We start from the raw sequence: 256,623 nt of genomic DNA on the forward strand, positions 1-256,623 counted from the left end.
ACTTTTTGTTATTTATTTTAAATTAACTTAATTGTATTCTTCAAAATAAATGGAATAAATGGAATATATTTAATATTAAATATATAATAGTGCATATATCCTCGTACCAAAGTCAGCAATAAAATTTCACACAAGCCAATGGAAGGAGAAATAGAAAAGAACAGAGCTGCTTATTATTATGAGAATGCCATCGTTGAATGTCAAAATGCCAGGACAAACATATACATACATACAATATATATGTAAGAAAATTATATAGATAAAATAGTACAACAGAGGGAGAGAGAGCCCCCACTTGAGGGAGAGAAAAGCAACGGCAAGGTTTGGGGGGTGCGAAAAATTCCTCAAGTTCTTAGCGCCAAGCAAAACCGCAAGCCCTTGGGCGGTTCTTCATTCTCCCCTTCTCTCTTGCTCTACTTTCCCTGCTTTCCTTCTTTCCCTGCTTCCCTTTTTCTCTCGGTGTATGTTTGTCCAGGGCTTGGACTGGCATTTTAAGTGATTTAATGTTTGGCTTTTGCCGGGAACAGATGAAGTTGAGGTAATATAGAGCGAGAGACAGAGGGGGAGAATTTGGGTGGTGGCGTAGGGGGAAAGAACAAATTTTTGGGAAAAATTAGGGAGAAATTAAGGAGACCAGACAGCGTTGGGGGGAGTGGGTAAAAAAATGCTGTCGCTGCCGAAATATTTGCCAGCAAATGTTACGCATACTCAGCATAAATCTGTCCATACACAAACATTATGCCAGGGAATCCTAACATTCAGAGAGGGAATCACTGGGCAAAAGAGGAGAAGGAGGAGAAAGACAAGCTATAGGAGGAGGAAAAGGAGATGGAGGAGCTGGCTATGGGGCATATTCGGGTCTTCAAATTTATGCCACAGGTGCTGAGACCCTTGAACCCTGGCATCCCATTGTTACCCACAATTAAACGCATTTTCCATGCTTCCCCTCCAACTTCATTTTGGTTTTTCGTTATTGCAATTTTCTCTTTTCCTTTTTTTCGCCAAGAAAACAGATGTAGAGGAAAAAATAATAACGATAAAGGTGGAATTAGAATAAATAGCCATCTGGCTTGGGATTTTATTTTTTTTTTGGGTAAAAGTTTAAGCATAAAGTCCAGTTTCGGAAAATCTCTAAAGAATGCTTACAAATTATGTAGGAATTTTAGAGATTATATATATTAATGAAGGTTGACTATGGATAAATATATTTTTATGGTGACTATAGATAGTAGATTTTGAGATATAGACATTAGTCAGAGATAGAGCTTGAAAATAAGAGAATATATTATTAAGATATATATTATAAAGATCTATTAAAATATTAGTAAAAGTTATTTCCCAAAAATCAAAGCTTATATTTGATTTTTCCCACTTTTCTGTGCTAATTTAAACCCAAAAAAGTTTAAGTATTTCCCAAAAAAATCGCTTCATTAGACCCATTCGCATTTAATGGGAATATCGCCGCCGGAAAAACCGTTGCCTTCAATTTTCCATGGATATAAAGTCCTCGAAAATACATACCTTAACCGGAGGGGATTTCCCTAAAAGGATCCTGAGATTGTTTTTTCTTTTAGGATATCATGCATGCAGAGTCCCGCCCCAGAAATAACGCCCCGTCAATGTTGTGACTGCCACTCGTCCTTGTCGTCCTTCAATTGTCCCCACATTTCCAGCAAAGCTTTCTCCCCCCCTCAGAATTTTCACCCTGATTTTAGCAGCACTTTTGTGCTGACATCGTCTAATTTCAATTTATTTAGCCTACCAATGACAACGCACAAAATGCACTCGAGTCCTTGGCTAATTTCAATGTCCTTTGGCTTCCAACCAACGCCAAAGCCTGGAGTCAGCATTTTCCCTTTTGGCTTTCGTGTTGTTTTCTTATTGTCCCGGCAACGGAAAATCAACAAGTGAAAATGCAAATGTGATTATTTATTAAGCGCTTTAAACATTGCCTCCTCTCCGGCTGCTGCCTTCTTTTGTGTGTTTTTATTTATATATACATTTTTTTTTTTCGACGGTGTTTTTCATCATCAACAGGTTACCCGTAGAAGGTCACAAGGTAAACAATTTGCTTTGCTTTTTTTTTATTTTATGTGTGTCGCTCGGGTGTATGGGGAAAGTCTATGGAAATTCATGGGGCCCGGGCCAATTGAAAATTCAATAGGAAAATTTATAAACGATTTTTGAAGCTATTTTTATCATTATATTCTTATTTTTCGCTTTCGTCCGAGGCTCTTTGTAATTGCGCGTAAGACTTTTCTCTTTCCTTGATTAAACGTCAATGGGATTAACGTATTCGTTATGATTTTCCTTTTGCCTTTTATTTTCCCAGGCTTTCTCTCTTCTGTTAGCATAATTTTGGCTTCGAAAAAGGTGAAATTGAAAGTGGAACCAAGACGAAGGCGATAAATTAATAGCAGGGAAACTTCTTTCGGCTAATTGGGGGGGAAATCCCGATGCTCTGCAATGGATACCCACATCTGGGAAAAACTTTTGGTGTTGTATTTCACCCCAGGCTTAGCTTAATTATGTACTTTTAAGATTTAATTAAGCCAAGTTCTGGGCGTGCAGAGTTCATTTCGAAGTCAGATTTCTTTCATTACGTCAATACATTTCATTACGTCATTATCTGCTAAGCAAAGCGATGGGAAATTTAATTAAAATATTTAAAATACTATTTATTATAGCTTGAAACGAATATAAATATTTTTTCCAAAAGGTTTTAAAAATAAATTAAAAAAGACTACATTATTTGTATCCCCCAACAATTATTAAGTTATATATAAATATATATTTTTTAATTTAATTTGTAACACCAATCATTAAAGGGTTTATAATTTTCCCTGACATATTTTTGTGCCACTAAATATCCCCAAAAAACGAAGAGTATGCTAAGGAAAGCCCGGAATATTCCCTTTTCCCAGGGGTAAAATTCTTAATGAGCCAAGTCAGCCACCGCTTTTCCTTAGCTTTCTTCCATTTTCCTTCTCTTTGCGCCTCTCTCCCTTCCTCAACTTGGCTTCTGTGTCCTGGCATGCAAATTAATTTAAAACAATTTCTTTTCTGGTCTCTTGCCCTGGCAAACTAATAAAGTATACAAAATATTCAACTTCATTCCCGTTCCTAATTTACGTACACTGGAAGAAATTCGAATTTATATTAATTTTAAGTATTTAATTATTAATTTAATTATTATTATTATTATTAAGGTGATTTTAGTTATCTGACTTTTTATTTTAAATATCGATTAAGGGTAAAGAGCAACATAAAACAACAAAATTAAAAATAACAACTAAATTTTTTTTTTTTAATTATATAAATAACTTTTTTTTCTTACTCTGTATATATATTGACGCGTGTGTGTGGGTGCCACGCCCAAAATAAGCATCATTAGGCGCTTAGCAGGCGCCCCCCAAAAATGTGGGAGTGGCAAGTGGGTTGAAGATGATTTTCCAAAAAAAAAAAGAAAATGTTGGCACTGCATTCGGTGAAAATGGGCGACAGCTGGAAGATGCCTTGAGGGCATTTTCATTTTACAAGAACCCGAACTCAAGTTACCAAAGTGCGGATGAATTCAAGGGGGGAAATGCGGTGCCAGGGAAAATGCCTGGAAAAGCGAAGAAAATATAGGCGGTCGGTCTTTTCACAAAAGCAAAAGCGTGTCGAGCCAATAAAAAAAGCAAGCAAAAAAAGTGCGTCAAGGTGTTTGTAACGCAAAATGTGGCAAAGGGAAAGGGAAAGTGTGGGAGGGATGGAAATGTAGGGGAAAGTCGAAGGGAAAGTGCATCTAATATTCGCAAGGGAACTGGAAAAAATATATATGTTAAAAGGGATATTATTCAAAGTACAATCTATAGCATTGGCACACTTACCATTTGATTTGAGTTAGAATTCTCAACTGGTTCTAGCTGTAAAATGGTGATGTTGAGGAGGAAAATGTGGCTTTCTTTTGTAACAAAAAATACAACCACCAATTTTGTAGTATTACCCCAACAAAGTTTTATTAGATATCTGTCCAGTAACCATATCATAGCCATAAAAGTGATCACACGTCCTTAATTTTACCTCGGCTTATGTTCGCGAATTAGTGCTCCTATTGCCACAATAGACTCAAAATGGTCAGGGGGGGCATGGCGGGATCAGCTCCCCTTTTAAAGCCCAAGATTAAGATCAGAGGAATGAATCCCCAGTGGACTGTGGTCTCCATAGCGTTGATCACACCTCTCAGACGCTCCTTGGTTTCCTCAGAAAGCTCCATATTTGTATATATCAGATTTTGTTTTCTTCACGAATTATGGAATGAAAGTCTTGTTCAAAAAGATAGTTTTGGTAAAAATCGAAAAAAATATGGGAAAAATACTTGCCTTTTGTTAATTTTATGCTGACAAGCTGTTTGGCTGTCTAACGAGTTCAGATATTACTGGAAAATAATGGAAATATAGAAACTCTAGGCGAAGTTGAGTGACATTAATTCCAAAGAGGAACTGTTTTAGTCTATAAATATTTTTATTTTTCTCTGTGCCTACTACTCACACACGTACACATTCTCACGGGAGCCTTTTTGTCTGTAAAAGGACCTTTGTCGTTATTTTTGTTGGATTTTTTTCGGTGCTGGGTTCTTTCAGCCTTTGCCTTTCAAAATTGCGTATTGGCAGCTTCTTCAGCTTAAATGAAATGAAACGCAAAAATGAAGATGGATCGCATAACACCCACAAAAACAACAACAACAACAGCAGCGAAAAATGGCAGTGTAAAGTGTTGCTAATAGGGTGAGAAAAAAAAAAATGGGAAAAGGAAAACCAGGGAAAAAATTAAAGAGACCAAGAGTATGCTTCAAGCAGAGTCCTGGAAGAATGGCTTTTCGTGGGGGAAAAATGGGTAAAAGAAATTAATTTTATAAAGTTATATTCCCTTGATTCCCTACCTTTATATATTTTTAATAATTAAAATCTAAAATTTCCTATAACCCTGAATCCATGCTAATGACTGTTTTTTCTTCTTTTCTCTGTTTCATTGACAGGTATGTTTATTTTTACATTTGGACATCCAATTAGCTGAGACAAAATCGTTGGCAGCCATCTTCAGGTATATAGATATTTGTATAATAATTTATTTATAACAAAATGTTCATTAAAAAAAAAAAAAAACAAATTAACAAGGTTTTACGGGTCAAGAAATATGAAAATATTTATGATGTATATTTCTTAAAGAAGAAATAGTGCTATATGTATTATATACTTATTAGCAGATCCCATGCCATAGGGGGGCTTTATGCCACATTAGCGTCGACATCCTCGACATCGTGTGCTAAGCAAATTGGCATTAGTTTAATTGCCATTGAGCGGGAAACTACTTACGTGGCTAAGTGGCCTGATCCAGGCATGGCATCGAATCGAATTGAACAGTGGCTGCTCAAATTATGGCTTATAAAGTTCTAAATGAAATTATAGCTATTGAATTAACTAATTGCATTTGTGCTGGCGGCATCCATGAGGGGATGAGGGAGGGTTAGGACGACGACAACAGGACAACACAGGACACTTCGAGCCCCATTCCATGGCCAGACTATCAAGTAATCAAGTATAATCAATGGCTTCAAAGGGTTGTGTGTCCTTCCGCCCTCTCTCCCTGTTAAGGATGATTACATTTTGTGGGTCTACATTTGTGTGGTTAAGGAATGTTTTCCAAGACAACAGCACTGAGAATGTATCGAGGGGAACGTTCGATATATGGAGAAAATATCGTTAAATTTGGTATATTATAATTTAAAAAAATATATATTTATAAATACAGAATACTTAATATATAGCACTTATTGATTAATATCACAACAATTCATTGTCTCTTAATACGATTATTTTGGTTCGTTATATTAAACGGAATATCGATTTATCTCGAATGCATTTCAAAGATAATATATCGAATTATATATCGTTACATTATCGATACATAATTCTGTCATCCCTATTTGAGAGATCTGCAAATATCGATACAGTATTAATATATCGATATTTTTTGTGATCCGTATTTGCAACTATCGATGAGAAAGTTACAAAAAATTACTAATGTCTTAAAATCCTTTAAAAGGCGATGAAAAGTATCCCTAATTTGTACTTTTAGTCTTATTTTCAAGAGATTTTAAATCTCTAGTGATTTCTGTGACTAACTATATCATATTTTCTTAACATCCGAGAGTACATTTAGTGGAAGCTCTGCCATCGAATCAAAACATCAAATTGTCAATTGTAAAGTCTCTTCTCACTTTCGTCAGGCATTTAAATATTCCCCTTCGGCAGATTGTTGCCACTTATTGTCTGTCAGCGAGCGCTTTATGACGTTTAATATTTCGCCCCATCAATCCCCCCAATGCTCCATCCCACGTCCCACACAGAGTGGCATTTGCCTTGTGGTAGTCATTTTAATGCGCTTAACATCCACTGAGCATCCTAAGGAGTATCCTGAGCATCCTGAGCGTCCTGAGCTCCTGTTCTTTGAGCCGACCATTGTGTGTGTGTGTGGCTGAATGTGGTTGGGATCTAGAGAGTAAGTAACCCTTAGACGTATATACATATATGAATACACTGAAAGAATCTAGAAATTTGAAAATATCTCTTAAATTTCTTTTAAAACCAAGCGAATTTTCAAGTTTAACTAAGTTTTAAAGATAAAATCAAAAATTTACTGAGAATTTAAATTATTTTATTGTTACGGAATACCCCTACTATTTTTCTGTGTGTATTTAGGACCCGTATATTCAGCTGATTCTCACACATGCAGCGGGGCGTTGTTAATGATGCGCAGTTCGCACTCAAATCTCTCGAGTTTGGGATTGAACACAGAGCTGGAAGAAAAGGTGACTAGAAAAGCAGACGAATAATAATGGCATATAGAAAGCGGGCAGAAAAAATGGTTAGGCATTGGGTGGGGCATCTGCCACCCACACATCCCACAACCTGCACCAAGCTTGCTTTTGATAACCGGCGAAAAAGGAGCGCCCCTAAGCCTTTGCCATGGCAATTTGTTTCGCAACAGTTGAACAAATTTTATGCAATAACCCAGCACTGAGCGAAAAAAAATGTTATGCATAGAAAAAATTATTAAGTGAAAAATAAATTCGGATTTTTAACAGCTTTTAGAGATTAAAGTGAAATTTTAGATAAGCTAGTATAGAATTTTAGAGCAGAACAAAGTCCAAGGCACATGGGGCGCATTATAATTCCCAACCTGGTTTATCTACAAAACTTGTAAAATATTTTAAATATATATCACATATTTAATCGTTAAAATATACAAATATATATAATGTTTTAACGTTAAAGCAGCTAATTTTCGGTATTTAAAATTTCTATATTTTAAGGTTTTTTATATATAAATTTATATCCTTAATTTTGGGATTTAATATCAAAGTTTTGTGTTTTCTTTCTATTTAGACATTCGGTTTTTTTTTATTATTAACTCTTTTTTTGTAATAATTTTTTTTTTTTTAATTTTTTTGTATAATTTTTCTCCGAGTGTTATTATATCGCACATACCGCCCCCTATTCCCTTATATGGACCGCATCGAATCTGTGTCTATATTTTGTGGCCCAAGGATATTTCGTTTAACTTTTTCTGATTGAAATATTTCATTCTATGTGTGTTTGCCCTAACCAAAGTACACACAGAGCCCACCCACAATCCCTATATTCTCCGCCCTCCCTAATGGTAAGCTGCAATTTATAACAATTTAATTTACACATAACTTTGCACTAAGCTCCGACTAAGCTACAAAATGTTCATCTTCGGCCAGCCAAGTGTCAACAGGGAAAAGGGGGAAAGGGGGGCTTAATAAGAGGGCGACAAAATATTTTGCAATTGCAATTTGAAATGTTTACCTTGTGGAGGGGAAGAGGCGGGGCCGTAATACAATTTGTATGCAATTTTGCAATAAAATGAAAATTCATAGAAAAATGGAAATTCATAGAGATAGAGAGACGAGTTAAACTAGTGCTAAAATATATGAAATTGGAACGCTCACTGGCAAATTGAAACTGTTTAGAATTTATAAACCGAAAGTTTTGGATGAATTAAAATAATTGAGTGCTGTGAATGTTTTACCTACAGTCTCAACTTTCTTTTTTGAGTAAAATGGAATTAAAATGGATTTAATTTATTCGAAAAGGGACTCTTTTTAAAATTAAATTTATTGCTGAGTTCAGTTAGACTGATTATTTGAATGCTCTAAACAGTTGTAAACTTGTTATTTAAAATATTTGCAAAAGTCTTTATACCTCTGATAGGATTTTAGCTATTTAAATACACTTTTACGGCTGCCTCAAGTACTGTTTGTATAATTCTTCCGTTTTTATAGCCCTCATAAATTACCTGGTTGAAATTTTATTAAATAAATATTTGTACATCCGCAGCTCAAGGTAAATTTATTATCCCGTCCATCGTCAGAGTCTTAATTCGTCAATCGGTGAATGTTGTTAATTGAATTTCCACTCAAAACTGTTGGCCAAACTAATAAAATTAAAAGATGTGCGAAGTAAATTTCCATTAGGCTGAAATATAAATCAAGACCACCGACCCAAGGAACATATTTCAGTGTTTAATTTACAACTTGTTTTTTCTTGTTGTTTTTCTTCATTCCTTTTTGGAGAATTCTCAATTTATATTTATGGTCCTCCTAAAACTACATATTCTGGAGGCGGTCTAACATTTATATACACATACAAATTGATCGTAAATCTTGGCCATTTGCAATGGTCTCTCCCTTTCCCTCGGCCTGGCCTGCGATTTGCATTTCCTTGGGCATAAATTTCGATTTTCCGCTGCCCTACTGTCTTCTTCTTTGATCATTTCATTTCAACACGAATTAGCATTTTTGGCAACTTAATTAAATTTTTTAGACTTTCTTTTTTTTTGGCGACACTCGTGCAACAAGTTGACGGCTGTCCATGACGCACAAGAGAATTTATGATTGCCACATTTTGATGAGGGAGGAGGGGGCTTTTAGTTAGCAGATTTTTTGAATTTCTAAATTTCAGAAATTATGAATTTTATTTTTGATTATTTTCGAACAAACGTTGGCTGGCGCGCCGGCTGAATTTATTGGAAAAATGTAAATGAAACATAAATATGAGACAGGACAGTTGACATGTGTGTCGTTGTCGTCGTCGCCGTTGGTCTTTATATTTATCCCTCTTTTCTCTCTCTTTCTCCCTCTATCTTTCTCTCTCTTCTATATTTCTGTATTTTTTTTTTGGACCGACTTTCTTGGGGGCTTTTCATTCTTAAACCATTTTCAATTGCATCGTTAAGAGCTTTGAGGTCATGTGCTGCTTAGGCTTTCTCTCTATATGGATGAGATGCCATATGTATTTCTATATATGCGAATATATGCAGCCAGGGGATAGTTTTTTTCGTTTATATCCATTTAGGCAGTGAAAAAAAAAATGGTTAAGAAGTTAGTATGTATGTTTTAAAAATATATCAAAATTCAAATTTGGTCTTTAAAACTTAAAATCTATGTAAAGAATGGTATGTAAAGTGTTGAGAGTTTGTATTTTCCATCATTTATAATTTTTGCTTACTCCATTTGTGCCCAGTGTGCTAGCCAAGTTAAAATGCAATTGAAAAGCCATTTAAGAAACTTACTGAAAGGGAAAAAAGCGCGCCTTTGGGGAAGTTTAAGGGCAAGATATACGTATATTCAAGAGCCTTAGTATATACATATATACACATACATATATGCGAGGAGGCTAAATGCTTTTCTTGGCCATATGCAGAGGAGCATAAAAGCCAGATAAAAACGAGGCTATTAGGATCAGGCCAAGAAAATGGCTCACAGACAGAAAGGAACAGAACAGAAGAGGCATTCAGCAAGAAACGTGAAAGCTAACTCTCAATTCGATTTAAAGGTTTTACCCGCACTTGGATTTGATCTTAGTATTACCATTAAGCTGTTGCTAAATTGGCTTAAAACATTTCCCCACTCAAAGCTCCTGCTGCTAATTGATATTGTATCTAAAAGTGATTCATCAAAAACTGTTGTCATGAACAGAGATAGTTACGACTTTGAGTAAAGTCCAACCAGGATTTAATGTGGATTTAATTCCTAAGAAATACTTGGGGAGCTCATCATAAAAGCAGCTTTTGGTTTAAATTTGTGCTATTTCATTTGATCTGTAAAATAACCTCTATTCCCTAGACTTTCAACTATCTAAATCAAAAACTAGTATTTTTGTGCGTGCTTAGTTTAAATAATCCCCTTAATATCCTAATCAAATATGCTTATCTTGACGGTTTCCATCGAATTATTTGTACTTTAATTCCCAACTGCATTTGCCAACTGCCAATCTAACTTATCCTTTTAGCTGTTTAATTTACCAATTGCATCGGTATAATGACATATCCTGTCCATACGGTGAGTGAGTCCCTTTTACTCCCATCAACCGGCAGCCTTGTGGCTTCTCGCAATACCATTGGGAGGCGGCTTTAATGCATTTAAGTATCATGCAATGGGGGCCTCCCAATGCAATTAGACAAAACTCAGTAATAACAACAAGAACAACAACAATAGCAAGTTGATTAACCACTACAACTATGCCAGAGCAACAATAATGGCTAACATTGTGGCAGCAACAACAATATGCAACACGCGAGCAAGCACTTGAAATGCTTTTCATAACTAAGTAGCCATGTTATGTGACATCATGGTTAGGGGAACTTGTCCAGGACCAAAACATAACGCCCCCTATGCAGGACCCCTAGGAAACAGCCAGGATCAAAATAATAGTGGTTTTCATGGTGTTTTTTAACTTAATATTTAATATTTTAAGCATATTTGGGAGCTTCTTTAGAAATAAACATAAAATGATAAGTCAAGCTCAGTATCATACCAAAATTATCGTATACTTTATTAAATCAAATGTTTAGACATTGGAAACTATCGCATTAAATGTTAAAAGTTAAAGATTTTAATTCAAGTGGGTTGAGCTTCGGGAAGATTGAGCTTCGGAGTGGGTAAGCCAGCTAAGAGAGAAAGAAAGATATAAAAAGACAAAGAGAAAGAGATGGAGATGGAGAAACGAAAAGACAACTATGGCTGTTATTATACCTAAAACTTACCTTACTTATCTATGTACTTAATTATTTTGAATATTTTATAATATTAGTTTGAAGCCTTTTTTTGCGATCGCTGCTACGGCAGCTTTATGTAAATAGAATAATAGTTTTGGCTAGGACTTACCCGCAGCAGAGGACACTTGGTTACCTTTCATAGCCACACCGTAGACTTGACTGAGATTCATTGCTTCCAGTGTCGAGATACATCCTTGGAGTCTAGTCAGGATTGTAACACAAATTTGCACATTTCCATTAAAAGGAGACTTTTCCGGGGATCATAGAGATGGTTTAAGGTGCACACACACACACATGTCAGGTGATCGGGAGGAAAGCCGCGCTCAGACTGAGGTTGCTGCGTCACAGGTGCCTCTAATTATAGGTAGCTGGAGAGAGAGGGGTAGATCTCGAGAGAGAGAGAGAGTGAGGGAGATGGTTTAAGGTGCAGAGCGAGGTAGATCGATATAGTGAAACAGGGGGAGAGAGGTAGATCGAGAGAGTGAAAGAGAGAGGTAGATGGAGAGGTGAGAGAGAGGGAGAGAGGTAGATCGAGAGAGTGAAAGAGAGAGGTAGATCGAGAGAGTGAGAGAGAGAGGTAGATCGAGAGTGAGGGAGAGAGAGGTAGATCGATAGAGTGAGACAGAGATAAGTCGATCGAGAGAGGGAGGGAGGTAGATCGAGAGAGTGAGACAGAGAGAGGTAGATCGAGAAAGTGAGAGGGAGAGAGGTAGATCGAGAAAGTGAGAGGGAGAGAGGCAGATCGAGAAAGTGAGAGGGAGAGGTAGATCGATAGAGTGAGCGAGAGAGGTAGACCCAGAGAGTGAGAGCGAGCGAGGTACATCACCAAAATTGTTTAGAATTCGAGAAAAAATTAAATTTTTTAAATGTTAAATGCAGTAAGCAGATTTATAAACCTAATTAAAACTAACAAAGAAACCCTTTTCGAATTAAAATTAAAGCATTTTTGATTAGGTTACGAGGGTATACAAAACTTCGGCACCTCCAAGTTATCCTCCTTTCTTGTTGTATTTATATAAAACCAAGGGGAGGACTAAAGCTATTTGCTAAATTGCCTTGGCCAGTGGAAAAAAAACCTTAGTTTTCATCGTCCATTTCCTATAATCCGTGGCGCTAGCCTGCAAATGCGTTTTCCCCTCTAATCTTGTAAAGCAAGAAAAACAAGAACATTTTCCAGGGTAAAAAAACCCAAAGATGGTACAGTAAAAACTATCAAAACACAATTTGTAATATATGTTTTGCATGTTTTATTTTGTTGTAGAATATCCTTTGAATCTTTTACAATCACAAATGTTTATACAAGAGATTTGGCAAATTAATTAGTGTGCAATAGCATGAATATTAAATATAATATGCTAAACTTTTTCATATCAGATTCATTTATTTAACTTATTCATATCAGATTCCCGCATATTTGTTATTGTTTTTATTTGAATTTTCATGGAATGACAACAAAAAGTTAAGCCAACTGGAAATAAATACGAAATAAACACAAAAATCTAGTATGAAAGATAAGAGTGTAGAATGCTCGACTGGGAAATACCTGCCACTCAAAGTTTGCTATATTAAATTAAGCTTTAATTTATAAGTATATAATTATGTTTTAAATTATGAACTACATTTTATAAAAAGCTTAACCACAATATTTTCTGCTAAGCAATCGATATTGCTGAGGAGCAACTTTATTGCTCCCCACGAAAGAGATTAAAATGGTAAATTAAAATATGGATAATACTCTTTATTATAATTCGCTGAAGTGGCTTCATGTTTGCCAAACACTTGGGTCAGTGCACTTTAGAGAATAATCACTGTAAATGCTATTTGCCCAAGTGCTCGATTTGTTTTCGGCTTTAAATGCGTTTACGTTGGCGCTGGAGCTCCTTGCTTTTGTGTTTGTTTGCCTATTTGTTTGTTTGTTTGAATTGCCGCAAAAATTTAACGCCAAGACCACGAGCCCAAAAACGAATCCCAGTCACACACACACACACACATGTTGTGGGCCACTGTGTTCGATATTGGCCACAAAAGTGCCGTTGCCAGTGCAAATATTTGGCCCAAAAGGCCCCCTTCTGATTCGAAAATGCAAACAAAATGCTTGGCAGCAGCTGCAAGTAAAATGATTGTCATCAGCATTTGCAATTTCTGACTGGTAACTCAGTTTTGGTTGCATTTTATCCAAAATTTTGCTCTCATATAACTTTGTTTTTAGTTTTAGAAATTAATACAGAATTTTAAATATATTTTGTTTAGTTATAAATGGCAATTAAACACCCTTTAATTGGTATAAATTTGCAGGGTATTAACCAGAAACTAATTTTAAAAAAATTAAACAATCAAAAATGTACAAGAGATAAATAAAAACATTAGGAGAAAGTGGAAAAATGCAATCCGCGACACGCATAAATTGCCATGAGCCATGGCGGTCGCCTTGTGGGCTTGGCACAACACAATTTTCCTATTACTAAAAAGGATTTTGTTGCAATTAGAAAATGCACTTTCCAGGAGGGCAGTACGAGGGGGGCGGGCATAGGAATGCCCGCATGATTGGATAGCCTTGTCATCCTCCACACTCTCTCTCTTTTGTTTCCACAAAAAGAATTTGCTGAAAAATGCAGTGGCAAAGGGGTTACTTTTTTGCTTTTATTATTATTTTTATTTAAGTTATTAGTTTTCCGTTGGCAGCGATGCCTTAATGAACCGTATTAGAGCACAAATTAAACAATTAAATATGCATAAAGTCCGGGCTCCATGCATAATTTAGTCAATGCAAATTCGAAACTGCAATTTAGCCGCGCGAAAGTTTGGCATTTGTTTTGTTTGGATTTTGTACATAAACTGTCAAAGGCACTCACACACAAGCACATGAGGATAATAATATAAATAGTAAATCAGATTTTGGGAAATGGTAGAGTTTTCCCAGCGGAACCAGCAAAAGTTTTATCTTTGAATTGAATATAATTGTTTGTAAATAATATTTCTGTCCCCTGAAATATAATTTAAATGGTGTCAAATTTTTGTGTTGAACAAATTGATTTATTAATTGTGCTCGTTAAACAAGTTCTTTACGGCCTGACAGTGTCAAAGCAAATATTTCAATTGAAGCGTAGTGCTCTTCAATCGAAAATAAGAAGAAAAACGCGAGCAATAAGCTTGCCAAAAAATATTCATAGAGCAATAATTTCCAATGATTTCTCTATTCGTTTTTATATATTCACACAAATTGCCAGCAATTACAGAGAGACAGAGGGGGCATAACATTTTATTTTTTTAAATGCCTTTTTCTTTTCTCTACTTGTATGTCACATGTCCCTGGCCCAGAAAGTAATATTTATTTTTCCGCAAAAAATATTTAATTAACCGCCGCGGCGCTGCTCTGCTGACTAATAAATATTTTTTGCTCGCCTCTCTAATGTAAACAGAATAATAAGTTGATTTAACAAGGCGAAAATGATGAACATTTTTCGTGAACAACAACGAGTATTTTCCAATGTTTATTTTGGAATTACCCGGGCCAATTATGCATATTAATCTCTGTGCTGTGTTGTGTTTTTGGTGTCTTGGCCAAGTCGCCAACGTTTATTGTTATGGCTTAATTAATGCTTTCCGATTTGAATTATTCGCCGAGCTGTAATTTTCTTTTTGCGCGGTCAGCGCATTTGATTTATGCTTTTCTTTGGCTTTTATGGTCCCTGTCCCCCATATTTCCCCCCTCTGTCTTCTTCTGCTCAGGTGACGACGGAAAAGTGCTTTTTTTTCTCTCTGTTTTCCCTCGAATTCTTTCATTCAGTCTTTATTATTTGCCAGCATCTTTTATGGGAGGCCATATGCGAGTTTTGTGGCCTTATTTTTAGCTCTCGCATAAAAGCGAAATTCATGGTACAAAAAATTCATTAAATGAAGTTGGTGCTGCCTTACAAGGGATAAAATGCAATAGTTGTAGTAGAAAAAGCAAGAAAAAGTAAGAAAGTGCTTTCAAAAAAAAATTATAAACAAGCTAGAGATGTGTATGTCGATAGAAAAATTCAATAAAAATATTGCTCTATATTCTAATTTGCAATATCGGAAAATATTGCATTAAACATTAATTATACAATAATATAGAAAAATACTGATACAAAAAGTATATTGATTCCATATAACGACATAAAGCGATTGAAATATCGAAAACTTTAATGTATCGAAAGATTAAATATCGAAAGGTATTGCATTGAATGTTAATATATTGATAAATATCCAACTAAACGTAACTCAAAGTGGGATTTTATTTATTTTGGTTTATATTATGAAAAAAGTATAATATATCAAACAGAATATCGATTTACATCGCATATATATCGAAAAATTAAAATATCGATTTCTTATATACCAACTCACATAGCGATACAGTAACAATATTACGATATTTTCTGCCATCCCTAAAGGGATTTTAAAATATCATATAATTAAATAGAAAAGCTCTGGGTTTCCAGTCACCTTTTCTTTTGTTTTGTCTTTAAATGTACCCAACAAAATGGAAATCTTATCGAGTTTTCTAATGCTGTTGATCCTTCAGATCTCTACCTTTAATTCTGTACGCTTCGAGGCTTCATCCTGCGGCTTTGAATCCTGTAACTTTGACCACTCCTATGACGACTCCTATGATGACTTTCTGCCAACGGCTGACAATAGGTTCTATATGGATATCGGTGCCAGAAGGTGTACAGCGGAGCCCTCTAATCAAGCCCCCCCGCTGGGCAAGAACAAGGCCTTAAATATCGCCAAGAGTGCCGCCGATGCGGCTCAGGCCGCCAACGAGGTCCTGGCTGGTGCCGCCCATGAGGCTTCGCGTCAGGTCAAAATGGAGCTGGCGGACAAGGCGATGGATGCCGCCCGAACCGCCCAGGCTGTTTTCGAGGTCTCGCTGGCGGCCGTCCATAACCTGGCCAGGGAAATTCGCGACGAAGAGCGCTTGATGGAGCAGATGAGAGTTGCCCTGGAGGCTAGCGAGGCGAATGCCTATACCGCCAAGGCCACCTGCAAGAGAGTTGGGCAGCAGGCAGCCTTCATGCAGGCTCAGTTGCAGCAGACAAGGACGAACCTGGCCCATCTCGATGCGCTGGTTGAGCAGGCCAGTGCCGATCTGGAGAGCAAGAACCGTGTCTTGGCTATGATCAAGGAGCGGGTCGAGCTCTTGTCCAAGCGGACGCAACAGGCCAAGTGCGACTACAAGCAGGCAAAGGATGCGGCCTGCAGGGCTGCAACCAAAAAAAAGGCAAAGAAAAAGCAGTTCGCCTCAAAGAAGTGTCCACCGGTTTGGAAGCTCTGGGAAATAATTCCCAGAAATAATGGCGGCTTGAGAAAATAGAGGGATTAGGATAGTTAAGGGTTTTGTTTGCCTTTTTATAAATGTTTAAATTGAGTGTTAAAATTAATTTTAACAAGTTAAAAAACAAATATATATAAATTTAAAAAAAAAACAAACAATATTTTGAAAGAAATATAAAAGTTTAGGTGAGAATTTAAAACCCTTTAATTCTTTTTTTTTTTATAAAACTTTTAAAACTATGTGAAACCGCGTAAAAGGCCAAAAACTTCTTAGCTTGGTAAGCCAGTGTTGGGGGGCCAACCGCAAATGCGGCGCTTCAAAGCCGAATTTGAGAAAACAACTTTGCTTTTGCGATAAATTCGAGCAGATTACTCCTCGTCGGCGTCGGATCATAGGGCAAAGGAGCACTCACGGATATTTACCCGGCCATTGAGGTGGCTACCTCCTTCGCTGACCCCACCTACCTACCACCTGCTTTCATTTCATTTAAGCCATCAAATAGTTTGCCTTTTTCCAGGTTTCAGCCTAAGCTGAGAACCGAGCCGAAACCTTTCAATTTGTTGCTGTTGTTAAACTGCTTCAGGCGAATGTTTGTGCCCCACAAAAGGATGGATGGGAAAACTGGGTGGAAATGGGAGGGAAAGCATTGAAAGGGAGGTGGAAGATGGAAAAGGGGCATCGACTTCTCATATAGTATGTACATACGTGCACTGGGAAAGCCTTCAGACCTGGAGGAGTTTTGATTGCCCCAATAGATTTTCTGAATATTTAATATTTTTATTAATTTTTGTAGTTAATTTACAACAATTTATTTATTTACCAAAACTAAAAAAACCTTTTGATTCGAATTTAATTTTGTGTGATTTTCCTAGATTTTTATATTGAATATTTTCTTTACAACAATTCATTTCTTTATTTAACCCTAAATAATTGTCAAGGGCTCCTTTAAATTTAGAGTATTTTTTCTCACTGTATTCTACAGCTCAGACAAACTCTATAACTCTTAAAAAAAAACATCCATAGAAAGGTAGACTGAAGTTAAATAAAATAAAATTCTATTGGCACAAACACACACTTGTGCAGACTGGAAAATCAAAGGAACTTGCTGGCTCATGTTTCTAAATATTTACCAAAATAAATAAAAACAAAAATCGAGAAAAAACGTAAAGGTTGATGAGTGAAACTTTATTAATTGCCAGCAAGTTTCTAACTCGTCAGTTTGTTTAGGTAATTAAAATTATGACCGTGTCCATGTGCTTCAAATCGTTCTTTACTTTTGATTTATACAATTTGTTCTTGTTCTTGTTTTCTTTTTTTCGGGTTAGTTTTTGTTTAACAGCAGCAATTAAGGCGGCCCCAAGTGACGTCAGTCGGTCGCAATCCGAGGGGGGTTTATATAATTCCCATCCAAATATAGCAGCGCCCCTGGGGGGCGGGGGTTAATTCATTCCTCTTTGTGATTTTGGCTGTCAGATCCGGCTTACATAAGACGGAACTCGGACCCAAGCAGGGCATCTGCCCCCTAAAAAAAAAGGAAAAGCTGAAAAGATACTCATATGGGGTGGGGAAGCGCAGAAAAAAACATAGAAAAGCAGTTTAGCTGGCGAGCAGCTGAGCAGCCCAGCATATGTGACTGTGTCCTGTTCGCCAGATTGACACAATTGTCGACCAATGTCAATGCCTTTCAATGTAAGCACAGTGGTTCGAAAGTCATGGAAAATTGTTTTAAAAAACGTTTTATACTAAAATAATTATTTAGATTTTAGATTTTGTCATTGGGATTTTAGTAAATCATTACATACTTTGTATATCTCATAATTTTACTGAAATACATTTTAATAATAATAAAAAATAAAATATAAAAATTAGGGTCACACTGAAACTATTTGATGTCAATATTACTTGTTCCTTTATAAATTTTGTTTTTCAATTATAATTTATTTTTTTTTTACGATTTTTTTTATGTTGATCGCTTTATCGTGTTTTTCAAGTTTCTTCAGTAATTTATTTATTAATTATATGGCAATATACATGTATGGTTTTAGTTCACTGTGCCGCTGTTGTAATCCTGCCGGTTGGATTGCCATCCTTGTTCGCTCGCTCTTCATGTCCCTTTTCTTTGCGCAGGCGTTCGGCTTTCTCTTGGGCTCGTTGTGCTCCATTATTTTCCTTCTCTTGTATTTGAGTTACGCTCAACTGAACTCACTCAACTCAACGCCTGTCGCCAGTGTGTGCTAGTTCCTGTTCTTCCACCGTTATTTGCCCGGTACATTGCCCTTCTAGATTTAAAAAAAGGTCACTCTAAAAAGAAATTTAGTTACAATGTTTCGTATGAAATGGGAAATAAATTAAATTAAAAATTTTTAGAATTCAAAATACATGTATAACCAGTATAAAACCACCAAAAACTTGTCTTACTTATTTTATTTTTTTTTTGTTGCCTAACAAATTCTAAATAAATTTGGTAAAAATTTATAATTCAAGTAATTGTATAATTAAATTTAAAATTCTACTAATAAAAGAGGCAAATTAAAAAAACGGTCACACTAATACATGATTTCCATTTATAAAATCTTAATGCATTCACTGTTTTAATGATTTTTCTTCAGTGTCATTTTTCTATTGCCTTTGTGTAATTATATACTTTTGCCTACCACTTTCCTTTTATTTTCCTGCACACATACCTCTTTTCCTTGTTCTTGCATTTTTCTTTTTCCTTTATTTTTAATTTTTTTCTTTCTTTTTGGCATTTTGACCCTATTCCACTGGCGCTTACCTTTTTATAATTCCTGTATTTTTATTCCTGCTGCGCCAGCAAAACTTGAGGCATCCATAAATTGTAATTAAAGCAAAATAGAAGGCACAGGCACAGCCAAGAAACAGAGCGAGAAGGCAGGTGGAACACAGAAAGAGATGGGTATAGAGGGAAAAAAGGGTTTGGCGCCAAATTTAGCTAGGCGTGACATCATTAAAAAACAAGTTGCAACAAACTTTTAATTAGATTACTCAACGCCAACGTCAGCTGTTGCATGCATCCTTATTTTTTTTGTTACATATATTTTTTTTTTACACCACACACACATAGACACACACACTCAAACCGGATTTTGCAATACCTTCAAGAACTTTTGTTTTGACTGCCACTTGTCTAGTTTGGCGAAAGTTTCCCAAGCTCTTTTTTTTTTTCCAAACTTTAAAATTGCTGTCATCACAGCCGGATATTGGACAACGGACAGCTCTGAAACTTGACAACTGCACACAATTATGTGTATATTACTTGAGCCACAAATTAGTTAATATTATTGTTAATATATAGAAAATTAATAGAAAGAAAATTAAAATTTATGTAATTTGTATACCCCTCTGACTCAATATAATATATAAATTCTTGACTTTGAAAATTAAAACAAATTATTATTAATAAAATAAGATGACTTCCTTGTCTGTCTTAAGAGATGGTTTTTCTTTCTCATTTTTCCTGATTTAATTACTATACAACCTCTCCGCTGGCCAGTGGAAAATCAATATTTGTTTGCTTTTTAGTATAAAAGGATTTCCCATTTGCTGTGTGTGACTTTTCAATAAATTCAAACAAACAAATACAACAGCTAAGCAAAAGTTGGTGCAAGAAATTTTGTTGGAAATAAAAAATATTGCATAACCTTGGTGGATCCATAACGAGAGGTGATTGAAGTGGATGTCTGGCGTCAGTGCGAAAGGAATTTGGCATAAATTCCTCTATTTCTCTATCTATTTCACTATTCCACCGCGTTCCTTGGGGGGCAAAGACACTGGAGAAGGTGCCAATTGGGAGGAGGGGTGGTGTCAGAAAAGTGGGTGAGTGGAAAATGGGAATGTAAAAGTAGGTGGTGGTTTCTACCACCCCAGCCGCAGCGACATCGAAAGCGACAGCGAAAGCGGATGCCATTTTTATTATTTTTTCGTTCTTTCCTTTTTTTTTTGCTTGCCCCTTGGGCGGGAATCAACAGTTTGATTGCTACACTCGCATTCTATCACTCACACAGATACTCACAAATACTGGTGTTGATGGTATTTACACACACACACGCACACATCGTGGTGACAACATTTTAGTTCGTTAGTATCGAAGTTTAATGGGCGACACTTTGGCCACAAATTAAATCAATTCATTTTTTTTTTACCATCAAAAAGCTCGAGAAATGAATGCATTCATATGGTTGAGTGGAGCGCATTTGTTGAATTGCTCAGCCACAAATATGATTGAGGCAAATGCTATCAATCAGTCTTTGGATTGAATCAATTGTATTGATATTTCAAGGATTAAGTGGATTGGATTTGGGTAGTTAAGGTCACAAACTTCTTCAAGGTTGGATTAGTTGAATATATTTATTTTCACCATCGAATAAAACAACAATTCAACAACAAGCTGGGAATTCCAAAAAATTGAAAAGTCAACAACTGTTCAACAACAGTTCAACAACAGTTCAACAACAACTTAATAACAAACTGGAAATTTGAACAATTTATTGCTTTAACTTATTTCTGCTAAGTCAAATACTTTAACAATTTAATTCGAATATATTCGAATATATATAACACAACAACACCTTTGAACACCAACATGCATAAGCTCAGACAATAAAAAAAAGGGTGTCTTTATACAAAGAGTCCTAGAAATTGATTTTAAATTCAATCCCGGCTAACCCAAGTTCAAAACAACTCACATTTCATTCAATTAGCTGTGATCAAGGAAATTTGATAGTTAAGGGCATATTAAATACCAGTGCCATTCTCTTTTTTTCCCATTTATTTTTCCCCCATCTTGGGTGGCAAAAAGGTCAACTTTCCTTGAAGATAAGGTTTTGCGGAGGCTGAAATATGAAAATAACGGGAAAGCCTCTTTAAAAATTTAACAAGAAATTGTGCCGCGACCTTTTTCTTTGCTTACTCTATACATATATAATATATATACTTTTTTTTCCTTCGCATTTTGCCAATGGAAACCCGAAAAGGCAGACTGTCAGACAGACAGAAGGATAGGGACTTGGTATATTGATATCCGTTAGTCATGCAAGGCCCAGTGAAAAGAATGGAAAATCAAGAAAAGAAAAGAAAAGAAAACGAGAGAAAAAAAAAAGAAAAGCAAAGAAAGGAAAATAAAAGAAAAGAGAGCAATGTAGCAAAGGCAGAATGCTAAAAGGTAAAGTGCAATCGAACATTTTGTTAATATACTTTATGAGTTTTCGCCCTGACGACGACGTGTTGCCGGCAAACAAAAAAAAAAATAAGAAGGGAAATGGCAAAAGTAACAGAATAAGAGAATGAGCGTTAGCCAGAGGGAGAGAGAGATACCAAATATTTTTTTTTTAATTTTCTCTAGTGACACTATGGGAATGCCCTTTCTGGTTTTAGCTAGTGAACTAAACAGGCATTTTAACAATTAAAAATATTATACATAAATATTAAAACAATTAAAAATTCCTCATATACATTGTATGGATTGTAAGAATATATTTTTACTGAATATATATGTCTATAAACATACAGCTCAATTAATTTCAGAACGAGAACTCAATTAGAAACAATTTACCAATTCAAGAATGACTCAATCAGCCTCTTGATTATTTTTAATAAATCGATGACTTGGAAAATAATTGAACACAATAAACAATAAGCTATGAATAATAAATTCAAATTCATCTAAGTTATATTTTACTTGGGAAATACATACATAAGATCTTAATATATATTTAAAAAAGCTTTTAAGTTTGTAATTATTACTTTTAAAATTCTACGATATAAATTAATAATAAATAATGCAAGTAAATCATTTTTATATTTATTATATTTCCTTTCTTATACTTTACAGGTAACTACTTGGCTTGTTGAAATGTCATCCTGAGCAAGGGTATCCAATGGGAGATTTCTCTGGGCTCGGTATGTTGATCAAACTCAGTTTCTGACTGACAGGCGTCCTTATTGATGTGACCTGCCTGCTCCGTGACCCTCCCCTGCTATTCTATATGGGATATTCCATTTTTCTTATTCTTCTTTCATTCTCTCTTTTCTTTTTTGTTGTGCATTTACCTGAAGGCTCAGAGACTTTTTGGCCCCAAGTGATTTGCGTTGACTTGAAGCTGGGAAAAAAGAAGGGAAAACGAGTGAAGGGATTGGCGGGGGATTTGGGCTGGGAAATAGCAACAAGCGGCCGCTCTGCCTCTTCCCCTGCCTCATATCCTGGACATTTTCTCTTATTTTTTATTTATTTATTTCGTCCTTCGATTCCATTTTGGGCTTTATGTTAATGGCGAATGCAAGAAGAGCAACAGCGGACCGCAAAAGGTTCGAATGGGTAAGAACAGGAAAATTCAGCATTGTTATTGAATTGAAAGTAAATAACGAATGGATGGATGAGAACAAAAAAAAAGGGTTCGTCTCGCTTGAATACCATACCATACCATACTTCTAGTGCTAATTGGTCATGCGATATGTCCTTAGGGATCCAGGGGGGAAGTCCATATCTCATATATATATCCCTGGAATATGCATAATTTGGCTGGAAATGCTCCTGGGCCTTTGGCTGCGTCTTGCATTTCGTGTCAATGGATTTTCCTTTTTTTTTTCACCATCCCATTTTCATGCTGCACAAATCAACGGATATTGTGCACTGACAATTTCCGCCCCTTTTCTCTGTGCAGTCGGGGAAAATTTCAAAAACACGCCAGCAAAACTTTTCATACAAAGTGACAGCATTTCCGACTCCTTCTGCTCATTTTCCATTTGCCACACTGCGACAAAAGAAAAGTGTCCATCTTGAATAATGCATAAACAAAATGCACTTGGAGATATTTTAGTTGTATGAGAATGTAAAGCTAAGAAAAAAGATTTCTAATATGTATAGAAGAAAATATTGTCCTCATTATAATTGAAAATAGTATTAATTTTTATTTATCGATAAATATCGATAAAATTTAATTTCAACAATTATAATTATTGGAAAAATGGATAAAACATGTTAGTTAATAAATTTGCTCATTTTTCGGAACTATTTATTTATATCGATTTTGTCGTCACAAATCGATATATCTTTTATCTTCTAGTTCCTATCGATTTGTAATTAATAATACAAAATAACGAATATTTTTCAAATCGTTCCCTATACATACCTCATATTATTTCATTTTAATAGACAAATCCACTGTCTTATTTCTCTTAGTGCATCTCATACAATCCGGAGCACTCGCAGGACTCACAGGACCCTCCGACGGGGCCCGGGGGCGTTGAATGTCAAGCGTGAATTGCGGGCGTGGCCGTGTCATGGGCATGTCTATCTGTTAGCCCCAAGAAAAGTGGGCCACAGAGCAACTTGTGCATAATGAAGAATGAAGCTGCGAGTTGAGTGGCGTAAAACGAGGAGGGGTTTAGGAAAAAGGGGAGGAAAACGTTTGGGGCGGCAGCGGCTCTGGTGAAACATCGCTAATTGCAATGAAAACACTTGTTGGCTGCCTCAAAAGGTAGCAGCGGTAAATTGTACATGCAACTATTCAACGCGAGGAAAATCGTGGAAAATCAGTGTCAGCGCTGCGCAAGTTTCAACTTGAAGATTCAGCTGGAGATTGATGTTAACCACTTTCTTTAGAATTTATAATCAACTTGGGTTTATCTTCCAATTTTCTTAGATATTTTTAAGGCATCAAATTATCAGGTCCCTTGAAAATATAATATATATGTATGTAATTTACCCCCATCGACTTTATAAACAATTAATTTTTAATGAGTGAAACTTCTCAGTTGAAGTTTTCCATGCCAGATGGGTGCCTTCAGGATTCTGATTAGAGATTGATTTCCTTCAAGTGGAAAGTTGAAAAGTTTTCTTTAGCTTTGGCATAATAAACTAAAGGTTCAATATAACGTGGAATGGAAGTTTTTCCCATAAAATTATATATTTTTTCAAGAGTTTTTTAATGGTTTCTGTTACTTAATTTGTTAATATAAATTTGAATTTATATAAAAAGTTTTCAATGGCTTTTATAAATGTTAAATAATAGTTTCTCATTTGATTTTAACAATCAATATAAATATTCATCTATAAAAATATAACCAAGTATCCATGATAAATTCTCCTGACTTTAATTGAAACAGAAACAGGATTATCTCTGCTTAAATTGTTGACTTTCTTTAAAATCCGATTTTCATATCAATTCCACTCCGATTTCATCACCGAAAGCCATTTTCCTATTCAACGCATCTGTGGACTGTGCACTTCAATTTGCATTTTCATTGCTGTATCAATGGGAGGCAAAGGGAAAATCGAGACTGCGTTCTAATCTCAATTAAATCAATTGCGTTGTCAACATACACACAAAGTCACACACAGTAGATAGATACTGAAATTTAGATAGAAACTGGGAATTTGTAGTGAAAGCGAACCGAAGCTCATTACATGGAAAGTTGACTGACGAATTGAAGCCTTCGTTGGGATACAATTTCACCAAAAGCCCCAGAGATTAGGAAAAAAAAAAATAAGAAGACTTAAAGGGAAAGGGAAAATTAACATTTGTACATGTGAACATCTCCCATCAGACATATCAATAGAGCAGCCCCATCCGCCAATCTTGGATATAAAATGAGGGATAAAGTTTGTTGGAAATTACACTTACTTCTTGGGGTTCCTTTTGTCTTTTAAGAGGAGCTTCTATATAGGTTTTTTATATTTTACATCAAACAATTGAATTAAGCTGTTGATTTTTGTATTTTTATGGGATTTTATTGTTTGCTTTTTCACTATTTATAAATTAAATACTTTATTAAATTATTAAAATACCTAAGTATATACAATAGAATCTATTTAAACAGCTTTATATTATATTATTATTTTTTGTTATTATTATTCAAGACAAATTGTATATTTCCTAAACATATATACATGTCTTATCATATTGAATTGGCTTATTTAAAATATCTACTACAATCGTCTGAGCTGCAAATCAGGCTCTAAGCCCTAAGAGTATTAAAGTCTTCGACGTCCGCAAAATAAGATACTTTATAGGCTGGGAAAAGAGGAAAAGCCCAAGACTCCGAGGGAAAATTCTCGTTCTGGTGGAGGCTTTTCGTTTGACGACTTAACAGCTCCCCGGTTGGCAATAAACGAAATTTTAATGCCGGCAAAGTAGCCAAAGTAGGCAAAGTATCTAAAGTAGCCAAGAGTGGCCGGCAGTTACATTTCCAGTTCCAGTTCCAGTTCCCGTTTCGGTTTCAGTTTCAGTTTGAAATTAGACTTTCAGATACAATATGATAAGCCTTTCAAGGCGGCAGCAAAAAGATTGCACTGGCCAACAAAGAAAGTGTACTGGGAATAAGATGTGGCAGTAATAATATTACGGTATATCGTTATTATAACGATGTTATATCGATATTTAATATTACAGATATTATTGTAAAAGTCGATATACAAATCAATATTTTATCGTTGCGTTGTATTAAATAAGTTTTTGTTGATATATTTTTTGCAAACATCGATTCTTGAAACTTAAATGTGATATTTATCGACATTTAAGATTTCGATCTATCAAAGATTACGATATTTTCGATATAAAGCTTTTCTCCTATTTGATATCAATCGATATCTCACGATTTTCTGTATTTTTATATAACAGAGTTCACCGAACTGATAAAGATTCCTCAAAGCCTTCAACTTGGCCGGCAAGTGTTATTTGTTTTGGTCTTGGGGACGGACAAGATTTCCATGTCCGCCTCCATTTGTGCAGGCTCAAAGGGAATTTTCTATCAGTTGGGCTGGCCTAGAACAATAGTCCACGGGTCCTGTTATCGATACGTGTATATATCCGTGAATATATGTATATACATATATACGCACAGTAGAACGCGTGTGTGCGGCATTAAAAAACACAATAACAGCCATAAAGCAGCGGGAGAATGGCTATGAAAGGGGCAATCGAGTGGCAAAGAGCAAACACAACTGGGCGATAAATAAAAAACGCCAAGCGGCCAAAGAATTCTATTCGAGACTTGTTGGCAAATATGTTGAGAATGCCTTCAAGACAGAGAAAGAGAGAGAGAGAGAGAGAGAAAGAAAGAAAGAGAAGGAGCTCTTCGCGCAGCGGCCACCATGTCGTATACGTATTTTAAATACGTATACGCCTAGTGGGTGACTAAAAATAGTGTCAATCTGAAACTAAAGGATATTAAATGAGGGTTTGTTTAGGGCTTTTCTTGTAATATATTCTGTGTATTTCATTTTTGCTTTTACTTGGTGATATTTAATATAAATAAAACTTTTGTAAAGGATTAACCAATTATAAGAAATAATTAGGAAACATTAAAGATTAAATTGCTATTAATTAAAAAGTCCTTCAATAAAAATGTCTTATTTTGTCAGCGTTTTCACAATATTAAGAAAGTATCGCAATTTATGATACGCACAAAATGTCTGGAATCATCTGCTGCCAAAACACATAATATTCTTTGTATATGATCGCTTTTGCCCGGAAAGATAAACACTTTTTCGAGAAATTTTCCATTAATTTTCTCGTTTTGACGTTTCTCCTCATCTGAAGGCGCCTTCTATTTACCTTCCCCGCATTTTCCTTACAGATTCTCCAAACCAAAAAGCATAAAATACTAAATTTAGGGTTGCTTTTTTTGAATATTTCTTCAAGTTTGCTGTTTGGCTTTTGACATGGCCAGATGGTTTCATCGAGTTGTGGGCCAAGGTCAATAGACTTCCCCTCACTCGTAACACTCCCATTGCCTGGCCTTTTGTTTTGTGAATTTTCTAGTGGAATTGTTCAATTCAATTTTATGGACATGCATTACAATTGTATCTCGGTATCTTATCAGCAAAGAAACAAAAAGGGAATTATGGGATGCACAGAGAACAATTTGTTGGTTACAACTTTTTATTCTAAATTTATAATATTTATTTATTATTTTGATAATATTTTTGGATTAATTAAATAGATTATATAATATATATTTATATATTTCCATTTTTTTCAGTGACTCAAACTGTTTTGTCCCCCTTTTTCCTGACCATTATTATTGTAATTCGCCCTTTATCTTTTTATGGATCTGTGGCGTCATCGTCATCATTATCATTGCCATCATGATCGGGTCCCAGCCATATATATATATAGTATATATCTGTGCCGGTTTATTTTCATTACGTTAATTCATTTGTAAATATTTTCCTTAACTTTTTGCCAGGCTCTGGCCCTCACTCCTACTTGTTTATTTACCGATTTTCCATGTCTCACCCCTCTCTCTCTCTCTCTCTCTCTCTCTCTCTTTCTGTTTTGGGTGAAATTCGAAGGCGTGATATGGGGGCGTGGCACATGCCTTTGAATAAGCCAGGAATGAACGCTCAATTTCATTTATTTTGTTGTCATTCATGGCACAGTGGGAGACGAAGACCAAGAGACTTCTTTGGTGATGAAAATCCCCTTGAATGGAGACGAAACACAGAAATAAAGAAATGAACCTGAGGGGGGCGTTGGATTTTCATTGAGAAAATGATATAATTGCTATTGGGCAAGTAACGCAGCAGGGTGAAAACAAAAGAGCCAGCCTCCCACTGTCACCAATCAAAGAACGTGAGTGATTCTGCCAGTGACACAATGGAGATTTGTCACTATAACGATTTATATGGCTAAGAAAAGACAAAAGGGCGGTCCCAGGCTTCTAGTAGCTTATTTTCATTAAATAAGAGGTAAACACCTGTAGAACTTCTGGGGATTATACAGATATTGGATAATATTTATTTCGAGCAGAAACCTTTTGTCAAACCGTTTGAGTTTACATAATAATTTAACTGAAAAATTTATGCTTTTGTTATTATTTAATTAATAATAAACATATATTTATATTTTTCTTTAATTAATATTTAATTCATTTTTCCCTTTAAGATGTAAAATATTCGTTTATAAATATAAACAAAATATATAAAAATAATTTGTAGGAATTTGTTATAGTATTTCCTTAAAAATTCCTTTAGAAATGACTTTCTTTTTCCCACTGTTTTGTTTCGTTTGTTGTTTGTCTTTTTCGTTTTTCCTTTTCTATTTTCATTTGTATTTTATCTCCCTCCGCTTTGTTTGCTCTACATATTTGCTGGCCACATCGAACTCTGACCCTATGGTTAGCCTTACTTCCTTATTCCTTCGATATCGCGGTTTGCCGCAACCCTTCATTGGTCTCGATAGCAAATTGCAATTGATGAATAAACGATGAGCGGTTCATTAATTGCTTTTTTTTTCTTTCTTTATATATATACATAGATATACATATATATATGTATATATATATATCTTTTTTTGTGGTTTGTTGGTTCAGTGAAATGAAATTAATGTGCATTAAGTGCAGGCTAAGGCGTTCATTAAGTGCGGTGTGTATATTGTTCGTAAAGGTGCGACCCTGATTTATGCAAATTGCCCTTCCTTTTTTCCTTTAGTTTTGCCTAGATGACGTCAACAGAGAAAGCGAGAGAGAGAGAGAGAAGAGAGTGAGAGATGAAGAGAGCACACAAACAATGAGACAACGAATTTATCGCATTTAATTTGCATGTAAATTTGTGCAGGGAACTGCGCTTTTGTCTTCTCCACTGAGTGCCCAGATAAGTATGCAGCGGTTTATTTTTCTCTGTCTAAAGTCGCGATGAAAAATGGACAGAAAAGTAGCATTTTCACTTGGGGAAAATCAACTAGAAGTTGGAGTAGAATACCCTGTACTAGAACTTGGAAATGTGTATTTATTTGTTTTTATTTTTATATTTATTATTATTATTTTTATATTTATAATTATTATTTTTATGTTTATTATTATTATTTTTAAATTTATTATTATTATTTTTATATTTATTATAATTTTTTTTAATAATGAAGTTTGCTTACTTGAAAATTTATAGAAAAAAATCTTGGATTGGAAAATATTTTAAATAAAAAAGTTACAGATAGATTTTGAATAAAATATAGATTTTCATCATATAAACCAGCTATTTATTTATTTGGTTCAAATTAAAATATTTGATAATATAAAAAAAACATAAAATGTATTTATTATTAAGGTTTAGACAATCTGACTTTTATTTTTAATCTAAAAGCAAAGTAAAAATGCAAAATATCACAAATTTGCAATTAAAATAAATCTCTAAATGAAACATGTAAAGCTTGTCTTGTAAATTATTAATCTTACATAAAATTAAAACATATAGTTTTCAGGGAAAATAAAAAGTTAATAACCATTAATTCATAAAAATAAATCCCTAAATAAATCGACCAACTTATATTTAGTTAATTTGCACTTGCAACATCTGAGGTAAATCCCTACAGTGACCATTATAAATGACAAGCTAACCAGTTGCATTTTTAAAGAAAATTTCCCAAGAATGTCTGGACTCTAGCACTTGGTCATTCCCTTTGTCTCTGCCAAGTTGCCTTCTGACTTGTTTTTCCTACCCGCTTTCTGTTTGTTATTACCAAGAAAGGGGAGTGCGGGCTAAGACGATGGCTAAGAAGAAGGTGGTTTGGTTGAGAGTGCTATTTATTTGCTACTTCATTATAGCACAAGGTGGCCTGGCCCAGGCTGGTAACTGGCAGCTGTAAAATTAATTTGAAATGTGGCGGACAACTCGAAAGGCTAAGAAAGAGAGAGAGAGAGAGAGAGAGGTAAGGGATAAGGGCCAAGTGCTGGCGCTGTTTTTGCGGCAAGCGAGTATTTTGCATTAAGTATTTAAAAGAAAATTTTTAAGCAGATTCCGAACGTCTCTTTGGTACCCAGCTGAGTCTCTCTGGAGAAGTCTATAAAATGCAAAAAGCGACTTAAGTCTCGATAAATATTCAAGTGCCAAAAGAAATGGCGAGAAATGCTAACCGAATAAATATGAAAATTTCGAAATAAAAAATTCACAGAGGCAGTCGTGGGGGAAATTCGTGTTCCAACAGGGATTATAATATTAATAATTAAGGCTTTAAAGTAGTTTAATTTAATTTATTTATTAGTTTTTATCTAAGAAAATCAACAATGAAATAAGAAAGTATTTTTAGAAATATTTCAAACGAGTTTTATTTTACTTTTCGGTTTCTTCTTGCCTTCTTCTTTTTGTTTTTTAATTAAAGCAAAGAAACTGAAACGAAGGCGGCAACTAATTAACAGGTTGGCAGGATAATGCTTAAAGGCGTCAGCAGGCGAACTCCTTTTCCACGTCGTATACTTAATATGTTGCGCATACGACACGTGGGCTGCCTGTTATCCCAAAAACGAGAAACGAAAAATATTAATAAATTAAATCTTGGCAGCTGAGCAAGAGAGAAAGAGGAACAAAATGCACACACACACACACACATACACATACAAAGGACTTTAGTATCCTTTTGTCGCCTTTGTTCCAAGCTAACCAACAACAACAACAAATATAAAAAAGGTGACAGCAACAAGCACAAACCTGCCCATCACACTAAAAATAACAATTTCCGCTCTAATAAACATTTCCGCTTCGTGAAATTTAACATTTTACAATAAATTAAGTGAGAGAAGGCATAAAGATAATCATATATATATATATATATATATATATATATATATATATATACTAATGTATATATTTAGCCAACAGGGGGTTAACTTTCTTATCGATGGTTTTCGAGCATTTAAAATTGGTTGCTGATTGCTGTCTTCAAAATAAAGCCCAGCTTAGGTTTAACTTGGTCTAAGAGCCACCCTAAAGTTACCCTTTCCCGTTTTTAGAACCCTTTTTTAGGGTTTCTAATATTAAATTGAAATTCCAAAGGAAGGCAGGAAGGAAAGGATTGCCCAAAAAGAAAAACATAATTAAGCTATGCGGTCTTAAAAAAAATACTAAGAGCATTTCAGATTTCTAAAAGAGTTTATAATATACAGTTTATAATTATTGTCTTAATTATCATTATTATAATAAAATTTTTTATCAATATCGAAAAATTTTTCTTGGAAATGCAAATTTTCGTTACTATCTTGAACCAAATGAATTAATTCAACTTTAACAATAAAACGAAAAAAAAATAAGAAAAATAATAAAATCCCCTGCTCCCTCTTCGTTCAGTTGGTTGGAAAAATCAATGGCAATTACCACCCTCAAAGGACACACGCATCCCGAAAAAAAGGAAGAAGAGGTCCCAAAGAAAATTAACATTTAACTTTAAGCATTTTGTTTCCATTTCATTTGGCTCTTTTCTCTCTCTTGGCTTTGAATTTTCAACAAATTTGGCACTTAATGCTGCCACGTGACTTTCGATTGAGGTGCGAAAAGGAGCACAAGGACGAAATTCGACAACTGTCACGTACTTGTTAAATTAAAAACGATTACTTACTCAAAAAACGCGCTTGGCGCTGCACTTAATTTAAATCGTTATTGTTATTATTATGCCCTTTTGCTGGGTATTATTATTTTAGTGTAAAGTCTGTCATGCAGTTTTTTTTTGAAACATGTAAAATGTTCTTGATCTGCGTCAGTAGCCGACTCGATCTAGCCATTTCCGTCTTAGTGTATCTATTCAAAGTAGTCTGTCAATTTTGAGGCTAAGTTGGATCACTATATCATACAGTTACCATAGAAACGATCCGAAAATGTTTAGAAAGAAATTATAAATTTTCAAAATATTTTTAAATATACACTGTAACTGTAAAATTATAAATATAATATGGTAAAAAGCTACATTACTTCATCACTTTGTATTTTTTTAAAAGAACTATTTATAATTTATATTATTTAAGATATTTCATCCAGAGATATAACTATTTTATAGAATTTTAAAATTATTTTTTTTTATATTTAATCAAAATTTACATATTAGTGTTAGTTTTCCCCCTTTTTTTACATAAAAAAAAATATGTATATTCTCAAATATCCAATTGCAAACGGCAAGAATATACAAGTTTCGACTTGGGCTTTCTTGTTTCTATATAAAGTCAGTCCGCGGACTGGATTCGCGCTGTGGGCGGCCCTCCGGCTGGGCCACTGTGTTTTCAATTAAAAGGATATGCGCCCAGGATTTCTGTCGGGAGCACACAAATGCCAGGCTGGGCAGGATTCAGGATTCACTTGCGTGTGCCGCTGACAGAAAAATGAATATACATATACAGATATATAAATAAATTTAAAAAACAAAAAAGACACAATGAAAAACAGAGAAAACCAAGGCAAACTCCTCGAGCCTTAAAGTGAAAGCAAAAAATAAATTAAATGAAAACGGGAAAATAAGAATATAAGAACCAAAGTTAACAAGAAAAACAAAGCGATTTTCTGGCATAATTCGGTATAAAAAGGAAATTAAGCGGGACGCAACTGGAAAAGCTGGCAGCAATCTAAGTCAAAGACAAAGAAAAATAATCACAGTTTTTAAATTGTTTTTAGCCAAAGCAAATAGCTTTGTTTTCATGTTTATTTCAATAAGATTTTCGGAGAAATAAGAAAACATATGTTTAAGGTTTCTTTAAGCAGAGAAAATGTCTTGAAAAAAAAATTATTAACTTAAAAACATATCTTAAATTTCTTAATTTCTTCTCAGTCAGTCTCTTCAGGTTAATAAAAACATTTTAAACAAATTAATGGTAATTAAGTTACTCAAGTTGTAAAACAAAACCAAAACTGTTTCAAGATTTTGCTTAAATTAAATTCTTGTATATTTACTTTGAACCCAAACTCCTTTTTGGAAAACTTTGTGAAACTACCGGAACGAAACAAAAACCAAAATGAAACTTCCATTTAAAATCTCGCCTTTGATTAGGATTGTAATCAGCTAGGCAGCTGATTATTAAGGATTTTCCCGGGGGGGCAGGGCCAAGGCAGGGCAGAGTTTTCCCCAAGGAAGGAAAAGAAGGAAAACTGAAAGGGTTCGCAGTTTTGGGACTTTCGAGGCTTGTGGCTTGAAGCCGCGGAAAGACTTTGCTTCCACACACATCCGAAAATCGCATGACAAACCACAATTTTTATTACGGGGAAGCGGAAAAACTTAATGCCATGTAGTAGTATACTTTTCATTTACTTGGTGCTTTCGTTTCTCAATGACGTCATCGGAGGAGAACCCCCTCCCCCCAAACCAATCCATAAATATATAGCAAATACAAAACGAAACGAGAACGAAAAATAATAATAACGTAATAAATGAAAATGAAAGTTTTTCCCTAAAGCTTGTTGTGTAAACAGTTTTTCTGTTTTTAGCTGCTTAGAATGGTATGCTATTTATGTTTACATCATATTTAAATATATATATATATAGTATATATGTATGTGCATATGTCTTGACCTTGGCCAAGTGACTTGAAAGTGAAACCAGATTGTTGACAAGCGTGAAATTGAACAGGGTCTTAGGGGGTCTGATTGGAAAAATGCCTTCAAGGTTTCTACTTACACGCCCTTGTTTACCAGATTGCGCCTGCTGATTTATTTATTTTCCAGGTCGAAACCTATTTATTTAATCATTTTGTTTGGGAAATGAAAAGTGAATATAATGTTTGAAATATTTATGGAAATATTTTAACGTATAACAAATTTAGCTTTTATTTAAATAAACGTCTTGATCTCTATACCCATACTTTGATCTCTATTCATACGATACATTGATTACAACTATCGTTTTCTAAAATACTATCACTTATTCTATACAATTGTCAATATTAATGTTATTCAGTATTATATATTTATACAATGTTTACAAAAAGTTTGTTAATTATCATTAAAATTGCCTATTTAATGCCCCATTGAATATCGATACCTAGTTCGATTTGTTGAGTTGCTAAAACGATATCACTCGATATCGCATTATCGCATATGCATATTATTTATTTATTATCCGGCGTTCATTGAGCGAAATGAGCTTCGCCCGCTCGACTGCACACACAATGTCAATGCTGCGGTCAACCGAGCTGTCATTAATTTTCAATTTCTACTTGTTACGCGACAATTAAATGTTGACATTTGAGTGCATCATTTGTCAAGACGCGTGGCTTGACCCCTCCCTTCTCTTACCTTGGCTTGGCCACCGCTCCTGGTAATGGTCATGGGTTAATCAGTCGACGCCACGTTCAAATTTCATTTAGTTAATACAATTCCAGGCAATACGAAGTCACGTCCCTGGGAATGCAAAAATAAAAAAAAAGGGAAAAGTGGGGGAAAAGCTAGCAGGAAAACGTGACTCAAGCAAGAGAGACAGGATAGAATGGACTCTTCTGGGGGTTGACTTTTTGCGGACTGTCTGCAAACATTCATCGATTGAGGTACAAAAAAGAGCAGGTATTCCCCAGAACAGAACAAAAATACACCATGCAGCATACATTCTTTAGACTTACTTTTACTTTGTTAGTTTAAGGAAAAAATTGATAGAAATATAAGATAAATCAGAGAAATGTTCTCTAATTATTTACCTTATTTACCTTAAGATCTTACTTTTATTTTAATCCCACTTTAATTACAAACTTAGACTTTTGTTTAATCGAAAAACTGACGGGGTTTTCTTAAGATGATAACAAAAAAGTAATGGAAATTTGCTTCTTTTGACACTTTTGTCCACTGAATTTTAACTTTCTCTTGCTCTCTCTTTCTCTGGTTGGCCTGTCAGGGGTCTTGTCTTGACTTTAAACCCCTTGGCACCAGCACACTCACCTCGGTTGGCATGGGTTAAAAGCCTTATATAACCACATTACGTTCATGCAACGGGTTTCCTAAATAATTAATGCACACAAAAAGCAACAGGCCAGCCACTGACAAGGTATTGCGGTGTCAGAGATGGCACAGTTATCGATTTGTTGGCATAGTATCGATGGAAATGCTTAAATTGTGAAAATAAATATTCTAAATCTATTACTAAATCTGGAATTAGTGCAAAATGTATATTAATTATTTATTGATTTTTTTTTATATTTAAAAATTCCAAGTACAATTATTTAGATACCCAGTAAATCGTAATTATAGTTTAGGTAAGACAGTTACAAGCTGTTGCAAAGTTAATGTTTTCGATAATTCATCGATTTATTGACAATATGTCTACACTTCTTCTGATAATTATTGAATTTGATATTCTGACCTTCTGACCGATACATCATATGGATACGATATGGAATTTTTCTTCTCTATGGCGGACCGATGAGCTGACCGCAGAATAAAGCCGTTGTCCGTTCTCCCTGCCGAAAACTGTACCTCCTTTTCCAGTCTCGACCTGGGGGGTTCCTTCCATTTTCCTCTGGTCACCCCTCGGGCCTGTTGGTGGCTTAGTTTTGACCGCAGCCCTCATTCAACTGCCACTGACAGTTAATAGCCCCCGCCTTCCACTCTCTTACATCACAAAATGGACGACAACAGGGAGAGGGAGAGAGAGGGAGCAACCACGGACATTGGCATGTGAAAATTATGAAAAAAATATCCTTCGCAATTAGCCGCATTAAAATGCGTCATTAAAAAATGTTTAAGTGCCCATCTCCAGCATGCTGAATTATGCATAATATTATATTATTATCACCACCCGCAGGCGCTTTGTATTAAAATGATTATTCGTTTTTGTATATATTTTCAGGTGAGTTTCAGAAGGAAGAATCCATGAAATCCGTTTAGCTTAGCTCCTAAGCCTAGGATAATGTAAGTTATAATAAAAGAATTAACATTTAACGAGTCGCAAGGGTAACTTACTTACCTTCAAATTTGGTTTTCCCTTTAAATGTCATATGAAGAGTGGATATGTATTTGTGGTTTTTAGGTGGGATATGCTTGAGATTATGGAAGTTCTGATAAGGGAATCGACATTCAAGAGTCACAAATCATTACTCATCATTTGGTTTTAAATAACAGGAAGTGATTTTTGTGATAGTGTGAAAATTTGTATCCTTTAAATGAGTTTTATACTATATACTATAAAAAATATAAACTCTATTGTTATTTTATTTATTTTCTGTATTTTAAAGAACTTTAAAGTCTCATATAGCCAGGGTTTTGTTTTTTACCAGCAGGCAATCAATTAATGAGGATACTTCGTGCTCCGCGAAATTAATTAATTTTGGCCATCTACCCAAAAAGCCAGCCCCAGTCCTCTACCTCCACAAATATTCATTTTATTTGCGTTTTTATCTCTATTCTTTCGTTAGCCGTTGGCCAGGAGGTGAGGGCTGGAGGAGCTGTAGGGTAGGGTGGGTAAAATAAAACAATGAAATGGCCACAGAAAAGTGTAAATCATATAACATCAATTTTCATTAGATCGTTGACAGGCGGGATGGCCATTTTTCGGGGACTCTGGCAATTAAGTTAATTCGCCAAAATCACCGGCGTGGGGCAAGAGGAGACAGAAAAAAATGTTTAGAAATAAAGAAAATTTAAATAATAAAAATTATAAAACATTTAATATATATATATTTTTAATTTTAATGTATATATATTCAATATAAATAAAAGTATCTGGGAAATTAAACAATTAAACGGCAAAAAACTTCTAAAAGTTTTAGATTTAGGATTTATTTAAACGTTTAAAGGTTTATTTTAAACCCAAACAAAATTTTGAAATATTTTTGTTTTAAGAAACATTTTTAATAATTTATTACTTTTACCTAAGAAAATCTAGAAATGTTAGAAAAATGTATTTTAATATTGTATAAAATATATTTTTATCCTGGCTTTGTTTTTAATGTAGCTCCGTTCTAAGACCACATCCCTGCCTTTCGAGTATTTTGTGTATATATATTTTTATATATACATATATATATATGTATTTTTTCCTGCTTTGGGTATATATTGTGTTTTGTCTTGGGCAAGAGGCACAACAAAATTAATTGCATACAAATAGGCGTCAGCAGTTGGGTTCTAGGTAAATAAATTAGTTTTAGGGGAGAGATGCCGCAAAGGATGTATTGCTTTTTGAGCGGTGGAAAGGGAGGAAATGTGGAAAATGCAAAGGGGGGGATGGGGAAGGACAGACAGGGTGACAATGGCCATCAGGTGGGTGGTTTTTGTTTGGCATATTCCTCGACTTCCGGCACATGCTGCAAAAGCGACAAGCAAACAAACAACAACTTAAAGCGTTAACGGAAGCAGCGACTAAAGCTGCGTCGGAAAAGCGGGTTGGAAAATGGGGGGGGGGGGAGGGGGGGGTTACCAGAATGTAAGTAAAGCCACAGTCACGACAGCAACACGCACTTGGAAAATCCTCTTAACCAGATGGGGTTCTGGGAGTCTGGGGAAAATGTCACCAAATACAGCATAGATAAGTTTACTAAATAGGTTACATGAAGGTGGGCAAAGTGAGTGTTTAAATAATGATATTGGTTTTTCTATGAGAAAAATATTTATGGAAAATATTTCCAAGATAAGAAAGCATAGCAAACATTTTATATCCCTTCAAAGCCTATTTAGATTTAACTTAAAAATTCCATGAAGTAGTCTCCTTTTGTTTGTTTTGATATTTTTCCAACATATATCTTGGCTCTACAGAATTTTCCAGGTAAGCCAATTAGTTAGCACTCCAGTCTCCGGTCTCTCTCTCTCTGTGAAATTTCCTAGTTTCAGGAAAATCCAGCAAAGTTTCGCGTCATCACGCCTTAGAGCATTTCGAGTTCGTTAAACTTTGTTGTTAGAGTTTTCCGGCGGTGTTTTTCCCCCGGATTCCATGTCAATTTCGTTGGCCAGAAGAGAAAATGTGAGAGCAGGATTAAAGATGAAACTGAAAACCCCCATTTGAAAAAGGAGAAGCCAAGATGGAAAACTGTCGCCGTCATCATCTTTCGCCTCGCATTTTCCATTTGCCTTTTCCTTGCCTTTTCCACTCATTTATTTTATTCCATTTCAATTTCGCGCTCATTTCATGCATATGATTTTAATTTTAGCTAAACATATGTGTATGCTTTCCCGTTCTTGCTTCCATTTTCCGAGATTTTCCCCGCCCTTTGGAGGCGTCGCGTTTCGCTCTTGGATTTTCCTTGACTTGTAATTGAATTTGTTTTTCCCAGAGAAGTGAAAATGGAATTGCCAGCCCGGCAAATGGCTATATATCAGCTCATACATCAGATGTATATGTGCATGCACTGAGAGAAATGAGCAGATTTTTGGTTTGTTTTGCTTAGAAAATGTATTCAGTTTATTTTCTGATTTGTTCTTTGATTCTTTTTATTTGTTAAGTAATTAAAAAAAAAATCTTCTTTTAATATATAAAGTACTGTAGTATTTCCCGCAGTGCATGCCTATTTATCTCCTTATATGTATGAGGACATATGGACTCCCTGTGACAGCTGGCAAGCGGCAGGTGGACCCTCAAGCCGACCGAGTTGGAAGCCAACAAATCATAAATGCCATTACAAGGACCACAGAATGTGGCCAAGAAGGAGGAGACCAGGAGGAGCAATGGTTAGCCAGTGGAGAAAAGTGGAAAGGGGAATAGAGCTGCAGGGGGTGCGGTGTTGTGGCAAACTGTTGCACAAAATTCCGTTGCACACTTTTGTGGCAAGCTTGGCCGCCGGACGATTCCCATTTGCAAAGCCCCAAAAAAGGGAAAGGCAAAAATAATTAGGTTGAGAGGCGAATGCAAACCCAATAAAAAACCCATAAAAGGCTAACATGTCTAAGCACTAGGAGAGAGAAAATGTAGTTTTGGGCCAACGAAAACTTTGAAACTTTGTTTTTGGCAATTTCATTTTTCATTCGGGCTTTTGAGAGTTTTTTTGAGATTTTTTTTTATTAAATATTCAGTTACATCAAGGAAAAATTTTTCAGAATTTTCCAGAATTAAAAAATGTATTAAAATCATTGTTTTAGCACTTGCAAAACAAATAGAACTATTTTCTTAGTGCATTTTAGTTGCGTAGCAAAAGGACAACATCTTGAGAACTTGTTCCCCTTGTTGAGCAGCCAGCAGGATAATCAAGCTTAGCCAGGAGCGAGAGCTGAATTTACGACTGTTGACAATGTGTGTACAAAAGTTGCGTCACTTTTTACTGCTGCTGCCCAGAAATGAAACGACGTGTGAAAGTTACTGACAGGGAAGATGGAAATGGGTAAATGTAGAATGGAAATGGTTGAGGGAGTCGGTATCCCAACATATACTACTATATTTATATACATACATATATGAAGGGATGATAGAGGGCTCCTATCCCATCCCTACTCCGGATGCGGGTGCTGCCTGAATTTATGCAGACGGCTTGGAAATTTACAACTATTTTTATGAAGCCAAGCGGGCGCTGTATCCTTGGACACAACTCGAACAGCTTTACGATGGCAAACTAGCCCGAATATCCTGTTGAGCACACAACATATATATTTAGTATATATGCATACAGGGAGAGAAGGGGTTCTGCTTTATAAAAGATTAGGAAATTGATTTTAAAATCAATCAAAGTGGCTGAGCGACAATTTTATGAAAATTTTTATAGGTGGGTCAGGGCTGCCAACTCGCTTGCGTGTGCCCCCATCCAAGACCGAGCTGCCAACTGAATAAGTTTTCTAAAAAAAAAGTAAGAAAGAAACTTGTTTTTGAAGTTGAAGAAATTTCTTACTATTGAAAATATTATTTTTAGGAAATACTAAGAAGAAATACTTATTTTATAGCATTTGTATATAAATTAACTTATTTACTGTTATTTCAAATAGTGAATCTTGTGAACTACCAACTTGATTGAAAGTCTCTCGATATATCCATGTATTATCCCTTGATTTCTGCTCGTTTCCATCCGCTGCCAAAGCGATTTGATTACCCTATACAAGAATTTTGGCAAATAAAAACAAGCAACCCGAATCTGGTTTTCTGTTCTGGAAAGTGGTTTAAGGAGCTCACAGAGAAGGCAGGCACTCACTCAAACAAAGAATCATTTGTTTGCCCTTCGTCGTTCCGGCAAAAATTTGTACAGAGTTTAGACACGCATGCAAATGGCGAATTCGGCAGTTCGTCAAAATGAAGCCATTTGTAAGCCCGGCCAGACTCCGGCTCTTTGGCTCTCCGACTCCATTCGCCATCGCCATCTCCATTTTTATTTTCATTTTTCCACCCGCTTCAGATGCTTTTCCCCATATGGACCTACTCTGCACTCAGACAAAAATGTGTAAAAATATTTATAAATTATTAGAACAATAAAAATAATTATGAAATTTGTGTTGAAATTAATTGTGGCAAAACAAAATCATTGCAAAAATATTTTTAAAATAAAGAAATAATATAATTTCTTTGCAAAAATATTTTTAAAATAAAGAAATAATATAATTTATTTGCAAATATATTTTTAAAATAAGGAAGTGATATAATTTATTTGCAAAAATATTTTTTACATAAGGGAATAATTTAATTTCTTTTTCAAAATATTTTTAAAATAAAAAAATAATACAATTTTCTTGTTAAAATATTCTTAAAATTTTATTTTTTGCACTTCCTTTGTTTATGTTTTTAACACAATAAATATTGAAATAAGTTATTTGATATGGTATTGTTTTTTTTTTTTTTTACACTCACATCTCAAAATGTTTATTTATTTTTATTTCAAGTGCATTTTGTGGTGCTCGCACTCGTATGTACATATATATTTTGTTGAGGGTTTTTAGGACATTTGTGGCTGCCTCTGGTAGACAAGATACAGCGACATCCTGATGAGCCCAAGTCAAACTCAAAACATGGCCATAATTTGCCTCATCAAAATGGGCAATTTGTGGGGCAGAAAAACTGGAGCACAACTCCAAAGAGGAAATAATTTCTGTTGCCATTTTGTGTGTTTTTCGTAATGGTGTAAAGGGTGTGGCTGCCAGAGGGATTAGGGCATTAAATATATAACATATATATACATATGCAGATGGCATGACAGCGATAGTAGTTTTTGGATACATCAAAAATATGGTGAGAAATGAAATAGAAAGCAACATTATAAAATTAGGTAAAGGAAATTATTAAAATAGTTATCTTTTCGAGAACTACAGAGTTTTAAGGTATAAGGTAATATTCCTTTACATTCTATAATTCTTCAAAGTGTATACTATTTTTTGTTGTCAAGTTAACCTTTTCTATTTGGAGCAACCCTTTTTCCTGCATTAATTGATGAAAAAACTGATTGATTCAACCTATGACCTTTCGGGTAGATATTCACCTTTTTATCCTGAATTTTCGCCAATATTTTCAAGCTTTCTGACCCATTTTGAGAGCTCTTCACACAAAATGCATTCAGCTCTCGGCATTGATAATGATGATGCATCCACTTGAAAATGTTGCGATAATGCACTTTGGCAATCCATCATCAATCCATCACTCCCATCAGTCAGTCGTTCCATCAAAATACCGAATTTTTGGCCCCCCAAAAAACACACGGCAGCAAATTAAGTGCATAAGCCGCTTTAATTGTGTTTTGGCGGAGGCAAAACAAAATAAAATAGCCACCGAAATGCTTTTATGGAAAATGTGGCCAGAAGAGAGCAGCAGCAGCAGGTCACATCAGCAGGTCTCATCAGCTCGATCTATTAATAGAGATTAGCAGAAACACGGAGAAAGGGTTGAGTGGGCAAAGGGGCTATTGATTTTCAGCCAGTCACATACAAATGCGGTTTACCTGTAGTACACAAGGACACTGCAAGAAAAAAAGGACACTAAAAACGTTTTATAAAAGGCTTAAAAATATAATAAAAGTAGAGAATACATGGACAACTCCTTCAGTTGTCTTTAAACGCCGAAGATAAAATATAAAATTTTAAAAAATTTAAAAAGTTTGAACAAGGTCAAGTTTAAAATAATATTTTAAATGAAATTTTGTTTTAATATTTATTTTTTGTTTTTTTTTTTTAAGATATAATTTATTGTTATCCAAAATATAACAAAAAATTTAACTATCTTTTGAGTCCCAAAATAAAGCTATTTAAAAAATGTATTAATTTTACAAAAAATTTAAATTTATATTTAAATTAATTTTTTTTTCCTAAATTTGCTTTTTTCGCTCTTTCAAAAGAAATTCGAAACAAAAAATATAAATAAATAAACAGAACAATTTAATTAATTTTTATATTTAAATTATAAACCCTTGTCTTAATTAAAAAATATTTTTTTGCTCTGCAAAAGAAATACTGAAGCAAAAAAAAAAAAATTAATGGCTTAAAGGAAGCAGGAAAATTTCCGCCTCGTGTGGGCTTGAATACAAAAATAGTCTCATGAAAAGCCACAAGGGGTGAAAGGTTATCATGTGTGCGTGCTTACCTGTATGTGTGTGTGTGTGTGCGAAGCAGGTGTTAATTTTAAATTATTGACCAAAATGCCGGGGCTGCCTTCTCAATTAAGGAATCGTAAATCCTTCTAGCAAACATTTGTGGCATACTTATTCGGGCCCCCGCACACATATGCGCTTTAAAATGTATGCGTGTGCGTGTGCGTGTGCATGTGCGTGATACATTTTTAATGACCATTAAATTTAATTACATATTAAGCGGCATTCATTATTTAATTAAATAATTGAAACTAAATAGTGCACAGTGCCAAAGAGAGTAACCAAGTGAAATAATTTAAATAAATTATTATATACCGACTCAAGGTCCTGGGGCACAGCAGGGTTAATAGATTAACCCCATAGTAGTTATTATTATAAGCTTGGTTGTTGTTAATTTATGAAAGGGATTTTTTTTTTAGTAACAAAGTTAAATATAATTATTTGATTACATTTTAAATTAGGGATTTTGCTGTAAAACCAAACTGGATTTTTATTATTTACAAGCAGGATTAAAAAAAATATAGTATTTAAATTTTAAATTAATTTAAATTTTAAATAATTAATTTAAATTTAAAAAAATTAATTTACATTTTTGAAGTAATTGTAAGGCAGAATCTTTTCCTTTAATTAAATAACTACTCTTGCTGCTCTGTGATTGTTTTTCTGTTTAATTATAAACAATTACAATTAGTTAATAAAAGGGCTTGTTTTTCGTGGCCATCTCATTCCCCTTTTCTTGCCTGAGTAATTTTCATCGTTCAATTTGGTCTCTAGCGGGTGGAAAATGTGGTTTGTCTGTGTGGAAAACTGGTGTGGAGTAATGGGAAAATGGGTTCGCAAAGGGGAGTGCTTTTCGTGTGCCAATTTCAGCTACAACTGTTGCGGTCGTGTCTGCAGAATTGCGTGCATTAAAATGCTCCCTTCCCACCCACTACAACTCCTCCCCCCACCCTCCCCCGTGGGAAAATAAAACCAGAAAAACTAAAAAGGCGACACATAAAGTACACAAAAAAGCCAACGACATCATTCGTCGTCGTCTATGAACTTTGTTTTTGGTGCCGGCATGTTGTGGCTTGTCAATGGTCTCCCTGTCCTTGCCACGCCCCACTTGGCTACGCCCACCTGTCAACGCATTCAGGGCTTGACATACTGAAACCCTGACCCATCGATGTTTTAAAAGCTGCCCCCGGAAAAAGCCAGCAAAGGTTTCACTGGAATGCAATTAATGTTGAGGGGAAAATCTTAATAGATTTTTTTACTGTGAAATATTTGCTTAAAAATATACATAAATATATTTTGAAAATTAAGCTTAAAAATAATCTTAATTAAACTTGTATTAAATAGTATAATACATAATAATTACAATTTATAAAAATGCCTTAAACTGTCAGAATATTTTTTAAAAGTAAATATTTTCTATTTTCGAATTTTTTAACAAGTTGAAACATTACATTCTTTAATAAATTAAATATTTACTGAATTTTTAAATGTTTAGATGTGTGTTCTTTTTTTATAGTATAATTTTCTTGTTTTTTATTTTATGATTTATAAGAGGTTTTTTTTTGTAAAGTTATTTTGAAGAGTTAATCCCCCTTACTAGTCCTTTGACAGTTTCCCTACTCTCATCTCTGATCAGAAATGGGTTTCTTCTTTATTTTCCCTGGATTTTCTCTGGCGGAGATTAGCCTCGGCTAAATCCACTGATGATGAACAGTTGTAAATGTCGCAATCGCTGTCAAATTGCTGGGGAGCCTCGAAAGATTGATGATGTTGACCGTGGAGGAAAAGGGGGAAGGACTCCCGGATACCAGGACTCCCTTTTTCCCGAACTCCTGGACTCTGGGAATAATTAGCCCAGCTGGCTGATATCCAACCGATTTCTTTCTTTTTGTTTTCCTTCATTGAAATTTAAGGCCACCTTAAATTAGGGAAAAAGTCAGCTGGGAAATTGATCTTTATTGAATCGAGGAAGAGACTGGATTTTGGGGTCTGTCTTTGATTGATGCATAGCTAATTGATTGATTGATTGATTGACATCGATTGAAGAAATGCCAGGATAATTGGAGTCACCTACGCTGGCATGCGAAATTTGGAGACAATTTGCAAAAGATTTTTTTTTGGGGGAAATGGAAATGAATGAAATGGAAATCTCAGTGAGAAAGGGAAAGGGCCAGAGACAGTGTGACAGAGAGGGCAATAGAGATGCAGACAGAGATGGAGACACACGCACTGAGTGGCACAATTAGGACGCAATTCAAACAGCCGGCAGACATGTCAAAAGTTGCTTTATTGGTTTAGCACATACAGGAAATGGCAACTGGCAAAGGGAATGCCAACGCAATGCCAAATGCCAAAATACAACAGGACCAAAGGGAGGAGGACAAAAAAGTCCTTGATAAAAAAAAACAAACTAGAACTAGCTGGCATTACAAGTGACCAGACGCTGAAGTACCCTGGAAAAAGGAAGGAAACCCTATACTTAAAGAAACCTAAATCCAAATAAATTTCAAACTAATTAAACTTTAAAAACTCTTATAAAATGCTTGTATTTCAAATTTTTATTCTTTTAAATTAAAAGTTTCAAATAATGGCCTCTAAAAGGTATTTCAAATTCCTGAAAATCATTCTAAATAAGCCCAAAAATGTGGATAAAGAAGGTAAAGCTTGGGAAGGCAGGGAAATGGTGATTTCTCTACCCCATTTCCTCTTTTTCCCTGCCAGCCTGTCTCTTTCCGCCTGTCTGTTCTAGATGTCTGTCTATTTGTCCATTTGGCGGCTTGTGTTCACACATACAAAACATGCGGGACCTAGGATAGAGTACACAGAGAAAAAAAATTAAAAACAAGTTGAAAAAAATATATATATGTATATATATTTTAATAGTATAATATCATCAGTTTGATTTCTGATTATTATTATTTTTTTTTATGCTTTTTAAGCAACTCGAGAAACAAAGACAATTTTAACTCATGAAAACTATAAGTTATATCGTTAAAAATGTATCAAAAGACAAAATTACACACAGAAAAAATGGTAGAACGAAAAAATCAAGAATATTTTTCTTGATTTTTTCGATGTGGTGGATTAAAATTTTTAAGTACGATTCGGGGTTAGACAGTCGAGTTAATCCCGTTTCGTGATTAAATGACAAATTAAGCCTAAAAATTCTTGAATCAATCCCGTTTCTGGATTAAAATTACCAATTAAGCCTAAAAATTCTTGAATCAATCGCGTTTCGGGATTAAACTGACAAAATGAGCGTAAGAATTCTTGAATTAATCTCATTTTGGGATTATAGAGGCATAATAAGCCCAAACATTCTTGAATTAAGCCTAAATATTCTAAAAAATTTGGTGAGAGCAGCAAATCTATTTTTAGCTCAGAGAGAGAGATAACATTTTTGCTCTTTCCTTGAAACTGTATGTATTCGCGTTCCCGACATTAGCTTTTGATTTGACTCAGTGGCCCAGTTGGTAAGCGGACGGTCTGTGATTTCTGAGACATGGGTTCGAATCCCGACCGGGAGAACTAGGAAAAGTAAGTTTAAGTGGCTTTTAATAAGATTTATACATTAATATAATTAATTTAATAACCATTTATAGCTTTATAATTACAGATTTAAATAAAAACTTCTTTCACTTCTCACTAAGAACTTTAGAGGGATTAAATCAAGGATTTTTGGGATTAAAATAATTAAGAATTTCGGGGACTAAATCGAGAAAAAAAAAATTTTTTTTTAAATTAAATTTAAATTTAAATTCTTAAATTAAAATTAAAATTTAAATTTTTAAATTAAAATTTAAGAATGTTTGAGATTAAATTAAGAAAAATTGGGATTGAAATTTTTAAGGTTAGCGGGATTGAATCAAGAATTTTCGAGATTGAAAAAATTAAGTATGTTCGTTCTTATATTAAGAAAATCCAAACTTAGCTCGAAATCATGCCCACTTGGGATTGATTTTGGCGACTTTATCCCGGATTTTTTTTTCTGTGCAGAAATATATATAAAAGAAACATATTTTTTGTTAAATTTAATTTAAACCAGAATTTTCAAATAATTTTAATAATACATATATACTCATTAATTTATATAATTCTCTATTTAAATTTTGATAATATTTATTTTTTAAATTTAAAAATATTTTTTACCTTTAAATTATTTATTATTCATACCATTTAAATTTTAACCATATTTTATGACCCAAAAATATTTGAAAAATTATTACTCACTAATTTAAACAATTCCTAAATCTTTTAAAAATTTGCAAATATTTTTAACCTACTCTTTTTTCTCTCAGTGGCTTAAATGTCATGTCGGTGTGTCAGCTCTCTGTGTCTTGGCCAACACGCAGAACCTTGGCCACACCTACGACCCGACCACGCCCACCACAAAACGCCCCCATAAGCTTAAGGCAAAAAAAGGTCGAAAAAAAAATAGAAAAGTAGAGTAAAAGTGATAGAGAAGACGAAAATGGAGAGGCAAAAATGAGGAAAACAACATCCGACTAACTGATTAAATTTATGCGCTCTTTGCATACGAATTCGGAAGGCGAGCCAGAAAAAAAAACCAAATTAGGCAAGGCAATTTGGCCAAAGGACGAGGTCTAAACTAATTGTTTCTCCTAGGAGGAGGGAGGTAGGTTTTAATAGCCCAAACTCTTGACGGTAACCAAACTTGACATAACAGGGCTTCAGGCGGTATACTTAATCGCCGCCAATATAACTTGTTCTTGAACTTGACCAATTTCAACCTTAATCGTAGACCCTATCTGAGGCCTTGAGAGCATTCCGAAATGTTTATCGATTTCTAATTATAATATTTTATCGAAAAAATTCTTAAGACTGCCGTAAGTAAGTACGGGCATTAAAATATAAATACAATAATTACTTATTTCAAAATGAATCGTTTTTTAAGCTCAAGAAAAGGTGCTTTAAGTTCAGGGAAAAAGAAAAATTATAAACTGGTAATGGAAGAGATATCTAAGGGATCTGCGGGTTTCATTTATATAACTTAAACTTAAAATAAAGTTAGCTTATTATATATAATTTATTTTTTTAATGTTTCAAACTTTATATTTCTAAAATATACATTTATAAATGTTTTAAACTTGAAAACTTTCACTTGAAAATATTTTTTATTAATTATTATATCTAAACTCCAGATTAAAATACCCACCCGAAATTCCGGAAACTTTGATAAAAAAAAACTGCTGAAATATTCAGTGGGTTTTTGGATTTATCTGTCCCATCCACACACTTGTTGATTTAAGCCCCGTTTTTCACTTTTTCTCTCCCCCACTAAGACACTTGTCACTCGTCAACTCTCAAATTTTAAGCCTCACAGCTGGCAGCCATTGTGTGTCAGCCAAAAAATACCGCAAAAAAAAAAAAAAACAGGAATACAAAAACGAGAACACGACAAACTGAAGAATATAAAAATTACCCAACATATCCAAGAAGCTTATAGTGTTTTCAAATTCTTGTTTTTCTTCCCTTTTTTTTTCGTGGTCCCAAAGTATTTGCAAAATAATAAGCAGTAAGCCGAAATTTCCTAAGAATTGGGCGTCGTAACAATAACAATAATAAGAGCGTAGAGTACCACGAGTCGACATAAAAACAGAAACAGAAACTGACAAGAACAAGGCGTAATTGTATGCCTCTCTCTTTCGTCACGCCTATTCCTCTCTCTCTCTCTTTTTCCTGCCCCTTTGTGGGTGGCTTATGGGCCAAACATTTATTTGTGTGACGGTGCGTACATATAATATAAGTCACGTCGAGCATATCAACATCAATGGCCACAAAGCGCAGCATATCAATATACATAAATACAGGGTGTCCTTTGAGGAATTGGTCAAGAGACTTCAGTAGCTTAAACAACTATATATACATTTTATATATATTTTTCATTAAAAAATATATCATATCCATAATTGTGATCAGTTTGGATTTGAACTTGAAAACGAAACAAATTCCAAAGTCCGCAGGGTACAGTTTTAGCATTATAATTCTGGTGTTGCATTATATTTCTCAATTGGAAAGTTTGCAGGATAGTTGTTGAAGTTACTTAGCATCGGTTACTGTTGGAAAAGAATTGGCTTCTTTTTGAAAAATCAGTAAAGTAACAAAACCAACTTTAGTTGTTTGTATCACACAATTTTATTTTCTGTAACTGTAGTTACAAGAGTTGCATCTAGAAATCCAAATATAGCCAAAATGGGTATCGTACATCCTTAATTTCACATTAGTTTTCGGTCGGCAATGTAGTATGTAGTTTCTATTGCCAAAATAGACTTAAAATGGTCAGGGGGGGCATTTCGGGATCAGCTCCCCTTCTAAAGCCCAAGATTAAGATGAGAGGAATGAATCCCCAGCGGACTGTGGTCTCCGCCACGTTAATCACAGCTCTCACACGCTCCTTGGTTTCCTCAGAAAGCTCCATTTTTCGTATATATAAGATTTTGTTTTCTTCACGAACTCTGGAATGAAAGTCTTGATCAAAAATAAAGTTTTGGTAAAAATCGAAAAAAATGTGGAAAAAGAAAATACTTGCCTTTTGTTAATTTTATGCTGACAACCTGTTTGTCTGACTACCGGGTGGATTCCGATAATACTGGAAAATATAATGAGGTGGCATTGATTCCAAAGAGGAAATGTTTGTTTTTAAAAAAATACAAAAGGCAACATGATCTTTAAAAATATATGTATATATTAAAAATATTTTTTGGCTATGATCACCCTGTATTTGCGTCTCACTCTCGCTGGCATCCTCTCACGCACGCATGTAGTACATACATATGAGTATGCCCTTTGTTTTGCCGAATTCTGCTGCTGATTCTTCCCTTTGCCGTCTCTTTCTGAAGCTGCTTTCCTTGTCTGAAGACGAATGTCACTTTCATGCATTCGCTGTCCCTTTCACGGGCCCCATTTACCCCACTGACAACTCACTCTGTCTCTCTCCTTTGCTTTCTCTCTCTTGTTATGGTGTTGCTTTCATTTGAGAATCGCGCCTGTCATTTGTTTGCAATGCCAGAAAATGAGGAAGTGGTTGAGGAGAAAAGGGGGAGGATTATGTTGAGAGGAGGGTAGGAGTGAGAAGGAGCAAAATAAGATGAAGGTGCAGAAGGCAAAGGGAAGAAAGAAGTGGAACAACAACAGCAACAGTTGTGCCCATTGTATTTCGTTTGCATTGCTGTTTGCTGCTTGTTATTGTTTTCCATTCCAGCACTCTTTTTTAGGGAGACTCTAGATTTTCTTGTTTAGTTCAAAATTTGTATATTAAAAATACAAATATGAGTTTCCCTTAATTAGTATTAAGACATCAAAGGACTTGGTGATAATAAATGGCTTCCAAAAGTCTGTCATGTGCCTAACATTTTTCAACAATCTTTCAACAACAATGGTTTAAGCTATAAATATTTGTATTTTTATATTTTATTTGTTGGTATCACACAAATTAAAAACGAAATATTAAATTGTAGTATCTTGAAGGACTTACAAGCAATAAATGGCGCCCAATTATGAGTCAATGTTCTTAATTTTTCAACAATCTTTCAACAACACCGGTTTAAACTATAAATATTTGTATTTATATATTTTATTTGTAGGTATCACACAAATTAAAAACGAAATATTAAATTGTAATTATTTGAAGCACTTCCAAGCAATAAATGGCGCCCAATTATAGGTAAATTTTTCAATAATCTTTCAACAATGATGGTTTCCAATGGAAATATTATATTATTAAACAAATTCTTAAAGAAATAAATAAAAAAAAATCCCTAATTTTAGTAACACTAAAAAATGGTTCTACTTTTGTGGAAGAGTATTCACCAAACCTCACTTGTCGTTGAAGGGGAGCCCTCAATTCTTGGGCTATAACCATTTTTATGTGCTCGAATTGCTGATGGGTTTTGGGTTTTTGCTTCGACGGCGGCCAAGGAGGTCTCCGATTCGAAATGGGAACGGGCCTGGAGATTGGAATGGGACCTTGATGGCTGTTGCTTTTTGCTTGCGTGGTCTTTCAACTTGTTGCTTTTTATTGCAGCTCATATATGAGTACATTTCTGTATGTAATTGTATTGTGTGTTTGTGTGTGTGTGTCTCCTGGCTTGGTGGCAACTTTAACCTTTCACCCTTGGAGCAACAACAATGTACAACGACGAGGCCAACGAGTAATCAAGCTAACCGATTCAGTGCACTCCAAATACGCCATTAAATTCGCTGTCCTTTCACTTTCTTCCGTCTCTTTTTAGTACATTTTGGTTAAGAAATTTATGTTGAAAAATGTTTTCAAGACCAAGAACTTCCATATGGTCTTGGAAATTAAGACTTGACTTGGGTAAATTCAGATTAAGAATACTTTAAATTATATTTTCATTCACTAAATTGAATGAAGTGGTATATATTTTTAATTATATATTTATATTTTAATGCTTAGTCAAGCTCTTAAGGATCATCTTGATGTTAAGCACGAGCTAAAGCTGTCCAAATTGAATTCCGTAGGCCCTTTAAAAACTTAATGAATTTTCATTTAAATAAAAAAACAACTATTTGTTGTATTTATGCAATTTTATACCATAGCCGGGTTATATATTTAATTTTTGAATATAACGATCCTTGAGGATAGTAGAAAGTTTGGGGAAAAAAAAATTCAATGCCGCCTCTCCGGATCAGTTGGCTTTTCATCCTTCTAAACCGGGTCCTGTTCCTTGTGTCCTTCGTGTCCAGTGTCTAACCCCTGTTGCGCCTGCGGGCGGCCCTCCTTCTGGCAGCACGCCTCTTGCGGGCGGCGGCCCTCCTTTTTGCGGCCCTCCTCTTGGCCGCAGCGCTCTTCTTGGAGCTGCTTGAGCTGCCGCTGGAGCTACTGACGCTGGAGGTGGTGGCGCTATCGCTGCTTGTGCTAGCTGCTGTGGTGTCCGACGTAGAGGATGAGGACGCAGTGGTGCTGGTGCTGGTGCCACTAACTGTGGTGGTCGCTTCGGTACTGGTGGTTGAGGTGCCGGTGCTGTGCGTATAGCTAAAGGCACAAACCAGGACGACTGCCAAGAGCAGCCAGTGGAGCTTCATCTTGATGCTTTTTTGGTCTTCGGAATGTGGAACTTCTCTGCCATTTCTGGGCTACTGGATGGCCCATTTATAGGCCGATTCTCTGCGTCATTGAGATGAAACAATGGCGCCAGCAAAACACGATTAGTTAAACAACACCAAGAGTCGCGAAAAAAAAGAATAATACAAAGTATTAATGCCAAACAGCGTGGTGTTTTAGCCATATTTGCACAAATGTCAACTATTTGCAAAACGCGAAACTCCCAAAAAAAATTCAAACCAAACACGCGCCAGTCCATGTCTTGCTACTACTATTCTCGGTACTATTTGCTCGATTATATATTTAGTCTGGGCTTAAGTCTCTCTGGTCTACAACTGGGGGAATCTTCATTCATCGATTTGGAAGCCGCATCACCGATTCCATTGATCACAAGTGTGTGTGTTTTGAGTGTGTCTCTGTTGTCTAAAAATCAGCAAATATTTGCCAAGATTTCGAAGCTTTGTTGCCTTTTTTTTCTGTGCCATTGAACATGAACTTTGCTTAGAAAAAATTTAAAAAAAATGAAAAGTATATAAAAGAGAAAGGAAAAATCTAGCCATAGCTTAACCTTAAATTCAACCTTTCTTGTTTTTTTTTTTTTGCTTAACAAACAGTCTCTTTCTCTTTTGTGTAAAAGAACGAAATTCGCAACATATGGTTTGAGACCATTCTTTTTTTTTCAGCCAACACATCACTTTTCAGGCAGCAAAATAAATTTAAAGACCTAAGTTTAACTTCAACTTTGTACTTTAACATTTTGAATTGTTATAATTTTTGTTAGAGAATATTTTCCACAATTTGTAAACAAGTCTGTAGTAAATATTTAAATATTCAGCTGCTGCTGCAGCCGCTGCATTTTTTGTGCAAATTTATGCCAAGCGCCAAAGCGCTTTTAGTAATTGTTCCGCTCGAGCGCAGCTTTTCCTCTTTCCCCTTTTCCCGGGGGGAAAAACGGAAGTGCAAACATGGCCAAATGGAAAATGGTGAGCTCTATCCAGCATCCAGCATCTAGCATATTGTGTGGGACTTTACTGAAGGGAAGCTAAGTTAAAGTTTTCCGCTTCCTGTCCGACTTTTGGCCAATTTTCCTTGGCTCAATCACTGGCTACTAGTTGAGGTTGCTGTTGCTGCCGTTGTGGCGACTGGCTTTCCATCAATTAGCATCAATCAATCAACGTGCATAATTAAATTGCTCATTAGGCGCCAAAGTAACAGCGGCCAGAGCCTCCATGGGTGGTCTCAGCTTCCTGCGGCAGCTGCTTGGAAAATCGAGTGCGAGCATCCTGTCGCTGCCAGGATAAATCAAAATGTGCCCACACACACACACATATGTACACCATATGGCTCTGATGTGTTGGTATTTGCGTATTTAATTGGCCCAAACAAATGCGGGCAAACTAAAGGAAAATTTACATGAAAGGCAATAGAAAGTGGAAAGTTTAAGAGCTTAAACGTTTAATTTGATTCAAAGAAAACCGTTGCCGGGCTAGTGACTTAATTAAGCCGCAGGAACTTTAACTTTTACAGCCTTGAGCTAATTTATTTTAACTTTTATTTCACTAATACCAAGGCAAGTGGCAAAAGCCAAAAAGGAAAAAAAGAAGTTTACTATTTTTACACAAGTTTATTACTAAAAATGTAATTAAAAATAAATTTATGAATTTACTAATAAGAAAGAACTAATCCCTTAAGTTATTTGGCTTAAAATTCTTAAATAAATAAATAATAGGAAATTTCATAAATTATTGTTCTTAACCCTATTAACTTATTTCGACTAAAAGTCAAACCAATTGAGCTGAAATAAAACATAAATCCAAAAGCAACGAACCAAAGTCCAGAACTAAGTCATATCTTCGTTTATTATTTTTTTTAGGGGGTTAGGGAAATGAAACAAGGTCAGTAATGTCCACATTCCCTCATCCATCCCTCATCGGAGTTGCGTCCACAACAAGTCGCTGTTTTCATTTGATCCATTGTGAGGGACTTCGAACAAAATTAATGGCATTCGCTTGTTTGTTTTTTATTGTGTTTTCCATCTTTTTTTTTTTTGTTTTTTTTGTTTTGTTACTGGACTTCCTGGCATCAATCAATAAAATAACTCGACACGAGTTGGCAGGGTCAACTCTCAATGCAGCAGGGCCACACTGGGGAAAATAAGAAGGGAGGGTCACACTGAATTTATAAAAGAATTATCTTATTAATAATAAATTTCTTGTAAATAGTTTTTAATTAATAAATAAATCTTAAATAAAAAAATATGAAAGTTGTTAAATTCCAAATGGTTTTAAATTATTAATTAATAAAATTAATAAAATATTAAATAATAAACAGACTGCATAAGGTCACACTACAATCCTATTATTAACATATCTCCAGTATTAAATAATTTAAAATTAATTTACTCTGCAAGAAATCCCTAAATTTCAAATAAAAACAAAAATTAAAAAATATATAAATTACAGTTCCTAGAAATCCCCATAGTTTCTCTATGTCCAGCTCTTGGCCATTGGAAAGTTGCTTATCAGGGAACACGCACACACTCCCTCTCGCACGCATCTGGAGTAGATCCTGGGGAGAAACTCCGAGGAGGATGTGGCAAAAGGATATGTGGGGCCCCATTGCGTATTTGCTGCATCCCCGGAGCGTCTCTCGAATTATTTGCCATCAAAACGCTATTGATTTATTAATGCCGCTCATCATTCGACGACAAGTCGTCGAGCTCTGGGAGTTGAGTTCAGTTCCTGCCCGCATCATAGACATTAATTTTGCAAATGTCTCAATAAAAATCAATAATACATATAGGAATTTGTGCGTGCTTTATGACTCTATCAAGTAGATTGGGCGACAGGAAAAAAAATGATTCGTTTGTTAAGCAAAAAATTATTAAGGCAATTTTTTGCTTTATTTTTATGCATTAAATTGCTCTCGATTTGGACCAATTGAAGTAGGAATTTTATTGCCTGAAATTTCACACTTGTTCATATTTTTTATATAGTCTTTTTTGTATATATTTTTATGGCAATTCGATGTTATTTGGTTACTATAAAAATTAAATAATAAAAAAACAGATGGCTGTAAGAAAAATTAAGAGACTTTACTACGTTTTACGTTTTAGTAATTTGCTTACATATTTTCTATTAATTTAATAAGAAAAAGTTGTGAAAAAAAACTGCAGAAATAATCTTAAAATTACTTAAATAAATATTCAAATATAGCTAGTTTAGAGACTTGTTTTAAAGTTAATGTTCTGCCACCCCTTTCCCACCAGTTGCTGGTTAATATTTGCATACTTGGGGGCTCACTCCATGGAGACTCCAAAAACTATGCTACATTATTGCAAAAAATAGAGTTCCTTGCGTAATGGCAACTATTTAGAGTCGAGTTAAGTTGTTTCTGGCCCGTTTGCTCAGCGGTTTTTCTGGGCACCTGACGCGTCTTTTGTTATGAAAATGGTTGTCGTCATTTTTAGTTTTACCTCTTTTTTGTTTTAGTAACATTTTCCATTACACACACATGTGTGTTTGGTATCTATGGCAACAGCTTTTTGCCGCCTTTTTCCCCCTTTTATTTTTTGGTTGAAAACTTTTCGCTCATTTCCATACAGTTGAAAACAGGGGAGCCCCTTTTGGGGCTTTTGCTTTTGCGGGTTTTGCCGAGTTCGGTTTTTACGCTAATGGATTTCAATGGAAGCGAAACTCGACTTTCAGTCGACTCAAAGCATTCCCAAATAAATATTTAATGCCTGTCTGCATTTTGAATATCTTATGAGGTAAGGGAGAGAACTCTGATTTCGCGTACCTTTACCGTTTGATCAGGAATGAAATTGAGTTTCCTCACTTAAGGCACCTTTTTGCTGGAGAGGATCTTGTTTATGGATTTGGATTTTTTAAAGGTTGATACAATTTCCATATTATTTCGAGGAAGGAAATTTAAATTGGTTTTAGGCTAAGAAAAAAACATGCTCTAAAAATATTATAAAAATGGAAATATAGTTTTATTTAGACATTCTTTTTCTTCATAAAAATGTCAAGTTATATTATCCTGAATTTGTTAATTCATCGTCAAGGAACTCTATTAATATTTCTTTATTCTCTCCAAAAAATCAGAAAAACACAACTCTTTTTTATATCGATATTTGTATTTGCATTAAAATTTACCTAAAAAAGGCAACTAAACTTATGAAAAAAAAAAATATATTGAATTTTCATTTTGGGTTATGTCAGGTTAAGGATCAGGTTCAGACCAAAATCATTGTCAGTTTAAGCACTGATGTGACGAAGACGACGATTCCTGCGGGCCCGGGTGCTCCTTGAGGTGCTGGAACTCGAGGTGGTGCTATTGTTCCTCCTCCTGCGGATAGTTCTCTTTACGGCTGGCTTATTTCTGACGATCTTCCTCTTCCTGCGAATCTTCTTCTTGCCCGATGACGATGACGCAGTGGTGGTGGTGCTGTCCGAGGAGCTGGTTGTTGTGGTGGCGGTGTCGCTGGCCACAGTGGTTGCCGCAACGGTAGTGGTGGCCGCCTCAGTGGTGGTGGTTGTGGAGGTTCCTGTAGCGGCGTTGGTCCTGCAGATCAGCAGGCAGCCAATGGTGGCCAGGAGGAGCAGAACACAGGTGAATCGCATGTCGATGGATGGTTGGGCTAGTGGCAACTGATACCAAAGCCGTGGAGTCCAAGCTCTATTTATACGGAAACCAGAGGGTATTTGCACTTGCCAAAAAGACACGCATACACGCACACACAAGTAAACCAAGCTGCCGAGTTTTACCACCTTTTCTTTGACGTTTCTTTTTATTATTTTTAAACTTTCTTTGCATTTTTGTGTCTTTTGCTTTTGCTTATTTAATTTTCTTTTTATTTATTTCCTATAATAAAACTGAAACCTTGTGTCAAACTAATTGTTTTATATCATTTCTTGTGCGAATTTTAATAAAAAAGATTATTTTTCAACACAATTTCATGGAATATCCTAAACAATTCATTAAAGTTGCATCTAAAATATATTTCTCATTATTCTTCATTATTTTTTAAGCTTATTATATCATTTACCTAAATCCATAAAATTTGAATAATTTTATTTACCGAATATTTAATAATATTTATATTACATTAAATTCATAATTATAAATATAATTATCATTATACTTATAATATTAGATTATTATAATAAATACAAAAGCTTCATTTTAATTATTTCAAAACAGCTCTTCAGACTTAAGAGTGTAAATATTTAATTAAAAAAAATGTATTTATTTATTATGTGCGCATTTAATAATATTTAAATTTAGCCAAGAGCTGGCCTGGCAACTTGCGTAATAACTATTTGAACAATTGCGAAAGAAAAGCACAATGGCGAATTTCTTGTTTGGGCAAAAAACAAATTCGTTTGCAATTCTGCAAAAGACACTGAAACAAAAAACACAATTAAAAAACCCTAGCTATAAAAACTATTTTTAAATTTACGGAAAGGCATTCTCATCCCAAAATATGCAAGATTATAGATTGCTTTCTTCTATATATTTCACTGATGTATAATGTTAAATTAAATATAAAATTGCCAGACTCTTTTCCTGAGATTTAATTTAAGACCTTTTTTTATAAGCATTTTCTATATTTGCCTTAGACTTAGGATAACAACGTTGCTGGGCTTATGAGCTAGGAAAAAAATATTGGTATCTAAAGGAGTCATTGGTTGAGTGTCGGCATCATCGGGATCGGTGACTGGGTGGGTGCCTTTGGGGAGTCAGGACTTAGATCAGGTATCTGCGCCTGCGGGAGCCGCTGTTGCGGGACTTGGTCGACTTGTCGTGGTGTACCCTACGACGCCTAATCTTCTTTGGGAGCGTCCTACGGCGTTTACGGATTCTCTTGGTCTTACCGGAGGCGCTGCTCTTCTCCGTGGTAGTGGTGGCAGCGGTGGTTGTCGTGGTGTCCGAGGAGCTGGCCGTGGTGGTGGTGGTGCCGGAAGCAGCAGTGGTGGTCGTGGCGGTTGCGGAAGTAGTGGTAGTGCTAGAAGCAGCCTCCGACTGGCGGATCGTTAGGATCGCACAGAGCACGGTGGCAAGGAGGACGAATGTGATCTTCATGTTGAGCTACTTGGGAGGATGTCGATCAACTGATGCTCTTCTGGAGTCTTGGAGGCACTTTTATACTGACTTTCGACATGGATTTGAGTTAAGTCTGGCTAAGACTCACTTGCAGAATTGCAAATGGGGTCAGCAGCTTGGCGAAAACAAAGAAGTTTAAGGGGTTCTTGGATAAACAAGAAATTCGCAACTGCGGTTTTTGCACAATTGTCTAAATAATTGTGTAGCTTTGCCAACTCAACCCTTGACTTGGAAGTTGCCAAAGCAAGTTGGACTCTATGGACGATCTTTAAAATTAAATATGATTGTAGAAGTAGTTTTTAAATACAGATATTTAAATCACAGATATTGCTTTGTTTTTAGAAAATCTTCATTAAGAGAATGAAACTGGGTTAGAGAGTAAACTGTTTCTCTAAAAACATGTTTCCAATCAAAAAATATATATATGTGATTGATTATGTTACTTGGCAACTTTTTCTGCAAATTTTCCAGAGCATCCATATTATCAAACTCACTTTTGCAAGTTCCAAATTGAAAGCTTGAGTTGGCAAAGCTACAAAATTATTTAGACAATTGTGCAAAAACCGCACTTGCGAATTTCTTGTTTATCCAAGAACCCCTTTAATGTCTTTGTTTTCGCCAAGCTGCTGACCCCATTTGCAATTCTGCAAGTGAGTCTTAGCCAGACTTAACTCAAATCCATGTCGAAAGTCAGTATAAAAGTGTCTCCAAGACTCTAGAAGAGCATCAGTTGATCGACATCCTCCCAAGTAGCTCAATATGAAGATCACCTTCGTCCTCCTTGCCACCGTGCTCTGTGCGATCCTAACGATCCGCCAGTCGGAGGCTGCTTCCAGCACTACCACTACTTCCGCATCCGCCACGACCACCACTGCTGCTTCCGGCACCACCACCACCACGGCCAGCTCCTCGGACACCACGACAACCACCGCTGCTACCACTACCACGGAGGAGAGCAGCGCCTCCGGCAAGACCAAGAGAATCCGTAAGCGCCGTAGGACGCTCCCAAAGAAGATTAGGCGTCGTAGGGTACACCACGACAAGTCGACCAAGTCCCGCAACAGCGGCTCCCGCAGGCGCAGATACCTGATCTAAGTCCTGACTCCCCAAAGGCACCCACCCAGTCACCGATCCCGATGATGCCGACACTCAACCAATGACTCCTTTAGAAACCATTATTTTTTTCATAGCTCATAAGCCCAGCAACGTTGTTATCCTAAGTCTAAAGTAAATATAGAAAATTCTTAAAAAAAAGAATTAAACTTTATTTTTGGGGAAATCGAAGGATAAGATTAAGCGAAGAAAAAAGATTAAGAATATAGATTACTAATCCAATAAAATTACACTTAAAGCAAAGCAACAAGTCTAGCTAAAAATTGTTTATTATATATATTATATTATATTATTTATTTTCCGCACTGTTGTTCAAACTGTGGAAGCAGCCTTTATTTCCCAGGTCACCTGACTCCTTTAAGACTATATTTTTGCATACGTCTTGTGTGTGAATTGTTTAAACATTTGTCCATCGACTGTGGGTGTTTATTTGTGTGTGAATTTTTTCGTTTTTGCAAACTTTCTCCCCCACTTGTTCAAAGACTCTTTTGTGGCGGGGTTTAAATTTAGCAGTTCGCAATTATTTTGCGGAAATATTCCAGACCAAATTCACTTTGGCCTTTGCAAAAAAGCTGCTTAAATAACTTCGATTGCGTTGATTATTGGCTTACGTGTGGGCTTATTGATTAATGAACTATTTTTATAAATTATTTATTTAATCCAAGCCGGCACTGTGAGGGAATCAGTGTACAGGGGAATTAATCTTGGGCCTCAATTAAATCGTTTCTACTTTTTTATTGTTTTTTTTTATGTTATGTATTAAATGTCAAAGTTGTGGTTTACATAAAACATTAAACACCTATAAATAACTTAAATATTTTGTACATCATTTATTTAGACTTTATTTTCAAGTATACAATTGTTTTTAGCTCTAGAACTTTTAGTTCTACTAAATTTAAAATAATATTTTTTATTTCCAGACATCCCCCAAAGTATAATATATTTTTTCTTAACTTTTATAACAATTCGGCAGCTGTTTTATTATTATTTTTGTTTATTTATTAAATAAACAATCTCACATTTGGGAGACCTTGACCTATTCTGGCTTTTTTGTATTTAATTATAAATAAATGTATAATGAAAAATAGGTAATAGATCTATATTTTAATTTTTTATATAATTATATTGCTCCCAATTTCCTGTACAAAATATCGTAATTATCGAAATTTAAATATCGAAAAATCTTGCAATACTATCAGAAAATATCGGGAAATTTGTATATAATTTATTTGTCTTTTATCAACAAATATCGATTTATTTCCTATTATTTGCAACGTTAAAATATCGATTTATATGGACCTTCGCTACAAACATCGATATAAAATCGATATTTTAATCATTTCTGGCCCTATTTGAATTTCCAGAAGCAGCAAAGACATTACGTAATAAAAAATCGTAAAAATATCGATTTATATGGACTTTCGCTACAAACATCGATATAAAATAGATATTTTAATAATTTCTGGCCTTATTTTAATTTCCAGAAGCAGTAAAGACATTACGTAATAAAAAAAATCATAAATGTTGATTGAAATTACATTTTTTAAAGCTGTTAATCCTTAAGTATAAATTCTACAGATAACGGTAGTTATCGATAGTTCCTTAGATCACTTTTTCTCTTTTATTAAAACCAACACTAAAACAAAACAAAAACAAGCATAATTTCTTAATACTGAAAATAGTCGTGCTTCTGGAAATCCGTAAAGGAGTCAATGTATTCCTCGGGATTATAGTCCACACCATTGTAGAAAACGTCCGATTCGGTAAAGTCGTCCACCCTGTAGAGGAACTTGCAGATGAGCAGCCAGGGCAGCATCCAGAGCAGGAGAGGTGCCTTCATTTTCTTTGCCGTTTACGCCGTATAAAGTCCGAGGAGCAACTAATTAAGGGGAATCGCTGACGAGCAACAGCTCCCAGCTTTTATGGCAGCCATGGCATCGCGCATGTGGGTCAGTTTGAGCAGCTGCCGTTTGGCCCTCGCGGAGCTACGGATGCTGGCAAATATGTGACTAACCCAGTTCCCTTCCTCCACATACCCATAACCATGGTGTACTTTCGGGCGACAAATACAGCGAAAAAAAGTTGGCTAAAAACGGAAGAGTAGCGGCACTTGGGGCGTTTATAGGTGGATTTAAATGTTAATTTGACACAGAAATCCACGAGGTTTTAGGTTTGAAACTAAAATTGATATAGATTAATTTAGATATAGATTAAGCGGTATATTTAGCAAATAAAATTGGTTTTAGTCTAAGGTTTAATAGGGAAAATAAAAGACTAGTTTTCATATTATTTTATTTAATTATCTGCTTAAAAATAATTGTAGCTTTAATCTAAGCTTGGATATATCTAAATACATCTTAGTTATTTCTATTTATTTTTAATAAATAAATTACTTATTAAACTTTTTTCTTATATTTTTTACTTGCAGCTCACCCTTTGAATAAAAATGCATCGGTGGCCACCAAGATAACTCCTGATCTCAGTGGGAATGATGCGTTTGGCGCGCTTCACGCAGAGTTTCTCGTTTAACAAGAATGCGGCCAAGGTGGAGGGGGGCTTTTAATTTATTTTAAAATTATAAAACTCATCTCTTTTAAGCTCCAATATTTATTGGAAATTATTTCTTGTATATTGCAGCATCGCGGCAGCGGCAGCAGCAACGGGAACGGAACCAGCAACGGCCAGAGCTTAGGTGGCAGCTGCAACGCCAACGGCCTGGCAGCCAGTGGAGGCGTTGGAGGGGGCGGCGGCGGCGGCGGCGGCGGAGGAGGAGGAGGCGGTGGGAGCGGGAGTGGCCGTGGTAGCGGCGGCAGCGGGACAGGCGCATCCGTTAGCGGAAGCGGGATCGCCAAGCGGAAGTCAAAGGCGCGAACAAAGTGCTTCGGTGGCACAGTGTTTCGGTGTTGCCTCCCTTGTCGCGGGGGCGGCTCCGCAGCCCCCGCCACAAGTCCGCCCCAAACTCCCGCCCAGACGCCGGACGAGCTCAAGGCCAGGCCGGATAATTATCAGCAGAAGCCGCAGGACAATCAGCAGAAGCAGCACCCGGATAATAAGTCAACGGAGGCCGGTGCCAACGAGCAGCAGCAGCAGCGTGAGCGCCTGCTGAGCAATCCCGATTTATATCCCAGTGGCGAGAAGAAACACTCTCTGGCAGAGACCATAAATACTTCGGTGACCACGCCCATTTCTCTGAAGACCCTCATCAACGACGTGGACGAGGAGGAGCTGCTAGGGCAGCAGCTAAGCGCGGCGGATATAGCAGCGGCCAGTTTGGCCAGCGGCCTTGTTGCCCGTCGAGCCGAGCCGGAAACGCTGAGCGACGCCAGTGTCTCACCCACGGCCGTGGTCCAGCAGCAGCTGGCACAGCCACCTGCCCACCTGGTCACCAACAATACCACCACAGCCTGCTCCGGCAGCCTGCTCAGCCAGGTGACGTTGTACAGCAACAGCCCCGTCAATCAGACGCCAAATCCCACCCAAAGCCAGGCCCAGAGCCCGAGCACGAGCGCAAACCCAAACCCAAATACGAATACGAATCCGAATCCCAGCCAGAGTCAGAACCAAAACCAGAATCCCAACCAGAATCAGCAGCGTTGCAGCTGCCAGCCGCAGACCTCGCCGCTTCCGCACATCAAGGAGGAGGAGGAATCCGAGCAGGCCAACTCGCGGCAGCTCTCCCTCAAGGAGGAGCAGCAAGAGCCAGAGCAACAGCAGCAGCAGCAGCAGCATCAGGAGCAGCAGCTGCCGCCCATTACCATAGCCAGTGGCTACTGTGGCAGCTGCGAGAGTGTCCACCACTCGTCGGCCACCTCGTCGTCGGGTGGAACAGCGCCAGCTGGCAGTCAGCAGACGCAGGAGTACATTGCAGGTACATACATTTATATTTATATTTAAAGTAATAAATTTAAGAATTAATTTAACAATAAATCAAATATTTATAGGCACCTCCTCTACGCCCTCGCCGCGCATCAAGCTCAAATTCCGCAAACCGCACAAATCCTGCTGGTCACGCATCGTCCTTGCGCCCATTGGTTCCGCAGGCGGTTCATCCTCTGCCGGTGGCTCCACCGTTATTGGTAGCAATTCAAACGAGACTTTAGCCTCTAGCAGCACCACCGGCGGCACTGCCACCACCACGCAAAATAGCAGCAGCGCCAGCGTTGCAGCCCATCATCGGCTCACCTCGTCGTCGGCCTCGGCGCTTGCCTCTTCGCACCCGAGCAACTCGCAGTTGCTGCCCACCAGCAAGATGCAGGCGGAGCAGGGTTCTATTGGGGACCTGCAAAAATATCACAGTCGGTATCTCAAGAACCGTCGTCACACGTTGGCCAATGTTCGGTGAGTGGCAAATATTTATTTACAAATTATTTCTAAAAAAAGTTTCTAAAAAGCCACAGCAGTCAACTCGATCTAGACAAAGGCTTTATTTCACTTTTTTGTTTAAACCAGCAAATATTTATTAAAATATTATTTGTAAATGAGAAAGAAAAGTTTCTAAAAAGCCACAAAAGTCAACCTGATCTAGACATAGTTTTAGTTTTAAATCCTTTTAAAACAGCTTAAAGTCTGGTAAAACTTATTGCCCCTCTAAATGAATGCAATCTAAGCTAAACTTTTTCATTCCCCAGTTTCCAGTTTAAAATATTATAATAACTTTTCGCGCGGCCTTCAAAATGTGTCTCCAATTGGAGCGAAAACCGCAAATACAAAACATAAAATTTTTGGCAAATTTTAGATAACAATAACCGTTCTTAATTAGTTGGATTTTTTGGCAATGTTTGCACAACTGCTATTTCGCTTGTTTAGCAAACGTGACCCATGCGTCACTTTTGGCCAGAAAACACAACCACCAACTGAGCTTAGCTAGCCAAACCAAAATGAAAAGTTAGGCCAAGCCAATGAAGACAGCCAATTAGCGACTTACAATGAAATCAATTTTCAGTTAGTCGACTTAATCGAATTAGAAAAGTTTAAGTGACAGAAACTTTGAGTCACCGCAGGAAGTCGGCCAACGAAGAAAAGCTGTTGATTTTCCCTGTAAACGAATACGAGAGACTAAGGGGATTGGGATTGTGAATTGGATTTGGTTTGAGTTAGGGTTTGGGTTTGGTTTTCGCTTTTAGCTTTGGCTTGGGCCTTAAGAGGGCTTGTGTGCGCCTCCTGCCTGAATAAGTTACAGCAATGGGCTCTCAAAATCGAATGGATAATTGAACAGATTGTGGGCTCTGTCTTAAATGCCTGCCAGTTGATAAGTCATCGATATCGACACCTGTTGTGAGGGCTTTGTGCTGGTATTTTTCACAATTAGTTATTGTTGCAAATTATTTTTTGGAATGTCCTGCATCTTTTGGATTTTAGTTTTGATAAGGCTTTGGTTGGACACCTCTTCACAATCGAATGTTTCGACAAAACTCGATCATGAAGTAAAAAGGATGCTTGCAATTAGCTTAAATATTGAATTGTGGTTTAAAGACTTTGTTTTCCAAGTGAATAATTTTTTTAAATTTACAATTACTTTTTATTAAATATGTTTCATACTTGTTTCTAAATGAGTTATTATTATTATGATTGTAGAGGTCGGTAAAGTGCTGTTGGAAAGTGTTGTTGAAAAATGTTGTTGAAAAAGATTTTGGAAAGTATTGAAAAGTATTATAAAAAAGACGTTGCAACGTATTGTTGAACATTTTTAACAATAATTGTTGAAGAGTGTTGTTGAAGAGTGTTGTTGAAAAATATTGTTGAAATAGTGTGGTGAATCTTTACCATAACATTTTTTACGTAAGTATGCATTTTTACTATGCTTTGTGACGTGCTTTAAACCCTTCAGTTGCTATCCTGGCTGCTCCTTATCCAGATAGTTTTTCCTTCAAAACTGTTTTTATTTATTCGTTTTTTCCCCCCTGTTCTCTGTTAACTATCACTGCCGCCTGCTGGCATATCAGCAATTCTCTGAATCGGCAAGGCAGATTGCATTTTTTAATTTCCAACGAAATATTCATTTCCACGGCCCCCGCGCCTCGCCGCACAAAACGAATGCAAACGAAAATATTGTCCCCCCGAAGCACACACACCAATACACCAATCAATTATTTAAATCATGGGAATCAACATAAAAAAACACACACACACACACATGTGTATATTTATTGTGCAAATTCTTGGGCTCTTTTTTCATAAATGATTTTTATGTTGAAAGGAGTTTAACCACGCCTTCTGGCACTGTTGTTGTTGCGGCGCTTGTTGCTGTTGGTGTTGGTGCGGCGATTACTGTTGTTGGTCCTGCGATTGCTGTTGTTGCGCTTCTTGGCAGCGGCCTGTCGCTTCTTGCTGCTGTTGTTGTTGTTGTTGTTGCGACGCCTATTGTTTTGGGCCTTCTTCCTGTTGTTGTTGTTGGAATTGTTCCTTTTTCGCCTGGGGGCCGAAATGGGAGTATAATCGGCATCGGCATCAGAATCGTTATCGGATTCATCAGCTCCCAAATCGGAGCCATCATCCAAATCGGAACTATCTCTGCCGGAGTCAGATGACGAGGAATTATCCGTGGTGGGCGACGTGGTGGTTGATCCTACCGCAGCAACGGTGGTCTCGTCTTCGGCATCGGTATCGGTATCGGCATCAGAACTGGTATCGGCACTGCTATCGGCATCGGTATCGGCGCCCATAATCGTGGCTACAAAGAGCCCGAGGAGCAGGAAACTCAACAGCAGCTTATTCAACTTCATTTCTCGAGAACTTGTCTATTTTCTCTGACAACTCGTCTAATGTCTAGTCGCAATTTATAGACAAAACTCCAGGCGGCGGCTTATTTGCCCAAGCGAAGGCCGCCATAGCAAAAATTAACAGAAATAACAAAAAAAATCTGTAGAAACAAATGTCGAATAAAAAACAATAGAGGCGCGGGGTGATTGGTCGCCAGATGATGACGCCATTGGTTAGAATTTGATATTCTTGAGTCAGGTGTTTTTTCTTGGATTTTTAAAGTCTTCAAAAGAAATATAGCTGGTTCATTTATTATCATTTATACAAATAATAGCATAAATATGTTGTTGTCTTCAAGAGCGTTTAAAATCACTTATCACAGTGAAATTAATCCAATCTTAAATACAATAAAGTAATTACAAACACAAAAGATCAAGCTAAATATATACAAAACTATAAAAAAAAGGAGAACGCAAAACAATTATTAAGTCATTTTGTACTTAACTCGTAATATTATTCAAACAGCCACGTTTGATTTGCACACACAACTGGCACACGCAATTTTTCCACAACTCTTCCAAAAATAAAAATAAATAAAAGCAAAACTAAATATTTCGAAACAATAGTTAAGAAAACCAAACAAAACCTCGATGATCAAGCAGAACGTGGAACACTCCAAGTCAACAGCTGCGGTTAAGTAAACGAAGAAAGGCCAACTCGTGTTGGAGTTGAGTTGAGTTTAGGCCAAAAATGGAAAACAGACCTTTCCATCCTGTAAATATTTGAGGAAGACCAGCACGAGGCAGCATCGTGTCCACTTGAAAAAACTACCAAATTTTTTTTTGTTATTTAATATTAAGTTTTGTCTATATTTAAAATGAAAAATAAATTAGTTTTTCTTAAGAAATAATTCCAATAATTGCTAAATTAAAAGCTTTGAATATTTTGTGTAGCTGAAGAAAGTCATAATGTCTGCTGTTATTCACCAAATAGTTTACCCCCACCTTGGTTGCTATTGCAGCTGCTATAGCAGCCTCTGCTCACCTGCTGCCAGGTGAATTCTTTTGTTCAGAACATTTAACGAGGGGCGGTACCTTATTTCCAGCCCACTAAACACAAATTACACATGCAATTGTCGCTGTCCATGGGCGGCCCCCACAATGCTGACAATCCCACACAGATCCAGAAAGCCATAGACCCACATCGCGTGTGTTAATGTTGCCTATCAACGGAGGGACCACTCTACACTGAACGAAATAATCCTATATTGAACTAGATGCATTTTTAGCTGGTTTTTTGTCTTACTTTATATATTTCTCTTGAATTTTTTATGTATTTATATATATATATAAAAGTATGAGGTAATTTCTCTCTGTGCATGGCCCATTGTTTTTGCATTTTGCACGCCATTTCTGCGTGGCCACAGCGGAAATGAACCTGCTGACAATGCAAGGCGGCAACTGTACTTTGGCAGCGGCACACTCACCGGTCCACCAGTGTGCGTGTGCGTGCGTGTGTGTTCTGTGTGGGTGAGTGCAAAATGTTGTATTAATTTATCACAGGAAGAGCCTTGAGCTGACTCGTCCTCAATCATTCGAGCCTTCGGATTTTAAAGGAACATTTTGTTGGCCAAAGGTGGGAAAAGGCTCACCTGTTCAGTTTAAGTTTCTTTAAATATTTTTTTGGAATATATGTTTAAATTGCCTTTAAAATATTTTAAAATTTAACTAAAAAGGGGACATTTCTTAAAAAAAATATTAAATATTTAATAGTCAGTAAAATATAATTAAAATAAATTCGTTTCCATAAAAAGTCCATCTTAAAAGCTTTATAAATCTTTGGTAAATAATAATACTCCTTGATACAAGAAGATTTTTAAGAATATCTTGGATTTATCTATGATTTTATAGATAAAATACAAAATATTTTCATTTCCTTTTAACTCTTAAATATTCCCCCAAAAATTAATTAACTAAATGAGCTCATAAATTTTTAAATAAATACCATAAAAACGTGGCAAAATAAATATTTAAAAATTTCCCCCCTTCGACATTGGTATTATGTCATTTAGAAGGCCCAATGACTCGAAAATAATAATTATTATAATGAGAACCGCACTGGTTTATATATATATTTATATATGCATACACTTGGCCCCGATTTTAATTACTTCCATAATTGTGGGCGCCATTCGCCGCGTTGCATGCCCCATTTCATATTTCTTGGACAATTTGATTTACATAATCTTCATTGATGGCAATCATCTGTTGCGCACACGGGCCCCTTAACCCATCGAAGCTTCAGAGTCCCGAGTCCCGAAGCCCTTAACCCCTTTAGACCCACCAGCCATGCATTATTTAACTCTTTTGTGACATTTCCGCCCAACTGGGACTGGAGCTGGGACAGGGACTGGGACAGGGACTGGAGCTGGGGGCGGCTGGGCTCTCACAATAATTCACGCTTGAGTGGAGCTCCTTTGCTGGTAGTCATTGAACTTCAGCTAAATGTGTATGGATATTATATATAACAATGGGGGAGGGGGGAGGGGTAGGGCTAACGAGAACTCGAGCGCCTTGAGCCTGCCCCAAAATAACTCGCAATTAATCAATACGCCAGCAGGCCTTAAATATTGTTTCTTTTTTTTTTTGGCAGAATATAATGAAATTTTCCACAAAAATTCAGTAGATAAAAGTCTCAGCAGATGAACAGACATTTCTGTATACTTTAGAATTGAATTTCAGTTAAAATAGAAAATGAAGAAGGCTTAAAGTTAAGAAGATTAAATGATTTTCAGAATTAAATATAGAAAGGTTTAAACATACAATGAAAATTAACAATAAATAAAACGGAATTTTATACTTTAATATAGAAAGAAAATTAATTTTGTTTATTTTATTAAATATTTATAAATATTTATTTTAGTATATTTATTGTTTAGTAAGTAAAGTAGTTATAAATATTATCAATAATTTAATTAAACAGTTAAAAAAGGATTATTTGTCCCAATTTAAAGGGATATTTTTTTTTTAAATTTACAATATTTCAGATAGAAGTTTTTCTTAAAAAAAAAATCCAATTTAATTAGAAAATGTTATTATATAAAATCAAATAAATTTATTATCGTAACTATAATTTTACTTAATTAAATTAATTTTTGAAAATTAAATTTTGTATTTATTAAATTTATTTATCCAAATTATTAAATTTCAACGATAATTAAGACTTTCCATTTTAAATGAAATATATATTTTTTCACATTAAACAATAGTTTAAAAAACCAAGTTTAAAAAATAAATATTTTTACTTTTAAAAGCAAAGTTAAAATAATTAAAAAATAAATTATTGTTTTATTGAATATTGAATATATTGAATTTTATTGAATTTATTCATATTTGACGTTAAGTATACGCCATGTTGAACAGCTTTAAAAAGCTCAACGCAAAAGAGCTTTCATGCTCAAAGTTCTCATTTTATTTTTCCTAAATTCACAAAATTTTTTCGGTAACTTTCTCCTTTCACAACACAAAACTTTCACCACACCCCCGCGAAGCTTTCCCCAGACATTTTTACCTGGAAAAAATTTTTCACCAGCTACACCTCAGCCTATGGCCAAACCCCAAAAGCTTTTAAAGCTAACGCCTACCTTTAAGCCAAATCCATTCAACGATCCCGCGAGCTATTAACGGGAATTGTGCGGAAATTGACTGCCATAACCTTGACATTCGAGGTGGGCTAGGCGGAAGTTGGTCCAAAGGTTAGCCGCTGCACCTGACAGCGGCACGTTGGTGCCTGGTGGCTGGTTATCGGGGTGCTTGGTGCTTGGTGCTTCTCGCCTCACAATGTCCTCGAGGAGACAAATCAAAGAGTTCGCCGCCCCCACAAGCTGCCAGGCAAATAGAATCTTGCCGGTAAAATAGGAATATAAATATATATGTATATATTATGCACTTAGCAGCCAATTTCCCCATCTCTTTGAGGTTGAAGACCAAGGCTACACTGGGAAAATAAATGCACTCTAAAAGGGGTTAAGAAACAGGGTGATAAGTAAAAAATAAAAGTATATTTTGGCTTGAGATTATTTGTTTTTTAAATACTTGTACGTAAATTCTTGGCCAAAGGCAAAAATTTGCTATTATTTAAATATATTTTTTTTTAATTTTTTATAATTCATTTTTGTTACTGTGTCAAAGCGTAGCAAGCACACTCCGTTTGTGCACCATTTTTGGGTGGATAGTTGCCACTGCGGTTGTCACCTGCCAGGTGTTTCTGCAACACAGGATATTGCGGTTGGAGATGTGGAAAAGCCAAAAGGTTTTTTTCTTCGCTCCGGGAGTTATTCAATATAAAAGCAAAAAAAGATAACACTTGCTGAATATAAAAAGCTTGGTCTGGACAGAGGTTTATATCAATTAATTACCTTTTAATAATTTCAAAATTAGAAAAAGGGAAAAAGATGCCTTATAAATAACAAAAGAACTATTAAAACCAACTTCACATATTTTTAAAAATTAAATAAAAATTTAAATACTTTCTTAATAATATTTTTAAATAAAGCATTTACAAATAATTTCTTAAATAAATTAAATTAAATATGAGTCATAAAGTAATGAAACAAAAAAAGCATAATTACTGGACTTTTTCATCAAAGGCGAAGAACTCTCCGTAAAAAAATTATAAAGAATATGCAGGTGCAAGGCATACCTGTATTTTTAAGTACATACATATATGTTCGCATTCATGACTCAATTATCTGCAATTGTTATTTGTTTGTCCTCATTTTACATACGTAATGAAGTCTGGTTCACAAGCAAATATTTTTCGTATTCCATGTGAATTTCTTGGAAAATATATACCCCACCGCCCACCGTCATGTCCACCTGCAGCCCAACTGAATTAATAACAATTTTCCCCACTTATTTCTGTCTTTTTCTTTCTTTCAGGTGAGTTTTTCATGTTTTGACTGTATTTTTGTGTGGCATAAATTGTAAGTAAGACAAATTTAATTTAGTTATAATTAATACAATAAGGTTTAGGCAAATATTTATTAATTAAGATAACAGTTATTATGATGACATATTTATTCATTAGATTTATATATATTTCCCAACTAATTGCCTTCGTTAAAAATTTAGTTATAATATTCTGAAAATTCTGCTCAAACCCCAAGGAACCTCCTCTGACCATTTCATTAGGGAATCTGGTTACTAGGCTTGTCCCTACAATTACTGTAACCCTCTGCCGGTTTTAACATTGTTGCATGTGGCACATGCACCACAGAAGCCGGCCGGATGTCAGTTCGTCAATAATTGAGGGCCACAGGGGACGGCAGGCAGGGCCAAAAGGTCCTGCTTCGACATATTCAATCAATTTAACTGACATTTTCTATATCTATGAGCCGCTTTCAATTATGTTAACTATGAAATGGATACTGGGAAATGAAGCTGACTGACGAGGGGGGGATTGAAATACAAGCAATTATTTTTAAAACAAAAACTAGTAGGGGAAATATCCTGTTTAATCACTCTTTTAAATAACCTAAATTAAGTTATAATGCTCTCTAGAACACCCTTTTAGGCACCTTTAGGAATGTTAAATATTTCTTTTCAAGTAATATATACTTATATATAATGCCGACTTGTATAATCGCTTGCCCAACTTGGCTTCATTACGAAACTACGGCCAACTGGCCAAGTTAATTACGAAAGAGCGATCTTTCCATTAAACAAAGCAAAACACTTGCACAAACTCAATTGGAATGGAAATAAAAGAAATGAAAAAGAAAAGAAATGAAAAGAAGCGAAGAGAAGCGAAGAGAGGAGAGGAGAGGAAAAAAACAGAAAAGAAACAAATGAAAAAGAAAAAATATATATAACGAGAACAAACAAAGACAAGAGGAAGCAAACAATTTCGAAATGCTGAAACAAAAATTGACTTAGAAACTTTAACTGCATAATGGAAGCTCTGGCGGAGGCTAGCTCCGGAAAAGCTGCGAAAAGTGGGTATAAAATTGAAAGCGGAAGTGGCCAAGGACCTGGGCTGTCACACAGGCAAAACTTTCCATTTCCATTGGGATAAAGGAGCTGCGGACCAGCGGCATTCATTCCCTGCAGCGCCTGATAAATGTTTGCTAATTTCGTTAATCATACGCCGCGTTGCCCGTGGCAAAACCCCCGCCACATCCATAGTAGATATATAGACCCATTGTTGTCTGCACCATTCGGATGACTAATGCTCTGGGGAAGCTAAAGCTGAGGCTGCATCTCTCCATCATCACGATTCCCATCACCATTTTGTTGCCAATGCAGCTTAGCCCCAGACTCCCGGACTCCCGGGGACTCCTGTTTTCCTCCGCTTTTCATTTTTATTGAAAGGCCCAGTCAGCTAGCTAGCTGGCGAACATGTTAGCCTGGTCGTCGAGAACCGCCAACTAACACAACCATCAATTGGCCAGGTCTCAGGCCAGCCGGCAACATGTTGGCTCGTCCAGAGCTATTTGCTGAATGAACAGTGTCTCGGGTGGTAGTTAAAATCGAGTTTTAGCCCTAGAAAATATTAAGGAAAAATTAAAGTAATTGAGTTAGGATTTGGATTAATACTTGACAGACACTTTGCAGCACATTCCTTTTTTTTAAGACTTTAAATTGGGGATAATATCCAACAAAATATCGATATATGGGTACAATATTACAGAATTCGATATCTAATTTTATTTTTTAATTTTTTCTTTCTTAGATGTTTAAGCTAAATAACATTTTCCCAATATTTTTCGATAATATCGATATCTTAATGTTAAATTCGATATTTTTCGATATCCAAAATTTCTATATGATATTAATATTACGTTTTAAAAGAAGTCTTAAATAAATAAAATACAATTTTTCCAATGTTTTTCGATAATATCGATATTTTAAAATTTAATTCGATACTTTTTCGATATTTACAATTTTGATATATAAAAGTTTAAAATGTATCAAAAATGATATGCATTCGCCATATTTTCCACGATTTATAAAATACTTTTTTACCTTTTGCTAAACAAAATTCCCTGGCTTAAGTATCTAAACAAATTCCTTCACAAAAAATGTGTTAATGCAACCACGGCTTTGTGGCAAACATTCTGGCAGCCTGGCTTTCGATTTAGTCTATTTGTTTGATTTACGTTTGCACATTGCCTGCCAATCGGCATCGAGAACGCAATTTTGGGATTTGTTTTGTTTTTTTTTTTTTTTCGATAGAATTCAGACACCGCATCGAGCGTGTTTCGAACCTGTTCAAGTTCAAGCGCGTTCGAGCATGTTCGAGCCGTGAAAGCCAACTGAATTCAAAAGCATTTCCGACCGCTTATCGCGTTGCCAGTTCAGTTGCAAATCAGACGTCTATCGTGGGAGTCGAGCAACAGCAGCAGAGCAGCATAAAGCATTAAGCATAGCAGCATAAAAGCATTAAAGCATAGCAGCATAGCAGCAAACATCGGAGCAACACAACAGCAGCAGCAGCAACACGACATCATCTCAACAAAGCAGCAACTCATCTTAACGTTCGTTCCCAGTGCGTTTCAAGCCTATTTTTTTCCAAGTGCCAACTCTTTTTTTTCCCCGTGTGTGACGACAAAATATAGAAAAATATATAGAAAATATAAAAAAATAAAAAGCCAAACGAAATTGTATACGAAATGAAGCAAATCAAAGTGCAAAGACTCTCCAGTGAAGTGAAGTGATCGCCATATAGGAACTATCGCACAAAACTTGTTGCAGCCAAAGCGTTAAAACTTGTTGCAGGGCCCACCACAAAACCTAGAACCTAAAAAGGTAACTGAACAAAACCGCGGGGGAGTTTTTTTCATTTGATCAAAAGCAAACCAATAAAAAAATATAAAATAAAACGATCAAAAATAGGCAAATGACAAAGTGCCATAAATAGAACCAAATCGAAATTGAAAAAGTAACAAAAAACTAATCGCCTTTATTGATTGTTATCATTTGTTTCCCATAGGCGATTTGCTGATTAATATAGCGGCCATAAATATTTGTTGTTTTTTTTTTTTTTTTAACACAAACGAAACAACAAAAAAATTGAAAAGCCAAGAGTGCTTATGGTTGATAAGTCAAAAATTGTATAGATGATTAATGATGCTGCCCGGGAAATGTAAGAAAAATAGAGAAGAAGAGCTTTTCCCTAAAGACATTGCAAGAGATCAAAAGGGAAAAGCATTAGGAGAAAAGCCTAATCAGCAAATTAAGGGGAGAGTCAAAAGGTTGATCTTTTAGAGACGAAAATATTTAAATTTGCTAAGAATTTAAAGATTTTTGGTTAACAAATATTGGAAACTTTAAGCCTAAGGAACTTAGAGCTGGTTTTTAAATCTATTATAAAATTTAAATAAATAAATCATGAATAAATAAATATATTTTTCTACTTTTATATTTATTTTAACATTAAAAATTTATCTTCATTCGTATTAAATGGTTTTAAAAATAGGCAGCAATTCCTAGTCTGACTAATTTACCTAAAAAAAATTTAATAAATTCCTATATACCTTTTTAATCTTATAAAATATTCCAAATAAATAAACTTGCCACGGGCAAGTCCACTATCATTGTTTGCTTGAGGCTTAACGTTGCCTGGGAATCGCTAATTTCACATATTCCCCTGAAACCTTATCATCTTGAGTATTTACTCTCCAGCAGAGGAAAACCTAACACCCAAGACTTATCTACACAAATCGCACACTCCAACTAAAGAAGAGCTAATCGAAAAACTTGCATCCAAGACGAGAGTTTTTTGAACCCATCATCAGCTTGTAGAAAAAAGCTTAAGCTGAAACTTTCAAGCGATGACTCAAATAAATCACAATTGCCAAAAAGCAAATAGCAACAAAAGATATATGTATATATATAGAGCAAAGTTTTGATATCGACAACAACAATTAGCGTAATAAACGCATAAACCCGGATATCAAATGGGGGAAAGGGTAGGCTTCTGTTTCTGTTTCAGTTTTAGTTTCTTTCTTTCTTATTTTTCAGTTACTTTGCCCTCACTTAGTCAGCCAAAGAAATGCGGCCGTCTGTCTAAGAATTTTTGGCAGCAATCAAAATTATTATAGAAAGCATATAGCCCAGCAACAACAACTCGCACACAATGTCCCAAGAAAATTAACACATTTTGACGAACTTGTGTGCGGCTGGCAAAACAATTTAAAAATATGTTTATTTCTTTTTTTTTTCTAGAAAATCAAGAAAACTAGAAAAGACAAATGAACGAATAAGGGATGCTCTTTAAGGGTAAAGGTTTTCATTTAATTAAAGTTTTTTTTTAAAGAAATTTATTTTTTTTAATTAAAGAGAAAGGTAATTGTAAGGGGAATAATAGATAAAATAAATAATATAAAATAAAATAAATAAAATATAAATTTTTATAATTCAAAGAGAAATAAAACTCATATTTTGGATAATTTTAGAAATCTTTAAAATTTGTAGTTAGGAAGAAAAATATTTTTTAAGGTAGATAAATTCGTTTAAAAGCCCTAAAGTCTTAATTTTGTTATTTTTTTGTTTAGGATTTATATAGAATAAAAATAGATATATATATATTTAGGGCCCTTTTCCTGTTGAGAAACCTCAAAAAACTTGTAAATTATAGACAACTTCCGCTAATCCCCTAAAAAAGTCCAACTACCCCTGGCAATTCACAGGCAAAAACCTAACAAAAAAAAAAACAAGTAAAGGAAAAAGTGGAAAGAAAATGTTGTACCAGAAGACAGAGGGAACGCACATTCCCGTTGGCTCGAGGAATTCATCAAAATTGAAATGCTTGTGGGTCTGGTGGATAAGTGCTCCTCGTGTCGCATAATTAACGCATTCCCTGGTGCAACCTCCTCGTATTTCTTGCCTCTTTCTCGGATTTGAGAAGCCCAACACAGCACATGATAATCATCGTTGTGCTGTTAGCTGGGCTTAAAATTCATTTCGCTGGCAGCACGAAGGAAAAAAAATATACAGGCCAACACAGAACCGAAAAACAGAACTTATTTATAAAACTGAGCAGTCGAGTGGATGAATATGCCGCTCTCTCCTGCCCGCTCCCATATTGTATTATATTATGTTTTTTTTTTTTTTTTGGGCCCTGAACGATAAAAATAAACCAAAAGCCAAAACGGCCAACGGCCAACGAGACAAAAACAGTTTTTCACCCAAAAAGTCGCAAAGGTGTAAAATGTATTGGGGAAAATAATGAGAGAACAAATGAAAGCAAGCAAGTGAATAAATAAAATGAATGAATATCTTTTTCGCAGAGATAAATACATAAAACGCCGCAGCTAAATTCCTAAGAAATTTGAACACAACAAAAAAAAAAAAGAAAGCTACGTAAAGCTAAAAAGCAATTAAAACAAATTGTGCCGTAAGTCAGGTCGGTGGGCTTACAGGCCAGTCCTCCGGAAAAACACAAAAAAAAAAAATAATAATAAACAGAGAACAACAAAGAACAAGGAACCACCTCCAGCAACACCACCGAAGGATCCAGGACCCTCCCCCCCACCACAACGCCGAAAAAGGTAACCAGGAATTATTTAATTAATATTTCATACAAAACAATCAAAACGAAACTCTCCAAGTAGAAGAGCCTGGCCTCTTGCCCCAATGCTGCATACAAAAAAAAAAAAAAAGAAAAAGACCCCCAACCCTGATTATATATACAATATATATTCCATATTTATTACATTTTTGTGCATATTTTTTTGCAGTCGATTGCATTTGATTCGATTTGCGGTTGAAATTATGAGCAGAAAATATACATATATTCGTATACCGGCGGGCATTGTTTTTGGCAGGCTCCATTGGTTTTTGTGATTTGACTTTTTAGGGTTACATTCTGTTACGCCTGATTTTACAGTGCATTTTCCCGCGTTTTTCCATGCGTTTTTCCCGCATTTATTTATGCGAAAACAATTGAAATCAGCATACAGAAAGCCAAAACTTGTTGAGCGTGTGCTTGTTCATTTATTTTTAAAAGGATAATAAATGCATTTCAGGGGATTAGTTTGTGTTTCTATTTTTTTTTTAGCATGAAACTCTGGCTTAGTTTTCATTTGAATTTCCATAGATTTTCACAAAGATTTCCCTTTTAATGCGATTTATTCTGAAACTGAAAACCCTTTTAATTAGTCTGTAATTAATAGTCCTTTGCCTCGATTATTATGCATATAATCTGTGTGGGAAATTCATGAATACCTGCCGCCGGCATTTAGTAGGGTTTGTTTCTTGATTGTTATTTCGTTATTTCATTTTGGGCCTTAATTAAGCATTTATGCTTGAGCCTCAGTTTCGATTGTAATTGCTCGAAAATGCGTTGGTCGGACTGCTCATTCTCGGAACCGGATCCACACTCATATGCCACTCGCCGAGAGTGGTTCTTGAGGGAACACCACAGCCACCACCTCTCTCACCCACTCAGAGGCCTATCAGGAAAATGCATCTGCAGAAATGTCTGCCAGTCGCTGGCGATGAAGAGGCCGATGAAAGTGGGCATATTACGGCCACAGTGCGGGGCAAAAACTTAGCAATCGGGGAAAAATAATTTAAAATTAAGAAAATACAGAGTGCCAGGGTTTTTTGCAATTTTTAGTTAAACTGCACAATCTTAACCCTAACTTAATTCCTTTTTTTACATCTTTAAAAAAAAACCCTTACTTCGCAGCAGGTTTTTAAATTTAAAAGAAATATATGTTTATGTAGTATGTATATATTAAAAAAATATTAATCACACAAAAAATTAATCACAAAACAGAAATGCGAAATGTTTCATAATCGCAGGAAGTAGGAGGAGGAGAAGAGTGCTGGGTGGAGGGTGCTCGGATGGCTGGATGGTGACCACTAACCGAACGATAAGATAGCAACCCCCTCAATGCGATAGAGAGCCGGCGACTTAGGGCCTGAAGTAGGCATTTCGGGGACAAGAGCTCCGCAAGCCCCAAAAAATTATACAATTCACACGGTAGATAACACCCGGAATCAACTCAAGTGAAGGAGTTTAGCCCGGCGTGTGACATAACCGGGTGTCCACTGTACCTACAATCCGATCTGAACCGGTTGACGCATATTAAATCGGTCGGCGACATTGCGACTAGGAAGGCCAGTGAAACTTGTATATGTACATATATGTTTCACAACCCCGCCACCACCTTCTCCCGAAAAAAAGGGAAATAAATTGAAAGAAAAAAATCCATAAAAATCTTGACGCAAAGATAAGCCGAAACGCATTCGTTGTGATGATTAGATTTCGATCCAAAGATATAGATTTATTTCGATTGCCCATCGTCACGCGATTTAAAGCGATCGGAATAAATGTCGAAATATTTGAAATAGGTTTTAAGCAAATTACTTATCGATATATCATAAAGGTAATATCGATATTTGCCATAATAGATCGAGTAATTATTTATATATCGTTATTCCTCGCGATAAAATATATTTATTCGATATATCTTACACTGAATACCGATATATTTAATGAGATAATATATCGATTATTTTTTGTATATCGAAAAGGTTGGCTCTATTTAAAGAGACTGAGAAAACCTAGCAATATATATGAAATACAAATCAATTATCGATCAATCTTATAACTGATATCGACATAAAATAATAATATGTTTAAAACAATAAAATGTCGATTTATTATTAATCTTACCTTAAACTGTTTCTTGGTATCTAGCTTTTTAACCTAATTTATATATAGATTGGTATATATCGATATATTTTCTATCACTTTACAAATAACGAAGAATTCCTTGCCGTTTTCTTTTACCAACCATTCAAATTGATTGGCAAATTAAGAGCACAAACCACAGCTTCGAAACAGGATTGTCAAAATAAAAAGGAATCCCCAGGACTTGCGAAAGAAAGAAAAATGCCAGCACATGTGTCTTCAATTTACATTTAAATGGAAAAAATGTTGAAACGTTCGATCGGAAGTTCGGTGCCATGCATTCCCTGGCTCTCTTATGAGTCACATTTGCAAGGCAAATGATTTCTTTTTGAGGTATTCATTTATTTCCGAATGAGTTTGCCTGTGAGTCATTTTTTGTTTGAGGTTTGACCAGAGCTTAGTCCGAAAATCGAAGCCTAATTATTAGGGTGAATCTGAAATCTATATCTTGCAAATCCCACCATTACTTAGTCTCTCCTAATCCATTCTTTTTACATTTTCCTGGTAAATCCCCTAAAAAGCCAGTTCCCTTGGCATTCACTTAAGCACTCAGCCAGAGTTCTCATTACCTTCTCAGTGCGAATGAGCCATTTTGATTCATTTGCGCCCATTTCCTATGCGGCACGAACTCTGTGTGATTGAAATGTAATTGACAGCCCTGTCTAAGTAGCTCTGCCCGCGCTCTTATCCATTTTTACATCGGTTCACACAAACACACACAGATACAGATACTGAACGCAGATACAGATACACAGATACAGATACAAGATACAAGTCGCAGCTGTTAATGCAAGGCTAGTCATGTGCTTCGATTTATCGACAGCATTTCTATTTGTACTTTTGCCGCAAAATATTTACACAATTGACAGCTGCTTCTGTTCACCGCCCATTTTTCCGACCCCCGCCCTCCCTTTCAGGGTGCGGGTGAGCTAAGCTGCTGAGCTGCTTTATGTGCTCCTCGTACCAAATGAATTATCAAAGCTTATTGTCACATAATCTTTGTCAACATGACTCAGAATACCCTCCACGGAATGCTAAGCCAGCGATGCTGTGAGCTCCGGGTTTTCCCCCTTGGAATACACGGACTTTGGGGGTGACGTTGGGGGTGGGATATTGTTTTTAATAGGGGTTTTTCTTTTGCAGGGAAAATAGAGGGGATAAGGAATATCCTTTTAGGTTTGGGAATACTAATTAAAATTAATTTTGAATATTAAAATTAAATTAATAAACTAAGACAAGGCTGCAATATATTTACACAAACAGTTGTGCTTAATATCACTTTAGGGCAAGACAAGAAAATCCTTTTAAAGCTGCCTTGACATATAAATTATATACTAATCCCTCTTCTTTCTAATTTAAAGGGTATCCTAACCCCTCCATTGCCCTAAAATCATTCTGTGTCTCTGTGTGCGTGCAATTGGGCGTATACGTAATATTTCAATTTGCACTTATTTTAGAGGTCGCCTTGGCTATATCGCTCCTTTTCCTTTTTCCCTACTTTCCTTTACACCTACCCCCCACTTTCTCTTCACTTTCACTTATCTCAGATTATTAAACACGCCGAGGGAATTCACTTGACTCAGTTTTTCAGGTCGTGTCGCCCATTTTCACGAACTGCGGTTGAGTTCAGCCAGGCTCACTATACATTAATATCCAGACCACAGAATTTACACAAAGCCACAGAGAAAGAGAAAGAGTGGCTAGATGGGTGGACAGGGTGGACAGAGGGGGAGATAACCTCAAATCAGTTGAAAAGTTTTGTAATTAAATAGTAATATGAATGCGTCTGGACGTGCCAGCGTTGATAAGAGCCACTTGGTAACAAGTTTAATCAATCATTGACATTCAACAATCTAGCAGCATTTGTTTTGTTGTTGTTGTTTTTCTGTTGTTTTCTGTTGGCCAAGACAGCAGGCGAAAGTCCGTGTACTATATAGATTATATCTGATATCTGTGACAAGAGATGTCGAAAATATAGGCTTATTAATATTGCATCGATATTGGACACTAACTAACGATTGCATATTAAAATTGCATGTTATCGATAAATATGTCGATAAATTATGAATATATATGTTTATTTTGGATTTTTTCAATTTTATAGTTTTTTGTTTTTTTTAAATAAATGAAATGTTTTGCTATTTCTAATTATTTTTCGATTTTTTTTTAAATATTTATATCGATAAAAGACGACCTTTTTTTATCAATATGTCGATATGTCTTATATTTCAATATTTATTTTGTAACACCTTTTCAGACATGAAGTATTCACTTTCTATTATAAAATTAAATTACACAAATTTATCGATAAACAAAAGGTTTCGGTATATTTATGTAACCTGATTTTATTATTAAATTTGATAACATATGTTTAATATCGATGTTTAGCTAAAGGTCTTCACTTTAGGCAAATTTATCAACAAGTCATACTATATTCATATAATATCCAATATTATCGATTGATTTTGATAATCAATATTATAGGAAAGTGTCACTTTTCATTCCGAACTTGCTGTAAATTCTTTGACACCAGACCTTGGTATACTATTTGCATAGAAAATCAAGCAGAAATCGAAGTTGACAAAACGTCGGCATCCATTTTCGTTGGCCATGGCTAATGGCGAAAATTAACGCCCTCAATTTGTGTCAAACCGAAGTTGAAATGGTCAATAGCACTACTGACAATCTGTTGTTTGCCATTGGAATTTTCCAAGGAAATTGCATATAAGAGGGCGGGGTGGACGAATGCGTAACGGCCACCACGATGATGAATTGGTTTTGCAATTGGCCAGCCAAATGTCAAATGCCAAATACCAAATACCGAAGACAGTAACGTAGCCCAAAGCCCAATGTGTGGACCAAGAGTCAAGGATTTGGTCATATAATGACTGATGAATATGTCTGTATTTAAACAGATTTAACTAAACAAAGTAGCCGGAAATGTAAATGTAAAATGCAATAATGAAATTGATTATGACCAGAACCAGTACCTGGTTTTGTGACTAATTAAAAATGTTTTTTGGGAAAATGTAAGAGATAAATCAACAAGAATTATGGCCTGCTTTTTGCAGCTCGTGGTTTTAATTAAAAACGTATTTATTGAATTGCCAAAACGACAAAGTCTTCAGTAGAAACTCGTTGTCCGAGAATCGAGAAATTGAATTGTATATACGAGCGAAAAATACTGTTTCACCTTGCCTCTGTTTCAATATAAACATCGATAAATAATAACTTCTTTCATCTTTTTTTTGTTGTTCTTTGCGGCTGCAAATAATAAAAATTCTATTTCGCAAAAAGTTCAATAATAATAAGCACAACATTTGGGCTTAAATTGTTGTTTATAAATAGATCCCTAAAGGAAATCGAAAGTCAAATTAAAGCCAATATATATGTCTATGGGATCTTCATCAAATTGCGTATTTGTCGAGCATTTCGCTCTCTCGTTTTTGATTGTTAGCTGACATTGCGCATACGACCTGTTATCTGTTCAAATTAACAAAATAATTGAATTCGATTGTTTGACTTACCAGCTGCCTGAGCTATTCAAAAGCATCAACATTTTCCATAGCATAAAAATCAAGTGAAATTTCTTTGCTTCTTTTTATTTATTTTTATTTTTTTTTTGCATGCCACGCCTCCCGCCTTTTGCTCCGTCTGCCTTCAGCCATTCACTTTCCCACTTGAGCCATCGATTTTCGATTTTCCAGCTGCCTCAATTTTCCTTGGTCTGCTCGCTCTTTTTTCTCTCCCACTCTCTCTCTTTTTTTTTTTGTTGTTTTTTTTCACTTTTTTGTGTTCTCTTTTTTGTATTTTTTCATTCTTTTTGGGTCGCCGAAAACAAATAGGCAAAGTAAAAAAAAAATGGTTGGAATGGCAGATGTGCATTGCAGGTCACGTCATAGCACTTGAATCAGTCCTGGCTATAATTTTTATTACTTTATGAACAGCAATAACCATTATTTCTTGTGTAAAAAATCATTTAAAATTTAAATAGGAGAAAATAAAGAAATATTTAATAAAGTTAAATAATTTTTTGCAATACTTTAAGCCTGTATAATATATATATATATTTATTTTGTTAAAAGAAGAAACAGGCATACAAAGTCTCTCCTTGATATTTTAACCCTTAAAAATTGTTTAATAATTTATTTATAATTAATGATAATAAAATGTTTAATAAACTTAAATATATGAAATTTGAATAAAAGAAACTCATCTATCCCAGTAACTACCTTATATTTTAGCGCCTAAATTTAATTTTAATTTCATATTTATTATTTTTTAAAAACACTTTCCAATGACTCACCCATATTTTCTCCCTCTGTAACCGCCTGATTTTCCCTTTTGATCTGTAATTTGAAATCCATTTCGGAGGCAGTCAGGTGCAGAGAGATAGGGAGAGAGTCAGAGACAATGCCACACGCATGTTCATCAAATTTCACTTAGGATATGCCTTCTCAGATTCGCATTTTGGATTTTTGTGGTGCTTCAGGGCTTCGTCTCTCCGGCTGATTTCTAATTAAAGGGTCTTCCGTGGGGCCACTGTTTCGATTGCCCTGATGATTATCGTTGAGTAGAAAAGCCCCGAAAACATGTGCAGGTTGTCTGTCGTCGTTCATCGTTGTTACCCGTCATCGAGGCGAAATTAATAATCGAACCCTTTGGGAGGAACATCATGTGGTAGCTACAGCTGTCACAGCTTTGGAGGGGGAGTGCTTTCGGCAGAGACAGAGAGAGAGACGGATTGCCAGCGATTTTGTGGTCTGATTTTGTGGCCAAATAATTTGCATTTATGCAATGCAATCGGTATTGAATTTGGTTTCTGGATTTGTGGCTATTCCGGATTTCATTTCCAACAACTTGACAGATTTTGGCCCCGAGTTCAAATGGAATTTCGAGCGAGATTTTCGAAGGTGGGTTGGGGCTTAGGTCTAGTGTTCATATAAACTGAAATTCTAAAAATATTTGAAAGATAACCTAAGGAATTTACCTACGTAAAATTATTCTTCTAAAAACAAATATTATATATATATTCATAAATTTATTTATTACATTTTTATTATAATTTTTGTTTAATTTCAAGTGAAAGCAAGCCAAATTGGTTGGCAAAAACATGTAGTATTTATGTCTGTCTAGAAAAAAAATAAACACATAAATGACACACTTGACCATCCATCAATGGCCATTATGTCATGCAAAATATATATGTATATGGGCTCCTCGACATTTTTTGCTAAATGAATTTTCCAATGAATTCAAAATGATATTCAATTAGAATGTTTGAAACCATTTCAGCAGCAAAAATCAAATCAATTTAAATTCTTTGCTGATAGGAATATTATTAAATTTTTATATTTAAATTGATATCCTGTAAATCTCTTAAAATATTGTCACAAAATCAATTATGTGTAGCTTGAAAATTTCAAATTATTACAATTTAAGTTTACATTGTTTTTCCCAGAAAAAAAGGTCTTAGATCTTTAAAAGTATTTTAATGAGATCCCTTGTTTTTGCATAAACTTTTGCCCTAAATATCTTTCTCCACCTTCTAGGCCATTTAAAATTCTTTTTGTTTTGTTTTCAACCTTTTTTTTCCCATGCTTTTTTTTTTGTGTTGTCTGTGCTGACGGGTTTTGATTCGACTTTCCAATCAGCTACTACCTGTTGTGCATGAATTTTGAATGAGTTTTTGATTAGCTTTTGACATACATAATCCTGAATTTGCTTTAGAATGCTAAAGTTTGGGTTACTCTGGCTCCTTGGGTCAGTACGGAAAATAGGATATATATATATATGTTTATATATCTGAACATATGTGTGTGTGTGTGTAATACATAGCCCAAGCATAGTGCAAAGTTCGTCAAAGTTGTGATGATAATTAATTAGGTTGAAGTTGGACCAGGCTAACTTTATACATATGCCTGCACCATGGGCAGTATATAGCATTTATATAGTTTAAAAACTAAGCTAGATACCTTGAAAATCCTAGTGTAATATATAGAAGAGATAATGCCAGGCAACGGCTAATCCACTAAGAGTTATCGCCCTTGCTTTTCGGCCTATTTTGCGATAGCTCGTTTAATGTCTATGTTATTATTATTGTTACTATTTTTTGGTGTTGTTGTTGTTATTCCTCTTTAGCCGCTTTTCAAATAAAACTGATAAGCAGATAAGGGCTGTAAAAAATAAAACCAAAAGCTGCAAACGACCAGGAATAACTTGTTAACATGACTTTGATTGTGATTTATAGGACACGCACCATAAACTTATCGCGGTAAATAAAAAACGCGCGAGAAAGGTGCAAAAAAAAAATAGAGGAAGGAAAACCCCTAAAAAAGAAATAAAAAAAAACTAAATAAACAAAGAAAAAAATGAAAGTAAATAATTATAAAGCAATCGAAAACGTGTGAGCATTGACAATTGTCTGGGATTATTGTCGAGATATTTGGGATTAAGTTATCAAACGGTTTCTAGAATTATTTCTTGAAAGCCTTTTTCTAATTAAATCCCCATGCCTTCTCTAAATTCCTCTCTATATATTCCCTAAACAATTAAATCTTAATCTATATATACTCTCTAAACAATTAAATCCCTTTTCAAGCACACAACATTAAAGGCAGACCCAGAGCCTTGTTTATCGTTTCAATCAATCGATAAGGACGTATCCTCTCCACTGTCCCAGGACTAGTGTTTAATGTCCAGTATACAAAATCTCCCATCTCCAGATGCTGACCACACAGGAAGTGGTGGGCGTAAAACTCAACTTGGATGATGCAAATAATTGCCAAGTTTCAGCCACAAACAAGCCAGACAGAAAAAGGGAAAGCCAGCATCCTCAGCGGCCTCGAATGCAACAAAGTCGAGTGCAACTTTACTGGTTTAATTGAATTAAGCGAAAGTTTTGCATTATCGGGCGGGTTAGGAGAAGGGAAAACCAGCAAATGGAAAACAGGAAAGTGCCAAGAATGGGTTTGGGGGGAAAAGCGAAAAGTTGCCAGTGGCAACAAAATTTACACGCTGGGCATGTAATTAAGGCATTTCACCAAACTGACCAACAACTCCTACTTACTTTGTCAACTCTCTGGCAGTCTTTCTCTTTTGTGTTCTTGAATGTGGCTTGCAAAATTCACTAAATATTCAGGAAAATTAATACCAAAATAGTGAAAAATGTGGCCAAGAATGGCAGATAATTAAAATTGATTTAAGAAGATTAAAATGTCTAAGATTTCGTAGAGAGAAATTTAATCTAGAAAATATATACACAAAAGGCAGTCCTATTTTTAGCTTAATAAATAAATATGTATATAATATATTTATATATAAATATATAATAAATATGTATATAATATATTTATATATAAATATATAATAAATATGTATATTTAATGAAAAACCCTTATAGGTTCTCTAAACCCATTGTTAAAATCCCAACTAAAATCTTAACTAATTCTATAAAAACACTATCCTACTTCGAGCTCTATATGCTAATTCAGTAACTTATTTATTTGGCACACTGTACACTCTTTCACCTACTTACGTGTTCAGACTGAAAACCAATTATGAGCAGGAGCTCTGGGTCTCCAGCAATTTGCCGACGTTCAATAGCAGGCAAGTTGGGGGAGAAGTTCAGTAGTCTAGCTGCAAGATATGCAAAAGAAGGACCTTTGAACAGGACATCCGGGTTACAATCGATTTTATATTTAGCGCTTTTCCCCTAGGAACAAAATAAATTAAAAGTTTTAATTAATATAGAAAATATTGAGTTTTTTAAAATTATTGATATTCTTACAACTATGATATTATCGATATATTCACGAATAATGCTGATAATAGATAATTTTATGATCGATATATTATCGTATAAATCGTATAATGCTGATAATTGATAATATATCGATAATGCCGAAGAAAAGTGTTTTCAGAAAGGCAAATAAAAATAATATCAATTTTAGGGAGTATTTCCAAAAAAATCGATATCGATAATCTTGGCTTTCAGAAAATTACTTACACTGGAAATACCTTTGAAAGTTATCAATAAAATCGATTTCTAAGCAACCTTTCAAAAACTCTGATATTTTTTATAGCAGAAAAAATATCTATAATATATTCAAAATATGTATATTTTGTAGCATAAAGTTGCTAATATCTTTCTTGTGATGCTTTTATCGATTAATCGCAAACTCTTTCGATATTTCTTTCGATATATCTAAGCTGACATCCCTGGGTTGCAACCACACACGTCGACAAGTTCACTCCACTCAACTCGAGTGGCTTCGCTTAGCCCCGGCTTTTGGCCCTGTTTACTTGTCAATTGAGACGGAGGTTAAGGGGGCTAACAGGGGTTAAAGCGGGTTAGAACACAACGAAAGTGTGGCGGCATTGTCTCGCTGGCCTTTTGCATGTTCTGTTATGATTGCTTTGCCGCTCACAGCTCACCGCTGCACCGCCTCCTTCCTTCACCTTCTCCTCCTTTGGCAACTATAATTCCGCAGCGGGAAAAGTTGGAAAAGTGGTTTGTGGTAAAAGTATATAGTAACATATATAGTGTGGGGAGAGGGGTGAACTGATGTGCCAGACAAAATTCCAATCAAAATTGAAAGTAAAGTCCATTGCCTCATCAAGATAATCGGTTTTTATTGGCTCTTTCGAGGGAACTCATTCCTGGGGGGTTTTAATAATCAGAGCAATTTTAAAAATTAAAGCTCTTTTATTTATTTAGAGAGGAATTTAAAAATTTAATATGACTCGGATTGAACTATACCAAAAAGTAGGATTATTTATTAGAAAATGAGACTATTTATTAGGGGAAAGCATAGGGAAATCCTAAGTTTCCATCTTCAAACAGTAATTATTACTCTTATAGTTAAGAGGATATTAAAGCATTTTGTTAAATATATCTTTCATAAATATTACAAACCAAAAAACCACTTAAACCCTTCATAACTAACCTGGCTTCAACAAAGCCAAAGTAACAAATATTCGAATGCTTTTTTCCGGCTTTTCCTGCCATGATAAATGAACACCATTTGCAACTACTCGAAAACAAAAGTTTTGCCACAAATTACTTTTAGTTTTCCCAGTTTCTAATGCCAAAAGAGAGGCAGTAGTGCCTTTTAAAAAATGCATTTGTTGCAAGAGTTTTACAAGAGCGAGAGTCGAAATAAAAAGTTTCTAGAACTGTAATTGCATGGGATACACCTCATCGATCATCATCATCATCATCAACAGCAGCAGCAGCATTGCTTTTACCTGCAATTGTGGACGTGTGTCAATTTGATTTAATAATAAATGAGGAGCAGATCGAAGGAAGTGAAAACTTTTGAGCAAACTATTGGGATTTTCCTTGCCAATTTTCCCTTTTTTTTATCTTTACTCATTAGCTATGTTTACCTTTACACTCTACCCCTAGCATCTCGCTTTTTTTTCTCTCTCTCTCTCTCTCTGTTTATTTGTTCAATTTTTATGCCTTTCTGTCGACATTTTATTGGGATTTCGTTTGCGCCTCCATTCATCAAGTATACGCAGCGTGGTACACAGCAGCCGCACCGTAAGTCTTTCATCATTTTTATTCGGTGGCCCAAACACTGAGAGGAAATTGAAGAAATAAATTAAAAAATAATAAAAAAACAAAGATTTCAAACGAAATAATTATTATAAAAAAGTAATAAAATTTTTAATTTATTTTAAAAATAAACTAAAAATAATAGTTTAAATATGTTTTTGTGGCAATATAAATGCTAAATGATTATTTAAATATTAAAAATATATATATTTAATATTAGAGCACTAAAAAAATATATTTTAAATCCAACATTCACTGTAAAAATCGTACATTTCAAACTAAAAATTAATTTCTCAACTCTTTAAATAATTCATAAGTTTTAAATAAATTTTCTACAGTGCAGGGAATTCCCCCCTAGGTCTCCTTATATTATTTTGGTCTTTCTTTCATTTGTGGGTGGCCCGCAGCGTATTCAAAAATTTATCAATTCTTGCGGGGAGCCAGGCAATAAATCGCCTTTTAAATTGAAAAATCTCTCACACACACATATTTTTTTCGCCCTCTTTTCTTGATGTATTTTTTTTTAACATGATTAATTGCGTGTGTGTGTGTGTGTGTGTGTGTGCGACCCCGAGAGATGGGGTATGGATGGATGGGAAAATGGTGTTTTTCCTACGCAGCTGCTACGGCATAATGAGCGCTGTCATTAACTTGTTTTATGTCGCCTAATCAAGTTGGTTTTTGCCCGGTCAGTGCGAAAGTTGGGTTTTAACGCCCGCCCCTCCTGCAACCTTGGAAGTGAAAGTGGTTCAACTTGGCCAAGGCAAACAACAAATTAACCGGAGGGAAAGTGAAGGAAAATGTGCTCTACTCATGCATTAAAGCCATTCCACTTTGTGACGCAAATTTCGGCAATTAAAGGTACACAACAATGGCTGTGCAAATAGGTGTATATAGAATATTTTCCAGGCGGCTTTACTACCTACTTTTAATGGCCATAAACTATATTTATGTATATATATATTTTCCGAATGGCTCATTAAATATTTGATAATCACTTCGTGGCTGGTGGAAAAAGTGTTTATGGAGGATAATTTCTATGACTTGATGAAATGTGCCTTATTTATTTTTCTTACATTTTATTACTTGGGAAAAATTTTATGAAGTTATAAAACTACATTAAATTTCTATGTAAATTAATAACAAATAAAAGCCAGTTAGTGCATTCAATTTAAGCAAACAAATTGGTGTTTACTTAGATTTTCAGTAAATTGCCAAATGCAAATCACACAAAAGTAAACAAAGCAACTAAACAAATGTATAAATATTTGCTATAAAATGTTTTAAAAATACTTCATGTATATAATAAGGTAAAAGGGAAAATTATAAACAATATTTAAGGCCTAGTAAATGTAAAAAAAAATCATATTTATTTGTATTTAATTTGCCGGAAATAAGCCTTTTTCGAATCGAATCAAAGAGAAATACTTGCTTTAGGTGCTCGACATCCTTTCCAGAACCAAGACCCTCTCACTCTCTCTCTCTCCACGTAATCCTTGCTTCAGGGTCCGCGGGGCACTTTAAGTGTCCACTTCCTAGTTGGGAGCCTTAAGCCCCTCGAATGGCATGGCAATGTCCTTGCTGTAGCTGTGGGTGAGAGGAAGAGAGAATAGAGAGGAGCAGGGAGCAAGGAGCTTGGAGCGCGGAGACCCATTAACGTTGATGCGCTTAATGCCAACACACAGATACTCAGATACTAGCACACGCACATACACACTCGCGCCTGGCCAATCCTTTGGCTCCTCCTCCTCCTTCTCTGCTGTGTTATATTTATGTGTGTGCTTATTATCCTTATCACATATTTTCTCAGAGAGGGAGAGTGCGAGCGAGAAGGGTTAGCCTGGCAAATGTCAGTCAAAGGAGCTGCACTCTAAGAAATTACGAGGTAACAACTAAAGTTTTGGAAAAAATATTTCAAATAATTTTTAAATTAAATTTGTTATGGAATCTATTTTTGAAATTATTAAAAATAGTTTCTTTTTTTTAAACCTTTTTATTTTTCGCTCATTAGTTAGAAAAATCGTCTACATTTATATTTTTTTGATTAAAAATCCTTCGAAATTTGTTTAAAAATTAAATATAAATTATTTTTCTTAAACCTTTCCTTATGCCTTTTTATTTCTCTCTCAATCTGAAACTGTCACCGATTGGCTTCGATGGCTGTCACTCAGTGGTCTCTATATGCATGAAGGAAGGTCCTTGCAACGCCGCTCTCACTCTCTCCACCCTTTCCCTTTCTATTTCGCACATTAGTTTCCTTTTTTTTTTTTGTGCTCTCTTAGCTTATGCAAAATATTTGCCATTGTCTCCGAGCATGTTGCCATGTTGACAACTTAATGCCGGGTAAGAAAAAAAACAAAAATATATATATATACACACATTCGATAGATGGCCAAAGGTTCAAGGAGGCTATGCAGTGGGGTTAAAGAAGGGTCAGGATATATATGAAAGAAGACAAATGCCATTGGTTGCACTCCTTGGCTCAATGTGATTACATGTGTCTCCTGGCTGCCATTTAGCGGGAAATGTTTTGCTGTTAAAACAACTTTGAAGTAGGGAATTTTCTCAAAAAATTGCTTAAAATAGGTTGCAGAAATTAATATTTTATTTTTTATAAATAGAATTAACTGCTTAAGAATTTTCTTAAATATTTTTAAGCTACAATTTTATAAACTCAAGACTTTAAAAATGTATTTCCTATAATCTAAAGCTTTATTTACTCTATATAATATTTAGTAAATGTGATTAATTATTACAATTATTATAAAAAACAAGAAAGGAAGCTAACTTCGGCACGCCGAAGTTTCTATACCCTTGCAGATATTATTTCATTACATTTTACCTACGTATACTTATTATGTTTACAGTTTGACAGTTACAGTTTTGCATTCCCAGCTTTATATTTTATCTACATCTACCGATCGTTTATATGGCAGCTATATGATATAGTTGTCCGATTTTTATGAAATTCGTAACAAAATTCTGAAATAATAAAATAAGACTATATCTCAGAGTAGATGAAAATACGTTGAAAAACAACGAAGTTATAATTTTTTTTCTATTCATTTCCTGATCGTTCCTATGGCAGCTATATGATATAGTCGTCTGATTTTCATAAAATTTTTACCAAAATTCAGAAATAATATAAAATGGTCATATGTAAAAAATAGTGCACATATGTTGAAAAACAGCTAAGTTATAATTTTTTTTCTAAAAATTTATTGACATTTGTATGGCAGCTATATGATATAGTCGTCCGATCCGGCCCGTTCCGACATATATAGCAGTGAGAGCATATAGAAGACTATATGCAAAGTTTCATTCAGATAGCTTAAAAACTGAGGGACTAGTTTGCGTAGAAACAGACAGACGGACAGACAGACAGACGGACAGACGGACAGACGGACAGACGGACAGACGGACATGGCTAGATTGACTCGGCTGTTGATGCTGATCAAGAATATATATACTTTATAGGGTCGGAAACGTCTCCTTCACTGCGTTGCAAACTTCTGACTGAAATTATAATACCCTGCAAGGGTATAAAAATCCGCTTGATTCCCAGCACTTAGCCCTTTTCCCCAGTATAAATTCCCCTTAAAGAGCCTGAATTCCTGCACAATTCTTGGCTCTAACGTTGTCATCGCATTTCGCTACCCGACTGGCAGCTAATCAAATTTTACACGCTGGACTAAAGGGGTCAGGAAAAAGGGTAAAGGTAGGGGGGAGGGAAAAGGAAAATGGGGTTGTGGGTTGTCCGCGCAACGGAAACTTGTTGACAAGAGTCCTTTGCCGCTCGGCTACTGCAAAATTTAATTGGCCGCGACGCAGGACGCGATGGATGCTGTAGGTTAGATGGCAAAAAAAGACCTGCAGGCCAGATGACAGCGTTCGAAATTAACAAAAAATAAATGAAAAAAAAGTGTACAAAAAATTCGAACAAGGTATATCACCCTTGGCTGGCATAGACAATTGAATTTTAGAGCTTTGATTTTAAGTGGAAAAGGCCAGGAAAAATAGCACAAAATACTATGCTACATGGAAAAACTTTTTTTGTATGAGAATATATGAAATAACGATTGTTTTTGAAATATAGAAAATACTAAACAAAATAATAATATAATATTTTCCTTTTAAATTTAAAATTTATTTACATTTCACATAAACTAAAAAGTAAATATAAACTTTAAAAATAAAGAAAATTCTATAGAAACTTGTTTGAAAAAATCTGAAAAGCTTTACAAATATTTTCTCTTCACTTCCTGCAAATATCTATAAATCCACAATTTATATGTAAGCAAAAAAAAAAAATGCCAGCGGCCAAGTCAGTAGACAACCTGTTGACGGAAATCGCAACGGCTGCCAGTTCCTCTCTTACATAAATTTATATAAAAAAAAAATATATATATAACCCTCTTCATTGTCGTTTATTTGGAGCAATTTCCCCTTAAAATCAATGTAAAAGCCGAAGGGGCCCTCAGCCCGACAAGCCAAAACACACAACAAGCTAACAAACCCAAGAACACACAATGCTAAAAAAGCAAAAGGAAGACAGCAAAATACCCTCAGGTAAATTAGAAAGGAACAACAAACTCGCACAAAGACGAGGAATCATAAATCGTTATGAATAATGTTTGAAAAATGTATGTGGCAACACATCAAAATTCACATATTTTTGGCAAAACAATGAGGCACACACAAATTACAGCGAATTATGTTTAGCAAACCCAAAGGCAGCCCGCAGAAAATACGCACAGTGGCAATGACAAACAGGAAGCTGATGAACAGGAAAAGGAAGTAAAATTGGTACAGGTAGTCGGGTTGGAAACGGGGAAATCTATATTTAAACGGGAAGGGTATTCTTTGATATAATAAATAGTGATATAAAAAAAAAGTATAGAAAAAATATAAAAAATATAACAAAAATATAACAAAAATATAAGAAAAATATAACAAAAATATAATACAAATATAACAAAAATGTAACAAAAATATAACAATTATATAAAAAAAAATATATAGATATATATATAATATAAAAAAAAATATATATAATAAATAAAAACAATATATTTAAAAAAAAATATATATCAAATAATATTTATAAAATATATATTTAATTATATTTAAAATAAATAATATATTTAAATATAATTAAAAATATAAAGCAAACATTCAAATATATATGTGTTAACCTAAATTCAGCAAACAAAATTAAATTTTTTGTTTAATTTATTCTAAATAATATTTACAAATTAAGAAAACATATATATATTTATATATCTTGTAAACATTTTCAAATAATTTCAACCTGAGTAATCATTTACAGAACCCGAAAATTTTAATTTTACACTTAAAAATCTATTTATAAAAATGAAATTCACTGGGAAAACATTTGAGAAAATATTGTTTTTCACTTAAGTGGGTAATTTTCAAGAGAAAACTATTTTTAAAACATATTATATATATAGTATATACATTTTACTGTGCCTTCTTCCCAAGACTTTTACAAATTCCCCGACATTAGAAATTTGTGACAACATTTTCTAAATGACACTAAAATGTCTCCCTCTTGACACCTTTTTGGCTTTACCTTGGCCATATTTTCGCAAAGCCATTAAGCCCGGCTGTAAACTCTTCATATTTCCTTATGATATCATCATCATACCCAGGAAAAATCTTTATGTTTCTGGCGAGAGCACACAATAACTTTTTTAATGAACATCGTTAGGCTGCGGCGACGGCGGCGACAGGGCAATGTAGTAGTAACAATAACGACCACAAATCAGTTTTCATATTGTCGAATGCCCTTTGGGCGAACAGTCCTTCCCCCAAACATTTCCACCTGTTTTCCCTCGTTCATTTTCCAACCCCCCACGTCCCCTTCTAATAGGTCTCTTAGTTCTGCTGTTGACCCTTGGGCGGGCGCGTGTCCCTGTGTGTGTGTGTGTGAATTTAATTTGCCTTCTAATTTGTATGAATACTTTGTTTGTGTGTGAGTATGGTTTTTCCCGCCGTTCAACCCTTGCCACTTCCCCTAACAAAGCTCAACAGCTTCCGTTTCCGCTTCTGTTTTTTTTTTTTTTACCTTCTTTGGTGCTGCTGTTGAATGTGAATTAAGGTGTGGGAAATGTGTGGAAATGTGCGGGAAATGAAGGGATGGGGTCTCTGTAAGTCTGGTGTATAAGTGTTACCAGCTCGCTGAGCACTCGAGCAGCGACAACTACAATAATAACAGCACCAACAACTGCCAAAAACACTGCAAAAAAAATGTGGTTTCAAGATTGAGAATGACTTTTTAATTAAATTAGTAAATGAATACTTAAACTATTTAAATATTTGAAGAAGTTTAGGAATATTTATGTACATTTTATGCAATGTATGTTTTGTATTGGTTTTTGTAGCTGGCATACTGAGCGTATACTTGATATTTTTCTCTGTAGTATGACGAGGCGAAATTTAAATTCAAAATGCAAAAATAAAATTAATAAGATTAACAACTATAATTTTAATTGTGTTTATTATAAATGTTACAAGTTGTGCTTTCATGTTTGTGTTATACACTGCGTATACTTTATTTTTTTTTAGTTCAACTTTGTAGAAAATTCTGCAAATAGAAAGGCAACAAAGGAAATATAGTCAATAATAAATATTAACACAAAATTCAATCAAAATAATTAATTGTATTAAAAACGTGTTATTTGTTTTATACCGTGCGTATACTTGTTATTTTTCTCTTTTCAACTCTCAGAAAAAATATAAGATATAACAAACAATATATAAGTACAGTGAAAAAATACAATAAATAAATAATAAATTATTTTTCAAGCGACTTCTTTATATATATATATATATATACAAATACTTCTTCATGGTTTACCCTGCGTATACTTAATATTTTTTCTCTGTAATGCGCTAGTTACGCCTGTCTGCCGACAGATCTAGGATAGAGCTGAGGCGGGGGTGGCACCCGGGAAATGTAGCAGAAAACACTTCATAATTTAATTAGTGCCGGCAGCCTCGCTCCCATTTCCAAACAGATTGAGAGAAACACCAAGGCAGGTGAAAATAAGTTAAGAGACAGGCCGAATAAATAACTTGATTAATAGTTATAATAAAAACAATCTCACGCACGTTCTCGTGTCAAGGAAAATGCAATGAGAAGATGGGGGGAAAAAAATCAGCACTCTTGTTGGAAAAGACAAAGAAGCAATTCCCTCAAGGGGTTAAAATGAAAATTCCGCTCACTGACATAGAAACCTAAGCAGAAAGCGGGCGAAACAAAACCAGAAGGCGAAGGAATATGAAATTCTGTCAGGGGGGAGTGAAAAACCAAGAAGAAAAAGGCCACAACAAACGGAAAAGGAAACTGAGGCGAGGTCATGTGAGGTGAGGTGAGGGAAATAGAAAAGCGGTTTAAAGTGAGGCAAAATCTAACGCAAAGTGAAGCTATCAAAACGGGGAGCAAGGAGGCGGCACACAGAAAGATGAGAAATGTGAATGGAAATCGCTAGACATGACTGGGGAAAATTGTGGCAGAAAGAAAATCAGACTCACAAAGCTAACTAAAAACAGTGCCATAATGAAAAACAAAGTTTAGGTCAATTTGTAGATTTGAAAGCTTGAAATTTCCGCATGTGAACTTACAGTGCATTCTGTGGAAAAACTCAACACCAGCGGTAGCATTTCCCACAGAAAGTAAACAAAAAATTGCTTGAAATGAAAACAAACAAGGAGCGGAAATGAAAATGAAGATGGTGTTTTGAAGTATTTTTTTCTTCTTTTTTGTTTTTGCTGTATTTTGGAAGCAGGGACACGTGCATTTTCTACAGACACTTGATTTGTTCATGCCCACATTCAGTTCATGTTTCTTTCATAATTTTAATTGCTCAATTTTCCGGTCGACTGATACGCTTCGAATTTATTTAAGAATGAAAGTTTTCAAGGAGAATTACTTTTTATTGCAGGGCTGCCAACTTGTTACAAAAGAAAACAAAAGAATGCCAATCTATTTTACAATGAGAGTAAAACTTTGATTTGGAAGAACTATATAGGGCATCGTTTTGTATTTTTAAAAGATATTAAATAATGTGGTCGAAGTCTACGTTTTTCTTCCGCCAGGTATGGCATAAAGGCTGCCAACTTATCCAAAGGAATGTCAATCTAGTTTCCAATAAAATTAAAACTTTAATTTGAAAAAAATGCATTAGAGTATTGTTTTGAATTACGAAAGGCACTAATGAAAGTTTTAAGGAATTAAATTCAAACTCTTTAAGGCCGCCCTGTCTTTAACGGCCGACCTGCCAACTCGCTGAATGAAACATGAGCGGGGCTACTAAATAACAAAAAAGGACACTGTATCACTTGCTTGAGTTCCACTTGGGTCATAAGCCAAGAGCCGCTGCAAGCGTAACAAAGAGCAAACAAGCGCCGGAAAGGAAAGTGGAGAGACAACAGACACACATACACACAGCCACTCATTGTTGCTGTCTACTTTCTTACACTTTCCGCCCTTCTTTTCACCCGTCACCCAGACTTTCAGGCCGCCCTTTTGCCTGTTTCGCTTTCATCTTTCGGACAGGTGGCCACTGGAGCATACAGTGTATGTCTGTGTGCTCCTCCTTTCCACTTTTACCTACTTTTTGGGATATTTTTTGTTGCGTTTCCTCTTGCTCTCCATCTCATATTTATATTTGCTTTTGCTTTAGTTCGCTTACTCCTTGTTATTCATTGAATTATTATGTAATTGCCCCTAAAGAGCAGAGCACTGGGAGTCCCCGGGGCGTGCGGAGCTGAACAGATTGCCATCAGGAACATGTTAAATCGCCTTAAAAGAAATGGCACAATTTATCGTATATGCGTGTGTGTGTGTGTGTGTGTGTGTGTGTGTGTGTGTGAAAGTGTGTGTGCCAGGGCCTGAAGTGCCTATAAATATTTTGATAGCAGAATAAGCAGCGACGGCAACAACAAAAGCGCCGCACAAAAATGAGCAAAGCCAAAAGCAGACACTCACCTGTCCAGGCTCCCATTCAAAGTGTAGAGCCAACCGATAAGGTCACCACCGCCACAGGCAGCACTCGCTAAGGGTAACATGCAGGGAGTTTGTTTTTTATATTGTGCCATAAACCTTGATTATGGGAATGTTAACAGCTGTGAAAACCAGGCATTACTAATAAGCTACATATAGTAAACAAAGTAACTGCTAGAAAGGTTTTTAGTTGTAATAAAAAGTGTGTTTTTAATATTTTAGATATTTTAATATTTAATAATTTTTCTAGACTTTTATTTAAATAATGTAAAAAGGACACTTCTGTGAATTTTTTTTAATATTTTCCCCTTCTATATTAAAGCTGTAACTGCAATGGTTTGATTACATTTTTCTTCCAATTTCCTCTTTATTGGTTACTCACTGCAATTGAGCTAGCGGAACAATTTGCCACAATGGCTTGCCCCGGCTTCCTGTCACCCTTTTTCCTTCCACATTCACTGGCAAGGCAAATGTTTGAAATGCGTTGCCTGGAAGTGTTTGCACTGCGTGTGTGTGTGTGTCATAGATACAAGATACTCATACACCCATCCCCCCTCGGCACTCAGCCGAGTTTTGTGGGGAAAGATCAACATCACATGCCAGAGCCAGAGCCAGGGAACTCCGCTTTAAAGCCGACATATTTCCACCATCGATTTTGCATTTTTCAGGGGGGGGGGGGGGAAAAAAGAAAAGCAGAAGAGAGAGAAGCCCACTTTTTGGGGTCAGCTTTTGTGATTCCATCGTTATTCTTATTCAACCGCTTTTCCGTGCTGTGGGATCCTGTCAATAGTTAACCTCCTTGGAAATTGCCCAAAAAATGTTGCATGCCATGTTGTGACCTCACTTTCTACCCACTCTCTTTCTCTTTCTCTCTCTTTCTCTACCGAATATTTCGACTGACTGACTGCCTGAATGACTGATTGATTAGGGGCGTGGTCCGCGGTAGGCGGCAGCATAAGTTGCGTGCCAAGAAGTTGTTTCGCCTCAAACTGAAGTTGCTCCGCAAATGTTTCTATTATGGAAATTAATGGCAACTATCAGAAAAACTAAGTGGGTAAAAAGATCGATGCCAGCAGGTGGGAAATATTTTAAATTTTTCTCTAAAGAAAATACCAGGGAAAATATGAAATAGTATAAAATAGTATTAAAGCAAAGTTGGAAAATGTATTTAATTAAAGTAGAAATTACAACAAATTTAACGAAACTAAGATCCCTGATATACTGTACAATTTGATTACCATTGCTGTCATACTCAGCTGGAAAAAAATCCAGGAAAATCCTTTGAATTAACCCTTAAACAGAAAAACAACTCATTGCCCAAAGGCAAACACAGAATCGCAGGAATTAATATAAATACGGCTAAGAGCTGCAAAGAGAGCAACAAGTGTAAAATAAAAAAGGGGAAAACATATTCATTTTCATTTTCATTTTCATTTAACCCAAAAGCCAAAACACGCTTTTGAGAGGTTTTTAATACATTTTTTTGTGACTCGCGGGCATAAAAACAAAAGTCAACATTATCCAACAAAAAAACGCTGTCACAAACAATATATATCTGCATTTATTTGAAACTTTTATTTGATATATCCTTTAGCATATTTCCCATTGATTCCATTTTCATTTCCATTCCAAACAGGCTGACCTTAGACCTTAGGCCCAAGAGCAGCCCCAGGCCTTAAGCATCATCATTAAATTGGTTTTGTGGCTTTTGTGGTTGAACTCCACTTCATTGTCTTCGAGGTATCCTTGGGCTGCTTGGGCTCCTTGGTCTGCTCTTGAGCTCCTTCGATTTTAAAGCGACATCACGCACAAATAAATTAAGCAAATTTATGGCCAGCCGACCTGTGACCCCACCATAACCCACCCAAGAGCCACCCCATTAAACCATCTTGTGCCCTTTACTTTCACGTGCTACACTGAGCGATTTGATTGGAATTTAGACTTTCTTTTATACCATAATTCTATTATTTCTTTTTTTCTTCTCCAATATTTGTTTTGTATAATTTCATCTATACTTCCTTTCATATTTTCTTCTATACATTCATCCCTACTTTTTTTTTTATTAACTCTTCAATACTTTCTTCTATACTTCCTTTTATACTTTCTTTAACTTATTCTACCATAAATTTTTCTATACTTTCTTCTATACTTTGTGCTATACTTTCTTATATACTTTCTTCGATAATTTCTATTATACTTTCTTGTATACTTTTTATTATAATTTCTATTATACTTTCTTCTATACTTTTTATTATACTTTCTTCTATACTTTCTTCTATACTTTCTTCTATACTTCCTTCTATGCTTTTTTCTATAATTTCTTCTATACTTTTTTCTATATATTCTTCTATACTTTCTTCTATACTTTCTTCTATACTTTCTTCTAAGCTTTCTTCTATACTTTCTTCCATACTTTCTTCCACACTTTCCTTCCTATTTTCTTCTCCATTTTCTTCAATATTTGTCTTCCTTTTAAACTCCCAAAATGTATATCCTTTATTGACGGTTTTCCACTTTAACTTTTCTCTTAATTTCCACCGTTCCCATTGATGTTGTCGCTGGCGTGTTGATTTTTATTTGGCTTAGACATTAGACTAAGTACTTAGGGGAAAAGAGCTCGGGAAAAGAGCTCGGGAAAACGGCAAACAATTTCACCATTTTCCCCCCGCCGCAGTTTTCCGCCATCTCAGCCAGAACTTGCTTTTTCCGCTTGGCTTTCCCTGTCTTTAATTCCGTTCTTGGCTTTGACTTTGGCCTTCGGTTTGTGTCTTTGATTGTCGTGTTACCTTAAGCTGCCACGCCCCCCCCCCCCCCATCGCCGCCCCCTTCTGTTGCCTGCAGCTTAAATAGGCTTAAGTAATGTAGCCGGAAGTGGGTGGTTGAGGGGAGGGAAAATGGTAAAATGCTGAAATGCTGAAATGGAAAATGGAAAATGCTACTCTCGCTGGAGCACTGACTCTGGCCTTCCATTATTAATGGAAGTTTGATTAAATTGCGAGGACAAAGCCCAGAGTCCTCCTCTGGCCTTTTACTCATCCTTTTTGCCACCTGCCAAATAATAAAAGACAAATTCACACAAATTAGCCAAAGTGAGTGGTGGTGGTGGTGGTGGTGGTGGTGGTGGTGGTGCATCCGTTTCGGCATCCATATTTCCCCCTACGGTAAATGCAATTTTCCCGCCGGCCGTTGAGAGATAGAAAACCCATCCGCGCTCTATGCAAAATGCATTAAAATTCTCTTACACCAGCCAAATTCACTTAGTCCCGGCCTGATGAGCACACAATGATGCAATAAGCCTGGTCAGGCGGGAAGGAGGGGGTTGGAAAATGGCAGCGGGAAAACTCAGCGGGCAGCAGCCTTATTTGCCAACGAAATGAGAAGCTTGTAACGCCATGGCTCAAAGGGTTAGAAAGCTGTCTAAAATTGAGGCACTTCCAAGAGGACATGTGTTTAGTAATTTTTGATTTAAAATAAATTATTAAAAAATATTTAAAAGTAATTAAAAAATACAGAAATATTTAAGAATTATAATAAGTATAATCAAGGGTATCTAGGCTTGTTTTTACCAATTACTTTATCAATTTTATATTTTTTTTGCAAGCTAAACTCTTAATGAATAAATAAAATACAACTATTTTATTCAAAAATTAATATTTTTATGCAACTTATTTCTCAAATAAAAAGAAAATAAACCTAGAAATTCAGTTTTCTTTATTTACCAAAATAGCTAAGGCTTTTCTGCCTGATATTTACCAAATGACACAACACACACCTTTACACACCTGTAAATATTCGGGCGGTCAAGGTCAGCCTTGCGCGCTGACATGCATTAAAAATAAAACCTCACCAAATTGACTTTGATGGCAGCGTCAACAGTGGAAAAGTGCATTATAATCTGTAAACTTAAAATGTGGCGACAAAACAATAATTACCCATCCGCCCTGTTGACCTTTTCGCTAACCATTGCCTACTTTTTGGGGAGAGGGGGCGGAAAAATACAACAACAAATATGCAGAAATGTTACTTGGCCAACTCAATTAACGTCGTCAATAATGCATTATAATTGAACAATTTCCCAGTGGCGTAATTGATACCGAACGGTTATTATGATCGAATCGAATCCAATCGAAATCGAATTAATCTAATGGCTCCGCGCTTAAAATTGATTACGACTTGGTATTTATGAGGGCAGGCTGGAGGGAATCAAAACCGCTTTCTGATCTAATTTTAAAGGCAATCGATTAATGCGTAATGGCAACTTCAAAATACCAAAGTCATTAGGTAGGCAGAGAGAAATTATAAATATTTATGGCCAGTTAATTTGTTTCTAATTTAAAGATTATAACCTTTACGAACAGAGACATCTTTTGCTCTGCCAGATCTGATTACATTTAAGAGGCCTTCATTTTCCATTCTCTTTGATTTCCTTCAAAAAAAAAAGTTTTCTCTTTTGCAACTCCTTCGAGCTGGAAAGCCATTGTGTTGGCCTGCTTTTTATCCAGTTTCGTCCTTTTCCTTTGCTCTCGTTTTTTATCCCCTTAAACGTTAAGAAATTCATTGGGCGAGCATTGAAAGTGAAGTTGATATATGGCTAATGATGTTGACATGCGTGTATGTGTTTTTGTTGAGCGCGGAAAAGCCAAAGGAAAAGTTAAGGAAAAGCCATTGTTAACTATGCCAGCACACCACACGGCGGGCGGGAGGCGTGGCAATCAACACATGAAGCTTATTGCTTTCGCCTTGTTTGCTGTAAATGCAAATTGGTTTTGTTGTTGTTCCTCGTGTTGGCTGGCCAATTGTTTGGGTTTTTCCACCATTGTTCTTGTTGTTGTTGTTCCTGGGTAAAAATCAAATCAAATATGCACTCACTCACCCTGTATAAAGTGTAATAAATAACGCTACAAATGAATGATTTCCCCCTAAGCATTGTAGGTAATGTGCAATCGCGCATATCGATTGCAAAATTGTTGTAATTGCAGACCTATATTTATACTATATGTATATATATTTGTATATATATTGAATTGATTGAATCACAGTTACAACTTATTGTGTACCCTTTAAAATGCAATTACTTAGGCAGTGATGCCTACTTTTCGAAAGGGCCACAGGGATAGTGTCAACAGGCTGATAGAGCAGGATAGAAAGAGTCCCAAGGAGACAAAGAAAGAGAGAGAGAGACAGAAAGAGAGGGAGATAAGCAGGTAGGAGAAACGCATTTTGCCTAAGGCAAATCCTTTTCCTTTTGACCCCTATTTAATTTGTATACAGAAAAAAAGATGTGTATAATTCTAAAAATTTTAAAAAATATATATATCCAGAGATATGAAGCAGAAACAAACAATATAAATATTTATATAATAAATAATTATAAAATAATATCATAAATATATATTTTAAAATATTAAATGTATATGTATAATATATAAAAAATATTTCAAGATATATTTCAAGTTTCTATATTTTAAATTCTTTAATAAATATTTGTATAGACAAACAAAATTAATATAAATATATTAAAATAAAAAAATATATATTTTAATATTTAGAAATATATAAAAAGATATATTTTAATATATAAAACTTATTTCAAACTAATTTTCATATTTCTATACTTTTATTTCTTTAACAAATATTTTTCTTTGAAAAAAAAATTATGTAAAAAAATATTTAAGCTCTTTACTTTACTCTCTCTTTATGCTTAAAGTAAATCCCTAAATAAATATTATATTTTTTCGCTCAGTGCACATTTCTAGTCGAACCTTTTGGGGCTCTAACTGGCTGGCATTGTCGTCATTGTCGTGCCATTTCTCAGGCAACTAAGCAAGCGAAGGAGGTATTCATTTGCATAAAATTGCAGTAACATCCATTCTGCTCTCTCTGAGTGTGTGTGTGTGTGTGTGCATACATACATACATACCTGTATGTGTGTATCTTGCAGGCCATTTGTCGCTGTGTGCGTGACTGTTGCACAAGATGCGGGACTATTGTTGCTATTGCTGAGTCGCCATGGCATGTGACAGTCATTGCAACTAAGCGTGTGGGGTTGACCTTCAATTGTCCGACAATTTTTTGGTAACTGCCAAGCGGTGACTGGGCCAAAAAACGGTGACTTTGTGATGGTTAAAAGGGTAGTTAACAGGATAAGCAGGATATTTAAAGTCAGTGTTAAGTTGAAATTTGAAGTAAAAGCAAAGTTAGTTTATTGAAATTTAACTAGAAAAGCCTTTGAAGCCTTATTTATAAGTTTTTTATAAATAAATATTTAATCTATAGATTTTTTTTTATCAATAAATAAGTATTATTTATGACTGATTAGCCCTTTACATATTCAAAAAGTAAACTAAAAATCGAACTAAAAAAAACCATGACAGCTAAAGTTTTTTCCTGATTTTCCTGGCTTTCCTTTGCCTGCATTTTCCCCTTTCTAATGCAAAATAGAAAAAAAAAAAAAGAATTAATAGCAGTAAAATCACACCCAATGTGATTGCTTATTGATTTCTTTGGCATAAAGGAAATATCCTGCTCGGGAAAATGCCAACGGACATTGGCTAAAATCTCCAGGGACAACATCCTTTTTCCTGTTTTCGCAATTCCAGCATTTCTTCTTCTTTTTTTACACTTTTCCTTGCACTTCAATCAAAATCAATTAGTTGCCAGTGCCAGGAACGAATGGAAGTGAAACGGATGAGCAAAAGGAATAGGAACAGAAACGGAAAGGGAAATCAAAGTCACGGTTGCACTTAAAGTCAGTTCATTTAATGGCCTACACTGTAGGAAAAATATTAAATTAAGTTTCAAATTTTAAACATTTTTTTAAAGAATATTTAAAAAATTTTAAATTATTTTTTATTTAAATTATAAAAAACAAAATTTCTAATTAGAAGTCTTTAAGCAGCTTAATTAATTTTTTTTTTTCAAGGTGTAAACCTTTCAATTAGCTGCTGTAAAGTGCAAGGAACAGCTTTCAGCTGAACGGCAGGAAAAATGGTAGCCGGAAAACAGAGAAGGGGCATGGAGTCACGGTCACGGTTCACAGGTTAATTATGCAGCTTGTTAAGGCGCACCCGCAAAACAAAACAAAAAAAACGAAAACCCAAAGCCAAGCTCCAAAAAGAACACACTAAAAAAAATGAAGGGAAACACAAAAAATTTTCCCGCACAAAAAATAAAAACAAGAAAATTTTGCCAAAGGCACTGGCAAGAGGGAAATGGAAAATGGGGGATCCTGTATGAAAAGGAAAACGTGGGGGGAAACATGTTGCGTTCGAGTTCGAAGCAAACTTTTTGGATTTTCCATTTTTCTTTTTTCTTTTTTTTTTGCGCGCCACGAAGTTTATTAATGAGCTTTCCCCCGAAACGATGCGATGATATATGTATGTGTGTGTGTGTGTATAAAGTATGTGTGAAAAATGCGGAAATCAGCGTATTTTAAATGACATTTAATTCGCTTTACTTAAGTCCTCAAACCGTTTAAGCTCATATTAAATATTTCCATGTCCTTTTTAAAAGAATTTTTAATAGTTTTAATATTTTATTTATTATTTATTTATTAGTTTTAATAAATGTTTATGGGGTTTTTGGGAAATATAATACAGAATATTAATTTGGAAGCTGTTTGTAGCGGACTTATTCTATAAAATTCTTGGCTTTTTGATTGTTTTCTTCAAGAAATTTGTTGTTTTTCCATATGAAATATTTAGGGCTGTTGTTTAGCTTTTAAAATAATTAGGTTTTCATGTTTCTAAATTGAATTTGTTTAAGGAAAAGCTATTATTTACTTGTTATTCACTTGTTTTTCACTCTTGAGAGACTTTCAACCGTTCCCCGAGAGATTCCTCTGATTCCCTGGCCACCAATTAAGTCGCCAAAAACTAATCTCACCCTTTGACCCCTCTCCCCAAAAAAAAAAAAAAAAAAAAAAAACAAAAAGTATGCAACGCATTGAGGCAAGAGGGCAAGCGTGTGTGTCCACACACTCGTGCAAAGAAAATTAAAAGCATAAATTCTGTTCCCTTAGAAAACGTAAAAAAAAAACAAAAAAGAAACACAACCATGTCCAGTGAAAGCAATGGCGGAGCTGCAGGAGGAGTAGGAGGAGCCCCGCAGGCACCGCCACAGTACATCATAACCACGCCCAGCGAAGTGGATGCCGACGAGTTCGGCTCCCTGGGCGAGCTGCAGCTGGATCTGGGCTCCCCCGAAACGCAGATGATGCAGAGCCAGAAGTTTGCCAGCTCCAGCACCACCAAGGTGGCCACCAGATCCTACTCGATGACCAGCAGCAGTTCCAGTGGTCTCTCGGCCATGCAGCAGATGCAGCAGCAGCAAGTGCAGCATCAGCAGCTACAACAGCAGCTGCAGCAAACGCAGCAGACACAGCAGCAGTCGCAGCAGCAAATAACCCAGCAGCAGATCAAGCAGACCCAGCAAATCCAACAGTCACAGAAAATCATCTCCAGCTCCACGAGAAGCCAGAGCCTCCAGTCCAGCTCTATACTTGGCGGCGAGGTGACCCTCAGTGGGGGCAACCAACTGCTGGCCAGTGCCTCGGCCGCTTTGGCCCAGCAGCTCAAGGCCCAGAGTTCCACCTCGATAATAACCAGCAGCGAGCAGAGGACCAGCACCAGCAGTAGCAGCAGCACTCGGTATATGGCCAGTGGCTCCTCGGCAGTACCAGTGGGCAGCAATAGCAACAACAACAATAACTCCTCCTCCGCCACCACTTCAACAGCAGCACCAGCGGCAGCTCCGGGCGGCAAGTCACGGTTCCAGAGCTTCCTTCAGCAGCCAGAGGGTGCCCATGGCTTTCTCACCGCCCACCAGAAGCATGTCCGGCAGTTTGTACGCTCCACCTCGGCCCACTCGGAGGCAGCAGCTGGGGTGCCGGGTTCATCCCGGCCCGAGAAATGCATAAGGAGCGCCTCCACACAGATCGATGATGCCGCCGTTGAAGCTGGTAGCCTGCAGGATAGCAGCTCCACCGGTGGCTCCATGAATCTGTCCATGAGCAAGCTGGGTCTGCAGCAGTCCTCCTCCATATTGATCTCCAAGTCGGCAGAGACCATCGAGATGAAGAGCTCGTCCGCGGGCATGCGCACCCAGCTCACACTAAGCGGTGGCTTTCTGGCTCCGCCTGGGAACCGCAAGATAACCATCCTGAGTCCCATCCATGCACCGCCCGGTCTCCACGAGATGCTGCGCCGGGCCCAAGGACGGTCGCCGCTTTCGCCGCGCATCAGTTTCCCGGGCAGTGACACCGATCTCTTTGGGTAAGTGTGAGTTCATCTCTCAGAGATTTATTTGTAAAAAAGAAAGGTGACTTTGGAGAACCCAACTCTAAACTATTACTGGTTTTGTAGATTATAGGCTTTGGAGGGTATATGTTATATGAATATAGATGGAGATAGATAATGTACCTCGTGTATATATCTTTTGTATGTATTTTAAATTAGTTTGAAATCTTTTTTTGCGATCGCTGCTACGGCAGCTTTATGTAAATAGAATAAGAGTTTTGTCTTGGACTTACCCGGAGAAGAGGACACTTGGTTGGCGGAGATTCATCGATGATTCATAGCTTTCAAGTGCCGAGATACATCTTTGGAGTATATGCAGGGTTGTAATCAAATTTTCACATTTCCAGGAAAAGGGGACTTTTCCAGGGGTTACCAATTTGGGTTCAGGTGCACATACACACACAGATACATGTGAAGTGATCGTGAGGAAAACCGCGCTCAGACTGCGGCTGCTGCAGCACAGGTGCCTCTATTTATAGGTAGCTGGAGAGAGAGGGGTAGATCGAGAGAGTGTAAGGAAGCGACAGAGATAGATCGAGAGAGTGAGATAGAGAGAGGTAGATCGAGAGAGAAAGTTAGATTGAGGGAGCGTGAGAGGTCAATCGAGAGAGAGGGAGAGTGAGAAAGGTAGATCGAGAGAGTGAGATAGAGAGAGGTAGATCGAGAGAGTGAGATAGAGAGAGTGAGATAGAGAGAGGTAGATCGAGAGAGAGAGTTAGATCGAGGGAGCGAAACTGAGACTGAGGCTGCTGCAGCAGAGGTGCCTCTATTTATGGATAGCTAGAGAGGGAGAGAGAAATAGATCGAGTGAGGGAAAGAGATAAATTGAGGGAGCGAGAGAGGTCAAGCACTCGATTGACCTCTCTCGCTCCCTTGATCTACCTGTCTTTCTCAATTGACCTCTCTCGCTCTCCCTCTACCTCTCTAGCTACCTATAAATAGAGGCACTTGTGCCGCAGTGACCTCAGTCTAAGCGCGGCTTCCCTCACGATCACTTGACATGTGTGTCTGTATGTGTGCACCTTAAACCATCTCTATGATCCCCGGAAAAGACTCCATTTGCTGGAAATGTGTATTACAAACCTGCATATACTCTAAAATGCATCTCGGCACTGGAAGCAATGAATCATCGATGAATCTCAGCCAAGTGAGTTCTTTCCCCAACAGAAAAAGGGATATGCATAGAGATAGAAAGACATTAGGTAATTAAAAACTATTTAAAATATTACTAAAAAGTGAAAGCAACAGAGACAGATAGTTAGAAAACTAGAATTAGAAACTTTATATGTATTAGTTTCCAAAGATTAAAATTAAACATTTTCAATTAGAAAATCAATGACCCCTGTTTTCTCCGAAGTATCACCTTCTCTTGATAAGTATTATTTTTATAATAATAATAATACTATATGCTCATAAAATTAAGAATTTGTGTGCCACATATCCATACGATTTGCTGAGTAATTTATGGCAATGCAAGACGTTCAGTTAGCCAGCTTTAGCTTTAATTTCTACACCCCCGCAGAAACCAATTTTGTTTCTAATTTGTTATAAAGAATGTTTTAAACACTATGGTAATATATAGTATATATATGTAGCTATAGAGCTATATCAAATTTACTGTTTAGTTGTCTGAATATTTTGCCCAAAATTTCAGTAAACTTTCGCCTGAGAACCCTTTGGGCTCTGTGAAATTTTCGCTCGAGTGGTGCTACCACCCCTTGGGGTGGGGCGGGGTCCTCCTAAACCCCCCTAACCCCCCCTTGCTAACGAACTTGTTTATATCCTTGTCCATGTCCAGGACTGTGATGGCACATTGAACTCACTGCTAATTGTTGACTTGTTGTTGCAAATTGTCCCGGGGGCGACTCTCGGCCGAGGGAAAGCTTCCCCCGAAAAGCGTTGTCAAAATGCCAAAATTGTTTGTCATAGTCGTATAATTAAATTTAAATGTTTTTAATTTTTTTTTTTTTGCTGTCCCGCTCCTACGACCGCTCGAACTTGTTCTGGCAGCGACAGCAGCTGATGAAGAAGACGACGACGACGAGCAGGCACAGCGTGGCATTAAAAAATGAAATAAAAATTATATATGTACATAAAATATATATATATATATATGTATAAAATAAGGAGAATAATTTTAATGAACCCCCCGCGAAAAGGAGAGAAGGATAACAAGGGGAAAGAAAAATTCGAAGCGGGGGTAATTGAAGCTGGCGGCCCATGAAAATTGAAGGCCCAAAGGAAACTTGCGAGCGGGGGAAAGGGAATGAAAGTTAAACAATTATTGGAATTATGCCCATTAAATGTATTTAAATTTAATTGCAAGCCAAATAAGGAGCACAGAGGCAAAGTCACAGGCAGCCAGAATGCAAATAATGCCAAGGGTGTGGGCATTATGCGAATAAATCTGTATGAAATATTATACGCGCTAATGGTTAAACACGAAAATTACTGAAGCGTTTAACTTTAACCAGTTGACAGTTGTGGCTTTACATTTACATATATATAAGGATATATATATATATATCCTTTTTTCCATTTTTTTATACCCCGTCGAGCACACTCCTTTTCTTACTTTGGCATTTCTGTATTTATATTTTGTGAAAATTATCGGCGGTGGGCTCAAGTGGGTTGAGGTTTACAAGGGTAGGTAATAAATGAGAGGCACACAAAAATAACTGAAAGTCAACAAATGAGTTGGAATTTATGGTCTGAATGTAACTGTATCTCTTAGATACACTTTAAGCCACAATTAAATCGATTTTAAAGATTTTTAATGCAAGAAAAAAGTTGTTTAAATATTACAAATTAAGAAAACATTTTTTCAAAGGCCTTAGAAATTTTTAATTAATTTTAATTTTAATATTTAGCATTGTACTAGCTTCTATATTCAACTGGTAATATTTTTAATAAATTAGGCGAGACCTGAATGAATCTGTATCTGTTAGATACATTTTAAGATTTTAAATAATACAACAAGTTCGTTAATTATTTTAATAATTTGTTAATTATTTATTAGAAATTATTTAATGGCTTCTGTTTTCCATTTGTAATATTTTCAATAAATCAAGAATCTCATTTGACACAAGTTATTTATCTTTTCTCTTAAATTCAGTTAATAAAATCGAATAAATCTTAAGGCAGTTCTGCTCTCTCCAACAAGTCATAACATTAATAAACTCCAAATCAAAAATTCCCTAAGGAATTATCTACAAAAAAAAAAAAAATATATATATATATATAAAGAGAATGGGACGTTTTATAGTACGGTAAGAAAGACCAGAGGAATTCTGTGTGTTATTTTCATGGGGGAGGCTTTTAAAATCCAGACAGATTCGGAGGCAGACCGCAACATTTGCATAGCTTTGGCCACAACTCCCCTGACCTCTTAACCTCTCCACCACGCACACAAAGGCATAAATCCCTGCACGGAGAAAAAAAAACATTAAAATTTGTGTGATTTATGCGGGGCTTACATTCTTGACATTTCTCCCATTTGAGTGTGAAAAACAAGCAAAAATCTTGTTAGTTCAATTAAAAGTTACTCTCTGACATTTATTTTACTTTAGAATTTGTTGAAAAAAATAAGTTTAATAAAGAAGGATACATAAATATTATCTTTAAAGGTTTAACAAGTTGAATATTATTATAAAATATATTTTACAAGTAAAAAAGGGTTTTTTGTTATTAAATAAAGCTATTATTTTTTTTTTAATATTTTTGAAATATATAAATAAATTATATAAAGTAAGGGAATAATATATAAAATATATACCTTTAAAGATACATATTTTTCTTATTATTTTTCTTCACTTTTAAAATAAAGTTCTTACAAGTTATTTATAAATATTTTAAATATAGATGAATTAAGGCTTTTTTTACCTATTATTCTTTTGAATAAATAAATATAATTTAATATTTTTCCCTGCTCAGGACACAACTTTAGGTCTCTGTGTATGCGTGACTTATGTTTACAGTTTATTTATTATTAAAAACACACAGACAAATGGTCCGAGAAGAAATGTTTATTATTGTTGCTGTTTGCCACAGTCAAACAGGCACAGGCACAGAAACAACATAAAAAAAAAATAACAAAATAACACAAGATATATATATATATAAATTTCAAGCAGAAATCTTAAAGCTTTGCCGTTGTCCTGGGGGTGTCCCTTTTGCGTTGCCTCATTTATATGCCATGTCAAAGTTGTTTTCCTCCCAATGAATTGAAAATTTTCGACGCCCCTGAGAAGGCCGAAGCTAATGTCTATATAAATTATACTCCAATTTGGCCAACAATCTTTAAGCCATCAGGGGATCCGAGTCGAGCGAGAGTCGGTGACGCAGCCCGCATTTTTTATCAGCTTCCTTCAGAAAAAAAACAGCAACAAAAACTTTAAAAGGGGTATTCCCCCAACGATTTTCGGGTGTTGGGACTCAAAGGTGTTTTTTGGCGAGGTTTTCAGCTTTAATTTTTTATACTAAAACAAGAGCTAAGTATTATGTCCTTAAATTTTACACAAATCCTTATTGTTTTCAATTATAAAATAAAGTCTTTATAATTAAAGTTTAGTTGGAAACCTTTCTCCCTTCAAGGAAAATCCTAGAAAATCGTTTTGCACTTCTGTCAATCAATCAAGGCCAAGAAATTTGTTAATTAAACTGTTCAAGTTTAAGCTTTAACCCCTTGGAGCTGTCTGTTTTGACCCCATTTAAAGGAGTTTAAAACCTTTTTTTTTTTTCGCCAACTGGTCATCCCACAGTCGTTTCCCCTAACGGGCCTCTAAGCGAGTTGGAAAAGTTTTGCGTCGAAAGTGTGGGTAGAGGGGATGCTGACGGCACATCCCACTGTTTTGTTCCCCAGGGGGAAAACCCAGGGAAAAGTGGTTAAGAAATGGGTCGCTTTTGCATGCCAGCACGTGCCTTTGTTTGCATATTGTATTCGCGAACAGGAGTTTTTCCTCCTTATCATTTTCATTTTCATTTTCATTCGAGTGTTGCATACTTTTTGGGGAGGCGCTAATGAAGGTATATTTGCACAGCTGAAAATTGAACGGGAAAAGCAGGACCTCTTCAGGACACTAGAGTATGTCTGTTGGTGAAAAATGCCAATTTTTTACTGTTAAGTTACAAGTTTTTTGTATTAAGAATCTGTTTAAATAAAAATTTATAATTAAATTCATTTTTTTTTAAATAATAATTAATAATTAAAGTATTTCAGCTATTTTCTTTAGCTTTTCTGAAATGTTTTCACAAGTTTTTTTGTTTACTGTTTTCATATTTTTAAGCCAATTATAAAGTTTTCTCTTGAGCTTAAATTTATATATACATATTTCCTTTCCTCATTTTTTTGGCCCACAACAAAGGTTAAATTAAATGTTAATTAAAGCATCAACATTCCTTCATTTCCTTACAATATTCCTCTGAATTTTGTGCTCACAGAAATGAGAAGTTATATTATTTAAGAGGCCTTACAGTAAAAACATATTAACGCTAATTAGAAGACATTAAATCAACTATGAATTATAAGCCCCGCGCTCTTGGCCCATAATTAATCGCCCACATTTCGATGCTTTAATTTATGCAGCAAATAAAAAATCGAGCTCGATGGTTAATTAGCATAAAACCAACAATGCAACTTGATGCACTGACATTCTGCAGAATTTTTTCTCCTTTATTATTTTCCGCGCCTTGGCAAACCTTCTTCTTAATGCTGACATTACAAATATTACGCATACGACACGTGTGACATTTGCAAGGCAATCTTCTTTCGCCAAAGAAGAAAATGGAATCAAAAGCAAAGGAAAGGGGTAAACGGAGGTCTGGAAAGGCAGAGAAGAAGAGCAGCTCGGATGGCCATTTGAAGTATATCCCTAAGATAAAGGCAATCTGAGATGGGTTAGGCAAACATTGGCTGGGGGGAAAAATACAGAGGAAAAGGCTGAGCGGAAAAGGTGAGCCCTCGGATGAGGAGGAATGATAATAAACACAAAACCATTAAAAAGAAAAGAGGGACGAGCAGGTGGAATGGGTCAGGAATTTAATATATATTGTACAGGCAAAGTCAAAAAAAAAAAAAAAAGAGAACATACACAGATGCCAATTGTAATAAGGACGAAGCTTTTCTTTACCATGAGATGCAAGTAATTTAGTGAGGAATTTTTTGGGAAAACGTGGGAAAACGTGGGAAAACGTTTCATAGTTGAGTTCTGTATTTATATTTGTTTTTATATTTAAATTTCATATTTAATTTTTTACATATATATTTATATGATTTATTATTATTATTTATGTTTAATTCTTTAGTTATTTATTAATATTTATATTTATTTTAGTACAAAAATATATAAATATTCAATATTTATTTTCAGTTAATAGAATAAAATGTTAATTAAATATATAAATATTTATAAACAATTTTAAAAGTATTAAGACTTTTTTTTTAATAGTTCCTTAAACATTTTCCATTAAGGTAATTAATTCAAAATAATTAATTCTAAAAACCAAAAATGCTTTTACATAGATAAAAATATCTGTGTTCTTGTTTTCTATCCTTTGTCTTTCTTTCTAATCCCCAATTTACCTTTTAAACAAAACTTTATTTGCAGCTAGATTTTCTAGAAATTTAATTTAATCTCTTTTTTGGTTTCCTGCAAGTATTATTGCTTTTTCAGAAAACTCTTAACCATATATGCAACAATTTTGCTTTGTCCTGCAATTCCTACATTTTTTTTGGGCAAGTTAGCTTGGTTTATTTGCTCACCTGCTGAGCCAGCAGCACCTGCCAGAGAATTGGCCAAAAGCCAAAGAAAAAGGCAAGAAAAAAACGCATAGAAAAAATAAAGAAAATAAAAAAGAAGTTGGAAAAAGAAGGGAAACAAAAATATATGCCCAGGTTGTTCTGATAAATTGTGTTTACAAACCAAAAGGCAAAACAAAAGTTTGAAAAATGTGTGTTTCGGCAAAAAACGTAGTAAGTAATGATGGTTATAAATTCAAATATATATTTTTATATACATATATCTATACATATGTATAAATGCATATATTTTTGGCCACTGCCAAAGTCTTCTTTTTACCATGATCTTAAAGGAAATTACTTTCAAAAATAAAGCTCTACAGCGGGGCAGCAAACCCAAAGCTAGGGAAAATTATTCAAGCTTTTCACCACACACCTGCCCTGTAAGTTAAGGAAAAACTTGCTGGGGAAAAGCTTTGCTGGGCCAAGAAAACTTGAAAAGCTTTGAATTGGAAAACTTGCTCAATGCAATTTTTGTTGCTAGGGGTCAGGGTTTTATGAAATGAAAAGCTTTTATAAAGTTATGAGGGTTTTATTTAAATGTTAATTAGTGTTTTTATAAATATACTTTAATTTAATACTTGTATAAAATTAAATTACGAATTATAAGTAATTTAATTATTTGTAAAAATCAATACTTAATAATAACTTCTTTAACAATAAGATTTCTCTACATTTTGCTTACCTTTTCCTCTTACTAATTTAACATTTACACCTTCTTTTCTTTACAGGTAAGTCGATTGAGTGTCTTTCTTATCGTTTTCCTGATAAATTAAGTGATTTCGGTGAGCTCTATTTCATTAGGATTTTCTGCATTCTGCAATACTTTATCGCTTGTTAAATTTTAAATGGCTTGATGGCCAATAACGGTGGCTTTTTGCCAACGATTATTGCGTATACGCAGTGTGCAACTGGTTGGTGGGCGTGTCACGCCCCCTTACCGACCCTTTTATTTTTAACAACAACATAAAAAAAAACGAAAGAAGAAAAACAATCAGCAACACGTTGAACCTTGGCATTTTCGCTTGGCGTTTTTATGATTAACTTTTTTGGTGGCTAGACACGGGAAGTGAACGTGTACACTGCAAAAATTTCTTTATATATTTATATATTGATTACTTTATTAATTGATTTATATTTATTTATATTTAATCTTCCCGTTAAAAGTTAGCTCTCACTTATAAGCCCAGCTAATTTAAATGTTAGAGTTAATAGTCTAACAGTCTAGTCTAGTCTAACAGGAGGTTTAAAGTTAACACTTAACTAAAAACTTACTAAAGTTAACTTCCTAAGTGAAGGTTAAGGAAAAATTGTCTTTTAATTTGACTGCTAATTAAATGGGTTATATTAATTAAATATATATTAAATAATAATCAAATAATTATATTTTACATAAGAATTTCTTAAAAGAAACCAAATTTTAACGGACACTTTATCGATGGGAAAATAAAACCCATTTGGTATTAAAAAACACCCCAGAGCTCCAGTGCATTTCCCTTGTGTACTCAGCTGCGCGGTACACACAAACGGTAGGCGGTAGTACCGCCCTGGGGGCGTGGCCGGGCGCCCACCTGCCGCTGCTTGTTGCAGTGCAACTGTAACTGCAGCAGCAGGCAACCGAAGCTGAAATGCGAAATGAGAAATGAGAGACGCATGCAATTTGTTTGTCCGCCAGCCACGCCCATCGCTACCATCGGCCCAACGCCCCCCCATGGCAATATTGTTAACTGCGGGCCTGGGCGTGGCTGTGGGTGTGGCGGAAAAAATCTCAAACGAAAGCGGAGCTCAAAGAGCAGGAAATTGAAAAATATTAAGAGACAGCTGGTGAAAATAATCAGGCTGGGAAATATAATAATGGAAATTGTGAAAATTCTTAAAAATTGTCCGAGGACTAGATCTATTTTATAAATGTTTTTTTTTAGCTTGAAATTTCCAGGAATAACTGTAACTATTTATTGTTTGACTTTTGCCTCCTAATTTTCCTTTTAAACCACAAATGTTGACCAAGATGAGGAATTCCGGGAAACTGTCCACAGGCCGTAAAATGCGACCTTTTGTTGGTCTTTAACTTAATTGGATTGAAGATAAAGAGGAAAACATTTTCATAAAATATTAGACATAACAAACGTCGGCCAATAAGATGGAAATTGAAGGGAAAACATAAATTTCCAAGAAACATTTCCACTTATAATGTCAAATTTTATGTTAAATTTAATGAAAAGCTTGACAAGGTCTTTTGTTATTTGTTTTTTTTTTTCTTTTAAAAATTTAATTGGATTGAACTATATAGTATATTGATATTGATATAGTGGGAAATCATTAAGCTCTATTAATAATTTATATATATTCCATTAATTAATAATAATAATACAAAATAATTAAAAATTATAAGCCAGATAATTTATAAAATATTGTGAATCGAAGTCTATAAGAAATCTACTCAACTCGTGGACAATTATTTGTTGATAATTAATAATATTAATAAAACAAAAACTTATCCCCATTGATAGCCAGCTTCAAATCCATTGTTGAGTTTCCTGTTTTACCATTTTTTGTTGCAAATATTTGACACGAAAAAAATCTGTGAAACGAGACACACTCCATCGGGTGTTATATATATACATATGATGTACGAATGTATCTATATATATCCCCCCCAATACCCCACTTCCCGCTACCCCCACTTGTTTCCTATCTCCATGGATGGCCCCCTGGGTGCCATTGCCCATCCATTAGTTTTGTGAGTTTCTCTCTATTTTTTTCCCCAGTTTTTTTTTTGTCTCTCCCTTTTGTTATTGTTGTGGCTGTTTGTCAAAGCAAAAGTGGACATAGGCTGGAGGGGGAATAGATTAAGGGGGGGTTGTGAGGAGAAGGATGCCGACGACACCCTCAATGTTTGAAATTTGCAGATGGATGGCATTTTTCGGAAAATAAAGAGTAGCATATATAGGTGTCGAAATCGAAATGTAATATATTCACACCCAACTTGAACTTTTGTCAACTTTAAACTTGACCTTGTGGTTAAACCTGGCCAAACGTTCAGCTCAATTTAGGAAACAGTCTCTCTCCCTCTTTTTTAATGCCAAAACTCGGGACTCTATAGCTTGACGATAACATCTGGTTTCGGGGCAGTCATAACCATAACACGGGGCTTTCCGTCAAGTATAATGGCGGATGGTGCTCTCTGCGTGTTGCCCACCTGCGTTCCTGCTTCTTTCGGTGAAAATCCTCGGGACTCCCTGGAAAATGGCAGCAAATTTTCATTAGAACAAGTGGCGTAGCGGCATCTTTGATGGATAACTCTCGCAGGATAATTGCAATCCGAGCCCCGGGCTCATTTCAAGGCGCCCCTCGGCCTTTTTTCCACCTATCCTCGACCGGCCTTTGTTTATTTTTATTGGGCCGAAAGAAATTTGAAACTTTCCAGGGGTTTTTTTTTTGTTTGTATGCAGCAGCACCTTGAGGCACCTGGGGCAGCTTAAGAGCTAATAACGAAATGCCAGGACACTGGGTGAGTGCAGCATAAGGTTACCCACTCTCGAGGGGGTCAGGGGTCAGCTAATCTAGCAATCAAAACGGCCGCCAAGGAGAAGTGCCTGGAAGAGAGTCATATAATTATTACACTGGGGACCACAGGGGATGATTTTAATATATAAATACATTTAGAAAATATCTTAAAAAATACATAAAGGTCATGGAATTTATATACAAGAAGGACTAGAACCTTTAAAATAAATTTTTTAAAAATTTATTATTCCTTTCGGAAAACCCAGGACCTTTTGAAAACAGTTTCGACATTTTGAGTAAAAACTTTTCTAAATTCCATTAATTCATTAATTTTGTAGGAATCTCAATTAAACAGTTAATTTTTCAGTCAGAAGTATATAGATAAATAAATTAAGCAATAAACAAAAATAAATAAATAATAAATATATAATTAATTTAATTCGCTTGAAACTATAATTCCCAAATAGTTCTAGCATCTTCTGAGTGGTAACCCAGCTGAATGTTGAGGTCGAATAGTTTGGTGTCTTATTGTTTAATAAAAATATATATATTTATTGGTCTCTTCTTCATACTTACTCCTAATTAAATCCAAATAAAATCGCTTTATTCAGTATGTTTAGTCAAGACCCCAACCTCTTGAGTTCGCCGCAGCTGACGCCGCTGTCGCTGCAGTTGTTCCTCTGCCGGCTTCGCGGTCGTCGCACCCATCACTTGACCCAGCTTATTTATTGGCATTAGTATTAGTATTAGCATTAGCTTTGCTTTCGATTTTGGTCAAGAATAATCCAATGCTAATGCCAACTGAGAAGAACAGAAGATGCGTTAATTAAGTTTTCAAGTGCAATGCGCAACAACAACAACAATAAAAGCAATAGCATCAGTAACAACAAACTCTGATAAGAAGCCACGGCAACGCTGGCAGAGCGACGCCAAAAGAGAGCTAATTGGAATAAAGAACGCGCAGCTTTTCTGCGCAAAAGAGAAGGAAATTGCGGCGAGAGCCAAAAAACCATCAAACGCTCTCGCCCGTCCGTCTCGGTCCGGCAAACAATAAATAATAGTAGAAAAATACACCCGAAATAATAATAAATAAGCGATAAGTCGCGGCGAATTTCAGTTGGAAACTCCGGCCAATTGCTGTGCTAAGTTTTGTTACTTAATTTCAATCGTTTTTTTTTTCTTTTGCTAGTTTAAGTTAAGAGTCCCGAATGTCACTCTCGCCGGCGTCTACTATTATTTTTTGCGCACTTCATTCAGTAGAACAATTAAGGGGCACTCGAACCGAATACTAGAATACCCTGGAAAGGTACAAAAAAAAAAGATTTCAAAAAGTAGTTTCAAAGAAACTAATGTGCAAATTGTCTATTCATCTAAAAACAAAATTTTACCCATTGTTTTTTTAAATTTCCATCACTAAAAATAGTTAACTTTTTATAGTCTTAAGATTAATTAGGAAATTTATTAATTTGATAAAAACTGTATCAAGCATTCCTTGTTAAAATCAATGCCTTTTTGGTTTTGATTTTACAACAACAAAAAATGTATAAAAATTATCAAATATTAAATATGAAGTCGGGCATGCCGAAATTTGTGAATGGGTACTCGAGCGTCGTCGTCGCTGTCGGCGTCTTTGCGCTGCAGTCGGCGTCGCTCGGTCTCCACACAGCTTCCGCAGGCGTGCTTTAGTTTTTCTCGCCCCCGCTTTGTCCCCCCTTTTTGCAACACACTCTCTCTCGACCTCTCTGGCGGTACTCTCTCGGAACACCGAATTGCCGATGCGCTCTTAAAAGCCGAGTGCAAGGTGAATTCTGCTCCTCTGCCGGCGTCGCAGTCGGTGGACGAGGTGAGTAATTCTCTCCTTTTTCCTCTCTGGATCTGTCGAAGGGCAAGGTCGTTATAGCAAATTATTGTCCTTAATCCATTAGTGATATTAAAAATGATAGTTTTGCGGATTTTAGGCGGACAATATCCACTGATTTTGTTTTTCACTAGTTAGGGATGTAGTTGAGTCTTACTTCATATCAATAGTAGGTGTCCTTTTTTGATGCTTATAAAATAAAAACTTGTTAGTTGTTATTTTACTATTTTACTATACACATATACAAATATTTTTCAATATTTAAGAAAAATCGTCCTTAAAAGTATTTGCCCTGAAACTAAGAAAAATGTTTTACAATTAAGAACAAGTTTTCATTAATTGTTGATAAGTTTTCATTAATTTTAGAATGCATTTAGAATATTTCTCAATTGATTTATTGATCTTTACAAAAAATATTTCATACATTAATGTGATCGTCAATACCGTTATACAAATAATTTTGTTTTGAGAGCTTTACTTTATTTAAAAACTGGAAAATTGGCCGTGCTTGGTTCACTTTATTTAAAAACTGTAATATAGGCCGTGCTCGATTAACCGATGGTTCAATGACCTGTTTCACTCCTAGCGATCGAGTCTTTTGGAAAGAGAGTTTCGAAATTCGCCGTGGAGTGCTTTCGGGAGTTCACCTCAAATGGGAGAGAACCGTGGAGAGTTTCAGAGCAGAGAGATAGTTCTGCCAGTGCTTCGTGCGTTTTGCCGAGGGCCGACGAACCCAAGAGAGTAGACTTTGAGAGAAAGCGCGCGCAAAGTTCAAATTTCCAGTTCAAAAAAAATTTCACTGAATGAAGGCGGAACCGCGGAAAATACTTTGTGAATTTCCAAGGAGAAAATAATCTGCCGCGTCGGTTGACGGTTGCCCACTGCCATCCGAAGAAATAACAAATATTCGTTTTTGTTTACATTCAAAGTTGTTGGTTTTTTTTTTGTAGTAAAGTTAATTAAATTATCTATGATGCTAGTCGGTTTCGGGGCTTAAATGTAATGTAAAAACAAATATTAAAAATGGCTGTTCCATCAGCTGTTTCTTCCGCTGCTCAATCAGCATGGTTTTTATGTAGTAGGCACTTTGTAAATTAATTATGTTGTGTTTTTAACAAACCAAAACCCTTTATTTAAGACCCAAAATAATCGAACGGAAAAATGCTCTCTCCAAGCCAATGGCAGCATCAACTGAAATGTGTTTTTAAAAGCGGAGCTGGAAAGCAATTGTTTATTATTGCCCAAACCCCCAACCAAGTATTGCCTATCGCACACCGCATATCGCATATATCGCATACCGCCTATCGCCTAACGCCGTGTGTGTGCATGTGTGTGTGTGTGCGCGCGCCACCCTAAACAACAAACAAAAATTAATAATAAAAAATAATATTAATACATAATATTCATAATAGCACGCCGTCGCCGATGCAATCACAATAATCGCAAAAATCGTGAAAATCGCCAAAATATTCGGTAAACAAAGGCATTTTTTTGTTGTTGTGCTTCACTTTTTTTTCAAGTGCTCAAAAAAGAAAGAAGAAAACAAACGAAAAGAGAAGAAAATAACAAAACGCAGCAGAAGGAGACAGACGACGGCAGAGCAGCGGCATCAGCGTCAGCAGGGAGCCGGCGGTTGTAAATTACATAAAAGCAGAGAAAAAGCAGACGGAAAAATCAGAAAGCAGGAGGCAAAGATAAGAGATAACAGATAAAAGCGCAAATGATAAGCGATTTACAAAACAAAAACGCGAAACACCAAACACTTACTCCAATAAATTAGGGCGCAAACTGAAGTTGTTCCATAAACAAATAACATAATCAAACAATACCATCAAAAATCTGGCAAGCAGAGCTCTGAAAACAGTTAAAAGGTGCTACGAAAATCCCCATTAACCAAAACATACAAAATACAGGTAAAACCAAAATTTAACTAAGCACCAAACTACACAGAAAAATTATCAGAAATTAAACCAACAAATCTTCCTATTTAAACAAAAAGAAACGTAAAATTGCCAAAGTTTAAAAAAAAAACGACCTATAAATAAACTTCCGTGAAAATACAATAAACAAATCGAATTATTCATAACAAATTAAAAACAAATCACGTGTAAATGACGTGTAAAATATCTAAACAAATATAAGCAAATACAAAATGAGACAATAAGAAAATCAAAAGCATAACCGAAATGTAAACACACATGGAGAAGCAATAAATGAATGAAAACAGCCTGGTTAAGAATACAATAAAACACTAACTTTATCACAATTATTATAATTGTTGAACAAGAAAGAAGAGTGCATGCAAAATAAATCAAACTTATTACCATTAAATGTGAATCCCAGAAAATCCCTATAGTGACCTTAGTTAAACACTACATGCTCAAGTTAAATAACAACAAAATGTGTTAGACAAAGCCGTTAAGATAGCTTTGTTATGCCAAAGCCGCTAGTAATACAATATCAAAGTTCAACTCATTAATAAATACACAAATAAATAAATAGCGTCATACCTGACTTACTGCAGCTCCTCAATTCATAAGTGTATGAAAGGCTTAGAAAAACAAATATTAAAAAACCAATAAACAGTCAATAATAAACCTTAAAAGATTAAAAATATAATAGTGTACAAACTGGAAAGAAAGAGTAGAAAGGAAAATACATCACAGTGTAATAAAACATCTCTACAAATTTAACACAAACATGGCAAAATAAGCATTATAATTTGCAAAGCATTTACCAACAATAGCAAATTAAAAAAACACCGAAAAGTTCTACAATTGGGTTTATACATAATTTGAAAACCAAATCAATAAAGTTGTCTTGACAAATTTTACAAATAACAAAAAGAATTGAATTAAAAACTAACACCAACTATTAAATAAATATTTAAAATGTATATAAACACACTCCAACAAGAATTTATTACGACAAAACGTACACTAGCAAACCTAATAGCTCAAATAAAAACTTGTTGAAAACACAGAAAACCGCCCAGACTCAACTAAAGAATTAAGAAAGTTTTTCAAAGTCAGATTTTTGCTTTAAAAAAAAAAAGAGCTTAACAATTAAACGGAATTCCACAAGCCAAAAACAACATAAGGAACTCTACAGCAAAGAAACGTTCAACAATTAACTCCGCAACATTCAACAAATATTTATAAAATAAATATCCTTTAAAGATCTCGTTTTAAAATATACAAGAACTTAAAAAACAACAACAAAAAACACCAACAAATGCCGACGCCGCCGCGACGTCGACGCAGCGCTCAGCCTGCGTGAGTGTGTGTGTGTGTGTGCTTGCGAGGCTGCGCCGTCTGTGTGCATTACCCATTTTGCATGTGTGTGTGCATGTGAGTGTTTGCGGCAAAGTTTTTTGAACTGGCGGCCAAAAGTGACGACGACGCCGACGCCGACGTCGCCGTTGCAGCGCGTCCAACGCCAACGCCGGCAGCAGCCGCAGCAGCAACAATCACAACAACAGCTACAAGTCTTCATTCAACAACAACTGTTTCAACAACAACAACAACAGCAGCGGCGGCAGCAGCAGCAGCAGCAGCAGCAGCGGCACGATCGCGACACTTGCAAAAAGCCACCGCAAAAGTGAAGAAGAAGAAAAAGTGGAAGCAAATCTCCTTTGTGGATGATCAACAAAAGTTGAAGAAAGCAGCAGCAGCAGCAGCGGCGGCGGCAGCAGCGAGCCCAACATCGACGCAGGCAGCGGGTGAGCGCAAGCCCTCAACCTGCAGCGCCCCACCCGCTTTAGAGGGCCACGCCCCCCGCTTTACCAAGTTCCTTAAACAGAAGACAGCCGAGAGCAGCGCTGCCTTGGCCTCTGCCTCAGCGGGCATCGGCAGCGCAGGACGTCGGAAGTCATCGGCAGCATCGATCATCGCAGCGGCCGCGGGCCTTGAGCTCTGTCGCGATCGGGAGAAAGGAGAGAGAAAGGAGAGCAGCAGCCGACAGAATAGCAGCAGCGCTGCGACCGAGGAGAGCTCCAGTGCCACGCTTACGGGGAACGTTGGCGTCGGCAGCGGTAGCAATAGCAACAGCGGCTGCGGCAGTGGTAATACTTCGACGTCGACGTGGTGCGGCAGCATCAATTTCCTGGTGTATATGGTGTGCTCCTTTTGCTGCTGCTGCTACAACTTTCGCAATTCGCCCTCTAGGTGAGAATATCAGTTATCGGTTATCGAAAAAAATCGAAGGATTTTTTATCGGGGTATAATATCCCCTTTACTTTCTCATTTATATGATTCTGCAATTCGGGTATTCTTGATCGATATTCCGCAATTCCTCCTGCATGTAAGAATCGGAATTGTTTTTATCAGTTGTAAATTTACACTATTGGATTATCGGCAATATCGATTCAAATTTCAATATATATTATTTGCATGATCAATATATTTATAAATACGTTTTTACAATGAGTGTGCAAAATATAATTACTCTTAAAATACTTTTTATTAATACAAATGCGTGTTATTTCGACATGAAAACAATTTTCAAAACAAATTATTTGATTTCGCCCTCTTCCCCTTACACACTTACCGCAGATTTCTCTGCAGCGATATCTATAATTAAGTTGTTAGAATTCTATTCATAAACTATACTGCTGCTGATGCCACCCGGTCGGGCTGTGCCGTTTGTTTAATAAACCATGACCAGGGCCCCATGCAAAGCGAAGCTTATCTAACCACAACAAAATGAAAACAAAGAGCAAAACAGAAATCAGCAAAAATAGCAAAAATAATAAAAAGTGAACACTGAAATTGCAGGCAATTTTGATAGCACACGATCGCATGTGTGGAATACTGAACTACAGATGAAATAACCCAAGAGGATCAATCAGAGCAGGGAAAACGATTACACTTGAGTGGGTCATGTGATATTTCATTAATATAAGAGCAACCTATTCATTAGTTTTTTGAATCCGGAATTGATAATGAATGTACTTAAGGCGTTGGGATGTGAACAATGCTGTAGGATTCAGAAGCCTAGAGATAGAGTGAAAGAAATGAATCCAAAACGATTGCAAAAATAAGTAAAATGAATATAAAATGAACTGAAAATGAATACATGTAGATAAAGTAACTATTTTAGGATTTTGAAGCTTGCTCCCGACTAAAATTAGTATAGTGTCACCGAATGTGAATCTAGGATCCAAGTGATTAGCAATGATGATTACCAAATGAATCCAAAATGAATATATATCTGTGTGTCTGTGTGTGTGTGTATGTATGCGGATTAATGAACTAACTCAATTACGACTAGATTTGCCAGCAAATACTTGACTCGAGACGCATTCCAATCAGCAACCGAAGCGAAATGTCCTGGCGACCATTATCCTTTCCTCTTTTCCATGCCCCCGCTCCCCCCTCCTCCTCTGCGCCCCGCCTTCATGATTTATCCAGCGGTAAGCTGCTTGCTATGAAACCCACTTGGGACTAATTATTACTCGGCCATCCTTGCTATATATCCTTCAGAAATCAACAGAACAGAAAGAGACGGGACGCCCACTGTCGTCACACGTCAACTTTGTGGTGGAGGGGGCAATAGAGGACGCAAGAAGAAGGAGAAGAATAAGAAGCAGAAATAAGAAGATGAAGAAAAATAAAAGAAAGAAGAAGTCTCTGCTCAGGTGGCTCTGCTGCTGCGGGCAGCGACGTCGGAGAGAAAGCTTTCCTTTTTTTTTCCTTTTCTGTTTCTGTTTTTTGTTTTTGTTTTTTCTTTTTTCTTTTGGGGCAATCAAATTTTAGGCGCAGATTAGAATGCTGCGAGGTCAAAGTTCAAGGTTGCACACACTCCCCCTTGAAAGCAACAACAAATATCGCTGGGGGTGCTTTCTCCACCTTATTCCCTTCTATTGGACTTTATTTTATTTTTATTTTTTCACCCGGCTGTTTGTTTCACATTTTGGCAATTAGCATTTAACGCCTGTTATTTTCCCTTCGTATTAATTGCGTAAAATGTTAATCTGCTCAACTTGTCACCGAAAAGAAAACAACAAATGAAATTTCGAAATACAGAAAAGAAATGAAAAGGCAAACACAAACCTCAAGAACCCGAACCCGAACCCCTAAAAGTAAGCAAAAGCAACAATGTATTCAATAAAAAGCCAAGAGTATTCCCACCCTATATACCCCCCACTTAAAATTGGGAACTTTTAAGGTAGCTTAAGATGTGATACAGTGGAATCTTGAAGTTGAGAATGTTTATAAATATATGCATATAAATATAAATATAAATATAAATATAAATATAAATATATTCAATTTGTATCTATATAACCCAAAAAAACGTACTTAAAATATTACTTACCTTACTAATTACCCTCTTATTTCCATTTCTCTTTATAGGTAAGTCGATAATGTGCGATTTTTCTATATTATGCTTAATAATATAATGGGATGGGTAAGTTAGTTTGGATTACCAATTGAGAACACTTGTGTTTGTGGAGAAATTTGGAAAGTGGATCTACTGAAAGTATAATATTATAACTTTAAATATATGATTATATGATAAACTTATTTTCTTGTAGTTAATTATTTTTATATAATTAACCATTCGTTAATCGCAATATTACGGTTTCAAGATAGATTTAAGCGTCTTTCCTTTTCATTATTATCCCAATAATGGCCAGAGTATATTAATGGTCGGGTAACTACTATAACTCGTTTTTATATTTGTAGGGGGGCCGGTCCCTGAAGCGGACAGGTGCCCTGCATTGTTGTTTTTTTCTTTGTTGTTTTTTTTTGTTCTCTGATAAGAACATTGTTGGTGTTGTTGTCGATGTCTGATAAGAATCCAAAGAGTCGGTACGCTTTGTAGAATCCACCGAAAAGCCCCCCTAGAAAAGCAAATAAATTCGAGGCTATTGTCGTTTATATATATATATTTTTATCACATGTGATAAACGGAAAAGAGAAGCCTGCCGAAAGATTAGCAAAAATGCTATATAACCCTTATGGAATCCCAAAAAATAAACAAAATATATATTCAATTCATTATCATTAAAGAGCAGGAACAGTATTTAAATATTGTGTATAGTTTTTCTTAAAAGTTTTTAAACCGTAAATAGAGTACATTAAAAAAGCCTTTTTTTGTATTTTGAAATGTGTTTTTACAACGAATTTAAGTTTTAATTTAACAAAAGGCAAGCTGAATATTAATTAATTGCTTTTTTTTGCTTACGTTTTTTTCTAAAGGTTATGTCCTTTACAAAAAAAAAAAAAACTAACAGCAAGCCTTCACTCTACCTGTTAATTAATCTCGTAAAATGTGCAATTAAATTGATTGAGCGTTTCAGTTAATTGCAAAAAAGTTAAGAAACGATCAACGTTGCCGGCTTAATTCATAAAAAAAGCTAGCGAAATTTGACACGAAATTTATGGCTGCATAAATCACACATGTGTGCTTACATGTGTATGCAGATTTTTACATGTGTCTCCTTTGAATTCCCTGAACAATAATTTAAAAGTCCCCATTGCTGTTTTTTTTTTTCTTCCCTTTATGTTTTTTTTTTGTTTTTGCACAGTTGAATTTTTTCGGTCACTTTTTTGAGTCATTGTACTTGTGCAAGAAGTTAAATAAAAAGGAAAAATAATAAAACAAAAAAAAAAAAAAGGAACAGAAAAAGGAAGAAAGAAAGACGGCGCTCTGTCTGCCTGCTCTGCTTGTAATTGGATTTCCGCTGTTTGCCCAAAAAAAAGAGAAAGAGGGGAGAGAGCTCTCGCGAAAGAGACAGGACTTAAAGCGGTGAGCGAGAGGGCGCGAGTGGGCGTTAGAAAAAGAGAGGGGCGTCAGCGGCAGCTGTTTGATGATGAATCTCAAGTCGCCGTCTCATTACAACTTTCAATTTCAATTGCCAAGTGCTCCTCCGAGCTCCCCCTTGTGCTTCTTCTTGCCACTCGGCCTATTCTCTCTCGTTTTCTCACTCGCTCTGTCGGTCGTCGCTCATTAGGCTAAGCATAAGCATCTCCTCGCTCTCTCACGCATGGCGCCTATTTTGGCGACAACTGAGAGAAATTAAGGGGGCAGTTTGGAAGTATTTCTTTAATTTTATTATCAAAACATGACAAGTGTTAATTTATATACATTTTGGGGGATTTTAACTTATAATTATCATATGCATTTTTACAATTACACATTTATATTATTTATATATAAAAATATAATTCTTAGTATAATTTTACATATATCAGAAGTTTTTATTTAATGTTTATTTATATATTTTCCATAATAACGGCTTTTTGTCGCTCGTTTTTAATTTGTAGATATAGGGAGTTCCCCACATTTGCATTATCTATTTTGATATATTTTGTCTATACAAGTTGCTATTTATTTCCACATATTCATTTATATATATTTCAAATCTTTTTTTGGCGAGTGTCGACCCCCTCACGCCCCCCTCTATGTGCGTTTCCACTGCGCTTTGGCTTCAGCTGGCTCGCCTTCGCCTCAATTCGCTTTTCGCTTCGGTTTTTTCGCCTTCGGTCTCGCTTTGCTTCGTTTTCGCCGTCGCCGCTCCGGACGCTGCTTTCGGCGGCTCTGTCGGCGCCGCTGTGGCAGAGCAGCGGCAGCGCAGCGTTTTCGTTTTCATCATATAACAACGTTTGGGTCGGCAGTTGTTCTCGTTCTCGTTCTTTCGCTCGTTCGCTCTTCGCTCGGCACACAGAAAATTTGCTTAAAAATTTCGCAAAAACCGAAAATCGCAGCAGGTGCAGCAACGAACTAGAAAACAAAAAATCGCGAGTTAATATAACGCAGCATAATTGAAGCGGAAAGGCCGAAAAATCTGAAATGTGTGCATAATATTAGCCGAGAATAAGAAAAAGTACGAACGGACGGGGGGACAAGTGCTAAAAGAGGCGAAAAACAAGTGGAACAGACAAATAAACAAAACAGACGAAAAGAGAGGCAGGAGTGGAAGAGAGAGAGAGTGGGAGAGAGATAGGAAGAGAGAGTGCCAGGGAGTGGAAGAGGGCGGCGAAAAGGAGGCTCAGAGAGAAAGAGAGCAAAGGATAACAAAAGCAAAAGCGCTATAAACCAATTAGGATAAATAAATCAATTTAATTAATAAGAAAATCTTTGGCAATGTTCTGCAATTAATAATGATTCAATAAATACTCAAAAACGAGTTAAAAACATGCCCAAATATCAACAAATACCACAAGACAATTCATTAATTAATTAAAGTTATGGTATATCATACAAATGATTATTACTCTGTAAATATTTGCAGCCATAAAAAGCTAAAAGAGAATCAAAAATCACAAATTTACAGCAACACCTTTTTGGTAAATGTTTAATGTTTAATTTCAATTAATTGCGACGGCCCAGTTTAAAACAGTTTTTAAAATGTGCGAGAGTGTGTGTGCGATAAAAACCCAACAACAAAAATGGAACTAAAAAAACAAACAAAAAAATACAATTTTTTTTTTTTTCGCCGGCACGAAATGACGCTGACTGCGACGTCGACGCCGACGTTGTCGCTGGCGCCGGCGACTGTTGATTTTTATCAGCGCAACAATTACAAAAAAAGGAAAAACAATACCAACGCTTCGCAACTGAATGGAAAATCTTTCTTTTTTTTTTTTTTTTTAACATACAAACATATACATATTTATGTTTTTTTGTCGCCTTTTTTTAGCCTCAAAAGTTGGTCGCGTGTCGGAGTTTTTTTTTCTTTTTTTTTCCCCCTTTTTTGTTTTATGTGTGCCTCTGATAAGAAATGTGTTAAAAATGCTTAATAAAATTTGCCACACTAGTTAACCTTATTTGTGGCGCACAGTGGAAACGAATACCGAATGTGGGTCAGGTATTTGGTAAAATATTTTTTAAGAATTCTTTAAAAACAAATTTATTGTCTTGTTAATGTACATACAATAATATTTATAAAGATGGGTGATTATAACAAATAATAATTCTTATAATTATTACAAGTGTGGGGTTTTTTAAGTATTGAAATATCAAAATATGTTCTAGGCCTTAATTACTTTACTACTTTACAAATAATTAACCTTGTTTATTCTTATTTTTTTTTTAAATTTAATATTTTAAAAATTTTGGATAAAAAAATATTTTTATATATTCTTTCTGACTAAACAAGGGAGTTTTTTTATCAATCTAAAATTCTACGATCCCCCGAAACTTTCCACAAAACTTTTGCTTTCCATTCCCCTCCCTCCACTCCTTTCTATTTTCTTCTTCTCTCATTTTCTTTTGCTTACTTTATTTTATTTTATTTTCTATTTCAACTAATTCGATATCATTTCTTAGTGTCTCCTTCTTATACTTGCTCATCCTCTTTCCTTTTTCTGTTGTGCATTCAAACGAAAACGAGAACGAAAATCAAATCAAATCAAATTGAATTTTCAGCTACCGTTTTCCACTCCCACTTTGGGATCCTTCATCCTTCAAGCTCAGGCTCAGACTCAGACTATTGCCCTTCTTTTTTCCTTCATCCCAATGACCCCCACGCCCCCCCCCCCTGAAGCTCCATTGAGCTGAAGACGACAAGGACGAGGTGGAGGAGCGTGCGCCCCGTTGCCGCTTTTCAGTGCAAAAAGTTTAACTCCATCGGCCGCGCGTTGATTTCTCAAATGTAATTTACCACGGGTCCGGCTTTTTGGTCCCTTTCCCGGATCCCGGATTCGGATGCGGATTTTCAAGCCACGCCCCCAACAATACGCCCAGCATTTATTCTATTTATTTGAAAGGCAAAATTCTATTTGCTGCTTGGCTTGGCCAGCCGGCAAATCGAAATCAAAGCGAAAATTGTAAATAAACGGATAGCTGAAAAGCCGGAGTTAACATTTTGCTTAGCATAAGACCCAACATCCTTTCACCTAAGTAAATGAGTAAGTTCTCCCTCACCAGAGGAGTCTTATAATTCCCAAGTAAAATGTTTGATTAGGAATTTGTAAGATCCTAAACAGAAGAGTAACCAGATTTAACCAAGTCCTAGTGCTTTCTTTAAAACTAAAAGTTTTAAATAAAAGAAAAAATTAGATACTTTTTTTTTTAGTTCGCTGCATATATATATTCCATTGCAGCCGACAGAATGTTGGATAATATTCTGCTCTGTCACACATGAAATTGGCAATAATTCCAAGTCGTACTTCCAGTCACGTATTCGCTATTAATAAACCCCTCAAGACAACTCGATGGAATTCCGAAGCGTCTCACCGCCTCCTCTCTATATATGCAGCCTCGATGATCATCATCATGGAGTGGTTATAATTTTATGACCATGACTATGCTCTTATTTGCCACTTTTACGTATTTGTCTTCATTCATTAAATTCTTATGCGGCTCTTAAAAATTTATATATAGTTGCAATTCGAACTGAGTGCATTTTTATGGCAAAGACTGTGTGTTGGATCAGGTTGCACTGTTAAAAACAAAAAGGAAAGAAAGCTCTAAGTTCAATAATTTTAGAATTGTTAAATTGGTTTAATTTTTTTTTTTTTAATTGGTTCCTATTCATATGAATCACATCGTAGGCTTCTACACTGCACTACACCATCGCATGGTGGGAAAAACGAAGGGCAAGGTTCAAGTATCGGATCGAATCAGATTGGATCCGATCCGATCCGATCCGATCGCCTTTGTTTTGCTAGGCGCCGTCTGAGTGTCTTCTCACCTGTTGCGATTATCGCTGGGTGTTTCTTGCCTTTTATGGCCCCCTGTATATAGTTGGTAAATGTTGTTGTTGATGTAGCCCCATGGCTTTCCATTAGCATTTGAATATTGATTTATGGGCGCGAGTGTTATACAGATTTATGGCTAATATGTGTCGCCGCGATTGTTTTTGGTAGCTCCCAAGTTTCGGGTTTCGGGCTTGAAGGGGTTTACTAACTAGCGCCCAACACTCACACTAGCTCTATCTCTTTCTAGCCATAAATCATGCTGAAGTGTGCTTAGTGGGTTAAAAAAAAAAAAAAAATACAATAAAAAAGGGGGGTTGGGTGCTTTCGTCACTAGACCCAATGCCGATAGGGCTTTTATCTAATTGATAGCAAATTGCTGATTGATGTAAACGATTGAGGGCCGCTTGTTGTTGTCATACATTTATGTGATTGATTAATTGATTGATGGCTTGATGCACTCAGCTGTGATTGACTAAGCTGCGGGGGGTGGCTTTTCTGGCTCCACTCTGTTCTTTTTATGTTTGCCACTATTTGTGCACAGAAAAAAATTGTTTTTATGTTTTGATTAAATTAATTAAAATTAATCTAAGGAAAACCCTTTAAGGATAATACAATTATATTTAATAATACAGGTATTTAAGGGATGAAGGTGGCAACCCTTCTTATTTATAGATTTTTTTTACCTATGATTTTTATTAGGTTTTTTATTTTTCTCTAGTGCATTTCACATTTTTACTTGCTCCATATTTTTTTTTTGTCTTGTTCCTGGTGGTCTGACATTTTTATGCAGTTTTATGCGATGATTTATTGGCCAATTGCATTAGCATGCCATCTCCCTCTGTCCCGGCGTGGCGCCCACGCTCCACGCTTTCACGTCGCCATCGCCTTCTCTTTCTAACATTGTGTGGTTGCAAAATTTATCGATTTTGTTTGGCGGTTTTGTAGTTTTGCCTCTGCACAAACTTTGCCATCTCTTTCTGGCCCCAAAATGTCCTCCGTATCCCGTAACCCGTAACCCGTAACCGTATCCGTATCCTTGCTGTGCGTTGTGTGCGTGAGTTAATTTAAGCCTCGCATTGCTTCTTATTTTTCCCACCCCCTTCTCTCTCACGCGCGATAAAATTTTTATTTATTGATTTTCATTTATGTTTTCCTTCCTACTAAACAGCTGCTACACTTTACGACCCCACCAACCATCGCTTGCTTTCCACTTTCTACGGTTCCCCGTCCCTCCCACTCCATCCACTTTTCCGCATCTCAAGCTCCATAACGGTAAGCAATGCGAATCTTTGTATAGCCATCTCTTTCGTCCGCCCTCTATCCATCTCTTTCGCATGGAGCAATTACGTGTTGTATGAAGTTCACCGCAAGCCCTCCGTCCTCGTTCCCTCTCTTTCTGCCCCACGCTTGTTTCTCAGTTTTATGATTCCCATTCCATCGGCAAATGGGGTATACCGATTGTGGGGCGGCGAGGGGTTAAGGTCTGAGGTTATGTTATGGGCGAGGTGATAAACTTTTCGACGCGCGCTAATTGGATAACTCAAAAGTTTTGATTAATTCGATGCGATAGGTGCATGCGATGAAAGGTCACACTGTCGTTGGTCTTATCAAAAAGGTTAAATATTCACAGAAAAGCGATAGTTTTAAACGATGAATCGTTTAAGGTTTTAATTTGTTAAAATACGAAAAAAATAATTAAAATGTGTTGATTAAAAAATACTTTGCACTCGCTGTCAGGTCTCACTAGAAACTATCGTTTTCGATTTTAATTTGTTAAATATACGAAACAATAAATAATTAAAGTGTGTTTATTAAAAATTCCTAAATATTTTTTATTAATAGTTCCCTTTTTGTAAATCTATTTCCTATATTTTCTATTTGATTTCCTTCCCTTATTAAATCCTCCGATAACCGCACCCTGCACTATTTACATTGAAAATTCCACTCTAAGGAGAATTTTTTCCCAACATTCCCCAAACAGACGCGGTGGCGGCAATAATTGCAAAATGCCAGAAAAAGTCGTCGAAGGAAATGCAAAGAAAAAATTCTAAAACCCAGGCGCCACGTGTGTCCAAAACGTAGAGAAAAACTCTGCACCACCTCCCCCCTGCTTATTACTATGAAATAAACATAATTGAACGAAATTAAATTAAAAATATCTGAGAGAATTTGCAAAAAGGCTTCCTCCTGTTGCTCCTTAAGAAATTAAAAAGAAAAAAATATATATAAACGAAGAAATGGTGGGGGAAACTAGGTCGGGTCGCCTTCTGTTCGTTCCACTTTCTCAAGCTTCTTGGCGGAATGGGAAATTTATGCTGTTCCACCTCAGGTGGAGAAGAAAGTTTTAATTTTTCCCCTCAGCGTGTGTGTGTGTGTGTTTTCCTACTGGGGAGCCATAAAACAGTTTGGCGAAATGAAAATGAATCGTCCAGGGGCATGAAAAGAAAGATCGTTGAGAACATAGACAGATACTTGCATAAAGGAAGAAGTATTTAAATGGAAGGCTTTAATCAGTTCAGCTTCTTTCAATAATTTTCAGTAAGTTTTCTATTTTCGCCTGTTTTCCTTTCCCTCTCTCTCTTCCTATCTTTGCAAAATGAGAGGTATGGATTTTAATTTCCGTTTTCCGTCACATGACAACGTCAATGTCAAACCAAACTCAACAGATTTCAGCTCTGTCCAAACGGATGTGCCATTGAAATGGTGTCTCTGTCTTAAAAGGACAGTTGGGTTTTCAAGAGCAAAATAAATGCAGAAAATGTGCAAGGCCAGCGCAGGAGCTGTCAAAAAAGGAATGACATTTATATAAAAATTGCCAAAGCCACTGCAAATTATTATTATAAAAGTTACCCTAGGAAATTGTAATATAAATATATCTCGTCCCACTAACCCAGACATTCATTGGCTACCGAATCCATAAAAATACACTTTGATAAATTCTGTTGTTTGCTTATGTTGTTTCTTTTTCACTTTGTATTCATTGTATATTTTTTTTCTTGTGCTTTCATGATCGCTATAAAGTTAGTTGCCCTCATATCTGCACCCAATATTATGAGGCTTTTTACAATCGAGAGAACGAAAATGAACTCGCTAGACAAACGACGCAGTTTACAGAACCCCATTTATTAGCCGGGGTCTGAGTTTTTATGGTTGTGGAAAGCCCAGACCAGACCCTCCATAAATGCTATTTATAAGGTCTGGTGTCGATTTCTGTTTTGGAGGGATATATTTTCCAACATATTGCTGGTTAAAGCACCAGTAAACCGTGTCTTTTGAAGCCTAGTTCTAAAGCTTAACCGAATGTTTTAGTTATTATATTATATTTATGTTAGGTTACGTGAAAGTTGAACCTGCTGAATCTTTAAACGATTTCAAAACCAGTTTCCATACCGCCCATTTTAAGGGACATTTCTTTCTCAATTTGTTTACCGAGTGCGAGGCTCGATTACGATTGTTGTTGAACCAATTAGCTGGCTCATCGGCTGCCGTTTTATGATATGTGGTTGGATCCGATCCGAGTTAATTGCCCGATCTTTATGGCTTAATGGCCGATCATTTCTGTCATATATCTACAATTACCGGTATAGCGTGACGCGATGCAAAAAGCGCACCTTCGCATTACCCACCTTGGGCCACTTTTTGACGAAACTGTACTCTCCGTGAGACCATCATCAATCTGTGTTAAAGACCAACGACTGTCACTCTGACCGCTCTATTTGCTTTCTTTTTTTTTTTTGTTTTTTTGGTTGGCTGGGAAAGGAAAACAAATTTCCATTTGCCATTTCCCTCCATTTTCTTGTTTTCTTTGGCCCTTCTCCCTTTTCACTTTTTTTTTTTGCCACTGCTTGTGCTTTTGTCTTTGAGCCAAAGTTGTTTGGCAAAAGTTTTGCACAGCAGCCAAAGCAGCCCCAGCTAGCTCTCCCCTGGTTTCCCTTCCTGGGTCAGGAAGTATTTTGAAATTGCATAAAGTCGCTTTCAGAGCAAAGATTTCAATTAAAGTTGCTCTACCCGCCTTGATTTAGAAAAGGGGAGCAAAGATGGGACTGGAATATGGTTGTGACCACGACCAAGTGGGGGAAGGAAAGCCAAATACACAGGAGACTGGAATATAAAGTCAGTGAATGTCATAGTGCAGTCATAGTATTAGGTTATTTTTAGTTTTTCTATTTTTGTAGCTTTCCAACATTGTTTTTGGGATTTTAAAACTTTATCCTTTATAACTTTTAAGTTTACAACAATGATTTTATTAGAGATTTTTAGAATTATTCAACACTTATTTAAACTAAAAATAATTCGTTATAGAACACTGTTTTAAAATCAATTATTGCAGCTTTTGAACAATTATCAACACTATGACTAAAACTAAATCGATACCCAACATTGATTTAAATTAAATTTATTTAATTAACTTTTAAATAAGGAATTCTTTCCCTTCTTCCCTCTCAAATCCGCACCAAATAAAGTTTCAATATTTTGATGAAATTACTTTTTCTTTCATTTTTTTCGTCTCCTTTTTTTGCGATGTGTGAATTTATTGAAAACCAACATTGGTGGTCAATCATTCACCTACTTTCTTTTTGTTTCTTTCTGCCCCAAAGACCAAGCCGGGCTAGACAGGGACAACAGGCGGAAGAAAAAGATGGCACGAGGCTGATAGAGAGAGAGAGAGAGGTAGGACGAGGACATCTAAGTAAATAAAAACGTGAACTGCATAGCATTAAAGTTGATCTAATGACCGACTACGTGAGCTGACTTGCCAAAAGGTGAGGCGGTGACGGGGGTGTGACCATTAATGGCTACAAAGCGAATTAGCCAAAAAAATAAATAATAAAAAAATAGACACCTTAAATATGAGATGCGGTGGAGTGATGGTACCTCTAAAAAAAAAAAAAAATGAAGAAAAAAAGAAAGCACACAAAAGGAAGAAAATAGAATAAAAAATTTAAGCTTAGACACAAGCAGAAAGAGATAGCCATAGTAAAGCGAGATGGCAATAGGTTTTCACAGTAGAATTATTACATGAAATCTACGTAACTGCAAACGCTTTTTCAGCTCTTCCCTTCATACCGAAAATAAAATTAAAGCACTTAAAAAATTTTTCATTGCATACCTTTTTTTTTTATAATTTTTGTGCGCGATTGAAGGTCGCGGTTAAGGGGGGTAAAAGAGCGTTATGCGCCGCCCGCTGACGTAAAGGCGCCACACACACCCACACACAGGCAGAGGGAGATACCAGCGCGCACACAGATACGCAGATTGTCGGCAGCATCGCATAAATATTAATAAAGACATCAAGAATTGATTGAATCGAAAGAGCAAAGCGAACGCACTCGTGAGCATTACGTGAGGCATTACGTGAGGCTTAGAGATGGGCGCGTGACAGTTGCGAAAATTAGAGGTGGAGGGGGTTGAAGCCAAGGTCGTGGCTTCAAGCTGTAAACCTTGAGTGATTCCCAACTGTTGGCTTAAAGTAAAATCTAGAAAAATATTTTAGAATTTTATTTGTAAAATAAAAATTGCACAGGACAAAGGGAACAAATCTCCCCCAGAATTGAGCGTAATAATTCCCAAGTATAAAATTCGTGCAAAAATCTATTTGAAAACAATACCCATTGAGAATAAGTTAATTAATAAAAAGGTTTCTTGTAAAATGTTTTGAAATTATTTAAGCATTCCCCCCTAAATTTTCCATCTAAGCCAGCTTGAGGTTATTTTTAAACCCCAAAAACATACCAAAGGATTGTGATAATTTCCTTTCATCCTGAAATTTGTAGCCCTTTTTTAATGTTTTCGTTTTTTTTTTTATATATTTTGCGAAAGGTCTTACGAGTTGTCTCCTAATGAGTTTTGTGTGCTGAAATTGAAAATTTCAACTTGAGCAAATACAAAGCAGTCGCAGAGACATAGGAAAAGGGTGTGTGTGTGAGTGAACTTGGAGGAGAATTCAAGGATATATCGGGAGGGGTGAAAAGCTGTAAATTGTGCGGTCGGCGTTTCGGGATCCTGGGTTCTTGATTAGGCGATGCTTCAAGTGATAAACTTGCCCCCGAAAAACTCTCACTCCCCCCACACATTTGCTTTTCATATGGAAATTTTTGGAAACTCTTCCCGCGGTGCTCTCTTCCTGGGCTCTCCATGTGTTGAAAACTTTTTGGCACAAATATTTTTATGTAAATTGTTTTTGGCATTTATTCGTTTATATATGTATGTATGTGTATGGGTGGCTGGCATTCACACATATGACACATGTATATTGTTCTTGACATTTTCATAATTTAACTTTTTCCCCAGAAACAAAACCAAAAAAAAAAAAAAACAAATTGGGGAAACAAAAAATAAAATACCACTTGCCTTGCAGTTCATTTGGAAGTTGATTAGTGAGGCAAACTTGTTTTCCGTTATCTCCCTCTCTTTCGCTGTGTATTTTATTTAGCTTTTCCTTATCCTTCTCCTTCTACTGCTTCTTCTTCTTCTTCTTCTCGAGACATTCTTAGTTTATTCTGAAGAGACTTTTCCAAGCACTTTTGTTGCTTTTCCTCTTCAACTTGATGTTTTTATTTTCCTTTGCGCATTTTTGTTAATGAGTCTCGCTGTTGTTACTTTTTTTTTTTTTGTTCATCTTGTTTTTGTTGAGTGCAATAAAAGCAAAGAAAGGGAAGAGGAAGTGGATAAAGTTTTAAGTTGTTTTATTTTTGAAAAAAAAAAAAAACAAGATGTAGGGACTATGAAATGCTCTGAAAAGTTGTAGCTATTTTAGGTATTCATACCCATAAGTTGTTATGCCATTTTGTGATATTTATAGTTATTTATAAACTTGCAACTACGAAATAGTTTTGAGAAGAGTTTAAGAAAACATTGTCAGATGAATTTATAAGCTAATCTTGATTATTTTAAGTTGGTAAAATAATTTAAAGTATTTAAATAGGGGTTTGAAGTACCTAAATAAAAAGAGGATCTAAATAATAAGTCCCTCTTCATTTCAAATATCTTTAATGTTTATTTTTCATATTTTTTAAATTAATTCATTCAAAGATTTGTGAATTGTTAATTGCAAACATCTTCATTGAAAAGTCATATATGCCCCACCAACCTTTCACAGGACATTGACAGCTAGAGAAACTTATGCAAAAATGGCACATAAGAGGTGGAACTTAAGGTGGAAAGAAGGTGGCAAAGAAGAGGTGAACAGGGTGGCAAGGCAAAGGGGAGGTGAGGCAAGGCGAGACAAAGGCAACGACAACGCTGCCACACTTAATGTTGCATACTTTTCGAGGTCCTTGTGCCAGTAACGTTTCCGTTCATTCTACTTGCACGCTTTCTTTTTGATTGTGTGCCCACATGGACACACACGGACACACTTTCCGTTGTACCACTACGGCCACCTTGAATTTTCCCTCACTTGTTGTGGCTGCTCTAAGTAAAATTTAGGCTTAAAGTTGTATGGAAAGTCAAAGGATATCTTAGTTGTATTAAAAATATTTAGTTTTACAAGTATATATATTCATATTAAAATATTTCTAGTTAACTCAGTTCTTGAAATTCCAGAAAAACAATTATTTGTTGAGCAATCCCATCTCTTGTTTTGTTTTTTAATAAGCTTCCATTTTCTTTTAGTTATTGCAAAACTCTTTTTTTCTTTTCTTGCAAATTCTCATCTGCTTTGCATCTGCTCAATTCAATTCATCTCACATTTCACCTTTCTGCTCGCTTTTCTTTCGTTTTTCCTGCCCCCCCCCCCACGCTTTTCTTTTAACAACTTGTGACACTTCTTACACTTGACTTTTCTTGTTTCGCATTGTTCTTATCTCACTTGACTCTGCCTTCCACTCTCTCTCTCTCTCCATCAGGGTTTTTTGCACTTTTGCACTTTATTACACTTCCGCTTCTGCAATTTCAGCAGCGCTTTTTCCCCATTCTCTCTTCCTTTTCCGCTTTTCCGCTGCTGTAAGCGAGCGCCTTAAACTATGCCATGATTTTTTCATATGCACTCGTCTGTGCGTCTCTGTGTATGTCCTGTGTTTTCCTATTTTTCTATATTTTTTTCACCCACTCCCCCTCTTGGCTTGTAGCTGCCACTTTATTTGTGGCATGTAGCTCCACTCCACTTTTCTACATTTTCCCAGAGCCTTTGGCAGCTTCTTTGTCTGCCATTTTCCGACTGTTTACATGTGAGACAACCTTGTGCACAAAGAGTAAAAAGTAATGATAATAAGAGTACAAATATTTATATAAAAAATAAATTCAACAGAATTTTGACTTTAGATTTGAATAATAATTTAAATAATAATTTCATGTCCGATTTTGTTGGGATTTAAAATGAGTTTTCAAAATAACCCAACTTATTTTTTCAGTGCATACCCATCTTTATTTTGTAGTCACATCATGAAAAGAAACGTGGAGTGTGTGGAAAACCCTTTCATGGGCTTCTGCCTTGAACAGAAATATATATTAATATACCTCAATGTGACCGCATTTGTCTACGTCTCTCCCTCTCTCTCTCTCTTTCTGTCTCTTTTTATCCCTTTCTCTGTCTCTTTCCTCATCGCTCAGACGGCTGTCAAGCTGTCTCTTTCGTGGTCTCTCGTTTCTTTCTTTTTTTTTTACGTATTTGCATTTGTATTAAAAACGCTTAAAGTGGAATTTTATTTCCTGTTTCTCCTCCTTAACAGCCCCTCCTGCCGTCTTTGTTTGGCTTCTTCACCATTTATTGCTGCGTCTTTCGCTTTAGTGTATTTCTAATGCCATTTTTATACGCATTTCCCTATCTTCTACCCATCCGCCCGACGGATGAAATATTTTTATATGAAATTTTTTTTTATATGACCAAACAAAATTGCGATGATGCGGGGGGAAGGCCAAATCGATTTGGTTTTAAAATAAATATATGTAACTTTGCAAATAAAGAGAATTTATATTGAAAAATTGAGTTTTTGAAAGCATCTTTAGTAAATGAAAGCATTTTTATTATGGTATAAAGAATGTCCTTTAACTGATTAAGTTCTGGTATAGTTATATAGCTTAGTAGGAACTATAACTAAATTCTAGGAACATTTATTGTAAGATATTATATATTATATAATATTTAGATTGTCCAAATATGATTATTATAATTATTACATTTTGTTCAATATATTGCATGCAAGGACATGTTTATAAATGTTTATCTAGATGCCTTTTAGGACAAACTGTACTGCTGTTGCGTTGGTGTGTGGTTGTTTTTTTTGCGTGTGGTGGCAACTCTTTTATGTTTGCGGCGAAATCCTGCAGGGATTTCACCTACTTATCAGAGGGGCGGTTTCCATACCCTTGTCCTGCTCCTGGGCAACCCTTCCTTTTCCCCTCCGCGCACTCATCATCATATCATTCTGCTCTGCTGCTTGCCGGGCATTTTCAATTTCTTTTTCTTTTCTCGTTTTCATTTGCCCGCTTGCGTTTTCGGTTTTCGTTTTTTTTTTTTTTTTTGGACCAGCAATCAACGTGCTATAAAAAGCCATAAGTAGAATGGGAATATATATATCGTATAGATATATATAATATATATATATATGTATGGAAGGATGTTGTGTAATGGTCTTTATTGTGTCTGTTAACGGATTTTGAGAGACAGAAAGAGAGAACGATGGCTGGCCCACTTTCAGATGTCTTTCCGTTTTGTAAAGGTCCTTCCATCTCCTCTTCCCTGTTGCTTTTAATTTTAATAAATGTTCAACGGCTTACAGAAATCATTGCTGAATTTAGTTGTGGTTTCAAAAATATATAAAACGCCTTTTGACACATCAGGCTTAATTTCAGCATTAAGTGTAATTTAAATAAATGTTCGGCGACTTGTGTTTCGCGCTTTTTAAGCATACTTTGGGGTCCCTCGGCCACCTTATAGTTGGCCATAACGATCAATTAAGGGCTTTAAGCCGCATTCTCGTTCGTATATATGTGTGTGTGTGTGTGTTTTAAATATGTAATCACCTGCCTCAGTTAATTATGCCCGAAGGTAAAAAGCAATTGACTTGGCTTAACTTCCTTTTCCCTCGACTTGAGCCGCCAGCTTTTCTCGCCTTTTCCGCATCGTTTCCGTTGTCGCCTTTTTAAACATTTAATTTTAATTTAATTTATGCACACACACACAGGCACACACACACACACACCTTGTGGTTGCTCAACGCATCTCAGTTCACCGCACACCACTCACAGCCAGCGAAAGCCACCAGCAACTGAACTTAAATCCAAGCCAACCCAAGCCACCCACCAATCTCAGTGGGCGAGTGCATTAAATGATTATCAACTAATTAAGTTGCTTGGATCAGCGAGCAAATGAAAAGCGCAAAATTGTTTCAATTTCGTTGCATAATAACTTAATAAATAAACTGTAGTCCTGCGGGGAATTGAAAACAGAAAAGTGGAACAATAGAAACGTATGGGGAATTATATTGAATATGAATTGTAGAAACTATAACTACGAAAAATGAGGGAAAATGGTGGTATTTAAGATACTTTAAAGGTTAAATTTATGAGGCTAAAGAAAATATCTACAAAATAGGCAGTAAGAGAACTAAAAGATTAATCAATTTTAGTAGCTAAACTAAAGTATAACTTTGTAGTAACCTCAAGGAAATATTTAAGATATTTTAAATATAAAGTATCTGCACGATAGGCAGTAAAATAATAAGAAAAGAAGAGACCAACCACTTGAAGTATCTATAGCTACAGATATCCTTTTAATACTATTCTCATTGAATAAGTCATATTTTGGGGACTTAAAAGCCTTAACTACAATCATTAACAAGCGCCTTACACTCGCCTAAAGTTATTCCGTAAATATGCTTTTGGAGTGCCCTCAACTTATAATTCGCAAAGTCCCTTACAAAGGAAAACAGTAGGGAAATGGAAATGAAAAGGAAAGCATAAGCCTTGCTGAATGTTTTCCATTTTTCTCTTATTTTATTTTTTTCTTTGTTGCTGAAAAGAATTTTCCGACGGCTGCTGCTGCTGCTTTCATCTAAACTATTTCACATGTTTTGCGCCAATTTAAATGTAACAGCAAAGTTGATTTGCAAAAGAAATTCCTTTACTTTCTCGCTGTCTCCCGCTTATTTACAATTTCTTTTTCATTTCTGTTTATACATTTCTACATTTTCCTTTTTCCACGCAAAAAAAAGTGCCTTTGGGTCAGTTTTTTTGCTGGGTTGCTGCTTGCACTGGGCCAAAAAAAAGGGACTTTTACATTTTACAAAAAGGGAAAGTAGAGAAAAATGTAATGCAAATTCCACAAAAAAAAAACGAATTTTTTTCATGGTGATTACACATTGAATTATATGGAGTTATATTGAGGTTGGAGGCTTGGTTTTCCTTTTTTCCCAGCCTTTTTCATGGCTGTAACTGCTTGCAGTTTATAACGCCTCGCAAGTGCTATCAATGGGCTCACACACACATACTCATACCGATAAACGGGGGGAGACACAGATACCCATACAGGCACAGGCACAGACACATTGGCTTTGAGGTTGACTTGAGTGCTCATGCATTTTTGTTGCTTGGGCATTAGTACAAGCACACAAACAGACAACAACAACAACAACAGGAATGGCGCACATTACCAAACACTCGCCCACACAGATACGCAGATACAGATACAGATACAAAGGCACAGGCACACAGATACAGATACTCTGAGGCAGCAGTCGATTGTAGCTACAAGCATAATCGTTGCTTATTGGCAGCTGCTGCCTGCCATTTCCAAGCGATAAAGATGAAAACGCTGATGGCGCAACTGTGCGAAAGAGATAGTAGACCCCCCCCAGATGGAAAGAGATAGAGAGTGTGGGGGGCAGGGGGTGGGCGAATACCCGGCATATTTGCCTCCTTTTTTTTTCTCAACATCTTCGCTTTAACACGGCCAAAAGTGTGAAAGATCAAAAGTACTTACTGTAATTCCACTTTAAGGCACGCTCTTGGGTCGAATTTAAACCAGACCAGAAGTTGAGTGCTTAGTTCGAAAAAAACAGGTGATTTGAAATCGCCAAACTATTTTGCTGCATATTTTTAGATGCTTCAATTGACGTTTTTAAATCTCTCGTAATTTTTTGATTTTGATAAATATTTATTATTAAATATTTATAATTATTTTAAGGTTTGTTGGTCTCTAAAGAATTTTCTTCTGGGTTTGGCACCAAAATGTATGCAACACTTTGTGCGCTTGATAAAATTAAAGCAAATTTCGCTGATGGTACGGCACACACACACACACATACACATGCAAGCACTCACACACCTGGCATTTAGAAATCTCCGCCACCTGCCTTTCTTCACCTCTCTAAATGTGAAGCCCCCCCTTTGCCAGGTCTTTTACATAAAGCATACTTTTAGGCAGACACAGGCAGAAGCATTTTCACTGTCACATTTAATTGAGTTTGCCTGGGCCAGCGCTAAAAGCAACGTCATTTACGGCACCCTTACCAATATATATATATATAGTACATATATATATAAAGCTATATATTATATACCCCTTGAAACCTCCTTTTTGCCCCAGCTTTAGCCCCAACCCCCCTTCTAGATGAACATTTTTAAGATGCCTCAGCTGCGGCTCTGTCTCTGTTCTCACCCTCAGTTTTGGCCTCCTTCGCTCCAGTCTATTTCTTTCATTGTTCTCGTTGGCATCATTTAATTGTCAAAAGACTTTTCCAGAGGCGTGGCCCACAAAAGGGGATGCTGCGTGCTATTTTTATGACTATTTTCATATATATGTATATATATCATTTTTCTCTAAAAAAAATTGGGACTTTGAAAAATCCATCAAATGGTTGATTTATGCCATTTTTATAAGCTTTTTAAATTTATTGAGAAGGTAATATAATAATATATATATATTTCACATATATTATAGAAATTTAACTACCTTAAAAATGGGACTGACCAGGAGTAGATCCCTTTCCCAAAATATTATTTTTCCTTCTTAAACAAATATTATTGAGGTATTTTACTAAAATTGAAGTATCTTTAAAATAGTGGCTAGATTTTATCAGCTGCTGAAGCTTATAAAAGGCTAGAATACTTTCTAAGAACATTGTTTGTTCTTTAAAAAAAAATGTATATATTTTAAAGATGCTACAGAAATTTCGCTATTTTCAAAACTATAACCAGATTGTATCGGCTGCTGAGGCTGACTGAGAACAGAGTACATTATTCATTCTTATTGAAATTCAAGAAAAGGTATTTTATATAATTTATTACCCCTCAAAAAAGACTGAAAAGACGGCCCTGAAGTCATAAGTTTGCTGCCACTCAATTTGCAGCATTCAATTTGCAGTGACAAAAAGGGAATTAGAAGTCATAAAGCAAGATGAAAGGCCATCGATGATGAGTGAAAATGGTATCTCCTGGGCTGGGCTATTAATTTTATTGAATTCAATTTCTATTTAGCCCGGAAAACTGTCGTATTTTAATGTGATATATAATATTTTGCCGAAAGTTGTGTTAGCCTTTGTTTAACTCAGCTTAAAAGTTGGCAAGACAAACTACACAAACTCATAAAAATATTTTTCTATATTTAAGAATAATTGCACTAAAGAGAAATAAACCTAAAACTTAAAACATACATATTTCTGGAATTAAGAAAAAGTTTACATGAATTTAAGGCAAGTTACCCTAAAAGACACACCAGACATCATAAATATTCTTTTTTCGGGTTATGATTCCCAACTGGTTTTAACAGCCCTGGAATGAAGTGAAGGTTGCCGGCCTTGGGTTTATACAATGGCGAGCATAAAGTTACTTGTCCTAAAAGTAACAACCTTTTTTTCTTGAATCAATAAAATTTCCCCTTTAATTTAAAAATTTCTAAAAATACAGGAGAACAGTGGCTTTTTTAGGTAAACATTTTTATGAGTGCAGAAGCACACTCGGTCCAGTGCTAACCCGATTTGGCAACACTTTTAGTCTTAATTATATTTCTACATAATTTAATTGCAATCTCGTCTGCTGCTTTTTATTTTTGCCTATACATACATCTATGAGAGGGACTGTGTGTGTGTGTAAATTTTTCCTTAAAGTGCAAAAAACATTTTTCGTGAATTATGTATGCAAGGGAAAGGGGCAAAGGGGGGTAGGTAGAGGGGAGGTACGTGTGTGGGCTATGTGTGGCAAGTGGGGCGTGGCAAGTGGGTTAAGTGTGTTAGCTAAAAATTCATGGCAAACAGAGCGAAAGCAAGTACGCCACATAGGGCTTAAAAGCAGAGCATAATATATATTTAATTTTTATATAAACTATTAAATATATTAATTATTAAAAATAAAAATTATGAAGACAACGATAAGAAAAATATATTATAAATTGGATTTTAACAAAATATAAATGAAATTTAGCTTTCAAATCACGTAACACAGAGCATAATTTCATGTTGTTGAGTTTCCTCTTGCTGTTTGTCTATATTTATAATTTATTATAATAATTTCTTAATGTTATGATCTTCTTATTTCTAGACTATATTGCTAAGAAATTTCTAATATTTTTCTTCAGTGCAGAGTAAGGGAGAAAGCATTTGACATACATATGCAAATTGCAACGCCATTAACAACCACAGTCAGAGTGTGAGTGCACAGCATCCCTGTGTGTGTGTCTGTATATATCCGCATACACACACACACACACACACACATATATATATATATTTATATATAGTCATAGTCAATACGTTTTGACACTAATTTGGTCAGCATTTGCATTGAGACCCATTGAAAATGGCAGTCGCCCAAAGGCCATCGTCGAACATCATCGATTCCATCATCATTATCGGCATATCAGCATTATCATGATTTGCATTTCCATTTCCAATCACCTTTCTCCACGCCACAGCCATTGCCATTCCCATACCCATACCCATTTGCCAACACAAAAGCCTCAAATTGCAGCTGGGCCAACAAACTGACACATCAGAGACACGGACAGGAAATGATGAAGCCTACGGTGCTCATTCAAGGGCTAAGGCTCCGGGGGCTCGCAATTTTTCGGGGTGGGGAAGAATCAACGACGACTACGACCTCGGTCTTGACCAAGCCTGAGGTTTTGTTAGCTGGCCAAAAAGGCAGGAACACATCACCAGGCTCCCAGGGAAAAAGGGGGGGAAAAAACAGGAAGGGAAATCCTAGAAGTACCATAAAAAGTGCACTAAAAAAAAAAAGTGTGGCAAAGGAAAGCCTCAAAGAACTCAGCTTGTGCTTTAAAGATTTTAAAACCCTTTTTAAAGTATGCAACAATGTGGTTAAATCTTCAAAAACGAGATTTCCCTAGCGTTTGGCTTACAATTCCCTGGCTTTCATAGCCAGTTCTGTTGATTGCAAGTGTAAGCGAAATATGAAGGGTCTCCCTTGGGCCTGTTTTGGGAATGATTTTCTGCCTCTTGCACTGCCAAACTACTGCCTATCCCCCTCTCCCAGCAAAAATGCTTTGTGCCCTGGGAAAGCAGCTCATGTGAAAAGTGCGTAATGAATGCAATTCCTGAAATTCCTTCGAAGCGAAAGCTAAAGGACTGGCAGGCCTGACGGCATGAAATTGTAATATTTTCTCCTGCTGCTGCAGCAGCAAATCCGAAATGCAATCATTGAAGTTTCAAGGTTTTCTTTTTTAGCCTCAGCACATTAAGTATACGCAGTGTTGCCGCATAACTTTTCTCGCCCCTTTTGGTTTTAAACGCTTTTGGCTTTGGCCAAATATATATTTTATCCATTATGCCATGCATTTTGCTTTAAATATCCAAAACTTCCCCTCCGCCCGCTGCCAGCTTATGGAAACTATGCGCATATTTTGGAAGATGTTTTGCATTAAGTTTCCGAGGAGAGGGAGCATTATTTATGACGTCGCTGGCAGGGGATATTAGGGCTGATGATAATGATGATTACGAGTACGATTACGATGGGGGGATATGGCTTTGGCTTGGATTGGGGCAAAGGGATAATGATGATGATGCTGATGGGGTTGTTAATGGATGGCAAGAACACACACACACACACACTTTAAAGTGCCAAGTAGTTTGAACTAAATTTCAAGTGATGGATGCTGGCTTATGGGTTTAAGTAACCGGGCTTAAAGGTTGATTGGCTCTAATCGCCATAGTTTTGTTTGAATGTTTTGCATTCCATTTAAATCACCTGTTCTTCTATTAGAATTAATTATTTTCCACAATAAATGCATCAATCTTTCTGCTTGGCTTAGCTAATAATTAAGTATTCTGGAATTATCTGGTGAAGATTTTCAAAAGAATCAATAACCTCTTTATTTATTGTTAGTTATTTGTTAAAGTGGTTTATGGATTATATATCTTTAATATATTTACATCTCTTACAACTTTTTTTAATGCATTTTAAGCTCTTTATATGTCTGCTTTGATTAAATCAGTTCATTTTTTGTCCTATTTGCGTTTTTCCCCTTTTTTGTTTTTTTTATTTTGCTTCTTTCTCTGGCGACGTGCAGTCTGAAAGTTTTTCTTCTTGTCTGACGGAGTTTTGTATTTCGATTTTCCTCTTTCTTTCTTTTCGAGGAAGCATTTTTATTAATGAAACAACGCTGTGACAACACAGACAGCTAAAGAGAGGGAGAGATTGAGAGTGGCGAGAGAGAGACCCACAAGTACAATGTATAAATATTATGTAAACACGCAAACAATGAAGTGATTTGTTGCTACTTAAATTTAGCCCCCGAGAGGGAAAGCAGAACAACAACAACAAAAGCAGCAGTAACTGAGGATGCTGAAAAGCTGCAGACACACACTTCTAGATATAAATATAATAGGGACAATTGTGGTCAGGATAATAGGATTGCCAGTAAGGAATTAATTATAGAGTAATTATAAACCAGAGACTAGATTTAAAAAAATGAAAAATATTTAATTTTATATGTTTTATACTTCATTTTTGTTGGTTAATGACTTAATAACTTAAAACTTAATAATATGGAATACTAATTAAACCTTTAGAAAATAGAAAAAAATCAAAAGTATGTTATTAAAAGTAATGTATTTATAATTATAGTAGAAATTCTCATTATTTCTTGCTCTAAAATAAAATCTTAAGAATTTACAATAAAATACCTTTTTCAAAATGTAAAAACACCACTAAGAGATTTGAAATCAATTAAAAAGTCCCCCAAAAGTATGCTACAAAATGCGGCAGCGGTGTATAAGTATGCATGCGCCTAGGAAAATGTGGAATTAGTTGGAAAAGAAAATCAGAAAAAGCAACAGAGCTGGGAAAGAGAAAAAAATTGAAAGGAAATATTTGAGTGTGTCTGTGTGGTAAAGCGGCTGTGTGTGTGTGTACAGGCGCAGTCGCTGTAAAAGTAGCAAACAGTGCCCAAGGCGCTCCCCCAACGACCGACAGTAAGAGAGAGAGAGAGAGGGGGGGCTGCATTTCGGCCCTGTTACCAGCTTGTTTGCCAACACTTGAAGAAAAGCCAAGAGAAATGAGGGAAAAAGAATAGATAAAAATAAACCCTTGGTATCGTAAGAGTCAGGATTGGCCACCTGAGAGGCGGCCGCTGCAACTGCAACGGTAAAGCTAATGCTAATGCGATGGTTTAAGTGGGCCTAAGTGGAAATCCAAGTTAAAGTTAAGATTTTAAGCCCAACAACAGCGGCTCCTTGATGTCTGATTGAAAAACTGAACGCTAATTGGGAAACAATAGGACTTTAGAAATCAAAGAAGAAATTGATTTTAACCTTAAACGGGAATATTGCGTACTTGAAGTTTATCTAATTATGGCTTTCGCGTTTATTATTATATTTATTTATTATTTAAAATTATTAATATATAATTCACCATAATTCTAAATAATTTAAAACTACATTTCTCTGGCTAATTAAAATATGTCCTGCCTTTGGTTTTAATTCACTTTGTTTATTTGCTTGAAATTATTCCATAGGACATCACTCGCCCTGACACAGACTTTATGTATAAATAGAGAAAGCGTTTTTTGCTGAGCTTAATTCACTTTAGATGCCACTTCTGTCTCCTCAGCCCCCTTGGTCTCTTCTACTCAGTCTCAGTCTCAGTCACAGTCTCAGTCACAGTCACAGTCTCCTCCTTTTCCATCTCTTTTATATATTGCAATCCTTTCTCCTTGGTGGCAACTTTTCCTGGCCGCTATTTCTAGTTTTTATTTCTTGGTTTCACTTGTTTTTCTTTTTGCTTTAGCTTTTTTTTTTTAATGCAATTTGAACAAATTAAAAAGTAGTGCGTGTGCCGCAGGTGGAAAAGTGGGCTGGGAGCCGGCTGCAGCTTCATCATCATCTTTGTTGGTTGGTGGTCGTCCTCCATCAGAATTTGTTACGCTTCCTGAACTTGCTCGGTGCCTTCTGATAGTTTTAATTAAACGCAATTGAGTTGCTTTAAAATTTGTTAAGAAAACTGTGAGTTTTAGGAGTGGGAAAATGGGAGAAAAGTTGGGGTTTGAGTAATAAACATATTTATGCTTTGAAATAAATATAAATTTGTTTTTTTTTTAATATATTGATACTATTTCCTCTCAGAACTATATATTTTCTTGAAGCTATTGCTTTATTTGTTCTTAAATAAGAATCGGTGACTAAAACCCTTCGCAAGGCACTGACTGTGGGGGTGGGTGGTCACTTTAGCCCTGTTTTAGCCACCTAAGGCCAGCCTCTGTCTCCTACGCTCTCTTCTGTCTTCTCATTGTTAAATCATTTCAATTATGGTTTGAACTAAAAAGTGGCTACTCGTGGCTTGGGTCAATAGGGGGCAAAGGATGGCCAGGATATACTACGATAGAAAAAGAGAGAGAGAGTATAGTTGCGATAGTTGAGTAAGCCGCTCAGACAACAACTGAGGGTCCTTTAATACCACCCACTCGCCCCTCTCTCTGTTGTTATTGTTGTTGTCTATACAATTTCTATACAATCTCTACGCAATTCCTCTTTCTCTTATCCTTAACAAGGCAGAAAATAAGGAAGCCCTGGGAGGAAGGCCAGGATATCAGGGAGGGATGTGTCCTTTCAAAGGCAAGAATGCTACTCGAGTGGGAAACAAAATAAGTAGGAAAAAAAAGTTGCCCTGCACTTAGAGTCTCCTTTATGTATTATGATGTGTTCGTTCTCTGTCTGTGTGTGTGTGTGTGTGTGTGTGTACAAGTGTATCCATAGATGTGTGCAATAATTGTGCATTGATTATCATAATATTCTCGCAGCGCCATCAAAATTGCGCAGAAAATCACTCGTCAATCCGGCAGTTTATCCGTGCATCAGTACATCAGTCAGTCAGTCGAATGGAACGAGTGTGTATTTGTATCTGTATATGTATTTATTTATATCAAACAGATAAACAATACGGCTGCGAAAATGAAGCTGGAAAGTAAATGAAGCGTGGTTCAGGAAACGTCAAACGCGGAGGGTGCAAAATATATATTTTTTTTTTCGGGGAGGTTTAAATCGGGGGCTTAAGTTTATTCACTTTAAGGTCGAAATGTGTTCATTAAAATCTTAAAAGAAAAAAAATTCTTAAGCTAGAAATAACAGAAAATTTGAATATTGATAAAGTAATCAATATTTTAATGCGATAAATAAAGACTCTATTTGATTAGTTAAACAAAAAGAATTTCGAAAAACCTATTTTGGCTATCTTTTGTTAATATAGATATTTTAACATTAAATGAAATGTTTACGATATTTGCAATATGCGATTTATATCGATATTTTACATTTACACCAATTTGTTAAACCTATTAATTTTATTTAATTTTGAGACCTAAAACACTTTCTTTAGTTCAATTTAAATATTTAAAATTAGAATGGTTAATGTCTGACTTTTCCTTAAATTTTCCCAGTTGCAACACCCAGCAGTGCTAGTTTTTCCTTTATTTTTCACTATTTTTCCTGGCTGTCAACACTGACCGTTGATCCATCATTTTGGAGCCACGTGTCTGTCAGCTGCAGTTCCTCAGTTTTACATCCTCCCCTACTTTCTCTGCCTGTCAGCAGGACTTCCGGTTCCGGCTCTCAACTCTACTCTTTCTCTCTCTCGCTGTTTCTCTCAAAAATTTAACTAATTAAATTGATAAACCAGAGCAAACAACAAATATAAACAAAATCGAAAAACAAAACCGAAACCAAAATTAAAATCGAAAAAAAATTACCAAAACAAATATAAAACAATGAGTGCGCGAATTCCCAAGAGAATATAATTCTCTAAAAAAAAATTAATATAAAAATATAAAAAAAAACAACAGAAAACGAAAACCAGAGATGATTGCCACTCTGTTCATCATCTTTGCATTTATACGGGCCTTTCCCTGGAGCCGCAAACGGGGCCGGCCTGCCCTGGCCCTAACCCTTATGCCAGACGGCGCCGAGGATGAGGAGCACCAGCACCAGCAGGATCAGCAGAAGCGGGACAATAACAATCGACCGCGACCCTCCATTTCCCTGGGCAATGGCGAGGGCATGACTTCCCGGAGCCGCCGCAAGTCCTCCAAGTTCCATGAGGTCACCTTTAGCGGCAGCGTTGGAGGCGGCGAAAGCGATGGCGATGGCGGCGGCGGCGGCGGTGAGGTCACCAATGGCGGTCTGGTGGAGATGCCAGCCAATGGAAAACGTCACTCCCTGAGCACCACCAGCAACTCCAGCTCGGCGCCCTATCGCTACCTGAGCGGCAGCAGTCGATCCCGAGGATCTCGTGGCGACTGCCACGAGTATTACCAGTTGCAGCAGCATCAGCAATCCTCATCCCTGTCCAATGGCAACCGGATGCGTGGCATGAGCCAAAGGAGCGATACCATGGCCACCGAGGCCGAGGGCGAAGACTTCGAGGTGGATCCCATGGACGAGGACGATGAGGATGAGACCTATGACCGGGAGACGGAGGAGTTCTATAGCAATATACAGGATGCCACCGGCACAGGGTCCAGTAGTCGCAGCAAGCGCTCCTCTCTCTTTTCCCGCTCGGATAGCTCTGCCACAACGACCTCGTCGAGTGGCGGCGGCACCTTTACCGGCGGCAAGCGAAGATCAGCAGCCTCTATTCTGTCCTCGTCCCTCTGCTCCGATGTGATGATTAGCGATCGAAGGAGCTCCACGGCCACCGAGTACAGTGTGAGATCGGTTACCACTGGCGGTGGCAACACGCAGCGCAGATCCAGCGGAAGGATACGGAGATATGTGTCCAGGATGACCATTGCGGGAGCCAGGAGACGCACCACGGGCAGGTAACGAGTCATGAGTCTCTTAGAGTCTTTCCAAGAATTTTTATTAATATACCAAAAGAAAAAAGCAAAGAATTTACATCTAAGTTAAGTAGTTATTTAAGAGCCATTCTCCTGCTGCCACTGCTCGTGCTTGGCCAACAGCTTCTGTCCCAGCGGACGGACCATCTTGAAGGCCTTCTCCACATTGGCCTCGCTCATGGCCTGTGAGTCCTTCGCAGCTCCAGGGACCTTACTGGTGGCACATCTCACCCGATGCATGCTGACCTCCTTGCAGGCCAGACGTATCTCATCTCCGGTGAACTGATCCGAGATCTGGACCAGATGCTCGAGCAGCTTGGGCGTCATGGAGATGCTAGTGCCCAGCAGGCGACCAATGAGGCAGCTCCTCTCCGCCTGATTGGGCAGCTGGACCAGTAGTTTCTTTTCGAAGCGCCGCAAAAAGGCCTCGTCAATGTCCCAGGGCAAATTGGTGCTGGCCAAAACGAAGACACCCTTCAGGGTATGCTCCATGCCGTCCAGCAGCTGGAGCAACTCGTTCTTAAATCGCTTGGAACTCTCGTGATCCGTGACCCTGTCCCTCTTGGAGGTCAAGCTCTCAATCTCATCCAGAAAGATGACAGACGGAGCCCTCTTGGCCGCCATGTGAAAGAGAACGCGCAGAATTTTCTCCGATTCGCCGCGCCACTTGCTCACCATAATGCTGGCCGTGATATTGAAGAAGGTCACCTGGCCGCGGGTCTCCGAGTACAAGGCCTTGGCCAGGAAGGTCTTGCCACTGCCCGGCGGTCCATGGAGCAGCAGGGAGCGCCAAGGCTTCAAGCCGTGGGCAAAGAGCTGCGGATACTCGATGGGTGTGAGCACTGCCTCCTTGATCAGCTCGATGGCCCGCTGATTGCCGCAGACATCCGACCAGCGCAGATTGATCTCCTCGCGCAGTATGGAGGTCTTGACCAGCTCGGCCAGCGATTGCCAGTCCATGGAGGCGAACAGCGAGTCATCGCCGCCCAGGTGGCCGTGCTCTATTTCGCCCACTAACTTTGACGAGGCATCGCTCTCCGCTGGCGTCTCCATTTTCCTGATCTGCAGAGGATTATTGGCATTATCCGGCTGGGACTGTTGCTGGGCATTAGAGTAGCAGCTGGGATTCAGGTTGACGGCAGCTGCCACCTTGGCTGCGCCCACGCCCATATGCCAATTGGCCAGGGAACCGACCTCGGTGTTCTGTGCCTTTCCAGGTGGCTTTTCTAGCTTGTCTTTTTCCTTTTCCTGCTTGGGCTGCCCCTTGGCCGCCATCTCCACCTTGATTTTGGGCCCAACTTTCTTGAGAATCTTGGGATACTTGCCGAACTTCATGTTGAAGAAGCTGGCATACTCCAGATACATGCCGTCCAGGTCGATGTTGTCGCACAGCTCGTACTCCTCGGACAGGCTGCCCTCGGACTTCAAGGCCTCGGCACTGGAGTAGAAACCGTTCTCCACCAGGTAGCGGTGCATCAGATACATGATGTTCCGCCGCCGGGTGCTGAAGTTCCTCACGTCCTCGCACAGGGCCTGGGCAGCTGCCATGGCTGTTACGCCGTACTTTCCCTGGGTCTTCATGTCAAGTTCTCACTCTCTCTATCTCTCTTTCGGTTTATATTTCAATAGAAAAATGTGGCATTTAACACTAGAAAAAAATGATGTAAAGAAAGTACTTGTTATACTCGGCAAGAGAGCTAGCAATTTTTCCGTATTTACAGCTGGAAAATCGTAAATTATTTGACTCTTGCTGGACTGACAGTTTACAGGGTTGTCATAACGAAGGGCAAAAGGGTTGCCAGGTAACGCTTAAAATACATAAATATATTCTTGCCTTTTTTTTCTGAATTTCTTTTTTACCCCTGGCAACCGCAGCAAAAGTTGAAATGAAGAAAAATGGGTTGGCCGGAAAATCTAGAGAGAGAGAGAGAGAGAGAGCGTTAAGAGTGAAGGATTTTTCTTCTTCTATTTTTTTTTAGATCTGCTTGCACTAATTAAAATTGCGAAAAGAACCTGACGAGAGCAAAAGACCGAAAAGGGAATTAGCAAAAATAAAATAAGCTTATTTTTATTTCGGAATGAGATTAGCAGAGGGTGGGGATTTGTGGTAAATTCGTGTTTTATTTGGTCTTTGTACTTTGCCTTTTTCTGTGGAGTGATTATTTTTAAATTTCTTATAAAAAATGCAGCTATATGTATTAAATATTTAATTATTTAAGGTGGTTTCTTTAAAGCTCTTTTATTTATTACATTTCATTTCCTTTATTTTAAATTTCTAATCGAAATTAAAATATTGTAATTTTTTACCTTACAAATCTTTATTGTTATTTAACTCTTTGTACTTAAATACCATGCTAAACACCTTAAATACCCCGAAATATGGGTAATTTGTTTACAGTGTAGTCGATTTAAGCCTCAAAAGCCCAACCTAACCCAAATTTGCCGTATCAGTTGGCCAACAATTGAACGCCACTCAATTGGTTAGTGTACTTAATTGTTGGTTGTGCATTTCCTCCCACCTTTGCCCACCCAGCCATCTGCTTTTCGCCTGGTTTTCTCCCACTTCTCCGACCTTCCGCCCCTGGCTTTTCCATCCCGCAACATGCTCAATTTGGCGAGAGATGACGGCGACAGCTGCCGAGCAGGCTGCGATGGTTAATCAAATGCACGACGCAATGAAATGAAAATCAGCGGATGCTGCCCTGGCCACACACACACAAGCACACACACATATGCAGGGGCACACGCGCACGCACAGAGGGGCCACGCCCACTCAGGTGAAATTATGCAACATGCACATGCACAGCATCCCGTTGGCCTCCTCAGTTTTCCTTGCCTTCAAGGAAAAAAAAGAGACGCATACACGGGGAGAAAATTGAAACAGTTTCTTATATTTGGGTTCTTAAAATTTCTTAAAAATTATTTTACATATTTCAAAATTAACTGCGTGATATGAAATCATATGAACAATGCGCTAAAAATTACGCTTTTACATTTAAGACACCTTTTAAGTGTTTTAAAATCTCTACTTTTTATAAAGATAGTGATTTATTATTATTATTATTATTTTATTATTATTTTTTACTGTGTACCTGACGAAGGTGGCTGCACCCACTAAAGTGGGTGGTTGGTTGGTTTTTCGAGAAGGGGCTTGCGGCTGTGCCCATTTCATTCCGGCTCGCAATTTTAATTTGGTTTTTGTGCCCCCCGCACCCTCTTCTTGCCACCCATCTTCCATCAGCTGGCCGTGTGGCAGTCAGTCTCAGGCTTTTGTTAATGGCCTTGTGACAGTTTTTTTCACTCTCTTTTCCTTTTTTTTCACTCAACTCCCCCTAGGCGATGCCTTGCCTTCATCTTCGGTTGCAATCGGCAGCATTTGCCTTTCGGTTTTGCACTTTGATTTGGATTCATGGTCTAAGCTCGGGTTTGGATTTTTTTTTGTTTATATTTTCTCGTTTTTCGTTTATTCGCTTTTCTGTTTTGAAATTCTTTTCGGGTTTCCATTTGCTTCAAGGTCCTTAAATTAACGGTATGTGGGCATGCATGCTTGTGTGTGTTGTGGGAGTGAGAGGCCACTTACCACTTGCCCTCGAAATGCTTGAGAGAGAGAAAGAGGGAGAGAGTGAGGATCCTTTAAAATGAGTGCCAAGGATTCTTTAATTTTTCAAAGCGATTTTAGGCCAATGAATAATTTATATAGTTAAATATAATCAGAAATATAAGGTTTTTAAAAAACCACGTTTTAAACATTTTAGAGATTTTTTAATGTAAAATAAAAACCATTAAAAGTACATTTTTATTTACCATAAAAGGATATTCTATAGATATTATATAAATAAAGAGAATATAAAATTCAAAGCTCAATCTAGGTTGCTTCTGAAATAACTAGAATTTTTAAAACCCTAGAATTAAAAACCTTAAGGATTAAAAAATCTTGAAGACTTCAGAATATAACCATCATTTTATCCCATTTCTATAGTCCAAATGTTAATTATTTATAGAAAAATGTAAAACATAAAGTTCTTATAATATAATCCTATAATTGATTCAATCTATTAAAATAAAATATATATTAAAGTCCTTAAATACTTTTGTGTTAGTATTTATAACTCTTTGTTAACAAAATCGATCGCTTAATTGGTTTTAACTTGCAGCTTCAATTATAGTTTACAAAATATCTGAAATTTGCTCTTTGTTTTGTTGCCAGCTTTTCAATGGAATTTCCCTGCCAAAGGCACTCGCACACTCACACCACACCAGCCAACACCCGCAGACACTCATTAAGTATGTGGGGGCGTGTGAGTCTCAGTCTGAGTGAGTGTGTGTGTGTGTGAGTTGCGAGTTTAACAAACTAATTAAGTTGGGCGTTGAGCTTAGCGCTCTCTTTCGGTGAAAAGTTGAAGGGAAATGAAAGGAAAGACAAGTAAAGGGGGCAGCCTTTTGTCTATGGCAAACATCTATGACGACACACACTAACACTTGTGTTGAACACACACGCACACTGCACAGTGGAAAATGCTTATTAAAATATAATTTATTTTTAATTTTAATTATTATAATTTTGTATTTTGGTTATATCATTTGTCAGCTCAATTTACAGTTTAAAAATCAATTGTTTTTAATTTTAGTAATTTTTAATATACTTCTAATGTTAATTTAATATTTTAAAAAATTATTGGAACCTAAATGCCTTGAAAATAAATTCATAGTAGCTGCATAGACTCTTTATCGAATAGTTTGATTTTTATAATATTTATTTTTATTTAATATTTAATTTATATTTCTCTCAGTGTCTTGACACCCACACAAAGCCACAGCGCTGACTCGCACACACACACACGCAATCAGCATGCGTCGTTCATTTATTTGCACATATAATTAGGCGCATGAAGAGCTGCCGTCGGGCACACTTCCGCTTTCCTCGATTATCCCTCCGATTCCCTAGCTCCTTCTTGCTTCTGTGCCAACCCCATATCCTGGCCACACTTCGTGTCCTTACCCTCGGCCCCTTATGCCATCACCATCTCCCTTTTCAACAACAATGCCAATCTTCCACCAGGCAGCCAGCCAGCAGCTACTTTCGCCTTCATCCGGCTTGAGCTGCGGCTCGAGTGCGACTGTGTGGCTTAAAGCACGTCACAGCTTAAGCGAAGGGGAACCCCCTGAAGCGCACTAACACACACACACCGTCTCCACCCTTTTGGGCCATGTAATTGCGTTCGGGGGGCGCCTGCAAGTATGCAACTAAAAATAATGAAAGTTTAAGAGTTTGTGGAAACGTAAGGGAATACTCTGTAATTAAATGTTAAAAAATTATAGTATGTTTTAAAATATTAATAAAAATGTAATATATATATATACTATATATATACAATATAAAATAATAAATATTTAAAAAATTAAAAAAGGATAACAAAGATGATTTTATTTAAACAAACTTAGAATAAGTGTAAAGAGAATCTAGAATATCTTTTCTATATCTATTTACAAGAATATCTCTTTAGTTTATACCCAGATTATTCAGTTATTGCTGTCTTTTCCTTAGAGTATTTAACGGAATAAGCCATGTGTGGGCTATGCCAGGCATGTGTCTCTATGTGGTTCAAAGTTGAGTGGCATTTGGTGCACCCCCAAACTTCTATGCTTAAGCCCTTCTTCCTTAACCCCTTTCTACTTCTTAACCCCTCCTCCTTCTTAACACCTCCTCCTTCTTAACCCCTTGACCCCCCCCCCCCTATTCAATTGAATCTCGTTTAGTTGTTGTTGCCACTTTTCGCTGCATTTTGGTGAATTTTGTGGCAATTTCCCGACCCTTTCGCTTAGTGGACACTTGGAGAATTATTGTCCTGCTCGCTTATCTTTTGTTTCTATTTTGCTTTTCTTTCCTTCACGCTTTTCATGTTTGTTTTCTGCTGTTTGTTTTTTTCTTTCTTTTTTTTTTGCTTTGTTTTGTGCCCTGCTTCTGACGCTTTATGAGTTTGAGTGTTGTTTTTTGTCCTCTTTATTTTGTTTTTTGTTGTTTTTCTTTTTTTTTTCGTGAGTGTTAAGACAGGTCCTTGGGATGTCAGGATAAGCAGGCGCCAAGTGTTCTGTGACTTTGAAGGGAATGAATGCGGCATTCAGTGGGAAAATGAATGCATGAGTGCGTCACAAAATAACTTAGTAAATATTGGAGGGGAAAAAGAGGGATTAAAAAGAGGAGAAAGGCTTAAAAAATGCAAAAGATAATTATAGCAACAGAAAAAATATGATTAACTGGGAAATACTTACAAAAAATGTATCTAAGGGCTTTAAAATGATTTCTATTTAAGTAAAAAAGGTATATAATATATTTAAACTATTTTTAAAATGTATATAAATAATATACACAAATAATGATTTATTAAAATATTTAAGATATATTTATATTTTTTATATATATATATTCATATCGATTTATTTCTGCGTGGCAATCATTTTTAATCAAGGAAAAATCCATTTTCCACAAAGCTTAAACCTCCTAAAAAAATTCAAAAATACAGTTATGAATTGTATCTGTGCGTTTTACAATAAAACATATAAAACAACTAAGTTGAAAACCAAATCAACAAAGTAGAAATTTCCCATTTTGCATTCTCATTCTCATTTGTTTTTGGGCTATGCAAAAAGTATAAAACAAATAAAAAGCAAGTTCCAAAGAGTGTCCATAACACCATTAAAAATACAAAAACAGCAGCCAAATATACAGCCAAAAAAAATATAGAAGGAAAACCGAGGGGAAAGCGGGAAAATGTATACCCGAAAACTGAAAACTGAAACCGAACTAAAAACTGTTTGCCGCCGCTGCTGTTGCCATAACTTTTGCTGAAAAGCGCCACAAAGTATACCAGGGAAACTGGCGACATTGTTGCTCACCCCTAGCCCCCATTTTCAGCTTTTCCACCACCCTGAAAAAAACAAAAAATACAGCAACAAAAACAGTAGCAACAAGCGGCAACAACTTTGTGCCAAGTTTACTTAATGACCCCGATATAAATTTTACTTAAAACATCATTTTTCTTTACGACTTTGCTCCACCAGCCCAGCCTTTCAAGGCGAAACTGGACGTTAAAAAGGGGGCGTGACCAGGGGGTGACCAGCTGTGTGTGTGTGTTTGTGTTGTGCAAGAAAGTTGTGGCAAGTGTCTTGGCCAAGCGTTTCCATTTGTCCTATTAGGAAACGAAACTCGAAATTCGAATGCCACTAACAACGTTGTGTCAATGAACCATGGCTACACGGCAAGAAATAATTATGGAAAGTAAGATATAAGAATCGGAGGGTCTAAATTTATCACAAAATATATTTTAAAGAATTTCGAGAGATTAACTTTTAGAGATTAAACATATTTCTTTAATAAGTATCTTTCTAAGTTGTTAAATAATTATGATCGATTAACTAGATTAGATATATTTCGATATATTCCGATATTTTTCGATATATTTCGCTATATTCCGATATATTTCGATATAATCCAATATATTCCGATATACAATTTTATTTAAATTATTAATTAAATTTCTAAGCAATTTTTTTATTACTATAAAACTGTCTCAAGAAACTCCCTTGTCAAAACACCCAAATAAAAATTGCTTCTTCAAAAAGCTGATTAAAGGTTTAAGATCAGAGAATGCATAAGCCCGCCAGCGGTAAAGTGAAGTGCCCAAGATGAGCTGGCAGTTTTATGAAAGTTTCAACTTAAAACATATACATATATATATAGAAACATATATATTTTTTGTTATATTTTTTAGTAACTCCCCAAAAACGCTGGTCTGCAATTGACTCAACTTTCCTTTCACATTTTCGGTCCGAAACGGAGTGACTTTTGCTTTCGCATGTTTCTTTTTCTTTTCTTGTTACAAGAATTTTTCCAGCCAGAAGAACTTTTAGCCGCAGACAACCGAACGGGGGAAAAAAAATGGAAAGCTGGCAGGCTGTTAGGAAAAAAAAAAGAAAAGGGCAAACGCGGAAAATGTCTAACGAAATGAAACTTTAAAAGCGCCTTGTTAGGCGTGCTTCCGTTTCCGGTGGCATTGCCTTCATATTTTTCGTGGATCTTCCTGCCCCCTTGCTTTTATTTTCTTTTTTTGTGTGCCTTCTCCTTTGAGAGAAAAGCTAACCAGATAATTTGACAGCTAATTTCGTTAGATTATTTAACGCAGCCTAAGTACTTTTATATATAAAAGGGTCAGAGTTAGGGGTGAACAAATTTATGTACACATCAATTTGTGATTTTATGGGGGAAAACTGGGAAGCTAAGGCTAAATATTGACATTGATATACCAATTTTAAAAGGGAAAATTTAAAAGAAAATTTGCAAAAAAAATTTTCAATTAAATTTACAATAAAATTCTTAACTAATTCTTATAACTTTTTTCTTATATCTCTTTTAGTTTCGATGTAGAAAATGGCCAGGGCGCTCGATCTCCGCTCGAGGGCGGCTCTCCCAGCGCCGGTTTGGTTCTACAGAATTTACCGCAGCGTCGCGAATCGTTTCTATATCGCTCCGATTCCGATTTTGAGATGTCGCCCAAGTCCATGTCCCGAAACTCAAGCATCGCTAGCGAAAGGTAAGTTAAAAGCTATAAAAATCACTATTTTTACCCCCCCTAAAACAATATTTTATTAATATATTTAAGCTTGATTTTGATCACTCTGCCCCCCGCTTTCGATTTGTTTTACTTTTGGTTTTGATTTTTCGGAATGTTACCCATATAAACCTATAAACCTATCATTCAGACAATGATTATGCTGGGCCATTTTCAACACCTTTTTCATGTTGCCAAGGTGGGCTCCACTCCCGAAATTGCTTTTCTGTTCCCTTGACTTTGTTGTGGCATTTTCTTTCCTTTTCCTTTTTATGGGGGAATACTTTTTTGAGTGCCATTAATGTTGTTTTCTTTGTGGTGTTTATCTAAAACTATCTTTAAGTCATTTTTTCGATACTATATCCCCCTATGATGTGTCTACTATTCTCTTTCTCTGCTGTTCTTGGGGTCTGTTCTAAAGGTTATTTGTGATTTTTTTAAATTAATTTTCTTAAAAAAAATGTATTTCAAACTTAAACTTTCTATATCTTTCTATATTAATTTTTTTTGATTAAGAATTCATTTATAAAATTATAATTGCAGAAATTTTTCTTATTTTCTATAATAATAATATATAAAATATATATATAAAATTTATTTTTAAATACAATCATATCTAATTCATTACCTAATTCAGTTTTTGTGGGTTGGTGTTGCGCTTTAAGGAATTTAATAAGACATTTGGCAGGAACTCGAGGGGAAAAGTGATGGCTTTGCCTGGGACTGGGTTGGGGGAAAAGGCTAAATTCCAGACGCACACATGCGAGAAGTGCAACAACTTTCCTACTGGCATCTCTGAACGTCTCCCCCTTTAGGCTTCCCCCTCTGCTCGTGCGGCTTTTCCGCACTCACTCCACCCGCTTTTCCTATGTTTTCCCTCTCGTATCTTTGTACTCTTTGTCACTCTGCCATGGGATTGCTGTGACTTTGCTGGAGGCTTACTGTGGTTTCGGTACAACCACTTTTGCCCCCCTTTGCATTTCACTTTAGTTTTCCATTCCACCCACTTCCTCCTCCTTCGTTCCCTTTTCCTCGTCCCAGAAAATATACATAGTACATATATCTACAGAGCACTGCTGCACTATGGAAAAAATCCTTCTAAGGCAATTGGCCACTCAAAACCTTTTAGTTAATTTGAATGCTAAAATTATCAATGCTTTGAGGTTTGGCATAGATTAAAAATTAGTAAGAAATTGGTTTTAAATTCTAAATAAAAAGTTGCATTTAAATGGGATGTATGTAAAAGCGTAATAAAATTAAATATGAGGCAGGTGAATGAATTTTATTGAAAAAGATATACATTTTGCAACCGAAAACCTTTTAAGGTGTGAATAATAATAATAGTAATAATGTTTATAGAATTAAAATTAGAAAAACAATTTGAAATTATGTTGAATAATATAATTAAAAATTTAGGGGTTAAAATATAAATAAAAATTAAAAGGGAAATGTTAATAATTTATTTATAGTAAGTAGAGTAGTATTATGTCGATACTTGATATAAATAGGAAAATACAATATAATATGGAGTGCAATTTATCGATATATCATATCGGATATTCGTTTTTGATATATCTACCTCCCAAAGTTCGATTAATTTTTTTTTGCAGTGCTCCTTGTCATATGCTCGGCATAGTTTCCTACGGCCTACGGCCTCAACTTCAATTAGTTAGTCTGGGAAAACCGTAACCTCCCCTGGAAAAGCCTAGCCTCTCCCCTCAAAAACCCCTCATTATACATGCATGGCCAAAAACGCGTTATGCAACACTGAGGCCGGAAATGCAGACTTTTTTTTTATAGTTATTTTTCCTTCAGCTTCCCTTCTTGTTTTTGTATGTTTATATTTCTCTCGGTGTGTGCGAGTTTATTTTTTCATTTTTGGCAAGCCTCTCGGCTGCTGTGTTTTTGAGAGCATCCATACACACGCCCCCTTTGCGCCACCATTTTTGGCGATTTTTTTGTTGTATTTTTTCTTATGTGCACTTTGGCAGCAGCAATGGGGCCACACACACACACACACACACACACATACGCTTGGCCATATTATGCACAAAAACAATAACACCTAATTACACATGCAGTTGCAATAACACCAACGACGACGTCGAAGGAGGAGGCTGAGCTGATGATGATCACCATCAAAAGATGGAAATATACATACGAAAAGCGAAAAGTGGGTGGGAAAATTGCAGAATGTGACTGAGGAGAGAAAAGCGAGGAGCTTGCGGGGGGTTGGGAAAATATTTACATTTTTACAGCTATTTTTACAGCGCCAAAAGTGAGCTTCTGCCGCCGCCGTCGCTTTTCTCCTTTCGTTTCTTTTGAAATCTAGAGCGCAAATTATGGTTTTTGCAAAATACAACCGAAAAAAAAAATAAAATCCACTAAAAATATTTGGCACTTGGTATTGAGATTGTAGGGGGAAACCTAGAAAATTGAACTGCGGAAATAGCGCAATTTTTGATGTCTTTTTAAAGATTTGCGTGGATTTGTTCAGAGGTGGAAAATTCAATCACAGGAAGTGATTTATTACAGAAATAATCAAGGGATCCTAAAATAGAATTTTTTTTTCAATTACAGGATTTAAGTTTGTGATGAATTCTTAAATTATTTAAATTTATTTTATATTTTTAAAGGCTTTTGTTTTACAAAAATTAAATAAAACATTTAAAAAATATTTAGGTTTATGATAATTTGATTTCTATTCACATTAATTGCTCAAGAATTTGCTTTAGCTTTAGCTTTTTATTAAAAAATATTGTACTACATTTAGCTTTTATTTTGTATTATTATTAATAATTCATTTTAAAATCTTAACATTAATTTTATTTAACTTTAAGAGAAATATATAGGTTTTTGGTTCAACTCCCAAAGATTTTATTAGCTAGAATTTTTGTAGGCTAACGAAGTAAATACTTAAATTTTCCATTTCATGTATGTGTTTTATTTTTTTTATTTTTTTTGTAGTTATTGTTTGTTTTTGTCTCTGTTGTTGTTGTTTTTGTTGTTGTATTGAGGACTCCCTTTACGGTCAAATGTTTTTGGCAGGCGACAGCAACGCAATTTGCATTTGTTCGGTGAAAACTTTTGTCTGCCTTCAAAGTTTTTCGGCCTGCCACTTTTCCCACCCGATTTATCCACCTCCAACCGAAAAAAAATGCAAGACAAGAAAGTAGGGAATCGACTTGGAAATACCCTAGCTATAAAATATGGCTAAAACATATACAACAATTTGATTAATAATGTATCTTAAAACCAACTGAAATATTGTATTTTTTTTATTCTAATTTTTGTAATATTATATAGTCCTTCGATCTACTTATATATAATCAGTAATATTTTAGAGTTTTAAAACTAAGAGACTAGTTTCATCATTAATATATTTAAATAAAATTGTACTCAATTTTTATTGCCTTGGCCAATCTGCTACCCAAAACAGCATATCCTCTTTAAAGGGTATCAAGACGAAAAGAATCTTTACCTTTCAGCGCACGCTGCGTTTGCTTTCAATCAAGTTGGAATATTTCTTTGGGGCCTGCCACTTTCAAACAATGTTCTTGATGAGCTGTCAATTACAAGCACACACACAACATACACATACACATGTCAGGGAGTAAATTAGGAATGTATATCGAGTAGAAATATCTGATATGATATATCGAAAGATTATATAGCAAAGTTATCATCATGATACTCACTTGATGCTATGATGGCTATGATGGCTAAACTAGCAATATCGCTTGAATATATCGAAATATTCTCAACATATTAGTGCAAATTTCGATATATTCAAGCGATATCGATAGTTTTGCCATCCCTAAAATCGAAAACATTGATTGACAACCCTGTTTCAAGAAGAAATCATAAAGATTTCAACACCAATAACAAATATTTAGCCGACTGTCCGAGGCACCACTCCCGCTGTGTAAATGTCAAGGTCGTCATTTGAGCAAAACAACTCACAATTAGTCATAATATTTTGTTGTCGGGGGATGTTCCTTCTCACATTTTCGGACAGCCCCCCACCCCCAAAAAAAGAAAATGAGAAAATAATCATAACAACAATAATAGATGCAGTTAAGTGGAATGTTTTTGTCGAAAAAAGAAAGCAAAAACATACTTTGGGATAGTATTACCGAAAAGAGAGATGTCTACACTCGGAGGAAACTATATATAAAATACAGAATTGAAAAATATTTTGTTTTTAGGAAGAATAAAGAAAAGTTTCCAAGGAAATCTTTAAAAGTAAAAGGTAGTAGATACATTTGTATAGTAGTAGATACATTTGTATCTTATAGTTTTGATTATCTTTTGACAAAGTTTTTAACATCTTTTTTGGCCATACTTTTTCCCCGCAGTGGAGCCAGACCATTCGTCTTACCGGGAATTGAGAAACAAATCCTAATCCGCAGGCTCTTGGCACAGAAACGAATCGAAATCCTCTTCCTGCTGCCTGCCTGACTGCCTATCGGCAACTTTGGGCCCTGGGCATTAATTTAACCGCAAAACTGTGTCAGGTGTCGCCTTGATAAAGTTTTGTCTACCTCGAAGTCTCAACCCCCCCTACCCCCAGTCATGCAAATGCCTTTGCAATTCGTCCTCGAAGGCGAAAGTTGAAATTGTTGCTGCAACTTTTGTGTGTCGCCATTAATTCCAAAAACTGAAAGCAACAGAAAATTGGAATCGCAATAGGAATCGAGGGAGGGTTGTCCCGGGCCAGGGAATCCTTTTAATTGAGTTACCCAGGCTTCTTTAGGTTGGATTTAGATTTTTGGGTTAAGTTTGCCTCAACTTTGGCCCAAAACTGCATCAGGTTTTGTGGGTTAACGTGGGTTAAAAGGGGTTAACTGGCGTGTGGAGAAACCGAAATGCCGTAACGAAATGAAAATAAATTGAGGTTGGCTTAGATAAAGTGAAAAACCATTGGCTAAATGCATTTGAATGAAGTTAGATTTGGATGAGATTGAAAACATCAAGAAGCTTTTCAGGAGGGTTTATAAAATTTAGAAAAATAAATTTGAGCTTACGCTTAATAGCTACCTTAACTAGTGGTTAAAATTTAGTAAATGCACTTAAGTTAAGTCGGTTGAGTTGGCTAAAAAGCAACAAGAAATTAGTAATGTTTATAAATATGTGAGTGTTTACTCTCAACAGCTTAGATTTACATTTTATCAGTAATAGGACGTTTTTTTCTGGATCCGATTAGCTAACCACTAGATTATGTAAAGTGCCTGCCATTACCTATTTTCTGTACCCCCCTCACCCTTCCTTTGTTTTGGTATTTTCTGCTCAATGACATTTCTACAGAGTTGCAAATGCAGGAGACACAAATGGGTGGAAAATGCCAGGAGAAGGGTATGGGTTGCTTCCGACCATGTCCTTAAATGTCAACACTTCAACTTCGACTTTTTGTGCAGCCAGATTCGCTCTGTCTCTGTCTCTGTCAGTTGCGCCTTCTCTTTCTCTTTCTCTTTCTCCGTTTGTTTGTTTGTTTGTTTTCTTGTTGTGACGTATGGGGCAGGAATGACGTCACTGATCTATGTGGCGGGGTCATTGTCTGCGTCAGCGAAAGTCACACTAGGGGAAGGGAGGGAGGAGGAGCAGGAGAAGGAGGAGGTGGAGCCCCTTTCCAGCGTCCAGTCGACCCCATTTTCCAATTTTCCCACCAGCTGGACACATTCACTTAGCATTTGGCACGTGACGCATCAATTAAGCTCTTTGGGGGTAAATACACAGTGAGAAATTCAAGAAGGAATTATTTATTATTTAAAATATGTTTTTTCATTCAAGAATTTCATTTTGTGATTCTATTTAAATCGAAATATATATTTTTACATTTATTTTCCTGCTGTTCCCCATCACCCAGTGTTCTTTGTTAGCTACTACGTTTCCCCCCCTATATATTTCCCACTATTTCCCCTTTATTTAAACCCTATTTAGTGATTTTCCCATGACTGTTGTCTGTATTATCGTTGTTTATTAAGATTGTAACCCTTTTTCCAGGTTTAAAGAACAGGAAGCCTCTATACTCGTTGACCGATCGTACGTATGCCGAGAGACCCACCTATATCGTTTGTCTCTCTCTCTCTCTCTATCTCTATCTTTCTCTATCTATCTATCTATCTCAATTGTTATGTCTTGCCTGCCTTTGCATTTGATGTTTGTTGTATGTTTTCTTTGTCGTTGTCTGTCCTTTGTGTATGTCGCCCTGCATGCGGTCCTTGTTTAACTTTTTTTTTTCTTGGCACCAAAAAATTATGGTTTATTTCAGGAAAATTATGCAACATTTCAATGGGAAATTTGACGCTCGTTCGATATTGTTTTTGACCTTTCTTCTTTTCATTTTCATTTAAGCAAATTTCATTTCGTTGCATGGTCTAGAATATATTGCATTTATGGTTGGGGATACTGTATTCGATAAGTTGGGAGTTTGTTTATACTTGTAAATATATTTTTTTAAGCAAAAAGAAGTACGGTAATGTATGACAATTATTTTGTTTAAACTTGAAAAAAATATTCTTTAATATATGGGAATTTTAATAAAGTAACTAGCCCGGTTTTTTACATGTATTTATCTTTTGTCAGGACATTATTTATATATTTAGCAACCTACAGTTAACTAAAAAATTTTTTAATAAATAATTTAAGTTAAGAAAGAGTTCGAAATCAATAAACTAATACCTATAGGTATTTATTATTGAAAGAAATATTTAAATAAAATAAATCTAAACATATTTAAATATTTAAATAAAATACATTTAAACTGAAGAATATATTTAATTTTAAAAAAAGGAAATATTTAATTATAATATTTAAATTGAGGAAAATATTTTTTAATATTTTATTTTTTTCAATTTCACAGATACTTTTGATATGTGAATAAATCACATTTCGTGAATTTATAATTTTTTTTAAAAAGAACTGGCAAAGCCTTCTTAGAAAATACCGTCTAGAACAATGGCTCTTCCTTGTGCTCCTCCATTGTCGTCAGTTCACTGAACTCTGAACTTCCCATCTTAAAAAAAAGTATATATATATATATATATATATATATATATATATAAATATTTAGACTTGAGTCATCCGTCTGTGCATAATGCTCACATGCTGGTATTATTTGTTGAGTCACTTCAATTTGTCTTCGACGGTCACGAGTTGCAGACCGAATTTCGAATTTCAACCTGGGGAATAGGAATTTCGCACACCGAATGACGCTTTTGGGCAACAACAACAACAAGAACAAAATATAAATAAATAAATTGTAGTATTTGAGATTGCAGGCCAAGCTAATTTAAATATGAAAAGCATTTCCTATTTCCTGTCCCCAAGTGCCAAGGAAAACTCAACCGAAAAAAAGGAAAATTTAGGGAAAATAAATAAAACGAAATAATTGCTGACAGAAGTCAATCAAGGGGAACTTTCGCTCTCTTTCTCTATTCTCTGTCTCTCTCTCTCTCTCTTTCTCTATTCTCTGTATCTCTCTCTCTCTTTCTCTAGTTGCCACATGCAGTGTCGTCGCACCGGGCGTATACGTAACGTACTCGCTCACATTATTCATACGCAGCGTGACACCCAAGAAAAGTTGGCACACATAAAAATAGTGTAGGAAAAATGAAAACGAAAAACCCATAAAATATGGCTCAGCTTCAACTAAATAAAATACATTTTTCCCGTGCATTAAATTTGCTTCGCCTCAGCCCTGCCTCAATTGCCCAGACTAATGCCGGAATATGATTCCTAAACTGAGAGAAATTTTGTGTGTTTTCATCTTGAAATATATATATATTCTGACTTTTGTGGAAGTTTTCACAAAGTATAGTAAAATTATGCACAGCTTTGAATATATAATTTAAATATAAATATTTTAGCTAAACCAAACAGACTTCAACTTTTATTGTTATATATAATCTATCTTTTATTATTTTTATTCCCATTCCTTCAGGTATATCATGTAATTTTCTTAGTGTAACTGTGCGTTGAGAGTGTGTGAGAGCTGTCGTGATTGTGGGCACATAATTTTAGCCTTAATATATATACACTTTTATATATACCACACATGTGCAGGCGGCACACTTTTATATACTCGGATATATAGATAAATGTGCGAGTTTATATATATACATATATATATATATATTTATATGAAAATGCATTGCACATTGCAGATTTGTCATTTACACCCAGGAGCAGCAAAAAAATAGACTTTTTATAGCACCAAGTGCGGCATGGAAATGGAAATGGAAATGCCAGATTGAGAGAGAGGGTAGAGGGATAGAGAGGGAGAGGGAGGCTGTGCCGAGCCAAAAGTGAAATGCAAATTAAGTGCTTTAATATCGGGAACTGAAAGTGCCAGAGTGCAGTCTTCCATGATATGGCCCGCATAAGAAATAAGCCAATAGGCAACGAAATAAAACCGAAATGAACCCTAAATAAACCTTAAATTTACTCGAAATTAACCCAAAATCAATTCCAAACAGTACTTAACATTTAAGAACTATTAAAAAATTATTTAAATTATTTTAAAAAAATTTTATATGAATTATTTATCTCTTATAATTTCAAAAATCTTTTCTATTCAAGACATTCTTGGAATCTGTAGGGCGTCTCCATTAAACCCCCATTTTAATGGCCATCTCAAGCTGTTCTGGTCGAGACTAGATCTCTCTCTCTCTCTCGGCAGCTTATTTGAAATGTGGTTAGAAACTGTTTGATTGCACAAATCCCATAAATCTCCAACTGCACTTCTCGTCGTACCCGAGAGTGTTTATCCCAAATGTTAAGCATTCGACCGAAGAAGCTCTTTTGTTTACGAGCAGGCAACCCCGTGGTTGCGGTATGGTATGTAGTCAGTCACTACAATCGTTCACCCAGTCGGTCATTCAGTCAGTCAGTCAGTCACTCAATCAGTTAGTCAGTCAGTCAGTCAGTCATCCGGTCAATGCAATAAAGGCGGGACTCTGTGGGAGGTTGCACCACTGTTGGTGAAATCAGAGCTAGTTCTGTTCAGTTTGGCGCACGCTGCGTATGAGTAATGTGTGCCCCATATTACCCAGTTATCAGCTTAAGTGGAACGTCTATATGTCTGTACAATGTACAAAAATTTGCCAGTCCAAAATTATTAATAGAAGACTTGTAAAAATAAAGAAAACTACAGAGAAAAAATAAATTTAATTTATAATAAATAATAAGAAATAAATTTAATTTAAATTAAATGTAAATTCTGAGAAATTTGAATTTGTTTGTATATAAAATCAAGAATTCGTTTTTATTTAAGGGAGTTTGTTAATGTTTTAAAATTTGAATTTGTATATATTTATTTGTATTTATTTATATATTTTTTTTATTATTTACTTTTATCAATTTATTTATTTTTTAAATATTTATTTTCTTTTTCTATTAATTAATTTTTTGTTTAATTATTTATTTATTTCTAATTTCTTTTTATAGTAAAACAACCTTTTCTTTCAGTGTGCTCTCTCCGTCTCTCTCTGAAACTTGGCTATTTTTCCTTCTATCATGCGAAAAGATATTAAAATAATTGCCGTATTTAAAAATTGATGTGCGAGTTGTTGTCGTTGTTGTTGTTATTCGACGCTAATGAGCGTTAATCAAATGCCAACAGCTGCAGCAGCAGCAACAACAACAGCAACAGCAACAGCAACAAGAGCAACTAAAATTATTAATACTAACAAGAAACAAGCAGCAAAGTGCCAACTAAAATGCCAATTGAAGGCAGCCGAAAGCAAGAGAGAGAGATGGAGAGAACTACAGAAAGAGAGATGGGTATAGAGAGAGAGGCAGAGAATTTATTAAGCATTAGCGTAGGTAAGTGGGGCTTGTGTGTTGTGTGTGTGTTGTATAAAAATACAAACTAGAGGGGCGGCAGGTATAACACTGCAAATGAAAATTAAATTATTCGAGGTAGCTAAGCTACATATCTCTCTCATTCCGAATAATAATCGCCACGATAATGATGATGATGATTCTGGCCGGGATGCTGAATGGCGATGATGATCATGATGAAGTGCCAGGCAAGGACGCAAGTCCTACAGGGTGATTTTCAGAGCTCATAAACATGAAATTAAATTAATTTTTTACTTTTTGAAGGCTGTAACTTTGCATTATAATGGTTTAAAAATTTAATTATAAGCTTGAAAATAGGAAAATATTACAAAGATTTCAGAATTTCATTTTAAAAAACCTCAAAAAATATTTAAGGCTTCTATAAACAATCAAATGTATCAGTTAATTTAACAATTTAATTAATTTAATTGCTTAAAAATGTTTTTAGTCTGATAAAAGGAAAAGGCTTTGTTTATTGAAATTGTTAATTGATATTTAAAAGCCTTTAATTACTTGAGGAAAATAATTAGAACTAAATTTCTGAATATTCTAAATTCCAACAAAAATTTCAAAAATAAATAACTTTCTTAAATTAGAAATAATTAGAATTAAATTTTTGAATATTCTATTTTCCTCAATTGCTATTATATTTATATATTTAAATTATTGTTTAATTATTATATATTAAATTTGTATTATTATTTCAATAAAGTCCCCTTTAAAACATTTAAAATGTCACCCTGTATTTCAATAATTGAGCAAATGTGTTTGTTGTTGCCTGATGAAGACGAAAAGCAAGCAACAAATTAAAAAAAAAAAAACACAACAAAAATGAAAATATAAATAAGAAAACACACACATTTTCATCATCTCGAAAATGACATAAACACACACACACACAGAAAAGCGAGTAAAAAATATTTTTTTTTAAAATGAATATAATTTGTTTCTCAGCTGCTTTGCTCTCCTCTCTTTCTCTGGCCCTATCTCTTCCTCTGCCTCTCTCGATTCGTCTACTATAATTTTTCTTTTTCACTTTTGTGGATTTGTGTGTTTGGATTCTGTATTTTCTGTATTTTCGCGGGACGCGCTTCATTCTCGGTCAGCGTGCGCTCGTGGAAAAATCTAATTGAAATTAATAATATATAAATAAATGAATAAAAAACAAAGCACACCAAACAATTGTTAAAACTCTTGAACTAAACTCTTAAAACTCAAATATAAAATATCAAAATCAAGGGGGTTTCGTGTGTGTTCCAAGTTCACAAAGAGATATTTCTCCCAGTGGGCCCCAGGGGGCCATCAGTGATCGTTCTTTTTTTGTTTTTTAAGTTTAAGTTTTATAACGTTTATTATTTGCGTGCTTGTGTGAATACAAAATTAAGACAAAATGTTAAACAAAAACTCGGCCTCGTCGCAGTCGCTGCCGCGAGTGCACAGTTTCTTCAACATGATACCCTCGATTCTGCAGGACGATCTGGCTGTCACGATACTTGCCGATCGGGACAACATGTTCTCGATCAAGTCGCACCGCAGGTAAAGCCCCAGGATCATACGTATATAGTATACATATAACCGATCTGTCAGGGCCTTTTATGGCCTGGTGACCAGCTCTCAAAATAGTTCCCCCATACGTGCCAGCGATCGAAATATATGCGAGTGTATTTATATTCCAATTTAATGACACCAAACAAGCTGCCTTATGCTTCAGCGTGTCTTCTATATGCTTTCATTAATTATGATCTATGTCGGTATCCAAATATTTTCATGTCAATATATATTGGCTTGGCTCGGTCTTATTTATTTAACATTTTAATTGGCATAAAATTGAAAAGGAATTTATTGAAATAATAAAATGTTTTTAACAAAGTCTTGTTCGATTCTACTAAAACTTATAATTTTTTTTAGTTAAAAACTATTTAAAAACAAAGGCGTTCCTCTTTGCTTGTCTTTTCTTTTATTCTTTGAAAGCAAATCACATTTCTGGTGACATAAAATTCTGAGAATCTACATTTATTATTATTTTGGCCTGATGTTTCACAAGTTTTTAGGACTAATTGTTTATACGTAAAGCCATTTGTATCAATTATCAAGAACTTGAGGTGTGGAAAGTGTGTGCGTGACTTGTCGTTTGGCTTTTAATAAATAAAATTTCATGTGGCAGAGTGGGAATTAAGCAAAATTTGCCAATATTTATTGGGAATTTTCTGTGCGGGGAAAATTCAAATGTTTAATTGAGAAATGAAAGGTAATTGAAACCACAAATTACTTTTACGGAAATGGGTGTTTTTCTGTGACATATTTCCTTGGCCTTTCTTCCTCAAGAATTTCCCTCACTTAATTTGCAAAATAATTCTCATTTTTAGTTTCGAGACACACACAATTCAGATTCCTTTTATTGCAATGAGTCATGGTGTTTTTCAACTAAAGAGGCGATATTTTGGGACTTTTGGGGGCGTGTGTTGAAAATGCGTCGCAATATTAATAAATTGAAATGGCAACGGGAAAGGCTAAAGAAAATAATAAAGAAATTTTAAGAGACTGACAAATAAGTGAAAAAAAATATCTGTGAGGGAGCACAGCAAGGTTTCCCGGAGTTTTTTCCGCGGGTGAATGATCCCAATTCGTTTGTGAAACTGCATTTGTGGTCATCGATGGATAATGTCTGTCACAACTGGCCGATTTTCATGCTATATGCGACGTGCCAAAAAATCATGAAAACAAAATGCGAAAATTGGCGTTGAAAGAAGTGCACAAAAGCGGGAAAAATACAAGTGAAAAACAAACCACAAAAAAAAAAACAGCAAGGAGAGCCTGGAAATGAGCTGTTGTATGGGGTTCTTTTTTTTATTTATTTCTTTATTATTTTTTGATTGTTAATTTAATTTTTTGTTTTAATTTTTTTTTGCGGAGGTCAATTTAAAAGCCGCTTCTGCATTATTTTTCAAGCTTTTCGCAGGGAAATTGCCTTTCATTTATTTATTTTGACAGATTTTCATTGTCTGGCCATTTGGCTGGGTGGAAAATGAGTGACAAAATTAGCGGTAAAGAAAAGGCCAAATAATTTCCTGGAAAGAGAAAAGGTTGATATTCTCAAATGCAAAATTTAATTACTGGTTAAATAAACCAATTAAAGTGTTTGTTTAATTATAATTAAAAATCTTTGTTCTTTAATATTCTAAAAATATATTATTTTATTTATTTAAAACAGAAAAATTAATTTTATTATGTGAATTTTCTGTTAATTAATTTTCTCCTGCAATTAATTTTATTTCCTTGCTTAATTTGTAACGTCATTGGCAGCGCTGCTTAAGCGTTTTATTTTTTATTATTATTAATTTATGCTCATTTTTTGTTTGTCAACTTTTTTCGGTCATTTTAATTTTCGCTTTTTTTTCTGGTTCCTTTTGTTTTATTTTTGGCACACAGCGCGAAAATTCCGAGGAGGCATTTCCCTGAGAACCCCGCCCCCAAACCAAAGGCCCACGAAAAAAAATTTTTCCCGATGTCCTCCCAGCCCCCGAATTTTCTCCTATATAAATATATGTATATATGTGTGTGTGTGTTTTCCACAATTTCTGTGGAATTTTCAATTGCCAAAATAAAAATGGAAGAGGATAGAAACAAAAACTTGGCCGTCGCCATGGCGTCCTTTCTATATAATATATATATATATATATATATATACATGTGTGTAGGTGTATGTGCGTTAAGGACATTTTACTGACCTTTTTCTTATTGTATTTTTTCTTTGTTGATTCCTTTTCGATTCTCCACAACATTTTGCCATTTAAATTCTAGTCAAAATAAATGCCAAACACACGCACTCGCCGCACACACAGACACAGACACAGACAAAATTAAATAGTTACGAAAAAATAGCGAAAAAAATAAAAATTTAAATAAATAAATAAATTAGACAAAAATTTTCGTTTAAAATTCTTGATGTTATTTATGGTCTTGTTTTTCGCTGTTTTTGGCAATGCATCAAAGTGCCTCCGAAAGTAGTATTTATCCAATGTAAGCGATTTTCCTTGATTGAGCTTTATAGATTTGCAAACACACACTTTTCAATTGCCAGACAGATCATAATTAGCCGGGATATATATCTATATCTTTATCGTTAATTACAAATGAATTTTAGTTATTTTGGTTTGCTATTTAAATTAATATTGACGGACTGCGCAGAGCACACTTTATAGGGGATCGATATTTTTTTCAATGTATTTTAATAATTATTTTTTTAATTTAAAATTTGTACAAGTTATACGAAAGTATTTAGTTGAGAGTTAAATTAAATTGCAACTATCCCGCTTGCACACTCATCCTTGAAAAAGATTTGCGTCAAAATAATATACAAAATATATATATTTTTTTGTAGGTTTTTAATTAATTTAAAATATTTCAGCACTGTAATTTTTAAGGGATTGTAGAGTGTATATATATATTTTTTATACAAATATATTGCAATTTTTGTTGAAATATTTATAAAACAATTTTCATTTGTGACCGTTGCATGTTCTTATACGTCTTCTCTGTTGCTTTTGGTTTTCCCTATGCCTAAAATATGCATAAATATATATTAATAAATAAATATAAATATTGTTACTAATAAATTTAACGTTTTCTTTATTTTTTAAAATTTATTTAAATTTATTTTTTTTACAGCCATGGCGAGGATCTCATTGTGACGCCTTTCGCCCAAATTTTAGCCAGTTTACGTTCAGTGCGCAACAATTTATTAAGTCTGACAAATGTTCCAGCATCAAACAAGTAAGTGTATTGTGACCCCTGTGAGCCCCCCTAGCCCCGACCCTGTCCAGCCCCTCGACCCTGTGCCCCGGAGACTTTCAATTTGTTTGTGTACCAAGAGAGATGTACTTGACCCCGAAAAAAATACAAAAAAAAAATAATAATAATAAAGCAATGAAAAAAAGTACTGAAATCTCACTCTGTTTTTAACCCCCCCTTTTAACCCCTATGTGTGTTGCCTGCTCTTTGCTCGCTTTAACCCACTCACTCCCCCTCTCTGTCTCTCTTTCTCTCTAACCGACTGGCTCTGTCCCGCTCTTTCGTGCTCTTTGGTGTGTTTTTTGTTGTCTCACACTTTAATTAATCAAAACCAGCGAACAACAAACAACACAATGACACACAGTCAGCGAGACACCTATAGCCACACAATGACCAGAAATAGAAAAATGGAAAAAATAGAAAATAGATGGATAAATAAAGAGATATATTCGTGGAAAAAAAATAGAAGAAATCTGCGAAAATAACCCTTTGCAAAAGGTTGAAGGTGCTTACCCCAGGGGGACACAGGCCCCTCCGCGAAACGTGCCAAAAATATATAGAAAACAACTAGGCCAAAAAAAGAACTCTATGAAATAAAAAAAATATAAATAAAAAACATATATACACTCGTATAGATATGGCACAAAATTTAAAATTAGAGAGAAACCATGTTTCGGTTGTGTCAATTTTCCAAAAAGAACCAATTTCTCTTTATTTTTTTTTTGTGGGTTGTTCAACCGGGAAACACTTGGGTTTTTGGTTATTGTTTATTGTTTATTGTTCGCTGGTGGGTTGTTTGACATGTGACTAGCCACCAACTATCGACGTTTTAACCCATTTCCCCACTAAAATACAAGAAAACACTGATAAAAATAAATGGATAATTAAATCAAATATAAATTAAGATGGTTGAAATATATTGTGGGTTTTAAACTAACAATTTGGTAACTTCTTAAGCAATTTCTGTATTAAAAAATAATAAATAATAGATATATAAACAACAATTTACATTAAAATAAAGTGACCGTATAATTTTAAAATAATTAAATTAAAGAAAAGAAATATGTTTGTTTTTTTTTTTAAGTACATTTTCTAGTTTAAACAAAAATAAAAGCCTAACTGTGAATTTCTTAATAATTTTCTTTATCAAATAAATACAAAAAAATAACTAATTAATACAAAAAATTAAATTAAAACAATTGTGAAATAATTACACTAAAAAATAAATATTTGTTAAGTACATTTTCTGGTAAAAACCACGAAATATGCATGCCAAATGTACATAATAAACGCAAATGGGTTTTGTGTTTTGAATGTTAACCCTTAACACCTAATAACCTTAACACCCGGCAGGCCCCTAAAAAAAAGAAAGATTGACCCGTTCCCCCCTTGCTCCTGATCATGGCAGAGACTGCTGTAAATATAAAAAAAAAAATTTTAAAACAAAGCCCCCAAAAGAAAAATTCAATTGCAAAAGTCGAGCAATTTTGTTCACAAAATATATAAATATTTCTCTCTCTCTCTCTCTCTTCCGCTCTCCTTCTAACTCTCACTTTCTAACTCTCTCTCTCTCTCTCTCTCTTCTCTCTCTCTCATTTAACCAATTTTTGCATATATGTGTATATGTGTGTGCAAACGTTTTGCAAAATCACCAAAAATCTAAATGTTGTGTTCTTCTCACCACACACCATGCCTACGTCAATAAAAAAAATAAACACACCACACCATACTCCCCACGCTGCCCCGCCTCCTATCCCCCATATATATTATATCCCTTAATTATCACCCGATCATTTGTCATTAATTTTGCATTTCCAACCGCTTTTAAATCGTGCTCCCTTAAATGTTTGTTCGATTGTTTGATGGTTCGTTTTGTTCGATTGTTCGATTATTTTGTTTGTTTGTTTGTAATCCTTTCTAACTCCAAATAAACCAACAACCCTCACCCCCTCCCTTCCAACCCTTCACCCTTGTCTACTCCCTTTGTGTGTGTGTGTGGAAAATCGTGTATTAATCAACCAAGATCCAGGCGGCCCACGCAATCCTCGTCGGCTGCCCGCTCCACCAATCCGGCGGGCGTTCCCCTGTCGCAGGGCGAGGAGGCCTACACCCGCCTGGCCACCGACACCATCGAGGAGCTGGACTGGTGCCTCGACCAGCTGGAGACTATCCAGACCCATCGCAGTGTCTCCGACATGGCCTCGCTTAAGGTGAGTTTGAGTGATCATAGATCATAGATCAATCGATTGGAGCTTTAAAACCCATCTAAATATCGAAAACCATGTTGAAGAATATCGGTTTATATCGATTATAAGTCGAAAATATAGAATCTATATCGTTTTGAAAATTATATTTATTTTCTTTAATATCTCATTAATTAATTTAAGAATTTAAATATTTGACAAATGTCATATCATTTCGATATAGAATCTTGATATATTCCTGATATTTAAATACATATTAATTAATTGATTGTTATTTTTAAAAAAGTTATCGATATTCTTACCACAAAGTCCGAAGAAAGCTTTGTATATAAATTATTATATATATATTTATTATTAAAAATAATACATTGCAAAAAAAAAAGAGACCATGTTCAACTGACATTTTAATCTCTAGAGATCCCGCAGACACCTGTTTATTTAAATGTTTAAGCTTTAGAGGAAAGTACTTGAGAAAGTGAAATTTTCAATGAAATTTTTGAAAATTGTTGAAAAATATACAAGAATAAACATCAATATAGATAAATAAGTTAGTCCAAGGAATTCATTTGTATAAAAGTCTTTAAATAATTTTGATTAAATTAAAGAAAAGGTTAAATTTTGTATAGCTTATTATTTTAATATATTATTATTAATTTTTTTTATTATAATACAACCCCAATTAATAACCCACAATCTCCTCTTTTCCAGTTCAAACGCATGCTCAACAAAGAGCTGTCACACTTCAGCGAATCCAGCAGATCGGGAAATCAGATTTCCGAATACATATGTTCCACATTTTTGGGTAAGCCAATCGACTAAATTAAATAAATAAATACACTTGGAAATAATATAAGTTATATATAGGAATTTATTTGTATAACTAGTTTAGTTTTGAGCTTTGCTCCACTTCTCAATTTCCATTGATCCTCCTAACCTAACGATGGAAATTTATTTGCCAAAAGATGGATGGCAAACTTTTTGCAAAACAATTGCGCTAACAATTCCCCCAACAACACTCAAATCATTTCCGCCCCACATCAGACGGAGATTCAACTGGATTCCAATTGTATTAACCCCTTATTCCGCGCCATCCCCATCATAATCATCATCAGTGGCAGAACCCCTGAACCCCTGAACCCCATTAACCCTCCAACGCCAACGCCCCCAATCCAAAGTTATTCAAGATGTTCTGCGGCTTCAACTTTCGCTGGCTGCAATTTGTTTCAGGCGGCTCTTGTCTCGCGTTTCTCTAGTTTTTCTAGTAGTTTTTCCCCTTTTGCCGTTCGGCTCACCAAAGTATGCAATAAAATCGCATTAACCATATCGGCGGGAAAAGCGAGGGAAGAAAGTTAAAGTAGCCGAAGCCACCAGCGCCATTCATCTCCATTTCCATTTCTCCAGACAACAAATTACGGCAAAAAATGCCAGCAAAAGTTATGCAAATCAAGGGAATGAGCTAAGAAAAAATAGAAAATATATAAAGTCGAGATGGGTATACTCTATAAATAGAATAAATAATTGAAAGAAATATAATTTTATTATTAAAAACAATAAAAATACATGAATATTACAAAAAAATGCCTGATTAATCAGAGAAAAATTAATTTTAAAATCTACAAAGTTTTCCTTTAAATAACAAAATTTTTAATAGTATTTTGCAACCTTTTTCGCAACTTAATTTGTTGTAACTTTTTCGGGGGACATTTTTCGAAATATAAACTGGATGTCTCTGTTTTCCCCCTCCACTGCCCTGCGTTTTCGGATTGAAAGTGCAAAATTAAATTATGCAGAGCAGCATAAAAACAGATGAAGTGGAAATTTCATTGTTTAACCTGCGAACCGAGCACCCGCCTCCCCAAGCGGAGACCTCTCTGCGCACCCACATGGCTGACGTCCCCTTTTCTCTCTTTTTGTTTAAAAGTTTACCCCTCTGCGGATTTTCCCGATCCCCCGTTTTCCAGCCATTTTTCCCCCCTGGAGCTTTCCCACTTACCGCCTTTGTCCAAAGCCAAAGCCACTTTGTGGGACTCTGTGCAGGAATGGAAGCTATTTTTCGGTGGCATGCACAGAGAGAAAAAGTAGAATAACCGAGGATCTATGATATTTTCTTAAAATGTATTTTGCATTCATATTTTTATAATAATTTTTAATGAATTATAACGTAAATATCATACATTTTTTCCCAATTATTTGTCTATCTTTAAATTTGTCTGTCTTAAATAATACATAATAAAATATTTAAATATATTTTCTAAATTATATAATTGAAATATATTTAAACTATTTTGTTTCTATAAAATAAATTTGATTAATGATTAAATGATTTAATAAAACAAAAAGTTATTTCGATAGAAATAATTATTCTTTTATTTTTCCTTCCATTATTAAGATGCAATATAATAATTTACAACAACAATTAATTTTTATTTTTTATTATTAATACCCATATTTTTCTCTTGGTGTAAAAAGGGGCAGCTGTCCATGTTTTTGGGGGCGTGGACAAACAAAAACGCCGCACCTAGGCCAAGGCAGGGCAAAAAAAAAACACAAAAAAAGAGTTGAAAGCGCAGAAAAAATAGAGAGAAAGGGTATCGGGCATATTTGCACATTTGTTCATATTTCTGCTTCACTGAACCGGGCGAAAGAGACAGACAGAGGGAGCAGAGAAAGAGAAAGGAGAAAGGGAGTGACACAGGGGAAGAGGGACAGTGGACAGAGTGACCTTCTAGGGATCTAAGGCCGCCTTTTTCACTAGAATTTTCAGGCCTAACCCAACTAACTTGTTGTTGCCGTAGTTTATCAAGCATAAAATCGCATTTGGGGGATACAACACACACACACACACAGAGACACCACCCCCACACACGCACACACGGCTGCCTAATGTCCATTTGTAACACTTCATTTGAAACAGAAGCCTCGACCTCGAAAGTCAAAAAAAAAAGAAGAAAAAAAGCATAGAAAAGCCCCGAAAAAAATGACGAAAGGGAAAACAGCTTTCGGCACCTGAAATCGTTATAGGAAAAGGCAATAGCAAAGGGAATCCAAATCTGAATCTGAATCAGAAGCAGACGCAGAATCAGAGGAACATATGCAAAACACACATCAGGTGAATACATTTCCTTGACAATATTTTTTCTCTTTTTTTTTGGGGGGGTGGGGAGGCAGGCAGAGAAGAGGACATTTTCCCGTGGGGTAGAAAAGCTAAAAGAATTTTTTTGGAAGAAAATTTATGCGTTGTCAAGCTGATAGAGAGCTTGGCACAAGGAAATGTCAAAGCGTTCCTCGGAAGGAAGAGCCCCTAAAATCCCTAGGGTAATATTACCAATTGTCTAGGAAACTTTATTAGCTTGAGGGAATATATGTATATATTGGGAACTTGACGATGAAAAGTGGGAAATGTGTCTCGGTTTTTATTAAAGAATAGATAGTTTTTGGGTTTAAGCTAGGATTTAGTTTATAATTTATTTCAGGCTGTTTCATCTGTTTATAAATATATTAGAAATATTTATTTAATGTGTTTGTTGTATATATATATATATACATATATATAAAAAACACAACAAACACATTAAATTAATATTTTTATTTTTTAATTACTTTTACTTGTTATAATTTAAGATATGGTTTTATTGACATTAATCGACATTTAAATATTAAATTAAAAATATGTATCATTGATATGTAGATATTTGAAATTAAAAAAAATTAAAAAAAAATTATATATATATAAAATAAATAACAAGGACAAATATAGATTTAAATTTAAATGAAAAAAAAAATATAGTACTATTTTATACATTCTCTAGGCTACTGAAGGCACTTGTTAATTTCATTTTTTAATTTTTTATATTACCATTAACCCTTTAAATTCAAAATCCTACATGCGCTTCCCTTCCATTTTACTTCCTTATAAAAATTATCCTTTTAAAAACACTTAATATACCCTTTAATAAACCCTTTTTAATTTATGCAAAACCTGAAACAAATTGAATTCCAATAAAACCGATCGATTTGAATTAAACGGGCATTAGACTACATTACGCCCCGTTAGTTTTTTCCACAAGTACGCAACAGTTGAGCCACAGACACACCCAAAAAACTATAAAACATTACCGCAGTTTATTAGTATTTCCCATTCCTTCAACCAAACTCGCTTTTAGTTTTTACTTTCCAAGCGAAAATTCAACGCAATTTGGAATTTTGAAATGAATATTAATTTATGCACACAGGCAATTTGAATTTGCTCTCGCTTTCTGCAAACAAACAATCGAGTTTTGAGGGGACCCGGAATGGTGTGCTGCTGCGCCCGAAAGTAGGCAATGGAATTTTGAATGGGGGTGGGAATGCAAAAGTTTTTGCTTGTTTGCCCCGTCGAACGCTTGAATATTTATATGGCTGCTTAAGCGTCCGCCCAGTAAGAAGGCCCTGAGAAATCCACCACGAGTTGAAGGACTCCTCGCTCTACATACAACATTCATCCGCAGGCAGAGCCTGCCTGCCTCCTTATTCTTTCTCCTTACTCAGTCAGTCAGTCAGTCAAGCAGCCTGTAGTCTGATATATCCCGGGGCTGTGTGTACGCCCACATCCAAGGATATGTGTAATGTGTGTGTATGTTTGTCTCAGACGATGATGATGATGATGATGATGATGATGATGATGATGATGATTTTAGAGCCCTTTAATCGGGCAGTTGGCTGGGGTGTATGCGTAGATTTAATCGAAAAACAAATACTAGAGGGTCGCATATTTATTATGAAAAGTAGTACAAGTCCTAATACTTGCAGGAACATATATTGTGAATCTGATTTAAGAGATTTAGGGAGAGTGGTAATAAGAAATTATATTTATAATTTAAATTGTATAGGAAATTTTTTTTTGTAATTTATTATTATTTTTTTAGGCTGGGTGCATTTTTTAACTGGTTTTTAAGTTTATCTTTTGTTAATTTTAATTTTAAAATTAGAATAAAAAACACATTTAAAGGTTTTTAAGTCTTATAATTTTATTTTAATTTATTATCATTATTTTAATTTATTTTTTGTAAATTTTAAGCTGATTTTTACTTTGAAATAAAATTAAAATAAAAAAACACGTTAAAATATATTTTATCCATTATAAAGAGTTCTAAAATGATAAAATAATTTAAGAAATAAATGAGGAAGAGTTTATCTTGATATTATAATATTTTAAATATATTTTTAATATTTAGTTTTATTTTTAATTCATTTTTTATATTTAGTTTTATTTTAAATGCAATTTAATTAATTTTATTATTAATAACACCTAAAAAGCATCATAAATCCAGCTAATTTAAATCTTAATTTAAAATACAAATACTAAATATTCTCTCCCCTTTCCTTATTCCCACCCACAGACAAGCAGCAGGAGTTCGACCTGCCATCGCTGCGCGTGGACGAGAATCCAGAGCACGCGGCCGCCACAGCAGCCGGCGGTGCGGTTGGCGCCGGCGGTCAATCGACCGGACAGCAGTATGGCAACCGAAGCCGCTCACCGCGCGGCCCGCCCATGTCGCAGATCAGCGGCGTGAAGCGGCCGCTGTCGCACACCAATAGCTTCACCGGCGAGCGGCTGCCCACGTTCGGCGTGGAGACGCCCAAGGAGAATGAACTGGGCACACTGCTCGGCGAACTCGACACCTGGGGCATCCAGATATTCAGCATCGGCGAGTTTAGCGTCAACCGGCCGCTCACCTGTGTGGCATACACCATATTTCAGGTGAGTTTTTTTAAATTAAACCTACAAACTAATTAATAAATAAATATATATTCTTCGTTTGAACCCACAGAGTAGAGAATTACTGACCAGTCTTATGATACCACCGAAAACTTTTCTTAACTTTATGACTACTCTGGAGGACCACTACGTCAAAGACAATCCGTTTCACAACTCGCTCCACGCCGCCGACGTGACCCAGAGCACCAATGTGCTACTCAATACTCCAGCGCTGGAGGGCGTGTTCACACCGCTCGAGGTGGGCGGTGCTTTGTTCGCCGCTTGCATACACGATGTGGATCATCCCGGCTTAACCAATCAGTTTTTGGTTAACTCAAGTGAGTCCCCTGATGCTACAAATCAAGAATTGTTTTCTACATTTCTGTTTGGTCTCGCAGGTTCCGAACTAGCATTAATGTACAATGACGAATCTGTTTTGGAAAATCATCATTTAGCTGTTGCCTTTAAATTATTGCAAAATCAAGGATGTGATATATTCTGTAATATGCAAAAGTAAGTCAATAATAAGGACAATTTTAAATACATTTTGAAATAAATAATTTTAAATAAATTTTAAATAAATTTTAAATAAATTTAAAAAAAATAAAGTTTTAAAATAAATTTAAAATAAATAAATATAACTAAATTTTAAATAAATTTAAAATACATAATTTTAAATAAATTTTTTAATAAAAAATTTAGAATTAATTTTAAATAAAAAAAATTTAATAAATTTTAAATACATTTTAAATAAATAATTTTAAATAAATAATATTAAATAAATTTTAAATAAATTTTAAACCAATTTTAATTAAATAATTTTAAACAAATTTTAAATAAATTTTAAATAAATAAATTTTAAATAAATTTTAAATACATAATTTTGAATAAATTTTATATAAATAATTTTAAATAAATTTGAAATAAATACTAATCCTTATACATATCCCCATTTTCTGCAGGAAACAACGCCAAACATTGAGGAAAATGGTTATTGATATTGTGCTGTCCACGGACATGTCCAAGCACATGAGTCTGCTGGCCGACCTAAAGACAATGGTGGAAACCAAAAAGGTGGCTGGCTCCGGAGTCCTGCTGCTGGACAACTACACCGATCGCATACAGGTAAGAGTGCCGCCTTATCTATATACAATTTAAAAAGAATATATAATATATATATAATCCTTCAGGTGCTCGAGAATCTGGTGCATTGTGCCGATCTGAGTAATCCCACCAAACCGCTGCCGCTGTACAAGCGCTGGGTGGCGCTGCTCATGGAGGAGTTCTTCCTGCAGGGCGACAAGGAGCGCGAATCGGGCATGGATATCAGTCCCATGTGCGATCGCCATAATGCCACCATTGAGAAGTCACAGGTGGGCTTCATCGACTACATCGTCCATCCGCTGTGGGAGACCTGGGCCGATCTGGTCCATCCGGATGCCCAGGATATACTCGACACGCTTGAAGAGAACAGAGACTACTACCAGAGCATGATACCGCCATCGCCGCCGCCATCGGGGGTCGATGAGAATCCGCAGGAGGACAGGATACGCTTTCAAGTGAGATCTCTACGAGTGAAATGAAAAACATTTAAATCAATTATTAACCCAATTATGTTATCATTCAAAGGTAACCCTGGAGGAGTCCGACCAGGAGAACCTTGCCGAGCTGGAGGAGGGCGATGAGGATGTGGATGCCGCTTCTAGCACCACAACGGGCACCACGGCCACCTCGGCCCTGGGCGGTGCCGGTGGTGGTGGTGGTGGTGGCGGCGGAGGTGGTGGCATGGCACCCAGAACGGGTGGCAGCCAAAACCAGCAGCATCACGGTGGAATGTGACGGAGAGTCGTGGGATTCTATCGCAAATTACAGGAAAAGGCACACAACTTTTTCCTACTACGTTAGTGACTACTATTTAACACACACCAAACACACACACACACAAACACAAACACAAGCCAAAAAGGAAAAACTAAAAAAAAAAACAAAGAAAAACTCTTGGAAAAAACACAAAAAAAAAAAAAAACAAAAACAAAAACCAAACTAAGGAAATATTAAACAATTGTTTAAAGTAAAACCAAACAGCAATAGCAAAAGTACCGTTTAACTTATAAAGCCTAGAGAAAAACAAAAGCAACAAAAAAAAAGAAGAAAAAACGACAAAAAAAAAAGAAAGTTAGAAATTTACTTAATGGAAAAATGAGATTGATGTTGAATACACTTGGAGAAAAAGAAGAAGAAGGCAGAGAGCAAGCAACACAAATCGTACATATTCTTAAAGCAAAGCAAAAGGAAAATCCAAGACAAAAGCAAAAAGAGAATGTTAAGAATATACCAAAAGTCCCGCCCACAAAAGAAAAAAAGAAAACCTAACATAATATATAGACGATTTTTGTTGTAAATGAGATTTCTGTTGAAGCCGCCCTCCCAGGACTTTTAAAACCTTGACTAAAACCGAAAGAAGACCAGATCGGACGGGGGGATTACAATTAAATACGATTAGTTTAAGAGAAAGCCTCCTTTTTTATTAAGTTTTTAATGTTTTTTGCATGCCCGGAACAGGTTCATTTTACTCGATGATTACTTTTGATTGATAAACGATAGCTGGCAATCGATACCCATCGATAACAGCGTTATTGAATTTTTAATGATTTAGACAAAGCAAAGAAGCGAAAAACCCCATGTAAAGTGTAAGAATCCAGTGAATTAAACCCGAAAAAACAAACCAGAATTGAAAGCAAACAAAACAAGCACTTAAATTCTATTTAAAATCCCCTCTCCCGCAAACGATTAACAGCCTACAGACTGTAGTTTTGTATAGTAATATAATATATATATAATAATAATATATAAATACGTTTTTTTTTATATTATTTGTAAATAATTTAAATGTTGGACTCGAATTTAAAAACAAAGCTAGCAAATGTTTTTGCAGCTAAACTAAATGAAAGAAAACAAAGCCAAAAACCACACACACACACACACATTAAGTGAATAAAAAAAAAAAAAACCGAGAGGAGAACAGGCGAAGGATAAAATGAAGGATAACTATTGTACAATTAGCTAAAGAATTTCCATTTCAATTTCAATTTCGATTTGAATTGCGATTTCATTTGCTTCCAGAGGAGAGAAGAGAGAGAATACAAGAGAAAATAATGTCAAACGCTGTCTTCGCAAATATTTTTCGCTATATATATAACAACTATATATATTATTTAGCTAGTAACTAAGCTGACAAAACACAATTTAAGCGGCAAATGCAAAGCAAACACAGACACGAAAGAGAAGGCAGAAGTCTAGAAGAAGAGGAGGGAACATGAATTTACTAAGGAAAAACACACAAACAACCAGAAAAAAGACTCTTCGACAAAGGAAAAGGGAAAATTTATAACAAATAATAATAATACTAAATACTAAATACTAATAGAGCACAACTTTTAGTTTTTCCAATGAATGCGAAACCAAAACCAAAGCTAAACACACACAAACGAAGAAAAGTCATTGGCTATATACAGCAGTCTATATAGAGATACTATATACCCCATAGGAAGATATGTATATGCAAGTGTAGAGTCACGATCCCACAGCGCTGGTGCCGTGGATCGATCGATGTGGCAGGCCAAATTCAAACGCGCATAATTTATATACATACATACACACATATATATATATATTGTTTACTATTATTATGTTTTATTGTTATTAATTTATTACCCAAAAACATTATTATTTTGTTTTCAGAACTAGTGCTATATATATACGATTTATTTTTTGTGTTTAAGCGGGCAGGATCCGCGCATAAAATAGTTTAATTTTTTTTTTTTAAATATATATACATAAACATATATATATATATATATCATATAGATTGATATATGATACGATGAAAAACTTGAGGAATGAAAAACGGAACCTTGATGGTCTAAAAATATCATTAAAACTAAAAACTAAAAACTATTCGCAGAAGAAGAGTTATTATATATGTATATTGTTGAAGACAAAGTTGAAGATAATACTTTATAGCAATTTAAGCAGCATTGTAAATGTGCGCTTCTCAGATTTACATACATGTATTTTTTTTTTTTTCGAAACTTAATCAACCTTCGGCAAAGATACAGCAAGATATATATATATATATATATATATATATATATATATATATCTACCTTACATGATGCATACATATATTAATTAATTATACCAACCAACCAACGGCAAGTCCATGGCGAACTTAAAGCAAAAAGAAGAAAAACCAAGCTACTTTAACAACAAATTGAGTGAAATAAATAAAAGAAAAAGAAAACAAAAAAAAAAAAAAAAAACAAAAACAAAAACAAACCAAATGACTTTTTTCTCCTCTCACAAAAAAAAAAAAAAGAAAACAAGAAAAGTAAGACGAAAAACTAAGAAAATGAACTATTATTGTATTTGTAACACGAATTTCCCTGTGAGTGATGTGTTTTTTGTAGAACCATAGAACCGGAAACACACCGAGAAAAGTATATAAAATGTAGAGAGATTCCGATAACGATAACGATAACGATAACGATTACAGATACTGGTACATGTGTGTGTAGCTATACGATTATGTAACTTACCAGAGTATTAACCAAAACATTTACATTTACATCCTAGGCATACATGCAGCTACATTACGTACATTTGATGTATACTCGCGTTTGATGAAACGATACTTAGCCTAACCAGATGTTGTATGTACGTGTATTCTCTGTGCGTGTGTAATTTGATGAATTTAAAGTCCAAACCAATATCGAATACCGAAAGCAACCAGAAGCATCCATCACACACACAAGCAATTTATAATGTTAAATCGAAAAGTATCTAAATGTAATTGTTAGCAGAAACCGAAGGATACAACCCAGATTATAGGCATCTCTCTCGCTCTGTCGTATCTATTTATCTGTTGGATACGAAAGTCCAAAATCCCTGATCCCCGATTCCTGATCCCCTTTCCCTCCTAGCCAACTCCATTTCGAAAGGCAGCCAGTTTTTGACTGAAATTAAAGCTTGGCACTCAAAGTGTTTGTATTTGTTTTCCTGATTTCCTCCCCCCATTGAAATGCCGCCAATTTATATCAGTGTATATAACTATATTTAGAGAATATACTTACTATTTAGCGCATACGCGATTACGTAGCTACGGTCGTGCAAGGATACCCACTTACATAGATATATATACATATATACATATTTATATAGGGGAAGGCAGGAGGAGATCAGCATTTGTAGCACACACAGGTTGGCCAAATTTTTTGGGGAGTAAAAAGTAAAAAGTAAAGAAAGTGTGTAACCAAAAAAAAAAAAAAAAAACAAAGATAACTGTTTGTTGTGCTGTTTAGCCGTAAATGAGAACTTTTTTTTGAGATAACTTAATAATATACATACAAAAATATATATTATATATTACATATGTGTATCTATAACTATATGAACAGGCAGGCAAGAGACCCAAACACCTTCAAAAAAAAAAAAAAAGAAAGTAACACAGACATTTGAAATGGCAAGTTTTGTACTATAATAAAGTGAGGAAGGATAACCAAAAAACACCAAAGACGAAGAAGAATGAGGAGGCAAGGGAAACACAAGACAAAACGAAAAACAAAATATACTAAAAATATATACTTTAATGAATATTAAATGCGCGCTGGCGACGACGGTTGTTAGAGGGAAATACCCCGCTTGGAGTGCCGCAGAGGAAGTGACGTCAGATCCGGGCGAGTCGGCACTTCAATCAGATGCGGTGGAGAATCGGGAGATATTATATATACATATAAATCACGTAACGCTGGCGTTACTGGGCAAACAGTTAGGCATTTCTTTAGGTTCCTCCTTTGATTTTGGAAATTTATAAAATTTACAAACAACAACAAGAACAAGATGGCACACACACGCACCGAGAAGGCGAGGCATAGGTTCTTAATATATATCGAAAATATTGCAAATATTTCGAATATACTAAAAGAATACTTTAGAAAACAGCCTCAGGCCACAGATATGAGAAATGAAAACGAGAATGAGAATCTGAATTCGGACAATTACTTACCACAGCGCACTCTCTCGATCCGATCGGGCGACCCACACTATATAGTATATATACATATATGATATAGAGCTGGCTTCCTTTGTTCCTATTTTCCTTTTCCCTTGTTTCCCCTCCGTTTTGCCTCTCTCAGAATACCGTATACATATATATGTATATTCTATGTATATATATGTAGTTATTGAATGTGAAAAGCGTAATCATTTATGAAATTAACAAAACAAAAAAAAAAAAAAAAAACAAAAAGAAAGAAGTCTACCCCCGAAAACCAAGTCAAATACATAATAGCATGCAAGAAAGAGTAAGTAATATTAATGAAATCTAAGAACAAAAGTCACTCAGTTTGGCGTTAATCAAGACCTCATGGCAAAATGATGATAAATCAAAACAGATCAAGAGCATTGGCATGAAGAACACCGATTTGAATGAGAAATAAGAAATGAGAAATGAGAAACGAGAAATGATACATGAAAATGAAATCTTAATGAATCTAAATAAATGAAAAGATAATATTAAAAAATAATCGTATTTGGGTTTTTTTACATTTATGGGATTTACTTTGCAGCATGGAATATTTATAGCTACATATATCCAGATAGTCACTTCCGACTTTATAATATAAAACCGTCAGCCATCGCCACCTGGCGGCCTTTTCTGAAACTTGGCTGGGGATTAGCCAGGTTTCAAGCTAGGTAAGCAGTTCAATCGTCCCTGCTTTACGAAAAATTACGTAAAACTGCTTTAATGGTTTAAGGCCTGGCTAACGATAGTCCAGTTTCAGAAAAATGCCGACAGGTGGTGCCAAAAGACGGTTTTACAAAATTTAGATGCGCATCACTGGCAGTTAGTGAGATGCCAATTCCCCCATTAATGCATCATAGCTAGATGAGCATCACTGTCGGTTAATGAGATGCCTTTTTGTCATAATATTACAAAAAAACTAGATGCGCATCAGTGGTTGTTTTTTGGTCATTTTTGTTAAAAAAATTCTTTAAAATTTACAGGTAAGTATGCAGTTTTGTTAAGCTTAGAAACGGCAGCTCAGAACAGCTTTCCGAATTGAATTTCATGCGTTTTTGGCTGAGTTATGAGCATTTGAAAATGAGGTTGTTTTCATTCATTCATTAAAATTCTAAAAAATTGAGAAAAAATGAAATTGAAAAGAACCCTAAACGTAGTATGCAGTTTTGTTAAGCTTAGAAAAGCTAGCTCTGAACCGCTTTCCGAATTAAATTTCATGCATTTTTGGCTGACTTAAAAACCTTTGAAAATTAGTTTTTTGTTCATTTTTTTTTAATATTAGCTTTTTTCCAAAAATTATCCAAATAAATCGCACTCTTTTTTTCTAAATTTAATTGCAGCAATCTGCCAGGAACTAAACGGATACCGATGGCGAAACAGTGAGCGTTGGTAAGGAGGACCAGGACGAGGAGAAGCAGAAGCGGACCAGCGGCTGGGGCAGCACGACGAGGGTGCCACCAAGACCGAGCCGAAACCACTGGGCACGACATTCTCACATGCCTCACCTTTTCTTCTTTTATTTATTTAAAGATGAAATAAATAATAAACCTTAAACAATTTGTTATTTTTGAGTTATGGGAGGATGTGGTTTTTGGGTGGGATAATTTAAATTAGACATATACGCCGCCGCGCCACGCCGCCGCCGCCGCCGATTTTTGCCTTATTTGACGCGCCGCCGCCAAATTATGAAAATAACGGCGCGCCGCGGCGCGCCGCTGGTGCGGCATCGGCGCAGCTTCAGCGCGGCCTTCAGTGTCATTGTTCTTTATAAAACTTTAAAAAAAATAAATAACTCATTAAAATGGCCTTTTTGCCTTATTTGACGCGCCGCCGCCGCCGGTTCTTTCTGACTACTACGCCGCCGCCGCCGAGTCATTTTGACCTCTACGCCGCCGCCGATGCCTTTAACCATCGGCGTAAACCTCTAATTTAAATAAGCTCAATAGAAGGGCATTCTTGCGGTGGAAATGGAAAGAAACATCAAACATTGTAAAATAGCTAGATGAGCATCACTGACAATTAGTGAGATGCCATTTTGTACCAATAAAGCAAACTAGCTATATGAGCATCACAGACCGTTAGTGAGATGCCATTTTTTCCCAATAATGCAAACTAGCTAGAGAGCATCTCTGGCAGTTAGTGAGATGCCATTTCGTCCCAATAATGCAAAATAGCTAGATGAGCATCTCTGGCAGTTAGTGAGATGCCATTTTGTTCCAATAATGCAAAATAGCTAGATGAGCATCTCTGGCAGTTAGTGAGATGCCATTTTCTACCAAAAATGCAAAAAATAGCTAGATGAGCATCACAGATTCACATGAGCATCACTGCCATTAAGCCCGATTTTATTGCCCCTCAATATTGAAATATTGCCAGATGAGCATCACTGATGCAGATGAGCATCACTGATGCAAGTGAGCAATATTTTGCATTCAATTTGGCCGCTTTCCAAACTGGGGTAACAGGCGAACAGAAACCAGCAGCAAGCAACTGAAAACTGGTATAAACTGTTATAAAAAGTCCAAGTTCCAAACCATTTAGGAGTCGGCGCAAGTTAGCGGGGACTCAAACCTTTTGAATCCAAATTTAGGTGTTATTTTACGACTGCACCTGGGCACACTGAAACTGAAAAAAATAGCTAGATGAGCATCACTGATGCAGATGAGCATCACTGATGCAAGTGAGCAATATTTTTCATTCAATTTGGCCGCTTTCCAAACTGGGGTAACAGGCGAACAGAAACCAGCAGCAAGCAACTGAAAACTGGTATAAACTGTTATAAAAACTTTTGGGCAAAAATAAAAATTGGTATAAACTGTTATATTCCATTGTATGCATTTATACCTATTTGTTGCCGACAACAACAGCTTGATGGCAACAACAACCTTTTTACAACAACATCCCTACAGCAGCCCATCCAAATTTCCATGCAAATTGCCCGTTTCCCAAATTGGGGTAACAGGCGAACAGAAATCAGCAGCAAGCAACTGAAAACTGGTATAAACTGTTATAAAAGGTCCAAGTTCCAAACCATTTAGGAGCCGGCGCAAGTTAGCGGAGACTCAAACCTTTTGAATCCAAATTTAGGTGTTATTTTACAAATGCACCTGGGCACACTGAAACTGATCGTCGTTAAATTCAAATTCAAATTTGGCAGTTAAATTCAAATTTGGCAGTTAAAATATTTAAAAAAAATTAAAAAAATCTAAAAAAATTATAAAAAATTTTAAAAAAATGTTAAAAATTCTGAAAAAATTTTTAAATTTCGAAAACAATTTTAAAAATTTTGGGAAAAAATGAAAATTTTGAAAAGTTGTTAAACAACCGAATAAAATGTATAAAATTCAGACAAAAAATTAACAAATTTAGGTTTTGCTTTCAAAAAAATTAGATTTTCCCCAAACGATCCCAAATAAATGCCGCCTTCACCAAAAAATTGCACATTGATTTCACCTTCTTTTATTGATTCATATTTGTGTGTTCCTTCAATTACATTTACATCTTTAAATTTTATTTATAAATATTTTAATTATTTACGTCTGCTGCAAGGTTTCAACTAGTCCGGAGCTGAGATCCGATCACCGTCCTCTACTGCCATCGGGTTGAGGTCTGTCATCCCAGCTGGTCGCTCCTCCAGCTTCATGTCTGCCGATCCTAAAATTATATATAATTATAGGTAGGTATTTAAACAAAAATCAGGTAGGTATTAAAAAAATAATCAAAAATTAAGATTTCGCTTTCAAAATAATTAGATTTTTCCCCAAACAATTCCAATTTTTAAAATATTGAAGAGTTCAAGTTCGGCAGGGCAGGCCATGATAGAATTATACAAGGTATATATAACACAAGGTATAATTCTATCATGGGGCAGGCCGTTGGTCTTTCATCAGTTCGCTAAATTCAGATTTGTAAATTATGTGTTGAACTTGGCCTCAAAATTTGTTATTTCTTTCTCCCTTATCTGGCTTTGGACTTGGAAAACTGACCGGTTGCAGCCATGGCACACACATTTCGGTTGAATTGGTTTAAAAAACTGCTAAATTCGTGGTCTCTCAGCAAAAAGTATCAGCACATGGGTAAAGTTTATTGTATTCTCATCGTTTCGTTTGGAAAAAGTGTCTTTAACCCGCTTCGATAGACGACAGTCGCCCGATTGGCAGCTCCTCGAACATCAAGGAGTTTAATGGTTCACGGAAAGTGCCCAGGCTCCCGGAAAAGACCAATTCAACGGCACCCCGTCCGGCCAGATCCCACAAACGTCCAACTGGTTGGTAAAACTTAATTTTAGCCCTAAAAATGAACGAATGCCAAGACCCTGCTTCCCCCACAGCTGTTGTTGTGAAGATGCATCCTGTGGTGCGAAAACTAAACAGTTCGATTAAACCAAAACGGGGCTTGTCCTTTAGTGGCCAGAAGCGGAGGAGGGATGAGCAGCTGGTTAAGGTCCTGGGATCCCAGGCGAGTAAAAGCAAACCGAGTCCTCACATGATGGCCTGGATGGATGTGAGGGACTCGGTGGTGACCAGAAACATTGAGAAGATGGTGCGTGAATCGCAGATCAGGCTTCAAAGCCGGCGGATCAGCGATCGTGTCGAGAAGCGGGGCACTAAGGAGCTGGCCTATGAGATTCGTAAAAGGTTAAAGAAGCCCGCCGTGCCAGCCAAGGGCAAGGTAGTGAAGAAGCCTTTGGGCCAGGAGCAGCACAGAAACCTGGATGTAAGGATCTCCAGGATGCCGGCGGGTTCCAAGTCCACGAATGATCCCAGCCGCGGGAATCTCCAGTCCCGTCCCGCCTACCACATGCGGATTGCACGTTTCCAAGCCAAAAACTTCAAGGATCTGCGAAAAAGGTCCAAGGATAATAAAACCAAACCCAAACACTCTGCCCCTGCCACATGCAAACTCATGGAGGAGGAGCAGAAACGCCTGGACATTCTTAAGGCGGAGTGGGTGCAGTTGAAGGGACTGGAGACAGCCGCTAGACACAAACAGAACGCGCAGCTCAAGGAATCGAAGAAGCCAATGGATCCGGAGGCCGGGTCTTCAACAGACCTGGACCTAAACACTCTGATAGTCGATCCCAAGTCCTTTCTAACCAAGGTCCACGTCAAGAGCCAATTCTTCTCGGTGGATCTCGGTGACAATATGTCGGTTGATCCCTTCATGCTGGAAAGTCCCGATGTCTTCCCAGATACAACCTAAAAAGGACTCCCGAAATTGGTGCCGTACCAGGAGCAGAGTTTTCCAAAATATAGCTATAGGATGAGAATAAGAAAGATACACAAAGCCATTATTTTTAATACCAAAATTTTACAGGATTTTCTACGGCATAAGTTAACAATAAAATCCCCAGCACAATTGAGTGTTTTATTTATTTTAAAGTTTTAAAATAAAATTGTGCCTGTTCTCTGTACAATATCTATTTATTTCTGCGAGTCGTGCATGCTTTCAAGTGTTCTCCTTACAATTAAATTATTGCTCAGGGCTGTTCTAGTACGTAAGTTCAAGGACATTTCGGATGAGTAATCTCATCTTATTCCCTTTGAAAGTCCTTGTTGGGTTTCTCTCTTAAACTGGGCTGACGGGAGTCTTAATCCTAGTGAATAATACAATTCGTATATATAGATTACATAGATTACATATATAGATACTTTCGTGTGTGTGTGTGAGTGATTGCTTCGATTGATTGGTAACAATTAAAGTTAATTAAATAAATTAAATACCGCTAGTTTGATCTTAAGCTGCTACAAAATCGGTTAGTTCGAAGGGCGACATAAAAAAAACGAAAAAAAAAGGTATATGATGGCCTTCTCCTGCGCCCCGTAATCCTTCCGTTAATCCTTAGGCCTAGAGTCTAGTCTGGTTTGGTTAATTCTCTAGGGGGGATTACGCACAGGTGCGCGCCCTGCGCTGGAGGCGCTTCATCCGCCGATACCAGTCCTCCTTCCATTCGATAACTATTGAATGCGGCCCAATGCCCAGGTAGCCCGGTGGCGCCTCCGAATCCCGTCCCAGGATCAAATAGGATCTGCAGGAAAAGTAAAATATATATAGTTAAGGTTATGCAAAAGGGGATCCTCAAGGGAAACCCACCTGTTAACTCTGATCTTGGGGCAGCGACACTCCAGGCTCTTAGTCGGTATGATCCAGGTCATAGGACCGCGTTTTAGCATTGTACTCGGCATTCCATACACGCTGCTCCTGCTCCTGCTCCCGCTTCCTGTTCCGGTTCCGCTCCCGATCCCTATCCCCGCCCCGCTGACGCTGCTGCCTGGCCTGCTTCGCTTGAACACGGCCTGGATCTGCAGATCGTAGCGCGCCGTTTCGCTGCCGCTGCTGGGATAGCTGGGATCTGTCGACTGGAACTCGTACTCCGCCGGACTCTGAACGGTCCCCCCGGGCTGTTCCTGGTCCATTTCGTAATCCGCCGCCGCGTCGGGATCCATTGCGCGGCGCTGGGCCTCCCTGCTGGCCGCCTCGCTGCTCGTATCGCGACCAATTACTTTGGCCATTATTGCTGCCAAGAAATCATTTGAAATTAAATTTAAAAATTATTATTAAGTAGATTCTAAGAATATTTACCGTAATCTCTTTTGCAGAACTTGTTTAGGTTTAACCTTTTGGTGCTTACTTTGCATTTGCCGCATTCTGAAAAGGACGAATGAAAGGATGTGTAAATGGATTAGTTTGGAAGTTGCAGTTTGTGAAATTTTATAGATGAAATGATGAGCTGGGTGCTGAAAGTTAGGGGTTAACTGGTCCGAGCCATAAATACTGTTCCCTGTTCCCTATGCCCGGTTCGCCCTTGTCCTTCGCCTGGGGCATTCCACTCTTGTGTTCACAATTTAATTGCAAAATTTATGTCTTTATGGCCAATGCCAATTAGCAGGAACAGCGCCAGAAACAGCAGCATTTGCTCGATCAATTTTGCATTAAGGGAGCCTTACCCCTCCTCTTGAGATTTGCCCCCCTGCACAGCAAGAAATTGGGTTACTTTCTTACATGTTTATTGATTTAATATAAAAGGTATTTCTTCATATTAAAATATACTAAATTAACTTTTAATTTTAAAAAGGATATAACAAATTTATTTATGAAAAAGTAAAAAGCCCTTGGGAGCAGAAAATGCTTAAATAAAAATTTTAAATGTAAAAGTCTACAGTTTTTGAAACCCTTAAAAATTTGTCTAAAATATATAGAATTTGGTGTAAATTTAATTTTATTTTGCAATATAAATTTAATATTTTACAGTTTTTTTTAAACTTTTAGAAGGTGTTTATAAGTAAGCAAATGGGTTTTTATTTTTAGGGTATCGAATTTAGTTTTTTAATCCAATTTTAACACATTTTTTAGGGTTTTTTATAACATAATTATTAATGTAGCAGCCACAGTAAACTTTAAATTAATTAAAAATATTTGGAAATATTATTTATGGCTACAGAAAATCTTAATTTAAAACTTAGACACCCTAAATTATTTTTACAAGCTACATTTCCAGACTTATTCTCTCTGTGTATATTGCCTTCGTGCCTTGGGCCGCCTTTTGTGCCAACTAAAATTAGCCAAGAAATCTCTGTATTTTTGCAATGTTTTGTTTGTTTGTTTTTTTATTTTATTTTTTACATTTTCGCATGTTTTTTTCTTTTGGCTGCGAATGGCAACTTGCATTGTTGTTCTGCGATCGCAATGTCACAGGAAACGTGACACAATTGAAGGCATAAACATTTATATTAAACGAATCGAACGGATCGATTGAATCGACAAATGGAGATTAAAGGAAAAACTCTAAACGAATATGTCTATTTTTGGTGCATTTTCCTCACCTGACAAGCGATATTTAATGCCGTCATTTAAAGATCATTGGCCACGCCCCGAATGGGTGCCAAAAATAAAGCCCTGCGTTCCCTGTCTGAGTCATGGCCTGAGAATCCCTTCTGAAGTGATTTATATGGGTCATATAGAAAATATATAATATATGGTATGCCCTGAACTTTGATTGGCACTTTAGCTTTGGCAAACTGAGTGCCGAAAATAAATCTTTCATCAATTTGCCAGTCATCAAATTAACATGACATTAAAACTGACCCTCGGCAGGAGGGGAAACTAAACTTTAAATTAACTCAAACTCGAACAGAATTTTAAATTAATTTAATAAGATTATCAAATTAGAAATTCATAATTAACATTCATGCTGATGATGCCGGGCGGCAGTGGCGGCGCTCATGAGGCTGTTGTGGCGTGGCAATGAATTGCAAAGGACGAACTTTTGCGCGTCCTGTGCTAGCCGTCCATTTGCCTAACTCGCTTCTTGGTTACACGAAATGGCAAACTTTTCGCCGACAACTTTTACCAACTTGCACTTTTCTTTGCCGTTGACAAATAAATTTAAGAGGGAACCCTCTCCGCCCCCATTGCCGCTTTATGCCCATCTGGATTTGCATTTTGGGCCATGACGAATAGCAATGGGGACTGGCATATTTGGTCCTGCAGCAGGAGCAACTTGATGTGCAACAATTGCAGCAGGGAATTGATACCATGTTAGGCACCCAGAAGGCGTCTGGCAGCTATTCATATTGCAATTTTAATGGCTTTTGATGCATTTCAGAAACTTTTACCAGGAGTTAAGATTTCTTTGTGAAGATACCATAAAGGATAAATAGGATTATGAGTGCTTTTAGCTAATACAGGGACCTCTTTATGTGGATTTTATTATTACAAATAATAGTTTTTAATAAGAATTAAATAAAATAAATGTAGAAAGGTTAAATGATATGACTTTGAAGAACCTTACACCTTTAAGACCAAAAATTTTCGATATTTTCCCCATTTCGCTGGTCACTTAACGCCAACAATGTGACTCTATTATGATTGTCTTGGCGCTTACACATCCTGTGGCTGTCCAGTCAATTTGTCATTGTGCTTCCACTTGCAGATGTAGCTGCATTGAGTGTCCTTGCCCCTCCCCCGGCCCCACTCTGGGGATAACCAGTTGGTTATCCTGCGCTGACTTTGCCTAATGCCTTGGGCAAATAGTCGGGAGCAATTAGCGGCAGTGGCGGCGGTGTGAGTGCACACTGTACTTGGGCACAGTGGGGCCAAAAAAAGCGGCTGGCGGCCGGCGCTGCAGCTTATTCATGGGAAATTAAATAAAAAACTTTTTTAATACGTTTGCTTTGCCAAGTTTCGCCTGTTCTCTTCTGTCATTCTATGCTTTTTCACCCCGGCTCCTATTCTTTTTATGTATATTTCTGTTGGGGGGCATTCCCTGTTGTTTTTTGCCACTGTTGTTGTTGCTGATCTACCCTGTAGCTTTGTTGGGCTCAAGGGTATGATGGAACTTGGGATAAATCAAGATGGAAAGATATTAAGAGGAGAATATTTAGCTATCATGAAGATATCATGTTGATAACATGAAAATATCATGTAGATAATATGAAGATATCATTTAGAGATCGTGTAGATATTATGAAGATATCCTAAAGATGTCATGAAGATATCCTAAAGATTTCATGAAGATATCCTAAAGATATCATAAAGATATCCTAAAGGTATCATGAACATGTCCTAAGGATATTGTGAAGATATCGTAAAATTTTGGTCACGATAATCCATTTAGTATATGGTATCTCATAGTCGAGGCACTCAGCTCTTTATGTTAGTTCTTGCAGTTTTTTTCTGGTATTTTAGTGGAAAGTTTGTTTTGCTTTTAGCACGAGCACGCGCCACCTTAGAATGAGAGAGAGAGAGGGGGACCAGGGAAAGAGATAGAGAGGTGGAACTGGGCTTAGTATGATTTATGCTGCGTGGCGCATTTTGTTAGCTTGTTGCATCTCATTCTCTCCTCCCCCTCCGAGGGCCCACTGTACCTCCTTTGCAACTGTAACTAAAAGTTGCGTGCAAACATTTGCGTTGTCTGTTAAGTGCCCGTGTATCCCTTTCTCTGTCTACCCTGAGCACTCTCTGTTAGTACGCTTCTTCTGGGGGACTCCTTTCCTGACCGACAACCGCCTGCACTTTAGCGGATTTGTGTTTTCTCGCCCATTTGAAAGGATTACAAAGGCGAGCCAAGCGCCGCGGCAAACTTTGCGCGTCCTCCTTTCGGCACTATCGTGCTTGTTCTTCTCTCTTCAGGATGCGGACAGTGGGGAGTCGCTAAGGATTGCCTCAGACACGGAGAAATACTAGGGATATCTATCGATAGGTCGATCACATCAAGGATAAATCGATGTAATAACTTATTTTTAATATTAGAATTGATTTAATAAATTATTCGTAATATTAACTGTTGATACATCGGTGATGTATCAATATTTGACTAAATTGTTTGGGTTTTTTTGGATACTTTCGATATTCATAAATTAAATGCGATAGTTTTCGATATTTAAAATACGATAAGTCAATATTTACTATATCTTCTATATGATATTAAGCGCTATATAATTTTTAATACATCACACCTCTTGAAAAACATTTTTCCTACATTTAAATCCTATATATAAAGATATCTGTAGGATTGCAAAAGATTTCTTAGCAATAATCGATAAAAATATCTTCAAAATATAAAACAAATATATATAAAAATAATGCAGCTCCTTTTAAGGGGACCAAGTACTGTAATCATCGATAAACAACAGCATGTTGGCTGGTGGGAAGGCTTGGGTTGGCAGGATGCGGAGAAGGATGCTCGGTTAGCACACACACAAAAAACACAACAGATATGGATATGAGAGGAGCACTTACTTACCCCTGCCGCCCTCCGTGCGATAGTACTGCGACTGGGCGGCCATTCCAGAGGCGACGCCGCCACCACCATTGGCAGCCACAGACTCAGGCTCATCCGGCTCCGGAGCGGTGTTCTGGGTGTCCAGCATGTTGATCATGCGCGGCGGTTGCTCTGTGATAGAAAAATATATTTAATATATATATAAAATAAAAAGAAAAAATATAATATTTATTGAGTTTTTACTCACTGATGCAGGGGGCAATGTGGGAGCGACTCTGCTGGTAGCCGCGGGCACAGCGGTTGCAGGTCAGCCCGGTGACGCCGTCCTTGCAGGGACATTGACCGCTGGTGCTATTGCAGATCTTGCCAGATGATCCGATCGGATGGCACTCGCAGGCTGCAACACAGAGAGAAAAAGAGCATAGGCAATTAGCCGGGGAATACTACATACTCTATATAATATAGCTGCGATCGAGGGACACGATGCAGATGCTGCCTGTTGGCAGCTTTTCGGAGCGTGCTGAGAGCTTAATGGACGCGGTCCGGCACTTCAAAGACCGGGACCGGAATCGCCGCCAGAATCGCCGCCAGAATCGCAGCCAGAATCGCCAATTGCCAATCTGCTGGATGCAGCCCACTTGAGTTTTACTTAAAGTCTTTCAAGTTTTGAATTTTCCCGGCCACCACCCGTGATTTCCACCCGTCCTGACCGTTTATGAGCCGTGGAAATGTGCATTAACAGATCCATTGTCCGTCCGCGCACGGTTAATTGCAAATGAGAGTGCAAATGGGGCCCATTGCCCAGTATTCGCCCCTTTCCGAGGCATGAATATATATATAAAAAAATATATATGAGCAAAAAGCGCACCGGAAGGCAAAATAAGAATGAGAGAGAATGGAACTTTATCCTTTATTTCCACTTGTATGCCATTCTTGTCCTTAATTTCGGGTTCTTATTCAAGTTGTATGTGTATGTATAAATGTGTCTGTGTTACAGGGGACTTTGCGGTTCGCCCCGCCTTGCTCCCCCTGGGTTGTTTAGTTAATAAGCCGCTTTTGGCCACATTTAATGGGTCCTTGCGCGCTGACTCTTGGCCAAAAGCTGTTGCATATTTAAGCATTTCATTTGTGTGTTGCTGGGCTGGCAGGTGGGTGTGGCAAGTGGCACAGCTGTGGGTTATGTTCCCAGTAGTTAAAGGTGCTTGTCAAGCTATGAATGGACAGACACAATGCACTTAACCCTTTTGTTATGGGAAATCAACAAGAATTTAATGTGAACTTTGACTTAGGACCTTCGAAATCAATAAATCTGATATGTAACTGATTGTTGGATGATTTTTATTTGAAAAAAATCGATATTAAATCGATTAGTTTCAATGTTTCTGAGCTTCATGGATTAACTTAACTTTTAAACGAAGTAAGTAAAGAATTTTACGTTAAAAATTCTATATTAAATTGATAAATCTAAGTAAGAAACTTAATTAATTAAAATTTAATATAAAATCGATAGAATGGAATATTTTCCGATATATCTTATTTAATTTACCCTTTCAGTGTCCCTTTTTAAGCTTCCCAGAGTCCTGTGGGACCCCTTATGGCCATCAGTTATTAATGGGTTAACTAGGCCTGCACTTCATCTTGTTCTCACCCCTCTGGACATCTCACTCCCACTACCTCGCCCCGCAACCATTCAGTGTTCGCTTCGTGCGTGCGTGCAACATTTGGTAATTTAATCCGATTTACAATAAATTAAATGCGATTTATATGCACACAGTGACACATCCGGATGATAACAACAACAGCAATAATAACAGCAACAACAGCAGTAGCAGCCATGACAACAGCAACAGACAACAATAACTTGCAACAACAGCAACACGAGCAACAATTTGGTGTGTCCATTGTTGCCTGCAGGGCCTCCACCAGAACACAGAGTGTGCCGAAGAGCACAGTGTGTCGAATGGAAATAAATCCATAAAATGTTGTAAAATAATATTTACAAAATAGTAAACTCGAAAATAAATTAACAAAATAATAGTATAAATAAATTATTTGTAATAATAAGCAAAGGTTGTAAGCAACATTCATGTTGATGAAGCTAGAAGGCTGCTAATGTTGCTGAAGCAACAAGGCTGCTAATGTTGCTCAACATGTTCCTGGAAATATTTACTTAGCGACATTGCAATGGATGATGCTAATATTAATTTAATGAGTTCTTTTAAACGTAAAAAACGTACTAATAAATCAGTAAAAAATTATAAATAAATTAAAGATATTAATTATTATATACAAAAGATTTAAGTACAAGTTATAAGCATGCTCAACTGGGGCAACAATTATGTTGCTAAAGCAGCAAAGTTGCTCAGCTTCGGCAACAATTATGTTGCTGAAGCAGCAAAGTTGCTCCGTTTGCTCAGCATGTTCCTGGCAACATTTACCTAGCAACAATGCATATAGCAACATATGGAATAGCCAAAGTTCTTTGAAACGTATTTCGTAGCTATTATAGGCAGGTTTTGCATAAAAAAAATTAAAATTCCTTGGCTCAAATGCCTTGGCTTAATGCTTTTACCACTTTTACAATAATAAATTTAATTCCTGGCTTCTGTAAATCCATTTCATGAGAAAATTGCACATAAACAAAAGTGATTTTTGTGAAAATCTTTGGTCACTGTGCGACATACTGGCTATTGGGTCGGAGGGGACTTTGGGGTCCAGCAATTCGAGTACGAGTACGACAACAATATGCGAGTTGTGCGACGCGCTATCTGCGAACAGCGGACCATCCAGCCATGGGATGTGGCCGAGGATATGGGATATGGGACATGGGACTTTCAGCTCTCGGGATATTGTTAAAATAACCAAGCCAGAAAAAGCATCAGGCAGGCGGTCAGAGGCAGGGGCAGGGGCAGAAGCAGAGGTAGTGGGTGAGTTGGGAACGTGAACGAGTTCATTACGCATCCCATATCAGTGGATTGGCATATCCCCGTGTATTTCGCATCCGGACCCCATATGCTCTGGGTCTGGATTTCCCTCTCATTTTCCATTGGGAGATTTTTTTTTGCATTTTTTTAATGCCAGCTAAAGATTATGAATTTTCATTATAACGAGGCAACAGAGAGAGAGAAACAGAAACCATGCCACTCTTTGAGTAGCTTCATTTTCGAATAGTGGCGAATCCACGGTCCATTTGCATTTCTATTTAATTAAGGAGGGCACCGATCTCTCCCGTTCTGATTCAGGCTCGTTCCGGGGAAGCCTTTCGTCAGCTCCTCCTCTTAGTGCTTGGAGCTGGAGGATGAGATGGTGGAGTAACCCACAGCGACCCAGTTTCGTTTTGGACAAAGGAACAGAGCCCACTACCGCTGGCTTATCCAGATGGATTCAGGTCAGGGTTTTTTTTGTAATGAATGAGAGCTCCTAATGACACAGATGAATCACTTACTACTCGGCGTGAATCAAGATCAGGTCTGGGTAATTTTTGTTATTCGATTTACTATACCGTTTTTGCAGGTTTATTTAGATCGAAATGAGCCCTCTTATTTACTAGTTTATACTATTTTTTTAAAGAAAGCTTTATATTTGTGCTTCTTTAACCTTATTTATGTTAATAATTATGATTGATTAAGGTACAAAGGTGTAATTTAATGTCATTGTTCACTCATTCAGGGACTTGACACGAATACTTTGCAATTACCTCATTTGGGCAGGTAAATTTACATTTTTAATTATATTTTCATACCCTATTTTATTTTTATACCCTTGCAGGGTATTATAATTTCAGTCAGAAGTTTGCAACGCAGTGAAGGAGACCTTTCCGACCCTATAAAGTATATATATTCTTGATCAGCATCAACAGCCGAGTCGATCTAGCCATGTCCGTCTGTCCGTCTGTCCGTCTGTCCGTCTGTCCGTCTGTCCGTCTGTCCGTCTGTCCATCTGTCCGTCTGTCTGTTTCTACGCAAACTAGTCCCTCAGTTTTAAAGCTATCTGAATGAAACTTTGCATATAGTCTTCTATATGCTCTCACTGCTATATATGTCGGAACGGGCCGGATCGGACGACTATATCATATAGCTGCCATACAAATGTTCGATATATTTTTAGAAAAAAAATTATAACTTTGCTGTTTTTCAACATTTTTGCACCATTTTTTAGATATGGCCACTCTATATTATTTAAGAATTTTGGTAAAAATTTTATGAAAATCGGACGACTATATCTTATAGCTGCCATAGGAACGATCGGGAAATTAATCGAAAAAAAATTATAACTTCGTTGTTTTTCAACGTATTTTCATCTACTTTAAGTTATAAGCTTTTTTTATTATTCTAGAATTTTGGTATAAATTTTATAAAAATCGGACAACTATATCATATAGCTGCCATAGAAGCGATCGGCAAATGTATAAAATATGTAAAGCTGGGAATGTAAAACTGTAACTGTCAAACTGTAAACATAATAAGTATAGGTAAAATGTAATGAAACTCTGTTTTGTGAGTGTTTTCAGCATTTAAATCTATAATATAAACATCGAAACCAATCTGCAAGGGTATAAAAACTTCGGCGTGCCGAAGTTAGCTTCCTTTCTTGTTATATTTCAAAAATCAACTATTCTGCTGTATGACTCTCATTTGTTTATATAAAAACGAACAGGTCAGCTCTCAACTTCGACATATGCTGGCCATTTTCCACTTCCCATTTTCCATTACCATTTCCAGGTAGCCTTAAAATTCATTTGCACTTAGTATTTATTTAGCTTGGCTCTTTGGGCTCTCCTCTCCAACAAAAAATTAATTAGGCACACACTACAAGCACACCACCCACATCCAGCACCCAGCAACCACCACCCACTACCCACTACCCACTCCGAGAGTGTTTTTACACACACAGAGAGGGAAACGAGGAGGCACTGGGCCTAGTGTAAACATCATAAAGCAAATCAAGCGCAATTTGTTATTGTTTATTTCAACTTTGCGCAAGCAGCCTCCTCCTCCCCCTGCTCCTCCTCCTCCTGAGTACTGAGTACTAACCACCGGGAGGAAAGTGCGTTACATAAATTCACCGCAAAAGTCTCTTTCTTGGCCATCAATTGCCATAAAATATTACCCCAAAATTTTCTAGACCAACCAAGGAAAAGAAGACCTCAAATGAATAAAAAATATTAAAAAAAAAAAATAGACTCGACTGGGGGGTACTGTGTACTTAACGAAAATTAATTAATTAAATTAGGTAATTAATTAATAATACTTCTAAAAAAATCTTTAAAAATATTTAAATACAGGTTTAAATAAGGTTAAGTTCCTATATGCCTCTCCTAGTGCTGGATATCGAAAAAAGGCAGCCAAAAATTGTTGGCCATAAAGAGCACAGCTGCCAACAGTTGAGGAGGCTTTGTTGTTGCTGCTGCTGCTGCTGTTTGTTATTATTAGCAAAAACAAAACCTACAAAGACTCTTGCAATTTTCCAAAGAAAGCCAAACAGACCAACAGACTGACTTGTTCGGCCGAAGAGGAATTATGAAGAAGATTTTCCAGACCAAGTCGGACGCGCCATCAGATGATTTGCAGTGAGAGATTACACCTGACCAGGAGGAGGGGGGAGGAGGAGCAGCAAGAGTGGTGGCGAGGAGATGAAACATTAACCAGACGAAATCCAATTGGATATACTCCAGGCACTACTCCAGGAAATAGACCATGTGATCGGATTTTCCTTGAGAAAGGGAAAGGGAGAGGGATATCACCATAAAAGGTGATCTAAAACAAACAGAAATTGATATAAAAATAATAATAATATAATATAAATATATTCAAATATATTTCTTATGGGAATTTAACCTCTAATCTGATTCAACTCGAGTCTCGAATCTGACTTGTGTGAACCAAGTTCTCTTAACAATGGGATTACACATTCAATTAAAGGCCCACACACACACTCTCGCCAGTGGGTGTGGGTCAGCCAAGTGATCTACCAATTGCTCATGAATTTAAATGAGCCATTTGATTTAGCCCGAAAGCCTCGCAGGCCCCGCCGCCTTTCCTCTCGCACCTCGAACCGGTTTAAAAGGCGATTCACCTTTGCCTCCTCCTCGGCTCTGGCTCAGGCTCAGGCTCAGGCTCAGTTCAGCTCACTTCACACTTGAGCCGGCGGGCGGAACTTTTCTTGGCTCTTATTAATAAATCAAAGGCTTCGCACGATGCCGCGACACTCCCGGAAAAGTTGCTCTCCACCCCCTGGCCTCTCCTCATCCTGCTCCCTTGCTCCTGCGGAGCGGGAAAAACTTTATCGCGGTTGCAACTGGCGCAAAGTTCGCTCAACTTTTGCCCCGGCGCCAAATGAGCAAAGTGGGAAAAATGTGGGGGGAAAACTCCGGATGGAAATGGAAATGGTAATGGAAATGGTGTAGGATGAGGCAGTTGCCGTCTTGCTACAATTTTCTTGTTGCATGTACAAAGTTGTTTCAGGTGAGCGGGGGGCGGGGCGGGAGGAAAGAAGAAATGTTGGAAAAGCCGGCGCAAACTTTTCGCGCTCTTCAAATTGTGCGTTAAAGATTGAGGCGGATCTCTGAATGGGCCTATTGAAAATCAAACGATGCGCAGTAAAGTAGGCAATGCCGATGCCAAATGGCTGCCAAACTCTAGCTACTTTTGGCCAAAAGTGCAACGTTTCGGAAAATGATTTTCCACGGAATGGGAGGTGGGAAATGGCAGTGCCAATTTGACGCTCGAACAATTTGCACAGCTTTAAATGTCAGCTCGCATGCAAAATGTCATAATTCAAATTGGGCGTCTGCTGGCCACGCCCACAGGCAAGCCGCTGGTCCCCCGCTCCTCTGGTGGGTTCTACACTGAGCCACAAGAATATATGGACAGCGAAAGTAATATAGAAGGGAAAAGTGCGAGTGTATCGCAACGTTTTCTTAGAAATTTATTTATCTAATTTATTAAAAAATATATTTAAGAAGCAAATGTATACAAATTTATAGAATAAATATATATAAAATTAAAAATGAATTAAAAATTATAGTTTATTAATTGCTAAACATTAAAAAAGTATATTAAAAACCCTGAAGAAAGTACAAACTATTTCCAATTTGTTAAACCAAATTCTCCCACAACTAAAAACTCCACAAAACTAACCCCTTATCCCTTATATAAAACCCAAAAATTCCACTATAAATCAACCTGTGACAGCTCCAAACTCCCTGCTCTAAATTCCAGAATTTCCCAAATTTCAAAACGAGTGCAAATCGAATTGTGGTCTTACCAAATAAACAGAAATTCCAAGGGCATTTCCGATTCGTTGTGGTACAAACTCCCCCCTCGAATAAAAAAATATAGAACGCATCTCATATCTTTTCTATCATTTTCTTTTTTCTTTCCTTTTTTTTTGGTTTGGCTTTTGGGCTGCTGTTGTTGTTTTGGCCGTGTCAAAAAATGTTTGGAAATTGCCTAAGCTTAGGGCCTGAACTTTTATGGCTTTGCCAGCACAAAAATTTGTCACGGCGCTTAGTTTAGAGTTTTGGGGAAGCCCAAAGGCTAGAACTGGATAATAGATATTTCCCCAGCTTAGTTTTTCATAAAAACCACCTTGGCTTAGGCTATGATAAATGCATTTTCCGGATTTCAATTAAGTTGCCACCCTTCGGTATGCCTTTAACCTTTAACGTCCCCGCCACGGCACAGTTGCACTAACGCACATTTTTATGAAATTCTAATGATGTTCAAAGGCAATGTCCTCCCCTCCCGCCCCTCATTCCCAGCCAGGACATTCATGAACTTTGGGCAATAAAGAAACTTTTGCTACGTGTGTGTGGCATTATTTTAATTGCCGCTCCCGCTGTCGTGTTATTGCTGTAACATTTCGCACGTGACTTTCGGATTTTATGGCTTTTAATTTCACGTATTTAGTTACGGATAATGTTAATTGTATTCGCCCTCTCGGTTATGAGGCCCCCAATTGACAGGACTCGGGGTCCTTTGTCACAGATGACACGCCTTGTGCTCTCAGTGGCCAGTGGAAAACAATTGTCGAAGGCGCAGCAGTCAATTGTATACCCTAATTAGTGGCCGATGGAGCGAAAAGATATGATAATGGCAGTGTATGGGCCCTCAACAAGGACATTTTGGTTGTGTAATTGTCTGAAGGCAGATCACTGGCCATTCGGAGCACATGGAGCTGAGTTCTCTTTGACTTCAAGGTGTTTTTAGTGGGAGCTTGCAACTCCTTTTGGGTATCTATCAGTTTTAGTTAATAAAGAACTGTATTAAATTGTTAAGTATTAAATTATTTTAAAGACCTTCAATTGTAAAATTTATTTAAATTATTATTTTAAGAGTCTTTGACACATTATAACTGAAAAGTAACTCGAGATTAAAGTAGTTTTACCTTTCACGCTCACTATTCACCGAATATTACTTTAATTTATATTATATTTTAATATTATTACTATATTATATTTTAATTATTATTTTGTTGGTAAATTTAACGTAATTTTCCAAGTCAAAGCTATTTTATTTGTAAAATCAGTTATTCCTTCCATAAATTTCCAATTTTAAATTCAAATTAAATCAATTAATTGCTCTAAAACTACTACAAAAGTTTGAAAACATAAACAGTCCAATTTTTAAATCCCCAATAGTTGACTTTTAAAGCATTTAAAAAGCTTCTATTTGATTTGTTGCTGTCGAAATGGAGTTTACAAAAAATTCATGTACCCATTAATTATTTACAGGGCACTCTGAATTCGATTTGCAGGCGCTGTTTTTGTTTTTATTATTGTCGTTGTGTGTGTGTGGCATGCAAATTTAATGATGTCAAGCAAGGCAATAAGGCAAAAGGGCCAAGAGCATACATTTTGGGGTTGCAGAGCGCGTTGGGTTTCGGATTTTAATTATCGAAAGGACTCTGCACAGACAGCCGAGAACAACCAACAACAAGTGTATGAATAATGATTCGTTTAAGGGCCTGGATCTGGATCCTCTCTCTCATCGGACAAATAATAATATGTAATTTTCCGGTCATTGAAACATTTGCACAAATAAGGAAATTGACTGAGCAAATGGCTTTGCCAACACTTTCATGTATCTGTATATGGAGATGTATCTGTAGTTGTATCTTGAACTGTATCTGTATCTGTAGTTGTAACTGTATCTGTGTTTCTGTATCCGGATGCCAGCTCCTATTCCTGTTCCCAATTCCCTCCTTAACTCCCTGTCTGAGCTATGAATTATGGCTTTGGCAAGCGTCTGCTGCTCCATTTGACTCGACTTGGCCTGGCTCAAGTAAATCATTTTAATATTTAAATTAAATCAACTTCAAAATCAACTACCACTTTACAAATACAGACAAAGAAAAGAGTGTGAATTAGTCTTCTTTAATTCTTAAAAATGTACAGAAACTAGAGTAGTCATTATATTCTTATTCTTTATATATTTCCATTTAAATAATTGATTTAATATATATATATATCTATTTTTTTTTCAATTAGTTATATCCAATTTCTCTCAGTGCACCACTCATGCTTTTGCGGAAGTTGCCCCTCCTCTGGACTCGCCTAATCTTTTCCATTCTAACCGGCAATCGGAATGACTTTAAGGCGTTAATTATAATGCGAGACATGCGAGCTTTTTGGTTGCGGGGATAAAGCGTGTGTGTGCAATATAATTTTGATTGGCAAAAGGTACATAAAATACTATATATATACAGCTATAAACATATATGGTGGGGAAAAGAGGCTGTTAAGCTGTTGAGAAGCCAAGAGAAATAAATATTTCAATGGAATATTTATTGTTGAGGCAATCATTTAATTGTGTTTATAATTATTTTATAAATATATATACACTCATTCAAATATGTTTCTATTTTAAAGAATTAGAATTATTTAATATCTAGATATATACCCATTAAAGTATATTTCTATATTATATATACCCTGAAAAACTCTTTCCAAAATGCCTAAATAAATTTTGAATTTGTATATTTAAATCTACGAAATGCTTTTGGACATTCAATCAAGCCCAAAACCGACGGGCTGTCTCCGGCAAAATGCCATTAGTAATGTGAAATTATTTGGAATTTATTCCAAGTCTGCGGGAGGATGAATATATGTTATGAAAAATGTGCATGCTGGAGATGAAACGAATAAATCATCAAGAGCAGGCCACATAGAGGTCCTGCGACATCAGCTGGATGAAAGTCTGTGCCCAGATTTTCCTCAGATTTTCCCCCCAGCAATTTCGGTTGACTAATTGAAAGTATGGAAAGGCAGGGAAATGTGTGTGCTGTGCTTTGGGAGAGGGGACTCCCAGTCAAGTTGAGCATTTGGCAAATGGCAAACATGACGTAAAACATTCTGACGACAAACGAAACAACTGAAAACAATGCCGGCAACTGTGCTCCATGTAAAAATCTTTCTTAACAAATTGCAAAGCGTGTCAAAATGAAAACGCATAAATTTTTTAATGCCGCGATTAAGCTTAAAAATTGTCGCAGGAGCGACAACGGCGGTGCCTTTTGTCTCTGCGATTTGCAAGTGGTTTCAACTCGCCTTATTTACGACTGCGACTTTGTCGGGGATAATTAATTAAAAATCGATAAGATTTTGATTTGGATTTAACGGCTCCGGCTGAGCGGGTCCGAGAATTATGATGCTTAGTCAGCCGAGAGGCGGTCAGTCATGACAAACGACCCACCTAACCCCCCTTCCTCCCTCCCACATGTCCGGCGCTTTGTTTTTGTTTACGATTCAACGCTCTGCAATTAGGTATAAATTTTTCGAATGCGAATTCCCAGCGGGATGTACGAAAGGTATATATAGTATATACATATAGTATATATAGTATGCGCGTTGCCTCTATAAATAGTCGGGCGATTCGGTTCAGATTTTAGCCATGTGGTCCACCTGATTTGATTGTTTGCCAATGAAAATGATTGCCGGCTATAAATTCGTGTCGGGGGATGAGGGTATTAGCTGTGTGTGTTTGTGAGTGTGTGTATCCGATTTATAACCCACATCCGCGGGTCTCTCTACAAATTAATACCCCATTTTGGATAGTAATATTTACGATTTCACTGATGGAAACTTGCCCAATAAATTGTTGATATTTTAGAGCGTTTTTGGGTGAGTTGTCTACGATGTGTGTTCTATAAATAGAGGAAACGATCTATAAATCTATGAAGTAAGAGTGTTGTTTTTGCTGTGTGATTGTTATAATATATCTTATAAGGAAGTAAACTGGTTTAAGTACTGAAAGTACAGGTGCAGAGGGAGTTAAGAGGGGATATATAGCTTTTTGTTAAAGCAACAATTCATTTGGGCATACAGGAAAATGTGGATATTTATCGGGTTTGGGTGATAAATTAAAAAAGAGTTATTTAGAGAGGATATATCGCTTAATTATATAGGAAATAATGCATCTAGGGATAGCAAAAAGTCATTAGATACCGATATCTTTGGATATTTAATTATTTGTTTAATAAATATTTATTTTGCTTTATTTATTTTGATTTAATGTTATTTTTAAGGCTTTATTTAGAGCTCTAAAGATTTTAAAAGTATACTTTTTGATGCTCTAAATAATAAATATATTTAAATTAAATAAATTTAAGTTAGGTAACCTTCCACCTTCCTGTTTGCCATAATATACACAATTTATATATAACTATTTCAAATAAAAAATCCAAATCCAAGGCTTAACTCAATTCCATTTACACGGTATCCCATGGTCGAGTTCCCCCCGCTTTCTACCGTCTTGGCTGCGTTTCCTTTTCGTTGTTTCGATTGGAACGTGTGAATTTATCGTGGTCATAAATTACAGTACAAACAACACACACACACACACACACACTCGAAGGTCGCCTGGGGACGGCAAAGGGTTCTCCCCTGGGGGGTTGCTCTAAAAGGGGGTCAAGAAGAAGAAGAATGGCCCAGTTGGACTTCCCCAGCGAGCTAATTATTGTAAATTGTGCCTTAATCTCTTCCGATTTTGCGATCCCTTCGAGATCGAGAGTTTGCATCGATATTAATTTATTTGTTTTGTATTTTTTGTTTGTGGAAAGAAATCTTTTTAGACTTACCCTTGCAGACCTTCCTGTGGGTTAGGGGCTTGGTGGGATCCCTGTAGAAGCCCTCCTTGCACTGGTGACAATTGCGACCCGTGGTCGAGTGGCGGCAATTCTGGCAGACGCCACCGGAGACGCCCTGCGAGAGCCGGAAGATCTCCATGTTGAAGCGGCACTGGCGGGCATGCTTGTTGCAGTTGCATTCTGGAAGGAAGCACAAGGAGACAGGAGGTTATTAGGGGCGGACATGTCACAGGATATGCACAGCTGCTGGCCAGAGAGCTGCCTTCGATGGCTTTATCGCGATAAATGGAAATAAATGGCAAGCCAAGAGATGGTTCCAAGGTCCCCGGCTATAGAGGCTGGGCATCCATTGGGTTTTGGCTGGATAATTTATGCACCGATTTGTTTTGAATCACTTAATCACCTAAGATGGGGAAATACCCCTCAGAAAATCGATCTTTACAGAGGAAAAGTTAACTTAAATTGAGTCTTAAGGAAGTCTTATTAATTAGGAAAGGAAAAGGTACTTATCTCTGATTAAGAGCGGAATTATGTTGCTTTTTTTCTGGCATAGGAAACATATATGCCTTTTAAGATGGCTTAGAACACCTTGTGTCCCATGAACTTGTCTACGTTTGCTCATCAAACCTTCAGCAAATGTCCTGCTGGAACATATATGTATATGTATATATATTTGATTCCTCATCCCCACAGAGTAGCATCTGGTCCATCCAATTCGATCAGCAAAGAGCTGGATTTCTTTGCTCAATTCTTTGTTGCCTGCTGCCATGTTATGCTGCTGGCAAACAGTTTTGCTATTGACATTCGATGGCGACTGCTGCGGTTATATAGGGCTACACTGGCACAAAAACTACACCCATATAAAATCAATTCAAATACTTAAAATCAGAATTGCCAGGGTTTTTAGCAGTGTGGCTACTGCTGAGTTGGCATCTTCTGGCTGAGGTTTCAGGGCAAAAGGAGACATGGACAGCAACTGTCAATGGCAAAGGCCACGGATGTTGCTGCTGCTGCTGCTGCTGCTGATGTTGCAGCTTGCGGCTAGACAAAGCTTCAAGTCCATCGTCGAGGGCCCACTGTCTGCACATTCGACAGGAGCTCCAGCTCCAGCTCCATAGCCAGCTAGAACTCCACTGGCAGTTCAGAGTTCGGTGCTGTGCTGGGCACACATGTTATAATTATCTTCGCACATTGCTCTGGGCCAGTGGCAGACAAAGCGACTCTGGCGGAGATGGACCCAGACCCAGACCCAGACCTAGACCCCCTTTATAGCCCGCGCCCATGGCGCATGCCAGCCGCAGACAAAGTTATGTCAGCGCAAATATTTGAGCACAGTCAGGACTGTCGCATTCATACACTGCGAAAATAAGTGGGAAGTTTATTCAAAATAAAAGTAAATCAAGCTTCCTGAAAATTAACAATAATTTCATTCCGGAAACTTACAAAAAAGAGTCTTAGGAAACGGAAATTAATTAGTTTTCCCAAAAACTAAGAAATAAGAACTTCAATTTACTTTGATTATGTTTAAGTGTATCTGGTTTTCATAGCTAGTTTTACAAAAAACTATAAACTTCAATTGAATTGAATTCCAAATTTGTATATCTTAAAGTCTATCCTACTTTTATTCACAGTGTATTGAAAGGAAAAGAGCCGTGGATACGACAACGACAACCGTTCGCTGTAGAATCGTCAACAAAAGCTAAGCAAATATTTAGAAAAAGCAGAGCTCAAAGCACGGCGTGTGGCTAATTGCCAAGCTACTGCCAGATACCAAAAACGCTGGGCCACCGCTAGAGGCCCAAAGCAAAAAGGGTTCGGCGCGGTGTTAAAAATGCTAGATAATTAATTTTAATGACACACTTACGACCTGCGACGGGCGAATGCAACTTGATTTATGGGCTGGTCCACCAGATTTTCGAGATTTGCTTCTCTTTCGGGTCTCACATGTAAATTTCACTTTGACGATTACAAAATGCCCATCCAGCTCAATCAAATGCGACTTAAAGCGATGCATAAAACCGTTCATTAGCCGGACCCCGGGCTGCTGCTGCTGCTGCTGCTGCTGCTGCCGTGTTATCCGAGAAAGGTGAGTCCAGTAATTAAGTTCAAATTTGATAAGTGGCCCCCAAAAACACTCTCGCACGTCCCCAAATCGGTGTATATTTCATTTGGAAGACAATCGGTATAGGTATCTATATCCGGATCTGTCTCGGTCTCGATGGGAGAGAATATGTTCAGCTCGACTTGGCTTGTAGTCCACACCAAAACTAAAGTCATATTCCTAGAGATTGGGCAACGAAAATACTTGAATCCTTGTCCCATTTTGCATTTAAATTAAAACAGTTTTCCTGCTTGCTATAAATGAAAATCCTTTGACGGGAATCATCCGTTTGGCATCTCTAATTAACTGCCAAAAAGAACGCTCTTTTTTTTTGTGCTGCTGCTGCTGGGGATTTCTCTACTTCTGGAGCAGATTTGACCAAGCTTAGCAGCTCAAAAATAGACGGAGCTCCGGAGCAAGGAAGCTGCTGATAAATGGCTGAAAAGCGTTCGCTTTGGCCCTGTTCTATGGTCTCTGTGGTCGATGGTCGATGGCTACTATGGCCAAAAACCAACCGAAAAAAACATTCTGGACCAAAGGCAAACGCAAACCGACCAAAAGCCAATTCAAACGTTACGCTTTTTCCTTGCTCAACGGACATACGCAGGATATGTTTATGCGGTGGCAGGATGGCATCTTTATCGTTTACTCAAAGAGCTGGCTTGTTTCCTAATTCATTTAGGATTAGATTTCCACACAATTTACTATCTAATAACTATTTAAAATCTATTAAGATTGGATCACATTTTCTGTCTAACCTTTTAATTCTTAAAAAAATATTTTAAGTTCACGTTTGACTTGGCATAAACTCCATAGCCCCCTGATGGATTCTCAGCGCCGCCATTGCCTCGTCCTGTTTTTTTTTTTTGGGAGGGGGGCTAGAGCTGGAGCTTTTCCTTGTCCATGTTCCCTGCCTGAGCTGAGAGTTTTCCATTTTCCCCGCTCTGTACTAGTCGTTGTCGACATTTCATCGTTTTATGATTGATTGCGTTCGCCTAGCAGTGATTTTCGGTAACCGAAAATTGTGAATTGAATTCGTGCTGGCCACAAAGGGGTGGGGGAGGGGTAGCAAAAGGGTGTGTGTGTGTGTGTGTGTGTGAAGGGGGGTAAAGTGCGGAAAGTGATGCTGGGGTGGAGCCTTTGAATTGCCGTTGTTGTTGCGATTGTGGTTGCGGTTGATGCTCTTGCGTTTTTGCACTGCAATTTGACAATTTCCTCGCAAAATTGTTTTGGTGTTTGTGGCCATGTTGTGTGTGGTGTGTGTGTGATGTGTGTGATGTGGTGTGGTGTTGTATTGTGCTATGTTGTGTTTTATGTAGGTCCCTGTGATTTGTCAAAAGTGAATTTGTTTTAAATAAAACACAAAGAGAGCTCAGCAATTAACTAGCAAACGTATTGAAGACTATAAGTATTTTGATATATATAACTTTAGTCTATGAAGAAGTCGTTTTGAATCGTGAAATTATATTATAAAGATTATAAATATATTATATATTAAAAGAAAAGAAAATTATGCTTCGAAATAGGAGTATAGCAAACTTTTCTCCTCCAAGCTTAAGTCTCCCTACAGATTAAGTTCGTTCAACAACTTAAAACTTGTTTATTATATCATTTTGATTCCACAGATCTTCTGTTTAACCCAATTCCTTTTAGCCGAGAATTTGCTCATCATATTTATAAACATTTTCAATGAAAAACAGTTGTAAATGGGGAAAAACTTTCATAAATTGTTGGCACTTTCTTCGCTGGAAGAAATACTTAGAAATACTGAGAAATCCCTCATTCTTCCGCCCAAACAAAAAACACTAAAAGAAATTACCAAAACCCCTAGGCATAGTAATTAAGTTAAGTAATTAAGTTGCAAGATGTTCAGCTTTCGGCTGTCTTCATATTTCGTCTGTCACCTAGAAGACTCTTGGCTTTAATAACTACATTTGGCTAACGATCAGAGAATCAGATTTATACACATGAAACAATATTTGAATTCTAGGGAAATAATCATCAAATAATTCTGTGAAAATTTAGAATATAAAAAAAGAATAAAGAAATATGTTTATTAAAAGCAAAGCAATCAAGGAAAGTTTGTATTGTGATTTAAATAATTAAATGTAATATATTATTTAAATATTTCCTAATGAGAATTTAGAAAAATATATTGAGTAAAGGCTAACAGATAAAACTAGGAATAATTTATAAAATAAGACAAGTTTTTGAGATATTTTTCTGTATGTTAATTTAGAATTTAGAAGGAAATTCAAGAATTTCCCCGACACCCACACAATGGAAACAAGAATAATGGATTAAAGCTGGCCATGTTTAGTGGGCCCACGCCTGTTCCTGATCCCGCTCTTTCTGGCAAAACTGCAATTAAGGCACAACTTGCAACTTGCATCTGCAATGCTTTTGTTTTCAAGCATTTTCAGCGTGCCACAGCTGCAACATTTAGCTTGTCAACGATTACAAATTGTTTGCTGCCGACGGCGGCGGCCAAGTAAATAAATAAAAAACCGACCCACAGCCAGACGAGAACATGCTTAAAAATACTTTCCCAAAGAAGACAACTTGTTTTCAGAGTTCTCTAATTAACGCCCCGCGAATTAGCATATAAATATATATATATATAGTATATTCTTGGTCCCGATATCCTGTCTTTAATAAAAAACCATGTTCATGGGGGGATTTATGTTTGGCTTTTCGGGGAAAATGTTCATTCTGTTTGTTATTTTATTTAAATCAAGCCACCAAATTACTTACAATTCTCTCTGTGGCCTGCTCTTCCTTTTTACATTTTTTTTTTTGGGGAATTCCAATTCGGTTTTTCGAGTCTCCTCTCTGCGCTTTTCCCAAATTAGTGCGGAGGACCCCAAAGAAAAACAATAAACAAATTTTGGAAAATGTTTTTGTGTGCCTCGAGATCGATTCCGAGGGTCGAGGGTCGAGGGTGGGTTAAATAAACGACTCGTTAAGACACATAAATAAAACGCACCAAGTTCTCTAATTAAGTCGCCCTGAAACACACACACACAACACCGGCACACACACACACAGCATTTCGGTGGAAAAGTGGTCCCGAAATGAAAACAAAATGCGTTAAGTGAATGGAAACTGTAAATAAAAGAGCCACGCAAACACTAAACACTATTGAGGCGGGGGAGAAGTCGGAGGCTGATGTATAATATTGGCAGTCCCGGAATATTAGGCCGATTGATAAACTGGTTTTAGTCATAATATACTAGGTAATATATGGCTTTGAAATATTTGGCACCTTAAGTGCGTTTGATAGTTCACATAAAGTGGGGCGAAGTTACTTTTAAGTTTTTCTCAATAGTAAGTTTTGGTTTTCAAATCAATATTGATATATAAATATATATCATTTGTTATGTTTTGTTTTTGATTTCATTTAAATACTGTTTTCTTCATCTTAAAAATACAAATAAATATTGAAATACTTAAATCTAATATCAAAATCCTGTCTACAGGACACCCACAGCCTCGCCAGCTCGTTTCCCATTAATTAGTTGCCTTTGAAAACTCAATTGCCGAGTTTTCTGTGGTGTTGAAAACGCGAGAATTATCTGCTGGTAGTGCATCTGCATCTGTATCTGTGTATCCGTATCCGAGGGATAAGATAAACAAAAAAAAAAGGCAGCTAGATCAACAGCAGCGGCAAAAACGCTTGCAGGTGATGTGAGAAAGGTTGCTGCTGGGTTTTTGATCTTTGTTTTGATTGGAATTTGGAATTAGGTTTGAAATTGAATTCAGACTTAAAACAGTTGAAGAAAATATAGAAATTCAATTTAAGTTAAGATTTAAATTAAAAGCAATTAAAAAATACACTCGACTTTGTTTGCTTAAAATTTAAATGAAGGAAAGCTGAGTTAAGGGACTTAATCTAGGATTTAATAGGAAACCCAAAACCTTAGAGACATTTCTCCCAGTGCATCGTAGGTGCTGTTAGCTTGAAACTGCTGGGTGTTGAAATGTCAGCCGGCACTTGCCACTGCCACATGGCCTCCAAGTGCGGCAATATGTTTTGTTTAACATTTTTCTCTCGCTTTTCGGGGGCCTTTGCATTTGCATTTTAGCCTGTTTGTTTATCTTTTTGGTGGCTGCACGTGGCAGAGCAGACAGCAGAGCGAGAGAATCGTGGACTCTGTGCCCATGGGCCACGCCTTAATTAGCATTGCAACCGGGGGCTAATTCATATAAATGATTTTTAAATGCGCAAAAATGCGCGACTACTGATTCCCAATAGAGTTGTAGATTGCATTTAATTAAACAGAAGAAAAAAAAAAACTCCATCACTCCGTGCTGCTGTTTTGCTGCTGTCAATTAAAAATCGTATCTTGGTATCTCAGGGCTGCTGCTTTCTTGCTGTATCTGTATCTTGGAGATGGTCTCTATCTGTAGGAACAAGTTCCACAGAAATCTCCAACTCTGAAACGCGATCCTCTCCAAAGGTCACAAGTCGAACACGAAACATAAATCAGCGAGGGCCGCTGTATTATAAATATATATATGTAAATAGTTTATGTATCTGAAGTACGTTTCCAATGTCACATGCAGTTATTTGCACATCCCTCAGCTCTCTATTTATACTCGTATTCCGGACAACTTGTTGCCACTGCGGAAAAATATAATGTACAGAAATTCTGCCATGAAAATGAATAGCTAAACCTTTCAAACCCCTCACCTGTTGACCCTAGAAGGACCCTATCATTGCCACTTATTGCACAACTGTGCCACTGCTGGGTTTTAGCCAGAATCCCACAGTTCCTGCTCCTTTTTTTTATTGCAGTGTTTTTTTTTTTTTTTTTTTTTTTTTTTTTTTTTTGGCAATTCGTCATGGTCAGGCGGCGGAGATCGGAGTACGTGTAAAGGCCTCCAGCTGGGCGGCAGGCACCTTTGTGCCTCGTCCCCGCTTCTCTGTTGCCATTTATGGCACTTAAGCAAATTAATAAGAGATGCCACCGTCGGCAGACGGGACAATGCCACCGAAAACTGGGATACTGGATACTACGACTGGGTTATGACAATGCCAAATCCCAAATCCCAAATCCGTATCCCAGTTTTGTATCTGAATTCCATAGAGGGCGGTGGGCGTGTCGTTTTCATGGATTTTTATCTTTTTGCAGGCTACGTTGTGTGTGTGCGTGTGTGTGCATTGTGCATTTTATTGTCTGTTGCCGAGCATGAGGCTTCGATTTGGTCAATTGTTCAATGAGTTTTCCGAGCAGCTGCTCTGCTCTTGGCCCTTCCTCTGCACTGTGCAAAATAAGCAGCAAGTCGAAAAGGCCATAGCAACTTTTAGGGAAACCCTTGTCTCCCCCTTTTCTGGCAGTGTTGTCGGGTAGGAAAATGCATGCAAAACTATGTATGGAGTCCCTCTCGTGCGGCCTTTGCATTTATTTACATTTGTTCCAGGCACACGGACACCGGGGACGGACTGGGATGCATTCAAATTCGCATTCACATACACTCACCGTGGGTGCTGCGGCTGTGGCATTCACATTCGCATTGACATTCATTCATTCGTTCGTTCAGAGGGTAAAAGGGGGACCCTATTCTTCTTTGAAAAATTCGGTAGTCCCTGGAACCCACCAAACAGGTGTGCCGAAATGTATATATCGAGGGATTCGAGGGACAGGGAGGATATGGCGGCAGCTACTAATCAATTAAAGACAACATAAATCGATTTCCAACGGTAACAGGAAGTGGCGACGAAGGATTATGATGGGTGTGAAGATTACAGGGGATTACGAGGTTCGATCAGGGGGAAGGGGGGTTATTAAAGTAGCCCAGAACGACTTTAGTGTATCTGTGAGATATTTTAGTTAGTTAAGCCGGGCCTTAAACCTTATCTTAGGTAGTTTTTATGACCTGAAATGGGTAATAACCTGGCTAGTTGCTCTTCTATAAGCATCTGTGTTATCCCTAAACCCCTTTCCGCTCTCCTTCCCCCTTTCTAATGAACCTGTTGTCACATCTCCACTTATCTCCAGACCGATCTCTCCCTGTTCCACAACGATCATTTAAGGCCATACAACGGAATCGGGTTTGGCGATAAGCCAACTCCTTGAATCGAATGAGATACTATTTGGACCGAGAAGTGGATTGCACTTATGGATTATTAGTTTCTCACACCGAGAGCCATTCAAAATCCGGCCAGATGACTATCGCAGTTCAGTTCGGGCCAGGTTGGGTCGCAGTCGGACAATGCGGTTACCTGATAGCTACCATTTGGCAGTGCCATTCACCTGAAAGCCAGTGGATGGGCCTGCGATGCAGATGCAGATGCAGATTCGGTTTGGGACTCCGATTGAGATGGGGCTGGGGGCGGAGGGGACAAGTCGTGAAAGTAACATGAAGCAAATCACAATGGGCCGAACAATGATAATAAGTAAAATGTGGCTGGCTTTTCCCGCAACGATCTCGATCATGACGGTCATGACTGTGCAGCCGAATCTTTATTAATATTTTTGTTGTACATATATTTATAGGTTCGCTGTGGCATGCCCGAGGTCAAAGCGATAAACGGAAGCTGATCTGCGCTCCAATTGAACCCTGTGACTGCCTGCAATTTGCATATTCCAAGACAATGCCCAAAATGTATCTGTATCTAAGACTTTCGGATACAGAGTATCTTTGGCCAGCCAGCTAGCTGTAGATGGATTGTTAAGAAAGTTAATTGCTGGGGGAGGGAATTAACACTCGCCCGTCCAGTTTCCAATCCCAATCCACTCGTAAAAAGCGGCCGAGATAGTATTTATGGCCAAGACAAAGCCGCAACACAAGATGGCCATGTACGGGGCTCCCTTTACGGCTCGTTCTGCGGTCACTTTGCCCACTACTATCTTATGCCATTTTACTTTATGGGACGTTTTGCAATTTCATAAAGCAAGGACCGAGCCGGGTTAGGATTGCGGATAGGCCAGGCATCCTGGGTGTCCTGGGTGTTTATTAAATGCCAAACTTCTCACAAAAGGCAGAAGGCAGGCAGCAGGCGGCCTGAAAAAACAAACAAACAACAGCCACAAATAAAAAAAAAAAAAGAGACGAGAGAAGAAGAGAATCTGGCACTGCCCCTTAACGACTTTTGTTTGCCGCTGTTTTTGTTTATACCCTTCCTCGGCGGAGTTCATTCCCTGAAATGCAATGTTTTCTTGCCCAATTGCCTGGAAATCACTTCGATCGGATTACATCACCAGCAGTTCTTTGATTTGTTTAGAAAACAAAAGATAATGCCAGCAGAGATCGAATCTCTGGCACTCATTTAACAAGAACGAAAATTCAGTAAAGGAGATAATATGTAAAAAGTATTTGTAAATAAGGTTTAAATTAAGATAATTAATATTCTATCTGTAACATTTAAATACAAAAAGATGAAATCATGCTAGATATCAGGAATTAATCTTCCTTTTGAGATATAAAAAGGGCTTTGATGTGTTTATAATTCTTAAGAAGCAAGTTCTGTGAATACCTTAAAGTTCAAGTACTTCTTTGTAGTAATTATATATATTTATACAGAAAGTACAAGATATTTAAAGAGACAAACGAGTTTTCCTGTGTTTATGATTTCCCAAAAGACAATTTTTAAATTTAATTTTCCTTCTACAAATATAATTTAAAGACTATTCGTAGGCCTATTGCCTTTAGAAGTTCTTATATTAAATTGTATTATTTATTTATTTATTGAATAACTTTTCATATAATCTATAGAGTATTTTGTACAGCCGATCTGCTGGGCCTTGGCTAGTTCCCTGTCGTATTTTTTTCTGCATCCCCTGATATTTTTTATGTTTTTTGGCTATCTCTCACAATTTTTTGTGTCACATTTATCGCACTTTATAATTAAAAGAAGCAGAGGGAGAAAACAGGAGTAAAGAGGAGAAGGAGCTAGAAAAGGAGAAAGATATGGAGGAGAATCCCTGCACCCCGTTTTATGGCCACAAGTCTTTGCCAGCTAGCTAGTCCCCCCGGCCCAAGGCCTTATCAGTTGGCTAAATAATGATAACAATAAACAAGAGTCGAGGAGGCTTTGTTGTAAAACGCTGCTTCTTTGTACCGTCCCGGCCCCGACTTTTAATAAATTACATATTTATGTATCTCCAGTTGGCTGTTTGGGAATCAGAGTCGAAGTTGCCGGATCCCCGGCTACGTAGTTGGCATAATTGTTGGCCCCACGCGATGCGACACGATGCGCCGCAGCGGAAGATTAACAACTTCCGAAATGGCTTTTTTAATGACACCAATTATGAGTTTCTTATCGGCACAGCAGCTGGACATTCCGTCCGGCAACCTTTTTTTTGGACACTTCTTCTTCATTTCGAACTTTTAATGAAGTAATTTTTCCTCTACCCCTGAAATGGGTGGGAGTATGGCCAGGCCAGGTGTCGTTGGGGCGACTTTCGCTGCATTGTTTGTCATTCTTAATCTCAGATTCCCCCAAACTTTGTTTTTCTTTTTTTTTTTTTGTTATTTTTTCCCCCTGGCTTCTGTTTACACTCTTTACTGTGTGGCGGCTATTGTTTCCATTTCCATTTATTTCTGGGCAATTTGTTTGGCCAGCTTCTTAAATAGTTGGGTGTGATAAGAAAACTTTAGAAATGGTCATAAACATGGATAATTGCCTACATTTAGTGGTAGCCACTATTTGTTGTCATAAGGCAGGAGATAAGCTGGGGAGGGAGACCTGAAACCCTGTCATCCTGGTAACCTTAACCTCCCTCAATGAAAAAGACAGCTCTGGCCAGTCATCAGTCTTCTCATCGTCTTGCCATCTGCCACCTTTCACTTCCTTTTGGTGTCCAGATACTTGTGTCGCCTCCAATCAGTGGGAACTTGACCGATTTGTTTACGCACACAGAGAGATGGTCGAAACTCTTCAATTTGTTTGAGCCGATAATTTGGTGTTTGTCTCACATCGTTTCGGCTTGTCTCTCCCTCGCTAATGAAGCCAATGTCAATTCGCCAGCGAAGGCAGAGGAGCTGATGGCTGCCACCAGAGTGAATTTCCATCGGGTTTCCATTCATCCTCCGTCCCCACACCCCCATTCTCTTGCGGCGCCCTGCGATTGTGCAACGTCATCGCGGCGAGGTGTTGGAGCTCCTAACGCGGAGCTGCCCTCAGTCTGGTTGATTAATTAAATGTAATTGAGTTTTAATAGGCTCGCAGAGGAGGCCGGGCCTTTTGCAAGCACTGAATACACAGGGAGAAAACTATATGCAAAAAGTTGCCAATTGGAAAATAAAATTGATTTTCGAAATTTGCAATTTAAAATAATAATATTAATTCATAAAAATTAGGAAACTAAAACTATGAACCAAGTATGCAAGTAATTAGGTTATTACTCCCCAAAAAACCACTTGGGAATCATAAGGAAATTGGAAGAAATTGTTAAAAATTAAATATTATCACCAATAATCGAGTTTTGCTTGGGTTTACATATTTTGAATAATATTCTTCTTATTTCTGTTGTATTTTCTTTAGTTTCTGCTCACTTTAAGCTCGTATTTAGCTTACTTTTCTTCGAGTGTCAGATGCGGGTGTCACCGAAGGTCGCGTGGGCAGTCACTGTTGTCGAACCGCCAGAGACTCATTAACGACTCGACTTCGAAAGAGACTCTTGGAATCTGTGGGATTGGGCAAGCAAAGCCATCGAGCTGAGCCCTGCTGCTGCCACTACTAGCTCGCGCTTAACAATCACTTAGCGCATTATTAAAAACGCTTTTTGATTGCGCTTTGGCGTGCAGGGTCGGATGGATCAGCGTTTGCCGGCAGTCCGATTGAAATCGATAGGCGTTGACCAGGGGCAGGGGGATACCCTACACCAAAGGGTATTTTGGATAAGCGAAGAATTCAAATTTATAAGTAGAAGAAGAAGGCTGAGACTGAAGCTTGTTTTCTAAAGGAAGTGGTAGTTGTTTTTAGGGAAAAGCGGAAAATTACAATATATCGAAACAGAATTGATATTTTCATAAATTTATTGAAACAAGAAACAAAAAACAAAAGTAACATTTCTTTCAGCCTTTAATATCGATTATGTTAACGTTAAGTGTCATATTTTCGTTACTTATATTTCAAAATAGTTCAATTTACAATATTTTGATTATTTTCTGGTGAGAGATATTTTTCCATATTTTAAATTTCGATAATATCAATATTTTCAAAATGATGTTGATATTTATTTCTCAAGTATCACTCCTATCTCCTCTTGATATATTACAACCCCCATGGCACAGGGTATTAGCCATATTCGACTCCCAAAACCTCCTAAAATCTCCTCTTCATCTTCTCTGCTGGCCCAGCCTCCGCTACATTTTAATTGACCATGGCCAAGAAGTCGCACTTGGAAATGTCTCAATCAAAGACAAACACAACGAAAAACAAAAAAAAAAAAAGGCTCGAATCGAGACGAAATCCAACAGATACAACTGCCCACAGTAAATCTACATAAATTTTGGTATCCCTTCCTCCTCCATACCCCGCCCCCTCTCCTGGGGCTAGGGAAAGGCAAATGAAAAAATAAAATAAAAACCAAATCGAAACTTTTTCTTTTGTGGATGTAACATAGATGTTGTTGCTGTAGTTTTTTTGGGAACACGCCCAGCGTACATCAAAGTGTGTTGTTGTTGTGTTGTTATTGTTGTTGTTGTTGTGTGTGTTGATAATTTGCATTTGATTACGGGTTGTTGGCTGCGAAAATTGCGGTTCCGGCAAAAGGCTTTGATTTCTAATCAAAGCCGTTGGATCTTGTAGAACGAAGATTAGGAGGAGTCAAGTCACAGTTTCTTTTTTTTTTTGACACGGGTCTTACGATACTTGATCCGCTTTTCCCCCATCTCAAACCCAGCTTGTTTTTTTTTTCGTGAGAGATTTCTCTCGATGAAGTTGTCAATGTTCTGGGGGCCGCCTAATAAGCTCGTTTGCAGACCTCAAAAATTAATAACATCGAATTAACAATGGGGAAGAATCTACGACTCGTGTAGGGACGACGACAAAAGGCCAACTCAATAACAATAAAAATAACAAGATGTCATAAAATGGGACCGGGGCTAAAAGAGAGGAGGAAAGGAGGGGAGGAAAGCCTTAAAATAAATAAATAAATAAACAAACAAATAGACGAGCCAAGGGGAGGCAAGGCGGATGCAAGCGTGCAAAAAAAGGATAATTACGTGCTTGAGCAGCACAATGAAAAAACCAAATTAAAGTGAGCCGGCGAAAGGGGAGGCAAATGCAGGATTCAGGACTCAGGATCCAGGATAACAGATACAGATCCAGGACAAGGGGGGACACTTGCCCTTGGCAAATAAACAGCCGCATAAAAAACGCCACTCCAGCTTCCCAGAAAGACAAGACGGCGACGAGAACCAACCACCGAAGGCAGCAGCAACAACAAAAATTACAAACAAAATAAATACAGCCTCGACTAGGCAATACCCGGGCAGCAACATAAGCATAAAAGATGTTCCTAAGAACATTTAGGAAAAGTCTATAAGAAACCCCAAGTTAGTCAGGAATATTTTAGTATTTTTTCTACATATTCCATCACACCCTTTCTTGCTCTCCCTTTATAGGGTATGGAAAAAATAAAAAGGAAATCTTAAAATTTGTCAAATGAAAATATTTTCAAAAAGGGAAAAACCTAAAAAACGATGAGTACCCATCCAGCACCCCCACCATTGCCCAAAAAATATCGCCAGGCACAATGAAAGCTAGATTATTGTTGTTGGCTTTCCCTTTTGCTGTGAGTTGCCGCTTCGATGACTTAATCTCGTCGTCTTTTGGCGCCTGTCAGGCTCCGAGGAGAGTTGAGAAATCTCGGACAAGATAGTCCAGAATCCCAGGATCCGGGTCCAGAATCCTTTTCCCTATAAAATCCCCGCCCCGGGACAAAAACCCTTTTGGGCAAACGGCTTTACCTTTCAAACAGGTGACCATTTGTCAGACCAACTCCCACTCCCACTGCCAGTGCCACCCCAACCTCATCTTCAGTTCAATTTCCAAACAACCCCCGGCACACAAAGGGGGTGGCTTCGCCGGCATTGAACCAACTTCAATTTGGTAAATACTTTTGCACAAAATATTTGTGTAAAATTTAATTAAAGTAAAAATGCCCAAAATAACATCGATGGAGGAGAGATGCCTCTGGATGCCTGACTGGCTGCGGAAAGCAATAAACGAACTAAATGGAAACTAAGTTGCTTTCCGCAGGGGTATGGCAAGGGGGTGTGTGCCGAAGAGCAGGGTTCGGGTTCAGCCGCAGCCATGTCCACATCCAGGACATATTTTCTAATGGGAATAAATGGGAATTAATTGGTAGTTCAATGGAAATTGTCAAGGACTTGAGACAGGAGCTGGTAAAAACAAAAGGAAAACCTGTTCATTGGATATTTCCCTCAGTTCTTGGGGAGCTGATCATCTCTCGTGGGATCTGCTGGACTGCAAACACGGCCCGGAGGCTCATTAGGGCCGCGAAAGAAAGCCAGCCCGCTCGCCCGTAAATTTCCCCCCTGTGTCCGTGTGAAAATGCTCTCCCTCCCACTTCGATGCCTAGCTGCGATAGGCCCCGGTCCGGAGTTAATTATTTGCCTGACCCAAGGCAAGTGGCACACACACACACACACACACATACAGACACCTGCCTCAGCGCCACACCCATTATCCCCCATCAAACAGTATCATCTCGTGATGGGCATCATTCGACAGTTTCAATTTTAATTGCTTTTTCGGGGGGCTTTGGCTTTGGCTTTTCCAACTTGAAATTTGCTTTTCATTTATTTTATCTCATTTTTATATTTATTTTTATTTTTCTCTGCATTTTTCGTTGCTTGTTTGTTTATCTTTTCTGTGAGTGTGTGTGTACGGAGGGTTAATATTTGAGTTTGCCTTTGTCCGGAGGCGTGGCCAGAAAAAAAAAACGTCGAAAATGAAAGAAACATGTTGCAATTTGGTCAACTCGCCTAATGAGCTTTTTATTTGTCTAAAAAACTCAGTCGGAGAATATGCAAAAAGCCCCGGAGGGGCCACTCAAAAATAGCAGGGGTGCCCGGGCACAGGGTAATGTTAAAGTACCTACAATTCCCTGACTTGTTTTGGTTATTAATTGAAACTTACAAGCAAATAAACCTGAAAACTGAAAAGTTTTTGCTTGTCAAATCCCTTTTAAATTCAAAAAGAATCTAGGTACAATGCAATACCATATTGTAGTTATTTTTAAGTACCTAAAACCGTCCAAGACCTCGATTAAAAGTATGTAAAAAATAAAATAATTAAAATTAAAGACTTGTACCAATGCTCTATTGTAGTTAATTTCTTCCCAAAATAGGTAAATTTAAAGCTGTACAACATAAACCTGAAAGTTCAAGAGTTTTTCTTTGTTAAATTTCTTTTGAACTTAAAATAAAACTAAGTACAATGCAATGTACCTAAATCCGTCCAAGACCTCGATTAAGTGTATGTATAAAATATAACAATTAATATTTTCGACTTTTACATATGCTATATTGTAATATTCCAGCGCTGTACTTAACTTCTTGCTTAAATAGGTACATTTAAAACTGTACCGAAAGGTACACTCACTAGCTTTGGGGGTTCAGCAACCCCACCCACAATCGCCAGCAGTTTTTGCCTCGTTCTCGAACAAAAACACAAATTGTGTGTTAAAGTCTTGTGATTAAACAACTTTGGCACCTTTGGCTACACCGCCTCCCCGATCCCACTGCAGCCACCCCTGCTTTTTTGATTGCACTTCACACCTATGGGCAGGTACGTATGTACACCTGAAGCCGACTGGGAGGCGTCATCTATGCTACCACCACTCGATGTCGTTCTCGGCCACTTTGCGCAACTTCTAGCCGGGATTTTTTAGACATACTTTCTGGGATAAATTTGCCCGCTGACAGGCGGAGCAGGAGGTTCGGGGCACTTGGCTCGATAATTAGGCGTATCTGGAGCGCATTTTATGGCCTAGCACATAGCCCACCGGCCCAGAAGTGGGCAACGCCAAGGCGTATCCATGTTTGTTTATCTATAAAACAAGTCCGAGCCAGTGCCGGAGCACCTATCAATCAAATGGGCTGACTAAATACAACTTAAAAATAGGTTAGTCTGGCACACAAAGACCCGCATGACCCGGAAAGCGGGCAAAGTAATGGCCTGCACTCGCCAAAATGTTGGCAACAACAATGAATAGGTAAATAAAAAACGAAATAAAAACTAAGTAAACTAAATATAAGATATAAAATTCCCTCAGTGTACTTGCAGATTTTTCAGGAATTTTTTTTTTGAAATGCTTTTTCCAGCTAAAAGTGTTGCGAACATTAAAAAGTTTGCTATGAGAATGAAATTACCTGAGAAATCTTCAAGTTCTTTTGGCATAATTTCAGGGGAAATATATATATACATATATTGCAAACAGGAAGTGAGATTTTGATGAAACAGTACGAGTAATAACTATATGGCAGATTTAATGTATAATTTATACATTTTTGGGTGAAAATAAAAAAGAGAGAAGAGGGTTTTTAAGTGCCCTTAAAATTAAAAAGCAGGAATTTAGGGTCTCTCTTTTATTATTATTCCAAATTGTTATTAATTAGAGGTTCCTTTGAATCTCTGTAATAATTTTTTATTTAAATTTCAAGCTACTTATTTATATTTAAAATATTTTTAAAGCAAACTTCAGGCACAAAGCTTGAGAAAGAGCTTTCAAAATTCTGTTTTTTGTTTATTTATTTCCATTATTATTATTTCCTTAGGTTTAATCTCTCTAATTATTTTATATATTTGTTTAACATAGTAAAGATTTTTTTGAGCACACTTTAAACCCTGAGACTGCCTTTACAATTGTTACCTTTCTTCTGATGCCTTTTTTTATAATAATAGAAAAAGGAAATACAACATTTTGCTTGTAAATCCTTAGCTTCTTTGCCCGTTTTAGTTTATGTTTCATTTCTGGTCATTTTATGGCGCCCGCAACAGCAACTTCTGGCTTCTGCCTGCTGCTGTTGCAAGTCAAGGTGCAGCAGCAGCAGCAGCGACAGCGGCAACAATAAAAAGCCGAGATGGGCGAATCTCGAATCGCATGTCCAAGTGTTTTGAAGCGTGCAACTTGGGGAAGCCGAGAAGTTGTTGCCAGTGGCTGCTGCTGCTGTGGCATAAGTCAACATGTCTGCGGCAACACCATGTGCCATGTGCGATGTTGCCTGCATAAATCTGTTGCATGTTGCAGATGCCTAGCTAGATGGTAAATGGTAAATGTTAAGCGCGGCAGCCTCGGCTTTGGCGGCTTCCACGTTTTTCATCTGAGCCTTTTGCCTCTGCGCTTCACTGCGATTTATTTGCCCGTTGTTTGTAATGCCATTTATTGCTGCAGTTTTGGTTGTTGCTGCTGCTGCTGCTGTTGCTGTTAAATGCTTATTTACATTACGTTTAGCGGCACCAAAAACTTGCGCCCTCTTCTTGGGCTTATAAAGATGAGGCAGAAGGTGAAAAGCGGCAGTTAGAGCCCCGAGGAGGTGTCGGCGTCGGCGTCTGCCCTGCACATAAATATGTATATATGTATATATATGCTTGTAAGTATATATACATATTTTGATTTATGTTGCCGTTCTGCTGCTGCTGCTGCCGCGTTTTTCCCCTGTCCGATATGCCATACATATCATTAGGCAGTTGCCTATCGAGGGGGGTTTGTTTAGTTTCAGGAATCACTGGAGTTTTGTGACTGGACGTCTAGTTCTTAATGAAAAATCTTGGAAGAACTCCTTTTAAAATGTAGAGGATATTTTTTTCAATATTTTCCTTGCTTAAAACCTTCGAAAACTTTAATTTGTAAGCCTTAGAACATCTTGTTTCTGTTTTAAAACTATTCTTCTTACGACAACTTAGTATTCTTTTTCAGAAAATTATTCAAAAATACAATATATGTTTATATATATTTAATTTAAAGGATCGCAAATGACTTCTTTACTTCATAGATAGACCGAAATTATAATACCCTAAAAGGCTATAAAAATATAAAAGGATCATATTAATATTAGAGGAGTGCCAAGTGATTTTTTTATTACCAAACTTTTGGCATTTAATATGCTCCTTGGTTGTCCCTAGTCTAATCCCAAGTTGTTTTATATTAAAATAAATTTTAATTAATTGAAATTTAAAAACTTATCATCTACCCTCGCTGCTGTGCCTGTTGCATGTTCCTGCTGTGCCTATTGATGTTGTTGTTGCGCATGGGCAGCTGCCCCAAGTCAGAGTTCGCCTTTCGCTTCTTGGTTGGCCTCTTGGCAGGTCGAAGGGAATTTTTCGCAATTCGAATTCAAATTCGAAGGAATTCCCCAGCACATGTGCTTGTGCTCCTCCTTGCTGCTGTTTTGTGTACAAATGTATTAGCAACAAAAATGATTTAATAGATTCCACGAAGAGGCCGGCTCCTTCTCCCCAGCCTCCTTGGCATTCTTGGCTGCTGTTTGTGTTGACATTTGCCAAGGCGGCATTCAGGGCTTATTAAAAATGTATCTGACAGCGCCATGAAGCATGTAGCCATCCGAAGGATAGCGAGGGGAATCTGAATGCGAATGGGGGAGGGGGAGGGTCCTAGTCGCCCTGGCCCCTGATCCAATTAACTGCTTACACAAAACTCAAATGGCCAGACAAATAGAGACGAGAGGGAGGTGGAGAAAGAGTCCTGCAGCCGGGCAGGACATGTGTAGAGACCCGACTCCAACTCACCTGCCAAGTAATAACAGTTGAAATCAACGCACAGCATTCGTCCTGACATCCTGGCTGGCCCTTGGCCATTTCCAAGCTACCTTTTTCTACCTTTTTGCTACCTTTTTAAAGAAGCTGCTGTCCAGTCTCTATGTTATACAAAACCCCTCCTAGTTGTATATATTTTTGTCAGAAAAGTTTTATAAAATCTACATACATCCTGGGCAGAGCATTTGCTAGTCGCTGGCAGGACACAGCTGCTGATCCTGCCTCAAAGCTGCTGACTTAACGTTGCCGTTTTGCTTTGCTTTGTTTTGTTTTGGCTTTTGAGCTGCTCTGTTGTGTGTGTCCTGGCTGTTGCCTTTTGCTTTTGACGTTCGGGGTTGCATGTGTAGCGTTATGTGCATAAAAAATAATCATAATCACTTGAAAGCCAGGCCAGAGAACGAAGCGAAAGCGAAACCCAAACCCAAACCCAAACCCCACTCAAACTCCAGAGAAAAGGGCTCTGTTTTGCCTGCCGGCGTTTTGAGCACTCAGAAAACATAAACCCAGCCATGGAATCAAGCATTTTCCAAGTGATTTTCACTTTCCCGGGGCTTATTAAAAATATGGCTAAATGAATTTGATGGAATTTAACATTAAAGGACGAAGAGCAGGGCCAGGAAGTGTGACTCGCGTGTGCTGGCCAGTAAATCAGAGCGAATGGCAATGACAGCCTCGTCACAGACAGCCGGCCATCATAACGAATGGCCCGACAAACCAATCTCCCATCAAAAAAAACCCCATCAGCAGATCCTGAAAACCGCCCTACACCACCTGGGGATTTCATATCCTTTCTTTTTCTGTTCCAGGAAGTCAAAGGTATATAGTTTTAGTCAGAAAATAAATTATAAAAAGCATAGCTATTCAAATTAAATGCGAAAATTGATATTTTAAGCCAATTTCTGGTTTTGTTATTTGTAGTAAATTAAAACCAAAATGAACAGGGTATCCCCTAGTCGTAGCACTTGTTCTAGCTGCTTTTTTTCACAGCCTGAAGTGCGCATTTGACAAGCCCGGTAAACAACAATTAAAATGACAACAGAGGAGCTGGGCTAGGCGAAGGGATTTTTGCACGTTTCCCTTTCGCTCAGTTAGGGGGAATATGTTGAAGGGAAAATCAGAAAACTCTCCCCTGAAATGTAACTGATAAAAACTGACACAAGGATGCTGTGCGAAATTATAGCCCCAGGACCTTAGCATTCCCACACACAAAGCAGCGAAATCGCAGCCAAACAATGCCCGTGCTCCATGGCTCCAGTTTTCAGGACAAATAACTTGAGGACATGCCAATGCAATTTCGAATCAATGTCCAGGGCCAGCCAATGAAGACGCAACCAGGACGAGCGACAGCAGAAAAGAAAAAATATAAACAGAAAAGGAAACTCGACGGAAAACTGATGGGAAAATGCAGCAAAAAAAAAAGAAGAGCAAGGGAAATGAATACATTTTTTTGGAAGGAACTAAAGAACAGGCAGGACTCTGGGAGCTCTAAATTCTGTTAGCTTTGAGATTTGTGGAAAATATTTATAAGGTCTTGAAAATGCTTAAAAATTAACTTCAGGGTTGGCTAGAAAGAAGCTTGTGCATAAATAAATTCATAAATAAAGCTCTAAACTCATGAAGTTTAATCTTATTTTCATTAAACAAGCTACTAATTAGATATTTCTGGTATAAATATCGCTCTCCCTAGTCGCCGCTAGATGACACATAACCATCAAGTAGTGTAGCCCCTCCTCCCTTTGATTTTTGTTGGACAAATTGGCCGGCTAATTTGCGCGGCATTTGCCTAAGCCCCGGAACATTTATCACGGCTCTTAAAGCATTCTAGACCTGGCAGGGGCGGGTGGAGGAAGCCGCAAGAGTGAAACTATTTTCGGTGCGGCAACAACGCGGCGTATGAGTAATGTCTTGATTTGCCAAACGTTTTAACGGATTTAAATTTATTTATTGCGTCGCCTGCCGACGTTAATTTTAGCCTCTCTCGCCTCTTGTTTGTTTGTTTTCGTTCCCATTCAGTTTCACTTTTTTTGGATGCTGCTATAAGGAATGTCGATCCCAAACCGAATCGAAGGTGTTGACGGAAGTGTGATGGAGAGTGTTCGCTGGCCTTATGATTGAAGAGTTATGTCTGGGTCAAAGTTGGAGCCTTCCCGGCTCATTAGGAATATATGTATGTAGGATGGGGAGATATAGATGTATATCTTTCGACTATAAATCCATGAAATTTATGCTTCGAGTTGGGAGTTTGGCGATTTATGTTGAAAGAATATGGATGGCTTCCGGTGCTGTGTGTGTGTGGAAATCGATGGCATTGCATCTTGGGCATTAATCACAATATTCTTTTGGTTGCTATGGATTTATATATATATGTATATAAAGGATAAAATCGGAAGAGTATTTAGTGGTCCTTGTTCTTAATTTATAGATATTAAATATCTTGGGTCCTTGGGTTTCCTTCGCTACCTTCAAAGAGAGACTTATTTCTACACATTTTCTTGTATGAAAATATTTAAATATCTCCTTTATCTCCTTTATCCTGACAAGAACCTTCCCTGCTAATTGCCGCCAGAATTACTTTACACTTCGATAAGAGATATTATCGCATTGCAATGCCAATGCAATCTGCACGCATATGGTGGCTTTTCCTCATTTTCCTGCATCCGTTCTTTTCGCGCGGCACCATGGACATTTTTCCGATTTTCCTGTTTTCCGATTTCCCATTTCCCTTTCATTGGCGGTCAGTAATTGCCGGCTGGCCGTGTTGTTTTTGTTTTTTGTTTGAGGTCACATTGAACGTCAAAAGCGGCGATGGCAGCGTTAATTTCGTTTGCCCATAAACATGCAACATATGCGCGAGTCCTGTGCGAGAGTCCTGGAAGGGGGTTGCAACCCTAATAAACCCACATGGGAGGGAGGCGGTTGTCCTGCCACACGTGCCTGCCTTTGATAAGAGCGTCCTGCCCTCGTCCTTTGTGCCAGGCAGGGTGTGTGTGTGTGCGAATGTGTGTGCGCGCCGTGCTGGTGTGACTGTGATTTATGCACTAAACAATGCCAAAGGTCCTGCGACTGCAAGTCCTGCGCCCCCGCAGGACCTATGGAAAAAAAAATACAAGCATAGAAACTGCAATGTTATGGCACGTGATGACCACGAAGGACACTTTCATCAAGTGCCTGGAGCACAGGCAGCGCCACATTGAGTGATGCCCACAGGGGAAGAGTCGAAATTTCCATATAATTTAAGCTTCACAATGGGAAATATTTATATAAATATATATTTGTGATATTTATTTTCTTATTTGTGATGTATATTAAGTGAAGAACTCAAGGAAACTCCAGCAGGAGCAGGCTATTTATGTTTATAATTATTTCAACAACATTTCGATGCCCTTTCAGGCACTCCTCCTCCTCTCAACCCTCATATTTTTTGGCATTTTCCAAAGATAAGTGCAAAGGACCTTCCCTGCTCTTACTCTCTCTCTGCTCGCTCTTGTTGAAAATGCTTATCAAATTAATTTCGCTTAAATTCGCGCTTATTGTTGTTGAAGCCCAGCGAGTTTTAGAGGGTTAATTGCGAGGGTTTATCCTGGCGCTGATTCGAGGGTTGGCCCCGGTATTTGTCGATCGATTGTGAAAACGGTCTCACTTACCCCCCAACCCAAAACCTATACACGTGTCCATTGAGTTGTTCAATTATGGCTAAGCCAAATCCGCAGTCTAAACAGTCTTCGAGGTCGTCGCAGGACTCCTTATCCTGCACCCAAAAAAAAAAAGAGCAAGCCGATGACGTTAAGACGAAAGCCAAACACACGCGACAGCCGAGTCGAAATTGAATTCAGATAGAGTTGTTGTCCCGGAATCCGCCACCCTGCCAGCATCCTTACAACTTCTTTATTTTAACTTTGCGCCCCGATATGTTTGCTCAACAGATTGGGCCAGCAGCAGGCGAGTCCTTGGGGGTTACTCTGCCTGCCAGGGAAATTTCCCTTTATTGGCCCTGTTTTTTCCTTGGCCTCAGAGGGGGAGTGCAAGCCTGACTCTGGAGTCCAGGTAGCAATGATTGACACATGGCTGAGGTCCAGGTAAGGCCCTCTGTGTTCAGGTAGAGTCCTCTCAAAAACTAAAGCCTGGCTGGAAAACTCATTTACACGCCTCAAAATCCCCAAATGGAATCAATCTGCTCGAGTGTTGACTTAGCTTAAGAGTTCTTTCCAAGGATTTTTGCAAGGATAAGGTTTGAGCAAGAGAATGCCTACATAATCCCTTTTAAATATCAAGATAAAAGATCAAAGGAATGCCTTTTCTATATATTTAAGCCTATATTCTTTATATAGAAAATATCTAAAGTTTATAAATAAATAAAATCAAATTATAAATCTTGGACTCTGGACTCACCCTTGCACTGGTTGGTCTCCCGCGCCGTGGCCCTGGCCCAGGGCCTATCGAAATGGAAGAGCTTGCACCGCTCACAGTCCCTGCCCGCCGTATTGTGGCTGCACTCACAGCTCAGCTGCCCGTTGGCGTCCGGCGAGCACTTGGAGGCGTGGCCATTACACTTGCACCTTCCGCCCACCGTGAAGTCAGACACGGCATAGTGGAGTCCACCGCCTGGTCCTATGGCTGCCGCCTCTCCTGCCTCCGCTCCAGGATTCAGCTCAATGTTGTTGTTACTCGCCGGTCCATGGGCCAGCGGCAGGCTGTACTTGCCGCCGGTGAGCAGCTCGGCGGCCGAGGCTGCCCCCATCTCGGCCAGCGGCAGATGGAGGCGATGGAACACTATCCGTATATCGGTGGCCGTCACAAAGTCCTGCAGCACCGGCGAGGAGTCAAGATCGCGGGCCGAGGGCCGTCCGTCCAATGTGCTGAAGGCAATCCTCGAGGGCAGAGCCTCGCCGGGGGCGTGGCGCGTGAGGTCCGTGCAGCGGGCCTCGTGCTCGTTGTGCCTGCTGACAGTCTGGCGGGCGGGGCGACCAAAGTAGCGCCTGCACTGGGAGCTGTAGAACTGGAATGGCTGCCAGTTGACGCCGTAGTCGGAGCTCTTGTAGATCACCATGGAGTCCGGGCGGGGCGCGTGCGGGCAGAGCTGCAGGGTCACGTAGGTCAGCTCGAACTTCTTGCCCAGCGAGAGGGTGAGGGTGACGTTGTCCCCGTTTCCGCCTCCTCCCCCGCCGATGGTGTTGCCGCCGGACACGGGAGCGGAGCGCCAGCAGGTCACGTTGTTCGAGTTGTTCAGATCGGTGAGGGCGCGGGCCGGGAAGCTGCGCAGCGGATTGGAGAGGTCACAGGTGTGGCAGGCCATGTCCCGCTCCCGCTCCTGGAACTCGCAGTACCGCTGTGGGCCCTCCGCCCCGCAGGTGCTGCTGGCGGCCACCGGGGCATCGTAGGCGGCGTTCACAAAGTCCGGGACGCAGGCACGAGGCTCCCCGGCCTTGTCGTAGCAAAGATCGTCATTGGGAATGGCCCGGGCGAGGGCCAGGAGCACCAGGCCACAGATCAGGGCAAAGTGGTGGGGCATCCTGCGAACGTGAGGGATCACTGGATAATCACTGCCGCTTTTCAGTCACTGAAAAAATGAAACACTATATTTTAATTCATTTAATTAAGAGCTTTTAATTCGTTTTTACTTAGGGAATAACATTTTTGATTATTTGAAATTCAAGGAAATTATAAAATTATAATTGTAGTATTATAATTTATATATTATCAGTAAAATAATCACTACAAAACGCTGAAAAAAATATAAACTTAAATTTGTAATATTTTTATATCTGATTTGTTTGACTTTTGATTTAAAGCTTTGACATTTCCAAGTAATTCACAAGAAATTCGCTAAGATTCTTTGGAAAATTATGTAAATTATATATTATGTTGTATTTAAAAACATTTTTTGTTGCCGCTTAATAGTAGCTGTTTTTGTAAAGAATTTTGTATTAACATTACCTTAAAAAACATTAAATTTCTTTGAACAAAAAATGAAACTTTCTTTACCTTTTTCACTGGGTTTTCTATTGTTTCAATCACTGCCAGAAGTTTTGATGTTTTTTATAATTTTTCACTCGAAACACGGATTGTTTTTAAGGCCAACAAAGTCACGAGTACCACCGAAAGTCGTTGTTTATTTGCTGATAACTTGTGAACAGTTTAAACCTTTTCTTTCACACAGGAAACCAACTCGAAAAAAAAGGAGTAGCGAAATCCGGCTCCGGCGCTTCGGTAGCCGTATGCGCAGGCGTTTTAAGTCGCTCGCTTCGGGTCGCGTCGGGGCGTTTTAAATCGCGTGCGAGTCGTCGATTCGGCTGTCCAAAGGCGACTGTTCGGCGCTCGTTCGTTGCTGTTCTGCACGTGCGTGGTTGTTCGGTGTGTGTGTGTGTGTGTGTGCCTGCATCTGTGTTGCGATCGTTGTCAGCAGCATGTTGCTAACCCGAGAGTGGGAGTGGGATGCTGCTGCAGCAGCACTTGTACTGTCAGAGAGAGCGCAACAGAAACCGTAAGATGAGAGAGAGAGCTCTTGACGAGTTGCGCAGTCGCTGGCAACATTTGTTGCTGCTGCCAGGCAACTTTGTTGCTGGTTGGATCGAAGAATGTTGCCAAGCCTCTTGATTTCCGAATAATACATTGTTTATGTTTTTTCCGAGGTGGATCGTGGGTCGTAATTTATTTACCGGTGCCTTGTGGAGCTTCTTTGTAATTACTAATATTTAGGTATAGTTTCCTTATAATTTGAAACTAATATATAAAATAAATAGCACTTTTCGAACTTGGGTTAAACAAAAAAGTTTGTAGGACAATGTTTTATTATTAAATGTTTAGATGAATAAAAAGAAAACACAACACTCCGTGGGGAGAGGGAGAGCCACATTTCGTAAGGGCTGCTAGTGGGATCACACTGCCTCTGGAAAATAAGCGCGCACCAGAGAAAGTTTTAATTATAATTATTTATATAAAAAAGAGGAATTGCTGATATCACGATGGCTTCTATCTTGACTGTCATTCGATTAAAAGACCCATAAAAAAGGTGACTCAGATGGTAGACAAAAAAGTGAAGAGCACAGAATGCAAGACGTGCAACTTTTAGCGGCCACTTCCCCGTCCCCGTTAACCTGGTCAGCATAAACCCACCTGGTTCGTACTTCTTGTAACTGCGTTTTATGCGAACCCATCTCATAAATTCCACAATTCCAATTCCTGGTAAAATAATGTATTGCCTCAATTCGACTGTAAATCTTGGGGATTTTGGTAAGACATTAGAGTAAGAGCACAATTTGCTTGGTTTTAATTATTAATTAAATAAATACGCCCATCTGTAGTACACCCCTTCCCGAAACCAACTTGCTACTTATTTAGTGCTCCATAAATACGAGCAAGCTCACTCCGTAAATTCCACAAGTTTATGGCTTCTGCGGATGATGTAATTAGCTTTATATATTCCGGAATCAGCAAACTATACCTTATGCCCGCCCAGTCTATAAATTCCGGTAGCTAAAAGCTGTACTTTTGCTGAACTTTGATTGGAAGCGAATATCATTTCTGGGGCTAATCGAATTAAATGGATTTCAAGCCCAAGATATCGGTTGTATAGTACTTAAACTGTGGGACAAGGTCTTCGTTATGCCGGGGCGTTCCTTCTTTTTTTTTTTGTTGCTTCTTCATCGGAGTCCCCTTTCTCATTCCGCTTCTATGCTTCTCTCCACGCTCTCAGTGTGTGTGTGTGTGTTTGGCTTCGATGGCTATCGGTATAATGAAGACGGCCGCTCGTCTTGGCCCGGTTCGGAGTCCCACTCCCAATCCCCAGCTCCGCCTTAAAACCAACTCTCGTTCTGGCGTTGGCCAAGTTATTAAGTTGTCGTTAATGAAAATCATCAATTTTCGAAGAGGGGCGCGTAATTACGACGAGTGGTTGGCGATGCCCCAAGCCCGATGCCCGATGGCTTCATTAAAGCCCGGCCATAGCTCCCGCCCCCACAGCCCCTCCGGGCAGAGGCGCCTACTCCAGCATTTTCTGCATTCTCTGCCTCTGCCTGCACCTTGCTGATAAGAGTTTCACTTTCAGCTCTGTGGTTCCACGCGATTTGTTTGTTTTGGCTTTTGGAGGCGCATATAATTAGCTGTGGGGGGCAGGGGAGGGGGTGGAAGAGTGGAAAGGTGCTGGGAGTGGGTCATGTGTGTGGTTAATGGTCGAAACCACATTTGAATCTGGCTTGATGGTTTGTTTTCTCACGAGCTATAGTTTCTGAGGGCATTTTCTAAGCTATTACCGATAATCAAGCGTAAATATAGATTAATTTATACATTTAAATAAATATTTTATAATATAAAAAAAATACAAAAATTATATGTCACTTATTTAAAAATAATTTAAGGATATAGAGGCATTTTCCTGATTAATAATGTCAACAACTTATTGATAAGCTATGTATTATAAACTAAAAACTCTTTAAAATTTATTTAAAATCTTGGTAATTCCAATTTTATTTTCCGCTTTGATTAATATCTCAAAATTATTTATATCGATCTGAGTAATTAACTTTAATTGAAGCCAGTGATTAGATGTCTGCCCACTTGGCAGCCTCCTTTGGTGTGGTTGACTGTACAAATATGCCGCCCACCCACACACACACACACACACATCCGAGGAAAGACAGCTGGCCGGCTCATTTCCGCTTCCTTTGTTGATGCGGCTTCCACTTCCGCTCCGCTTACATCTCCATCTCCATCTCCACTACCATGTCCATATATCCACTTCCAGCTCCGCCCAAAGCTGCTTCTGGTCGTGCGGCTTATCGGCTCCTTGCCGGGATTGGCCTGGGCCTGGATGCAGGGCTTGGAAGCAGGAGGGATCAGAACTTTTGCTTTATTACCTTGGCAGTAGGCGTGGCAGCAACAGCCGCAAAGCCCACGACCGCAACAAGAGGATGAGGTGAGTATGTGTGCGGGCATGCACTCTAAGAAAAAATTATATACAAACTATAAATAGTAATTAAGGAGAAGCTTAAGAAGAAGAGCAAGTAAAGCGGGCAATAAAAAGAGAATTAATATTTAAAAAATGAATGAAAACTAACTTCGGGTAGCCGAAATTTGTATACCCTTGCAGTTTAAACATAAATAATAAATATAAATAAATAAAAATAAATATTAATAGATATAAATAAATATAAATAAGTAATTATAAATATAAATAAATCCCTAAAGCTCCTTAGTATCGGCTTAGTGTTCCTTTGTGTTTGTTTGTTTTCCCTGGGTGTGTGTGTGTGCTGCATTTGTGTGTGTGTGTGTGTGTGTGGGCGGCCAGACAGTGCCAAACTTTGGCTTAATATTGGCAAGTGCGTAATGAAAATTGCATTGTCGTTTTCGGTAGATGGGCTGGGATCGAAGTCCGGCCAGTCCTTTTGTCATTTGTGCTCCCAAATGGGCTCTGTCTGTCTGTCTGTCTCTTTGTTTGTTTGCTTGCCTGTTTGTTGGTTCGCCAGGCTGCCCGGCGGCAAGATTTTTAGATTATGACGGCTCTGAATCCTCTCTAGCAGGCTCAGCTCATGGGCCTCGCCACCAGCTCCAGCTGAAAATGAGTGCATCAGGCAAAAAATCAGGTTAATTTTAGCTTTTACATACATAATTCCAACTGTTTTAAGCCCTAAAAAATATATTTCTGGCTACAGAAAGATGTCTAGAATTTAAATATATTTTTTAATACTTTTGTTTTTTATTAAAAAAAAAGTCTATTTCTCCCAGTGTCTGCATTTGTTTGTCGCATTTATTTGTGTTTTGGACACTCTTTCACTTTATTGGCGACATCAATGACCGGCCAGTCCTGCTCCTCATCGAGGATTTGGGGGTTCACACGCCTGCAACCCGTTGGCTTGCCCCGCTCCCCACCTCCTTCCCCTTTGGACCTTTGTGGTCGCTTTTTCGGCCAGTGTTTATCTTGGCGCTTTGTTTGTCTTTTGCCGTAGTTGTATCTTGATTTTATTGCCCGAGCTGCAAACATGCAAAGGCACAACCCGCACAGCTCCACAAAAAAAAAAAAGATATAGAAGGGGGCGGGTCCCGGTCAGGGGGGCGGTGCAGCTAAAACGCACAGATAGATGACTAGATTCCTATCAGCGTCAATAAATAAAGTTTTTAAATGGAACAAGAAAATAAATATGTGTCTCCCTGTGTCTCCTTGTTGTCACCGAGCTGCTGCAGGACGGGGCGAGGACGAGGACAGTGGGCCAAAGGTGATTAAGAGGCCAGAAAAATACGGAAAAACATGTACCAAAGAAAACCCAGGGCATCTAATAGGATTAGGTTTAAAAATTATTAGCACATATCATTGTGGAGGCACTCTTGGGTTGCCATGTTATAATAAATATTGTTTTACCTTAGGATTCTCAAGTGGAAATATGATAAATGATTTTCTAATACCTGATAGTGTTTTGGAAATATTAATATACTATAAAGAAATACATCATTTGAGACGGAAATATAATTTCCAGGCATTAATTAGCATTTTATATGCTAAGATATAATTTTATATAAAAATATAATTTCCAGGCATTAATTTAATATTACAAGGCATAACTTCATTCAGAATTGTAAGTCACAGGCATAAATTACCTATTATTTGTTTTGAATATTAAATATAATTTGGTTTTAAAGCTCAAACAGTTAAGTAAGAAGTATCTCTTAATAATTGTTGAATGTATATAGCATATATTTATGTTTTCGTACCACTGTAACCCTCTCTAGGCCCGCCCCTGCTTAGCTGCCGGCTTGGCTGATATTGAAAAAGTTTTTTTTTTTTCGAGTATCTATTGCTGTGTCTTTTCGTCTCTCGGCCTTCCTGTGGCCCTCCTTGGTCCTCCTTCTCTCTTGGTTGTCTCTTTGCCAGTCTTTCCCAGTCTTCACAGTCTCCGAAGTCTCCTCTGTCTACTCAATCTCCCCAATTTTCTCAGTCTCCGAAGTCTCCTCACTTTTCTCAGTCTCTCGCAGTCTTTCTCAGTGTGTCTGGCTGTCTGTTGGCTGTCTGTTTGTTTGCGCGCTTTGTCTCCTGTCTTGTGCAATATGCGTTGTGTCTCCCCCTTCTCTTTTGCCACTTTTTCCGCCTACTTTTACCGCCCACTCTTTCCACCCACTCTGCCCGGCCAGTTTTTCCGGAGACTCCAAAACTCCCACACAGAACAAATGCTTCCAAAATTCGTAGTTAATTTTAAATCTATTTTAATTCCCCAAAACTTTTCCGCTAATTGAGGTTTTTAAATAAATTAATAGTGTAACAATTACTTTTATAAATAATAAATATTATAATAATAAATACCAAACTGGCCTGAAAATTACACAAATAAAATCCAAGCAAAAAAGTTCCAAGAGAACTGCTTGGGTTTGGGTTTTCCTGGCAACTTCAGTTATTGCTGCTTGATTTTATAATTAGCCTGGCCATTATTAGCAGTGGATCCCAATCCGGATCCATCCAGAGGAAGACAAGGAAGGAAGGAAGTATGGAAGCTTGGCCAGGAAGCTGGCAAGAATTCCATGTCGAAGTCAACTCGTGGCCATTAAAACCGGCCAATTACCTTCAAGACTCATTAAGTGCTGCAAGCGATGGCAACTGGCGGCGGGTGGGTGAAAGTGGCAGTGGGTGGGTAAAGGGATGCCAGGGGTTAACTGGGAGCTGACTGGGTGGAAAGCTGGCACCGCCGAAAGGGCTGTTAGCTGACCGTTACAATCGAATTAGGCGCCGCTCGCAACGCTAAATGCAATTAAAACTACAAGATGTTGATTACATTAGAAGTGCACGACAAACAGGAGCAGGAGCAGCACGAAGTAGAGCTCGAAGCACGGATAGCAGGATCGAAGGAGGCAGCGGAGAAGAGGAGCCTGTTCTGGCCAGGACATTTCAAGCGTTTCCCCACGACATTGCTGATGTTGTTGCCATGCCCGGCGAACTTGTGGCTACACAGCAAGAAAACCCTAGTAATTGTGCTCTCTGAGCAAACCCACATTGGAAGCCAAGTGGCCACTCAATTAGCTGGCAGCCAAAGTCAAGGAGCACGCTTCTAACAAATTGGCCAAGAGATGGAGTTGGTAGAAAACTAAGTACTTAGTCGGAGTTTTTATATATCGAGAGGAGCCCTTAATAAATATTTTTAAACAGGGAAATAAATTTTTCGTTTTAGCAAAAAGCTACGATTTTTAATAAATTATCTGCTTAATTTGCTTGAAATTATTTATCAAAATAATAATTGGAAAATAAATAATTATGGGCAAATGTTAAAACTCTAAAATGGGATATATATATTTTTTTCCTGTGTATGCCTGGCTCCCGGGCCAAGTTGTGTCCCCACGACGACTCTCGGCAGCTTCATAATTTATCCTTTTTTTTTGCACTGGCGCTGCTCCTGGTCGTTGAGGTCCTTTTTTTTCTGTCACGTTCCTGCCGAAAAATTGTTGCGGTTGACCAAAATTATTTTTTTGTCCACAAAAAACGTGGCGGCGAGAGTAAACAGGAAAGTTTGTCAACGCGGCGGGTGGAGGAGTAGGGTATCCTGGCCAGGAGGGGAAGGGGTTCAGAGCGGACTAATGTGTCAGGCATCAGTCATCGGTGTGAGTGTGTGTGTGTGTGTTTGTGGCAGGGACACAGCATAAAGCCGGAATCCTCAACGCTAATTTGTGCATGATAAATTATTTATGCTAAAGCGAAAACCGCCGGAAACAAGCGCAAACCGCATGGACCGCATAATCCGGCTAAGCACAAATTACAATCCGAACTTGGCCAAAACTCGGGAAAGTGCGGAAAAGGCGAGGGAAAATCGGGTAGAGTCAGCTCGAAATAACTTGTCAGCAAGCTAATCCCTCGCACCGCGCTGCCAACACGAATCACTCGTCTCCGATTCCATATTTACCCCCACTTCCCCCGGAGAAACTCCACCACAGGAATGTCCTGGCTTCAAAGGAATCAATGGTAAATCACAGCAAACGCGAATAAACAGATTAGGCAAGCTTAGCCGGCGATTCCTGGCTGGGAATCGAATGGAAATATAAATATGAATCTGAAATCTTGCCCTGATTAGCGCAGGAGTTGACCTCCATTTAACTTAAAGCCTGGGCTTCTGGCTCGCCTCTCTTCCTCGCAGGACATACGCCGTCAGCGCATTATCGGGTTATGCAAGTCCTCTGCAAATTAAGCCCTGTATAAGGGCAAACCATCAGCTAATTGATTTAAGATTTCCTCCTCGCTCAGCAGCACCTGCTGCCTCACCTCCCCTCCCCACCATCCCAAGAGAGTCCATTTACAGCGAGGAGAGACAAAATCCTTGAGCTTAATCAGCTGCTCCTTCTGCCGATGGTTGCACTTAAAGGCATTTGCCCTTGCTGCAGCTTTTGTATACTGGAAAACCCTTTGGGGAAATGGATGAAAAATGGATGGAATATTTAGAAAGAGCTTGAAAAGTGGGTCTAAGGAGAGTCCTTTCTTTGGAGGTAAAAACTTCCTCTATTTTCTATTTATATTTTATGTCCTGGTTGGTAAGTCTATCCCGTTTTGGCTCAGTGTACTCTCCCCTCACCCCTCGCCTGACCCTCTTTGTGCTGGCCATTTCATTGCTTTGGCAAACACTTGCTGCCAGCTGCCGCCGTTGCCTTCATTTGAATGGCAACTGGCGGGAATCCGGAGGTAGTGGTGGTCCAAGTTGGGAGCTCATCAAATGACGACTCCCGTCGACTGCCGATGGCCACTTTGCGTCCGCCTTTGTTGGCTTTTGGCTATAGCTACTGATGCTCCTGCTCCAGCTTCTGCTCCTCCTCCTTCTCCTGCTCCAGCAAGGTGTCCGGCATTGTTTCAATTAGTGCTTCCACCGGCAAGGACCTCCTGCATTCCCCTCCGCTGGCTGGTCACTCATTAGCAGCGCTTGCAGTTTGCGGTTTGAGGTGTCTGGACAGGGCTCCCGCGCGCTTCGTCACCTTTGCTGTGAGTTGGATTTAAAGCAAGTCCAGAGTCCGGGGTTTTTCCTTTTCTTTTTTGCCTGATTCTGGCTAAAACTAGCATTGGGCCCCCACCTCATTTTATCCTTGATCCTTAAGCCAAGAGGCCTTAACTTAAAGGTAAAGGTAAAGCTATCTCTTGTAAAAATCTGTATTTATTTATATTCCCAATTTCCAAGGGGAGTCACACTGCCCGAGTGTCCTGCGGCTTCATTTTTGCCATTTTCCGTAGCATACTTTTGTGCAGGTGGACGGCCGGACTCCATTGCTGATCCTGTGCGGTTCCTGTCCCCCCTGCTCCTTGTCTGGGCCGCATGCTTTGTGCATTTATAATCATTTTTCATAAATGTCTGACCAGTGGCCGCCAGTGGGGGGACACTCGCATTTACTGTGACAGCTCTCAAAGGATTAGACGTGTTTCACATTTTAAATTGTTCCGAGTCCAGGCTCCAGCTCCAGGCTCCAGCTTCAGCCACAGCGCCAGTCCACCTCATGATGATGAGCTCGGGACGTGGCTCTCTCTAGACTGGCGATGATGACGTCCAGCAGCTGGCCTTTGTCTCTGGACTGTCTAGGCGCCGATTGCTCAATTCGTTAGGGACCACACAACCAGAGACATCCACACCCACACACACACACACACACACACACACACACATCTTTTAACCCATTTGTAACCCTTCTTCTTTTCTGTTTAAGACTTGTGGCTGAATATGAAGATTTTTGTGAAAAATTTATAGGCCATTTCTGGGGAATCTGGAAGAGTAAAGATCATAATCTATAATAAATATATTTTATTTACAGAAAAACGTCAAGGAAATATATGAATTATTAATAACAATTATTAATTATTATTAATTTTGAATACTGAATAGTTTCCTAATAGCTTACAGAATTTCGAAAAGGAAATCTTTGAATAACAATAAAAACCCGTTGAGAGCTGAGGGTTAACTCATTCAACTGCCATTTGTTGCTCGCATTTGGCCACATTTTGTTGTCTATAGTATATCTTCTTTTTTTTTCTGTTCCATTCTGACTTTTGCGCTGCGGCAAAACTGATTTAAGCCGCTTACCTACAGCGGGGGGTGCCCGCTGCCTCCATAAGCTGTTGGTACGCTTTCAAATGCCAATTCTGCGTGTGGGTTATGCCAGCATTGCCACGCCACGCCCCCCCCTCGTTGAACGCCCCCTGGTTTGGGTAATTGACGTTGATGGAGATTATGCAGACCTTGTGCAGGCGGGCATAAAAACAAAGTAGTGATAAAGGACTTTAAGGTAAAACACATTCACACAACTGAAAGTATTTCTATTTATCCACATACTCTTCATTCTCAGTTTGACCTTTTTTTTATAAATAAATATCAGGCTTATATTATTATTATATTGGTTTTGGTTTTGGTTTTATGGCTTACAAATTCCCCATAATTTTCACCAGGAATTTCCCTTTGCCAGTTTTCAGATTTTGCCGAAAAATAAAGCACTTTATCGCCTTACAATTAAAAGTCATTTGCAATGGGCCATGACGTCTCCTGGCGAGGCTTTTGTCTACGAGGGTGCGTCTAATGAAGCGGCAAGGAAAGCCCAGACACTGAGAGAAAAATAAGTAGGAGAAGACAGCGAAAGCGAGTAATTTAAGATGTATTTTTGGCAGAGTTTTCATCAGTGCATCGACTCGACTTTGTTGGCAGCCGCAACTTCCAATGAGGCGTCATTAAGTAATAAGTCTTCGGTTCGGCCAGAGTCTCTCCGATAAAAAGAGCCTGGGCCAGAAGCCATTAAGTGAACAGGAGGCGCCTCCAGAGCCAAACCGCTTAACGACTTCATTAAGCCGGGGTGGGGGTGGAGTTTCCAGCGGGGAGAGGCGAGCAACTGCTACCCAGGGCAGTTGGCAACTGCAGTCAGTCAATCACTCAATCAGCCAGTCACTCTGGCAGTCAGTCAGTCTCGGTGAGCAGGGACGAGCGGAGCAGAAGGAGCCGCCATCTTAAGACGTGCCACTTCCGTTTCCGCTTCAAGTCCGTTGCACAAAAGGCGTGGAGGAGGGGGGATGAGTGAAGAAGAGTAAAGGAGAGCCGAGAGGAGTAAAGAAGACCCAGGAAGAGAAATGAACATTGCGCCTCACTGACAGGCTTCTTCTCCACTTTTTTTCGGGTGCTTTTTAAGTGTTTTTCCGTTTGATTTTGCCAAGGAAAAGTTTCTGTTAAATTTGTATATATATTATATACAAAAATATGCATCTAAAATATATCTTAATTGATTTATATTCTAAAAATATAATACATAATTTTAAGCTTTTTTTCAGTGCTCCTCTTGACTTTTCTTTTCCGAACGGGGCGCGAAAAGTGGTTTTCTCTTTATTTATTTACATTTCCATGTTGCAAGCTGCAAGTATCAGCGAAAAAGAAGGAAACTGAAGAAGAATACAAGACTATGAAATGAAATAAAAATGATTACAAAACCAATACTAACATAATAATTTACTGCCTAATATGTATATTTTCCTCAAGTTAAGTTTTTCAAATATCAGTCTGCCCATTTTTCAAGTAAGTCTGAAACTTATCGATATTTGTGGCCAATGCTTATCTCTAGGACTATCGAATATTGGTGTTTCTGTCCACCTCTAAGGCTGCGTCAAAAGTTTACCTCGTCTGGTGTTCAACTCAACTAGATCAGAGTTCGTTCAGCCTTCGCAGGCTGAACATCTCCCTTATTATTTGTTCTTTATTTTATTTAAATATATATATTTCTTTTGGTTTCTTAATAATTCTAACAAAACTTTACCTGCGTTGATAACCTTGATTATCGGCTGGGGAAAACGGGTTTTATTTTCCTTGTATCTTATTTATGTTGTCTTTGGTTTTATTATTTTTATTTTATTTTCATTTATTTCAATACGAAAAGTCCTTTAGCAGAATGGAGAGCTGCGACTGTTCGTACTCAAATAACTGCTGGCGCAGTGCCTCGCCCTTTGACATCTCCTGCTGCAGCAAAGAATCCCTCTCGGCGGTCATATTTTAATAATACATTTTAAGTTCTTTGAAAAAACACGAAAGCACGTGACAAGAATTGGAAAGGTGTCGCTTATAAACACAGTGTTGGGTAAGTAGGTACTTAGTAAGTAGTGCCTTACAAGTTGTAACAGAATGGGGGAAAGAAATCCTTTTTATTTGCCAATTTGCTAAGCGTCAAGGTCTTAGCTCTTCAACGGGTATCACCTGGTTCCTTCTTTTTGACGGGATGGGATGGCGAAAGTTTATAATCTTTTACGGAGCTGAGAACTAATTGCAATGTAAATAAATTACGGGCGACACTTGCAGCGCTCGTCCTTGTCCTCGTCCCGGCAATATTTCACTCAATATTCAAAAGCAGGCAGAGTCCTGCCCCGAAAAACGCATTCAACTCGACTTAACTAACTATTAAGCACTACTTGAAGTTTTACACAGGATATGCGCATGTATTCGCACTCCTTGTCCCAGCATCCTGCCGGAGTGTGACTTTGCCAGCAGAGGAATAGGGCATAGGGTATAGCGACTATATCCTTGGCCTTGGGACTGACTTGGGTTTGCTTTGGGTAATTTCTTACGTAGGATTGTGATCCTTAAAATCGAGCTTTTTTATGGAGTAGTCCTGTCGAATAGTCTTAAGTTTCCCTTATTTACTTTCTGTTAATTTTTAGGGGTCTTTGATACCCTCTTTGTTACTGGAAAGGGTATTCCTTTGGCGTCCTGGCCAGGTCCTGCCACTAATTCTTGTTTTTAGTTGTCGTTTGGTCGTTTGTCGGCATCGTTTGCAGCATGTCCTTGCCCGTTGTGTCATTACGACTTTGTGTGCGTGTCCCCAATAGCAAGGAGCCTATGTGTGTGAATCAGTGTGTGTGTGAGAGAGAGGGGGGTTGTCCTTGTCGATTTACATGAGTTGCAATTAGTGCGCTAGGCAGCCAAATCCCTTGTAGCTTTGGCAACACTTTTTGGGCGGTCCGGGGCTCCCCCGATCTCTCCTGATCGTCCTTAACCCGCTCGACCCCCCTAACCCCTGGCCCCGGCCTTTGTTTGCGGTGTGCCTTTTGTCCTGTCGAAATGTGCCGGAAAGTGGTGTACACTTGGCGAAAAGCAGTCCGCTTTCAGGCCAGCACCTGGAGAGCTGGAAATATTTTAGAGTCCAAGAGTTGTGGCTCAGTGTAGGAGCCTGTGAGCTGATCCTGGCCGGTGGCATGTCCTGCCGTAGTGTCCTGTCGCTGGCTTTTGGGCGTGTGTGTAACTCATGCCTATCAACTGCATCCGGCCGGCACATCCGTTTGGCAACAGCTTTCGGCTTTTATGGCTTTTAAATAGTTACAGGCAGAAGTTAGCCAGCGCGTCCTGAGTCCTGAGTCCCGAGTCCTTCAGCTGGCCACTTTTGACAGGTTCTCCTGGCAGGCGCCAAATTTATGACTGTATTAAAGAGTTTCGCCCGTTTTCGAGTTTTTTGCTCACCCACAATTTTTGCATAGTTTTCGTCGCCCGAGCTGTCGACCACTTAAACTTTGGCCTCCGACTGGGGGCTTCAAGGGTTCCAGGGGAAGCCAGGAAGCCAGGACTCGGAGACTCCAGAACTCTGGGACTCCAGGGATACCCCAGCCTTGGATTAGAGGGCGGCCCAAAAGTTATAGTTGCAGCGAAACATCTTTGGTAAGAAGCTGCTTCTTTCGTTTAAAAATGCAGCCTTTTCTCTAGCTGCTCGTTCTTTTGTCCTGGTGCAGCTGCTCCTGTTGCTGCTGGTACTCCTGCTTCTCTAAAATAAATATATTTTCTGGGGATATACGTTACTAAACCAAGTAATTTGAATGGTGAGTTGAAGCTATCTCTTATATCTCTCTTGCAGAAAACATGTACACTTCCTATCCTTATAGTTCCTTTATTTTCCTATCCACTCTCATTTCTCTCAGTGCCTGTGTGTGTGGGCCAACTATTTAAATGTGGTTTTAAGCCTTATTGTTGAGCAGGTCCTGGCCAAGTAGCGTTTGCTGTTGTCCTCCGGCTGCGTGCGTGTTCGCATGTTGCTGCTGCTGCTGCTGCCTTCCTGTTGCAGGATGTGTCCAAGGATGTGGCTTAAGGTGCGAGCAGGGGGACCCCACATCTCGTGATTGCCGCAATGATACTTGAGGAAGGCTCCTCCCGGAAGTCAGCAGAACCCAAGGGGAAAGTGGGTAAAGTAGAAGGGACCACCCACCCTCTCCTTGCATGCTCTCACTTCATTTGCCACTTGAAGAGCGCTGATAATGCACGGATATTATGTAGCTGCACTGAGAGAAATCTGCGGCTTATTTCAAGGGGAAATTCAAGCCAAGAGTGGCAACTTTGTTGTGTTTTTAGTGCTCAGCATTAAGGACACCCCATTCCACATTCCCTTCACCCTGGGTGGCATTGTTGTGGAAGCTTAGTCAACTTCAACTCGAGAGTTAGTTTATGGCCGGCAGCTCATCGCCATGTTGCCGTGTTGCTGCTGTTGCTGGTACTGGTGCTGCGGTGTTGCTGTTGTCGTCTCAAGTTCTTATGTGAAGTGCACTCTTTATGTTAATAGTTGACACTAATTAGGTATGTTTGCACAACAAAGCGTTTCTCGCACACGCACACACAGGGCACAGGGCAGGCAGGCACGCAAAGCGTTGTTGGCTTCGTATTAACTCAAACCACTCACTCGCTTTCAGCCAAGTCTTCCAAGCGGCACAAAGGACTTTGTTAGTGTCCTCTTTAGGGGGTACAGGTGTGGCTGGATAAGTGAGACAAATGCCAGCCAAATGGGGCGACACTAATAGAGGTAGGAGCTTAATAACCAACTTGAATAGCTTGCTGGTTGTCACAGGTTTATGTCCACCTATCACCCAATCTGTTCTCCCCAGGCCAGGCTCCACTGTTCCCCTGACTCACTTGCTCTTTATGGCTGCTCTTGTGGTCGTGTAGTTGCTGTAGCAGTTGGTCCACATAATCCGGCGCAGTGTTAAGCACGGAGCACAACTATTACTTAATCATGGCAACCTGTTTAAGCGGCTTAATGTGCCACGAGTTCACGCCACTAAAGGGGGAGGAGTCTTAACCCCTTTTGAGTTTTGGCTGAGTGAAGAAGCGGTTCTTCAGAGCTTACATTTCCCCCATAAAGAAAACATTTTGTAGTGCAGTTTGTCAGCAGTTTCTGGGCTACTGCAATTCCCCAAATTAATCCCGGACCAAGTCAGGCAATAGTTTTGGGGCGGAGCTGGAGGAGCTAGAGGAGCTTGTGCACCAATCAGGCATCCGCCTTTGTGCTGCTCTCTTAATGAAATTTTAATTTGCTGCGGATATGCGCAGTCAGAGTGTTTGCGAACTTCGACAGACGCCGCTGCGTCAGCACGGGGAAATACAAAGTATGGGATATCGAGTGGGGAAGGGTAGAGTGGAGTGGAGTGGGTAGTGCGGAGACCAAAGGTGTTTCAAAGGAGGATTTGGGGCATTCAGCTGGCCACTGGCAACGGTCGTGCCACGCATATACACCTACGAACACACTCAACCCGACACAATTACTTAGACTTATGTATGATTTATGTCTATGGTTCGCTTTGGCGCTATTGCCTTTGCATATGCACTGGGAGAAAAGTCTAGGGAAGTCAGGTGATGCTAAAAAAAATACTTTATAAAATAGTTTGTTAAATTAAAATGTTATTTCTATGTTTACTTAAATTGTAGTCAAGAGTTTTCTCTGTTTATTTTCAAGTCTTTAAGGAAGTGACCTTTTTAAGGGGTTAATGAAATATCTTTGCACTCTCATTTACTAGAATTTTCTCGCAGTGCCCTCCCGGGGAATACGTTGTGCGTTGACTCACGTTCGTGTTCCTGCCCTGCTGCTGATACTCCTATTCCCATTCAGAGTCCGTTTCTGCTGCCGCTTCTGTGCGAGAGTCTCCCTACTCCTACTGGCTATATGCTGTGTGTTTCCCCTGAAAACACACACACACACTATAGCGGAGTTATGAGCGGAGGTGGGGGTGCTGGGTCTCGGCGGCGTTTAGCCTAATTTGTTGCTCTTCCATATGGAGGAGCGTGGAGGCGTGGAGTGCCCGCGGATGAGGAGTTGGTAGCTCCGCGAGCGGCTTTGATGTGTGATTCGGTGCTGATTGATGGGATATGCAAAGTTTGATTGAAAACCGATGTTGTTGATGGGCGAACTGCAGCCGGTGTCCCAGTAAATCATCGGTGAAATTGGGTTTTGAAAAGTATCCCCCCCCCCAGCTCCCAGCCCAGCTCTTAAATGCCAGGCAGGACTTTAAAGCCAGGGATTACGACGACTCGCTGGGATGACTTGACAATGATTTTGATTTTATTGGATTTGCTTTGGCTTGCTGCTCCTGCCGCTCCTGGAACGTGTAATCCAATTCGCAATTCGGTTTGTCTTCCGCCCGCTATGAATTTTTTATCGCCAGCATTATGGCAACGCGTCTGCCACGTCCTGCCAGGATCCCCGGCTGTCCTGCCTTGAGTTTTCTGCAATGTAATGGCAAATGAAATACATAAACAATTTATAAACATGAATTATCACAAAAACGTAAAAATGATAAGGCAAAAATGCCATCACTCAGCCGGCGCTTGTCTGGAGCGAAGTGCTGCGAGTGATGCGGCTTGCTGCGAGTTGCTGCGAGTCCTCCATGGTGGTGCTCCTCCTCCTGCTCATTTCTCTACAGGATGCTGTGGCCCAGGGGTTCGGCGATTTGTATAAAGTGTTTGTTGCGGGGGAGCGTCTTTCTGCTCGGTATAGAGATTTCATTTTTTTTTTTTTTGCATTATTCCTGATACCCTGCAGGAGGCTAGGGTATGTAGATTAGTGACTTTATTACTTTATTTGCTATATTTTCAATATTTTGGTATAATTTATCAAACATTTCTCTCCGAAATACATCTCGTAGTCACACCTTATTCACCTTGATTACATTTTAATAAACGCAAATGGCTTTCATATTTGTTACCCTAAATATCTAAATAAACAAATATTATTCCAGGGTATAGCTTCATCGACCTATGGCTTTATTTTTTCCAAAGGGGGCGTATGCCTTACAAGACAATAATTGTGGCTCGCTGCGGGGGGACAGGACTTGAAGGCTGGGGGCGCTATCAGAGTCCTGGAGTGTCTCGAGTGTCGCGAATAAATGTGATTACATTGCCTGCAGTGGCTGCTCCGGTGCTCCGGCTTCCAGATCTTGCTCCTGGCCGTGATTTGTCATCCTCCCAACAGCCGGGCCCATAAATAAGCATCTGTGGCTCGAGACGAGGGCAAGTCAGTTAGTCAATATATACACGAGGCGATTGTACCTAATATATCCTTGAATATCCTTATATATATATACATTTCTATGTCTATTGGCGTTCGTTAATCTGTGACAAAAGTGGCTTGTGGTTTTTTATCAGAGGCACAAAATGTATATATATGCAAGTTTGTGTCATTAATAAATCGTTGGGCAACTTCATAGCGGCTTCATTATTCGTTCCTTCAGGCTGATATATAACTGTTCATAATTTGTCGCTTCCATAAAAATCTGTAATGTTAAAATTGTCTATTATCTGGCATTCTCCTTCGTGCCTCGTGCTCATCCCTGTTTTTTTATGGGGGTGTCCCGGCCTGGTGGTTAATAGGACAAATATTGGGACAACTCTGCGGGGGAGCTGGGTGAGCCGGGGGTGGCTTCAGCCCCATTTCATAGGCCATTGACCAGAGCTGAGCCGGCAGCTGATTAATTGGTTTTCAGTCCAATCGCCTGGACAGGCTCCACGAGCACGACGACGACCACGACCACGACCACGTCCATGTCCTGGCCACGTCCTGTACGGCTGCTCACTTGCATGCGTTTTTAATACGTTTATTAATTACATTCTGGCGGCTACAAAAAAGGGGAAAAAATACAAAATAAAATACAAAAAAAATTGCTTTGCAAGAGGTTCAACAATGTGTAAGTAATCGCCGGAGTGTGACAGAGGAAGGAACAATTCAAGGAGTCCGTCTCTGTCGCCCAGTGGAATGCAGTGAGAAAAAAGGGATACAGGTGGCATACAAATTTAAGTTTTGTTATTATGTTTTACTTACCTTTTATGCTTTGGTTTTATTGATTTATTAATTAATTTCAGAAAATAGTACCTAAACATTTATTATATTTGTTAAAAATTCATATAGATCTCTCTGTGCACCTTTACCGTTGCCTTTCGCGTACTTTGCGCCAATTAATTTGTTAAATAAACGCATTTATCCATCGAGTCCTGGCAGTGCGTGTGCGAGTTCGTTAATTATCCTTCGGTGGGTCGGTGCCTGGCCAGACATTACACATATGAACGACATATATACATATACATGTATAAGGGATCCTTGGCTCATCCTTTATTGGCCCATTTATATATCAGAAACGTTAGTCTTATTAATTGATTGGCCTTTGGACAATTGCTGGGCGCCTAGCGATGCCAGTTTTTAATTGAATTCCAGTCGCTATCCTGGGCTCCCTTTTCATAAATCAATTTTAATTGTAGGTAATTATTGCCTTCATCATTAATTGCCCTGAAATAATTATCATAATCGCTTTATTTCATTGCTTAGTATATTGTTAATGAGGCCAGTTGAATGGGTGTCCAACTGGCCACCTTAAAGGTGGAAAATCTCCCTGTTAAAGTCACACTTTCGGGCACTCGCCAAGATAAATGAGATTTACTTTTCAAAAGTAATGCCACTTCCATTTCGTACATTTATTATTTGATATCACTTTTCAGAGTGCCTGTCCCCGCCCCGAAAGCACTTTGTTACCTCAATTCGGTTGGCAGTTATGGGTATGGGTCTCCCTCCGGCAGATACACACGCATCCCGGCGACGTGAGACCTTTACCCCACTTGTAGTTTGTCCTCTTAGAGGAGTCCATCCTCTTGACCGGCAACAGAAAAGGGGTGAGGAACCATTTACCAGGCTCTGAGTTAGTTTCAGGCATTCACATTTCATATTTTGCGGCAATTTTCTATTCCATTTGTCCGTTTCCTTCAGCTCCTTGGAACTCCTTGGGACGCCTTGCTGCGGGCATTTTTATTGTTTTTTTGTTTCTACTCATAACCGGACTGGAGTACAAATGGCCAAGTTTATGGCTTGACCATTTCAATTTTATGCAGCTTGACCACATTTACAGCATCCTTGGCAGCCGCCGGCAGTCCTAACCCCTTCGCTGCCCCCGGTTGTTCCGGGGTCTTGAACTTTTTACTGATGGCGCTGCAGAGAGAATTATATTTTTAGTGATCCTTGAGGTTGTACTTGGTGTAAAGGAAAGTTTTTTATATATAATATTTTTTATATTTGTGTATATATTATTAAAAAAAAAAGGCTTAGAACATTAATAGACACTGAAGAAGAATGCTGAAGAATGCTTTTTAAATAACTAAAATATTTGAATTTTTGGAATTTTTTATTTATTGGTAAACTTCTAATAATAATTATAATACCCTATAAAGGTATATAAAAGGAGCTCTGTCCGCATCAAGAGGATTTCTCCATTTTGTTATAATTTATTACACATTACTAATATTTATTCTTTGTGTTTTTATGTATCATTTAGCTTCCAGCATTGACGAATATATTATTATAATATTTCAAACAATTACAGCACAACTTGGCTTCTCTCTCGTTTCCAAATATATCATATTTTTCTCTCTGTGTAACTCAGCACCATCGTAATCATCTTTCTCCGACTTTCTCGATTTCCACAAGACACTTGAACACTTCGTTCCAGGGCCTCCCATGGCACCCGCTCTCCCCTCCACCCACTCCCCTTGAAAGTTGTTCAAACTGTAAGTATCATTGACCTTTTATGGCCATCCGGGGGGAGGTGGAGGAGAGACGGTCCTGTGTACATCAAGAGGGAGTAAGAGAGAGGGGGATAGGGAAAGGGAGAGAGAGGGGTATGGCTTCTGTAGGCGCAACAGTTGCAAGTAATGCGGCGGCGGTCCAGAAAATTACCTTAAAATATAAACAAAATGCTGCGAGTGTGTGTGTGTGTGTGTGTATGTTGTTATACTAAGGGGGTGGAGTAGGGGGGGGAGGGAAAGGGGCAGTTCCAGGGGGCATGGGTTAAGGGTATGGAGATGGGGCGTGTCAATCTACGTGTGAAAATAATGAGCGGGCATGCCAAACACAAAGGCAGCGGGGTTTGAGGCACAAACAACGGTTTTCCCAGGTTTTCTCTTGGGGGGAAAAATGCTACCGGAATCCCTAGGAAAAGTTGCTTTCGAAACTCTTTCGGTGCAGTGTATGGGAGTGTGCGTGTGTGCGAGTGTGATCCATCATTCAGTGGCTAAACAAACAAAGCCGAGGCAGAAGCAGAGCAGAATCAGCTAAACAGTAGGTGCACTGAGAGAAAATACCACAGGGATACACTAAGTTCTTTAGAAAAATCAAGAAGAAAGTCTTTAATTTACTAATCTACTTACAATTTTTTTAATATTATTTGAATAGTCTAAAATTCTTAAAGAAAATCTCTATTATAATATATTTATGATTTAAAAATTATTCTCAGTGCATTAAAAATCAATAATCAAAAAGAAATCTTAAGTTTTTGTAGAAAATCTCTATTATTTCTTATAAAATTTAAAATGTTATATGAATAAAAAATTATTTTCAGTGCCTCAAAGCAGCAGCCACGTTAATTTTCGTCGACGGCGTCGTTGAAAATAAAAATTAATATATGCCGCAACACGTTTCAACTTCCCCGAGGGGTCCGTGGGAGGAGGGCCAAAGGCGGGTTCCTGTTTGTTGATTTTGAGCCAAAAGCAAAGCAAAGAGTTGGAAATAGTTTCCAGTGAAAAATCAGAGGAAATCGGGGAGAGCCTGACGGCGGCTGCCACACATGGCCACTTGTGCTTAATTGGGACTCGAGGAAGATCTCGAAGAAACCAGCGGAACTGCCCAATCGGAATGGAAAACGGAATGGGAAGTGGCATTGTCCCGTAACTTTTCGGCAGCCACGCCCCATTTGGCCAGTAATTAAGTGGGGGGAATCCCAGCTGGGGGAAGAGGCGAAATAAAGAGGTTAATTCGATTTGTATTCCCGGCACTTGGCAGGCAGGCAGGCCAGAAGGAGTTTGAGGAGGAGCAGCTCCAGACGGCAGACTGCATTAAGAGCAAGGATGCCAGTCGGGACAAAGCTGTAAACAATGCGCAAACAACTCCTCAAGGAGTGTCGCCCGGAATGAGCTGTAAAAATTGCAGCGAGGAAAAAGGATATTTAGACGCGGCTTACCGAAAGCTCAGCCAAGGAAAACAAGATAACAGCAGCCTCGGTCTCGGAGGCAGCAGGACGAGGTCGCAGCCCGGGACACGGGACACGGGACACCGGATATATACAGAGATATATATATCTACTGAAGACGGCGTCTCTGTCAAGCTTGCCGGCAGACAATGTGTAAACTATGCAGGCTCTATGCATAAACACACTTATGCCAGCACTCTCGGGCTCCTGGCAGAGCAGACTGCAGAGGAAAATCGGGGCGGG

The 256,623-nt window shown here is 37.3% G+C and overlaps 10 protein-coding genes and 4 long non-coding RNA genes across 31 annotated transcripts; 4 read left to right on the forward strand and 10 right to left on the reverse strand.

The window, feature by feature from the left end:
* Nucleotides 1–3,974: 3,974 nt before the first annotated feature.
* LOC138929125 (uncharacterized) lies at nt 3,975–4,509 on the reverse strand. The gene is made up of 2 exons (XR_011445565.1): nt 4,365–4,509; nt 3,975–4,307 (listed from the first exon to the last, which is right to left on the reverse strand). It is a non-coding gene; the product is annotated as an uncharacterized lncRNA (long non-coding RNA).
* A 12,127-nt stretch (nt 4,510–16,636) lies between these two features.
* LOC138929111 (uncharacterized) lies at nt 16,637–17,367 on the reverse strand. The gene is made up of 3 exons (XR_011445536.1): nt 17,250–17,367; nt 17,135–17,189; nt 16,637–17,050 (listed from the first exon to the last, which is right to left on the reverse strand). It is a non-coding gene; the product is annotated as an uncharacterized lncRNA (long non-coding RNA).
* A 31,366-nt stretch (nt 17,368–48,733) lies between these two features.
* Nucleotides 48,734–49,265, reverse strand: LOC138929129 (uncharacterized). 2 transcript variants are annotated; one of them, XR_011445569.1, is made up of 2 exons: nt 49,152–49,265; nt 48,734–49,077 (listed from the first exon to the last, which is right to left on the reverse strand). It is a non-coding gene; the product is annotated as an uncharacterized lncRNA (long non-coding RNA). The 2 variants fall into 2 exon arrangements; XR_011445568.1 differs by having other exon boundaries at nt 48,734–49,090; nt 49,152–49,251.
* Nucleotides 49,266–51,331: 2,066 nt separating this feature from the next.
* On the reverse strand, nt 51,332–51,667 carry LOC108071761 (uncharacterized). The gene has a single exon (XM_017162594.1). The coding sequence runs from the start codon at nt 51,665–51,667 to the stop codon at nt 51,332–51,334; it is 336 nt and encodes a 111-aa protein (XP_017018083.1).
* A 4,236-nt stretch (nt 51,668–55,903) lies between these two features.
* ng3 (new glue 3) lies at nt 55,904–56,344 on the reverse strand. The gene has a single exon (XM_041775045.2). The coding sequence runs from the start codon at nt 56,309–56,311 to the stop codon at nt 55,946–55,948; it is 366 nt and encodes a 121-aa protein (XP_041630979.1). The 5' UTR covers nt 56,312–56,344; the 3' UTR covers nt 55,904–55,945.
* A 979-nt stretch (nt 56,345–57,323) lies between these two features.
* On the reverse strand, nt 57,324–58,085 carry LOC121502138 (protein new-glue 2-like). Its single transcript, XM_041775046.2, has 2 exons — nt 57,844–58,085; nt 57,324–57,779 (listed from the first exon to the last, which is right to left on the reverse strand). The coding sequence occupies exons 1-2, from the start codon at nt 57,850–57,852 to the stop codon at nt 57,438–57,440; spliced, it is 351 nt and encodes a 116-aa protein (XP_041630980.2). The 5' UTR covers nt 57,853–58,085; the 3' UTR covers nt 57,324–57,437.
* Nucleotides 58,086–58,553: 468 nt separating this feature from the next.
* Nucleotides 58,554–58,889, forward strand: LOC121502139 (protein new-glue 2-like). Its single transcript, XM_041775047.1, has one exon. It carries the CDS (start codon nt 58,554–58,556, stop codon nt 58,887–58,889), a length of 336 nt encoding a protein of 111 aa, XP_041630981.1.
* Nucleotides 58,890–60,573: 1,684 nt separating this feature from the next.
* On the reverse strand, nt 60,574–61,071 carry ng4 (new glue 4). Its single transcript, XM_017162595.2, has one exon. The coding sequence runs from the start codon at nt 60,745–60,747 to the stop codon at nt 60,574–60,576; it is 174 nt and encodes a 57-aa protein (XP_017018084.1). The 5' UTR covers nt 60,748–61,071.
* A 309-nt stretch (nt 61,072–61,380) lies between these two features.
* Nucleotides 61,381–184,585, forward strand: dnc (phosphodiesterase dunce). 16 transcript variants are annotated; one of them, XM_041774959.2, is made up of 14 exons: nt 61,381–61,452; nt 61,545–62,775; nt 62,849–63,245; nt 159,641–159,817; nt 165,839–165,877; nt 174,347–174,451; nt 176,493–176,679; nt 177,382–177,475; nt 182,052–182,413; nt 182,484–182,748; nt 182,809–182,923; nt 183,373–183,535; nt 183,601–183,969; nt 184,040–184,585. In XM_041774959.2, exons 1-14 carry the CDS (start codon nt 61,396–61,398, stop codon nt 184,247–184,249), a joined length of 3,771 nt encoding a protein of 1,256 aa, XP_041630893.1. In that variant the 5' UTR covers nt 61,381–61,395; the 3' UTR covers nt 184,250–184,585. The 16 variants fall into 16 exon arrangements, with proteins under 16 accessions (XP_041630893.1, XP_070144185.1, XP_070144186.1 ...); XM_070288084.1 differs by having other exon boundaries at nt 176,499–176,679; XM_070288087.1 differs by lacking the exons at nt 61,381–61,452; nt 61,545–62,775; nt 62,849–63,245 and adding exons at nt 72,976–73,414; nt 75,898–76,158; nt 104,922–106,173.
* Nucleotides 65,020–65,647, reverse strand: Pig1 (Pre-intermoult gene 1). The gene has a single exon (XM_017162593.3). It carries the CDS (start codon nt 65,627–65,629, stop codon nt 65,108–65,110), a length of 522 nt encoding a protein of 173 aa, XP_017018082.1. The 5' UTR covers nt 65,630–65,647; the 3' UTR covers nt 65,020–65,107.
* LOC138929096 (uncharacterized) lies at nt 119,147–121,491 on the forward strand. The gene is made up of 2 exons (XR_011445512.1): nt 119,147–119,286; nt 119,771–121,491. It is a non-coding gene; the product is annotated as an uncharacterized lncRNA (long non-coding RNA).
* On the reverse strand, nt 151,231–152,961 carry LOC108071758 (katanin p60 ATPase-containing subunit A-like 2). The gene has a single exon (XM_070288092.1). It carries the CDS (start codon nt 152,808–152,810, stop codon nt 151,308–151,310), a length of 1,503 nt encoding a protein of 500 aa, XP_070144193.1. The 5' UTR covers nt 152,811–152,961; the 3' UTR covers nt 151,231–151,307.
* Nucleotides 184,586–192,336: 7,751 nt separating the features above from the next.
* LOC108071802 (uncharacterized) lies at nt 192,337–193,850 on the forward strand. Its single transcript, XM_017162693.3, has 3 exons — nt 192,337–192,568; nt 192,631–192,759; nt 192,823–193,850. Exons 1-3 carry the CDS (start codon nt 192,490–192,492, stop codon nt 193,692–193,694), a joined length of 1,080 nt encoding a protein of 359 aa, XP_017018182.1. The 5' UTR covers nt 192,337–192,489; the 3' UTR covers nt 193,695–193,850.
* On the reverse strand, nt 193,827–236,453 carry NetA (Netrin-A). Of its 2 annotated transcripts, none has more exons than XM_017162690.3 (8): nt 236,142–236,453; nt 234,549–235,716; nt 211,294–211,482; nt 199,463–199,612; nt 199,237–199,386; nt 195,075–195,140; nt 194,586–195,009; nt 193,827–194,520 (listed from the first exon to the last, which is right to left on the reverse strand). In XM_017162690.3, exons 2-8 carry the CDS (start codon nt 235,666–235,668, stop codon nt 194,379–194,381), a joined length of 2,241 nt encoding a protein of 746 aa, XP_017018179.1. In that variant the 5' UTR covers nt 235,669–235,716; nt 236,142–236,453; the 3' UTR covers nt 193,827–194,378. The 2 variants fall into 2 exon arrangements, with proteins under 2 accessions (XP_017018179.1, XP_017018181.1); XM_017162692.3 differs by having other exon boundaries at nt 194,386–194,520; nt 199,233–199,386.
* Nucleotides 236,454–256,623: the final 20,170 nt, after the last annotated feature.

This window comes from Drosophila kikkawai, chromosome X (assembly GCF_030179895.1).
Source record: "Drosophila kikkawai strain 14028-0561.14 chromosome X, DkikHiC1v2, whole genome shotgun sequence".
Classification (NCBI taxonomy): Eukaryota; Metazoa; Arthropoda; class Insecta; order Diptera; family Drosophilidae; genus Drosophila; species Drosophila kikkawai.

Bases quoted from the DNA above. Each gene is read 5' to 3' on its own strand.
- NetA (XM_017162690.3), bottom strand. From the start codon at position 235,668: ATGCCCCACCACTTTGCCCTGATCTGTGGCCTGGTGCTCCTGGCCCTC. The intron at 211,483-234,548 runs GTGAGTCCAGAG...GCTTCCTTCCAG, and splicing joins GGAGACCAACCAGTGCAAGG to AATGCAACTGCAACAAGCAT. The intron at 199,387-199,462 runs GTGAGTAAAAAC...TTTCTATCACAG, and splicing joins CCACATTGCCCCCTGCATCA to AGCAACCGCCGCGCATGATC.
- ng3 (XM_041775045.2), bottom strand. From the start codon at position 56,311: ATGCGATTCACCTGTGTTCTGCTCCTCCTGGCCACCATTGGCTGCCTG.
- ng4 (XM_017162595.2), bottom strand. From the start codon at position 60,747: ATGAAGGCACCTCTCCTGCTCTGGATGCTGCCCTGGCTGCTCATCTGC.
- LOC108071802 (XM_017162693.3), top strand. From the start codon at position 192,490: ATGGCACACACATTTCGGTTGAATTGGTTTAAAAAACTGCTAAATTCG. The intron at 192,569-192,630 runs GTAAAGTTTATT...CCGCTTCGATAG, and splicing joins CAAAAAGTATCAGCACATGG to ACGACAGTCGCCCGATTGGC. The intron at 192,760-192,822 runs GTTGGTAAAACT...CTTCCCCCACAG, and splicing joins ATCCCACAAACGTCCAACTG to CTGTTGTTGTGAAGATGCAT.
- LOC108071758 (XM_070288092.1), bottom strand. From the start codon at position 152,810: ATGAAGACCCAGGGAAAGTACGGCGTAACAGCCATGGCAGCTGCCCAG.
- LOC121502139 (XM_041775047.1), top strand. From the start codon at position 58,554: ATGAAGATCACCTTCGTCCTCCTTGCCACCGTGCTCTGTGCGATCCTA.
- LOC108071761 (XM_017162594.1), bottom strand. From the start codon at position 51,667: ATGAAGCTCCACTGGCTGCTCTTGGCAGTCGTCCTGGTTTGTGCCTTT.
- dnc (XM_041774959.2), top strand. From the start codon at position 61,396: ATGATGCGTTTGGCGCGCTTCACGCAGAGTTTCTCGTTTAACAAGAAT. The intron at 62,776-62,848 runs GTACATACATTT...AAATATTTATAG, and splicing joins GACGCAGGAGTACATTGCAG to GCACCTCCTCTACGCCCTCG. The intron at 165,878-174,346 runs GTACGTATGCCG...TTTTTTTTACAG, and splicing joins TCTATACTCGTTGACCGATC to CCATGGCGAGGATCTCATTG.
- Pig1 (XM_017162593.3), bottom strand. From the start codon at position 65,629: ATGAAGTTGAATAAGCTGCTGTTGAGTTTCCTGCTCCTCGGGCTCTTT.